The sequence below is a fragment of the Triturus cristatus genome, chromosome 2_2, assembly GCF_964204655.1.
Source record: "Triturus cristatus chromosome 2_2, aTriCri1.1, whole genome shotgun sequence".
Taxonomy (NCBI): domain Eukaryota; kingdom Metazoa; phylum Chordata; class Amphibia; order Caudata; family Salamandridae; genus Triturus; species Triturus cristatus.
In genome coordinates, this window is record NC_140582.1 from 744,650,325 (window position 1) to 744,938,682 (window position 288,358).

A 288,358-nucleotide genomic window follows, 5' to 3' on the forward strand; every position below is an offset into this window, starting at 1 on the left:
ATTCTGGTCAAATCACTTAGTCTCCCCATTTCTACAACCAAAATGAATTTGTTCTTGTGTGATGTAACCAATGCTCGTGTAAAGCACTCCAATACCTGACAAGTCTGCACTATATAACACTGCAAAAACACAAAATAATAAGTGTTTTGCACACTTCTGTCATTGGGCTATATTTGGGCTACATCTGGGTGATTTTCGGCTACATTTGGGCTCTTTTGTCTCCGGTGGCCATCTTGGGAGATTTATTTGTCATGAAGTTTCCTAATTTCCTCATGTACTGCAGTCTCCTCAGTAGGAAATGCTTTCAGTTTTTTACTTTGATTCCATCATGAAGGTATTCAGATATGTCACACATTTGCCATAAATTCTGAATGTTAGCACTCTAGTTGCTCATTAGATCACTGTAGTAAAACTACTGTTCACCATGGAAGTCTGCTCCTGGTATTAAAAGTGCATGTTTCAGTCTGCATGTCAGAATTTTTTAATGAAATAGAAGAGAATTTGAGAAGTCACTCAAAATGTGCCCTCATTTTCTTTCTTCAGCATTAATCATAATTTCTATGGCAAAATGAACCCCCTCATTGTGTTCCTTTTTAAATTAAATGTTTAAGTGTTACCAGTTTATTCCAATCAAGATGGCTTCAGGTGTGCCATACTTTTGTCATAATGAAGACAGTAAGCGCTCTAGTTGTTTTTAAGAACACTCTGGGACATTCTGTCATTGGGCTATACTTGGGCTACATCTGTGTGATATTTGGGCTACATTTGGGCTCTTTTGTCTCTGGTGGCCATCTTGGGAGACTTATTTGTTATGAAGTTTCCTAATTTCCTCATTTACTGCAGTCTCCTCAGTAGGAAATACTTTCAGTTTTTTACTTTGATTCCATCAAGAAGGCATTCAGATGTGTCACACATTTGCCATAAATTCAGAATGTTGGCACTCGTTTTGCTCATTAGATCACTGTAGTAAAGCTACTGCTCACCAGGGAAAACTGCTGCTGGTATTGAAAGTGCATGTTTCAGTCTGCATGTCAGAATTTTTTAATGAAATAGAAGAGGATTTGAGAAGTCACTCAAAATGTGCCCTAATTTTTCTTTCTGCAGCACTAATCATACTTTTTATGGAAAAATGAACCCCCTCATGTTGTTCCTTTTTAAATTAAAAGTTTTAAGAGTTACCACTTTATTCCAATCAAGATGGCTTCAGGTGTGCAATACATTTGTCGGTAGGACTGTTAGCACTCTAGTTGTAATTTGGAACACTCTGGGAAGCTGCAGTAGAACACAAAGGAATCAACTGACAGTCTCTGCCATTGTTGGATGCACATGTTTTACTGAGAATGTCAGACTTCATTCTCACATGACTGAGAAAGATAATGTGAATTTACAGAAAATAAGCTCTCAGTTTAGCTGATACATCACCTTCCAAACCTCTGTGGGAAAAGCATGAGAAAATATTTTTCTCTCTATCATGATATCCCAGCAGAAGGCTTTTTCACATGGTGAAATCACCTTAGAACATATCACAATTCCTAAAATGAGTATGGTACGATCAACAAATGATTTCTAATGTAACTAAAGACTTAAAACCTTCTATTAACTGCAATGCTTTTTAATGAGGTGCGATCATGTATATTGGTCCCAAGATGGCTGCCAACACTTCTTGGATGAACTGCTGACAGCCAATCAGATCTCAGGTTGAGATGTGTGGTTAGGCTCCGCCCACATATGTATATGATTTTACTTTTGATTTTCTCAGGAACTACTGAACAGATTGACACCAGACCTGCAAAAGGCACTTCCCTCCCTGACCTGAGGACTACCTCTGCCAAATTTCAAGTAATTCTATTCAGCTGTTCGGGCTGTACCTTCGACTAAAGGTCCTATGGAAAAATGCATGGGCAAAACGTGTTTTGGGACCCCCCTTTTTTCTCGGCCCCCGCTTGACGAATCACCCCGAGACTTTCAGGGTAGGAGCTGAACGGAGCGCCCCATTAGTTTTGAAGATTTCGCGAGGATTCGTCAACCGGCGCCAAAGTTATTCAAAAAAGAATTTTCAGATTTCCTATGGAAACTGGGTCCTAACTATAACTATCTACTGGCGACCGCCAGTAGATAATATATATATATATATATATATATATATATATATATATATATCCAAAACATACGTAGCTCCTTCCGAAGTGCTGGGACCCGAGAAGGGTGGCGTACACGCCGGCAATAGTGTTCCAAAAGTAACAAAGTTCAATGTAGTATGCTCTCAGGATACGAGGCAGGACACCAGTCTAGTTAATCCAAGTTTAATCCACAATGCGTTTGGATTGTAAACAGTCTTGATCACTTGAAAAGAACACATGGGAAATGGTAGCTAATAAAGTTTTGCACGAGTACAAATCATAAAAATGAAAAGAGGACATACCTCTGTCTGTGGCGGCCATAATGTAAAGGTAAATTTTCATTACTTGAACGTAAATGGGTAGAATCCCCGATTATGTCGACAAATGATACACAATAATAACAGTACACGAAACTGGCAAATATTGCACGTAGAACATAATCATTGTGTGTGCATTGGCACAAGTCCCAATTACGTTGTATCAGTACAGATCTTCCTGTAAAATCAGACGCGCGGGGCTAAATTTTGCCACAAAATGTCATATAGTAAAAATGTCATATAGTAAAAACAGTTCGCTGTCATTATATCGTGCCGCTATCCACTGGGCGGTGCGGACGGTCCTTTCTCTGGATCTTGTAGCTGTCGGGGATGGTGGTGGCGATGTCGGGACTGGAGGTGGCATTGGTCCAGGTTTTCGTGAGGAAGGCGACGTTGGGCAAGAGGGTGTCGAGCAGGTCCCAGATCTCAATGGCGTGTCAGTGCAGGAAGTGCATGTTCAGCAGGATGCAAGTCAAGGTTTCCATGGTGTGTGTATCGAGCGATCCTTCTGCGGTCGCAGGGGCTCTGTCGATGGTGAAGGATTTGCGGCAGGGTCTGCACGAGAACTGCCCGTGGGTGGTGTTTGGTGAGGATCTTGTGCAGTCACATGTCTTCCAGGGTGTAGTGTGTGGAGGGTGTTTGAGTTGTTGCGGTGAGGCCTTCGAGAACCAGGGATCCTGGTGCGGGTCACGGTTGGGTCGCTGACGGGTGCAGAAAGGCTTCGGCACACCAGCGGAGCGACCGTGCAGTCGCTGCCATTAAGAAGGGGAGGGGGCGGGACTGTCGGTAGGGAGGCGGGAACGGGGCTGAGACAGGGGGCGGGGCTGCAGGGACAGTAGCTGTGGAAGAATGCCAAGCCCTAGAAGGGAAGGAAAACAAGTAACCGCAACAACACGAAGCACACAAGTATCAGGGCACACTTAAATAAAAAAGCTAGGAGACCAAGAGGGGCACTAGAAGGCATTGTAAATAGAAGGGACTAGAAGGCAAAATAAATAAACGGCACAATGAACACAGGTGACGAGCACAGTCAATAATATGCTTAGGAACCAACGGGGGCACTCGATGGAAAATAGTACCGCAGCTTGAGGAAGGAGAGCTGCAGGCGCGAACACCGGTCTGAAGGAGGGCTCAGGACGCTGTCCTAACACGCGGAGCTGCTGGGAAGAGTGCCGGCCTGGACCAGAGGTCTAGGAGACTAGGAGTAATGATATAAAAAATAAAACATTAACTTGAAAAGCTTTTGTTTTGTGGATTCGCAACAGGTTCATGAGCCCGGAAAATATTAAAAAAGAATATGTATGTAAAAAAAAAAATAAGATTCACTGTTGAGGTATAGGGTGGATCTAAAAAGAGGCCTTGTTTTCATTATGAGTTTGTATGAGCTACATGTAAGTGCAGATGCACAGCTTAAGGTTGGTGTGAAAGATTCTGTTCCCTTGATCCGTGAAGTAAACTCCATCACTTCTTTAGATGTCATCCATATCAAAACGTAGATTGTTGTTATACAATTGTATGGTCTCTGAGTTAAGCAGAAACAGATTTATTGACATTATTTCTAGCTTTCTTCAATCTGTAGGCTGAATTGATTTGACCACTTCCATTTCTGTCTTTGGCATATATTGGAGAATACAAAAAACAGTTTAAGGCAAAAGCTATATCAATTGTGCAAAGGTATCCTTCATGAGTATTTCCAGTCCTACTCCAGTCTATGTGCCTAGGTCATTGTCACCGCAGAGTGCACAATCATGAGGTCAGGGGTTAGAGATGCAATTTGTTTTTAACCAAAGGCATCAATTGGTGCCACTTTAATCTTCTCTGTGTGATCCAATTTATATCCATATTTTAAAAACCTAGGTCTTTGTCAATACCCTTGTGTTCAGCATACCTTTTGCACCAGAAAACATAGCTGTGCCCTACAAGCCACACTGAAAGCATCTTGAAGGGATGTCTGGAAGTAATGAAAAGATGCCTGTAGCTTAGGTAGTCAGTTGGTAGAATGAGAGGTATATAAAATTGAGGAGAAAATGCTGTTTTTGAAAAAGCCGATAAGTGATTGGCTGTTCATTAACATTGTGCACTCAAAAATAGGACGCATGTTACTTTCCTAAAGAAGCATGTTTCTTGCAAAAGTTAAACACACCTGCTAATAGCATTTGTAAGCTACTGTGCTGAACTTAAACATATGGTGAACATGTGACCTACCAATTCAGTTGAATGTTGCAGATATTGTTACTATGGAAACTGGGATTAAGCAGAATGGGGAAGGGTTGAAACTTAACTGTGAATTAAAAATGTGAAATGATAATTTATATAAAAGTGATATGCTACTAAATTAAGATTCCCCAAAATACTAGTATGTTTAGAAGTAGTGTGTTGTTAAAAAATAATAATAGTATCATTGGAAATAGGTTTATGAACTCCTGTCAGAGTTTGCGGCTCCATTGCGTCGCTACGCTGTGGCACTGCGGTGGAGTCACGACCCCAGAAAATTACAGAACCGGTTTGGGCGCTTTTAGAAGACAGTTGGAAAGGGTTAATATGTCTAACCAATAGAAATGTGTTTCACAATTTGAAATTATGTAGGAAGCAATATGATTTGTTATTTACATTTATTTCTGTGTAGAAAGAGAGGGAATGTTTGCCATTACTTGTTTTACGTTGTTGAGGGTGGTGCATTCCATAAATTGCGTGCCAAAAAAATCTTTTATGAGATTCTGATATTTCATATTCTGCAATACTATGTTAAAGGTGAGTTACACATTTGTGAGGTGGGTTATGTAGTAGTGCTTTACTGTTTGTAGATATTTTTAGATTTAAAATGCCTTATTTTCAAACTTATGAATTGATTTGAGATCTGTGATGTTTGAAATATGTTACGAAATGTACAGATGTGTATTGTACTATGTAATTTTGTAGTGAAATGTTGATTGAAATAGTTTGTGCATACTATGTGTACATTGGTCGATGGATTAGTGAAATGTATTGTTGAAGTACGCTTATAATTTTAGGTATCTCTTTGAAATGGTAAGTGCCGTCTGTCAAGTTTTAAGGTCTGTATTGTCTTGTGACTGAGGTATGTCTCTACTTCAATATGTAATTTCACACATGTTATGCATCTGAAGATGCAAGATGCATAAAACACAGGTATACGTCTATTTGCATGTTTCTTTTACATATGATGTCACTAGGAAAACGTACAGACACATGCATGCATGCTTTCAGGAATATGGTGAAACTTACAACAGAGACATGTGAAGGGTTGCTGCTATATATTAGAATGGTGAAGCTGCAGCACAAAAGGCTTAAGATATGTTGGTAGATGGATTAGTGATTAGGCTACTTTGTATGAGTCTGTGGAAAGGTACACTTAAAATACACTGCATATTTTAGGTGTCTGTTTGAAATGGGGAGTGCAGTCTGTGAAGTTTTGAGGTCTGCATGGTCTTGTGACTGAGGTAATTCTATACTTGCACATGCATTCTCATACGTCTTATGCATTTGAAGATGCTAGAGGTAATAGCTCAAGTATACGTCTATTTGTATGTTTCTTTTATATATGATGGCACTAGCAAAAGGTACAGACACATGCATGCATGCTTCGGGGAATAATGTGAGACTCACAACAAAGACATGGGAAGGGTTGCTGCTTTATATTTGGCTGGGTCCAACACTCTGAGTAGTAGTAGAATGGTGAAACTGTAGCTCAAAAGTGAGGTTTAGACATGTTGGTATAAGGATTAGTGATTAGGCTACTTTGAACGAGTCTGTGGAAAAGTATGCCTCATAATGTTCGGTGTCTGCTTGAAATGAGAAGTGCACTCTGTGACTGAGGTATGTCTCTACTTGCACATGTATTCTCATACGTGTTATGCATTTGAAGATGCTTTACATATAAAACACAGGTACACGTCTATTTGTGTGTTGCTTTTATATATGATGCCACTAATGTGTCTTCTTGTTCATGTATTCTCACACGTGTTATGCATCTGAAGATCCTAGATGTATAAAATACAGGTATACATCTATTTGTATGTATCTTTTACATATGATGCCACTAGCAAAAGGTGCAGACATGCATGCATGGTTTGAGAATCATGGTGATACTTATAACAGTGACATGTGGAGAAAAGTAAATTTTAAGACATGTTGGCAAAAGGATTAGTGATTAGGCTACTTGCTATGAGTTTTTGTGGAGGTACACTTGAAGTGTGTCACCGAAATTTAGGTGTCACCTTGAAATGAGAACGGTAATTTGTCAAGTTTAAGGGACTTTATGGTCTTGGAAGTTATGTATCTGTCTATTGTCTTATGTGTTATGCATCTGAACCTGGTCGGTTTGGCAACTGGTAGAGAAATCTTTTAGTTCTGCTCTGGCGCTCGGTTGCAAAGCTTGAGATGTCTTCTGAATGAAGGAATTGTGCAGTGTCCAACATACCTTGTTCAATGCCCAGATGCCATATTTTATGAGCAGAAGTGAATGCAAACACCTTTTTTACACACATTTAGACAGCAAGCAACACAGATATTCAAGCATATCACTGGTATAAGTCTCACCATATGTATCAAGGCATACATGCATTACTCTGTGCGTTTTGGATACCTGTGTTTCACACTTTATGCTCTCTAATTTTGTGTAAAAAAAAGTCTATGTATTCATCTCTGCTCCTTAAACAAGGCACCTGACTATTGAACAGGTTATTTGATCGGCTCCATCACACCTATATACAGAAGACATCAGAGGCTGTGCGATTGAATGATGGAGCAGAACTGAGAGATTTGTCCACCAGTAGCTTATCCAACTAGGTTTTCAAGCAACAATGTTTAGATGCATAACAGATCAGACAATAGATGTAGAAGTAGATACATACCTCAGTTACAAGAGCACGCAGAGTTTTACATTTGACAGACTACATTTTTTCATTTCAAGTAGACATGTAAACTTATACTGCCAACTTCAAGTGTACATTTCCACAACGTCATAGCAAGTAGCGTAATCACTAATTATTTTGTCAACATGTCTTAAAACTTAATTTTCTGTTAAAGTTTCAGTTTTCAACAACTGCTTAGAATCTTGGGACTATCCAAATTCAAAACAGCAATCTCAACCATGTTACTGTTTAAACATGTGTGTTCTTATCACAGGTTTGTTAATATCTAAAGTATAATATTCCAAATATTTATGTGTTATGGAAAAATTAAAATTATTTGTTTATTTATTGATATGAATATCTATATATAATTATTTTAAATATATAAAAGTATTTAACAAACTATTTAAACTTTTCCTTGTTTTTCAGATATTTACATTTATTGGTAAGAAACAGTGAGAATGGCAGAAAAAGATCAGGAAAAAAACAGTACTATTTAAAGGAAAGAGAAAAGAGGAAGTTAGACTTCCGGTAAGACAACTAGAGAGTTTGTTAAAAGACTTTTACAGAAGTAAAGTATTTTCAAAATATTGAAAAGAGAAAGAAAAGTTCAACAACAAATCATAAGGAAAGCAAAAAAGGACATGATAATAGAAAATCATGTTATGGGAAAACAATCAATGTTGAAAGAAGGTTGAAAGACAAAAGGAAGAGAATGTATAGAAGTAGAGTACTACATAATTTATTGAAAGATTGTGAAAAATATAAAAGAAGATCAGCAGCCTAAAGGGAAAAAGCAACAGATTGCAAGTGTAGTATATAAAGCTTTTGAAATAAAAAGAAAATATTTTTTATTAATATTGAAGAGAATGAAAACATTGGATAAACTAATAGTGTTTATGAAGGAGAAAAGCTTGGTTAATAGAAGTAACGTTTGCAAAATTTGCACTGGTGAATGGAAGCATAGGTCTAGTACTGAGCCTTTCTTTAATGAAGAAAGCTATTTTCAACAGAACACATCACTTCATGCAGTTGATGCTAGTGTTCGATGCTATGAGATGAAAGATGGTTGTCCCATTCCAAAATAAAAGATGGTTCCTAGGAAAGTGGAAAAAGTAAAGCTGAAGAAGTTCAAGGGAGGCGTACACAAGCGCCGGTATATAAGTGGGATTGTTAGTGTTATTTGCAGTATTTGACAGGAATCTATTGATATAATAAGATTTTGTTTAAGAGAATATTCCAAAAAAGTCGTAAACAGAAGATTAAGATGTTACAAGGACTAGATCCATGTAAAGTACGAAAATATCCTAACTTGCTGGGTCATTCTCTGGCTTGTCTTTCAAGAAAAGTGTGTCAAAGTACTTTCCATCCTTTAAGAATGTTAGCAGTACACCACTCAGAAATACGGAAATTAGTAAGGGTACTCTACTATGTAAAAAGTCCTGCATTGTCTTTGAGTGAAAGGAACACAGCTCTTTTGCACAGCTCAGTATCAGATGTAAAAAAATGTTTATGATGATATATAGTTTCCTTTTTTTGGTTCTCAAGAGGAGTGTAGAGAAAGTGAGAGCTTGATGTAGTGTACGTGTTGAAGGCAAGGTGGAAGATATCAGTATTGGCGAGTTTGCAGAAGAAATTACAAAGTTTAAGACAGTATCATCTGAAAAACCAAAGAATGTTTGTATTTGTTGGTGATGTACTCACTATAGAAGTCATACTAGGAATGTTGATTTATATTCAAAAAGTGAAAAGGAAAACAATGATAAGTGGCAGCAATTTGGTGCTTATTTGTTGCTAGAAGGTCGGTTTGAGTTGGCTACTCATCAATGTATTTATTAATATTGTTACAACAAATTAGAAGAAAACAAAATGCCAGCTAGGGCAGTACATAACCACTTATGACCTGATTCTGATGCGGTTAGGAAAGCATTCCCACCTAGGTCCCGATTATGATACGGTTAAGAAGGCCTCCTAACACCATTTGCGCCTTCCGAATCAGATTGGATCGGGAATGTGTCTTTCCGACCGAGGGCCAGATTACAATACGGTTAGGAACATAGGCTCCCATAGAAGTCAATGGGAGCGCAACCAAATCATATCTGGAAGCATCCGGAAGCATCATACTCATTTGGTCGGAAACCATTTCCAAACCGATTCGTTCGGGAAGATTTCCTAACCGCATCAGAATCGGGCCCTTAGAATTGGTAGCTATTCCTCCAGAACTGGCTGATTTGAATGCATGTGAGTCCATTCTTATTCAATCTGTGCACCCATTTCATGCTATAGTTTGTATGGAGCCTAATCAGGTAAGCTGCCTTCAACAGATTTACAAAAAGGTGTGAAAGGAAGAGTTGTGTACTTACCTTTTGATTTTAAGAAAAATATTGAACCAGTTGGTATTGACAGGGAGGAAAATGAGACAGTAGTTATTTTATTTAATGGTGTACCAACAAAGAGTAGAAAAATGTGGCAAGAGTTTGTAGATGTTGATATACTTCAAAAGGCTAAATTATATCTGGTACAGCATAATATTTATTATAAGAATGTAAATGTTGATGAACAGAAAATATGCTTAGCAGATGAAACAGAAATTTCAAGTGGCCAAATACAAAAAGTGGACAAGTCTAGGACTGAAGAGATCTAGGAACATTACACTATACATCCTCTACATTCAAAAGAAGTGATAGGAAACAGTATTGAATTATTTCAAATGAAGGAAGCAAAGGGAACTCCCATGAGTGTATGGGAAAAAAGTTTAAAAGCTTGTTGTTTTCCAAAGCTGTTACCCACTGGAAAAGGTGGGTGATTTGATGAGTGAGCTGTACAGATTCCAGCTTCAGAATGCAGTTAACCACATATTAAAAACAGGAGTTCATCTTCAACATGTTTCTGCAAAATAATTCATGGACAAAGTTCACCAAAGAGATGAAAATTTAGAATCACAATTAATTTAAAGGCATGTCAACGTGGTACCAATAAATATTGGTTTCTTCGTCGCGGTGTGTTAAGAAACGTAGGTACCCTTACATGGTTTGTAACACTTAGCTGTGCTGTCCTGAATATGCATGGGATGATTTACTTGAATTTCTACGAGAAACAAATTCAAATATAAAAAATATTGAATTGAAGACACCTGGAGAAGTCTGTTCCTTGGATCCTGTAAATGTCTGCAGGTATTTTAACGATAGGTTTCAAAGTATGATGTCATTTATCTGCAATAAAAATATAACTCCTCTTGGAGAAGTTACTGATTTATTTTGGTGAAAAGAGTACCAAGCCAGAGGTGCTCATCATTTGCACATGCTATCATGGCTAGAATGCTCCAATATGTGGAACTGATACAGATGAAAGTGTTTTGTGTTTCATTGAACAGTATGTTACCTGTGCCATTCCAAGAGAAGGAGGAGAAAACAGCTTGAGACAACAAGTTTTACGGTTTCAAAGTCATCGATGTGGACAATACGGTCTAAAGAGAAATTTTATACAAAATGTCATTTTGGATTCCCATGTCCAATAATTGCTAAAGGAAGAGTAAATAGTTTTATGTCAGAAGTAAGACATACAATAACTTGGAAATCTCCGAAGAATACATACAACTTATGGATATTCAATATGTTGCAGATAATTCAATTGCTGTTGCTCGCTATGGTACACAATATATGACCAAGTCTGAAAAAACAGAGACAAAAGAAGTGTGGGATGAAATTTCACAAGAAAAGAGTCTTAGCAACAAATTGTACAGCTTTAGCTTCAGGATGCTTTCCCATTGAGAGATTGGATCCTATGAATGTTCAGATCGCTTGAGCTCTGCCAGTTTATATTCAAAGTCAAGAGAAATCCTTTGGGTAAGTTTAGGTGTTGCCTCCACATGAAATAGACTATTGCAAACATTACAAGAAATCGAATACTTAGCACTAAATGAACCAGAAAGTACCGATATTCTTAAAACTAATATTTTGGATACATACTATCTCATAAGGAGTCCACATTCTGGAAAACCTATGTCTGTATGAAATACTTGCACATTACATTACAGCTTTCAAAGGAACATTACAGAAAATATAAAAGAAGAAGGATATGCAGTAATTGGATGCGACGGATGTTTGGTAAAACATGCTAAAGGAAATTTTATTAACCACAGAAAACTCAGTCACGAAAGTCCAGATAAGAGGAGAATATTCAAGCCTTGGAGTAGTGAAACAGAATTCCTTGGAGATTTTGACTGCTATGAAGATTCTTTTAATGCATGTAAATATAGCATTCAATGCACAATTTAATAAATATCTACAAATGGTAAATGATGAGATTGAAAAAGAAAGTACTATTGCAACTGAAATAGATAGAGACAGTTTTCAAGATAGTCAAAGTTCTGCTCCACTAAGTCAAGATCCACTGGGACAACCGAAAATGAAGCAGCAATAGCCATGAATGAGGTAGAAACTGCAATGCAACAAGCACAACAGGATATTATCCAATTGGAAAAGTTAGAAGAACAACTAAATATTGAACAGAAAGAAATATATATACAAGTGAAAGAGGAGATACAACATGGTTTGCTGCATGAAAAAAGAATGGCAATGTTCATCATTTAAACCTATTGTAATGTACATCAGCAGTGAAGCTGGAATAGGAAAACATTTCCTAATTAGAGTGCTCACCAGTTATCTACAAAAAACTACAGAATCACATTTATATTGTGTTGTAACAGCTCCAACTGGATTAGCAGCTCAAAACATTAAAGGGATTACTTTACATGGATTACTTATGCTACCAGTTGAAAATGATAATAAATTGTAACATCAAAAGCTATCTGGAGAAACCTGTTATGAAGTGTCAAGAGTACTGAAGAAAATGAAACTTTTAATCATTGATGAGGTGAGCATGGTCTCAAACGTAATGCTTGTCTCTGGACATTTAGTGATGAAACAGATTTTAAAAATAGAATACGATGCTCTGTTTGGAGGAAAAGTTTTAATTGTATTTGGAGAGCTACAACAACTAACTCCTGTAAAAGGACAACCTGTTTTTAAAACACTTGTCCATGAAGACAGTAGGAAATCTTTGGGAAGTATTGAAAATGTGAACATTTGGTTATATTTTGAATATGAAGAACTTATTAAGAATACGCGACAAGCAAGTGATGAAGATTATGGAAATATTCTTCTAGATTTGAGAATTGTTGTCTTGACAAAACATGGCAAACAAACTTTAGAAAGTCGGCTACTAAGGAACTTGTTTACAACTGGAAACACAGCGGCTGAAATAATGTACAATAAACTTGGAAAAAAGAAGTCTATAGTTTGCCTAATGCCTACGCTGCAAGAGTGTTCTACATCTAATCGAGAACTTTTGAAACTGGAAAAAAAAACAAATAGTGGAAATTTAGCAAATGATAAAATTGAACACCAGGGAATGACTATTCTTCTCACAGAGAAACTACAGCCTAAATTGCAATATTTGGAAACATTTGTATCTAAAACTGCAGGCTCAGAAAAGACTTTACATGTATGTATAAACTGTCGGGTAATTTTACGGCATGATTTGAATGTAGAAGATGGTTTGGTAAATGTAGCAATGGGAAAAGTTCTTGCGTTTGTAATATTTCAGAAGAAAGATGTAGTAGGATTTTTAATTATAAAATTTGATCAGATTAAAGAAGTAAGACATATTGGGCGGTGTGTTGTATGTTTTTTGCTTGTAAAAGATTTGCATGTTCACAGAAAACAGTTTCCTCTGTCTTTAGCATATGCAGTAACTATTCATAAGTCTCAAGGTTTAAGTATAGACAGTGCTTTTGTAAATATCAAACAGGATATGAGATGTTCGCATTGTAGCAGAGATGTTGTCTACATTACATATAGAAAGATTTTGAAAATATCTAGTTTTAATGCTACAATGTTGTAGAGCAAATGGAAGAGAATTGGAAATGAAAATTATACATTTTAATGCAAATCAAATACCTATTTCAGGAAGAACTTTTATTGCAGTGGCTATCATTTTCCATGATGGCCCTACTACAACATCTGGACACTATACTGTGTATTTGAAATGTAATAAAGGATGGACACATTGCAATGATGCCCACTTGGAATTGAAACCTAGATTGCCTTATGAATTACCACATTGATTTTTGTTATTTTTGAAGCAAAGCTTTTGAGTACATCTTTTGGCCAATTGGGAAGATGTGAACAGAAAGTAAATGCAAGCTATTAGTATTTATAATTAGTGTTTGGATTATTATTTGTGGTAATTGATATTGCATTTGGATAATTCTGTTTAAAAGGAAATAGTTTATATATTTGTTATCTATGGTGTACCAGATGTAAATGAGTCTATAATTTGGCAAATGTAGTAATGAGATCAATAATAGAGTTTATGTAGATGAAGAAAGAAATGTACAAAGTGTAGATAGAAAAGCACACAGCTAACATGTTGAAAATGATGCTTTACGCTGATTTGTTTCTTTTTCTACAAACAATTTGATATTTGTTATTTTTGAAGCCAAAGTTTTGAGTACATATTTTGGCCAATTGGGAAGATGTGAACAGAAAGTAAACAGGAATGCAAGCTAATAGTATTTATAATTAGTGCTTGGACTATTATTTGTGGTAATTGATATTGCATTTGGAAAATTCTGTTTAACCTCTTCAGTGCCCATGACGACATGGTCTCGTCATGGAGCACGGTTGCGCTGTGCCCATGACGAGACTATCTCGTCATGAACCCCACCCACTAGTGCAACGCCCGGCACAGGAGGGGGAGAGGGCGTGGCACTGAAGGGGTTAAAAGGAAATAGTTTATATATTTGTTGTCTATTTTGTACCAGATGTGAATGAGAGTCAATATTTTGGCAAATGTATTTGAGATAAATAATAGAGTTAATGTAGATGAAAACAAATTAACAAAGTGTAGATAGAAAAGCACATAGCTGCACATATTGAAAATGATGCTATACGCTGATTTGTTTCTTTTCCTACATCCAATTTGATTGTTTTTTTCCCCGCTGTTCAGTGATGATACCACATTGAAATCACTGTGTCTGGTGATGTTAAGTGGAATCTGAGGACAGCAAAAAAGGAAATCTGAAAATGTTAAGTAATTCTAAATTTATGTTGAGTTGCTAAAAATAAAATATTATAATTTCAGTAATATATCATCATTAAATACCAGTTTTTCTTCATCTTTATAGGGGTATTGTTGAAGTTTGAGAAGAGTTTTAATGCTGTTTATGACAATACTGATCTAAAATATTCTACTGAGTAATGTATCTAGGGGGCATATGTATCAACATCACCATTTGCGATTCTCAAATAGCGATTTTTAAAGAATCGCTATTTGAGAATTGCAAAACGGGATGTATTTAAAAAATTGCAAACTTTTTGCGATTTCTTAAAATTCCTTAATTGCGATTAGCAAATTGCGAAATCGCAATTAAGGAATACCTGCCCATTCATTTCTAGGGGCCAGGAGACCCATAGGAATGAATGGGAAGTAATTCTCAAATAGCGAATCGCAATTTGCTAATCGCAATTTGAGAATAATTTCAAAGGTGCAAGGGTGTCATGATGACACCCTGATGTACCCCTGAAATGAGCGTGTGTGTGCATATGGCGCACATACATGCCCTAAGGGCATGTAGGAGCGCCACATGGCACTTTGTAAAATTCAAAAAAGTGCATTTTGAAAGGATATCGCAAATTACCACCAACTGGAAGTTGGTGGTAATTTGGAATTTCTTAAGGATAATTCGCACAACTTGGGTGCTTTTTACATATCATTTAAGAAATCACAATTTGCGATTTCTTAAATGCTTACGCAAAATTAAGAAATTGCTAAATTAGCAATTTCTTAATTTTGCGATGGGATTTGGCTCATACATCCCGATTACCGATTTTTTTATCGCACACGCTGTTATTTTGCAAATCGCAGCGTTTGCGATTAAAAAATCGTTTGATACATATGCCCCTAAATTATTTAAAAGGTAAGAATACATAATATAATATGCATGATAACGTGACAAAATGTTTAAAGTTTAATGGTATTTGTTTCTAATATAAATAATGTAGATCCTTTAGACTACTTGAAAATGATCATTATGTTGCTCTTGTAATTAGGCAGGCGGTCATCCTTTCACATAGACACTACCCATGCACTTATCAATTCTCTGAAGCACAAGTTTTGCACTAATAGCAAAAGTCAGTCATTACCCTTACATTCTTTCTTTTACACAGGCACTACCCATGCAGTCATCCAATTACCCAGGCAGTACCGCTGCACTTATGCAATCACCCAGGCACTACCGTTGCACACGTGCAATCACCCAAGCACTACTCTTTCACTCAACCATTCACTCAGGTACTACCCATGCACTCATCCATTCACTTATCCAATGAACAAGGCTTTACTCTTCCACTCATACTTTCACTCCTGTACGTTTCATACACTCATCAAATCACCCAGACTATACCCCTGCACTCAAGCCGTCACCCAGGCACTACCGACGCACTCATGCAATCACTCAGGAACTAATCTTGCACTCAACCATTCCCTCTAGCACTAACTATGTACTCATCCATTCACTCAGGCACCACACATGCATTCATCTATTCACTCAGGCACTAACTTTGCAGTCATCCAATTACACAGGGATTACTCTTGCAGTGATTCTTTTAATCAGGCACTACTCACACACTGATCTAAGTACTCATTTATTACCTTTGCACTCAGGCACTACCCATGCACTTTTCTGATCACCCATGCAGTACCCCTGCACGTATGTACACTCAGGCACTGCCCATGCACTCATGACATCACTCAGGCACTACTCTTGCACCACTCAGTCAGTCACTCAGGCACTATCCATTCACTCATCCATTTACTCAGGTACTACCTATACACTCATCCAATGACACAGGCATAAGTGTTGCACCCATCCTTTCACTCAGGCACTACTCATACAATCATTGAATCACCCAGGCACTATTGCTCCAGTTATGCAATCATCCAGACACTTTCCATGTACTTATCCATTCTCGGAAGCACAAGTCTTGCACTAATAGGAAGACATAGTCATTATCCTTGCATTCTTTCTTTCACACAGGCACTACCCATGCTCTCATCTAATCACCCAGGCAGTGCCCCTGCACTTATGCAATCACTCAGGCACTACCCATGCACTTTTCCAATGAACAAGGCAATACCTTTCCACTCATACTTTCACTCAGGTACTTTTCATACACTCAACAAATCACCCATACACTACCCCTGCACTCATGCAATCACCCAGGCATTACCAATGCACTTATGCAATCACTCAGGGTCCGATTCACAAAACTAACTTAAGACAAAATCCTAAACTTACTACTATTTTGGTATTCACAGAAGGCACTTACTAATTTTGGTATTCACAGAAGGCACTTACTCATTTCGGTATTCACAGAAGTTAGGAGTCCTAACTTTAGGACTCCTAAATGCCTTCTGTGAATACCGAAAGTCTTAAAATTAGGATTTTTTTCAGTTTAGTAGTAGTATAGTGAGGACTCCTAACTTTAGGACTCCTAAATGCCTTCTGTGAATACCGAAAGTCTTAAAATTAGGATTTTTCTCAGTATAGTAGTAGTATAGTTAGGACTCCTAACTTTAGGACTCCTAACTTCTGTGAATACTGAAGTGAGTAAGTGTCTTCTGTGAATACGAAAATGAGTAAGTGCCTTCTGTGAATACGAAAATGGTAGTAAGTTTAGGATTTTGTCTTAAGTTCTGTGAATCGGGCCCTCAGGCACTACTCTTACACTCAACCATTCCCTCAAACACTATCTATATAGTCATTCATTCACTCAGGCACTACACATGCATTCATCCATTCATTCAGGCACTAACCTTGCAGTCATCCAATGCCACAGGGATTATTCTTGCAGTCATTCTTTTAATCAGGCACTACTCACACACTGATCTATGTACCCAGTTTTTACCTTTGCACTCAGGCACTACCATGCACTCTTCCAATCACCCAAGCAGTACCCCTGCATGTATGTACACTCAGGCACTGCCCATGCACTCATTAAATCACTCTGGCACTATTCCTGCACCACTCAGCCAATCACTCAGGCACTATCCATGCACTCATCCATTCACTCAGGTACTACCTATACACTCATCCAATGACCCAGGCATAAGTGTTCCACCCATCCTTTCACTCAGGCAGTACCCATGCACTCATCCATTGACTCACACACTACCCCTACACTCATGCAATCACCCAGGCACTATCCATGCCCTCTTGCAATCCCTTAGGCACTACCCATGCAGTTATGCAATCACTCAGCCACTACTCTTGTACTCAACCATTCACCTAGGCACTACCCATGCACCCATTCATTCCTTTAGGCACTACCCATGCACTCTTCAAATGACTGCATTCATCCTTTTACTCATGCAGTACCCCTGCACTGATCTAATCACCCGGATGTTACTATTGCACTCATGAAGTCACTCATGTACCACCCATGCACTCATGCAATCACTCAGGCAGTACCCCTGTACTTTTGCAATCACCCAGGCACTGCCCCTGCACTCATGCAATCACTCAGACAGTACCCCTGCACTTTTGCAAATCACCCAGGTACTGCCCATGCCCTCATGTAGTCACTCAGGCACTACTCTTGCACTCAACCATTGACCCAGGCACTACCCATGCACTCATCCATTCTCCAAGACACTACCCATGCACTCCTCCAATGACCCAGGCACTTGAGTTGGATACATCCATTCACTCACACACTACCAATGGACTCATCCATTCACTAAAGCACTACCCATACACTCATGCAAATGCACTACTCTTGCACTAAACCACTTACTCAGAAGCTGCCCATACACTCATCCATTCTTCTAGGCAGTACTTAAGTACTCATGCAATGACCAACGGATTAACCTTGCACTCCTCCTTTCGCTCAGACACTACCCATGCACTGATCCAATCACCCAGGCAGTACCCCTGCACATATGCAATCACCCAGGAACTACCCATGCACTTGGCAATCATTCAAGCACTATTCTTGAATTCAACCATTGACTCAGGAACTACCCATGCATTCATCCTCTCTCTGGCACTACTCATGCACTCATCAAATGACCCAGGCACTACTTCTCCAGTTATGTAATCAACCAGGTACAACCCATGCACTTATCCATTATCTGAAGCATATGTCTTGCACTAATAGGAAGACACAGTCATTACCCTTGTATTCTTTCTTTCGCACAGGCACTACCCATGCAGTCATCCCATCACCCAGGCACTATTTATGCATTCAACCATTCAATCAGGCAGTACCCATGCACTCATCCATTCACTCACAAACTACCCCTACACTCATGCAATCACCCAGGCACTATCCATGCCCTCTTGCAATCCCTTAGGCACTACCCATGCAGTTATGCAATCACTCAGCCACTAGTCTTGTACTCAACCATTCACCTAGGCACTACCCATGCACCCATTCATTCCTTTAGGCACTACCCATGCACTCTTCAAATGACCCAGGCATTACACTTGCATTCATCCTTTTACTCATGCAGTACCCCTGCACTGATCTAATCACCCGGATGTTACTATTGCACTCATGAAGTCACTCATGTACCACCCATGCAATCACTCAGGCAGTACCCCTGTACTTTTGCAATCACCCAGGCACTGCCCCTGCACTCATGCAATCACTCAGACAGTACCCCTGCACTTTTGCAAATCACCCAGGTACTGCCCATGCCCTCATGTAGTCACTCAGGCACTACTCTTGCACTCAACCATTGACTCAGGCACTACCCATGCACTCATCCATTCTCCAAGACACTACCCATGCACTCCTCCAATGACCCAGGCACTAGAGTTGGATACATCCATTCACTCACACACTACCCATGGACTCATCCATTCACTAAAGCACTACCCATACACTCATGCAAAGGCACTACTCTTGCACTAAACCACTTACTCAGAAGCTGCCCATACACTCATCCATTCTTCTAGGCAGTACTTAAGTACTCATGCAATGACCAACGGATTAACCTTGCACTCATCCTTTCACTCAGACACTACCCATGCACTGATCCAATCACCCAGGCAGTACCCCTGCTCATATGCAATCACCCAGGCACTACCCATGCACTTGGCAATCATTCAAGCACTATTCTTGAATTCAACCATTGACTCAGGAACTACCCATGCATTCATCCTCTCTCTGGCACTACTCATTCACTCATCAAATGACCCATGAACTAACCATGCACTCATCCTTTTACTCAGGCACTACTCATGCTCTCATCAAATGACCTAGGAACTAACCATGCACTCATCCTTTTACTCAGGCACTACTCATGCACTCAGCCATTCACTGAGGCACTACCTATGGACTCATGGAATCAACCAGACAGTATGTTTGCACTCATGCAATTACCCAGGCACTGCCCCTGCACTCATGCAATCACCCAGACAGTACCCCTGCACTTTTGCAAATCACACAGGCACTGCCCATGACCTCATGTAGTCACTCAGGCACTACTCTTGCACTCAACCATTGACTCAGGCACTACCCATGCACTCATCCATTCTCCAAGACACTACCCATGCAGTCATCTAATGACCCAGGTATTGCCCCTGCACTCGTCCTTTTACTTAGGCACTATACATGCACACATCTAATCACCCAGGCACTACCCCTGCACTCATGCAATCACTCAGGCACAACATATGCACTCATCCAATTACCCAGGCATTACCCTTGCATCCATCCTTCCACTCAGGCAGTACCCAAACACTCATCCAATCACCCACGCACTACCCCTGCACTCATGCAATCACCCAGGTACCATCCATGCACTCATGCAATCAGTCAGGCACTACTATTGCACTCATCCATTCTCTCAAACACTACCTATACACTCATCTATTTACTCAGGCACTACACATGCACTCATCTATTCACTCCGACACTAACGATGCAGTCATCCAATCACACAGGCACTACTTCTCCAGTTATGCAATCATCCAGGCACTTCCCATGTACTTATCCATTCTCAGAAGCACAAGTCTTGCACTACCACAGGCACTACCCATGCACTCATCCAATCACCCAGGCAGTGCGCCTGCACTTATGCAATCACTCAGGCATTATCCATGCAGTCATCCAATCACCCAGGCACTATTTCTGCCTTCAACCATTTACTCAGGCAAAACTCATGCACTCATCCATTCACGCAGGTACTACTCCTGCACTCATGCGATCACCCAGGCACTACCCATGCACTCATGCAATCACTTAGGCACTACCCATGCACTCATGCAATCACTCAGGCACTACTGCTGAACTAATCCATTCCCTCAAATATTGCCCATGCACTCATTCACTCACTGAGACATTAATCATACACACATTCATACAAGCAATCACTTTCATTACATACAATCTTTCTATTTTTTACCAGTTTGGGTGGTTCCATTAGAACTTTTTTTTATGGAAACACTTTATATTTTGATGTATTTTCAGATTTTGTTAGGTATTTTTCATTATTTAAAAACAAAAAATAAAAGTAAAAGAGTCCAACTCTGCAGTTTCTGTTTAACGTAGAAACATAAGCAACAAACCAAAAAAACAAAAAAATTAACAGTTGTGAGCTCTGAAGAGCGTCTTGATGGCATCAATAGACAACTCTCCCACACACAGTATTGTAATGCATTTGCAGCAGTAGATAGCAGCGTCCGCCAACTCTGGAACTATCAGGGCTTGTGGGGTGGTCAAAACAACCCCTGCAGATGATGATGGTTGTTGTCTATCATGGTTAGCTGCTTCTTCCTGTCTTTGACGTTCCACCTCTCCTGCCAGGTGAACAGAATATATGGTCTCTAGATGTTTTCTCATTGAAGAAGTACCACAAAAGTACTTCTTCTCTGAGCCTCTTGACAACACTTTGGGACAGATAGTGCATGACACCTTTCGCGCATTGACTTTTTTTTCACCTTCCGGCACAGTGAATAAGCCTCATACAACACTTTCTTTCCTCTTCCTCACTAACTCCTGCACCTCCTCCATCTCCTCCTCCTGGTCCTCAGGGAATACTGATGTAATTTTCAGTGTAGAAAATAAAAAACATCAAAACAAAATGAAAATTACCAGAGCCTACTAAATAGGTAGTCTTCAATCAGACACACCCAAAAAGAAAGGACTATAAAAGGTCATGCTTCCATCCACCAAGAGAAAGAAAAGCTGTTTAACCAATGACCAGCTTTCTTTCTATGTCAGATGGAGTCGGATAGGGGTCGCGCAGCCTACGCATATCCGTAGCGCACCCATGAAATGTACTAAATGTCATTTAAAACTGTAAATTACTATCGGGATATTGTGTATTAAAGTATTTCAATGAAAAGTCTTTATGCAAAACAGATATTTAAACTAGAAAAATTCATATTTCATACTTCTGAAATTACGCCAGCGTCTTGTCCCCTACACGATCCCTGAACTATGTGATGGCAGGATTCGTGACCCGCACGTGTTGGGTGCGCGATGGTACAGCGTACACCAAAATATGCTTTAAACATCTTAAAAATATTGCACAAGAACACTAATAGTAATTTATAGCATTGATTAATAAACCGCTTTGTTTAAAAAATATATTATTTGAGTGTAGGTATGTATTTTAGGGTTACATTTGTGTAGTTCACGCACCCAACGTGTAGATCCGCATCCCGTACAAGATACCATTGCGTCCACAAAAATCTGTTAAAAACATTTGAAAACAAATTTATAACACCTTTGTTACTATTTTATGTATTTACTAATAAACCTCTATGTCAAAAACACAGATCAATTTGTTCTAAATCTGTTTTTTATAGTGATATTTGCATAAAAGATCCGCGCATTCATCGCGTAGCGTTGCGTAGGGTGCATGACCCTTTTCTGTAACCTAAATATGTATATTGATCAAGCTCTCAGTTGGCGAGCTAAATGCGTCATGGCGAGCACTATGCTCGATTAAAAAGGGACAATTTGGCAATAATTTTGACACTGAATTTTCACCGAACAACAGAGTACTTTGTCTTTCTGGAGATCGTTGATGTCTGTGCCTGGGTGTGTCGCCAAAGGATTGGCAGACCAGGAGTTGGAGTGAGTGGCTATATATATATATATATATATATATATATATATATATATATATATATATATATATATATATATATATATATATATATATATATATATATATGTATATATATATATATATATATATACATATATATGTCTGATAGTTATCATAAGGAAACAACAAAACAACTTTCATACCATTAAAAGCCATCATGCACAATTTAATTTAGCAAAAAATACTTTAAAAATTATGCTTCACATTTTTAAAACAATTTTCTTTTTCAATTGAAAATTCTATTATATAATATCACACTGTACAAATTGACAAACAATAAAGCAATGTTAATTCAAGTAGATAATATGGTAAATCTTTCATCAGCTATGTTATATATATTTTTTAAAACAAATCATCATTATTTTAAAACATAATAGAAATACTTAAAATAATAGACACAAAGTAAAATAATTGTTACAAAGATCTGTTCATAAATAAAATGATCAACAAAACCTTAGAAATTCATCAAAAAAACATAGGTTTCAGGGACGTCATACTTAGGAATTATCATTTAAAAATCCTTAGAAGTTCACTGAAAAAGCCACAGGTTTCAGGGATGTTATAGTTAGGTTGACATATCACTTGTGCAAAACCAGAGAAATTCAGCAATTATAATTAGCTGAACTTACTATAACTCACTCCCCTGTAATGCACTGCTGATGATGTCACATATTACATCACTCATGACATGTTAAGTGACATCACTGATGACATCACTGATGACATCATCTAGTGCCTGAGTGTTTTAAAAAAATGTAAGAATGTTATATATATACACCAAACTGTATTGAAGAATCAATGGGTGTATGAGTGTCTAAATGGATCATTTAAGTAGGTGTGTGACTGACTGTATATGTTAGTGATTAAACATGTCTTAGTGAATGCATGGGTGAATGACTAAACTGTGTGCATGTCTGTATCAGTTAGTCAGTTGCTGTGTAAGTGGCTGCATGGGTTGATGAGCAGCTACATGAGTATGTATATGGGTTATTGATTGGTTGTCTGAGTACCTGCATGGGTGCCTGAGTGTCCGTGTGGTTGGGTGGAGGGGTGTGTGACTCCCTGCATGGATGTGTCAGTGGGTGATTCACTGGGTATATGGGATGATGACTGCATCTGCGAGGGGCTGTTTGGGTGACTGAGTGTGCCTATGGCTGTGTTGGTAAGTGAATGGATGTCTCAGTGGTGAATGTGTTAGTGACTACATATGTGAAAGACAGTATATGTGAGTGTTGCAGTATATAAGTGACTATATGTGAGAGTGAGTGATTGTGAGAGTGGCTGTATGGATGAGTGTGTGCTTGTCTTAGTGATCGTATAAGGCAGTAAGTATATGTTAGTATCTGTATGAATAAGTGAGGTGGTGTGTGTATAACTGCATAGGTGAATAAATGGCAGTGTTATTGATTCTTTGGTGACTGACTAGGTGTGTTAGTTACTTTATGGGTGAGTGGTGGTATGTGAGTGTCTGCATGGGTATATGAGTGCATATATCAGTGACTGTATTGATTAGTGACTGTATGAAAGAGTGACTGTATGTGTGAGTGAGTGGATGTTTGTAGACATATGAATCAATGAGTGAGTATGTACTAACTAGTATTGGTTTGTGTATATTTTTGAGAATGGTAATCTGTATTTTAGAGTGGGTGAATAAAAGGTTATCTTAGGGTGTGAGGAGGTGCATCATATATTAAGTGGATGATGTCATCAGTGATGTTATTTGAGATGTCATCAGTGATGTCACTGACCATGTCATGAGTGATGTAATATGTAACATAATCAGCAATGCATCGCGAGTTATAGTTAGTTCAGCTAACTATAATGGCTGAATTTCTTTGGTTTTGTGCAAGTAAAATATCAGCCTAACTATAACATCCCTGAAAACAGTGGTTTTTTTTGTGAATTTCTTTTTTAAATGCTAATTCCTATCTATAATGTTCTTGAAACTTCTCGTTTATTTAGTAAAAAAATAAATATATACATATTTTTTTTTTTTAAGGAAACCTTTGTACTTTGAGTATAATACAAAGAAACACTAGCACTCCAGGATCGTGGTCAGAAGAAAGTGTTATATTTGTTTTAACAGCAACGAGTTCAACCACAAGGCCTTTTTGGGAAAAAGACCTTGTGGTCGAAACGAGTTGCCATATCTGACCGAAACGTGTCAGGGTTTGTTACAGCCAGGAATAAAAGGATTGTTGGTGCTTGTTGGACTTGGCCCTTCTGGCAGGTTCACCCCTGAACTTTTTTGCTTTTTATTGGTGACTTGGTGTGGTGATTTTTGGTTTCTGCGCACTTTCCCTGTGTCCCAGAGGAAAGTGCGTGCGCATTCTGTGTGCATGTGGTGAGATAGGCCTGTCCTCCCATAGGAATGCATGGGGAATGAAGGTGTCCCTAGTAGTTCCTGATGCGTGGGGTGTGCAGGCCCGAGTTTGGTATGTGCGGACTCGTGTGATTGAATGCTGCGCGATGATGTGTGCGGCGTGCATGTACCTAGTGTGGAAGTGCCACTTCTAGAAGTGGGCACTTCGGTGTGCAGTGTGAAATGTGTGCCTTGTCGCATGATTGGCTGGTGGAGGTCATGTGACGGGCTAGGGATTCCCCAGAGTCAGGATGAGTCACCCAGTGGTGAATGGGGAGATCAGCAGCTAGATGGGTGGGAGGAGTACACCTGGGTCCTGAATAGGGCAGGGTTTTCCCCACACAATGCTGGCTCCGCCCCCTGTGGTGCGACTGACGACCCTAGCCCTGCCAGTGAATAGAGTGAGGGGCTGAGCACATCAAGGGGGCTCCCCAACCAGCTGCGACTGGTTTTCCCCCTCACCCTGAACCCAGAACAAAGGGTTTTACTGTATAAAAATGGGGCTGTGTCCCCACAGAAGGTGTTCTCTTCCAGGATCCTGAGGGGGGCTGCTGCTGCTGGAGGCCAGGAGGAACCGCCACTTTGGACTGCCTTCCTGCCTGGAGGGCCCAGTGAGCTGGCCCCTGGCCCAGCCTTGCCCCCTGCCCACCTTACTAAGGACTTTGCTGGACTTGGGGGTCATTCTCACCCCAAAGCGCTGGGAGCGCTTCGTTTGTCTCCCCTAAATGCCTGGAGGTGCTTTTATTTTACCTATAGCGCTAGGAGCGCTTGGTTTAGTGTCCCCAGCGCTTCTAGAGCGCTTTCGCTTTTTGGCAGTAGCGCTAGGAGCGCTTTACTTCTGGAGGCCGGTGCCCACCCGGCCTTTTGGTGCGCTTGCGGGTGCTTACCCCGCTTATTTAATTATCTCCCTACGGCGGGTGCCCACCCCGCCGTATATTGCTTTATAACGGGAGCTCACCCTGTATCGCCGCCGCCACTGGGAACTCGGGGCCGCCGCGCTGCCTGGGGCGACCCGGAAGCAAAGGCAAGTCCCGCCTGGTGGTGGGCGGGGCATTGAAGCCCCGCGCTGTGGGAAGGAAGCGGACGGGAGCCTACCCCACGCTTCCCTGGGAAGAAGAGAGGGCGAGCCTGCAAGCAGCAGCGTCGCTGCTGCCCGTCCGGAGTGCTGCCGGTCCCGCAGAAGAGCCAGCAGAGAGCGGAGACGACGCAGGAACCCCCCCCCAGCAACAGCCCGGTGAGTTGAGCAGGGCTGGGGGGACTCCGTGCGCATACTTTGGTGACCGGTCCGCTCCCCCGCACTATTGTGCCGAGCCTACGTGGCTCCCACTGCTAAGGGCAGATAGTTGTTTGAGGGCCCCACAGGCTCCAACGCGGGCCGCATTGTTGTATGAAGCCCAGTGAGGCTCCAGTCGGTTACGATCTCACGAGCGCGAAGTCGCTCCAACGAAGGGGGCAGTGTTTGTTCAGAGCACGAGGCGCTCCAACGTGGGGACAAGTTCCTCCCTGGATCTTCCCCTCTCGTGGCACATATTAGTTGGGAGCCAGTGCGCTCCAGGGGGTGAAGATTTGTTTAGAGCCCCGAGGCTCCAACAACTGCCACAATTGTTCTAAAGAGGCACAGTGGTGCCCACGCTCAATTCTCCAGCTGCCCAGCACTTAGTGGGCAGCTGCCACATTTAGGTTGTGCATTGTGCGCCTGGCTTGCGCAGCCTGCGCAGTCGCGCCCTGACAGTATTGGATATTGGTCATTTCTACGCCCCTGAGAGGCCAGTTGGCCTGGGGACAGTTATCTTGTGTTGTGCCCTCCCCTAGGGCGCCTGGTGATTTTCCTACATGTACTTTTTGCGCCTGCGCAATGCCTTCATGATCTTTTCTTTCCTAAATTGTGTTTACACCTGAATGTGATGCATCATGTGTAATGTGCGTTTACCCCTACAGGTATTGTGATACTTAGGTGGTTGTTTGTTTTCTCCTAGTACAGGTGGTACTAGTGAGGTCCTAGATCCCTGCGCGATATTTTCCTAAGGTGGTTAGGGTTGCGTAGGTGGTACTTACCTGTTACCAGTAGTTAATGGTTGTGTGCTACATGTTCTATTTTTAGTGCTACAGTGATTGTATGTGCTATGTTCTGAAGTATTATTCTTATGTTCTAAGTGCTAATTTCTACCAAGTGCTAATTCCTGACAGTGGTCCATGTGGCCCTGTCCCCTGTATATATAATCCCTTGTAAATTCTGCCCGTGCCTGTTGGCACATTGTAAAGTGTGTGTTTTTATCTGATGTGTTGTGTATAATACAAAGGCTATTTTTATAGAATACCTTGTGTAGAGTTTCCTTTGTGGTGGGCCTTGGGTGTTGTTTCTGGGTGCGCGCGCAAACGCTTTACACATCGCCTCAGGGATAAGCCTGTCTGCTCGTGCCAAGCTACCAAGGGGGTGAGCAGGGGTTATCTTTGGCGTGTAACTTCCTTGCCCTGACTAGAGTGGTGGTTTCTGCCTGACTTTGGCGCAAGCCTTAGCCAACCAGAAATCCCATTTCTAACAGTGCTAGAACGTGAGTGTGGCTCTCTCTTTCTTTTGTAAGGAATTTTGGTGTGTGTATATACATACATACATACATACAAATATATCCATCCATCCATATATATATTACCAAATGTAGTGAAGACAGGGTTTTGCCTGCACACATTGCTATGTTAGCATAAGTGTTTTTAGAAGTTAAACGCCATCTTGCCACTTTGCTGCTTTTGCACACAACACTTCAGGTAGCTGTTATTATAAGTAAAACTGCTTGCTTGCTTTTTCTTCACATGAGAACGGTCTGCTTTTCACATCCCTAGACGTGCACCGCAACCTTAGTCTGAACACTGTGTGCAGAAACCGTCAAGGTCAAATAACAATGTATGCTGTTGAATTCAGGTTGATCGGCCCACGCTCTAGACACAACAAGCACACAGCTGAAAATATCTGAAACTCGGGTGCCTTTAAAATTGCATTGCATACATGATGCTGGCACACTTGGAGAAAACCTTTCCAGACACAGAGAGCAGTGCTGATCCTGTGATGTGATTCACCTAAGCTGATCTTTGAGTTATGGGCATCCCCATTCAAATCTAGAGACCTTCTATTATTATAAAACTAGCTTATTAGCCAGGGGAGGGTGGGTCACAAGGTATTATAGGACCTGTTTCCACTATCATTGTAATATGATTTCTCCCTTCGTTTTCTATGGAATTGTAAAATGCTGATGGTTTTATTTTTGATCATTTGTTTGCTTATGTTAGCCATAGTACTGCATCTTAGAGCATGTAGTTACAAGTAAACATTTTAAACTTTTCCGTGTCTCTGATTACTCACGTTGTGGACTGATATGAGAATAACATCGAAAAGGTGTTTCTTATTCCCACCATTCCTGAGAGTACTTTAAGTCACTTGTTCTTGGTTGTCTAATCATTGGTAGCTTTGATATGATACGGAGAACGAATGAGACACTGATGCTAGTCGGACAGGGGTTCTAGGTACTGAGGTGAGTTTTTTGGTACACCACAATTCACTGAGGTCCTGTTTTCCTGCGCATAGTTCTGTGCATGAGCAGAATCCCCGCAACACTACTGGCGGTCGCCAGTAAGTAGTTATAGTTACAACCTAGTTTCCAGAGGAAAAGCATTTTTTGATTTGCTAATAACTTGGCATCGTTTGACGAATCTTTGCGAAATTCTCCCAAAAAGTCTATCCAAGTCAGCTCCTATCCTGAAAGTTTGGGCGTGATTTATCAAGTGGGGGCTGAGAAAAAAGGGGGGTCCCAAAACGCTTTTTCCCCATGTTAATTTCCACAGGAAATTTTGTGACGAGCTACAGCCCAAACTGCTGAACGGAATTAGCCCAAATTTGGCAGAAAGGTACAGTTTGGTTCAGAAAGCGACCTTTTTTTTAAATGGTGTAAATCCGTTCAGTTGTCAAAAAAACAATTTCCCATAGGAAACTTTGCGCAAGGCTAGAGCCGAAACTACTGTACGGAATTACCCCAAATTTGGCAAAAAGGTAGTGCTTGGATCAGAAAGTGACCCTTTTTTAAAATGGTGTTAATCCATTCAGTAGTTGCTGAGAAATTACAAAAATAAAAGTTTTTATATCTGGGCGGAGACTATGTCCCGTGCACGAGCGTCACTGTGATTGGCTGTCAACACTCCAAACCAGGAAGTGTTGGCAGCCATCCTGTGACTCGGTAGAAACGAATCAGCAGAAAACAGAGTAACAAAGGTATAAAACAAGGGAAGGGGGCAGGGTAGAAACACCCTGACCCCCTAGGCCTGCTCAGGGGGTCCCAGAAGGACCCTCAGGGCCAAAGAAAGCATTTAAAGAAAAAACAAATATATTGGCGCAATTCGCGCAGGTGTTGCGGGTTCCCACGTTTTATTTTAATGAGACCCCGGGGTGGGCTAGGGGGGCCCGCTGGGGTCCCCGCAGGCTACACTCATGTTGGGAGGGGGGTTGCACGGCCCCCCTCCTGGAGTCCTCCATGTGCTTATAACTTTGCCGTCATTTGACGAATCTTTACTACATTTTTCAAAAAGTTTCCCTTTTTTGATCAGCTCCTATCTTAAAAGTTTAGGGGTGTATTGAGGACGTCCAAGGTTGGTTGTTGATTGAAAGCAAGTTTATTGCAAGATATTTGCACCCACGACCGGAGCCATCCAGCTGCGAAGACATGTTACAGGGTGATTGTTCAAGTGGGGGCTGAGAAAAAAGGGAGGTCCGAAAAAGTGTTTTCTCAATGCATTTTCCATAGGAAATTTTAGACAAGGCTACAGGTCAAACTGCTGTATGGAATTACGCCAAATTTGGCAGGGAGAAAGGTCTTGGTCCAGAAAGCGCGCTTTTGTTGAAATGGTGTAAATCCGTTCAGTAGTTTTTGAGATATTAAAGGAAAAAAAGATATATATATCTGGACGGTGCCTAACTCCCGAGCACGAGCTTACCTCTGATTGGTTGTTAACACTTCAAATCAGGAAGTGTTCTCTGATTGGCTGCTAACACTTCAAACCAGGAAGAGTTAGCAGCCATCTAGTGCCTCGCATTGAGTGAAAATATAAGAGAAGGTCCCGGGGGCAATTTAATATACAGGTGCTCTGTCTGTGCGGTATAACCCTTTCACACTGCGTCTCCCTACATCAGCAGGTAACGCACCCTTTTCTCTCATCAACAGCATACCTCCAACAACTTTCTTGGGCCCGCAAGTCTCCCCCTGCAAACCACTTGTCGGCTCACAGCTCTTCGGGTGCGAGTTCTCAGGCCCACAGTTGTATCTGTGAAGCCAAGACTAGAAATATATTGCAGGTCTCTCTGCAAGATATGCTATTCACGGTCCCTCTCCCCACATCACTGTTCCGCAGCTATCCCTTTGGAATCCAATGGCCTTTTCCTATACCAGTCGGCCCGCAGGTGTTCCTCAGAGAGCTGGCCCGCAGCTCTACCTCTGCAAACTGACGGTTCTCCCTCTATGAGCCTGCAAGTCGGCTCGCAGCTCTTCATCTACAAGACATCCCGCCGGGTCGTAAGTCTCTGAGAACAGACGCGATGGAGGCAACGATCATGCAGGTCGGATACCCAACACTGCTCCAACATCCCCCAGCAGGAGCTCCTTGTCCACCATCCCCCCTCACCCCCACACACAAAGGTGACAGTCACATTAGGGAATCTGGAATGTAAAAAATTTGGTAATGTTGTAAAAATAATAATAAGATGATGCTTGTGAGGTTGGCCAAATAAGAATCTGAGTCATTTATGGATTTACATATAAAACATTTATTGAAACAAAACAACAATAAATAAAACTATGTACAGCCATGTTGTGTCATCACTAGACCATTTGTGAATCACAGCCTGCAAGACAAAAAGAAAGATAAGATGGTACATCATGCGTCCATCAAAGGAGAAAAAGAAAGAGAGAAAGAGTGAGAGGGAGGGAGAGAGAGAAACAAAGAAAGAGTGAGAGAGAGAGGAAGACAAAGAAAGAGAGAAAGAGTGAGAGAGAGAAAGAAAGAAAGAAATAGTGAGATACAAGGAAGAGAGAAAGAGAGAAACAGTGTGAGAGAGAGGCAGAGAGAGAGAGAGAGAGTGAGAGAGAGGAAGACAGAGAAAGAGAGAAAGAGTGAGAGAGAGAAAGAGTAAGATACACGGAAAAGAGAGAGAGCGAAACAGTGTGAGAGAAAGGAAGAGAGAGAGAGAAAGAGTGAGAGAGAAGAGAGAGAAAGAAAGCATGAGAGAGAGGGAGAGACACAGAAAGAGAGAAAGTGCGAGAGAGAGAAAGGAAGAGATGGAGAGGGAGAGGAGTGTTGACACTGGAGAAAAATCTTTGTAGCTCACCTTTGTGTCACCGGTGTGTCTCCAACTACGTGCACCCTCAAGTTTAGTGATCTGAAAGATAGTATAGAATTAGTAATTGCAGAGCACATACACTTGCACACGCCTAATTCTCTTTTTCTCCAATGCGTACTCAGGCTGCTACAGCCCATCCACTCCCACTACTCGGAGGTGTCTGTGCGCTCTTGTGCACCAAGGCACACTATCCACTCCCACCGCCCAGAGGTGACTGTCCGCTGCTGTGGAAAGAAGCCTCTCTGCTCACCTTCCACCACCGGTGTGTGTGTAAGAGGGTCCACCACGTGCCGAAGCAACTTTCTCAGGTGTTGTCAGGATGGCCATGCATCATCACAGGTTCTACACGGTTTTAGCTGTGGTGGTGTTGGGGGGGACGTCGATTCATGAATCACAGCCTGTTAGATAAAAAGCAAGATAAGATTGTGCATCATGCGTCCATCAAAGGAGAGAGAAAGAGAGAGAGAGAGAGAAAGAAAGAGTGAGAGGACGACAGAGAGAAAAATAAAGAAAGAGTGAGAGGATGACAGAGAGAAAGAGAGAAACAGTGGGTGTGAGAGGAAGAGAGAGAGAAAAAGAAAGAAAGAGTGAGAGGAAGACAGAGAGAAAGAGTGAGAGAGATGAAGAGAGAATGAGTGAGAGAGAGTAAAAGAGAGAGAGAAAGAGTGAGAGAGAGGAAGAGAGAGAGAGAAAGAGTGTGAGAAAGGACAAGAGAGAGAGAGAAAGAGTGAGGGAGAGAGAGAGAAAGAGAGAGAGAAAGACAGAGAAAGAGTGAGATAAAAGGAAGAGAGAAAGAGAGAAACAGTATAATAGAGGAAGAGAGAGAGAAACAGTGTGAGAGAGGGGAAGATAGAGAGAGAAAGAGTGAGAGAGAGGAAGAGAGAGAAAGAAAGAATGAGAGAGAGGAAGAGACAGAAAGAGAGAAAGTGTGAGAGAGAGAATGGAAGAGATGGAGAGGGAGAGGGAGTGTTGAAACTGGAGAAAATCTTCGCAGCTCACCTTTCTGCCACTGGCGTGTCTCCAAACACACACCGGGACATAGTGCACCCTCAAATATAGTCATCTAAAAGATAGTATAGAATTAGTAATTGCAGAGTACATACAATAGCACACTCATAATTCTGTTTTGCTGCTGCACACTCAGGCTGCTGCACCCCATCCACTCCCAGTGGTCGGAGGTGTCTGTGCACTCTTATGAGCCCAGGCTGCTGCACGCTATCCACTCCCACCGCCCAGAGGTGAATGCCTGCTGCTATGGAAAGAAGCCTCTCTGCTCACCCTCCGCCACTGGCGTGTGTGTAAGAGGGTCCACCACATGCCAAAGCAACCTTCTCAGGCTTTGCATACTCGTGGTAAAGCAGAGCGCACAATTCAAAGTGGGTGTTGATTGTCAGGATGGCCACGCATCATCGCAGGTTCCACATGAGTTCAGCTCTGGTGGCATTGAGTGGCGGGAGTTCCATGTTGGGGGGGCCTCAATTTGTGAATCACAGCATGTTAGATAAGATTGTGCGTCATGCGTCCATCAAAGGAAATAGAAAGAGAAATAGAGAGAGAAAGAAAGAAAGAGTGAGAGGAAGACAGAGAGAAAGAGAGAAACAGTGAGAGTGACAGGAAGAGAGAGAGAAAAAGAAGAAAGAGAGAGAGAGACGAAGAGAGAGAGAAACAGTGAGAGAGAGGAAGAGAGAGATAGAAAGAGTGTGAGAAAGAGGAAGAGAGAGAGAAAGAGAGAAACAGTGTGAGAGGAAGACAGAGAGAAAGAAAGAGAAAGAGTGAGAGAGACGAAGAGAGAGAGAAACAGTGAGAGAGAGGAAGAAAGAGAGAGAAAGAGTGTGAGAAAGAGGAAGAGAGAGAGAAACAGTGTGAGAGGAAGAGAGAGAGAAAGAGTGTGAAGGAGAGAAAGGAAGAGATGAAGAGGGACAGTGAGTGCCCATTCTGTGGACAAAACCCTCCCAGATCACCTTTAAACCACCGCTGTATCTCCAACCACGTGCCGGGACCTAGTGGAGGCCTCAAGCTCCCACATCTGAAACATAGTACAAAATTAGTAATGGAAGAGTATATACGACTGCGCAAGCCTAAATCGCTGTTCCGCATTTGTGCATCCAGGCTGCTGCACATCATCCACTCTCGCCGCCCAGAGGTGTCTGCCTGCCCCTGCGCACCCAGGTCTCACTGCTCACCATTTCGCAGACAGTGCACCCTGCATATGATACAGCCCCACTCTGCAGGCCACCAGGTCTCCCATTTGGAAAATCTCCAGAATACCATTTCCATCGAAGGTACTGGAGAAATTGCTTAACACCCAGCTTACCTCCTATATCTCCTCGAATAATCTTTTAGATCACTTCCAATTTCAGAGAGGGCCACGGAACTGAGACCGCCCTGATTACAGCAACTGAGGAGCTTAGAAGACTGCTAGATGAAGGAGGGAAGGCCGCCTTGATTTTGTTAGACCTATCGGCGGCCTTCGACACTGTCAATCACACAATACTAATTGACAGATTGGCAGAGCTGGGCATGCAGGAATCCGCTACTGCTCGACTAACCTCATATCTTGTTGATAGATCCTTCTCAGTAGAACTGGGCGGCTCCAGCTCCAAAGTTTTCAATCTACCATGCGGGGTGCCTCAGGGCTCGTCCCTGAGCCCCACGCTGTTTAACATTTATGTGGCTCCTCTGGCCTCAATGATCAGGCAGTATGGCTTTTCTGTGATCTCCTATGCAGACGACACCCAGGTGGTCATGTCCACAACTAACAACGAGGACGAGACTGCTGATCGCTTTAACAATTGTATGTCTCATGTTAACATCTGGATGCAGACCAATTGCCTAAAGCTGAATGGGGAGAAAACTGAAGTCCTGTTGTTAGGCTCTAAACCTCCAGTCTGGTGGCCGGCTAACCTGGGAGATTGTCCAACACCTGTCGTCAAGGTTAAACATTTAGGCGTGATCTTTGATAATAAACTGACTTTTGACAGCCAAATCAATAATCTCTCTGCCACCTTCTGGGGTATTCTGAAAATGATCAGGAAGATTCGCTCCTTTATCTCCGCTGATGCTCTAAAAACTCTAGTAACCACCTTAGCGCTGTCCAGGTTGGACTATTGCAATGCCCTCTATGTGGGGATCCAGACCCAATATCTACAAAAACTACAACGCTTACAGAACGCTGCAGCCAGATTGATATTGGACATTCCAAAATATGAATCAGTGTCACATTGACTAGAAGTGCTGCACTGGTTACCAGTGAGAAAAATAATAATATTTAAATCGCAATGTATTGCATTTAAAGCACTCCAGGGCACAGGTCCCCTATATCTGAACTCACATCTGAAACGTTATGTGCCACCTAGAAATCTCAGATCCTCACATCTAAAACTGCTTCAAATACCCAGGTACAGACAGGCACGATGGGGAGGCAGAAGTTTTCTGATAGGAACTGCGAAAACCTGGAATCTTCTACCACTAGCGATTAAAAACAGCACCTCGCTCATTTCCTTCAGAAAATCTTTAAAAACATGGCTTTTTTCAAACTGACCGAGGAGTCCTGCTAGTTAAAGCATCTCTGTTTTTTATATACGTCCAGCCAAGTCCAGCGCCAAGACGGGCAATTGTTGCGCTTTATAGATTTAAAATCAAATCAAATTTGGTGCTGGGTCTTGATTTTGCCATGGCAGAGGACATACCAGTGCACCAGGCTTTTCATCGCAGACTGCACACCCGCTCAGGCCTTGCGGTGCCACTAACTCTGTGACCAGCGAGGCAATGCCACGTGGCGGTGGGCCTGTGCTGTCTGATGGCTCAGGCCTACACTGCAGTCCAGCAGGGCACACAAAACCTGAGCTGTCCAGACCACCGGGACGGGCCATCACCACAGGCTGCACACCCGCTCAGCAGTTACAGTACCCGTACCTCAGTGGACCAAAAGTCACCGTCCCGTGTGCCTGTGCCAGCCGCAGTGCATCAGGTGCGAGCAACTCTGAAATGGCATCAAGCAAATGCGCCCGGTCTTTTTTCTTGGGAGGGTCATGTGTCATGTGACGCCTGTGCTGGATGGGTGTGATGTGGGTATATACTAGGCGTGAGGGAGTGGCTGTGGCATACTGACAACATAGGTGTGACCAGCAGATCACTGCAATGAAAATCTGGGCCATGTAGCGTTGTTGTCCTTCCCTGTAAGTGTAAGTAGAATGGACTGGCCTGGCGTATGCCAGTCCTGCGTGAGGCTGTGAAGAATGACTCCGGAGCTATGGGCGTGGCTCAATCGTGAGCTGTGAGGAATCAACTGATGTCGCCACTGCGGGAGTTCTTGTTGTAGTGCTGGCGTCACCCGGGTCGTAATCGTCAATGTGTCACTCTGTGAGCCAAGTCCCACAGCATGACCAACATGGAAGGTACGGGGAATCACTGACCCTACATTCATCCATAGTTCCACACAAGAAAGATGGTGGACATGACACATCTTTGTGGGTGTGAATGTTTATTGCACATTCAGTTGAGTATTGCAGCTGTAGAAATACAGGGCCATGCAAAGCCCAAATTTCAGTTTTTGGGACATGGAGGGCAGCCAATTAGAGGCAAGCTCATTGTCGGAGTTATGCTGCACCAACATATGTACTTATACAATCACTCCACCAATCCCCACACACTTATAAATTCACTATACACTCCTCTTGCAGTTCTCTAAACATCCAGTCTCTACCTACGTACTTGTACAATGACCGAGACAAAGCTACATAACCATTGTTTTCTCCCACTGTCAAAGGTAAGTTGGTTGCATACGCTGTCCAAAGCACAATGTAATGTGGTAGGGCCCAGGGGCAGCATGTTGCATACATAATGAACACACGGACACAGATAGAACTGGGTACGGGCATGTGCGCTCGACTCCTTTTTATTACCAGGGTCACATGTCCAGTTACGTATGTGCTGGATGCATGTGGAGTGAGTGTAAGCCAGCCCTCCGGGAATGGTTGGTGTTGGCAACAAGTACAACAGTAATCATTGGATCAGACACAGAGATTCAATCACAAAGGGTCAATGATTTGTGCTGCACTAAGGAAGGGGCACCAGATGTGAAATTATACACAAAATATTGTCATATAAAAGGTCCATGAGTTGTGCTGCATTGAGATAGGGGCATTAGAAGCATTCAGCGTGTGCGCAGCCAGCGATGATGCGTGGTCCGGGCGGGCGGGCTGCACTGGGAGCAATGTCTCTTGCCTACTGGACTGCGTCATCTGCAATTGCGACTCGATCTGAATTGCGACCCCTGCAGTCCGCAATGTAGATGGAAGGCAGTAGTCAGCACAGACGTCGAGGAATGCTTTTTGTCACTTCCTCTTGACAAAATCCAAGGACATAGAGTCCAATTCTGTCTGTAATTAATAAATCATGTCTCAATGTAAATTGTGTGCTCTGCTGACCGCAGTGCAGGTAACAAAAGATGAAATATGTATGGAATACATTGTCGAAATGTGTAGGTTTTGGGGACGTTATAGTTAATTGCCTACTGGACTCTGAAATTAATGAATCAAGACTGAATTCGAACTGTGAGCTCTGCTGGCCGCAGTGTAGACTGCCATTTAATGTTCCTTTGGACTTGCATGATGAATTTGGTCATTGTACTAAAGCTATAATTGATATCAGAAAAGTTCTTGAAGCAAGGATACTAAATGGATATTATGTAGGTTTCAGGGACGTTGTAGTTAGTTGCCTACTGGGCTCTGTAGTTAATGAATCAAGACTCAATTTTAATTGTGAGCCATGCTGACCACAGTGAAGGCCAGAGGCAGCGGTCAGCAAGGGCCCACAGCCACGTGGCGTAGAGTTGAGCTGCACAGTTAGTGGCATCAGAAGCTTTCAGTGTGTGCGGAGCCTGCGATGACGCGTGGTCTGGGCGGGCCGCACTGGTAGCAATGGATTTTGTCTAATGAATTCTGCCTTAATAAGGCTACGTTGCAATGACTTGTGGTGCAGTGAGTTAGTGGCACCTGAAGCACTCAGCGTGTGCACACCCGGCGATGATGCGTGGTCTAGGCAGGCCGCACTGGTAGCAATGTCTTGTGTCTAATGATTTTTGCTTTAACAAGGCCACGTGGCATTGACTTGTGGTGCACTGAGATAGTGGTACCTCTGGAACCCAGCGTGTATGCAGCTTGCGATGATGCGTGGTCCGGGCAGGCCGCACTGGGAGCAATGTGTCTTGCCTACTGGACTGCATCATCTGTAATCGTGACTCCATCTGAATTGTGAGTCCTGTTGTCCGCAGTGTAGATCGAAGGCAGTAGTGTGTACAGACGTAACTCTGTGGTGCTGTGCCGCTGTGTTCGCAGGGGGCCTGTGTCGAGGAGGCCTGCGGTCATGGTGGCAGCCACGTGGCAGGGTGAGGGCTCTATTTATTCACACTTCTACACTGGAGTGGGGTATGTTGGACCAGCCCACTGCACTTCAGCTTACAAGGGACGGCAACATAGGTACATGACCAAGATCTTCCCCACTGCCTGAGGTAACATGGTTGCTTCCACTGTCCACAATACTACAAGCACCAGCAGAATATGTGCACATCGAGAGGTTTGTGCACTGCCTCGTGGTAGTAGGGGGGTTTGGTCCAGGGGGGGGAGGTCCTGAGGGTTGTGGCAGTGGGTTTTTGGGCTTTCTTGGTTGTGGGTGGTGCATGATCAGTAGCTCTATGACATGAGTTGGTCTTCAGATGTGATTTTGGGCTGGGCTCCCTTTCACACTGTAAGTAGTCGTCCTACTTTACACCAGTAAAAGGCAGATGTTACATTCCTACTGCTAATGCAGCTTATCGCCTGTTTTATTATTATTATTAATGTTAATTGTTGCTCTCATTTGTGGCAAAAAAAATGTTGCGTAAGCTATTGCTGGTAAACTGGCGATATCGGCTGTTTTCACCAGGTTGAGAATGGAATGATAATTTTAAATCACTGAAAAAACCATAGCTTTAATGAACATTATAATTAGAAATTAGCATTTAAAAAACCTTTGAAATTCACTAAAAAAAACATAGGTTTCAGGGACGTTATAGTTACAAGTTATCATTTTAAAAACCCTTGAAATTCACTGAAAAAATCATAGGTTTCAGGGACGTTATAGTTACAAATTAGCATTGAAATTCACTGAAAAAACCATAGGCTTCAGGGATGTTATAGTTAGTTGCACATTTCACTCGTACAAAACCATAGTAATTCAGTCGTTATAGTTAGTTGAGCTAACTATAACTCACGCCCTTCAAATGCACTGCTGATGATGTCACATATTACATCGTTCATGACATGGTCAGTGAAATCACTGATGACATCACTGATGACATCTCAAGTGAATGAATGTACATGTGCTGCTGTAGCTCTCTGATTAGGTTGCAGAGAGGGTCTATGCTTTTGTGAACATGTAGAGCAGTTGCTTTAGGGGGGGCATACTCTATGTAATACTTTGCACAGGGGCCTGCAAGTGCTCAAGTAACTTAGTCAACTCAAAAGGATATCTTTCAATCTCGTAAGCACAAAACAGCCTCCTATTACGTACAGCATAACTTAGAAGTGTGTTAGGTGCACTAAAACATGGGTTTGGCATTTCAGAAACACCTATAACATATCAAGAGAAGCTTGCAGTGACAGTACACAGACAAGGTCTGCACTAGTAGCCATCACCCATTTTGAAATATTATTTCTCTGCATGGTTGAGAAGATTGTGTTAGTACTTGCCTATGTATCTGAGAGAGTGTAGAAGTACACCTCTATCAATGACATGGGATGTTTAAGTAAATGTGCTAATATGTAACTGTCTGCTATATTACCTCTACAGCTGTCTATATGTGTTTGTAAGTGGCTGCAAAAATATTTCAGTTACTGTGTTAGGCAATAGAGAGCTACATAGGTGTGACTGCAACTACCTTTGACTATGCTACATGTATTAATAGTTTAAAGTGAGTGACTGAATCAATACATGCTTCTGTAGTTGTCTCAATAGCTGAAACAAAGTCTTCATGTTTCACTGGAGATGTATGTCAGTTGCTTTAGGGATGCATACTCTATGTAGTACTTGGCATAGGAGCATGCAAGTGCACAAGTAACTTAGTCAAATAAAAAGAACGTCTCTCATCTTTTATGCACAAACCAGAAGGCTTTATAGCACTCCTACAGCATCTCTCACATGTGACTTTTTCATACTGAAACTTGGTTTTAAGACTTGACAACCAGCTTTTATAAGGCAAATCAAGTTACTCTCCATGCCCTAGAATCAATCTATCCTGGCTGAAGAGAGGTGAAACCCTGAAACCGGTCCTAGGATGCTTGTTTCCAGTCCAGGAAGGACCTGGCTTGGCGCTTCGGTCTGGACTGTTCCAATGAGGCACAGGGTCAAAACTGATTTGCATATGGCTGGGTTCAAACTGGAATGGCATGGTGATCAAAAAACGATGGATTTAGGCCCAGATCTCTGTACTGGGGTGAATGTATGACATTGTTCTGCATTCTGTCCATCAACTGTTGTTTTTGCATTTGTCACCCCGAGTGGGACGTGTATGCCCAGACGTGGGTCCCGTGCTCTCCATGCCACTGGAATCAAGCTATCCTGGCTGAGGAGGGGTGAAACCCTGAAACCGGTCCTAGGATGCTTGTTTCCAGTCCAGGGAGGACCCGGATTGACACTTCGGGCTGGACTGTTCCCATGAGGCACAGGGTCAAGACTACTTTGCATATGGCTGGGTTCAAACTGGAATGGCATGGTGAGCAAAAAACAATGGATTTAGGCCCAGATCTCTGTACTGGGGTGAATGTATGACATTGTTCTGCATTCTGTCCATCAACTGTTGTTTTTGTAATTATTTATACAGTCCAAGGTAAGTTTTGTTAATTTTATCCAATCAGGATGGCTTCAGGTGTGCCATACTTTTGCCATAAGTAAGACTATTAGCGCTCTAGTTGTTCTTTTGAGCACTCTGGCAGGCTGCAGTAGAACACAAAGGAATCAACTGACAGGCTTAGCCTGTTGAAGTACAACAAGAAGAAATTTGGGCTCTCACTTAAAACATGTCCACATTTTCTTTCTACAGCACTCACCATAATTTCTATGACAAAATGAACCCCCTTATTGAGTTTCTTTCTAAATTAAATGATTTAGGTTTTACTAGTTTGATTCATTCAAGAATTTCTTCAGGCATGCCATACTTTTGTCACTCATAAGACTGTTAGCGCTCTACTTGTTCTTTCAAACACTCTGGGAGTCTCTAGTAGAGCATACAAGAATCAACTGACAGGCTGCTCCTGTTGGAAGCACATGCTTTATTGAGAATGTCAGACTTCATTCTCATATGGCTGCGAAAAATAGTGTGAATTTACAGAAAACATGCTCCCTGTTTAGCTTTCAGAGCACCTTCTATAACCTCTATAGGAAAATCATAAGAATAATGTTTTCCCTCTAATATGATTCATGTACTCCCAGCAGAAGGCTTTTCCACAGGATAAAATAACCTTAGAACACATCACAATTCCTAAAATTATTATAGTACCATCAACAAATGATTTCTCCTTTTTGTGACTATCATAACCTGCTATTCCCTACAATGCATTTCAATGGGGTGCTATCATGTATATTGGTCTCAAGATGGCTACCAGCACTTTCTGGTTGAATTGCTGACAGCCATTCAGATCGCACCATGAGGTCTGTAATTAGGATCTGCCCGATATCCTTATATGCTTTCCCTTACATTTCTTAACAACTACTTAATGGATTTACAATGGATAACTGAAAGGGCGATCTGTGAATCAAAATCTACTTTCCTGACACATTTGGTGTAATTCCATACAGTGGTTCTGGCTGTAGTTGAGTTCAAAGCTCCTATCGGAATTAGCATGGGAAATCGTATTTTTATCAAACCTGCTTTTTCTCAGACCTCGCTTGTCGGATTCCCCTGAAACTTTCCATGCACAACAAGATTCAATATGACAATGTTTTTGGTGAAGATTAGTCAAACAATGTGAAAGAAAAGGCAAAATAAAATTCTTTCCCTAAAGAAACATGTCTCAAGTTGTCACCCACATCACACCATCACTAATATTCAAGCAGGGGTATACAGAAGAGCCCGTAGAAATTGTAGCAGACAAGAGGATTACAATAAAAAATCTTCAGAAATCACTGAATGTCTCAGTCAATCAACCTGTCTAAACGTCTTTATTCAAATACCGACCATAACGCAATACTGCACCTCAGTAAACCCAAGGAATCATTGCCAATTATTCAGTTCACTATGAAATACAATACAAGAATGAACATTATCACATCTAAAAATCTTTAAAACACTGGTCGGGGCGTGGCCGGGCAAGATGGCCAGGTAGACGTATTTTGCCTCGGCTCCCGGTCCGTGCCAAAATCCCGTGCACTTAAGCGCCAACGCTTACCTCCAACCCGGCCCTGCGAGAACCTCACCTGATGCGGAGACCGTAGAGAAGGAATGGAGGCATCGAGGCGGGGACAGGGCACCCTGGTGGCTTGCTGAAGTTCGGGAGCTAGCATTGCAAGATGGGGGCTGCTGCTTGCGAAAAGGAGAAAGCTGCTGACAACGGGTTGCTCCCTCAAGACGGCAAGCTGCGAGCGGGGGAACTCACCCCCTTACCAAGATCCTGACAGGAATCACAGGAGGATCGCGGCTTGCCACGTATGGATGAGCCAAGTTTCGGGGCCACGGCGGAGGAGCATCACATAGTGGCGGCCACCACACGAGAAGAGAGGAGAGGCCACTGAGCAACCATTGCTTCTCTCGTGAGGCCTGAATGAAAATAGGGGATCCAGCCTCGCTTTCATACTCCCGCAGCACTGGTGACCGTGGCACGGCCTGCCGCATTGGTCTGCAATCTGTCGGGTGACCAGAATGAAGTGCCCTGTAGCAGCGGCCTGCAGTGAGGGGAACCACCATCGACATGACCGGTGAGCAGGGGAGGCAGGTTAGCTAACCATGAGGACCTACACAGTGGCTGGGGGATCCCGGATCCTGGTGGAGCGGTCTGCCCAGTACAGCGGCAGCATTCTGGGGACATGCCTGATGTGCCTGACCTTGGCATGGCGGCAGGAGACATAACGCTACACTAAGCTGCACAAGGGAGTTCTCGAGGCACCCCCCTGATGATCCCAATAGCCTAGATGGAGCATTAAGAGGTGAGGGAAGCAAGACCCCGTGCCCCATTCACAGACTCTGTGCCATTGCGCAAGACTCCACATGTGGTGACAGGGTACACCAGAGTAATCCTCTAGGACTGTTGCGTGTTCCGATCTGCTGATCTGGTGTGATGAGAGACTAGTGTGTGCGGGTACCGCGATCCGACCATGGCCTTAGCTTAAAAGGTGGAAGGAGGGGGCGACCGCTCTATGCAACCAGTACGACGCACGTAGACAAAAAGGGGCCACTGCGGACGCACATATGCTAGCAAAGCAGACACCTGCTAAAGTCTCCTATTTCTTTCCTCCAGCTGAGAAAAGACAAACCATGGCCGAGGGGGACTCCATGGATGGCATGTCCCTTACAAGAGAAGAAGATCTGATGGTGTCCCTACGAGAGTTCAAGACGGAGTTACGCACGGAGCTTAACCAAGATATTAAAGCGTCCATCGAGCAGCTCAAAATGGACCTGAATACATGGGTGGCGACGCTCCACCAAGATATGGACTCGGTAGGCACGAGAGTGCTGGATTTAGAGACCCACACCTGAGAACTAGACAAGCGGTCCGCGGACACGCAAGAACAGCTGCAAGACCTCCAGAAGCAACTACAGCTCGCACTGCTGAAGTCGGAAGATTTAGAGAACAGGGCCCGGGGAGACAATATTCGGATCTGAGACCTGGAGGAAGGGGCGGAGTGGCAGAACCTAGAGGCCTTCCTTGTGGGTCTCTTCGCGGAGATTCTCAGCCCACTGCAGCTCAAGATGAAGCTGGAGGGAGCACACCGGGTAGGGGGACAGGCTACCGGAGACTGACGGCGGCCATGTGACATTCTCGTTAAGTTCCACTCCTTCAAGGTAAAGGAGGCTGTACTACAGGAGCCCCAGACAAAGAGCGACATCTCCTTCCAGGGATTTTGATGTAATGTGTACCACGATTTGGCCCCTGAGACACTGGCGAGGAGGCAACAGTTCCGGCCCATCACCTCGAAGCTCCAACACGTGTGCATAAAGTACAGGTGGACATATCCGTTCGGACTGAGCTTTGAATATAAGAATAAGATGAGCCACGTAATGGAATTCGAGGAAGGTATGTGGATGTTGGGTCTCACCTATGTAGATGTCGTGAACACGCAAAATACAGCGGGGGGCGCAGACCGAGAAAGCCAGAGAAACCAACAGTGGAGCACAAGTCTTAAAGGAGGGCATAAATGACCGACGCCACAATCGAGACTACATCCGAATAGTCGGCAAGCAAAGGCTGCAATAGCCTGCATAGATGGAGGAACCTCATTGGGACAATGCACTCTCAAGGGTCATAATCTGATCCCAAGACTTCCAGAAATGGTTGAATACTCTCAGCTACTCTCTGCAGGAAAATATCCATTCAAGAGGGTGTGATGTATCTCCCAGCTGGGGGGCTTTTGCAGGGACAACACACACTTTGGGGACATTAGCTGAAGCCCTGATCATGGGATGCCGCTGCACATCATCCCACGAACAATAAGCGATGGCGTCCTGTTTCATTTTCCTGAGAAAGCCATGATGGGCACGGGTGGGTCCTCCAGTTGAGTCACCCTCCAACATGCCCAGTTGAGTGGCGTTCCACTCCGGCGAAATTCCAGTTTTCGTACAACACAAATGGTTGTTGGTATTGTTGGAATTTTACTTTCTGTTTTGTGTGGGGGGTGGGCATGGTGGTGGATTGCAGGGCATATTGAGATGGCGCACATTCTAACACATGAGGGTCCTGCGAAGGGGAATACGGTTGGAAGGGTCCCTAGCCAGGCAGTCATAGCCTTGATGCAATTTTGGTGTCTTTAGCTGTACGGAGAGGGGGTGGGGAAGGTGATGTAAAGCCATGGTGATCTCCATAGCATCATGGAATGTTAGAGGCTTATACTCGCTACTCAAGCGGCAAACAATCTGGAAATACCTTACCGATCACTGCTTTGAGATAGTAGCGCTCCAAGAGACACACTTAAAAAGAGAGGAGGAGCTGAGAATTCGCCATAAACAATAGCCCCTTATCTATCGTTCCTCCGCAACCACTAAACATCGCGGAGTAGCCCTACTCTTCCATAGCTCCGTTAAATTCCAGCCGGCAGATGTTAAATCTGATAAGGAAGGCTGGACGGTTATGGCAAAAGGTACAATCAGAGGGAGAATGTGCACCTTTATTACAGCTTATGCAACCAATGTGAGCCAACACACCTTCCGAGCCACACTCCTAGACCAGATTTGAGAGTTCGCGGAGGGGCAGACAGTCCTCCTGGGTGACTTTAACCTCACGTGGCAGGTGGAGCTGTATTTTACCCACCCCATAGATTGATGGTCAGTGCCTTCCCCACAGGTGTAAAACAAACATGTGGGGCCCGATTCACAGAACTGACTTAAGACAAAATCCTAAACTTACTACCATTTTGGTATTCACAGAAGGCACTTACTCATTTCGGTATTCACAGAAGTTAAGAGTCCTAACTTTAGGACTCCTAAATGCCTTCTGTGAATACCGAAAGTCTTAAAATTAGGATTTTTCTCAGTTTAGTAGTAGTATAGTTAGGACTCCTAACTTTAGGACTCCTAAATACCTTCTGTGAATACCGAAAGTCTTAAAATCAGGATTTTTCTCAATTTAGTAGTAGTAAAGTTAGTACTCCTAACTTTAGGACTCCTAAATGCCTTCTGTGAATACCGAAAGACTTAAAATTAGGATTTTTCTCAGTTTAGTAGTAGTAAAGTTAGGAGTACTAACTTTAGGACTCCTAAACTGAGAAAAATCCAAATTTTAAGACTTTCGGTATTCACAGAAGGCATTTAGGAGTCCTAAAGTTAGGATTCCTAACTTCTGTGAATACCGAAGTGAGTAAGTGTCTTCTGTGAATACCAAAATGAGCAAATGCCTTCTGTGAATACGAAAATGGTAGTAAGTTTAGGATTTTGTCTTAAGTTAGTTCTGTGAATCGGGCCCTAAATGATCTAGGCCTTCGGGATGCATGGCACATGCTTTATCCTACCACTAGAGACTATACATTTTTTTCCCACGTACATCTCACCTACTCCAGACTGGATTATATTTTTATCAGTCAGGGTCTGCTGGGATCCCTCTAGGAGACAAAAATTCTGCCCCTTTCGATCTCGGATCATTGCCCGGTCTCAGTCTATCTTAGCTGGGGACACGTCACATCCAGTACTCCCAAATTGTATTTTCCAGTGTACCTCACACAAGATAGATTCATCCGGGAAGAACTGATGGGAGCGATCAGGAAATTTTTTGAGTTGAACACGCCCCATGACACTTCAGCCTTCAACAACTGGGACATAGTTAATGCGGTCATTAGGGGTAAGTGCTTAGAATTTAACGCTACCCTGAACAGGCAAAGAGCGTAAAAGAGGGAGAGTTTAGAAACAGAAGTGGAAGAGGCCGAAAAGTAACATAAGAACGCACCTACCAGAAGTTCACAACGTACACTCACTGCATTCAGGGGGAAGCTGAAGGCAATATACAATAATAGAGCAGAATACACCGTACTGCAGCTCCGCCTGACATCCTATGCACAGGGAAATAAAATAAGCAGACACAGGGCTAGGCAACTTCGGGAGACAAGAGAAAGGGAATACATTGGCAACATACAAGATGGGGAAGGGAGGTGGTATCCTCTGATACAGAAAAAGCCAACATATTCAGGCTTTCTACGAACGAATATAAACAGGGGAGTCAAGGGACTTTGAGACTCAAAACTCATACCTACAGTCACTAAACTTCCCTAGGGTATCTCCGGCCAGGAACTCAACGCACCCATCACACAAGAGGAAGTGAGCGCTGTTATTCACTCTCTTAAACTCCACAAGGCTCCAGGGCCAGATAGCCTATCGGCTTACTTCTACAAAACCTACGCACCAGATATCCTCCCACACCTCATGCAACTTTTCAACTCAATGGCGGATGCGGTTAGGGTGACCCCCTCTATAGCCGATGGTCATTTCTGTGATCCCTAAACTGGGGAAGAATGCACACCTTTGTGCTTCTTATCGACCAATTGCCTCATTAAATATGGATGCCAAGCTATATTCCGCGATATTGGTGGGACGGCTGAATGATCTCATGCGAGACCTTGCCCACCCGGATCAGTCTGGCTTCATACAGGGACAACAAACCCACAACAGCATACGCAGAACGATCCACCTGATCGGAAAGGTGACGAAATGCAGGATTCTGAGGCTCTCATGGGTTTGGATGCCGGGAAGGAATTCGACCGAGTGGGCTGGTCGTTTCTTGTTAACACACTCACACACTTCGGTTTTGAGGACAGATATCTCAACATGATCAGGGCCAACTACACACAACCCCGTTCCCGAGTACAGGTCAATGGGAGACTGTCTTCCCCATTTCACCTCACCAGAGGGACACCACAGGAGTGTCCATTGTTTCCCCTGTTGTTTGCCCTCAGCATTGAACCGATGGCAACGACAATCAGGGAAAACCCAGGGACACCCACACAATCTTGCTATTCACGGATGATATCTTCCTATCCTTCACTGATCCAACACTATCACTTCCTACCCTACAGAAGGAATTAGCTAGGTTTGAGACAGTAGCAGGGTTCTTCAAAGTCAACCTAGATAAATCTTCCATTCATAATCTTACACTCCTGGAAACCGAGGCCCAACGGTTATGGGAACATACCCCCTTTAAGTGGTCCAAACATTCCCTTCAATACCTGGGTATCCAGGTGACTCCATCGACTGGAGTGACACTACAAGGCTAACCATTCACCCCTACTCCTCCAGCTTCAAGGTGACCTCAAGTGATGGAAACCACTTTTCATCTCTTGTCTGGGTCGCATTCATGCGATCAAAATGAATGCGTTCCCAAAATTTCTGTATCTCTTTCAGGCACTACCCATCGAACTAGATAGGGGCCTTCTACCTAAAATCCAATCTGGCAGGGCTGACGGGCCCGCTCACCCTTCCATACACTGAGAAGGACAAGAGCGGAGGGAGTGGTGGGACTACCTGACTTTGGACTCTATTATAAAGCTGCCCAGCTAAAAATAGTGGCGGAATGGTCCAAACATGAGTCGGAAAAGCACTGGCTTCATAAGGATCAGGCCATTGCAGGAAGGACAATTTGGGATCTCATCTGGAGACCCAAGAGGGATAGACCCGCCAACACCTACATTAACACTCCCACACATACTACCCTGAAGGTGTGGGACTCCATTTCTGGGGGGGAAGAGTGGACCACATTTCTCTCCTCACATACCCCGATTCACTTTAACCCAGCCTTTCCCCCAGCACTACAGGAGGGCCCCTTCAACCACTGGTGAGAAGGCGGATGCCTCATGCTAGCTTTTTCACAATTCTGATATTTTAACATTCGAGACCTGTCAGAGGGAATTTCATTTGGAGCCAGATGATCACTTCTACTACCTTCAACTCACACATTGTGCTCTCACACCCTAGATCCGTGATGCAGCCACAAGAAAGAGAAAGGCGTTTGAAAAGTTTGTACAGAGGGTGGGCACTATGAGAGGCGTCATCTCCTTTTTGTACCACTCCCTACTAACTGCCACCAGAGCTCCGCGCCCTAGGTACATCATCCTGTGGGAGGGGGTAGTGAAGAGAGACATTTCTGATACAGAATGGGCTGGCCTGTGGTAAGACATTGCCAAATGTAATCACACACTAGAACTGCGGGAAGCCCATCTAAAACCATTGATGGATTGGACTCTCTAGCCCACCAAACTTTAATGGATATTCCTGAACACTTCTGATTTATGTTGGAGAGGCTGTGGCCTCCTTGGGGACTTCCAACACATATGGTGGGACTGCCCTACAATCACGCCCTTTTGGGAAGAAATTCTTGCACATATTAAAAGCATACTGGGCTATCCCATATCAACATCAATGGAGGGGGTGCTGTTGGGAATTCGTGATCCATCCCTAGAACATCAAACTAAGGCTGACAAGGTGATCATGTGGACCTGCATTGGAGCGGTTAAAGTTGCGATTGCGGCGGCCTGAAAGAAGGCAGCCCCTACCCTTTCCATGTGGCACGCACGGCTCTGGAGGATAATCTATTGCGAGCGTGTGACGGATGTCTTCCGAGACGACTACAAAAAGTTTGAGTACAAATGGGGCCACTGGTCGCTTACCTTACTAAAGCCTGCCTCTGGCGGTATGCCCACCCTCCATATGAGATATGCACCTCTTCCAATTCCAGATCCGACTCGAAGGTCATCAATTACCCCTTTGAAATACACCAGTAGGGATGCCACAGACGCAGTTCGGGCCTCACAGGGCAACAGAGGGTAACTTTCACATGCCTCACGGAAAGTGTAGACCACCATTTTAGCCACAACCACCACCTTTTCTTATTTTTTGTAGGGACGGGGGGTTGGTTTAGGAGGGTTCCTCCACTTTGGAAGGGATAGTCCCCTATACTCGTCACAAAAGAAAGACGGGTGGAATTTGTAAATTTCTTTTTTCTCTTTCTGCAATAATCTAGGCCTTTACAATGTTAGAAATGGTGCCTTAATTAGTATAGTCTTGAGAGAGAAAGGCCATGGTCCATGTTATTGTAAGCGGCACGCCCGCAGCACGGTTTTGTTTATTGTACACTGTAAGCATTCTCTAGCTTCATATGCGATAGACTGTTACGACATGTATACCAAATGCCAATAAAAAACAGGTTTGAGGAAAAAAAACACTGGTCATTGCTTGTGAGCAATCATACAATATCTGATGTCATCAAGGCTTCACCACAATTTAGCTTTAAACGAGCTAGGAACCTCAGAGACCAACTATGTTCCTCATTTTTTCAAGACAAATAAGATGTGAAAACACATTTCTTCAAAAACCATTGGTTTTTTACACCTGCTCCAATTGCTCAATATGTACATTGTGAATCTCCAAAACAAAGGAAATATCTATCAATGGACACCTCCATTGGATCAGGGATTTCATCAATTGCGATAGTACCAATGTAATCTATCTCATCTCCTGTCTTTGCAATCAACACTGCATAGGTACTATGATTAGACCCTTGAAGACAAGGATTCAACAACACTATTGCAATAGCCACAAAAGTGATCTGACACAACCAGTGGTAGGACAATTTGAAAATACCATCAATCAATCAATCAATCACATAATTTGTAAAGCACACTACATACCCGTGAGGGTTTCAAGGCACTGGGGGGGTGGGGTGCTGCTGCTATTGGTCGAAGAGCCAGGTCTTGAGTTGCCTCCTGAAGGTCAGCAGGTCTTCGGTCTGTCGCAGGGGGAGGGTGTTCCAGGTCCTGGCCGCGCGATGGGAGAACGATCTGCCTCCGGAAGTAGTTCTATGGATGCGTGGGATCGTGGCGGCGGAGCGGAGTTTCCTGTTGGGTGAGTAGAAGGAGAGTCGACTGTTGAGATAGGCTGGGCCGGTGTTGTGGAGTGTCTTGTGTGCGTGGATCAGGAGCTTGAAGGAGATTCTTTTGTCGACGGAGAGCCAGTGCAGGTTCCTCAGGTGGGGGTGATGTGGTCGGGGCGCGGGATGTCGAGGATCAGGTGTGCAGAGGCATTCTGGATTCTCTGAAGTCTGCTGGTGAGCTTGGACGAGAATCCGGCATAGAGGGTATTTCCGTAGTCGAGTCTGCTGCTGACTAGGGCCTGGGTGACTGTTTTCCTCGTGTTTGTCGGGATCCATCTGTAGCTCTTGCGGAGCATGTGGAGGGTGTTGAAACAGGTGGAGGAGACTGCGTTGACTTGTTTGGTCATGGAGAGTTTTGAGTCGAGGATGACTCCCAGGTTGAGTGCGTGGTCGGTGGGGGTGAGGGGGGACCCCAGTGACGTAGGCCACCAAGAGCCATCTCATGCGGAGGGGTTGGACCTGAGGATGAGGATTTCCGTCTTGTCTGTGTTCAGTTTGAGGCAGCTGTCCTCCATGCAGTCGGTGACAGCCTTCATTCCCTGGTGGAGGTTGGATTTGGCGGTGAGGGGGTCCTTGGTGAGGGAGAGGATCAGCTGAGTGTTGTCGGCGTAGGAGATTATGTTGAGGTCGTGCTGTCGGGCGATGCATGCTAGTGGTGCCATGTAGACGTTGAACAGCGTCGGGCTGAGGGAGGATCCTTGAGGGATGCCGCAGATGATCTCGGAGGCATCGGATCGGAACGGGGGGAGGCGGACTTTCTGAGTTCTGCCAGAGAGCAAGGAGGTGGTCCAGTCCAGGGCCTTGTCTCGGATCCCTGCGTCATGGAGGCGCATGCATAGTGTGTGGTGGCAGACAGTGTCGAAGGTGGCAGAGAGGTCCAGGAGGGCCACCGTCTCGCAGCTGTATAGCAGGATCCTGATGTCGTCTGTGGTGGCGATGAGGTCGGTCTCAGTGCTGTGGTTGCTGCGGAATCCTGATTGGGACGGGTCTAGGATGTTGTTGTCTTCGAGGTGACGGGTGAGCTGGGTGTTTACTATCTTCTCGATGACCTTTGCTGGGAACGGAAGCAGGGAGATGGGTCGGAAGTTCTTGAGGTCGCTTGGATCCGCTTTGGGTTTCTTCAGTAGGGCGTTGATCTCTGCATGCTTCCAGTTCTCAGGGAAGGTGGAGATCTCGACGGAGAGGTTGATGATTTTTTGCAGGTGGGGTGCGATGGAATTGCTGGCTTTGTTGAAGATGTGGTGCGGGAGAGGGTCGGATGGGGAACCGGAGTGGATTGTTCCCATGGTCTTGATTGTGTCCTCGATGCTCACGTTTGCCCAGGTTGTCAGGGTGTCGTGGGCGGTGGGGTGCGGTGGGTTTGGTGCAGTGTGGTTAGCAGGGGTCGTCCGGGGTCTGCAGCTGTCATAGTTGTCGGTGATTTTCCGGTGAAAGAAGGTGGCGAGGGAGTCGCACAGGGCTTGCGATGGTGGGATGTCGTTGGCGTTGGAGCTCCATCACAACCATCGCAACTTTTCCTTCTGTTGCCTGAAGAAATTGAAACAAAAGCAAAAGAGGTGGAAAACTAAAATTGAAATTAAAACAACAAGAGAGTTCCCTTATTATCCGTTTTGAAACACTGGCAAAAGGACTAAATACAGACTCTGAGTGGCAATACTGAAAGCTTAAGAGAGGGATACTCGACATTGAATGATATCTCACACCCAGCCATGAGTATGCCACCTGATTATAAGCGACATTTTGGAGGTCCATGAACAATGACTGACATAAAGGGCTCAAAAAGCGAAACAAGAATGATGTTGTTAAAGACCGTATCTAAACTATGTTTTTCTGACTTTCAACTCAGTCTCTACCTTTGCTTCTCTTTTCTAATATTTGTAAATATGTTTTCCAGTCAGTGTATCTTTATTTCCTTCCTATTTTCTTATATATCCTTTAGCAAGTAGAATGATGTACATTAAAACACCTGTTCAAACAAGATAACTATACAAATTTCCAATAGACAGATACTCAACATCAAATTATATGTTACTCGAAGCCAGGAACATGTCATCTGATCTTATGGAAAGGTGTGGAGGCTCCTGAATATTGCCTGATATAACTGGCTCAAAATGCCCACCAAGAATTGCGCTATTTGAGACACTCTTTGAACTCAACTTTACTAATTTCTAACTTAGTCTCTACCCCAGCTTCTCTTTTTTATTTTTTCAAATGTGTTGCCCTATTAGTGCCCTTTTTTCTCCTTCCTACCTTCTTATTTTTCACCGTCCTACCTTCCTACCTATTACCTCGTAAGAAGAATGATGAACATTAATGTGCTGGTTCAAGCAAGATAATTATCAAAATTTTTAAATATTCTTCCTGTCCACCTGAAAAGATTATTCATTACCTTGCAGTTCTTCCCACATTGCAGGATAAGACAATCAGTTTATATTTTAAAATCAAATAGAAGGCTAGGCATAACATCATCATTTTTAGTAATATTTATAATATATGCAAATGTAGCCATATCTATATACAAATATTCACTGAAAAAACCATAGGTTTCACACACGTTATAGTTAGGAATTAGCATTTAAAAAACCTCGCAAATTCACTGAAAAAAACATAGGTTTCACTCATGTTATAAATAGCTGGACATTTCACTCGTACAAAACCATTGAAATTCCCCCGTTATAGTTAGTTCAGCTAACTATAACTCGCGCAACCGCAATCCACTGCTGATGACGTCACATATTACATCACTCATGACATGGTCAGTGACATCACTCATGACATCACTGATGACATCTCAAATGACATCACTGATTACATCATCCAGTGAATATGTGTCTTTCTGAAAAATAAATATTTTTTATATATGTATATCTAAAGGTTAATGGAAGAATAAATGGGTAAATAAGTGTCTAAATGGATGTTTTTTTGTAAAATTAATTGTAGAACTGACCTATTAACAGTATCTTAGTGAATACAAGTATTAGTGAGTAATGTTTAAATATTTAAATATCTGTATCAGTGTCTCACTTTGTGTATAAGTGGCTGCATGGGTTGGTGAGTAGCTACATGAGTGTGTATATGGGTTATTAGTTTGTTTTTAGAGTATCAGTATGAGTGTCTGTATGGTTCAGTGGGGGATGTTACTTAGCGTATGGATGAATGAATGAGTGACTCACTGTTTGTATGTATTTTGAAGACAGTATGTGAGCATGACAGTATGGGTGGATGAGTGTGTGTATGGGTGAGTAAGAGAGTGAATGACTGTCTCAATAGTGGCGTTCAGAGGATGAATCACTTGGAGATTTTCAGAGCTATGAAGATTCTTTTAATGCATGTAAAGATAGCATAGAATGCAGTACTTTCACAAATTATGTACAAATGTTAAATGAAGAAATTGAACAAGAAGCTACAATTGCAGCTGAAGTAGCTAGAGACAGTTCTCAAGACAGTCAAAGTTCTGGTATGCTCAGTCAAGATCCCCTAGGACAACCAATCGTAGAAAATGAAGCTGCAATAGCCATGACTGAAGTGGAAACAGCTATGAATCAAGCTCAGGAAGATTTAATAGACTTACCAAATTTGGAACAACAACTGAATGATGAACAACAACAAATTTATGAAGAAGTCACAAAACAAATTGATCATGGATTACTACATGAAAATAAAGATTGGTAATGCACATCATTTGAACCAATCAGAATGTATGTGAGTGGACAAGCTGAAACTGGAAAAAGTTTCTTAATTAAAGTAATTAGAAGCTACCTACGGAAAAAAACTGATTCAACTTTGTCTTGTGTTGTTACTGCTCCAACTGGGTTAGCAGCATATAACATAAAAGGAATTACCTTACATCGTTTGCTAAGGTTACCAGTAGAGCATGAGAACAAAATAGAATACCACAAGCTAACAGGAGAAGCATGTTTTGAAGTTTCAAGAGTGTTGAAGAAAATGAAAGTTCTCATTATTGATGAGGTAAGCATGGTATCAAACTTAATGCTTGCCTTTGTGCATTTAAGAATGCAGCAAATTCTAAAGACAGACTATGATGTGTTATTTGGAGGAAAACATGTTAAAGGTTTTGGGGATCTACTGCAGCTCACTCCAGTTAAAGGACAACCAGTATTTAATACTCTTGCACATGAAGACACGAAAAAGTCATTAGGAAGTATAGGTAATGTGAATATTTGGTCATACTTTGATTACAAAGAACTCATTACCAATATGCGGCAAGCAAATGATGATGATTATGCAAGTATTCTCAAAGATATCAGAATTGGACTACTCACAGAACATGGCAGAAAAGCTTCACAGAGTCGATTGCTATGTAATTTGTTTCCAACAGAACAAATAGTTCCAGAGAAAATATACAAGGAAATTGCAGAAAAAAATACTGTAATCTGCTTAATGCCAACACTACATGAATGCTCTATATTCAATGAAGAACTTTTGAAATTGGAAAATGAAGAGATTATGAAAATGAAAGCCTTGGATAAAATACAGCATGAAGGAATAACTTTTATATTGACAGGCAAATTGAAAACTAAATAGGATTCTCTAGAGAAAAACATATCGAAAACATGAATGGAGCTATGGGTAAAGTTGTGGGTTTTGTTAATTACCAGAAAAAAGATGGAATTGAATTTTAAAAAATAAAATTTGATCAGATTGAAGAGGTTAAAGACATTAGTCGTTGTTCAGTTCGTTTTTTGCTTGTGAAAGACTTATATGTACGTAGGAAGCAGTTTCCGTTTTCTCTAGCATATGCCGTAACTATTTACAAATCTCAAGGATTAACTGTAAACATTGGATCTAGTGTGTTTAAAGAAGGTATGGCATATGTTGCTTTGTCACGAGTGAAAAAATTATCTGGTTTATTCATGATAGACTTTGATGACTCAAAAGTTCGTGCTGATGCAAATTGTGTAAAGGAGTATTATAGATTAAGAAGAAGCTATGCTCCTCATTTAGGTCAATATCCTGTGTTTGAAAAACGTGTTGTTTGTCGGAAAAGGAGAATTGAGAATATCTGTAATGAGGATGTACAGAAGAGAAAACAAAAGGAGAGTGATGTGATTGCAAGCAAAAAGAAAAAGGACAATGTTGAAGAGGTTGTTGGTTGTCATTTTGAAAATGTGTCAACTGCTACGCTAATGTAGTGCTGAATGTTGTATTTTATCTTGAAAGTTTGCAAGAGCAGATAATACTAAATCATGAAAAAAGATTTTGTTTTCTGCTGAGTTTCCTTTATGAGAAGTTGAGTAATGATAAAACTAAAATAGAAAGTGCTTCTGATGTTAGAAATCTTTTAGATGTATGTTCTGGATGTACACAGTTTACTCAAAATGTCCAGCAAGATGCACAAGATTTCTTAATGTATATGCTTATGGTATTGGACGATGAAGGGGTAGAAATAGAAAATATGTTTGGTCTCTCTTATAAATGGGAACATTGTTGTGAAAACTGTATGAACAGATGCAGCACTAATGTTGATTCTGAAAGGTTCATACATTTAACATTACCAGTGAGTAAATCAGTGACTTTTAGTAAATTAGTTAAAGATGCAAATCACAACATGGAATGTTCTCAATGTAAATCAGAAATGTTATCAACGTTATTTTTAAAGAAATATGGACAGTATATAATTTTAATGATGCAAAGTTGTAGAGCTGATGGAACAAAATTGGACACTTTAATAAAGAAGTTTGTAGGAAATCAATTATCAATATCAGGAAAGACTTTTGTTGCAGTTGCAATAATTGTCCATGATGGACCTTCTATAACTTCTGGTCATTACACAGTTTATCTAAAATGTGAAAAAGGCTGGACACTGTGTAATGATTCTCAATTGATTTTCAAGCAACGTTTGCCTGCAGAATTACCAAATTCCTACTTAATTTTTCTAAAACCAAAATTTTGCAGCATCTGAGGAAACCATTATTTCGATTTTATAGGATTACCATTGGATATTTCACCTAAAAAGGATTTAAAAATTACCATTTGGCCTCATGGAAAGGTAAATGTTTCTATTGTGGACTTCTTTGACAGATATTATTTTGGTGTATGTGCTTAAGCAACAAGATTTACAGACGTTATTTATTGCAAATAGTTATTGTTCTTAGAAGATATTTTTAATATATATGTTACATTTCTATGAAGGTATGTTTTACCGAGAATAGATTCAGGGCTTTTTTAAACAATCTTTCAGATTGTTTATTTTTTTGCCCTCTGTTAAGTGATGAATGCAATTGATATCACTATTTTCAGTGAAATTCAATATATTCTGAAAACAGCAAACAAGGGCAAAAAATTACTTTGTTAAATATGAAAATATGTGTACTGTATTCTAAAATGTATTGTTAAATATTACTACTTTTTTTCTTTTTTTTCAGATCGAGAAAGAAAATTTAGGAAATTGAATCCATTTTTCTTGTAATTAAAAAAATCCATTTATTTCTAATTAAGTTATTTTGTTGGTCAGGTAAGTTTAAAATATCTGTAATTCTCACCCCTTCACTTTCATGCTCCCTTTTCTTCACTTCTCCTCACTCTGCTTTTCTCATTCCCCTTCTCTCTCTCTTCTTCCTTTACTGCTCTTTCGTAACTCCCTCACTCCTTCTCTACTACTCCCCTAGGTTTACTGCCTCCATCACTATTTTTTCAACCATGTTTCTCTCCCTGTCTCCATATGTCTCAGTCATTCTAACTGCCTTACTCCTTCTCAGTTCCTTGTTCTCTGTCTCTGTTTCTGTCTCTCTCCCTTTGTCTGTCTTACCCTTAATTTCCTTAACATCTCTGTTTCTACCAGTCCTTCTCTCTCCATCACTCATTTTCCATCTATGTTAATTTTTTAACCTTCTCCTTCATTCTCCTTCCCTCACCTTCCCTAACTGTCACTATCCTTTACTCATAGTCACTCCTATTCTCCTACTTCACTTCCTCCTGTCTGTATCTCACACCCCTTCATCTTTTCACATTCTTTCCTTCACTCTCCCTCACTCTCCTTTGCTCATTGAAATCCTGACTCCCTTTCTCTCACTCCAGTTTCCTAAATCCCTCCATCCCCTCACTCTCCATCTCTCACTTTCCCTTACCCCCTTTTCTAATCCTCAAACCCCTTATCTCACCATCACTCCACTTCTCTTACTTTCAATCCCTTTACCCTGCTGTACTTCATCCGCTTAATATGTTACTCCCTTTTTCTATCTCCATCCCTTACTCCCCTTTTCTCACTCCCCCTCCATCACTCTCCATTACTCACTGCCATTCCCTTACTCATTCACTCTTCTTACCTGTATCCTCTACCCTTAGTCCTTTTGTTGCAGTCAGTCTTTCACTTCTCTTTCATGACTGATCATACTTTCCTTTTCTCACTCATTCTGTCTGTCCTTTCCTCCTCTTCACTCAGTCATTTCAATCATTTCAATCATTCATGTATACACTACACATTCATTCAATAAAATTACAACACAGTATATTAGGAATATAGCTCTTGGAGAAGTGAAGTGAGTTCTGAAAAGAACTGTTTTTTTTGTCTTTTTTGTTTTGTATTTTTTTTTGTTTTTTAACAATTTTGTATTTGTTTTTGCTTTTTTTAGAGCACCCACAAAAACTGTTAATGAAAAACTGTTCAACAGGAACAAAAAAAAAAAATGAAAAAAATTATGGGCCGGAGCATGTGTGCTGCTGTATTCTGTTTTAAATCAAGTTTATACTGCTCTCACCGTAGCAAATAACAGCATTGCACACATTGCAATGTATGTGCACCTTCTGGAAAAGGGGGCGGATGTCCAGTGGCCTGGTACACGGTGAATCTGCGGCCGCAGATGATGAGCTCGGCTGAGCAGGTGGAGGGTTGTCCCTTAGGGCTCTAGTTGTTTCACGAGCATAACGTACAGGATGCACTGTTTTGAAGTGTCTCAGCATAGAATAAATACTAAAGGAGTATTTTTTGCTGGGATCTCCTCTAGATAAGACACTTCCACAAATAGTGCATGTCACCTTCGGCGCATTCACCTTCTTTTGGCCCTCTGGAAAGGTGAAATAATTCCATATGAAAGAGTGTTTTTGTTTGCTCTTCCTTGGTGGTTCCACAAAGGTCTCCTCCTCACTCCCTGAAGTTGACTGCTGTTCTGCCATTTTCAAGTAAGATTTCACTCGAGTAGCTGTTCAGCTCCTTCTCCCAGGAAATAAGAAGAAATAGTGAGGGGAGTGGGTGTGGTGTTTGAAGATTCTGGAATCACATGACTTGCCGTGCACGCACCTTGCGCGCACGGTGCTCGCACGGTGCTCACACGCATGCGTGCACGGTGCACGCACGGATCGGAAATAAATTACTTTTAACCCGATTTCTAAAATATGAAAAGGAGGCAGGGAAGATACTCCCTGACCCCCCTAGACCTTCTCAGGGGGTCCCTAAAGGACCTCGTAAATAAAAAAAAAACATTTCGTTTAATAAAAAAAATTGTCGGTGCACGCACGGTGCTCGCACGCATGTGTGCACGGTGCACGCACGCATCAGAAATGAATAACTTTTAACCTGATTTCTAAAACAGGAAAAGGAGGCAAGGAAGACACTCCCTGACCCCGTAGACCTTCTCAGGGGGACCCTAAAGGACCTCGTAAATAAAAAAAAAACATTTCCTTTAATAAAAAAAATTGCCGGTGCGCGCACCGTGAAAAACCCTTAAAAAAAAAAAACATTTTAAACTGTTTATAAGTTTATAGATGATATTAACTATGCTGTTCAACTTTATCCAAATTCAAAAAAAAAGAGCTGAGCCATTCCATATTACAGGATACAGTCAATCTATAACTATATACATAGGTAGTTTATTGTAAAATAAATATATAAAAAATATAATAATACATAGATAAATTAGCATTTAAAAAACCTTAAAAATTCACAAAAAAAAACATAGGTTTCACACATGTTATAGTTAGAAATTAGCATTTAAAAAACCTTGCAAATTCACTTAGTTAGGAATTAGCATTTAAAAAACCTTGCAAATTCACTGAAAAAAACATAGGTTTCACACACGTTATAGTTAGGAATTAGCATTTAAAAAACCTTGCAAATTCACTGAAAAAACCATAGGTTTCACACATGTTATAGTTAGCTGGACATTTCACTCGTACAAAACCATTGAAATTCCCCCATTATAGTTAGTTCAGCTAACTATAACTCGCGCGACCGCAATCCACTGCTGATGACGTCACATATCACATCACTCATAACATGGTCAGTGACATCACTCATTACATCACTGATGACATCTCAAATGACATCACTGATGAAATCACTGATGACATCATCCTTGTGCTAAGAGTGGCAGGCCTCCTCTTATCCGAATATAAACTTTGATACACACATTGAAAAATACAAACTAAAGTTTTGTAAACTATGGAGATACCAATACCAGTTAGAACAACCTATTCAGTAATTCCAAAATCTACATACGCATCCACTCATTCATCAACACTTCTATATAGTAGGGGTGGGCGGAATTCGCGTAATCGCGTTACGCAAATCTCCGCGAAACGGTAAAAAATCTCCGCGAACACGCAGAAATTCCGCGAACACGCGGAATTGCTTGTTCGCGATACTTTTTTCCTGTTCGCGATCGCTATTTGCGTGCTCGGGGTGAAATATCTCGCGAACACGCATATTGAGAACGCGAACAAGCAAAAAATTTCGCGAAGTCGCGGAACGCAGATTTTTGGGCAATTTTGCGTTTTCCGCGGACCGCGAAATTACCCAAATTCCGCAAATTCCGCGAACGGAACGGAATTTACCGCCCAGGCCTACTATATAGTCACCCATACATGTACTCAGTCATCATATGTACTCATACACCTATACATCCTGTTTAGGGCTGGGCGTCAAATTCCGTTCCGCTCGCGGAATTTGCAGAATTTGGGCAATTTTGCGTTCCGCGGAGCACGCGAAATTGCCCAAAAACCTGCATTCCGCGACTTCGCGAAATTTTTGCTTGTTCGCGTTCTCAATATGCGTGTTCGCGAGATATTTCACCCCGAGCACGCAAACAGCGATCGCGAACAGGAATAAAGTATCGCGAACAAGCAATTCCGCGTGTTCGTGGAATTTCTGCGTGTTCGCAGAGATTTTTTACCGTTTCGCGGAGATTTGCGTAACGCGATTACGCAAATTCCGCCCACCCCTAATCCTGTTACACACCTACACTCATACATAGAGTTACTCACACACATACACATGCAAATAAACATCCATTTACTTGCATATACAGCTATACACACACCAGTACACTTACTTCTACAGAAACGTACACATACTTACTCTCTTAAACAATCACTTATAGAAACACATACTTATTATACTGGAACTCTTCCAATCTCTCACTCTCATATATCCTCACTTATATACATCAATATGTATATAAGGGCTGTTGTGGCCGCTGCTGTTCTTGTTGCTGCTGCTGCTGTTCTTGTTGCGGCTGCTGCTGTTCTTGTTGCGGCCGCTGCTGTTCTTGTTGCGGATGCTGCTGTTCTTGTTGCGGCTGCTGCTGTTATTGTTGCGGCTGCTGCTGTTCTTGTTGCGGCTGCACACTGATCTGCTGAGTTTGCACCTGCGTTGAACTTGATTGTGTACTACTTTGCGGTAATGACATTTCTTCAACATCGCTCGTTAAGAGAATGGCTACCTCTGCGACACTAAAGCCCTTGGGCCTAGGTTGGTGGGGTAGGACCACTGTGCTGCTCCCAGCTTAGTTCCCGGACAACGCTGCTGCAGGCGTAACTTTTTTGGTGCCAAAAAAACATTGGCCGGCACACCACCAGTCGTGGTTAATGGCACTTCCTTTTTCTGTTCCTTCTTCTCACCGGCAACTTTCTTGGTACTGGACCTGGTACCTTTCTTTGGGGCCATCTTCTTCAGATGTCAGGCAGGATGCAGATGCACAACAAGTTCTGGTCACACGTGGACGTGATGCGCAGCAGGACTTCTGTCTGGCTGGCAGTACAACGGGTAGCCGGGTGATGCTGATGACACCTCCTCCTCTGTCTTTTGTGCACCTAAGCAAATAAGCCAGGAGAAGAACATCAGTGAAATGTTGCATTTGTTGTTGTGGTTCAGTTACTTAGTACTGTACTAGTGCAAACAAAAGATAGTCTAGCCATTTATGACTTTTTTTTTAACTACGGCTATGTTATACTACTGTGTACAGTCACACACTACACTCTCAGGAAGGATAGGAAAATTAATAATAACCGCCAAAATAAAAATGTAATGGAAGTGGGGTGGAGTCGGTGGACCCTATTTGCCATTAAATTATTTGAGCATCTCAGCATCCATGGAGCTGCTGCTGGCAAAGGGGGTGGATGGATGGAAGCAGTAAGCCAAATAGCCAATAGGAAAACCATGCAGGCCTATGGCAAAAGCAGGACACTAATAACTCCCAGTCCAAACACAAAAAAAGGCCACCACCCACATGGACACTCACAAATCACAAACAAGCCGGGGGCCTGGGAAACACCGGGAGCTGACAAAAGGCCTATAAAAGCCAGGTAAAGGATGCATGCTAAAGCACACTGCTCTGCCTTTTTAATACAACAAAATGGAAATACGAACGTTCACAGGCCCCAAAAAGGTCTGCAGGGTGCATGCATTGTACACCAACACACCAGACACATACAACAAAAGCATGTCTTTAAGACAACCAACATCAGAAAGGCCACCCCAAAAAAACACACTTCCCCAACTCAATCCAATGCCATCCACGGTGCTCACACGCATGCGTGCACGGTGCACGCACGGATCGGAAATGAATTACTTTTAACCCGATTTCTAAAACGAGAAAAGGAGGCAGGGAAGATACTCCCTGACCCCCTAGACCTTCTCAGGGGGTCCCTAAAGGACCTCGTAAATAAAAAAAAACCATTTTGTTTAATAAAAAAAATTGTCGGTGCACGCACGGTGCTCGCACGCATGCGCGCACGGTGCACGCACGCATCAGAAATGAATAACTTTTAACCCGATTTCTAAAACATGAAAAGGAGGCAGGGAAGACACTCCCTGACCCCGTAGACCTTCTCAGGGGGTCCCTAAAGGACCTCGTAAATAAAAAAAAAACATTTCCTTTAATAAAAAGAATTGCCGGTGTGCGCACCGTGAAAAACCCTTAAAAAAAAAAAACATTTTAAACTGTTTATAAGTTTATAGAAGATATTAACTATGCTGTTCAACTTTATCCAAATTCAAAAAAAAGAGCTGAGCCATTCCATATTACAGGATACAGTCAATCTATAACTATATACATAGGTAGTTTATTGTAAAATAAATATATAAAAAATATAATAATACATAGATAAATTAGCATTTAAAAAATCTTACTAATTCACTAAAAAAAAACATAGGTTTCACACACGTTATAGTTAGAAATTAGCATTTAAAAAACCTTGCAAATTCACTTAAAAAACCATAGGTTTCACACACGTTATAGTTAGGAATTAGCATTTAAAAAACCTTGCAAATTCACTGAAAAAACCATAGGTTTCACACACGTTATAGTTAGGAATTAGCATTTAAAAAACCTTGCAAATTCACTGAAAAAACCATAGGTTTCACACATGTTATAGTTAGCTGGACATTTCACTCGTACAAAACCATTGAAATTCCCCCGTTATAGTTAGTTCAGCTAACTATAACTCGCGCGACCGCAATCCACTGCTGATGACGTCACATATCACATCACTCATAACATGGTCAGTGACATCACTCATTACATCACTGATGACATCTCAAATGACATCACTGATGACATCACTGATGACATCATCCTTGTGTAAGAGTGGCAGGCCTCCTCTTATCCGAATATGAACTTTGATACACACATTGAAAAATACAAACTAAAGTTTTGAAAACTATAGAGATACCAATACCAGTTAGAACAACCTATTCAGTAATTCCAAAATCTACATACGCATCCACTCATTCATCAACACTTCTATATAGTCACTCATACATGTACTCAGTCATCATATGTACTCATACACCTATACATCCTGTTACACACCTACACTCATACATAGAGTTACTCACACACATACACATGCAAATAAACATCCATTTACTTGCATATACAGCTATACACACACCAGTACACTTACTTCTACAGAAACGTGCACATACTTACTCTCTTAAACAATGACTTATAGAAACACCTACTTATTTATACTGGAACTCTTCCAATCTCTCACTCTCATATATCCTCACTTATATACATCAATATGTATATAAGGGCTGTTGCGGCCGCTGCTGTTCTTGTTGCGGCCGCTGCTGTGCTTGTTGCTGCTGCTGCTGTTCTTGTTGCGGCTGCTGCTGTTCTTGTTGCGGCCACTGCTGTTCTTGTTGCGGCTGCTGCTGTTCGTGTTGCGGCTCCTGCTGTTATTGTTGCGGCTGCTGCTGTTCTTGTTGCGGCTGCACACTGATCTGCTGAGTTTGCGCCTGCGTTGAACTTGATTGTGTACTACTTTGCGGTAATGACATTTCTTCAACATCGCAGCTCGTTAGGAGAATGGCTACCTCTGCGACACTAAAGCCCTTGGGCCTAGGTTGGTGGGGTTGGACCGCTGTGCTGCTCCCAGCTTAGTTCCCGGACAACGCTGCTGCAGGCGTAACTTTTTTGGTGCCAAAAAAACATTGGCCGGCACACCACCAGTCGTGGTTAATGGCACTTCCTTTTTCTGTTCCTTTTTCTCTCCGGCAACTTTCTTGGTACTGGACCTGGTACCTTTCTTTGGGGCCATCTTCTTCAGATGTCAGGCAGGATGCAGATGCACAACAAGTTCTGGTCACACGTGGACGTGATGCGCAGCAGGACTTCTGTCTGGCTGGCAGTACAACGGGTAGCCGGGTGATGCTGATGACACCTCCTCCTCTGTCTTTTGTGCACTTAAGCAAATAAGCCAGGAGAAGAACATCAGTGAAATGTTGCATTTGTTGTTGTGGTTCAGTTACTTAGTACTGTACTATTGCAAACAAAAGATAGTCTAGCCATTTATGACTTTTTTTTAACTACGGCTATGTTATACTACTGTGTACAGTCACACACTACACTCTCAGGAAGGATAGGAAAATTAATAATAACCGCCAAAATAAAAATGTAATGGAAGTGGGGTGGACCCTATTTGCCATTAAATTATTTGAGCATCTCAGCATCCATGGAGCTGCTGCTGGCAAAGGGTGGGATGGATGGAAGCAGTAAGCCAAATAGCCAATAGGAAAACCATGCAGGCCTTTGGCAGAAGCAGGACACTAATAACTTCCAGTCCAAACACAAAAAAGGCCACCACACACATGGACACTCACAAATCACAAACAAGCCGGGGGCCTGGGAAACACCAGGAGCTGACAAAAGGCCTATAAAAGCCAGGTAAAGGATGCATGCTAAAGCACACTGCTCTGCCTTTTTAATACAACAAAATGGAAATACGAACATTCACAGGCCCCAAAAAGGTCTGCAGGGTGCATGCATTGCACACCAACACACCAGACACATACAACAAAAGCATGTCTTTAAGACAACCAACATCAGAAAGGCCACCCCAAAAAAACACACTTCCCCAACTCAATCCAATGCCATCCATGCCCTAAATGATGTCTAAAAATTAAACAGACCACACAGAAAACACTTGATTATTAAAGCTGTGGCTACCTGCTCTGATCCTAGTGGATGAAAAAGCAGGCCTGTTGGCAGACAAGGCCAGGCAAGCTTGCAGGCCTAGGCTTCAAAATGGCCACCAGCCACATGGCCAAGCCCAACAACATCAGAAAGCGCACCCCAAAAAAACACACTTCCCCAACTCAATCCAATGCCATCCATGACCTAAATGATGTATAAATTCAACAGACCACACAGAAAACACTTGATTAATAAAGCTGTAAAGCTACCTGCTCTGATCCTAGTGGATGAAAAAGCAGGCCTGTTGGCAGACAAGGCCAGGCAAGCTTGCAGGCCTAGGCTTCAAAATGGCCACCAGCCACATGGCCAGGCCCAACAACATCAGAAAGGCCACCCCAAAAAAACACACTTCCCCAACTCAATTCAATGCCATCCATGCCCTAAATGATGTCTAAATTCAACAGACCACACAGAAAACACTTGATTAATAAAGCTGTGGCTACCTGCTCTGATCCTAGTGGGTGAAAGCAGGCCTGTTGGCAGACAAGGCCAGGCAAGCTTGCAGGCCTAGGCTTCAAAATGGCCATCAGCCACATGGCCAGGCCCAACAACATCAGAAAAGCCACCCCAAAAAACACACTTCCCCAACTCAATCCAATGCCATCCATGCCCTAAATGATGTCTAAATTCGACAGACCACACAGAAAACACTTAATTAATAAAGCTGTGGCTACCTGCTCTGATCCTAGTGGATGAAAAAGCAGGCCCGTTGGCAGACAAGGCCAGGCAAGCTTGCAGGCCTAGGCTTCAAAATGGCCACCAGCCACATGGCCAGGCCCAACAACATCAGAAAGGTCACCCCAAAAAAACACACTTCCCCAACTCAATCCAATGCCATCCATGCCCTAAATGATGTCTAAATTCAACAGACCACACAGAAAACACTTGATTAATAAAGCTGTGGCTAACTGCTCTGATCCTAGTGGATGAAAGCAGGCCTGTTGGCAGACAAGCCCAGGCAAGCTTGCAGGCCTAGGCTTCAAAATGGCCACCAGCCACATGGCCAGGCCCAACAACATCAGAAAGGCCACCCCAAAAAAACACACTTCCCCAACTCAATCCACTGCCATCCATGCCCTAAATGATGTCTAAATTCAACAGACCACACAGAAAGCACTTGATTAATAAAGCTGTGGCTACCTGCTCTGATCCTAGTGGATGAAAGCAGGCCTGTTGGCAGACAAGGCCAGGCAAGCTTGCAGGCCTAGGCTTCAAAATGGCCACCAGCCACATGGCCAGGCCCAACAACATCAGAAAGCCCACCCCAAAAAAAACACACTTCCCCAACTCAATCTAATACCAGCCATGCCCTAAATGATGTCTACATTCAACAGACCACACAGAAAACACTTGATTAATAAAGCTGTAAAGCTACCTGCTCTGATCCTAGTGGATGAAAAAGCAGGCCTGTTGGCAGACAAGGCCAGGCAAGCTTGCAGGCCTAGGCTTCAAAATGGCCACCAGCCACATGGCCAGGCCCAACAACATCAGAAAGGCCACCCCAAAAAAACACACTTCCCCAACTCAATCCAATGCCATCCATGCCCTAAATGATGTCTAAATTCAACAGACCACACAGAAAACACTTGATTAATAAAGCTGTGGCTACCTGCTCTGATCCTAGTGGGTGAAAGCAGGCCTGTTGGCAGACAAGGCCAGGCAAGCTTGCAGGCCTAGGCTTCAAAATGGCCACCAGCCACATGGCCAGGCCCAACAACATCAGAAAGGCCACCCCAAAAAAACACACTTCCCCAACTCAATCCAATGCCATCCATGCCCTAAATGATGTCTAAATTCAACAGACCACACAGAAAACACTTAATTAATAAAGCTGTGGCTACCTGCTCTGATCCTAGTGGATGAAAAAGCAGGCATGTTGGCAGACAAGGCCAGGCAAGCTTGCAGGCCTAGGCTTCAAAATGGCCACCAGCCACATGGCCAGGCCCAACAACATCAGAAAGGCCACCCCAAAAAACACACTTCCCCAACTCAATCCAATGCCATCCATGCCCTAAATGATGTCTAAATTCAACAGACCACACAGAAAACACTTAATTAATAAAGCTGTGGCTACCTGCTCTGATCCTAGTGGATGAAAAAGCAGGCCTGTTGGCAGACAAGGCCAGGCAAGCTTGCAGGCCTAGGCTTCAAAATGGCCACCAGCCACATGGCCAGGCCCAACAACATCAGAAAGGCCACCCCAAAAAAACACACTTCCCCAACTCAATCCAATGCCATCCATGCCCTAAATGATGTCTAAATTCAACAGACCACACAGAAAACACTTAATTAATAAAGCTGTGGCTACCTGCTCTGATCCTAGTGGATGAAAAAGCAGGCCTGTTGGCAGACAAGGCCAGGCAAGCTTGCAGGCCTAGGCTTCAAAATGGCCACCAGCCACATGGCCAGGCCCAACAACATCAGAAAGCCCACCCCAAAAAAACACACTTCCCCAACTCAATCTAATACCATCCATGCCCTAAATGATGTCTAAATTCAACAGACCACACAGAAAACACTTGATTAATAAAGCTGTGGCTAACTGGCTACCTGCTCTGATCCTAGTGGATGAAAGCAGGCATGTTGGCAGACAAGGCCAGGCAAGCTTGTAGGCCTGGGCTTCAAAATGGCCACCAGCCACATGGCCAGGCCCAACAACATCAGAAAGCCCACCCCAAAAAAACACACTTGCCCAACTCAATCCAATGCCATACATGCCCTAAATGATGCTTGAAAATGAAATACATTAAAAAAACACCTAAGGAACAGTTGCTTCATCATGCACACACCCACCCATGAGGCCATGCCCATGACTAGCTCGGGCCTACTACTGACTACTACTACCCACAACATTTAAAAAAAAAGGAATGATGATAGTTAGCAAAAATAAATTGTAGTTACAACAACTGCAATGCCCACAATCAAACAGACACAACAACCACTTACTTGTAAAATATCCTATTAAAAAAATCCTCAAATCCAACTGCAATGATGCAGCAGACAAACAGAGTGATCTTTCCAAAGGCAGAATGAGCAGGAGATGGACACAGCACTGGGAGGAGCCTGCTGGACTGGAACAGGAAGTTGGAGATTCTGTGTCACTTCCTCCCTCTCCCCACCTTTTTAAAAAAGGACTCCTTGCACAAAAAAGGACAGCCAAATGTCAATCTGAAGAGTTGTTTTCATCCAAAATCATAATTTGCAGAACGTTTCATGCTGCTAGAGCTGATATTCTTCTCCAAATTGAAAATTTTACAAGTTTGAGTTCTCAAGCTTCACATTACTTCCGCCGGATGTCGATGGCGTGTCGAAAATGACATGATCGCGTTCTCTCGCTCCCTGTCGCGTTGTATATGATGTGTTCGGGGTCTCTATCTCCTTTTCGCGTTCGATTAGACGTGCCCGCGTCCTCACGCTCTCGCTCGCGGTGTAGAATGATGTGTGCGAGATCTCAATCTTCTCATACTCGCGCGGTGCATGATCGCGAGAAGAATGACGTGATAGCGTGACAAATGACGTGATTGCGCGACAATGCGAGCGCGAACTGTTGCGAGACAGCGCAAAATGGCTACCAACAATCCAATATCTCGTGGAGAACGCGACCGGGTCGGGAAAACTTGTCAGCGAACACGGGGATTCAGGTAAGGCGATCGCGCGCACGCGAGAATGCATTTTTTTACAGCACGAGCAAAAAACAAATTATCACTAAGCTGCGGAATGCGGAAATTCTGACATTTTCGCGCTTTCCGCGGAACGCGAAAATGCCAAATTATCGCAATTTCCACGAACGGAACGGAATTTTGGCCCAGGGCTAGTTAAGTGTAAATATTGTTCTGAGTGAGCGTTCAAAATGGTTGGCGCTCTTCATAATTATGTAGGCTAGTCTAATATCTTAATTGTCTAGCGTGTTGGCTTGGGAACTACTTTCTAAACGGAAAACTCGGAGATCAATTAAAAAGAGGAAAGAAAAAAGAAAGAAACTAAAGATTGATTTATTGTGTTTCATGTGTGATCAAATTCGTAAACTTTAAACTGAAATGTTACGTGTGCTTGGGTACATACTTGCTGGTAGTAACTGACTAACTGACCAGGCCCGGAGCCAGTGCTAACCTGAAAGACACTTAGAATACAGTGAAAACACTTACATACACTAGGGTGCACTATGGGTTGGGGTACCCCTGTGATTGGCATGACCTCCCCTGTAAGACCCAAGTACATAATAGGGCAGGGGGATTAAAACTACCTCTAAGTTGGAGGTGCAGAAAGAGGCAAGAGAAGTGCAGAAGGGAGCAACAGAGGTGCCAAAAGAGGCAAGAGAGGTGCAGAAACAGTCAATAAATGTGCAGAAAGAGGGAACAGGGGTGCAGAAAGGGGCAAGGGGGATATAGAAATTTGCTAGAGAGGTACAGAAAGAAGCAAGAATAGTGCAGAAAGAAGCAAGCGAAGTGCAGAAAGAAGCAATAGAGGTGGAGAAATAGGGTAAAGGATGCAGAAAGAGGCAAGAGGGATACAGAAATTTGCAAAAGAGGAGCAGAAACAAGCAAGAGAAGTGCAGAAAGAGGCAAGAGAATTGCTGAAAGAAGCAACAGAGGTGTGGAAAGAAGCAAGAGAAGTGCAGAAAGTGGCAAGTGAGGTGCAGAAACAAGCAAGAGAAGTCCAGAAAGAGGCACGAGAATTGCTGAAAGAAGCAACAGAGGTATGGAAAGAAGCAAGAGAAGTGCAGAAATTTGCAAAAGAGGTGCAGAAAGAAGCAAGAGAATTGCAGAAAGAAGCAACAGAGGTGTATAAAGAAGCAAGAGAAGTACTTAGAGAGACAAGTGAGGTGTATATACAAGCAAGAACAGTGCAAAAAGAACCAACAGAGGTACAAAAAGAAGCAAGAAGGGTGCATCAAAAGGTAGGAATGGTGTCCAAAGAGGGAAGAGAGGTAAAGAAAGAGGCAGGAGGGGTGCAGAAAGAAGGAAGAGAAGTGCCGAAAGAGGCAAGAGAATTGCTGAAAGAAGCAACAGAGGTGTGGAAAGAAGCAAGAGAAGTACAGAAAGTGGCAAGGGAATTGCTGAAAGAAGCAACAGAGGTATAGAAAGAAGCAAGAGAAGTGTAGAAAGAGCCAAGTGAGGTGCTGAAGGAAGCAAGAGCGGTGCAGAATGAACCAATAGAGGTACAGAAAGAGGCAGGAGGGGTGCAAAAAGAAGGGAGAGATGTGCAGAAAGAGGCTTGAGATTTGCTGAAAGAAGCAACAGAGTTGTAGGAACAAGTAAGAGAAGTGCAGAAAGAGGCAAGAGAATTGCTAAAAGAAGCAACAGAGGTGCAGAACGAAGCAAGAGAAGTTCATAACGAGGCAAGTGAGGTGCAGAAAGAAGCAAGAACAGTGCAGAATCAACAAACAGAGGCACAAAAAGAGGCAAGAGAAGTGCAGAAAGAAGCAACAGAGGTGTAGAAAGAAGCAAGAGAAGTACTTAGAGAGACAAGTGAGGTGCATAATCAAGCAAGAAAAGTGCAGAAAGAACCAACAGAGGTATAAAAAGAAGCAAGAAGGGTACAGAAAAAGGTAGGAAGGGTGCCTAAAGAGGGTAGAGAGGTAAAGAAAGAGGCAGGATGGGTGCAGAAAGAAGGAAGAGAAGTGCAGAAAGAGGCAAAAGAATTGCTGAAGGAAGCAACAGAGGGGTAAAAAAAGCAAGAGAGGTGCTGAAAGTGGCAATGGAATTGCTGAAAGAAGCAACAGAGGTATAGAAAGAAGCAAGAGAAGTGTAGAAAGAGGCAAGTGAGGTGCTGAAGGAAGCAAGAGCGGTGCAGAATGAACCAATAGAGGTACAGAAAGAGGCAGGAGGGGTGCAAAAAGAAGGGAGAGATGTGCAGAAAGAGGCTTGAGATTTGCTGAAAGAAGCAACAGCATTGTAGGAACAAGTAAGAGAAGTGCAGAAAGAGGCAAGAGAATTGCTAAAAGAAGCAACAGAGGGGTAAAAAAAGCAAGAGAGGTGCTGAATTAACTGAAAGAGGAACAGAAAGAGGCAGGAGGGGTGCACAAAGAAGGGAGAGATATGCAGAAAGAGGTAAGAGAATTGCTGAAAGAAGCAGCAGAGGTATAGAAAGAAGCAAGAAAAGTGCAGAAAGAGACAAGTGAGGTGCAGAAAGAAGAAAGAGCAGTGCAGAAAGAACCAACAGAGGTACAAAAAGAGGCAAGAGTTATGAAGAAAAAGATAGGAGGGGTGCAGAAAGGAAGAGAAGTGCAGAAAGAAGAAACAGAGGTGCTGAAAGAGGCATGAAAGGTGCAGAAAGAGGCAGGAGGTGTGCAGAAAGGAGGAGAAGTGGAGAAAGAAGAAACAGAGGTTCTAAAAGAGGCATGAAAGGTGCAGAAAGAGGCAAGAGAGTTGCATGAAGAGTAACAGGGGATACAAAAATAGGCAACAGTGATGCATAAAGAGGCAAGAGAGATGCATAAAGAGGCAAAAGAAGTGCAGAAAGAGGCAAGAGAGGTGCAGAAACAGGCAAGAGAAGTACAGAAAGAGTAGAGAATTGCTGAAAGAAGCAACAGAGGTGTAAAAGAGGCAAGTGAGATGCAGAAACAAGCAGGAAAGGTACAGAAAGAGAGAAGACGAATGCAGAAAGAGGCAACAGGAGGGCAGAAAAAAGCAAGACAGGTGTAGAAAGAAGCATGGGAGATACAGAATGAAGCAACAGAGGTGCAGACAGAGGCAAGAGAGGTGCAAAACAGGTAATAGGGGGGCAGAAAGAGGTAAGAGGGATACAGAAAGTTGCAAGAGAAGTACAGAAAGAAGCAAGAGCAGTACAAAAGAACCAACAGAGGTGCAGAAAGTGGCAAGTGAGGTGCAGAAGTAGGCAAGAGAACTGTAGAAAGATGCAAGAGAGTTGCTGAAACAGGCAAAAGTGGTACAGAAAGAGGAAACAGGTGGACAGACTGAGGCAAGAGAGATGTAGAAAGAGGCACTAGGGGTACAGAAATAGACAAGTGAGTTGCAGAAAGAAGCAAGATAAGTGCAGAAAGAAGCAACAGAAGTGCAGAAAGAGGGAAGAGGAGGGAGACAGAGGCAAGAGGGGTACATAAAGAAGCAAGTCAGGTGCATAAGGAAACAAAAAAGTGCAGAAAGAAGGAACAGAGGTGCAGAAAGAGGCAAAAAAGGTACAGAAAGACATAAGAGGGGTACAGAAAAAGGCAAGAGAGGTGCAGAAAGAGGGAAGAAGGGTGCATAAAGAGGCAAGAGGGTACAGAAAGAAGCAAATGAGGTACAGAAAGAGGCAACAGACATGCAGAACGAGGCAAGAGAGGCACAGAGAGAGGCGCAGAAGGAAGCAAGAGTGGCTTGCACACCATTAGTACCAATTTAACACCCACATTTAGCTATAAGTAACAGGTAACCATTCTAGGTTTGCAAAGGGCCTTCCAACATGCTGTAACACTTGTCGCTGCATTTTTGGTAACGTTTGAGTCGTTTGAGCTAGAAACAAGGTTTTTTTTTGGTCAAATCTATAGATTAGAGGACAGATGATGAATTATGTGGCTAAGGCGGAAAATGTACATTTGTGCGAAAATAGGTGCAGCCAAACAGTCGCATAATTCCATTGGCTCTGCTCATATTTCTGACTAGGGCCAGAAGTGCTCCTCAGTGATTCCTTCTTTTGCCTCATTGAGTTCATAGTTGAGCTTCTATGGAAACAAGAAAGAATAAACCTGACATTACCACTCCACAACACAGTGTACCATCCCACATAATTACTCTCCATAGCACATAATCCCACTCTACATAATTCCTATAAAATAAATACCACATACTTTTTATCCACATAATTTCACTGCACACAACATACATCCACTCCACTCCACTCCGATTTTTTTAAAAAAACTTTAACATTGACATTGCCAATAGCTCTAATGCTCGCAAATGTTGGCTATTAATAAAATGTGTTTTTTTGACACAATCAAGACATATTTAAATTCACTTTCACTTCCACTGAACACACAGAAAACCAGCTCCACAGTAATTCTGGCATCAAAGAACACCAGGGTGGCATTCGGCCTCTCCTGGTGGGGCCCGATGATGAAGCATGTCACCAACCAGGTTGGTGAGTGAGGGCTTTATTAAAGACAATTGGAGCATTGCCAGCCAATCAGAAGTCCGCTCGTGCTCAGGAGGAGTCGTGACTTCTCCTCGGTGTTCAGATATCGTTATTTTTCTTTTTTAAATTTCTCAGGAACTACTGAACGGATTTAAACCATTTAAAAAAAGGTTGCTTTCTGAACCAAGACCTACCTTTTTACAAAATTTGGTGCAATTCTGTTCAGTAGTTCAGGCTGCTGCTGTGTCTAAAATTTCCTATGGAATTTAATATGGGGAAAACGTGTTTTAGGACCCCCTTTTTCCCGACCCCCACTTGACGAGTCACCCCAAAACTTTCAAGACAGGAGTTGACCGGAGCGCCCCATTAGTTTTCAAAATTTCACGAAGTTTCGTCAGCTGGAGCCAAAGATACTGGCAAAACAAAAAACGCTTTTTGAATAGAAACGAGGTCCTAACTATAACTACCCACTGGTGAACGCCAGTAGGTGTTATAAAGTTCCAATGAGATCAAAGGAAAACCTTCATCAGGTACAAAGTGGAAAGATTCTCAGAAACTCCATGCAGAATATCTTCTGTACTCCATTGGTAAGTCTCAGGTACTAAGATCCATACCCCATGAGATCGAACAGTGTGACATTGTTGACACGTGGCTGGATGGATTAGTCATATTTAGTCATGTAGTGCTAAAGAAATGATGAATTAGAAGGAGAGGGGAAAGGCTGAAAAGATGTAATAAAGGTGCTGGCAAGTGCAAGGTGACAGTCTGAGAGAATATTTAGAACATGTGACTATTTAAAACATGCTGCATGGTAAAGTTGACATCAAAACAGGTTTGTATGCATGATTTTTTAAGATAGTGTAGTGAAGAAGTCCTTGTCCTATTTGTTCATATCTGGATATGTAGCTATGATTTAATTCACCATGCTTTCTCATGAGTATATACGTTAGTGATAACTGTATAGAGAGTTGTTGATCAAGTATGTCTTAAAAACCAAATTACCTCCTAAAAACATTTACACATCTTATTTCTTGAACAATGCATTCAGTGGCATTAAGCACTTGTTTTGCGGTCGAAACGAAAACTGAAGATGTTTTTCTGAATGAAAAAAAAACATATTGCACAACGTAGTATGGAGATAGTTATAAATACAGATAACATTAGTGCCTAAGGATGATGAAGATTTTGTTGGGGACAAGGTCAGGGCGAGTATCCTCTTAACAAAACAGCATGTATCTGGTTTGCACTCAAGACTTTTAGTAGGAGTGGTTTGCACAAACATTAGAGTTAGTGCTCAGAAAGGTACCGACATAAGTCACGGTGAGCAATACAGGCAAACCGAATCAAAACAATTAGCTAGTAAAGCAGTCTCAGTGTTAAGAGCGTATTTAGTTAAGTAAATAATTCGCGTACTGCGGGCTCCCCGATATCATCATTACGGTTCCCTTGCTGTGCAGCAATTATGAGGAGAGACAAATTCATGAAACCGTGGGTTTCCACTAGGCATGTAAGGATAGTCAGTTTATAGTTCAATGCTTATAAGCTGTATTTTGTATTGATGACAATAGGCAAATAGGCATTAGTATTATAACACTTACAGAGTCGATCACTCAATTTTGGTCTCATTCAGGGACCAGTCCCTAAGCACAAGTCCATGCTGGTACTGATTGGCATCTTGTGTGCGCGCCATATATGTCAAAGAAAGGACAAGCTTGCGCGAGTCCTGTGTACGAAACCGGAATGACACCATTTTTTAATGGTGTCATTTGCAATCAAAAATGCATATTAGCATATGTTTCATAATTATCTACTGGCGGTCACCAGTAGATAGTTATAGTTAGGACCGAGTTCCCATAGAAAATCTGAAAATTCTATTTTGAATAACTTTGGCGCCGGTTGACTTATCTTCGTGAAATTTTCAAAACTAATGGGGCGCTCTGGTCAGCTGCTACCCTGAAAGTCTCGGGGTGATTCGTCAAGCGGGGGCTGAGAAAAAAGGGGGGTCCCAAAACGTGTTTTCCCCATGCATTTTCCCATAGGACCTTTAGTCGAACGTACAGCCCGAACGGCTGAACAGAATTACTTGAAATTTGGCAAAGAGGTAGTCCTCAGATCAGGGATGTGCCTTTTGCATATATGGTGTCAATCTGTTCAGTAGTTCCTGAGAAAATTGCAGTTAAAAGTACATAAATATCTATATGCGCGCACCATGCGCCCATGGTGCCGTGCGCGAGCGTAATTCTGAATGGTGGTTAGATGTCAGTCAACATTCGAATCGGTCGAAATCAGGAAGTGTCGGACGCCATTTTGTGTGTGGCAGTGAAAAAGAGAGGTGGAGAACGTGAAAAGGGGACAGGGTAGAGAGTTCCAGACGCCGTAGGCCTTCTTAGGAGGACCATGAAAGACCTCTAAGGTCCCAAAAAAAAAAAAAATTATAAATATTGCGCTGTGCGCGCACGGTGCGTGCACGGCGGCAAAAACTTCATTAAAAAAATAGAATCGAAAATCAAGTTTAAGTGTTTAGATGTTGGTTGGCTCTAAAAAGAACCGTTGTGTTCATTGAGTGTTTTTTGGTACCTACAAGTAAGTACCGATGCAGAGTCTAAAGTTCAAGAGGAAGACTCTGTTCCCTTCATCTGTGAAATGAACACCGTCTCCTCTATAAATGCCTTGCATGTTGTAACGCAAGTTGTTGTGGTATATAGAACCCATACCATAGTCTCTGAGGAAAGCAGAAACAGACTTATTGACATACTTTTTTGCTTTCTCAAACTAAAGACAATATTGGTTGGACCAGTTCCACTTTTGCCTTTGGCATATATCAGAATATACAAAGGTAGTTTGTGGAAAAAGTGACATCAATTGCACAAAGGTGTCCTTAACAAGCATTTCCAGACCTACACCAGTTAAAGTGCCTAGGTCATTTCCACTACAGTGCACAATTATAAGGTCAGGCTGTGGGAGATGTAGAAGGGATTTCACCAAAGGCATTAATTGGTGCCACTTTAACCCTCTCTGACCAATCCATTTAATGTCTACATTTGGCAAAGCAAGGTCTTTCACAATACCTCTTTTTTCTGCATACTTTTGACTCCAGTAGACATAGCTATGACCTATAATCCACACTGTGAACATCTTTCAAGGAGATCTGCATGCACTCAGAAGGTGTCTTTCAGTAGAATGGCAAAATGAAAAGAAAGACAGTTGTAAAATGGAGGCTTACATACTTTTTTTAATAAAAAGAGCTCATTGGCTGTTTCAGACCATTCAACACTAAAATCTAGGCTGTATGTTTAAATTTTTAAAAGCATGTTTTGTATTGGTTCAGAAAAATGTGTTCCCACAGAAGATTACTTTGGATATGCTGTTAGGTTTGAAAACTCAAGCACTCTTGCTCTTTGGATTAGAAACATTGTGTGCTGAACTTCTGACCTCTCTGCTCACACCAGTGTTCCATGATCTGTTGCTATGGTAGCAGGCAGAAGTCATGTTGGGGGTAGGAATCATTTGGAAAGGGTTGAAATTTGCAACCAATAGAAATGTGTGTTTCCATTTTAAAAAAATTCGGAAGCAATGTGATTTGAAGTTAACATGTATATGTGTGAAAAAAGAGAGGGAAATGTTGCCATTTAGTGGTTTTGGTGGGAGGAGTACAGCTCAGAGATTCTGGCTCTGATAATCTGCTGTGTGAGTGGCACATTTCTTTCTCAACTAACTACTTTTAAAGGTGAGTTATGAATTTGAGAGGGGATGTATGTGGTGTATTGTGATATAAATAATAGAAATGTGTTTCTTCTTTTAAAGTTGTGTTTTACATTTTATGTTTTGGAAGATATTTAACTGCCTTGAACTTGTAAGGTATTATGGAGTATGTCTTCACCATAAGTTAAGGTGTACTGGTATCACCCAGGAATACTATTTTGTGCCTTGAATCACACCATGAGTCTGTGTGCACACAGGAATTGTTGTCAGAGATTTAATTTGTGTTGCTCTTGTTCTGTAAGACTTGCACTCGTAGGAAAGGGGCAGCTTGTTTTCTTGAACTGTGATGGTTAGCATTCAGCACAATTCACTATCTCACAGATGAGAGACAAATGCTAACACATTTGAAGACAACAGGGTAGATTTTCCTTCTACTTCTGCAATGGGTGAGGTAGTTCCTACATGTTCAAAACTCCAATTAACCCTTACCACAGGTAATCTCACATACATCTCTGCAGTCTTCATGCAGTTGTGGAAGCGTCTATGCAGATCTCTCTTGCACCTGACAATACACAGTCTCCAGAAACATACTCTTAGCACACAGGCAGCTGTTTCTCCTGCACTCCCATGCTTACTATTCAGCACTGTGTGGTATTTCAGATAGCAGGGTGTAATGCTAACACATTCAACATCACCAAGGCTCATTTCCTTTGCTCTAGTCTAATCACTCACCCAAGTTCCACATGCTCATGGTCTCAAGTAGCTGTTGGGACATGTGCTCTTTTCTGCCTCTCTAAAGTATAAGGAAAATGTGTCAGGCTGTTACTGTAATTATCATTTGTTCTACCACAGTAGTAAATGTGCTTTGAAATTGCCAATCAAATATTGTTTTCTGCCTAGAATCACACCATGAGTCTGTGTGCACACAGGAATTGTTGTCAGAGATTTAATTTGTGTTGCTCTTGTTCTGTAGGACTTGCACTCGTAGGAAAGGGGCAGTTTCTTTTCTTTAACTGTGATGGTTAGCATACAGCACACATCACCATCTCACAGATGAGAGGCAAATGCTAACACATTTGAAAACAACAGGGTAGATTTTCCTTCCACTCCTGCAATGGGTGAGGTAGTTCCTACATATTCATAAGCACAATTAACCCTTACCACAGGTGATCTTACATACATCTCCGCAGTCTTCATGCAATTGTGCAAGCGTCCATGCAGATCTCTCTTGCATCTGACAATACACAGTCTCCAGAAACACACTCTTAGCACACAGCCAGCTGTTTTTCCTGCACTCCCATGCTTACTATTCAGCACTGTGTGGTATTTCAGATAGCAGTGTGTAACGCTAACACATTCAACATCACCAAGGCTCATTTCCTTTTCTCTAATCTAATCACTCACCCAGGTTCCACATGCTCATGGTCTCAAGTAGCTGTTAGGACATGTGCTCTTTTCTGCCTCTCTAAACTATAAGGAAAATGTGTCAGGCTGTTACAGTAATTATCACTTGTTCTACCACAGTAGTAAATGTGCTTTGAAATTGCCAATCAAATATTGTTTTCTGTCTAGAATCACACCATGAGTCTGTGTGCACACAGGAATTGTTGTCAGAGATTTAATTCGTGCTGCTCTTGTTCTGTAAGACTTGCACTCGTAGGAAAGGGGCAGCTTCTTTTCTTTAACTGTGATGGTTAGCATACAGCACACATCACCATCTCACAGATGGGAGGCAAATGCTAACACATTTGAAAACAACAGGGTAGATTTTCCTTCCACTCCTGCAATGGGTGAGGTAGTTCCTACATATTCATAAGCACAATTAACCCTTACCACAGGTGATCTTACATACATCTCTGCAGTCTTCATGCAGTTGTGCAAGCGTCCATGCAGATCTCTCTTGCACCTGACAATACACAGTCTCCAGAAACACACTCTTAGCACACAGCCAGCTGCTTCTCCTTCACTCCCATGCTTACTATTCAGCACTGTGTGGTATTTCAGATAGCAGTGTGTAACGCTAACACATTCAACATCACCAAGGCTCATTTCCTTTTCTATAGTCTAATCACTCACCCAGGTTCCACATGCTCATGGTCTCAAGTAGCTGTTAGGACATGTGCTCTTTTCTGCCTCTCTAAACTATAAGGAAAATGTGTCAGGCTGTTACAGTAATTATCACTTGCTTTACCACAGTAGTAAATGTGCTTTGAAATTGCCAATCCAATATCGTTTTCTGCCTAGAATCACACCATGAGTCTGTGTGCACACAGGAATTGTTGTCAGAGATTTAATTCGTGTTGCTCTTTTTCTGTAAAACTTGCACTCGTAGGAAAGGGGCAGCTTGTTTTCTTGAACTGTGATGGTTAGCATACAGCACACATCACCATCTCACAGATGAGAGGCAAATGCTAACACATTTGAAAACAACAGGGTAGATTTTCCTTCCACTCCTGCAGTGGGTGAGGTTGTTCCTACATGTTCAAAACTCGAATTAACCTTAACCACAGGTGATCTTACATACATCTGTGCAGTCTTTATGCAGTTGTGCAAGCGTCCATGCAGATCTCTCTTGCACCTGACAATACACAGTCTCCAGAAACACACTCTTAGCACACAGGCAGCTGCTTCACCTGCACTCCCATGCTTACTATTCAGCACTGTGTGGTATTTCAGATAGTAGTGTGTAACGCTAACACATTCAACATCACCAAGGCTCATTACCTATGCTCTAATCTAATCACTCACCCAGGTTCCACATGCTCATGGTCTCAAGTAGCTGTTAGGACATGTGCTCTTTTCTGCCTCTCTAAACTATAAGGAAAATGTGTCAGGCTGTTACAGTAATTATCACTTGCTCTACCACAGTAGTAAATGTGCTTTGAAATTGCCAATCAAATATCGTTTTCTGCCTAGAATCACATCATGTGTCTGTGTGCACACAGGAATTGTTGTCAGAGATTTAATTTGTGTTGCTCTTGTTCTGTAAGACTTGCACTCGTAGGAAAGGGGCAGCTTGTTTTCTTGAACTGTGATGGTTAGCATACAGCACACATCACCATCTCACAGATGAGCGGCAAATGCTAACACATTTGAAAACAACAGGGTAGATTTTCCTTCCACTCCTGCAATGGGTGAGATAGTTCTTACATGTTCAAAACTCCAATTAACCCTTACCACAGGTGATCTTACATACATCTGTGCAGTCTTCATGAAGTTGTGCAAGCGTCCATGCAGATCTCTCTTGCACCTGACAATACACAGACTCCAGAAACACACTCTTAGCACACAGGTAGCTGCTTCTCCTGCACTCCCAAGCTTACCATTCAGCACTGTGTGGTATTTCAGATAGCAGTGTGTAACGCTAACACATTCAACAATACCAAGGCTCATGTCCTTTGCTCTAGTCTAATCACTCACCCAGGTTCCACATGCTCATGGTCTCAAGTAGCTGTTAGGACATGTGCTCTTTTCTGCCTCTCTAAACTATAAGGAAAATGTGTCAGGCTGTTACAGTAATTATCACTTGCTCTACCACAGTAGTAAATGTACTTTGAAATTGCCAATCAAATATCCTTTTCTGCCTAGAATCACACCATGAGTCTGTGTGCACACAGGAATTGTTGTCAGAGATTTAATTTGTGTTGCTCTTGTTCTGTAGGACTTGCACTCGTAGGAAAGGGGCAGCTTCTTTTCTTTAACTGTGATGGTTAGCATACAGCACACATCACCATCTCACAGATGAGAGGCAAATGCTAACACATTTGAAAACAACAGGGTAGATTTTCCTTCCACTCCTGCAATGGGTGAGGTAGTTCCTACATATTCATAAGCACAATTAACCCTTACCACAGGTGATCTTACATACATCTCCGCAGTCTTCATGCAATTGTGCAAGCGTCCATGCAGATCTCTCTTGCATCTGACAATACACAGTCTCCAGAAACACACTCTTAGCACACAGCCAGCTGCTTCTCCTGCACTCCCATGCTTACTATTCAGCACTGTGTGGTATTTCAGATAGCAGTGTGTAACGCTAACACATTCAACATCACCAAGGCTCATTTCCTTTTCTCTAGTCTAATCACTCACCCAGGTTCCACATGCTCATGGTCTCAAGTAGCTGTTAGGACATGTGCTCTTTTCTGCCTCTCTAAACTATGAGGAAAATGTGTCAGGCTGTTACAGTAATTATCACTTGCTCTACCACAGTAGTAAATGTACTTTGAAATTGCCAATCAAATATCCTTTTCTGCCTAGAATCACACCATGAGTCTGTGTGCACACAGGAATTGTTGTCAGAGATTTAATTTGTGTTGCTCTTGTTCTGTAGGACTTGCACTCGTAGGAAAGGGGCAGCTTCTTTTCTTTAACTGTGATGGTTAGCATACAGCACACATCACCATCTCACAGATGAGAGGCAAATGCTAACACATTTGAAAACAACAGGGTAGATTTTCCTTCCACTCCTGCAATGGGTGAGGTAGTTCCTACATATTCATAAGCACAATTAACCCTTACCACAGGTGATCTTACATACATCTCCGCAGTCTTCATGCAATTGTGCAAGCGTCCATGCAGATCTCTCTTGCATCTGACAATACACAGTCTCCAGAAACACACTCTTAGCACACAGCCAGCTGCTTCTCCTGCACTCCCATGCTTACTATTCAGCACTGTGTGGTATTTCAGATAGCAGTGTGTAACGCTAACACATTCAACATCACCAAGGCTCATTTCCTTTTCTCTAGTCTAATCACTCACCCAGGTTCCACATGCTCATGGTCTCAAGTAGCTGTTAGGACATGTGCTCTTTTCTGCCTCTCTAAACTATAAGGAAAATGTGTCAGGCTGTTACAGTAATTATCACTTGTTCTACCACAGTAGTAAATGTGCTTTGAAATTGCCAATCAAATATTGTTTTCTGCCTAGAATCACACCATGAGTCTGTGTGCACACAGGAATTGTTGTCAGAGATTTAATTTGTGTTGCTCTTGTTCTGTAAGACTTGCACTCGTAGGAAAGGGGCAGCTTCTTTTCTTTAACTGTGATGGTTAGCATACAGCACACATCACCATCTCACAGATGGGAGGCAAATGCTAACACATTTGAAAACAACAGGGTAGATTTTCCTTCCACTCCTGCAATGGGTGAGGTAGTTCCTACATATTCATAAGCACAATTAACCCTTACCACAGGTGATCTTACATACATCTCCGCAGTCTTCATGCAGTTGTGCAAGCGTCCATGCAGATCTCTCTTGCACCTGACAATACACAGTCTCCAGAAACACACTCTTAGCACACAGCCAGCTGCTTCTCCTGCACTCCCATGCTTACTATTCAGCACTGTGTGGTATTTCAGATAGCAGTGTGTAACGCTAACACATTCAACATCACCAAGGCTCATTTCCTTTTCTCTAGTCTAATCACTCACCCAGGTTCCACATGCTCATGGTCTCAAGTAGCTGTTAGGACATGTGCTCTTTTCTGCCTCTCTAAACTATAAGGAAAATGTGTCAGGCTGTTACAGTAATTATCACTTGCTCTACCACAGTAGTAAATGTGCTTTGAAATTGCCAATCCAATATCGTTTTCTGCCTAGAATCACACCATGAGTCTGTGTGCACACAGGAATTGTTGTCAGAGATTTAATTCGTGTTGCTCTTTTTCTGTAAAACTTGCACTCGTAGGAAAGGGGCAGCTTGTTTTCTTGAACTGTGATGGTTAGCATACAGCACACATCACCATCTCACAGATGAGAGGCAAATGCTAACACATTTGAAAACAACAGGGTAGATTTTCCTTCCACTCCTGCAGTGGGTGAGGTTGTTCCTACATGTTCAAAACTCGAATTAACCTTAACCACAGGTGATCTTACATACATCTGTGCAGTCTTTATGCAGTTGTGCAAGCGTCCATGCAGATCTCTCTTGCACCTGACAATACACAGTCTCCAGAAACACACTCTTAGCACACAGCCAGCTGCTTCTCCTTCACTCCCATGCTTACTATTCAGCACTGTGTGGTATTTCAGATAGCAGTGTGTAACGCTAACACATTCAACATCACCAAGGCTCATTTCCTTTTCTATAGTCTAATCACTCACCCAGGTTCCACATGCTCATGGTCTCAAGTAGCTGTTAGGACATGTGCTCTTTTCTGCCTCTCTAAACTATAAGGAAAATGTGTCAGGCTGTTACAGTAATTATCACTTGCTTTACCACAGTAGTAAATGTGCTTTGAAATTGCCAATCCAATATCGTTTTCTGCCTAGAATCACACCATGAGTCTGTGTGCACACAGGAATTGTTGTCAGAGATTTAATTCGTGTTGCTCTTTTTCTGTAAAACTTGCACTCGTAGGAAAGGGGCAGCTTGTTTTCTTGAACTGTGATGGTTAGCATACAGCACACATCACCATCTCACAGATGAGAGGCAAATGCTAACACATTTGAAAACAACAGGGTAGATTTTCCTTCCACTCCTGCAGTGGGTGAGGTTGTTCCTACATGTTCAAAACTCGAATTAACCTTAACCACAGGTGATCTTACATACATCTGTGCAGTCTTTATGCAGTTGTGCAAGCGTCCATGCAGATCTCTCTTGCACCTGACAATACACAGTCTCCAGAAACACACTCTTAGCACACAGGCAGCTGCTTCACCTGCACTCCCATGCTTACTATTCAGCACTGTGTGGTATTTCAGATAGTAGTGTGTAACGCTAACACATTCAACATCACCAAGGCTCATTACCTATGCTCTAATCTAATCACTCACCCAGGTTCCACATGCTCATGGTCTCAAGTAGCTGTTAGGACATGTGCTCTTTTCTGCCTCTCTAAACTATAAGGAAAATGTGTCAGGCTGTTACAGTAATTATCACTTGCTCTACCACAGTAGTAAATGTGCTTTGAAATTGCCAATCAAATATCGTTTTCTGCCTAGAATCACATCATGTGTCTGTGTGCACACAGGAATTGTTGTCAGAGATTTAATTTGTGTTGCTCTTGTTCTGTAAGACTTGCACTCGTAGGAAAGGGGCAGCTTGTTTTCTTGAACTGTGATGGTTAGCATACAGCACACATCACCATCTCACAGATGAGCGGCAAATGCTAACACATTTGAAAACAACAGGGTAGATTTTCCTTCCACTCCTGCAATGGGTGAGATAGTTCTTACATGTTCAAAACTCCAATTAACCCTTACCACAGGTGATCTTACATACATCTGTGCAGTCTTCATGAAGTTGTGCAAGCGTCCATGCAGATCTCTCTTGCACCTGACAATACACAGACTCCAGAAACACACTCTTAGCACACAGCCAGCTGCTTCTCCTGCACTCCCATGCTTACTATTCAGCACTGTGTGGTATTTCAGATAGCAGTGTGTAACGCTAACACATTCAACATCACCAAGGCTCATTTCCTTTTCTCTAGTCTAATCACTCACCCAGGTTCCACATGCTCATGGTCTCAAGTAGCTGTTAGGACATGTGCTCTTTTCTGCCTCTCTAAACTATAAGGAAAATGTGTCAGGCTGTTACAGTAATTATCACTTGTTCTACCACAGTAGTAAATGTGCTTTGAAATTGCCAATCAAATATTGTTTTCTGCCTAGAATCACACCATGAGTCTGTGTGCACACAGGAATTGTTGTCAGAGATTTAATTTGTGTTGCTCTTGTTCTGTAAGACTTGCACTCGTAGGAAAGGGGCAGCTTCTTTTCTTTAACTGTGATGGTTAGCATACAGCACACATCACCATCTCACAGATGGGAGGCAAATGCTAACACATTTGAAAACAACAGGGTAGATTTTCCTTCCACTCCTGCAATGGGTGAGGTAGTTCCTACATATTCATAAGCACAATTAACCCTTACCACAGGTGATCTTACATACATCTCCGCAGTCTTCATGCAGTTGTGCAAGCGTCCATGCAGATCTCTCTTGCACCTGACAATACACAGTCTCCAGAAACACACTCTTAGCACACAGCCAGCTGCTTCTCCTGCACTCCCATGCTTACTATTCAGCACTGTGTGGTATTTCAGATAGCAGTGTGTAACGCTAACACATTCAACATCACCAAGGCTCATTTCCTTTTCTCTAGTCTAATCACTCACCCAGGTTCCACATGCTCATGGTCTCAAGTAGCTGTTAGGACATGTGCTCTTTTCTGCCTCTCTAAACTATAAGGAAAATGTGTCAGGCTGTTACAGTAATTATCACTTGCTCTACCACAGTAGTAAATGTGCTTTGAAATTGCCAATCCAATATCGTTTTCTGCCTAGAATCACACCATGAGTCTGTGTGCACACAGGAATTGTTGTCAGAGATTTAATTCGTGTTGCTCTTTTTCTGTAAAACTTGCACTCGTAGGAAAGGGGCAGCTTGTTTTCTTGAACTGTGATGGTTAGCATACAGCACACATCACCATCTCACAGATGAGAGGCAAATGCTAACACATTTGAAAACAACAGGGTAGATTTTCCTTCCACTCCTGCAGTGGGTGAGGTTGTTCCTACATGTTCAAAACTCGAATTAACCTTAACCACAGGTGATCTTACATACATCTGTGCAGTCTTTATGCAGTTGTGCAAGCGTCCATGCAGATCTCTCTTGCACCTGACAATACACAGTCTCCAGAAACACACTCTTAGCACACAGGCAGCTGCTTCACCTGCACTCCCATGCTTACTATTCAGCACTGTGTGGTATTTCAGATAGTAGTGTGTAACGCTAACACATTCAACATCACCAAGGCTCATTACCTTTGCTCTCATCTAATCACTCACCCAGGTTCCACATGCTCATGGTCTCAAGTAGCTGTTAGGACATGTGCTCTTTTCTGCCTCTCTAAACTATAAGGAAAATGTGTCAGGCTGTTACAGTAATTATCACTTGCTCTACCACAGTAGTAAATGTGCTTTGAAATTGCCAATCAAATATCGTTTTCTGCCTAGAATCACATCATGAGTCTGTGTGCACACAGGAATTGTTGTCAGAGATTTAATTTGTGTTGCTCTTGTTCTGTTAGACTTGCACTCGTAGGAAAGGGGCAGCTTGTTTTCTTGAACTGTGATGGTTAGCATACAGCACACATCACCATCTCACAGATGAGCGGCAAATGCTAACACATTTGAAAACAACAGGGTAGATTTTCCTTCCACTCCTGCAATGGGTGAGGTAGTTCTTACATGTTCAAAACTCCAATTAACCCTTACCACAGGTGATCTTACATACATCTGTGCAGTCTTCATGAAGTTGTGCAAGCGTCCATGCAGATCTCTCTTGCACCTGACAATACACAGTCTCCAGAAACACACTCTTAGCACACAGGTAGCTGCTTCTCCTGCACTCCCAAGCTTACTATTCAGCACTGTGTGGTATTTCAGATAGCAGTGTGTAACGCTAACACATTCAACAATACCAAGGCTCATTTCCTTTGCTCTAGTCTAATCACTCACCCTGGTTAAACATGCTCATGGTCTCAAGTAGCTGTTAGGACATGTGCTCTTTTCTGCCTCTCTAAACTATAAGGAAAATGTGTCAGGCTGTTACAGTAATTATCACTTGCTCTACCACAGTAGTAAATGTACTTTGAAATTGCCAATCAAATATCGTTTTCTGCCTAGAATCACACCATGAGTCTGTGTGCACACAGGAATTGTTGTCAGAGATTTAATTTGTGTTGCTCTTGTTCTGTAAGACTTGCACTCGTAGGAAAGGGGCAGCTTGGTTTCTTGAACTGTGAGGGTTAGCATTCAGCACAAATCACTATCTCACAGATGAGAGACAAATGCTAACACATTTGAAAACAACAGGGTAGATTTTCCTTTTACTCCTGCAATGGGTGAGGTAGTTCCTACATGTTCAAAACTCCAATCAACCCTTACCACAGGTGATCTTACATACATCTCTGCAGTCTTCATGCAGTTGTGCAAGCGTCCATGCAGATCTCTCTTGCACCTGAAAATTAACAGTCTCCAGAAACACACTCTTAGCACACAGGTAGCTGCTTCTCCTGCACTCCCAAGCTTACTATTCAGCACTGTGTGGTATTTCAGATAGCTGTGTGTAACGCTAACACATTCAACATCACCAAGGCTCATTTCCTTTGCTCTAGTCTAATCACTCACCCACGTTCCACATGCTCATGGTCTCAAGTAGCTGTTAGGACATGTGCTCTTTTCTGCCTCTCTAAACTATGAGGAAAATGTGTCAGGCTGTTACAGTAATTATCACTTGCTCTTCCACAGTAGTAAATGTGCTTTGAAATTGCCAATCAAATATCGTTTTCTGCCTAGAATCACACCATGAGTCTGTGTGCACACAGGAATTGTTTCAGAGATTTAATTTGTGTTGCTCTTGTTCTGTAAGACTTGAACTCATAGGAAAGGGGCAGCTTGTTTTCTTGAACTGTGATGGTTAGCATTCAGCACAAATCACTATCTCACTGATGAGAGGCAAATGGTAACACATTTGAAAACAAAAGGGTAGATTTTCATTCCACTCCTGCAATGGGTGAGGTGGTTCCTACATGTTCAAAACTCCAATTAACCCTTACCACAGGTGATCTTACATACATCTCTGTAGTCTTCATGCAGTTGTGGAAGCGTCCATGCAGATCTCTCTTGCACCTTACAATACACAGTCTACAGAAACATACTCTTAGCACACAGGCAGCTGTTACTCCTGCACTCCCATGCTTACTATTCAGCACTGTGTGGTATTTCAGATAGCAGGGTGTAACGCTAACACATTCAACATCACCAAGGCTCATTTCCTTTGCTCTAGTCTAATCACTCACCCAAGTTCCACATGCTCATGGTCTCAAGTAGCTGTTGGGACATGTGCTCTTTTCTGCCTCTCTAAAGTATAAGGAAAATGTGTCAGGCTGTTACTGTAATTATCACTTGCTCTACCACAGTAGTAAATGTGCTTTGAAATTGCCAATCAAATATCGTTTTCTGCCTAGAATCACACCATGAGTCTGTGTGCACACAGGAATTGTTGTCAGAGATTTAATTCGTGTTGCTCTTGTTCTGTAAGACTTGCACTCGTAGGAAAGGGGCAGCTTCTTTTCTTTAACTGTGATGGTTAGCATACAGCACACATCACCATCTCACAGATGAGAGGCAAATGCTAACACATTTGAAAACAACAGGGTAGATTTTCCTTCCACTCCTGCAATGGGTGAGGTAGTTCCTACATGTTCAAAACTCGAATTAACCCTTACCACAGGTGATCTTACATACATTTCCGCAGTCTTCATGCAGTTGTGCAAGCGTCCATGCAGATCTCTCTTGCACCTGACAATACACAGTCTCCAGAAACACACTCTTAGCACACAGCCAGCTGCTTCTCCTGCACTCCCATGCTTACTATTCAGCACTGTGTGGTATTTCAGATAACAGTGTGTAACGCTAACACATTCAACATCACCAAGGCTCATTTCCTTTGCTCTAGTCTAATCCCTCACCCAGGTTCCACATGCTCATGGTCTCAAGTAGCTGTTAGGACATGTGCTCTTTTCTGCCTCTCTAAACTATAAGGAAAATGTGTCAGGCTGTTACAGTAATTATCACTTGCTCTACCACAGTAGTAAATGTGCTTTGAAATTGCCAATCAAATATCGTTTTCTGCCTAGAATCACACCATGAGTCTGTGTGCACACAGGAATTGTTGTCAGAGATTTAATTTGTGTTGCTCTTGTTCTGTAAGACTTGCACTCGTAGGAAAGGGGCAGCTTGTTTTCTTGAACTGTGATGGTTAGCATACAGCACACATCACCCTCTCACAGATGAGAGGCAAATGCTAACACATTTGAAAACAACCGGGTAGATTTTCCTTCCACTCCTGCAATGGGTGAGGTAGTTCCTACATGTTAAAAACTCCAATTAACCCTTACCACAGGTGATCTTACATACGTCTGTGCAGTTTTTATGCTTTTGTGCAAGCGTCCATGCAGATCTCTCTTGCACCTGACAATCCACAGTCTCCAGAAACACAATCTTAGCACACAGGCAGCTGCTTCTCCTGCACTCCCATGCTTACTGTTCAGCACTGTGTGGTATTTCAGATAGCAGTGTGTAACGCTAACACATTCAACATCACCAAGGCTCATTACCTTTGCTCTAGTCTAATCACTCACCCAGGTTCCACATGCTCATGGTCTCAAGAAGCTGTTAGGACATGTGCTCTTTTCTGCCTCTCTAAACTATAAGGAAAATGTGTCAGGCTGGTACTGTAATTATCACTTGCTCTACCACAGTAGTAAATGTGCTTTGAAATTGCCAATCAAATATCGTTTTCTGTCTAGAATCACATCATGAGTCTGTGTGCACACAGGAATTGTTGTCAGAGATTTAATTTGTGTTGCTCTTGTTCTGTAAGACTTGCACTCGTAGGAAAGGGGCAGCTTGTTTTCTTGAACTGTGATGGTTAGCATACAGCACACATCACCATCTCACAGATGAGAGGCAAATGCTAACACATTTGAAAACAACAGGGTAGATTTTCCTTCCACTCCTGCAATGAGTGAGGTAGTTCCTACATGTTCAAAACTCCAATTAACCCTTACCACAGGTGATCTTACATACATTAGTGCAGTCTTCATGCAGTTGTGCAAGCGTCCATGCAGATCTCTCTTGCACCTGACAATACACAGTCTCCAGAAACACACTCTTAGCACACAGGCAGCTGCTTCTCCTGCACTCCCATGCTTACTATTCAGCACTGTGTGGTATTTCAGATAGCAGTGTGCAATGCTAACACATTCAACATCGCCAAGGCTCATTTCCTTTGCTCTAGTCTAATCACTCACCCAGGTTCCACATGCTCATGGTCTCAAGTAGCTGTTAGGACATGTGCTCTTTTCTGCCTCTCTAAACTATAAGGAAAATGTGTCAGGCTGTTACAGTAATTATCACTTGCTCTACCACAGTAGTAAATGTGCTTTGAAATTGCCTGCCAATCAAATAACGTTTTCTGCCTAGAATCACACCATGAGTCTGTGTGCACACAGGAATTGTTGTCAGAGATTTAATTTGTGTTTCTCTTGTTCTGTAAGACTTGCACTCGTAGGAAAGGGGCAGCTTATTTTATTGAACTGTGATGGTTAGCATACAGCACACATCACCATCTCACAGATGAGAGGCAAATGCTAACACATTTGAAAACAACAGGGTAGATTTTCCTTCCACTCCTGCAATGGGTGAGGTAGTTCCTACATGTTCAGAAGCCCAATTAACCCTTACAACAGGTGATCTTACATACATCTCTGCAGTCTTCATGCAGTTGTGCAAGCGTCCATGCAGTTCTCTCTTGCACCTGACAATACAAAGGTGCCGATCACGATCCGGTAAAAAATTCCCCCGTGCGACTCGTATCGGGTCTTTTTACCGTACGAATCGTACAAGTGCCGTACGAACTGGCAATCACGATTCGCATGGTAAAAAGTCCATACGACCCGCACCGGGAATCATTCCCCACACGTCCTCGGGTCGGAAAATGTGTCCGACACGTCCTCGGACGATTTACCTTACAAACGTAAAAATCCAAGTCCGACCGAGGAATCACGATCCATCCCGTGCGTCCGAGCCTACAACCGTATGGAAAAAACACCGTCCGCACCGAACACCAATAGCAACCATGGAGACATGTGCCCGCATACGCGCCCAACACTCCCCCCAGCCCCCGTACGTCCGACACGTACCCCCCGGATATGTATACCCCCACCCGTCTATGTACACCCCAGTACGTTCCAGTCGTACCCCCACCCCAGTACGTGTCGTACCACCGTCAATGTAAACCCCCCCACCCCTGTACGTGTCGTACCACCGTCTATGTACACCCCAGTACGTTCCAGTCGCACCCCCACCCCAGTACGTGTCGTACCACCGTCAATGTACACCCCCCCACCCCTGTACGTGTCGTACCACCGTCTATGTACACCCCCCCACCCCTGTACGTGTCGTACCACCGTCTATGTACACCCCAGTACGTTCCAGTCGTACCCCCACCCCAGTACGTGTCGTACCACCGTCAATGTACACCCCCCCACCCCTGTACGTGTCGTACCACCATCTATGTACACCCCCCCACCCCTGTACGTGTCGTACCACCGTCTATGTACACCCCAGTACGTTCCAGTCGTACCCCCACCCCAGTACGTGTCGTACCACCGTCAATGTACACCCCCCCACCCCTGTACGTGTCGTATCACCGTCTATGTACACCCCAGTACGTTCCAGTCGTACCCCCACCCCAGTACGTGTCGTACCACCGTCAATGTACACCCCCCCACCCCTGTACGTGTCGTACCACCGTCAATGTACACCCCCCCACCCCTGTACGTGTCGTACCACCGTCTATGTACACCCCAGTACGTTCCAGTCGTACCCCCACCCCAGTACGTGTCGTACCACCGTCTATGTACACCCCCCCACCCCTGTACGTGTCGTACCACCGTCTATGTACACCCCAGTACGTTCCAGTCGTACCCCCACCCCAGTACGTGTCGTACCACCGTCAATGTACACCCCCCCACCCCTGTACGTGTCGTATCACCGTCTATGTACACCCCAGTACGTTCCAGTCGTACCCCCACCCCAGTACGTGTCGTACCACCGTCAATGTACACCCCCCCACCCCTGTACGTGTCGTATCACCGTCTATGTACACCCCAGTACGTTCCAGTCGTACCCCCACCCCAGTACGTGTCGTACCACCGTCAATGTACACCCCCCCACCCCTGTACGTGTCGTACCACCGTCAATGTACACCCCCACACCCCTGTACGTGTCGTACCACCGTCTATGTACACCCCCCCACCCCTGTACGTGTCGTACCACCGTCAATGTACACCCCCCCACCCCTGTACGTGTCGTACCACCGTCTATGTACACCCCCCCACCCCTGTACGTGTCGTACCACCGTCAATGTACACCCCCCCACCCCAGTACGTGTCGTACCACCGTCAATGTACACCCCCCACCCCTGTACGTGTCGTACCACCGTCTATGTACACCCCCCCACCCCTGTACGTGTCGTACCACCGTCCATGTACACCCCAGTACGTTCGAGCCACACCCCCACCCCAGTACGTGTCACAGCCCCGTCTACCTACACCCCAGTACGTTCCAGTCGTACCCCCACCCCAGTACGTGTCGTACCACCGTCAATGTACACCCCCCCACCCCTGTACGTGTCGTACCACCGTCTATGTACACCCCAGTACGTTCCAGTCGTACCCCCACCCCAGTACGTTCCTGGCGCACCCCCAACACAACCTCCTAAGTACGGAGCGCACCCCATGCCCCAACATCACAACCGCATGTACGAGTCGTACAAAGCCACACACAAGGACCAAATCGTACAACCAAATGGCCCATGTACACACCGTACACACGCTCAAAACGCACGTACACAACAAGGACAAAACAAAACAACTCAACAATACACCATTTGAAAGGCACACAGCCACTAAACATGGCCAACAACCACTACAATAACACAATCACTGACCTGCAACTGTCAAAAACAAACAGAGGCCCAATACACCACCACTCCTTATAACACACCCACCCAAAATTCAAACACTGCCACACCCACCCATGGACCAATAAAAAGGGCCCACACACACAAACCATGAGCCTTTGCAACAGACCCACTGCTGCCAGACACCACAGAACCAGACTACAAGCGACACCACATCTTACACTTGCACACCTTCACACGACCACCCTCACAAACACCCTCTCATCACATTCACACACACACACAACCATCCACACCCCCCCCCAACATCCACACACCCCCCACACCCACACCATCCCCACCCACACCCCTCACCATGCCCACTACCAAGAATCCAAAGTTCAGTCACCGAGAGTTGGAGGTCCTTGTTGATCAAATCCTCAGAGTCGAGCCACAGATCTTTGGAACATTGGTCAGAAGCACCAGCCAGGCAGCCAAAACAGCCATGTGGCAGACCATCGTCGATGCTGTGAATGCTGTTGCGGACACCAGGAGGACCAAGCAGGATTGCCAGAACAGGTGGTACGATCTGCGGAGGAGGGTCAGAGCCAAGAGACAGGAGGAACACGACCAGGCCAACGCCACCGGAGGAGGGCCCTCCCGCAGACCCGTACAGTACCATCCCTGGGAGGAGAGGGTGATGGCCATACTGCCGGTGGAGGCAGTTGAAGGAGTAGAAGGACTCCGAGACCCGGGTGAGTACACAAACAACGCACCTCACATGGGGGGAACTGCAACCACAACCAAAATTAATAACAGGCACGCAAACACCACAAGCCATCGCATTACTCAACCACACTCCATGAGCAGGCACATGCCACTGCTGCCACCATGCCCCATGCACCCAGCTGGACAATGTCAAGTCACAGGCCACAGAAGACAACAACACATGACACGGTAACCCGGATGGCGGGAGGGTGGGCACCAAGAATCACATAGTGCGACTCCAAAGCAGACAACAATGCCCTCTGCCCATATGGCCTAGGTCACAGCCAGACAAACACTGTGTCCCAACACAGGAATGACTTGCCAGCAAATGGCGGATGCCTTGCATCAACACATGGGGGTGAAGGCACTGTTTTGCACATGCCAGCAGCTAATGAACAGCCAACAGTGTGAAAGAGTGGCAGCACACACCACCACAGCAGCAGCGCACAGACACACAGCAGACAAAATGGGTGCCTGGAGATCAGAAACAAACTCACATCAACAGGCCAAGGGCCACTCAAAGATCTGCTAACAGTGTGTGCCCAGGAAGCTGGGCCAAGGTGACAGAGGGTGACACACGGAGGGAGGGAGAGGGGGACACGGAGGGAGGGAGAGGGGGACTGAGAGGGAGGGAGACACAGGAAGATGGACAGAGGGAGGAGGCTGACACACAGAGGGAGGGAGAGGGGGACAGAGAGGGAGGGAGAGGGGGACAGAGAAGGAGGGAGACACAGGGAGAGCAAATCAGTCCTTTGGTGTGTGGGAATGTCTGCTCGTCAGCAGGTGGACTGCGTGCATGTAGACAAGGGTGCCCAGTGCCAGAACCCCCCTCTTCATCATGGCAAAACGCAGGGCCATGTTACAACCTGTACACGAGCACAAGGACAGCCACCTGCATCATATGAGTGTGTGGATCCACTCCATGTGCACATGTACAGTGCTACAAGGAAGGCGCAAACGCATAGCTCGGCACACATGCACACTCCACTGCTGACTGCAGTCACACTTGACGCAGCAAGTAAGACTGTGCCACACATAGTTAAAGGGGCCAAATTGGTGCCCAAGGGACACACACATGCACAAGTGCACTGTGAGTGGAATGCAAGACAGATCCTTATTCCAAGAGGAAATGTGCCAACTTTGTAACGGATGAAACATGGATGTTGCATGGATCAAAAGTAACATTGTCTCTCTCACACACAGGTCAACGTCGTGCTGCACCCCCCAACACTGGGGGGGAACACTCACAGGACCCGGATCTGCAGGAGACCGATCCCACCGGCAGCGACCACTCTCACCACTCTGCGGACGACCCCGACCGACCTGGCCCCTCTGGTGTCCAACCACCTGCAGCACCTGCGTCAGGTACAACCGTGCCAACCACCACCCCCACTCCTGCCACATCCCAGGAGACACCCAGGATCCCTGCCCCAACACCACAATGCAGCCAGGCTCGCCAGGAGGGACACGGTGTCCCGGGCACCCAGGAGGAGGCAGGCGACAACGCCAATGCCACCCCTCAGGGGTCCCGGAGACCCCATGTGCCCACAAGTGCAGGCCAGACGCAAGTGGGCAGGGGTGGTGGGAGTGGAGAGCGGCGGAGGCGCGAGCCTGACCAGTTGGCTGGGGATCCGGTATTTTCCCATGTCCGTAACATCCTGGACTCATACCGGCAGGACACCACGGGCATGGCCCAGGTTGTGTCCGTCCTCGAGGGGATCAAGGTCCAGCAGGCCCAGCAACATGCGGAGCTAATAGCCTGTCTACAGCTACACCAACGGAGGATGGAGGACAGACAGGCTGAGCAAGTGACGGCGTCCCAGGGGATTCACGCTGAACTCCGTCGGATGGCCGACACCATGGCCGACCCTCCCTGTGCCAGAAGGCGGAGAACATCACCACCCACAGGGAGGGATCATGAGGAGGAGGAGGAAACATCCGACGGAGCCTCCCAGACGTCGTCACGGCCTGCTGCTGAGGTTCCCCGCAGGAAGCCGGGTCGTCCACGGAAAGGACCGTGAGGGTGGCTGCTACATCACCATCTCCCAGGACACCTGGCCTGGCACCTGGCCCACTGGAGCAACAGCATCACAGCATCAAGAGACATTCTCTGCCACATGGCCCTGCTGGTCACTGGCTGACCAATGTTGACAAAGACTGTGGCATGGACTCTGAGGATTTCCAATGGCAAGGACACCAACTCCCCTACTGAACTTTGGATTCCCTAATCCCGGAAAGGCCCTCACTTGGCCCCCCCCCCCAATAATAAATCACACTATTAAGAGTAGATGCCTGCTGGTAGCATTATTACCTAACATGTGTCTTGTACAGTCTAAACATGCCTGAGTCATCTGTTCACTTCAACCATCCACACCCTGGGGCCTGAGTCTGGCACAGGACACATGGATCACAGTTTTCTAGGCAAGACAGACATGGAGCACCATACACACCCGTGATGGTCAGAACCAGCTGAGGGGGTGGCCGAACAACCGTGCTGACAGACACATTGAGTACAGCAACAGTCATGCGCAGAGGTCAGGGATCCTGGCCCGTGTCCTGGGGGGCACCCAGGTACGTGTAGACAGGTGGCAGAACCATGTCCTGCAAGCTTGAGTCCGGTGGATGCAGAGAATGGGGTCATGGACAACGTTGGATGCATGGGGATGGCACATGTCACAATACCCACACAGTCATGGACATCATGCCCATTACACAGTCTCAGCACACACACACAGCTTGCATCTTGCCACTCGACACATTGACACATAGCCACAATCAGGGAATACCATGCCAGACATGCAGGATGCACCGTGCCAACACACCAGCATTGACTGAGAAGAGGCACCTTGGAGGCATAGGGACACCTTTAATAGTCATGTGTTTGGGATTGCAGAGGCAACTTGAAGTACACATGAACACATCATGTGGAGTAACATGTGGCTCCAACACTGGCACCCCCCTTCTGCAGCACAAATGCGTGATAGCCATGGAACTGGCACACAAGTGTCGGATAATAGCTAAATACCCACAGCTGCTCACGGAGAGCCTGCCATACACCATACATCCGCTGATGTGGAAGTCCCACGCCATGTCAAGACAATGTTAACCGTATGTGTCCGAGGGCAGTGTCACACACATTGATGCCTTCATCACAATCCACCATCCCATCACTGATGACTGACAACCAGGCAGCCCATCTATTCAGGTGTACCCAGCTGCATGTCGTGTCCCATGGGGATGCCACATGTCTGCAGAGGACCCAAACCCCGACCGGGGCAGTGTGCACACATCGTGAACAACTGCCACACCCAATACACCCCAGATGCATCCCTTACCCCATGGAGACTTCCAAACGTGTCCGTGCCTGTAACGCTGAGTCAGCCCACGCTGCCATGTCCATGAGGAATAGCAGTGCCACAACAATGCAACCAGCAAACGGCATGCGCAGGTACCTGGGGAAGAGAGACACACAAGAAGTCAGCCACAAGAAGCACAGCCACTTGCATGTGCATTTACTCGACACATGTATGTATGACAACATGCTAGGTCACAATTATGCCTGGGGAAATACTACCATCACTGCCACCATCACTCCAGTGACACACCCACACACACCTCTGACCCACGTGCCATACATGCAGGTGGAGACACACATCACAACGCATGCCACACGGGGACCAATGCGTGCACACTCAGACCCTGGTACTCACCACTAAGCAAAGAAGTCGCGTATGAGCCGAGTCCGGATGTCCTCTTGCGGCTCCACATCCTCCACATCACTAGCCCCATTGCCAAGCCCTTCGTCCTCCACGGGTGGATGGTCCTCGTCATCTTGATCCAGGATGAGGGGCACAGCTCTTTCAACTGCCATGTTGTGCAGCATGCAGCAGACCATGAAGATCTTGCAGACCTTCGCCGGGGCATATGGGAGTTCGCCGCCGGTCTTGTGGAGGCACCGGAATCGGCTCTTCAGCATGCCAAACGTCCTCTCTATCACTCGCCTTGTCCGGCCATGGGCGGTGTTGTAGCGGAGCTGGGCCGGCGTGATGGGGTTGCGGAGAGGTGTCAGCAGCCAAGGCATGTTGGGATAGCCAGCGTCCCCTAAATGGAAAGCACATGGATATCGTTAGAACTGGCGAAGCGGTAGTGCTGCTCGGCCAAACAGAATACAGGACAGACAGACTGTACCCACCAACAACACATGCACGTTCGTTGCGCAGCTGCATCATCATATCAGGCATCCCGCTACGCCTCATGATGTAGGCATCGTGTGCTGATCCTGGAAAACGAGCACAGACATGTGAAATCACCATGTTGGACAGACACACCACAAGGGCATTGATGGAGTGGTAGTGCTTCCGATTGCGGTACGCCACCTCCCGTGCGTGTGGTGGTACCAAACCTACATGTGTCCCATCTATGGACCCAATGACATGGGGCATCCCTCCCAGGGCATAGAAACCACGTTTGACCTCAGTCATCTGTTCAGGGGTTGGGAACTTGATGAAGTCATCCAGGTGAATCAACATGGCCTCCAAGAAATCATGCAGCACACCGCTGAACATGCTCTGGGACATGCCACCAACATGAGCTATGGTATATTGGAAGGTACCCGTGGCAAGGAAATGTAGGGCAGCCATTACCTTCAGCTGGGGTGTCAGTGCCGTAGGATACCTGTGCTGCGGTTGCAGGTGTGGTGCCAGTCTCGCCGTCAGCTCCAGAATCAACGGTTGGGTGAAGCGGTAGAGCCGGATCCTGTCATTCTCCTGCATGGTGGCCAAGTCTGGAATTCTTCGGGCAACAGGAGGCGCTCTGCAGTAATTTGGAAGTGACAAGGAAGAGTGAGTGCACTACGAGAACAACTCATGTCTACTGAGCACATGTAAATCTGCCAATACACACATGCCACATAGGGAGTCAGGCATGTGCTACATGCCCAGGACACGTATGGATGCAAGGTGACACACCTTCCAAGACCCAGCTACACACGGTGATTGAGAACCTCCCCATGCCACGCCATGGGAATAGCTGTGTCCCAGTGCAAGTGCACTGCCCGACGCAAGACAGGAGTGACATACACCCACACATCAGCAGAAGTGTGATGCTGATTGCAGAGACTGGCAGCGGAACACTTGAGCCACAGGTCACATGACATTACACTAGTCCAGCCCACACACCTTGCCATGAAGGTGCACATGTCATGACTCCCCACACATTCCTTGTGAGTTTGCTGACATGGCCTTGTCACGCTACTCCGTGTCCCTTGCATTCATGTGCACCTCACATCCGGTAACACATGTGGCATGGTGTTGGGAACAGTGTGCAATGACAATCTACACACAGCCACATGTCGGTTGCTGCAACGGCTGCAGCTTTTGAGGGTGCAACAACATCAACCCGATGTAAATCCCGGACACATATATGGCATAGTCACATTGTGCACTGTGGGTAGTGATGAGTCATGTGTCATGACCCCTGTACCGGGCATCATGGGACACTTCCGTGTGTTGGTGTCCGTGCCATGCCAGTGACGCTCACCCCAAGTGCGCAGTCCCACATGCACACATGTCAAAGGAGTCAAGGGCATGCCTGGCACACATTGCACCCTCACACAGTACACATGTACACATCTCATCATACATCTGGTGCCTTCTCCACTCAGGATGCATGTTCCACATCACAGCCTGTGACACCTGTGCCCAACACATGTGGTAATGCACAGACGATGCCTTGGTGTCCATTCCTGGACAAGTATGTCCATCCATGGACAAGTATGTCCGCCCTATTCCGACATGTGTGTCGCCTATCACCACAGTGATGTGTAAAATCCGCCGTACTGCTGCTGAGAGGGCCTGTGCATGTTCCCAAATCACTGTGGGAGTGCTGCCGTATGTGTACCCATCGTGATGGCGAGCGTAGATGCGAGTGTACGGTTCGTACCACTACGGGTACGCATACGCGTGCAGACCCATAGTGATAGTGAGCGTAGATGCGAGTGTACGGTCCGTACCACTACGGGTACGCATACGCGTGCAGACCCATAGTGATAGTGAGCGTAGATGCGAGTGTACGGTCCGTACCACTACGGGTACGCATACGCGTGCAGACCCATAGTGATAGTGAGCGTAGATGCGAGTGTACGGTTCGTACCACTACGGGTACGCATACGCGTGCAGACCCATAGTGATAGTGAGCGTAGATGCGAGTGTACGGTCCGTACCACTACGGGTACGCATACGCGTGCAGACCCATAGTGATAGTGAACGTAGATGCGAGTGTACGGTCCGTACCACTATGGGTCTGCACGCGTATGCGTACCCGTAGTGGTACGGACCGTACACTCGCATCTACGCTCACTATCACTATGGGTCTGCACGCGTATGCGTACCCGTAGTGGTACGGACCGTACACTCGCATCTACGCTCACTATCACTATGGGTCTGCACGCGTATGCGTACCCGTAGTGGTACGGACCGTACACTCGCATCTACGCTCACTATCACTATGGGTCTGCACGCGTATGCGTACCCGTAGTGGTACGGACCGTACACTCGCATCTACGCTCACTATCACTATGGGTCTGCACGCGTATGCGTACCCGTAGTGATAGTGAGCGTAGATGCGAGTGTTCGGTCCGTACCACTACGAGTACGCATACGCGTGCAGACCAAAAGTGATGGAGAGCGTAGGCATGCATGTACGGGCCGTTGCCATGCATTTGGGGTGCCCTAGGGCCCCCACACGCACCGTACCTGTGTGTTATGCTCCAAATTACATGGGGGACAAGTATTAAGGCCTACATGCATGCTGGTTGTCATGGAGACCAAGTTCAAAATTGGAAATTGTTCTGGAAGGTGCACAGCAGAAGTCAGTTGGGATTTGTCTACTTTGTTGCAATGTGTTTGTGGGGCTGACATCATGCAGGAGAATGAAACCGATAGAGAACCCACAGACTGCTAGGTTTGAAGGGATTGGTGGAAACATAGGATGCAAATGTGAGTGACCAATCTCTCTGTACTCCTGTGCATGAGACTGGGCAGAAGGGCACATATAAGGCAGCCAGGTCCCATGAGGGAGCACTTGCCTGCACATCTTTGCATTCGTCGACCCAGCTGCTGCTACTGATTCCCTGGAACCATGTCAAGGGCTGTGGAGAGGACACAGCCATTCACCCTGGAGGAGAACATGGCTCTGCTGGATGTGATCCTCCCACAGTACTCCATGCTGTATGGGCGACCAGGTTATCAGGTGAGTGCATAGGCCACTGCCACAGACTGTCCCTATGTGGTGACTGTGACTTCTGCCATTGCGTCCAGGTGTAACACACATGCCATGTACTGTCGGGGGGGTCCCAGGGGGGGGGTGCCTGATGTCTCCCAGCAGTGCCCTGAGACAGGAGGGGTGGGGGCCTATCACTCACAGCAGTGCCCTGAGACAGGAGGGGTGTGTGCAGAGTCCTCCCAGCAGTGCCCTGAGACAGGAGGGGTGGGTGCAGAGTCCTCCCAGCAGTGCCCTGAGCCAGGAGGGGTGGGTGCAGAGTCCTCCCAGCAGTGCCCTGAGCCAGGAGGGGTGGGTGTGATGCACAGTGTGAGCCTAGATCATTGATTGTGACATTGCCATCATTCCACCTGTGTACCCACTGTGGCACGTACTGCTTTTTCCCTCACCAGGGGATGATGTCCCTATGACAAAGCTGCAATGCGTTGGCTGCATGACATGCCTTGTTGTAACCAGCTAATTTGTACCCATATGTCTCTCTGTGACATGTGGCTGGTGTATTGATGTGGTGTCACTTGTTCCTCCTCACAGGTAGGCGCCACTGCCAAGGAGCAGATCTGGCTGACCGCCGTCAGTGCCGTGAGGGGTGTGGATGGTCGGAGGCGCCTGGCCCAGGTGAGGAAACGCTGGCAGGATATCCGGTGCTGGACGCGGAGGATTGCACGGCTCCTGCTGGGGGACTCACCTGAGAGCCACAAGAACCGCGGCCGCCGCCGTCTGAGCCACCTCCACAGGCGTGTGCTGCCGGTGGTCTTTCCAGACCTGGAGAGGCGCTTACAGGCGATGCAGCAGCCGGAAGGGGGTAGGTACATGTGTGTTTGTTGTGTGTCACCGGCATTTGTAAGGGCACAGTAGCATGAATCCACTGGCAGGGTTTAAAGGTGCTGTGCAGATCCTGTTTGGCCCAGTATAGCGCTGTGCCCCTGCCACCCTTCCCCTCCTTGCAATGTGCTCCCTGGTCTGTGTGTAGTCACTCCTTCCCAGGGTAATGTCGGCTGGCGCTTTGTCCACGGGAACAATGTCTGTAGCATCATGTGTGGGGGTGGTGTGTAACAGGTTGTGGGACCTTGCCTGTGCACTGTCAAGTTCACTGCATGTGGGTTCCATGTCAGTTGGCACTGATGCTGACTCCAGACATGGGAGTTGGTCTCTCATGTGTCATGCCTTACAGCGCGCATGTCCTATGTAGTGGCCTGTGACATGATGTGCATGACTGTGCGATACACATAGTGCAGGGATGGTGACGTGTGTTGCTGTCATTACCATTCAGTAGCATGTAGTTGCGTGCCCACTACTGTCCCCTGGGGCACCTTTTCCTCAGTGGTGTATGTGTCATCATGAACGTGGCCACTGTCAGTGTCTACAGCGTAAGTTGTGCTCTGTGCCATTGTCCCCTGTCACCATGTATATAGACGTGCTAATTTGTACAGGTGTCCACTGTGCAGCCTGACCTGATTGTCCTTCTTCATACTCACAGTTGCCAGTGCCTGTGTGTCTTTTTATACTCATCTGAGGATGGGCACTGGTACCTCATTATTTGTACAGGCGCACCTTGGCTGTTTGGCGTCAAATCTTGCTTTTTGCCTGCCCCTGTGTGTATCACCCAGACCATGAGATGTTGGTGCCACCTGTGTCTCCACAATTTGCCTCGTGTAGGGTCTTGTTGGGGCGGGCAATGCCTATGTGTTAAATCCTGATTACCACTTGCTGGGTCTGGGCAGTGTGTGATGTGCCTGGACACACACGCAATGTGCAGTGACCGAGTCATGTTGTGCATGTTTTCAGCATTACCTATGCAGCATGTGTCTCAAGTTCATGGATATGGTCCCTGGTCATCGGTATTTTCGCCAACGCTGTGTGGTGCAGATGCAGTGCTGGATTGTCCCCAGGACCTGGGTGCTATGTCAGACTCCTTTTCCTGTGTTTAGCTATTGTCTCATGCTCTCCATGGTATTTCAGTGGCATGGTGGCTCAACCAACTGTGTGTTGCATGCCCTACATCGGTACCCTGTTCAGTAGATGTTAGGGATCTTCCTTTTCAGGCCATGCAATGTTACCTATGTAGATTGGACTCATGTGACAGATGTGTACAGGTGTCTGACTAATTTCTGTCTCTCCACCCTGCCCACAGCATCGTCGGGGGACACAGAGGGAGACATGGACACAGACCAGGCGGAGGGACCGAGCACCAGTGCCAGCCGTGACATCGGGGCTGGCACATCGAGTGGGACAGAGGCGGAGGAGAGTGTGGCCGAGGACCTGTCGACTGGCACATCAGACTACGAAGCTGACAGGTCCGGGGACGATGTCTCCGAGTGGGCGGAGGCTGCACCAGCAGCTGACAGCGGAACAACACCTCGCACCGCCCCCTCAGTTTCCACCAGCCGCCTCCCACTTGCTCGTGTCCCTTCCCAGCGTGCCCGGTCACAGCATGTCTCCTTCCTGCCAGGCACCGCGCCCCCTGCCCCTGTCTCCACTGCTGCCGCCAATGCAGAGTCTGTGGACATCCAGCGGCAACTGCAGGTTGGTCAGGCTGCGATCCTTAATGTCCTCCATGCCCACGGCAAAACCCTCACCAACATCGAGGCTTTCTTGGAGGGCATTCATTCATCGCAGGCTGACCAACGCAACTTGCTGAGGTCCATCGACTCCACACTGACTGCAGCAGTGGGTCTCCTGCAGCGCGACCTCCCCCCACCTACCCCTGCCCCATCCACACTTCCCACTCCCATGCCTGTCACACGTACACCCAGACGTCGGCATGCACCCACATCAACGGACACGGGCACCACACCAGCAGGGAAGGTCCACCGCACTCCTCCTGACACGCACACACAGGGTGAGGTAGGCACACCCACTGGGTCGGGGGGCAAACGTGTGACACGCAGCCATAGTGGGAGTCCGCATTCCACCCAGTCCACTCCCTCCAAATCCCCTCCCCTCAGCTCTCCTGGCCACATCTCCCCCAAGGACTCCTTCATGGCCGCTCTGTCCCTGAGCCCCACAGTTACACCACCACGCAAGCGGTCACGGAGGTCCCCGGTCAGGGTGGTTGAGTCTCCCCCCCTGTCTCCACCCTCCCCCGGTGGCGCTGCGACCCATCCCTCTGACCCCCCCCCCTCCTTGGGGCCTGAGGTCCCTTCGGGTGCAGGGGACTCCCTGGATGACCTTGCAAAGGTGTGTAGTGCCATCCTGGCCTCCGCCTTTGGCACTGACCCACCCCCTGTGGTGGACTCCTCCATCCCTGCACCCACAACGCCGCCCCTTTGCCCTGATGTCCCTGCGGTGCCTGTTGCTCCCCCCCCCCTGATGCCCTCACCAGTGTGGAAGACGATGCCATTTGACTGTGCAGGCAAGGTAGGGGACACGCATCCCACTGTGTCCCCCATCCAGCTGAGAATCATTGACTGCCCTATGGGCTTTGTGAAGATTGAACTGCCTGCGATCCACGGACATTGTGCTCCTGCAGAATAAAGCTTAATTTTGTTTTCATTATCACACTACTGCTATGCTGGTATTGGTGTTGGTGGGGCTGCTACATGGTTTTGGGTGGTGTGTAAGGGTTTGGGTGTGTGGGATATGTAGTAGTGTACTGCTCATTGGTGGGACCCTGTGATCTGTGTGCCATCACAAGGTGTTGGCTAACTTTCTTTGTTCATGTAGGCAGTTACTGCATGGTGCACTTGTCCAAGGGTGTATTCCTTCCTCTGTGTACCCAGCTTTCTTCCCTGCAGGGTGTTCCCAATGTTTAGCGCAGAGCTGTGTCTACATGAGCTGTGTGTGTGACGGAGCCCTTCTACTTTGGCCATGCATGCAGGGCCATGTCTCCACCTGCGACAATCGTGGCATCCTTGGTGATCACTGTACTTGTGTGTGGAGTCTGTTGACATGAGTTCATGGGGACATGTTCCCTTGTAGCCAGTATGCATGTGGATAATTCTGGCCTCACACACATGTGTTACACCCCTCCAGTCTCAGGGCACTGCTGGGAGGACTCCACACCCACCCCTCCTGTCTCAGGGCACTGCTGGGAGGACTCCACACCCACCCCTCCTGTGTCTGGGCACTGCTGGGAGGACTCTGCACCCACCCCTCCTGTGTCAGGGCACTGCTGGGAGGACTCTGCACCCACCCCTCCTGTGTCAGGGCACTGCTGGGAGGACTCTGCACCCACCCCTCCTGTCTCAGGGCACTGCTGGGAGGACTCTGCACCCACCCCTCCTGTCTCAGGGCACTGCTGGGAGGACTCTGCACACACCCCTCCTGTCTCTGGGCACTGCTGGGAGTGATGGGCACCCACCCCTCCTGTCTCAGGGCACTGCTGGGAGGACTCCACACCCACCCCTCCTGTGTCTGGGCACTGCTGGGAGGACTCTGCACCCACCCCTCCTGTGTCAGGGCACTGCTGGGAGGACTCTGCACCCACCCCTCCTGTGTCAGGGCACTGCTGGGAGGACTCCACACCCACCCCTCCTGTGTCTGGGCACTGCTGGGAGGACTCTGCACCCACCCCTCCTGTGTCAGGGCACTGCTGGGAGGACTCTGCACCCACCCCTCCTGTGTCAGGGCACTGCTGGGAGGACTCTGCACCCACCCCTCCTGTGTCAGGGCACTGCTGGGAGGACTCCACACCCACCCCTCCTGTGTCAGGGCACTGCTGGGAGGACTCCGCACCCACCCCTCCTGTGTCTGGGCACTGCTGGGAGGACTCTGCACCCACCCCTCCTGTGTCAGGGCACTGCTGGGAGGACTCTGCACCCACCCCTCCTGTGTCAGGGCACTGCTGGGAGGACTCTGCACCCACCCCTCCTGTGTCAGGGCACTGCTGGGAGGACTCTGCACCCACCCCTCCTGTGTCAGGGCACTGCTGGGAGGACTCCACACCCACCCCTCCTGTCTCAGGGCACTGCTGGGAGGACTCTGCACCCACCCCTCCTGTCTCAGGGCACTGCTGGGAGGACTCTGCACACACCCCTCCTGTCTCTGGGCACTGCTGGGAGTGATGGGCACCCACCCCTCCTGTCTCAGGGCACTGCTGGGAGGACTCCACACCCACCACTCCTGTCTCAGGGCACTGCTGGGTGGACTCTGCACACACACCTCCGATTTCTGGATATGTGCGCTTGGCACATACACGGTGGGGTTACGCACACTGCATTAGAGGTGAGGGTACGAGTCTACTGACACTGGTGTGGTGGGGGTACGCTCCGTACGTCCGCGGGTGTGGGTACGGGTCGTACTTACACTGTTGGGCAGGGGGGTACGCTCCTTGCATTCGTGGGTGGGGGTTCGAGTCGTACTTACACTGTTGGCATGGGGGGTACGCTCCATGCATACGCGGGTGGGGGTACGGGTCGTACTTACACTGTTGGGCAGGGGGGTACGCTCCTTGCATTCGCGGGTGGGGGTACGGGTCGTACTTACACTGTTGGGCTGGGGGTACGCTCCGTACGTCCGCGGGTGGGGGTACGGGTCGTACTTACACTGTTGGGCTGGGGGTACGCTCCGTGCGTCCGCGGGTGGGGGTACGGGTCGTACTTACACTGTTGGGCTGGGGGTACGCTCCGTACGTCCGCGGGTGGGGGTACGGGTCGTACTTACACTGTTGGGCTGGGGGTACGCTCTGTGCGTCCGCGGGTGGGGGTACGGGTCGTACTTACACTGTTGGGCTGGGGGTACGCTCCGTACGTCCGCGGGTGGGGGTACGGGTCGTACTTACACTGTTGGGCTGGGGGTACGCTCCGTACGTCCGCGGGTGGGGGTACGGGTCGTACTTACACTGTTGGGCTGGGGGTACGCTCCGTACGTCCGCGGGTGGGGGTACGGGTCGTACTTACACTGTTGGGCTGGGGGTACGCTCCGTACGTCCGCGGGTGGGGGTACGGGTCGTACTTACACTGTTGGGCTGGGGGTACGCTCCGTACGTCCGCGGGTGGGGGTACGGGTCGTACTTGCACTGTTGGGCTGGGGGGTACGCTCCTTGCATACGGGGTGGGGGTAGGGTCCGTACATATCCGTCCCCACGCTATGTGATGTTTGTGCGGCCCGTACCCAGGCCTTTGCCACGTGGGTGCGATCCGTCCCGCCATTGTTGGGGTGACGTGTGTGGGCGTGGTCCGACTCGTACCCACGCTCTTCAGGCGTGGGTACGGGACGTACCTGTCTGGTTGTGTTGCCGGTTCGCGTGGTGACGGACTTCCGTTGTGGCGATCGCTGGATTATCAGGACACGCCCCCACCCCCTCGTGGTGACCAGGGCATGGGAGTCAGGTATGTCCAGGCCATGTGTAGTGTGTCACTCATGTGGTTGTTTTGTGGCCTGCCCTGGTCGTGCCACCCCCACCCCACCCCACTTTCCCCCCTCCCTTAGTTATTCTGACCTTCTGCGGCGTCTGCGTCGTAACCTGTAGAGGAGGTGTACTGCTATGAGGGCAGGGATGACTCGTAGGTTCGGGTCCATGTCTGTCCGTCGCGTACTGGTACTCCTTGCTCGCGTCGTCCTGTCGCGTACGGGTCCTCCTTGATCGCGTCGTCCTGTCGCGTACGGGTCCTCCTTGGTGGCGTCGTCCTGTGTGTCCGTCACGTACTGGTCCTCCTTGTTCGCGTCGCCGTCTGTCCGTCGCGTACTGGTGGTCCTTGTTCGCGTCGTCCTGATTTCCCGGCAGTTTTTGGCTGCCGCAAAATATTCACCGTGCGGGGTGACGTCGGTGCGAATCGTGATTCCTGGTTCGTGAATGGCTGGCTGCGTGCGTCCCGACGTCAGGTCGGCGCTTTCCCGGATCGCATTGGTAGGTTTATTTTGTTCGGTCGGGCTTTTTTACGAATCGTACGGAAATGGTGTTCCCGTGCGATTCGTAATTCCTTGTTTGTAAATTTTGACGACCGGGTACGCGTCGGACGGAGAATATGCTCCGTCCGACGGTTCGTACCCGGTTTTTACCGGATCGTGATCGGCACCAAAGTCTCCAGAAACACACTCTTAGCACACAGCCAGCTGCTTCTCCTGCACTCCCATGCTTACTATTCAGCACTGTGTGGTATTTCAGATAGCAGTGTGTAACGCTAACACATTCAACATCACCAAGGCTCATTTCCTTTGCTCTAGTCTAATCCCTCACCCAGGTTCCACATGCTCATGGTCTCAAGTAGCTGTTAGGACATGTGCTCTTTTCTGCCTCTCTAAACTATAAGGAAAATGTGTCAGGCTGTTACAGTAATTATCACTTGCTCTACCACAGTAGTAAATGTGCTTTGAAATTGCCAATCAAATATCGTTTTCTGCCTAGAATCACACCATGAGTCTGTGTGCACACAGGAATTGTTGTCAGAGATTTAATTTGTGTTGCTCTTGTTCTGTAAGACTTGCACTCGTAGGAAAGGGGCAGCTTGTTTTCTTGAACTGTGATGGTTAGCATACAGCACACATCACCATCTCACAGATGAGATGCAAATGCTAACACATTTGAAAACAACAGGGTAGATTTTCCTACCACTCCTGCAATGGGTGAGGTAGTTCCTACATGTTCAAAACTCCAATTAACCCTTACCGCAGGTGATCTTACATACATCTGTGCAGTCTTCATGCAGTTGTGCAAGCGTCCATGCAGATCTCTCTTGCACCTGACAATACACAGTCTCCAGAAACACACTCTTAGCACACAGGCAGCTGCTTCTCCTGCACTCCCATGCTTACTATTCAGCACTGTGTGGTATTTCAGATAGCAGTGTGCAATGCTAACACATTCAACATTGCCAAGGCTCATTTCCTTTGCTCTAGTCTAATCACTCACCCAGGTTCCACATGCTCATGGTCTCAAGTAGCTGTTAGGACATGTGCTCTTTTCTGCCTCTCTAAACTATAAGGAAAATGTGTCAGGCTGTTACAGTAATTATCACTTGCTCTACCACAGTAGTAAATGTGCTTTGAAATTGCCAATCAAATATCGTTTTCTGCCTAGAATCACACCATGAGTCTGTGTGCACACAGGAATTGTTGTCAGAGATTTAATTTGTGTTTCTCTTGTTCTGTAAGACTTGCACTCGTAGGAAAGGGGCAGCTTATTTTATTGAACTGTGATGGTTAGCATACAGCACACATCACCATCTCACAGATGAGAGGCAAATGCTAACACATTTGAAAACAACAGGGTAGATTTTCCTTCCACTCCTGCAATGGGTGAGGTAGTTCCTACATGTTCATAAGCCCAATTAACCCTTACAACAGGTGATCTTACATACATCTCTGCAGTCTTCATGCAGTTGTGCAAGCGTCCATGCAGTTCTCTCTAGCACCTGACAATACAAAGTCTCCAGAAACACACTCTTAGCACACAGCCAGCTGCTTCTCCTGCACTCCCATGCTTACTATTCAGCACTGTGTGGTATTTCAGATAGCAGTGTGTAACGCTAACACATTCAACATCACCAAGGCTCATTTCCTTTGCTCTAGTCTAATCCCTCACCCAGGTTCCACATGCTCACGGTCTCAAGTAGCTGTTAGGACATGTGCTCTTTTCTGCCTCTCTAAACTATAAGGAAAATGTGTCAGGCTGTTACAGTAATTATCACTTGCTCTACCACAGTAGTAAATGTGCTTTGAAATTGCCAATCAAATATCGTTTTCTGCCTAGAATCACACCATGAGTCTGTGTGCACACAGGAATTGTTGTCAGAGATTTAATTTGTGTTGCTCTTGTTCTGTAAGACTTGCACTCGTAGGAAAGGGGCAGCTTGTTTTCTTGAACTGTGATGGTTAGCATACAGCACACATCACCATCTCACAGATGAGATGCAAATGCTAACACATTTGAAAACAACAGGGTAGATTTTCCTACCACTCCTGCAATGGGTGAGGTAGTACCTACATGTTCAAAACTCCAATTAACCCTTACCGCAGGCGATCTTACATACATCTGTGCAGTCTTCATGCAGTTGTGCAAGCGTCCATGCAGATCTCTCTTGCACCTGACAATACACAGTCTCCAGAAACACACTCTTAGCACACAGGTAGCTGCTTCTCCTGCACTCCCAAGCTTACTATTCAGCACTGTGTGATATTTCAGATAGCAGTGTGTAACGCTAACACATTCAACAATACCAAGGCTCATTTCCTTTGCTCTAGTCTAATCACTCACCCTGGTTCCACATGCTCATGGTCTCAAGTAGCTGTTAGGACATGTGCTCTTTTCTGCCTCTCTCAACTATAAGGAAAATGTGTCAGGCTGTTACAGTAATTATCACTTGCTCTACCACAGTAGTAAATGTACTTTGAAATTGCCAATCAAATATCCTTTTCTGCCTAGAATCACACCATGAGTCTGTGTGCACACAGGAATAGTTGTCAGAGATTTTATTTGTGTTGCTCTTGTTCTGTAAGACTTGCACTCGTAGGAAAGGGGCAGCTTGTTTTCTTGAACTGTGATGGTTAGCATTCAGCACAATTCACTATCTCACAGATGAGAGACAAATGCTAACACATTTGAAGACAACAGGGTAGATTTTCCTTCTACTTCTGCAATGGGTGAGGTAGTTCCTACATGTTCAAAACTCCAATTAACCCTTACCACAGGTAATTTCACATACATCTCTGCAGTCTTCATGCAGTTGTGGAAGCGTCTATGCAGATCTCTCTTGCACCTGACAATACACAGTCTCCAGAAACATACTCTTAGCACACAGGCAGCTGTTTCTCCTGCACTCCCATGCTTACTATTCAGCACTGTGTGGTATTTCAGATAGCAGGGTGTAATGCTAACACATTCAACATCACCAAGGCTCATTTCCTTTGCTCTAGTCTAATCACTCACCCAAGTTCCACATGCTCATGGTCTCAAGTAGCTGTTGGGACATGTGCTCTTTTCTGCCTCTCTAAAGTATAAGGAAAATGTGTCAGGCTGTTACTGTAATTATCACTTGTTCTACCACAGTAGTAAATGTGCTTTGAAATTGCCAATCAAATATTGTTTTCTGCCTAGAATCACACCATGAGTCTGTGTGCACACAGGAATTGTTGTCAGAGATTTAATTTGTGTTGCTCTTGTTCTGTAGGACTTGCACTCGTAGGAAAGGGGCAGTTTCTTTTCTTTAACTGTGATAGTTAGCATACAGCACACATCACCATCTCACAGATGAGAGGCAAATGCTAACACATTTGAAAACAACAGGGTAGATTTTCCTTCCACTCCTGCAATGGGTGAGGTAGTTCCTACATATTCATAAGCACAATTAACCCTTACCACAGGTGATCTTACATACATCTCCGCAGTCTTCATGCAATTGTGCAAGCGTCCATGCAGATCTCTCTTGCATCTGACAATACACAGTCTCCAGAAACACACTCTTAGCACACAGCCAGCTGTTTCTCCTGCACTCCCATGCTTACTATTCAGCACTCTGTGGTATTTCAGATAGCAGTGTGTAACGCTAACACATTCAACATCACCAAGGCTCATTTCCTTTTTCTCTAATCTAATCACTCACCCAGGTTCCACATGCTCATGGTCTCAAGTAGCTGTTAGGACATGTGCTCTTTTCTGCCTCTCTAAACTATAAGGAAAATGTGTCAGGCTGTTACAGTAATTATCACTTGTTCTACCACAGTAGTAAATGTGCTTTGAAATTGCCAATCAAATATTGTTTTCTGCCTAGAATCACACCATGAGTCTGTGTGCACACAGGAATTGTTGTCAGAGATTTAATTCGTGCTGCTCTTGTTCTGTAAGACTTGCACTCGTAGGAAAGGGGCAGCTTCTTTTCTTTAACTGTGATGGTTAGCATACAGCACACATCACCATCTCACAGATGGGAGGCAAATGCTAACACATTTGAAAACAACAGGGTAGATTTTCCTTCCACTCCTGCAATGGGTGAGGTAGTTCCTACATATTCATAAGCACAATTAACCCTTACCACAGGTGATCTTACATACATCTCTGCAGTCTTCATGCAGTTGTGCAAGCGTCCATGCAGATCTCTCTTGCACCTGACAATACACAGTCTCCAGAAACACACTCTTAGCACACAGCCAGCTGCTTCTCCTGCACTCCCATGCTTACTATTCAGCACTGTGTGGTATTTCAGATAGCAGTGTGTAACGCTAACACATTCAACATCACCAAGGCTCATTTCCTTTTCTCTAGTCTAATCACTCACCCAGGTTCCACATGCTCATGGTCTCAAGTAGCTGTTAGGACATGTGCTCTTTTCTGCCTCTCTAAACTATAAGGAAAATGTGTCAGGCTGTTACAGTAATTATCACTTGCTTTACCACAGTAGTAAATGTGCTTTGAAATTGCCAATCCAATATCGTTTTCTGCCTAGAATCACACCATGAGTCTGTGTGCACACAGGAATTGTTGTCAGAGATTTAATTCGTGTTGCTCTTTTTTCTGTAAAACTTGCACTCGTAGGAAAGGGGCAGCTTGTTTTCTTGAACTGTGATGGTTAGCATACAGCACACATCACCATCTCACAGATGAGAGGCAAATGCTAACACATTTGAAAACAACAGGGTAGATTTTCCTTCCACTCCTGCAGTGGGTGAGGTTGTTCCTACATGTTCAAAACTCGAATTAACCTTAACCACAGGTGATCTTACATACATCTGTGCAGTCTTTATGCAGTTGTGCAAGCGTCCATGCAGATCTCTCTTGCACCTGACAATACACAGTCTCCAGAAACACACTCTTAGCACACAGGCAGCTGCTTCACCTGCACTCCCATGCTTACTATTCAGCACTGTGTGGTATTTCAGATAGTAGTGTGTAACGCTAACACATTCAACATCACCAAGGCTCATTACCTTTGCTCCAATCTAATCACTCACCCAGGTTCCACATGCTCATGGTCTCAAGTAGCTGTTAGGACATGTGCTCTTTTCTGCCTCTCTAAACTTTAAGGAAAATGTGTCAGGCTGTTACAGTAATTATCACTTGCTCTACCACAGTAGTAAATGTGCTTTGAAATTGCCAATCAAATATCGTTTTCTGCCTAGAATCACATCATGAGTCTGTGTGCACACAGGAATTGTTGTCAGAGATTTAATTTGTGTTGCTCTTGTTCTATAAGACTTGCACTCGTAGGAAAGGGTCAGCTTGTTTTCTTGAACTGTGATGGTTAGCATACAGCACACATCACCATCTCACAGATGAGCGGCAAATGCTAACACATTTGAAAACAACAGGGTAGATTTTCCTTCCACTCCTGCAATGGGTGAGGTAGTTCTTACATGTTCAAAACTCCAATTAACCCTTACCACAGGTGATCTTACATACATCTGTGCAGTCTTCATGAAGTTGTGCAAGCGTCCATGCAGATCTCTCTTGCACCTGACAATACACAGTCTCCAGAAACACACTCTTAGCACACAGGTAGCTGCTTCTCTTGCACTCCCAAGCTTACCATTCAGCACTATGTGGTATTTCAGATAGCAGTGTGTAACGCTAACACATTCAACAATACCAAGGCTCATGTCCTTTGCTCTAGTCTAATCACTCACCCAGGTTCCACATGCTCATGGTCTCAAGTAGCTGTTAGGACATGTGTTCTTTTCTGCCTCTCTAAACTATAAGGAAAATGTGTCAGGCTGTTACAGTAATTATCACTTGCTCTACCACAGTAGTAAATGTACTTTGAAATTGCCAATCAAATATCCTTTTCTGCCTAGAATCACACCATGAGTCTGTGTGCACACAGGAATTGTTGTCAGAGATTTAATTTGTGTTGCTCTTGTTCTGTAGGACTTGCACTCGTAGGAAAGGGGCAGCTTTTTTTCTTTAACTGTGATGGTTAGCATACAGCACACATCACCATCTCACAGATGAGAGGCAAATGCTAACACATTTGAAAACAACAGGGTAGATTTTCCTTCCACTCCTGCAATGGGTGAGGTAGTTCCTACATATTCATAAGCACAATTAACCCTTACCACAGGTGATCTTACATACATCTCCGCAGTCTTCATGCAATTGTGCAAGCGTCCATGCAGATCTCTCTTGCATCTGACAATACACAGTCTCCAGAAACACACTCTTAGCACACAGCCAGCTGCTTCTCCTGCACTCCCATGCTTACTATTCAGCACTGTGTGGTATTTCAGATAGCAGTGTGTAACGCTAACACATTCAACATCACCAAGGCTCATTTCCTTTTCTCTAGTCTAATCACTCACCCAGGTTCCACATGCTCATGGTCTCAAGTAGCTGTTAGGACATGTGCTCTTTTCTGCCTCTCTAAACTATAAGGAAAATGTGTCAGGCTGTTACAGTAATTATCACTTGTTCTACCACAGTAGTAAATGTGCTTTGAAATTGCCAATCAAATATTGTTTTCTGCCTAGAATCACACCATGAGTCTGTGTGCACACAGGAATTGTTGTCAGAGATTTAATTCGTGTTGCTCTTGTTCTGTAAGACTTGCACTCGTAGGAAAGGGGCAGCTTCTTTTCTTTAACTGTGATGGTTAGCATACAGCACACATCACCATCTCACAGATGGGAGGCAAATGCTAACACATTTGAAAACAACAGGGTAGATTTTCCTTCCACTCCTGCAATGGGTGAGGTAGTTCCTACATATTCATAAGCACAATTAACCCTTACCACAGGTGATCTTACATACATCTCCGCAGTCTTCATGCAGTTGTGCAAGCGTCCATGCAGATCTCTCTTGCACCTGACAATACACAGTCTCCAGAAACACACTCTTAGCACACAGCCAGCTGCTTCTCCTGCACTCCCATGCTTACTATTCAGCACTGTGTGGTATTTCAGATAGCAGTGTGTAACGCTAACACATTCAACATCACCAAGGCTCATTTCCTTTTCTCTAGTCTAATCACTCACCCAGGTTCCACATGCTCATGGTCTCAAGTAGCTGTTAGGACATGTGCTCTTTTCTGCCTCTCTAAACTATAAGGAAAATGTGTCAGGCTGTTACAGTAATTATCACTTGTTCTACCACAGTAGTAAATGTGCTTTGAAATTGCCAATCAAATATTGTTTTCTGCCTAGAATCACACCATGAGTCTGTGTGCACACAGGAATTGTTGTCAGAGATTTAATTCGTGTTGCTCTTGTTCTGTAAGACTTGCACTCGTAGGAAAGGGGCAGCTTCTTTTCTTTAACTGTGATGGTTAGCATACAGCACACATCACCATCTCACAGATGGGAGGCAAATGCTAACACATTTGAAAACAACAGGGTAGATTTTCCTTCCACTCCTGCAATGGGTGAGGTAGTTCCTACATATTCATAAGCACAATTAACCCTTACCACAGGTGATCTTACATACATCTCCGCAGTCTTCATGCAGTTGTGCAAGCGTCCATGCAGATCTCTCTTGCACCTGACAATACACAGTCTCCAGAAACACACTCTTAGCACACAGCCAGCTGCTTCTCCTGCACTCCCATGCTTACTATTCAGCACTGTGTGGTATTTCAGATAGCAGTGTGTAACGCTAACACATTCAACATCACCAAGGCTCATTTCCTTTTCTCTAGTCTAATCACTCACCCAGGTTCCACATGCTCATGGTCTCAAGTAGCTGTTAGGACATGTGCTCTTTTCTGCCTCTCTAAACTATAAGGAAAATGTGTCAGGCTGTTACAGTAATTATCACTTGCTCTACCACAGTAGTAAATGTGCTTTGAAATTGCCAATCCAATATCGTTTTCTGCCTAGAATCACACCATGAGTCTGTGTGCACACAGGAATTGTTGTCAGAGATTTAATTCGTGTTGCTCTTTTTCTGTAAAACTTGCACTCGTAGGAAAGGGGCAGCTTGTTTTCTTGAACTGTGATGGTTAGCATACAGCACACATCACCATCTCACAGATGAGAGGCAAATGCTAACACATTTGAAAACAACAGAGTAGATTTTCCTTCCACTCCTGCAGTGGGTGAGGTTGTTCCTACATGTTCAAAACTCGAATTAACCTTAACCACAGGTGATCTTACATACATCTGTGCAGTCTTTATGCAGTTGTGCAAGCGTCCATGCAGATCTCTCTTGCACCTGACAATACACAGTCTCCAGAAACACACTCTTAGCACACATGCAGATGCTTCACCTGCACTCCCATGCTTACTATTCAGCACTGTGTGGTATTTCAGATAGTAGTGTTTAACGCTAACACATTCAACATCACCAAGGCTCATTACCTTTGCTCTAATCTAATCACTCACCCAGGTTCCACATGCTCATGGTCTCAAGTAGCTGTTAGGACATGTGCTCTTTTCTGCCTCTCTAAACTATAAGGAAAATGTGTCAGGCTGTTACAGTAATTATCACTTGCTCTACCACAGTAGTAAATGTGCTTTGAAATTGCCAATCAAATATCGTTTTCTGCCTAGAATCACATCATGAGTCTGTGTGCACACAGGAATTGTTGTCAGAGATTTAATTTGTGTTGCTCTTGTTCTGTTAGACTTGCACTCGTAGGAAAGGGGCAGCTTGTTTTCTTGAACTGTGATGGTTAGCATACAGCACACATCACCATCTCACAGATGAGCGGCAAATGCTAACACATTTGAAAACAACAGGGTAGATTTTCCTTCCACTCCTGCAATGGGTGAGGTAGTTCTTACATGTTCAAAACTCCAATTAACCCTTACCACAGGTGATCTTACATACATCTGTGCAGTCTTCATGAAGTTGTGCAAGCGTCCATGCAGATCTCTCTTTCACCTGACAATACACAGTCTCCAGAAACACACTCTTAGCACACAGGTAGCTGCTTCTCCTGCACTCCCAAGCTTACTATTCAGCACTGTGTGGTATTTCAGATAGCAGTGTGTAACGCTAACACATTCAACAATACCAAGGCTCATTTCCTTTGCTCTAGTCTAATCACTCACCCTGGTTAAACATGCTCATGGTCTCAAGTAGCTGTTAGGACATGTGCTCTTTTCTGCCTCTCTAAACTATAAGGAAAATGTGTCAGGCTGTTACAGTAATTATCACTTGCTCTACCACAGTAGTAAATGTACTTTGAAATTGCCAATCAAATATCGTTTTCTGCCTAGAATCACACCATGAGTCTGTGTGCACACAGGAATTGTTGTCAGAGATTTAATTTGTGTTGCTCTTGTTCTGTAAGACTTGCACTCGTAGGAAAGGGGCAGCTTGGTTTCTTGAACTGTGAGGGTTAGCATTCAGCACAAATCACTATCTCACAGATGAGAGACAAATGCTAACACATTTGAAAACAACAGGGTAGATTTTCCTTTTACTCCTGCAATGGGTGAGGTAGTTCCTACATGTTCAAAACTCCAATTAACCCTTACCACAGGTGATCTTACATACATCTCTGCAGTCTTCATGCAGTTGTGCAAGCGTCCATGCAGATCTCTCTTGCACCTGAAAATTAACAGTCTCCAGAAACACACTCTTAGCACACAGGTAGCTGCTTCTCCTGCACTCCCAAGCTTACTATTCATCACTGTGTGGTATTTCAGATAGCTGTGTGTAACGCTAACACATTCAACATCACCAAGGCTCATTTCCTTTGCTCTAGTCTAATCACTCACCCAGGTTCCACATGCTCATGGTCTCAAGTAGCTGTTAGGACATGTGCTCTTTTCTGCCTCTCTAAACTATGAGGAAAATGTGTCAGGCTGTTACAGTAATTATCACTTGCTCTTCCACAGTAGTAAATGTGCTTTGAAATTGCCAATCAAATATCGTTTTCTGCCTAGAATCACACCATGAGTCTGTGTGCACACAGGAATTGTTTCAGAGATTTAATTTGTGTTGCTCTTGTTCTGTAAGACTTGAACTCATAGGAAAGGGGCAGCTTGTTTTCTTGAACTGTGATGGTTAGCATTCAGCACAAATCACTATCTCACTGATGAGAGGCAAATGGTAACACATTTGAAAACAAAAGGGTAGATTTTCATTCCACTCCTGCAATGGGTGAGGTGGTTCCTACATGTTCAAAACTCCAATTAACCCTTACCACAGGTGATCTTACATACATCTCTGCAGTCTTCATGCAGTTGTGGAAGCGTCCATGCAGATCTCTCTTGCACCTGACAATACACAGTCTACAGAAACATACTCTTAGCACACAGGCAGCTGTTCCTCCTGCACTCCCATGCTTACTATTCAGCACTGTGTGGTATTTCAGATAGCAGGGTGTAACGCTAACACATTCAACATCACCAAGGCTCATTTCCTTTGCTCTAGTCTAATCACTCACCCAAGTTCCACATGCTCATGGTCTCAAGTAGCTGTTGGGACATGTGCTCTTTTCTGCCTCTCTAAAGTATAAGGAAAATGTGTCAGGCTGTTACTGTAATTATCACTTGCTCTACCACAGTAGTAAATGTGCTTTGAAATTGCCAATCAAATATCGTTTTCTGCCTAGAATCACACCATGAGTCTGTGTGCACACAGGAATTGTTGTCAGAGATTTAATTCGTGCTGCTCTTGTTCTGTAAGACTTGCACTCGTAGGAAAGGGGCAGCTTCTTTTCTTTAACTGTGATGGTTAGCATACAGCACACATCACCATCTCACAGATGGGAGGCAAATGCTAACACATTTGAAAACAACAGGGTAGATTTTCCTTCCACTCCTGCAATGGGTGAGGTAGTTCCTACATGTTCAAAACTCGAATTAACCCTTACCACAGGTGATCTTACATACATTTCCGCAGTCTTCATGCAGTTGTGCAAGCGTCCATGCAGATCTCTCTTGCACCTGACAATACACAGTCTCCAGAAACACACTCTTAGCACACAGCCAGCTGCTTCTCCTGCACTCCCATGCTTACTATTCAGCACTGTGTGGTATTTCAGATAGCAGTGTGTAACGCTAACACATTCAACATCACCAAGGCTCATTTCCTTTGCTCTAGTCTAATCCCTCACCCAGGTTCCACATGCTCATGGTCTCAAGTAGCTGTTAGGACATGTGCTCTTTTCTGCCTCTCTAAACTATAAGGAAAATGTGTCAGGCTGTTACAGTAATTATCACTTGCTCTACCACAGTAGTAAATGTGCTTTGAAATTGCCAATCAAATATCGTTTTCTGCCTAGAATCACACCATGAGTCTGTGTGCACACAGGAATTGTTGTCAGAGATTTAATTTGTGTTGCTCTTGTTCTGTAAGACTTGCACTCGTAGGAAAGGGGCAGCTTGTTTTCTTGAACTGTGATGGTTAGCATACAGCACACATCACCATCTCACAGATGAGCGGCAAATGCTAACACATTTGAAAACAACAGGGTAGATTTTCCTTCCACTCCTGCAATGGGTGAGATAGTTCTTACATGTTCAAAACTCCAATTAACCCTTACCACAGGTGATCTTACATACATCTGTGCAGTCTTCATGAAGTTGTGCAAGCGTCCATGCAGATCTCTCTTGCACCTGACAATACACAGACTCCAGAAACACACTCTTAGCACACAGGTAGCTGCTTCTCCTGCACTCCCAAGCTTACCATTCAGCACTGTGTGGTATTTCAGATAGCAGTGTGTAACGCTAACACATTCAACAATACCAAGGCTCATGTCCTTTGCTCTAGTCTAATCACTCACCCAGGTTCCACATGCTCATGGTCTCAAGTAGCTGTTAGGACATGTGCTCTTTTCTGCCTCTCTAAACTATAAGGAAAATGTGTCAGGCTGTTACAGTAATTATCACTTGCTCTACCACAGTAGTAAATGTACTTTGAAATTGCCAATCAAATATCCTTTTCTGCCTAGAATCACACCATGAGTCTGTGTGCACACAGGAATTGTTGTCAGAGATTTAATTTGTGTTGCTCTTGTTCTGTAGGACTTGCACTCGTAGGAAAGGGGCAGCTTCTTTTCTTTAACTGTGATGGTTAGCATACAGCACACATCACCATCTCACAGATGAGAGGCAAATGCTAACACATTTGAAAACAACAGGGTAGATTTTCCTTCCACTCCTGCAATGGGTGAGGTAGTTCCTACATATTCATAAGCACAATTAACCCTTACCACAGGTGATCTTACATACATCTCCGCAGTCTTCATGCAATTGTGCAAGCGTCCATGCAGATCTCTCTTGCATCTGACAATACACAGTCTCCAGAAACACACTCTTAGCACACAGCCAGCTGCTTCTCCTGCACTCCCATGCTTACTATTCAGCACTGTGTGGTATTTCAGATAGCAGTGTGTAACGCTAACACATTCAACATCACCAAGGCTCATTTCCTTTTCTCTAGTCTAATCACTCACCCAGGTTCCACATGCTCATGGTCTCAAGTAGCTGTTAGGACATGTGCTCTTTTCTGCCTCTCTAAACTATAAGGAAAATGTGTCAGGCTGTTACAGTAATTATCACTTGTTCTACCACAGTAGTAAATGTGCTTTGAAATTGCCAATCAAATATTGTTTTCTGCCTAGAATCACACCATGAGTCTGTGTGCACACAGGAATTGTTGTCAGAGATTTAATTTGTGTTGCTCTTGTTCTGTAAGACTTGCACTCGTAGGAAAGGGGCAGCTTCTTTTCTTTAACTGTGATGGTTAGCATACAGCACACATCACCATCTCACAGATGGGAGGCAAATGCTAACACATTTGAAAACAACAGGGTAGATTTTCCTTCCACTCCTGCAATGGGTGAGGTAGTTCCTACATATTCATAAGCACAATTAACCCTTACCACAGGTGATCTTACATACATCTCCGCAGTCTTCATGCAGTTGTGCAAGCGTCCATGCAGATCTCTCTTGCACCTGACAATACACAGTCTCCAGAAACACACTCTTAGCACACAGCCAGCTGCTTCTCCTGCACTCCCATGCTTACTATTCAGCACTGTGTGGTATTTCAGATAGCTGTGTGTAACGCTAACACATTCAACATCACCAAGGCTCATTTCCTTTTCTCTAGTCTAATCACTCACCCAGGTTCCACATGCTCATGGTCTCAAGTAGCTGTTAGGACATGTGCTCTTTTCTGCCTCTCTAAACTATAAGGAAAATGTGTCAGGCTGTTACAGTAATTATCACTTGCTCTACCACAGTAGTAAATGTGCTTTGAAATTGCCAATCCAATATCGTTTTCTGCCTAGAATCACACCATGAGTCTGTGTGCACACAGGAATTGTTGTCAGAGATTTAATTCGTGTTGCTCTTTTTCTGTAAAACTTGCACTCGTAGGAAAGGGGCAGCTTGTTTTCTTGAACTGTGATGGTTAGCATACAGCACACATCACCATCTCACAGATGAGAGGCAAATGCTAACACATTTGAAAACAACAGGGTAGATTTTCCTTCCACTCCTGCAGTGGGTGAGGTTGTTCCTACATGTTCAAAACTCGAATTAACCTTAACCACAGGTGATCTTACATACATCTGTGCAGTCTTTATGCAGTTGTGCAAGCGTCCATGCAGATCTCTCTTGCACCTGACAATACACAGTCTCCAGAAACACACTCTTAGCACACAGGCAGCTGCTTCACCTGCACTCCCATGCTTACTATTCAGCACTGTGTGGTATTTCAGATAGTAGTGTGTAACGCTAACACATTCAACATCACCAAGGCTCATTACCTTTGCTCTCATCTAATCACTCACCCAGGTTCCACATGCTCATGGTCTCAAGTAGCTGTTAGGACATGTGCTCTTTTCTGCCTCTCTAAACTATAAGGAAAATGTGTCAGGCTGTTACAGTAATTATCACTTGCTCTACCACAGTAGTAAATGTGCTTTGAAATTGCCAATCAAATATCGTTTTCTGCCTAGAATCACATCATGAGTCTGTGTGCACACAGGAATTGTTGTCAGAGATTTAATTTGTGTTGCTCTTGTTCTGTTAGACTTGCACTCGTAGGAAAGGGGCAGCTTGTTTTCTTGAACTGTGATGGTTAGCATACAGCACACATCACCATCTCACAGATGAGCGGCAAATGCTAACACATTTGAAAACAACAGGGTAGATTTTCCTTCCACTCCTGCAATGGGTGAGGTAGTTCTTACATGTTCAAAACTCCAATTAACCCTTACCACAGGTGATCTTACATACATCTGTGCAGTCTTCATGAAGTTGTGCAAGCGTCCATGCAGATCTCTCTTGCACCTGACAATACACAGTCTCCAGAAACACACTCTTAGCACACAGGTAGCTGCTTCTCCTGCACTCCCAAGCTTACTATTCAGCACTGTGTGGTATTTCAGATAGCAGTGTGTAACGCTAACACATTCAACAATACCAAGGCTCATTTCCTTTGCTCTAGTCTAATCACTCACCCTGGTTAAACATGCTCATGGTCTCAAGTAGCTGTTAGGACATGTGCTCTTTTCTGCCTCTCTAAACTATAAGGAAAATGTGTCAGGCTGTTACAGTAATTATCACTTGCTCTACCACAGTAGTAAATGTACTTTGAAATTGCGAATCAAATATCGTTTTCTGCCTAGAATCACACCATGAGTCTGTGTGCACACAGGAATTGTTGTCAGAGATTTAATTTGTGTTGCTCTTGTTCTGTAAGACTTGCACTCGTAGGAAAGGGGCAGCTTGGTTTCTTGAACTGTGAGGGTTAGCATTCAGCACAAATCACTATCTCACAGATGAGAGACAAATGCTAACACATTTGAAAACAACAGGGTAGATTTTCCTTTTACTCCTGCAATGGGTGAGGTAGTTCCTACATGTTCAAAACTCCAATTAACCCTTACCACAGGTGATCTTACATACATCTCTGCAGTCTTCATGCAGTTGTGCAAGCGTCCATGCAGATCTCTCTTGCACCTGAAAATTAACAGTCTCCAGAAACACACTCTTAGCACACAGGTAGCTGCTTCTCCTGCACTCCCAAGCTTACTATTCAGCACTGTGTGGTATTTCAGATAGCTGTGTGTAACGCTCACACATTCAACATCACCAAGGCTCATTTCCTTTGCTCTAGTCTAATCACTCACCCTGGTTAAACATGCTCATGGTCTCAAGTAGCTGTTAGGACATGTGCTCTTTTCTGCCTCTCTAAACTATAAGGAAAATGTGTCAGGCTGTTACAGTAATTATCACTTGCTCTACCACAGTAGTAAATGTACTTTGAAATTGCGAATCAAATATCGTTTTCTGCCTAGAATCACACCATGAGTCTGTGTGCACACAGGAATTGTTGTCAGAGATTTAATTTGTGTTGCTCTTGTTCTGTAAGACTTGCACTCGTAGGAAAGGGGCAGCTTGGTTTCTTGAACTGTGAGGGTTAGCATTCAGCACAAATCACTATCTCACAGATGAGAGACAAATGCTAACACATTTGAAAACAACAGGGTAGATTTTCCTTTTACTCCTGCAATGGGTGAGGTAGTTCCTACATGTTCAAAACTCCAATTAACCCTTACCACAGGTGATCTTACATACATCTCTGCAGTCTTCATGCAGTTGTGCAAGCGTCCATGCAGATCTCTCTTGCACCTGAAAATTAACAGTCTCCAGAAACACACTCTTAGCACACAGGTAGCTGCTTCTCCTGCACTCCCAAGCTTACTATTCAGCACTGTGTGGTATTTCAGATAGCTGTGTGTAACGCTCACACATTCAACATCACCAAGGCTCATTTCCTTTGCTCTAGTCTAATCACTCACCCAGGTTCCACATGCTCATGGTCTCAAGTAGCTGTTAGGACATGTGCTCTTTTCTGCCTCTCTAAACTATGAGGAAAATGTGTCAGGCTGTTACAGTAATTATCACTTGCTCTTCCACAGTAGTAAATGTGCTTTGAAATTGCCAATCAAATATCGTTTTCTGCCTAGAATCACACCATGAGTCTTTGTGCACACAGGAATTGTTTCAGAGATTTAATTTGTGTTGCTCTTGTTCTGTAAGACTTGAACTCATAGGAAAGGGGCAGCTTGTTTTCTTGAACTGTGATGGTTAGCATTCAGCACAAATCACTATCTCACTGATGAGAGGCAAATGGTAACACATTTGAAAACAAAAGGGTAGATTTTCATTCCACTCCTGCAATGGGTGAGGTGGTTCCTACATGTTCAAAACTCCAATTAACCCTTACCACAGGTGATCTTACATACATCTCTGTAGTCTTCATGCAGTTGTGGAAGCGTCCATGCAGATCTCTCTTGCACCTTACAATACACAGTCTACAGAAACATACTCTTAGCACACAGGCAGCTGTTACTCCTGCACTCCCATGCTTACTATTCAGCACTGTGTGGTATTTCAGATAGCAGGGTGTAACGCTAACACATTCAACATCACCAAGGCTCATTTCCTTTGCTCTAGTCTAATCACTCACCCAAGTTCCACATGCTCATGGTCTCAAGTAGCTGTTGGGACATGTGCTCTTTTCTGCCTCTCTAAAGTATAAGGAAAATGTGTCAGGCTGTTACTGTAATTATCACTTGCTCTACCACAGTAGTAAATGTGCTTTGAAATTGCCAATCAAATATCGTTTTCTGCCTAGAATCACACCATGAGTCTGTGTGCACACAGGAATTGTTGTCAGAGATTTAATTCGTGTTGCTCTTGTTCTGTAAGACTTGCACTCGTAGGAAAGGGGCAGCTTCTTTTCTTTAACTGTGATGGTTAGCATACAGCACACATCACCATCTCACAGATGAGAGGCAAATGCTAACACATTTGAAAACAACAGGGTAGATTTTCCTTCCACTCCTGCAATGGGTGAGGTAGTTCCTACATGTTCAAAACTCGAATTAACCCTTACCACAGGTGATCTTACATACATTTCCGCAGTCTTCATGCAGTTGTGCAAGCGTCCATGCAGATCTCTCTTGCACCTGACAATACACAGTCTCCAGAAACACACTCTTAGCACACAGCCAGCTGCTTCTCCTGCACTCCCATGCTTACTATTCAGCACTGTGTGGTATTTCAGATAGCAGTGTGTAACGCTAACACATTCAACATCACCAAGGCTCATTTCCTTTGCTCTAGTCTAATCCCTCACCCAGGTTCCACATGCTCATGGTCTCAAGTAGCTGTTAGGACATGTGCTCTTTTCTGCCTCTCTAAACTATAAGGAAAATGTGTCAGGCTGTTACAGTAATTATCACTTGCTCTACCACAGTAGTAAATGTGCTTTGAAATTGCCAATCAAATATCGTTTTCTGCCTAGAATCACACCATGAGTCTGTGTGCACACAGGAATTGTTGTCAGAGATTTAATTTGTGTTGCTCTTGTTCTGTAAGACTTGCACTCGTAGGAAAGGGGCAGCTTGTTTTCTTGAACTGTGATGGTTAGCATACAGCACACATCACCCTCTCACAGATGAGAGGCAAATGCTAACACATTTGAAAACAACCGGGTAGATTTTCCTTCCACTCCTGCAATGGGTGAGGTAGTTCCTACATGTTAAAAACTCCAATTAACCCTTACCACAGGTGATCTTACATACGTCTGTGCAGTTTTTATGCTTTTGTGCAAGCGTCCATGCAGATCTCTCTTGCACCTGACAATCCACAGTCTCCAGAAACACAATCTTAGCACACAGGCAGCTGCTTCTCCTGCACTCCCATGCTTACTGTTCAGCACTGTGTGGTATTTCAGATAGCAGTGTGTAACGCTAACACATTCAACATCACCAAGGCTCATTACCTTTGCTCTAGTCTAATCACTCACCCAGGTTCCACATGCTCATGGTCTCAAGAAGCTGTTAGGACATGTGCTCTTTTCTGCCTCTCTAAACTATAAGGAAAATGTGTCAGGCTAGTACTGTAATTATCACTTGCTCTACCACAGTAGTAAATGTGCTTTGAAATTGCCAATCAAATATCGTTTTCTGTCTAGAATCACATCATGAGTCTGTTTGCACACAGGAATTGTTGTCAGAGATTTAATTTGTGTTGCTCTTGTTCTGTAAGACTTGCACTCGTAGGAAAGGGGCAGCTTGTTTTCTTGAACTGTGATGGTTAGCATACAGCACACATCACCATCTCACAGATGAGAGGCAAATGCTAACACATTTGAAAACAACAGGGTAGATTTTCCTTCCACTCCTGCAATGAGTGAGGTAGTTCCTACATGTTCAAAACTCCAATTAACCCTTACCACAGGTGATCTTACATACATTAGTGCAGTCTTCATGCAGTTGTGCAAGCGTCCATGCAGATCTCTCTTGCACCTGACAATACACAGTCTCCAGAAACACACTCTTAGCACACAGCCAGCTGCTTCTCCTGCACTCCCATGCTTACTATTCAGCACTGTGTGGTATTTCAGATAGCAGTGTGCAATGCTAACACATTCAACATCGCCAAGGCTCATTTCCTTTGCTCTAGTCTAATCACTCACCCAGGTTCCACATGCTCATGGTCTCAAGTAGCTGTTAGGACATGTGCTCTTTTCTGCCTCTCTAAATTATAAGGAAAATGTGTCAGGCTGTTACAGTAATTATCACTTGCTCTACCACAGTAGTAAATGTGCTTTGAAATTGCCTGCCAATCAAATAACGTTTTCTGCCTAGAATCACACCATGAGTCTGTGTGCACACAGGAATTGTTGTCAGAGATTTAATTTGCGTTTCTCTTGTTCTGTAAGACTTGCACTCGTAGGAAAGGGGCAGCTTATTTTATTGAACTGTGATGGTTAGCATACAGCACACATCACCATCTCACAGATGAGAGGCAAATGCTAACACATTTGAAAACAACAGGGTAGATTTTCCTTCCACTCCTGCAATGGGTGAGGTAGTTCCTACATGTTCAGAAGCCCAATTAACCCTTACAACAGGTGATCTTACATACATCTCTGCAGTCTTCATGCAGTTGTGCAAGCGTCCATGCAGTTCTCTCTTGCACCTGACAATACAAAGTCTCCAGAAACACACTCTTAGCACACAGCCAGCTGCTTCTCCTGCACTCCCATGCTTACTATTCAGCACTGTGTGGTATTTCAGATAGCAGTGTGTAACGCTAACACATTCAACATCACCAAGGCTCATTTCCTTTGCTCTAGTCTAATCCCTCACCCAGGTTCCACATGCTCATGGTCTCAAGTAGCTGTTAGGACATGTGCTCTTTTCTGCCTCTCTAAACTATAAGGAAAATGTGTCAGGCTGTTACAGTAATTATCACTTGCTCTACCACAGTAGTAAATGTGCTTTGAAATTGCCAATCAAATATCGTTTTCTGCCTAGAATCACACCATGAGTCTGTGTGCACACAGGAATTGTTGTCAGAGATTTAATTTGTGTTGCTCTTGTTCTGTAAGACTTGCACTCGTAGGAAAGGGGCAGCTTGTTTTCTTGAACTGTGATGGTTAGCATACAGCACACATCACCATCTCACAGATGAGATGCAAATGCTAACACATTTGAAAACAACAGGGTAGATTTTCCTACCACTCCTGCAATGGGTGAGGTAGTTCCTACATGTTCAAAACTCCAATTAACCCTTACCGCAGGTGATCTTACATACATCTGTGCAGTCTTCATGCAGTTGTGCAAGCGTCCATGCAGATCTCTCTTGCACCTGACAATACACAGTCTCCAGAAACACACTCTTAGCACACAGGCAGCTGCTTCTCCTGCACTCCCATGCTTACTATTCAGCACTGTGTGGTATTTCAGATAGCAGTGTGCAATGCTAACACATTCAACATCGCCAAGGCTCATTTCCTTTGCTCTAGTCTAATCACTCACCCAGGTTCCACATGCTCATGGTCTCAAGTAGCTGTTAGGACATGTGCTCTTTTCTGCCTCTCTAAACTATAAGGAAAATGTGTCAGGCTGTTACAGTAATTATCACTTGCTCTACCACAGTAGTAAATGTGCTTTGAAATTGCCTGCCAATCAAATAACGTTTTCTGCCTAGAATCACACCATGAGTCTGTGTGCACACAGGAATTGTTGTCAGAGATTTAATTTGTGTTTCTCTTGTTCTGTAAGACTTGCACTCGTAGGAAAGGGGCAGCTTATTTTATTGAACTGTGATGGTTAGCATACAGCACACATCACCATCTCACAGATGAGAGGCAAATGCTAACACATTTGAAAACAACGGGGTAGATTTTCCTTCCACTCCTGCAATGGGTGAGGTAGTTCCTACATGTTCATAAGCCCAATTAACCCTTACAACAGGTGATCTTACATACATCTCTGCAGTCTTCATGCAGTTGTGCAAGCGTCCATGCAGTTCTCTCTTGCACCTGACAATACACAGTCTCCAGAAACACACTCTTAGCACACAGGTAGCTGCTTCTCCTGCACTCCCAAGCTTACTATTCAGCACTGTGTGATATTTCAGATAGCAGTGTGTAACGCTAACACATTCAACAATACCAAGGCTCATTTCCTTTGCTCTAGTCTAATCACTCACCCTGGTTCCACATGCTCATGGTCTCAAGTAGCTGTTAGGACATGTGCTCTTTTCTGCCTCTCTCAACTATAAGGAAAATGTGTCAGGCTGTTACAGTAATTATCACTTGCTCTACCACAGTAGTAAATGTACTTTGAAATTGCCAATCAAATATCCTTTTCTGCCTAGAATCACACCATGAGTCTGTGTGCACACAGGAATAGTTGTCAGAGATTTTATTTGTGTTGCTCTTGTTCTGTAAGACTTGCACTCGTAGGAAAGGGGCAGCTTGTTTTCTTGAACTGTGATGGTTAGCATTCAGCACAATTCACTATCTCACAGATGAGAGACAAATGCTAACACATTTGAAGACAACAGGGTAGATTTTCCTTCTACTTCTGCAATGGGTGAGGTAGTTCCTACATGTTCAAAACTCCAATTAACCCTTACCACAGGTAATTTCACATACATCTCTGCAGTCTTCATGCAGTTGTGGAAGCGTCTATGCAGATCTCTCTTGCACCTGACAATACACAGTCTCCAGAAACATACTCTTAGCACACAGGCAGCTGTTTCTCCTGCACTCCCATGCTTACTATTCAGCACTGTGTGGTATTTCAGATAGCAGGGTGTAATGCTAACACATTCAACATCACCAAGGCTCATTTCCTTTGCTCTAGTCTAATCACTCACCCAAGTTCCACATGCTCATGGTCTCAAGTAGCTGTTGGGACATGTGCTCTTTTCTGCCTCTCTAAAGTATAAGGAAAATGTGTCAGGCTGTTACTGTAATTATCACTTGTTCTACCACAGTAGTAAATGTGCTTTGAAATTGCCAATCAAATATTGTTTTCTGCCTAGAATCACACCATGAGTCTGTGTGCACACAGGAATTGTTGTCAGAGATTTAATTTGTGTTGCTCTTGTTCTGTAGGACTTGCACTCGTAGGAAAGGGGCAGTTTCTTTTCTTTAACTGTGATGGTTAGCATACAGCACACATCACCATCTCACAGATGAGAGGCAAATGCTAACACATTTGAAAACAACAGGGTAGATTTTCCTTCCACTCCTGCAATGGGTGAGGTAGTTCCTACATATTCATAAGCACAATTAACCCTTACCACAGGTGATCTTACATACATCTCCGCAGTCTTCATGCAATTGTGCAAGCGTCCATGCAGATCTCTCTTGCATCTGACAATACACAGTCTCCAGAAACACACTCTTAGCACACAGCCAGCTGTTTCTCCTGCACTCCCATGCTTACTATTCAGCACTCTGTGGTATTTCAGATAGCAGTGTGTAACGCTAACACATTCAACATCACCAAGGCTCATTTCCTTTTTCTCTAATCTAATCACTCACCCAGGTTCCACATGCTCATGGTCTCAAGTAGCTGTTAGGACATGTGCTCTTTTCTGCCTCTCTAAACTATAAGGAAAATGTGTCAGGCTGTTACAGTAATTATCACTTGTTCTACCACAGTAGTAAATGTGCTTTGAAATTGCCAATCAAATATTGTTTTCTGCCTAGAATCACACCATGAGTCTGTGTGCACACAGGAATTGTTGTCAGAGATTTAATTCGTGCTGCTCTTGTTCTGTAAGACTTGCACTCGTAGGAAAGGGGCAGCTTCTTTTCTTTAACTGTGATGGTTAGCATACAGCACACATCACCATCTCACAGATGGGAGGCAAATGCTAACACATTTGAAAACAACAGGGTAGATTTTCCTTCCACTCCTGCAATGGGTGAGGTAGTTCCTACATATTCATAAGCACAATTAACCCTTACCACAGGTGATCTTACATACATCTCTGCAGTCTTCATGCAGTTGTGCAAGCGTCCATGCAGATCTCTCTTGCACCTGACAATACACAGTCTCCAGAAACACACTCTTAGCACACAGCCAGCTGCTTCTCCTGCACTCCCATGCTTACTATTCAGCACTGTGTGGTATTTCAGATAGCAGTGTGTAACGCTAACACATTCAACATCACCAAGGCTCATTTCCTTTTCTCTAGTCTAATCACTCACCCAGGTTCCACATGCTCATGGTCTCAAGTAGCTGTTAGGACATGTGCTCTTTTCTGCCTCTCTAAACTATAAGGAAAATGTGTCAGGCTGTTACAGTAATTATCACTTGCTTTACCACAGTAGTAAATGTGCTTTGAAATTGCCAATCCAATATCGTTTTCTGCCTAGAATCACACCATGAGTCTGTGTGCACACAGGAATTGTTGTCAGAGATTTAATTCGTGTTGCTCTTTTTCTGTAAAACTTGCACTCGTAGGAAAGGGGCAGCTTGTTTTCTTGAACTGTGATGGTTAGCATACAGCACACATCACCATCTCACAGATGAGAGGCAAATGCTAACACATTTGAAAACAACAGGGTAGATTTTCCTTCCACTCCTGCAGTGGGTGAGGTTGTTCCTACATGTTCAAAACTCGAATTAACCTTAACCACAGGTGATCTTACATACATCTGTGCAGTCTTTATGCAGTTGTGCAAGCGTCCATGCAGATCTCTCTTGCACCTGACAATACACAGTCTCCAGAAACACACTCTTAGCACACAGGCAGCTGCTTCACCTGCACTCCCATGCTTACTATTCAGCACTGTGTGGTATTTCAGATAGTAGTGTGTAACGCTAACACATTCAACATCACCAAGGCTCATTACCTTTGCTCCAATCTAATCACTCACCCAGGTTCCACATGCTCATGGTCTCAAGTAGCTGTTAGGACATGTGCTCTTTTCTGCCTCTCTAAACTTTAAGGAAAATGTGTCAGGCTGTTACAGTAATTATCACTTGCTCTACCACAGTAGTAAATGTGCTTTGAAATTGCCAATCAAATATCGTTTTCTGCCTAGAATCACATCATGAGTCTGTGTGCACACAGGAATTGTTGTCAGAGATTTAATTTGTGTTGCTCTTGTTCTATAAGACTTGCACTCGTAGGAAAGGGTCAGCTTGTTTTCTTGAACTGTGATGGTTAGCATACAGCACACATCACCATCTCACAGATGAGCGGCAAATGCTAACACATTTGAAAACAACAGGGTAGATTTTCCTTCCACTCCTGCAATGGGTGAGGTAGTTCTTACATGTTCAAAACTCCAATTAACCCTTACCACAGGTGATCTTACATACATCTGTGCAGTCTTCATGAAGTTGTGCAAGCGTCCATGCAGATCTCTCTTGCACCTGACAATACACAGTCTCCAGAAACACACTCTTAGCACACAGGTAGCTGCTTCTCCTGCACTCCCAAGCTTACCATTCAGCACTATGTGGTATTTCAGATAGCAGTGTGTAACGCTAACACATTCAACAATACCAAGGCTCATGTCCTTTGCTCTAGTCTAATCACTCACCCAGGTTCCACATGCTCATGGTCTCAAGTAGCTGTTAGGACATGTGTTCTTTTCTGCCTCTCTAAACTATAAGGAAAATGTGTCAGGCTGTTACAGTAATTATCACTTGCTCTACCACAGTAGTAAATGTACTTTGAAATTGCCAATCAAATATCCTTTTCTGCCTAGAATCACACCATGAGTCTGTGTGCACACAGGAATTGTTGTCAGAGATTTAATTTGTGTTGCTCTTGTTCTGTAGGACTTGCACTCGTAGGAAAGGGGCAGCTTCTTTTCTTTAACTGTGATGGTTAGCATACAGCACACATCACCATCTCACAGATGAGAGGCAAATGCTAACACATTTGAAAACAACAGGGTAGATTTTCCTTCCACTCCTGCAATGGGTGAGGTAGTTCCTACATATTCATAAGCACAATTAACCCTTACCACAGGTGATCTTACATACATCTCCGCAGTCTTCATGCAATTGTGCAAGCGTCCATGCAGATCTCTCTTGCATCTGACAATACACAGTCTCCAGAAACACACTCTTAGCACACAGCCAGCTGCTTCTCCTGCACTCCCATGCTTACTATTCAGCACTGTGTGGTATTTCAGATAGCAGTGTGTAACGCTAACACATTCAACATCACCAAGGCTCATTTCCTTTTCTCTAGTCTAATCACTCACCCAGGTTCCACATGCTCATGGTCTCAAGTAGCTGTTAGGACATGTGCTCTTTTCTGCCTCTCTAAACTATAAGGAAAATGTGTCAGGCTGTTACAGTAATTATCACTTGTTCTACCACAGTAGTAAATGTGCTTTGAAATTGCCAATCAAATATTGTTTTCTGCCTAGAATCACACCATGAGTCTGTGTGCACACAGGAATTGTTGTCAGAGATTTAATTCGTGTTGCTCTTGTTCTGTAAGACTTGCACTCGTAGGAAAGGGGCAGCTTCTTTTCTTTAACTGTGATGGTTAGCATACAGCACACATCACCATCTCACAGATGGGAGGCAAATGCTAACACATTTGAAAACAACAGGGTAGATTTTCCTTCCACTCCTGCAATGGGTGAGGTAGTTCCTACATATTCATAAGCACAATTAACCCTTACCACAGGTGATCTTACATACATCTCCGCAGTCTTCATGCAGTTGTGCAAGCGTCCATGCAGATCTCTCTTGCACCTGACAATACACAGTCTCCAGAAACACACTCTTAGCACACAGCCAGCTGCTTCTCCTGCACTCCCATGCTTACTATTCAGCACTGTGTGGTATTTCAGATAGCAGTGTGTAACGCTAACACATTCAACATCACCAAGGCTCATTTCCTTTTCTCTAGTCTAATCACTCACCCAGGTTCCACATGCTCATGGTCTCAAGTAGCTGTTAGGACATGTGCTCTTTTCTGCCTCTCTAAACTATAAGGAAAATGTGTCAGGCTGTTACAGTAATTATCACTTGTTCTACCACAGTAGTAAATGTGCTTTGAAATTGCCAATCAAATATTGTTTTCTGCCTAGAATCACACCATGAGTCTGTGTGCACACAGGAATTGTTGTCAGAGATTTAATTCGTGTTGCTCTTGTTCTGTAAGACTTGCACTCGTAGGAAAGGGGCAGCTTCTTTTCTTTAACTGTGATGGTTAGCATACAGCACACATCACCATCTCACAGATGGGAGGCAAATGCTAACACATTTGAAAACAACAGGGTAGATTTTCCTTCCATGCCTGCAAAGGGTGAGGTAGTTCCTACATATTCATAAGCACAATTAACCCTTACCACAGGTGATCTTACATACATCTCCGCAGTCTTCATGCAGTTGTGCAAGCGTCCATGCAGATCTCTCTTGCACCTGACAATACACAGTCTCCAGAAACACACTCTTAGCACACAGCCAGCTGCTTCTCCTGCACTCCCATGCTTACTATTCAGCACTGTGTGGTATTTCAGATAGCAGTGTGTAACGCTAACACATTCAACATCACCAAGGCTCATTTCCTTTTCTCTAGTCTAATCACTCACCCAGGTTCCACATGCTCATGGTCTCAAGTAGCTGTTAGGACATGTGCTCTTTTCTGCCTCTCTAAACTATAAGGAAAATGTGTCAGGCTGTTACAGTAATTATCACTTGCTCTACCACAGTAGTAAATGTGCTTTGAAATTGCCAATCCAATATCGTTTTCTGCCTAGAATCACACCATGAGTCTGTGTGCACACAGGAATTGTTGTCAGAGATTTAATTCGTGTTGCTCTTTTTCTGTAAAACTTGCACTCGTAGGAAAGGGGCAGCTTGTTTTCTTGAACTGTGATGGTTAGCATACAGCACACATCACCATCTCACAGATGAGAGGCAAATGCTAACACATTTGAAAACAACAGAGTAGATTTTCCTTCCACTCCTGCAGTGGGTGAGGTTGTTACTACATGTTCAAAACTCGAATTAACCTTAACCACAGGTGATCTTACATACATCTGTGCAGTCTTTATGCAGTTGTGCAAGCGTCCATGCAGATCTCTCTTGCACCTGACAATACACAGTCTCCAGAAACACACTCTTAGCACACATGCAGATGCTTCACCTGCACTCCCATGCTTACTATTCAGCACTGTGTGGTATTTCAGATAGTAGTGTTTAACGCTAACACATTCAACATCACCAAGGCTCATTACCTTTGCTCTAATCTAATCACTCACCCAGGTTCCACATGCTCATGGTCTCAAGTAGCTGTTAGGACATGTGCTCTTTTCTGCCTCTCTAAACTATGAGGAAAATGTGTCAGGCTGTTACAGTAATTATCACTTGCTCTTCCACAGTAGTAAATGTGCTTTGAAATTGCCAATCAAATATCGTTTTCTGCCTAGAATCACACCATGAGTCTGTGTGCACACAGGAATTGTTTCAGAGATTTAATTTGTGTTGCTCTTGTTCTGTAAGACTTGAACTCATAGGAAAGGGGCAGCTTGTTTTCTTGAACTGTGATGGTTAGCATTCAGCACAAATCACTATCTCACTGATGAGAGGCAAATGGTAACACATTTGAAAACAAAAGGGTAGATTTTCATTCCACTCCTGCAATGGGTGAGGTGGTTCCTACATGTTCAAAACTCCAATTAACCCTTACCACAGGTGATCTTACATACATCTCTGCAGTCTTCATGCAGTTGTGGAAGCGTCCATGCAGATCTCTCTTGCACCTGACAATACACAGTCTACAGAAACATACTCTTAGCACACAGGCAGCTGTTCCTCCTGCACTCCCATGCTTACTATTCAGCACTGTGTGGTATTTCAGATAGCAGGGTGTAACGCTAACACATTCAACATCACCAAGGCTCATTTCCTTTGCTCTAGTCTAATCACTCACCCAAGTTCCACATGCTCATGGTCTCAAGTAGCTGTTGGGACATGTGCTCTTTTCTGCCTCTCTAAAGTATAAGGAAAATGTGTCAGGCTGTTACTGTAATTATCACTTGCTCTACCACAGTAGTAAATGTGCTTTGAAATTGCCAATCAAATATCGTTTTCTGCCTAGAATCACACCATGAGTCTGTGTGCACACAGGAATTGTTGTCAGAGATTTAATTTGTGTTGCTCTTGTTCTGTAAGACTTGCACTCGTAGGAAAGGGGCAGCTTCTTTTCTTTAACTGTGATGGTTAGCATACAGCACACATCACCATCTCACAGATGAGAGGCAAATGCTAACACATTTGAAAACAACAGGGTAGATTTTCCTTCCACTCCTGCAATGGGTGAGGTAGTTCCTACATGTTCAAAACTCGAATTAACCCTTACCACAGGTGATCTTACATACATTTCCGCAGTCTTCATGCAGTTGTGCAAGCGTCCATGCAGATCTCTCTTGCACCTGACAATACACAGTCTCCAGAAACACACTCTTAGCACACAGCCAGCTGCTTCTCCTGCACTCCCATGCTTACTATTCAGCACTGTGTGGTATTTCAGATAGCAGTGTGTAACGCTAACACATTCAACATCACCAAGGCTCATTTCCTTTGCTCTAGTCTAATCCCTCACCCAGGTTCCACATGCTCATGGTCTCAAGTAGCTGTTAGGACATGTGCTCTTTTCTGCCTCTCTAAACTATAAGGAAAATGTGTCAGGCTGTTACAGTAATTATCACTTGCTCTACCACAGTAGTAAATGTGCTTTGAAATTGCCAATCAAATATCGTTTTCTGCCTAGAATCACACCATGAGTCTGTGTGCACACAGGAATTGTTGTCAGAGATTTAATTTGTGTTGCTCTTGTTCTGTAAGACTTGCACTCGTAGGAAAGGGGCAGCTTGTTTTCTTGAACTGTGATGGTTAGCATACAGCACACATCACCCTCTCACAGATGAGAGGCAAATGCTAACGCATTTGAAAACAACCGGGTAGATTTTCCTTCCACTCCTGCAATGGGTGAGGTAGTTCCTACATGTTAAAAACTCCAATTAACCCTTACCACAGGTGATCTTACATACGTCTGTGCAGTTTTTATGCTTTTGTGCAAGCGTCCATGCAGATCTCTCTTGCACCTGACAATCCACAGTCTCCAGAAACACAATCTTCGCACACAGGCAGCTGCTTCTCCTGCACTCCCATGCTTACTGTTCAGCACTGTGTGGTATTTCAGATAGCAGTGTGTAACGCTAACACATTCAACATCACCAAGGCTCATTACCTTTGCTCTAGTCTAATCACTCACCCAGGTTCCACATGCTCATGGTCTCAAGAAGCTGTTAGGACATGTGCTCTTTTCTGCCTCTCTAAACTATAAGGAAAATGTGTCAGGCTGGTACTGTAATTATCACTTGCTCTACCACAGTAGTAAATGTGCTTTGAAATTGCCAATCAAATATCGTTTTCTGCCTAGAATCATATCATGAGTCTGTGTGCACACAGGAATTGTTGTCAGAGATTTAATTTGTGTTGCTCTTGTTCTGTAAGTCTTGCACTCGTAGGAAAGGGGCAGCTTGTTTTCTTGAACTGTGATGGTTAGCATACAGCACACATCACCATCTCACAGATGAGAGGCAAATGCTAACACATTTGAAAACAACAGGGTAGATTTTCCTTCCACTCCTGCAATGAGTGAGGTAGTTCCTACATGTTCAAAACTCCAATTAACCCTTACAACAGGTGATCTTACATACATCTCTGCAGTCTTCATGCAGTTGTGCAAGCGTCCATGCAGTTCTCTCTTGCACCTGACAATACAAAGTCTCCAGAAACACACTCTTAGCACACAGCCAGCTGCTTCTCCTGCACTCCCATGCTTACTATTCAGCACTGTGTGGTATTTCAGATAGCAGTGTGTAACCCTAACACATTCAACATCACCAAGGCTCATTTCCTTTGCTCTAGTCTAATCCCTCACCCAGGTTCCACATGCTCATGGTCTCAAGTAGCTGTTAGGACATGTGCTCTTTTCTGCCTCTCTAAACTATAAGGAAAATGTGTCAGGCTGTTACAGTAATTATTACTTGCTCTACCACAGTAGTAAATGTGCTTTGAAATTGCCAATCAAATATCGTTTTCTGCCTAGAATCACACCATGAGTCTGTGTGCACACAGGAATTGTTGTCAGAGATTTAATTTGTGTTGCTCTTGTTCTGTAAGACTTGCACTCGTAGGAAAGGGGCAGCTTGTTTTCTTGAACTGTGATGGTTAGCATACAGCACACATCACCATCTCACAGATGAGATGCAAATGCTAACACATTTGAAAACAACAGGGTAGATTTTCCTACCACTCCTGCAATGGGTGAGGTAGTTCCTACATGTTCAAAACTCCAATTAACCCTTACCGCAGGTGATCTTACATACATCTGTGCAGTCTTCATGCAGTTGTGCAAGCGTCCATGCAGATCTCTCTTGCACCTGACAATACACAGTCTCCAGAAACACACTCTTAGCACACAGGTAGCTGCTTCTCCTGCACTCCCAAGCTTACTATTCAGCACTGTGTGATATTTCAGATAGCAGTGTGTAACGCTAACACATTCAACAATACCAAGGCTCATTTCCTTTGCTCTAGTCTAATCACTCACCCTGGTTCCACATGCTCATGGTCTCAAGTAGCTGTTAGGACATGTGCTCTTTTCTGCCTCTCTAAACTATAAGGAAAATGTGTCAGGCTGTTACAGTAATTATCACTTGCTCTACCACAGTAGTAAATGTACTTTGAAATTGCCAATCAAATATCCTTTTCTGCCTAGAATCACACCATGATTCTGTGTGCACACAGGAATTGTTGTCAGAGATTTAATTTGTGTTGCTCTTGTTCTGTAAGACTTGCACTCGTAGGAAAGGGGCAGCTTGTTTTCTTGAACTGTGATGGTTAGCATACAGCACACATCACCATCTCACAGATGAGAGGCAAATGCTAACACATTTGAAAACAACAGGGTAGATTTTCCTTCCACTCCTGCAATGAGTGAGGTAGTTCCTACATGTTCAAAACTCCAATTAACCCTTACCACAGGTGATCTTACATACATCAGTGCAGTCTTCATGCAGTTGTGCAAGCGTCCATGCAGATCTCTCTTGCACCTGACAATACACAGTCTCCAGAAACACACTCTTAGCACACAGGCAGCTGCTTCTCCTGCACTCCCATGCTTACTATTCAGCACTGTGTGGTATTTCAGATAGCAGTGTGCAATGCTAACACATTCAACATCGCCAAGGCTCATTTCCTTTGCTCTAGTCTAATCACTCACCCAGGTTCCACATGCTCATGGTCTCAAGTAGCTGTTAGGACATGTGCTCTTTTCTGCCTCTCTAAACTATAAGGAAAATGTGTCAGGCTGTTACAGTAATTATCACTTGCTCTACCACAGTAGTAAATGTGCTTTGAAATTGCCTGCCAATCAAATATCGTTTTCTGCCTAGAATCACACCATGAGTCTGTGTGCACACAGGAATTGTTGTCAGAGATTTAATTTGTGTTTCTCTTGTTCTGTAAGACTTGCACTCGCAGGAAAGGGGCAGCTTATTTTATTGAACTGTGATGGTTAGCATACAGCACACATCACCATCTCACAGATGAGAGGCAAATGCTAACACATTTGAAAACAACAGGGTAGATTTTCCTTCCACTCCTGCAATGGGTGAGGTAGTTCCTACATGTTCATAAGCCCAATTAACCCTTACAACAGGTGATCTTACATACATCTCTGCAGTCTTCATGCAGTTGTGCAAGCGTCCATGCAGTTCTCTCTTGCACCTGACAATACACAGTCTCCAGAAACACACTCTTAGCACACAGCCAGCTGCTTCTCCTGCACTCCCATGCTTACTATTCAGCACTGTGTGGTATTTCAGATAGCAGTGTGTAACGCTAACACATTCAACATCACCAAGGCTCATTTCCTTTGCTCTAGTCTAATCCCTCACCCAGGTTCCACATGCTCATGTTCTCAAGTAGCTGTTAGGACATGTGCTCTTTTCTGCCTCTCTAAACTATAAGGAAAATGTGTCAGGCTGTTACAGTAATTATCACTTGCTCTACCACAGTAGTAAATGTGCTTTGAAATTGCCAATCAAAGATCGTTTTCTGCCTAGAATCACACCATGAGTCTGTGTGCACACAGGAATTGTTGTCAGAGATTTAATTTGTGTTGCTCTTGTTCTGTAAGACTTGCACTCGTAGGAAAGGGGCAGCTTGTTTTCTTGAACTGTGATGGTTAGCATACAGCACACATCACCATTTCACAGATGAGATGCAAATGCTAACACATTTGAAAACAACAGGGTAGATTTTCCTACCACTCCTGCAATGGGTGAGGTAGTTCCTACATGTTCAAAACTCCAATTAACCCTTACCGCAGGTGATCTTACATACATCTGTGCAGTCTTCATGCAGTTGTGCAAGCGTCCATGCAGATCTCTCTTGCACCTGACAATACACAGTCTCCAGAAACACACTCTTAGCACACAGGTAGCTGCTTCTCCTGCACTCCCAAGCTTACTATTCAGCACTGTGTGATATTTCAGATAGCAGTGTGTAACGCTAACACATTCAACAATACCAAGGCTCATTTCCTTTGCTCTAGTCTAATCACTCACCCTGGTTCCACATGCTCATGGTCTCAAGTAGCTGTTAGGACATGTGCTCTTTTCTGCCTCTCTAAACTATAAGGAAAATGTGTCAGGCTGTTACAGTAATTATCACTTGCTCTACCACAGTAGTAAATGTACTTTGAAATTGCCAATCAAATATCCTTTTCTGCCTAGAATCACACCATGAGTCTGTGTGCACACAGGAATTGTTGTCAGAGATTTAATTTGTGTTGCTCTTGTTCTGTAAGACTTGCACTCGTAGGAAAGGGGCAGCTTGTTTTCTTGAACTGTGAGGGTTAGCATTCAGCACAAATCACTATCTCACAGATGAGAGACAAATGCTAACACATTTGAAAACAACAGGGTAGATTTTCATTTTACTCCTGCAATGGGTGAGGTAGTTCCTACATGTTCAAAACTCCAATTAACCCTTACCACAGGTGATCTTACATACATCTCTGCAGTCTTCATGCAGTTGTGCAAGCGTCCATGCAGTTCTCTCTTGCACCTGACAATACACAGTCTCCAGAAACACACTCTTAGCACACAGCCAGCTGCTTCTCCTGCACTCCCATGCTTACTATTCAGCACTGTGTGGTATTTCAGATAGCAGTGTGTAACGCTAACACATTCAACATCACCAAGGCTCATTTCCTTTGCTCTAGTCTAATCCCTCACCCAGGTTCCACATGCTCATGGTCTCAAGTAGCTGTTAGGACATGTGCTCTTTTCTGCCTCTCTAAACTATGAGGAAAATGTGTCAGGCTGTTACAGTAATTATCACTTGCTCTTCCACAGTAGTAAATGTGCTTTGAAATTGCCAATCAAATATCTTTTTCTGCCTAGAATCACACCATGAGTCTGTGTGCACACAGGAATTGTTTCAGAGATTTAATTTGTGTTGCTCTTGTTCTGTAAGACTTGAACTCATAGGAAAGGGGCAGCTTGTTTTCTTGAACTGTGATGGTTAGCATTCAGCACAAATCACTATCTCACTGATGAGAGGCAAATGGTAACACATTTGAAAACAAAAGGGTAGATTTTCATTCCACTCCTGCAATGGGTGAGGTGGTTCCTACATGTTCAAAACTCCAATTAACCCTTACCACAGGTGATCTTACATACATCTCTGCAGTCTTCATGCAGTTGTGGAAGCGTCCATGCAGATCTCTCTTGCACCTGACAATACACAGTCTACAGAAACATACTCTTAGCACACAGGCAGCTGTTCCTCCTGCACTCCCATGCTTACTATTCAGCACTGTGTGGTATTTCAGATAGCAGGGTGTAACGCTAACACATTCAACATCACCAAGGCTCATTTCCTTTGCTCTAGTCTAATCACTCACCCAAGTTCCACATGCTCATGGTCTCAAGTAGCTGTTGGGACATGTGCTCTTTTCTGCCTCTCTAAAGTATAAGGAAAATGTGTCAGGCTGTTACTGTAATTATCACTTGCTCTACCACAGTAGTAAATGTGCTTTGAAATTGCCAATCAAATATCGTTTTCTGCCTAGAATCACACCATGAGTCTGTGTGCACACAGGAATTGTTGTCAGAGATTTAATTTGTGTTGCTCTTGTTCTGTAAGACTTGCACTCGTAGGAAAGGGGCAGCTTCTTTTCTTTAACTGTGATGGTTAGCATACAGCACACATCACCATCTCACAGATGAGAGGCAAATGCTAACACATTTGAAAACAACAGGGTAGATTTTCCTTCCACTCCTGCAATGGGTGAGGTAGTTCCTACATGTTCAAAACTCGAATTAACCCTTACCACAGGTGATCTTACATACATTTCCGCAGTCTTCATGCAGTTGTGCAAGCGTCCATGCAGATCTCTCTTGCACCTGACAATACACAGTCTCCAGAAACACACTCTTAGCACACAGCCAGCTGCTTCTCCTGCACTCCCATGCTTACTATTCAGCACTGTGTGGTATTTCAGATAGCAGTGTGTAACGCTAACACATTCAACATCACCAAGGCTCATTTCCTTTGCTCTAGTCTAATCCCTCACCCAGGTTCCACATGCTCATGGTCTCAAGTAGCTGTTAGGACATGTGCTCTTTTCTGCCTCTCTAAACTATAAGGAAAATGTGTCAGGCTGTTACAGTAATTATCACTTGCTCTACCACAGTAGTAAATGTGCTTTGAAATTGCCAATCAAATATCGTTTTCTGCCTAGAATCACACCATGAGTCTGTGTGCACACAGGAATTGTTGTCAGAGATTTAATTTGTGTTGCTCTTGTTCTGTAAGACTTGCACTCGTAGGAAAGGGGCAGCTTGTTTTCTTGAACTGTGATGGTTAGCATACAGCACACATCACCCTCTCACAGATGAGAGGCAAATGCTAACGCATTTGAAAACAACCGGGTAGATTTTCCTTCCACTCCTGCAATGGGTGAGGTAGTTCCTACATGTTAAAAACTCCAATTAACCCTTACCACAGGTGATCTTACATACGTCTGTGCAGTTTTTATGCTTTTGTGCAAGCGTCCATGCAGATCTCTCTTGCACCTGACAATCCACAGTCTCCAGAAACACAATCTTAGCACACAGGCAGCTGCTTCTCCTGCACTCCCATGCTTACTGTTCAGCACTGTGTGGTATTTCAGATAGCAGTGTTTAACGCTAACACATTCAACATCACCAAGGCTCATTACCTTTGCTCTAGTCTAATCACTCACCCAGGTTCCACATGCTCATGGTCTCAAGAAGCTGTTAGGACATGTGCTCTTTTCTGCCTCTCTAAACTATAAGGAAAATGTGTCAGGCTGGTACTGTAATTATCACTTGCTCTACCACAGTAGTAAATGTGCTTTGAAATTGCCAATCAAATATCGTTTTCTGCCTAGAATCACATCATGAGTCTGTGTGCACACAGGAATTGTTGTCAGAGATTTAATTTGTGTTGCTCTTGTTCTGTAAGTCTTGCACTCGTAGGAAAGGGGCAGCTTGTTTTCTTGAACTGTGATGGTTAGCATACAGCACACATCACCATCTCACAGATGAGAGGCAAATGCTAACACATTTGAAAACAACAGGGTAGATTTTCCTTCGACTCCTGCAATGAGTGAGGTAGTTCCTACATGTTCAAAACTCCAATTAACCCTTACAACAGGTGATCTTACATACATCTCTGCAGTCTTCATGCAGTTGTGCAAGCGTCCATGCAGTTCTCTCTTGCACCTGACAATACACAGTCTCCAGAAACACACTCTTAGCACACAGCCAGCTGCTTCTCCTGCACTCCCATGCTTACTATTCAGCACTGTGTGGTATTTCAGATAGCAGTGTGTAACCCTAACACATTCAACATCACCAAGGCTCATTTCCTTTGCTCTAGTCTAATCCCTCACCCAGGTTCCACATGCTCATGGTCTCAAGTAGCTGTTAGGACATGTGCTCTTTTCTGCCTCTCTAAACTATAAGGAAAATGTGTCAGGCTGTTACAGTAATTATTACTTGCTCTACCACAGTAGTAAATGTGCTTTGAAATTGCCAATCAAATATCGTTTTCTGCCTAGAATCACACCATGAGTCTGTGTGCACACAGGAATTGTTGTCAGAGATTTAATTTGTGTTGCTCTTGTTCTGTAAGACTTGCACTCGTAGGAAAGGGGCAGCTTGTTTTCTTGAACTGTGATGGTTAGCATACAGCACACATCACCATCTCACAGATGAGATGCAAATGCTAACACATTTGAAAACAACAGGGTAGATTTTCCTACCACTCCTGCAATGGGTGAGGTAGTTCCTACATGTTCAAAACTCCAATTAACCCTTACCGCAGGTGATCTTACATACATCTGTGCAGTCTTCATGCAGTTGTGCAAGCGTCCATGCAGATCTCTCTTGCACCTGACAATCCACAGTCTCCAGAAACACAATCTTAGCACACAGGCAGCTGCTTATCCTGCACTCCCATGCTTACTGTTCAGCACTGTGTGGTATTTCAGATAGCAGTGTGTAACGCTAACACATTCAACATCACCAAGGCTCATTACCTTTGCTCTAGTCTAATCACTCACCCAGGTTCCACATGCTCATGGTCTCAAGAAGCTGTTAGGACATGTGCTCTTTTCTGCCTCTCTAAACTATAAGGAAAATGTGTCAGGCTGGTACTGTAATTATCACTTGCTCTACCACAGTAGTAAATGTGCTTTGAAATTGCCAATCAAATATCGTTTTCTGCCTAGAATCACATCATGAGTCTGTGTGCACACAGGAATTGTTGTCAGAGATTTAATTTGTGTTGCTCTTGTTCTGTAAGACTTGCACTCGTAGGAAAGGGGCAGCTTGTTTTCTTGAACTGTGATGGTTAGCATACAGCACACATCACCATCTCACAGATGAGAGGCAAATGCTAACACATTTGAAAACAACAGGGTAGATTTTCCTTCCACTCCTGCAATGAGTGAGGTAGTTCCTACATGTTCAAAACTCCAATTAACCCTTACAACAGGTGATCTTACATACATCTCTGCAGTCTTCATGCAGTTGTGCAAGCGTCCATGCAGTTCTCTCTTGCACCTGACAATACAAAGTCTCCAGAAACACACTCTTAGCACACAGCCAGCTGCTTCTCCTGCACTCCCATGCTTACTATTCAGCACTGTGTGGTATTTCAGATAGCAGTGTGTAACCCTAACACATTCAACATCACCAAGGCTCATTTCCTTTGCTCTAGTCTAATCCCTCACCCAGGTTCCACATGCTCATGGTCTCAAGTAGCTGTTAGGACATGTGCTCTTTTCTGCCTCTCTAAACTATAAGGAAAATGTGTCAGGCTGTTACAGTAATTATTACTTGCTCTACCACAGTAGTAAATGTGCTTTGAAATTGCCAATCAAATATCGTTTTCTGCCTAGAATCACACCATGAGTCTGTGTGCACACAGGAATTGTTGTCAGAGATTTAATTTGTGTTGCTCTTGTTCTGTAAGACTTGCACTCGTAGGAAAGGGGCAGCTTGTTTTCTTGAACTGTGATGGTTAGCATACAGCACACATCACCATCTCACAGATGAGATGCAAATGCTAACACATTTGAAAACAACAGGGTAGATTTTCCTACCACTCCTGCAATGGGTGAGGTAGTTCCTACATTTTCAAAACTCCAATTAACCCTTACCGCAGGTGATCTTACATACATCTGTGCAGTCTTCATGCAGTTGTGCAAGCGTCCATGCAGATCTCTCTTGCACCTGACAATACACAGTCTCCAGAAACACACTCTTAGCACACAGGTAGCTGCTTCTCCTGCACTCCCAAGCTTACTATTCAGCACTGTGTGATATTTCAGATAGCAGTGTGTAACGCTAACACATTCAACAATACCAAGGCTCATTTCCTTTGCTCTAGTCTAATCACTCACCCTGGTTCCACATGCTCATGGTCTCAAGTAGCTGTTAGGACATGTGCTCTTTTCTGCCTCTCTAAAGGAAAATGTGTCAGGCTGTTACAGTAATTATCACTTGCTCTACCACAGTAGTAAATGTACTTTGGAATTGCCAATCAAATATCCTTTTCTGCCTAGAATCACACCATGATTCTGTGTGCACACAGGAATTGTTGTCAGAGATTTAATTTGTGTTGCTCTTGTTCTGTAAGACTTGCACTCGTAGGAAAGGGGCAGCTTGTTTTCTTGAACTGTGATGGTTAGCATACAGCACACATCACAATCTCACAGATGAGAGGCAAATGCTAACACATTTGAAAACAACAGGGTAGATTTTCCTTCCACTCCTGCAATGAGTGAGGTAGTTCCTACATGTTCAAAACTCCAATTAACCCTTACCACAGGTGATCTTACATACATCAGTGCAGTCTTCATGCAGTTGTGCAAGCGTCCATGCAGATCTCTCTTGCACCTGACAATACACAGTCTCCAGAAACACACTCTTAGCACACAGGCAGCTGCTTCTCCTGCACTCCCATGCTTACTATTCAGCACTGTGTGGTATTTCAGATAGCAGTGTGCAATGCTAACACATTCAACATCGCCAAGGCTCATTTCCTTTGCTCTAGTCTAATCACTCACCCAGGTTCCACATGCTCATGGTCTCAAGTAGCTGTTAGGACATGTGCTCTTTTCTGCCTCTCTAAACTATAAGGAAAATGTGTCAGGCTGTTACAGTAATTATCACTTGCTCTACCACAGTAGTAAATGTGCTTTGAAATTGCCTGCCAATCAAATATCGTTTTCTGCCTAGAATCACACCATGAATCTGTGTGCACACAGGAATTGTTGTCAGAGATTTAATTTGTGTTTCTCTTGTTCTGTAAGACTTGCACTCGCAGGAAAGGGGCAGCTTATTTTATTGAACTGTGATGGTTAGCATACAGCACACATCACCATCTCACAGATGAGAGGCAAATGCTAACACATTTGAAAACAACAGGGTAGATTTTCCTTCCACTCCTGCAATGGGTGAGGTAGTTCCTACATGTTCATAAGCCCAATTAACCCTTACAACAGGTGATCTTACATACATCTCTGCAGTCTTCATGCAGTTGTGCAAGCGTCCATGCAGTTCTCTCTTGCACCTGACAATACACAGTCTCCAGAAACACACTCTTAGCACACAGCCAGCTGCTTCTCCTGCACTCCCATGCTTACTATTCAGCACTGTGTGGTATTTCAGATAGCAGTGTGTAACGCTAACACATTCAACATCACCAAGGCTCATTTCCTTTGCTCTAGTCTAATCCCTCACCCAGGTTCCACATGCTCATGTTCTCAAGTAGCTGTTAGGACATGTGCTCTTTTCTGCCTCTCTAAACTATAAGGAAAATGTGTCAGGCTGTTACAGTAATTATCACTTGCTCTACCACAGTAGTAAATGCGCTTTGAAATTGCCAATCAAAGATCGTTTTCTGCCTAGAATCACACCATGAGTCTGTGTGCACACAGGAATTGTTGTCGGAGATTTAATTTGTGTTGCTCTTGTTCTGTAAGACTTGCACTCGTAGGAAAGGGGCAGCTTGTTTTCTTGAACTGTGATGGTTAGCATACAGCACACATCACCATTTCACAGATGAGATGCAAATGCTAACACATTTGAAAACAACAGGGTAGATTTTCCTACCACTCCTGCAATGGGTGAGGTAGTTCCTACATGTTCAAAACTCCAATTAACCCTTACCGCAGGTGATCTTACATACATCTGTGCAGTCTTCATGCAGTTGTGCAAGCGTCCATGCAGATCTCTCTTGCACCTGACAATACACAGTCTCCAGAAACACACTCTTAGCACACAGGTAGCTGCTTCTCCTGCACTCCCAAGCTTACTATTCAGCACTGTGTGATATTTCAGATAGCAGTGTGTAACGCTAACACATTCAACAATACCAAGGCTCATTTCCTTTGCTCTAGTCTAATCACTCACCCTGGTTCCACATGCTCATGGTCTCAAGTAGCTGTTAGGACATGTGCTCTTTTCTGCCTCTCTAAACTATAAGGAAAATGTGTCAGGCTGTTACAGTAATTATCACTTGCTCTACCACAGTAGTAAATGTACTTTGAAATTGCCAATCAAATATCCTTTTCTGCCTAGAATCACACCATGAGTCTGTGTGCACACAGGAATTGTTGTCAGAGATTTAATTTGTGTTGCTCTTGTTCTGTAAGACTTGCACTCGTAGGAAAGGGGCAGCTTGTTTTCTTGAACTGTGAGGGTTAGCATTCAGCACAAATCACTATCTCACAGATGAGAGACAAATGCTAACACATTTGAAAACAACAGGGTAGATTTTCATTTTACTCCTGCAATGGGTGAGGTAGTTCCTACATGTTCAAAACTCCAATTAACCCTTACCACAGGTGATCTTACATACATCTCTGCAGTCTTCATGCAGTTGTGCAAGCGTCCATGCAGTTCTCTCTTGCACCTGACAATACACAGTCTCCAGAAACACACTCTTAGCACACAGCCAGCTGCTTCTCCTGCACTCCCATGCTTACTATTCAGCACTGTGTGGTATTTCAGATAGCAGTGTGTAACGCTAACACATTCAACATCACCAAGGCTCATTTCCTTTGCTCTAGTCTAATCCCTCACCCAGGTTCCACATGCTCATGGTCTCAAGTAGCTGTTAGGACATGTGCTCTTTTCTGCCTCTCTAAACTATAAGGAAAATGTGTCAGGCTGTTACAGTAATTATCACTTGCTCTACCACAGTAGTAAATGTGCTTTGAAATTGCCAATCAAATATCGTCTTCTGCCTAGAATCACACCATGAGTCTGTGTGCACACAGGAATTGTTGTCAGAGATTTAATTTGTGTTGCTCTTGTTCTGTAAGACTTGCACTCGTAGGAAAGGGGCAGCTTGTTTTCTTGAACTGTGATGGTTAGCATACAGCACACATCACCATCTCACAGATGAGATGCAAATGCTAACACATTTGAAAACAACAGGGTAGATTTTCCTACCACTCCTGCAATGGGTGAGGTAGTTCCTACATGTTCAAAACTCCAATTAACCCTTACCGCAGGTGATCTTACATACATCTGTGCAGTCTTCATGCAGTTGTGCAAGCGTCCATGCAGATCTCTCTTGCACCTGACAATACACAGTCTCCAGAAACACACTCTTAGCACACAGGTAGCTGCTTCTCCTGTACTCCCAAGCTTACTATTCAGCACTGTGTGATATTTCAGATAGCAGTGTGTAACGCTAACACATTCAACAATACCAAGGCTCATTTCCTTTGCTCTAGTCTAATCACTCACCCTGGTTCAACATGCTCATGGTCTCAAGTAGCTGTTAGGACATGTGCTCTTTTCTGCCTCTCTAAACTATAAGGAAAATGTGTCAGGCTGTTACAGTAATTATCACTTGCTCTACCACAGTAGTAAATGTACTTTGAAATTGCCAATCAAATATCCTTTTCTGCCTAGAATCACACCATGAGTCTGTGTGCACACAGGAATTGTTGTCAGAGATTTAATTTGTGTTGCTCTTGTTCTGTAAGACTTGCACTCGTAGGAAAGGGGCAGCTTGTTTTCTTGAACTGTGATGGTTAGCATACAGCACACATCACCATCTCACAGATGAGAGGCAAATGCTAACACATTTGAAAACAACAGGGTAGATTTTCCTTCCACTCCTGCAATGAGTGAGGTAGTTCCTACATGTTCAAAACTCCAATTAACCCTTACCACAGGTGATCTTACATACATCAGTGCAGTCTTCATGCAGTTGTGCAAGCGTCCATGCAGATCTCTCTTGCACCTGACAATACACAGTCTCCAGAAACACACTCTTAGCACACAGGCAGCTGCTTCTCCTGCACTCCCATGCTTACTATTCAGCACTGTGTGGTATTTCAGATAGCAGTGTGCAATGCTAACACATTCAACATCGCCAAGGCTCATTTCCTTTGCTCTAGTCTAATCACTCACCCAGGTTCCACATGCTCATGGTCTCAAGTAGCTGTTAGGACATGTGCTCTTTTCTGCCTCTCTAAACTATAAGGAAAATGTGTCAGGCTGTTACAGTAATTATCACTTGCTCTACCACAGTGGTAAATGTGCTTTGAAATTGCCTGCCAATCAAATATCGTTTTCTGCCTAGAATCACACCATGAGTCTGTGTGCACACAGGAATTGTTGTCAGAGATTTAATTTGTGTTTCTCTTGTTCTGTAAGACTTGCACTCGTAGGAAAGGGGCAGCTTATTTTATTGAACTGTGATGGTTAGCATACAGCACACATCACCATCTCACAGATAAGAGGCAAATGCTAACACATTTGAAAACAACAGGGTAGATTTTCCTTCCACTCCTGCAATGGGTGAGGTAGTTCCTACATGTTCATAAGCCCAATTAACCCTTACAACAGGTGATCTTACATACATCTCTGCAGTCTTCATGCAGTTGTGCAAGCGTCCATGCAGTTCTCTCTTGCACCTGACAATACACAGTCTCCAGAAACACACTCTTAGCACACAGCCAGCTGCTTCTCCTGCACTCCCATGCTTACTATTCAGCACTGTGTGGTATTTCAGATAGCAGTGTGTAACGCTAACACATTCAACATCACCAAGGCTCATTTCCTTTTCTCTAGTCTAATCCCTCACCCAGGTTCCACATGCTCATGGTCTCAAGTAGCTGTTAGGACATGTGCTATTTTCTGCCTCTCTAAACTATAAGGAAAATGTGTCAGGCTGTTACAGTAATTATCACTTGCTCTACCACAGTAGTAAATGTGCTTTGAAATTGCCAATCAAAGATCGTTTTCTGCCTAGAATCACACCATGAGTCTGTGTGCACACAGGAATTGTTGTCAGAGATTTAATTTGTGTTGCTCTTGTTCTGTAAGACTTGCACTCGTAGGAAAGGGGCAGCTTGTTTTCTTGAACTGTGATGGTTAGCATACAGCACACATCACCATTTCACAGATGAGATGCAAATGCTAACACATTTGAAAACAACAGGGTAGATTTTCCTACCACTCCTGCAATGGGTGAGGTAGTTCCTACATGTTCAAAACTCCAATTAACCCTTACCGCAGGTGATCTTACATACATCTGTGCAGTCTTCATGCAGTTGTGCAAGCGTCCATGCAGATCTCTCTTGCACCTGACAATACACAGTCTCCAGAAACACACTCTTAGCACACAGGTAGCTGCTTCTCCTGCACTCCCAAGCTTACTATTCAGCACTGTGTGATATTTCAGATAGCAGTGTGTAACGCTAACACATTCAACAATACCAAGGCTCATTTCCTTTGCTCTAGTCTAATCACTCACCCTGGTTCAACATGCTCATGGTCTCAAGTAGCTGTTAGGACATGTGCTCTTTTCTGCCTCTCTAAACTATAAGGAAAATGTGTCAGGCTGTTACAGTAATTATCACTTGCTCTACCACAGTAGTAAATGTACTTTGAAATTGCCAATCAAATATCCTTTTCTGCCTAGAATCACACCATGAGTCTGTGTGCACACAGGAATTGTTGTCAGAGATTTAATTTGTGTTGCTCTTGTTCTGTAAGACTTGCACTCGTAGGAAAGGGGCAGCTTGTTTTCTTGAACTGTGATGGTTAGCATACAGCACACATCACCATCTCACAGATGAGAGGCAAATGCTAACACATTTGAAAACAACAGGGTAGATTTTCCTTCCACTCCTGCAATGAGTGAGGTAGTTCCTACATGTTCAAAACTCCAATTAACCCTTACCGCAGGTGATCTTACATACATCAGTGCAGTCTTCATGCAGTTGTGCAAGCGTCCATGCAGATATCTCTTGCACCTGACAATACACAGTCTCCAGAAACACACTCTTAGCACACAGGCAGCTGCTTCTCCTGCACTCCCATGCTTACTATTCAGCACTGTGTGGTATTTCAGATAGCAGTGTGCAATGCTAACACATTCAACATCGCCAAGGCTCATTTCCTTTGCTCTAGTCTAATCACTCACCCAGGTTCCACATGCTCATGGTCTCAAGTAGCTGTTAGGACATGTGCTCTTTTCTGCCTCTCTAAACTATAAGGAAAATGTGTCAGGCTGTTACAGTAATTATCACTTGCTCTACCACAGTGGTAAATGTGCTTTGAAATTGCCTGCCAATCAAATATCGTTTTCTGCCTAGAATCACACCATGAGTCTGTGTGCACACAGGAATTGTTGTCAGAGATTTAATTTGTGTTTCTCTTGTTCTGTAAGACTTGCACTCGTAGGAAAGGGGCAGCTTATTTTATTGAACTGTGATGGTTAGCATACAGCACACATCACCATCTCACAGATAAGAGGCAAATGCTAACACATTTGAAAACAACAGGGTAGATTTTCCTTCCACTCCTGCAATGGGTGAGGTAGTTCCTACATGTTCATAAGCCCAATTAACCCTTACAACAGGTGATCTTACATACATCTCTGCAGTCTTCATGCAGTTGTGCAAGCGTCCATGCAGTTCTCTCTTGCACCTGACAATACACAGTCTCCAGAAACACACTCTTAGCACACAGCCAGCTGCTTCTCCTGCACTCCCATGCTTACTATTCAGCACTGTGTGGTATTTCAGATAGCAGTGTGTAACGCTAACACATTCAACATCACCAAGGCTCATTTCCTTTGCTCTAGTCTAATCCCTCACCCAGGTTCCACATGCTCATGGTCTCAAGTAGCTGTTAGGACATGTGCTATTTTCTGCCTCTCTAAACTATAAGGAAAATGTGTCAGGCTGTTACAGTAATTATCACTTGCTCTACCACAGTAGTAAATGTGCTTTGAAATTGCCAATCAAAGATCGTTTTCTGCCTAGAATCACACCATGAGTCTGTGTGCACACAGGAATTGTTGTCAGAGATTTAATTTGTGTTGCTCTTGTTCTGTAAGACTTGCACTCGTAGGAAAGGGGCAGCTTGTTTTCTTGAACTGTGATGGTTAGCATACAGCACACATCACCATTTCACAGATGAGATGCAAATGCTAACACATTTGAAAACAACAGGGTAGATTTTCCTACCACTCCTGCAATGGGTGAGGTAGTTCCTACATGTTCAAAACTCCAATTGACCCTTACCGCAGGTGATCTTACATACATCTGTGCAGTCTTCATGCAGTTGTGCAAGCGTCCATGCAGATCTCTCTTGCACCTGACAATACACAGTCTCCAGAAACACACTCTTAGCACACAGGTAGCTGCTTCTCCTGCACTCCCAAGCTTACTATTCAGCACTGTGTGATATTTCAGATAGCAGTGTGTAACGCTAACACATTCAACAATACCAAGGCTCATTTCCTTTGCTCTAGTCTAATCACTCACCCTGGTTCCACATGCTCATGGTCTCAAGTAGCTGTTAGGACATGTGCTCTTTTCTGCCTCTCTAAACTATAAGGAAAATGTGTCAGGCTGTTACAGTAATTATCACTTGCTCTACCACAGTAGTAAATGTACTTTGAAATTGCCAATCAAATATCCTTTTCTGCCTAGAATCACACCATGAGTCTGTGTGCACACAGGAATTGTTGTCAGAGATTTAATTTGTGTTGCTCTTGTTCTGTAAGACTTGCACTCGTAGGAAAGGGGCAGCTTGTTTTCTTGAACTGTGAGGGTTAGCATTCAGCACAAATCACTATCTCACAGATGAGAGACAAATGCTAACACATTTGAAAACAACAGGGTAGATTTTCATTTTACTCCTGCAATGGGTGAGGTAGTTCCTACATGTTCAAAACTCCAATTAACCCTTACCACAGGTGATCTTACATACATCTCTGCAGTCTTCATGCAGTTGTGCAAGCGTCCATGCAGTTCTCTCTTGCACCTGACAATACACAGTCTCCAGAAACACACTCTTAGCACACAGCCAGCTGCTTCTCCTGCACTCCCATGCTTACTATTCAGCACTGTGTGGTATTTCAGATAGCAGTGTGTAACGCTAACACATTCAACATCACCAAGGCTCATTTCCTTTGCTCTAGTCTAATCCCTCACCCAGGTTCCACATGCTCATGGTCTCAAGTAGCTGTTAGGACATGTGCTCTTTTCTGCCTCTCTAAACTATAAGGAAAATGTGTCAGGCTGTTACAGTAATTATCACTTGCTCTACCACAGTAGTAAATGTGCTTTGAAATTGCCAATCAAATATCGTTTTCTGCCTAGAATCACACCATGAGTCTGTGTGCACACAGGAATTGTTGTCAGAGATTTAATTTGTGTTGCTCTTGTTCTGTAAGACTTGCACTCGTAGGAAAGGGGCAGCTTGTTTTCTTGAACTGTGATGGTTAGCATACAGCACACATCACCATCTCACAGATGAGATGCAAATGCTAACACATTTGAAAACAACAGGGTAGATTTTCCTACCACTCCTGCAATGGGTGAGGTAGTTCCTACATGTTCAAAACTCCAATTAACCCTTACCGCAGGTGATCTTACATACATCTGTGCAGTCTTCATGCAGTTGTGCAAGCGTCCATGCAGATCTCTCTTGCACCTGACAATACACAGTCTCCAGAAACACACTCTTGGCACACAGGTAGCTGCTTCTCCTGTACTCCCAAGCTTACTATTCAGCACTTTGTGATATTTCAGATAGCAGTGTGTAACGCTAACACATTCAACAATACCAAGGCTCATTTCCTTTGCTCTAGTCTAATCACTCACCCTGGTTCAACATGCTCATGGTCTCAAGTAGCTGTTAGGACATGTGCTCTTTTCTGCCTCTCTAAACTATAAGGAAAATGTGTCAGGCTGTTACAGTAATTATCACTTGCTCTACCACAGTAGTAAATGTACTTTGAAATTGCCAATCAAATATCCTTTTCTGCCTAGAATCACACCATGAGTCTGTGTGCACACAGGAATTGTTGTCAGAGATGTAATTTGTGTTGCTCTTGTTCTGTAAGACTTGCACTCGTAGGAAAGGGGCAGCTTGTTTTCTTGAACAGTGATGGTTAGCATACAGCACACATCACCATCTCACAGATGAGAGGCAAATGCTAACACATTTGAAAACAACAGGGTAGATTTTCCTACCACTCCTGCAATGGGTGAGGTAGTTCCTACATGTTCAAAACTCCAATTAACCCTTACCGCAGGTGATCTTACATACATCTGTGCAGTCTTCATGCAGTTGTGCAAGCGTCCATGCAGATCTCTCTTGCACCTGACAATACACAGTCTCCAGAAACACACTCTTAGCACACAGGTAGCTGCTTCTCCTGTACTCCCAAGCTTACTATTCAGCACTGTGTGATATTTCAGATAGCAGTGTGTAACGCTAACACATTCAACAATACCAAGGCTCATTTCCTTTGCTCTAGTCTAATCACTCACCCAGGTTCCACATGCTCATGGTCTCAAGTAGCTGTTAGGACATGTGCTCTTTTCTGCCTCTCTAAACTATAAGGAAAATGTGTCAGGCTGTTACAGTAATTATCACTTGCTCTACCACAGTGGTAAATGTGCTTTGAAATTGCCTGCCAATCAAATATCGTTTTCTGCCTAGAATCACACCATGAGTCTGTGTGCACACAGGAATTGTTGTCAGAGATTTAATTTGTGTTTCTCTTGTTCTGTAAGACTTGCACTCGTAGGAAAGGGGCAGCTTATTTTATTGAACTGTGATGGTTAGCATACAGCACACATCACCATCTCAAAGATGAGAGGCAAATGCTAACACATTTGAAAACAACAGGGTAGATTTTCCTTCCACTCCTGCAATGGGTGAGGTAGTTCCTACATGTTCATAAGCCCAATTAACCCTTACAACAGGTGATCTTACATACATCTCTGCAGTCTTCATGCAGTTGTGCAAGCGTCCATGCAGTTCTCTCTTGCACCTGACAATACACAGTCTCCAGAAACACACTCTTAGCACAAAGCCAGCTGCTTCTCCTGCACTCCCATGCTTACTATTCAGCACTGTGTGGTATTTCAGATAGCGGTGTGTAACGCTAACACATTCAACATCACCAAGGCTCATTTCCTTTGCTCTAGTCTAATCCCTCACCCAGGTTCCACATGCTCATGGTCTCAAGTAGCTGTTAGGACATGTGCTATTTTCTGCCTCTCTAAACTATAAGGAAAATGTGTCAGGCTGTTACAGTAATTATCACTTGCTCTACCACAGTAGTAAATGTGCTTTGAAATTGCCAATCAAATATCGTTTTCTGCCTAGAATCACACCATGAGTCTGTGTGCACACAGGAATTGTTGTCAGAGATTTAATTTGTGTTGCTCTTGTTCTGTAAGACTTGCACTCGTAGGAAAGGGGCAGCTTGTTTTCTTGAACTGTGATGGTTAGCATACAGCACACATCACCATCTCACAGATGAGATGCAAATGCTTACACATTTGAAAACAACAGGGTAGATTTTCCTACCACTCCTGCAATGGGTGAGGTAGTTCCTACATGTTCAAAACTCCAATTAACCCTTACCGCAGATGATCTTACATACATCTGTGCAGTCTTCATGCAGTTGTGCAAGCGTCCATGCAGATCTCTCTTGCACCTGACAATACACAGTCTCCAGAAACACACTCTTAGCACACAGGTAGCTGCTTCTCCTGCATTCCCAAGCTTACTATTCAGCACTGTGTGATATTTCAGATAGCAGTGTGTAACGCTAACACATTCAACAATACCAAGGCTCATTTCCTTTGCTCTAGTCTAATCACTCACCCTGGTTCCACATGCTCATGGTCTCAAGTAGCTGTTAGGACATGTGCTCTTTTCTGCCTCTCTAAACTATAAGGAAAATGTGTCAGGCTGTTACAGTAATTATCACTTGCTCTACCACAGTAGTAAATGTACTTTGAAATTGCCAATCTAATATCCTTTTCTGCCTAGAATCACACCAGGAGTCTGTGTGCACACAGGAATTGTTGTCAGAGATTTAATTTGTGTTGCTCTTGTTCTGTAAGACTTGCACTCGTAGGAAAGGGGCAGCTTGTTTTCTTGAACTGTGAGGGTTAGCATTCAGCACAAATCACTATCTCACAGATGAGAGACAAATGCTAACACATTTGAAAACAACAGGGTAGATTTTCATTTTACTCCTGCAATGGGTGAGGTAGTTCCTACATGTTCAAAACTCCAATTAACCCTTACCACAGGTGATCTTACACACATCTCTGCAGTCTTCATGCAGTTGTGCAAGCGTCCATGCAGATCTCTCTTGCACCTGAAAATTAACAGTCTCCAGAAACACACTCTTAGCACACAGGTAGCTGCTTCTCCTGCACTCCCAAGCTTACTATTCAGCACTGTGTGGTATTTCAGATAGCAGTGTGTAACGCTAACACATTCAACATCACCAAGGCTCATTTCCTTTGCTCTAGTCTAATCACTCACCCAGGTTCCACATGCTCATGGTCTCAAGTAGCTGTTAGGACATGTGCTCTTTTCTGCCTCTCTAAACTATAAGGGAAATGTTTCAGGCTGTTACAGTAATTATCACTTGCTCTACCACAGTAGTAAATGCGCTTTGAAATTGCCAATCAAATATCGTTTTCTGCCTAGAATGACACCATGAGTCTGTGTGCACACAGGAATTGTTGTCAGAGATTTAATTCGTGTTGCTCTTGTTCTGTAAGACTTGCACTCGTAGGAAAGGGGCAGCTTGTTTTCTTGAACTGTGATGGTTAACATTCAACACAAATCACTATCTCAGAGATGAGAGGCAAATGGTAACACATTTTAAAACAACAGGGTAGATTTTCCTTCCACTCCTGCAATGGGTGGGGTAGTTCTTACATGTTCAAAACTCCAATTAACCCTTACCACAGGTGATCTTACATACATCTCTGCAGTCTCCATGCAGCTGTGCAAGCGTCCATGCAGATCTCTCTTGCACCTGACAATACACAGTCTCCAGAAACACACTCTTAGCACACAGTCAGCTGTTTCTCCTGCATTCCCATGCTTACTATTCAGCACTGTGTGGTATTTCAGATAGCAGTGTGTAACGCTAACACATTCAACATCACCAAGGCTCATTACCTTTGCTCTAGTCTAATCACTCACCCAGGTTCCACATGCTCATGGTCTCAAGAAGCTGTTAGGACATGTGCTCTTTTCTGCCTCTCTAAACTATAAGGAAAATGTGTCAGGCTGGTACTGTAATTATCACTTGCTCTACCACAGTAGTAAATGTGCTTTGAAATTGCCAATCAAATATCGTTTTCTGCCTAGAATCACATCATGAGTCTGTGTGCACACATTAATTGTTGTCAGAGATTTAATTTGTGTTGCTCTTGTTCTGTAAGACTTGCACTCGTAGGAAAGGGGCAGCTTGTTTTCTTGAACTGTGATGGTTAGCATACAGCACACATCACCATCTCACAGATGAGAGGCAAATGCTAACACATTTGAAAACAACAGGGTAGATTTTCCTTCCACTCCTGCAATAAGTGAGGTAGTTCCTACATGTTCAAAACTCCAATTAACCATTACCACAGGTGATCTTACATACATCAGTGCAGTCTTCATGCAGTTGTGCAAGCGTCCATGCAGATCTCTCTTGCACCTGACAATACACAGTCTCCAGAAACACACTCTTAGCACACAGGCAGCTGCTTCTCCTGCACTCCCATGCTTACTATTCAGCACTGTGTGGTATTTCAGATAGCAGTGTGCAATGCTAACACATTCAACATCGCCAAGGCTCATTTCCTTTGCTCTAGTCTAATCACTCACCCAGGTTCCACATGCTCATGGTCTCAAGTAGCTGTTAGGACATGTGCTCTTTTCTGCCTCTCTAAACTATAAGGAAAATGTGTCAGGCTGTTACAGTAATTATCACTTGCTCTACCACAGTAGTAAATGTGCTTTGAAATTGCCTACCAATCAAATATCGTTTTCTGCCTAGAATCACACCATGAGTCTGTGTGCACACAGGAATTGTTGTCAGAGATTTAATTTGTGTTTCTCTTGTTCTGTAAGACTTGCACTCGTAGGAAAGGGGCAGCTTATTTTATTGAACTGTGATGGTTAGCATACAGCACACATCACCATCTCACAGATGAGAGGCAAATGCTAACACATTTGAAAACAACAGGGTAGATTTTCCTTCCACTCCTGCAATGGGTGAGGTAGTTCCTACATGTTCATTAGCCCAATTAACCCTTACAACAGGTGATCTTACATACATCTCTGCAGTCTTCATGCAGTTGTGCAAGCGTCCATGCAGTTCTCTCTTGCACCTGACAATACACAGTCTCCAGAAACACACTCTTAGCACACAGCCAGCTGCTTCTCCTGCACTCCCATGCTTACTATTCAGCACTGTGTGGTATTTCAGATAGCAGTGTGTAACGCTAACACATTCAACATCACCAAGGCTCATTTCCTTTGCTCTAGTCTAATCCCTCACCCAGGTTCCACATGCTCATGGTCTCAAGTAGCTGTTAGGACATGTGCTCTTTTCTGCCTCTCTAAACTATAAGGAAAATGTGTCAGGCTGTTACAGTAATTATCACTTGCTCTACCACAGTAGTAAATGTGCTTTGAAATTGCCAATCAAATATCGTTTTCTGCCTAGAATCACACCATGAGTCTGTGTGCACACAGGAATTGTTGTCAGAGATTTAATTTGTGTTGCTCTTGTTCTGTAAGACTTGCACTCGTAGGAAAGGGGCAGCTTGTTTTCTTGAACTGTGATGGTTAGCATACAGCACACATCACCATCTCACAGATGAGAGGCAAATGCTAACACATTTGAAAACAACAGGGTAGATTTTCCTTCCACTCCTGCAATGAGTGAGGTAGTTCCTACATGTTCAAAACTCCAATTAACCCTTACCACAGGTGATCTTACATACATCAGTGCAGTCTTCATGCAGTTGTGCAAGCGTCCATGCAGATCTCTCTTGCACCTGACAATACACAGTCTCCAGAAACACACTCTTAGCACACAGGTAGCTGCTTCTCCTGCACTCCCATGCTTACTATTCAGCACTGTGTGGTATTTCAGATAGCAGTGTGCAATGCTAACACATTCAACATCGCCAAGGCTCATTTCCTTTGCTCTAGTCTAATCACTCACCCAGGATCCACATGCTCATGGTCTCAAGTAGCTGTTAGGACATGTGCTCTTTTCTGCCTCTCTAAACTATAAGGAAAATGTGTCAGGCTGTTACAGTAATTATCACTTGCTCTACCACAGTAGTAAATGTGCTTTGAAATTGCCTGCCAATCAAATATCGTTTTCTGCCTAGAATCACACCATGAGTCTGTGTGCACACAGGAATTGTTGTCAGAGATTTAATTTGTGTTTCTCTTGTTCTGTAAGACTTGCACTCGTAGGAAAGGGGCAGCTTATTTTATTGAACTGTGATGGTTAGCATACAGCACACATCACCATCTCACAGATGAGAGGCAAATGCTAACACATTTGAAAACAACAGGGTAGATTTTCCTTCCACTCCTGCAATGGGTGAGGTAGTTCCTACATGTTCATAAGCCCAATTAACCCTTACAACAGGTGATCTTACATACATCTCTGCAGTCTTCATGCAGTTGTGCAAGCGTCCATGCAGTTCTCTCTTGCACCTGACAATACACAGTCTCCAGAAACACACTCTTAGCACACAGCCAGCTGCTTCTCCTGCACTCCCATGCTTACTATTCAGCACTGTGTGGTATTTCAGATAGCAGTGTGTAACGCTAACACATTCAACATCACCAAGGCTCATTTCCTTTGCTCTAGTCTAATCACTCACCCAGGTTCCACATGCTCATGGTCTCAAGTAGCTGTTAGGACATGTGCTCTTTTCTGCCTCTCTAAACTATAAGGAAAATGTGTCAGGCTGTTACAGTAATTATCACTTGCTCTACCACAGTAGTAAATGTGCTTTGAAATTGCCAATCAAATATCGTTTTCTGCCTAGAATCACACCATGAGTCTGTGTGCACACAGGAATAGTTGTCAGAGATTTAATTTGTGTTGCTCTTGTTCTGTAAGACTTGCACTCGTAGGAAAGGGGCAGCTTGTTTTCTTGAACTGTGATGGTTAGCATACAGCACACATCACCATCTCACAGATGAGATGCAAATGCTAACACATTTGAAAACAACAGGGTAGATTTTCCTACCACTCCTGCAATGGGTGAGGTAGTTCCTACATGTTCAAAACTCCAATTAACCCTTACCGCAGGTGATCTTACATACATCTGTGCAGTCTTCATGCAGTTGTGCAAGCGTCCATGCAGATCTCTCTTGCACCTGAAAATTAACAGTTTCAGAAACACACTCTTAGCACACAGGTAGCTGCTTCTCCTGCACTCCCAAGCTTACTATTCAGCACTGTGTGGTATTTCAGATAGCAGTGTGTAACGCTAACACATTCAACATCACCAAGGCTCATTTCCTTTGCTCTAGTCTAATCACTCACCCAGGTTCCACATGCTCATGGTCTCAAGTAGCTGTTAGGACATGTGCTCTTTTCTGCCTCTCTAAACTATAAGGGAAATGTTTCAGGCTGTTACAGTAATTATCACTTGCTCTACCACAGTAGTAAATGCGCTTTGAAATTGCCAATCAAATATCGTTTTCTGCCTAGAATCACACCATGAGTCTGTGTGCACACAGGAATTGTTGTCAGAGATTTAATTCGTTTTGCTCTTGTTCTGTAAGACTTGCACTCGTAGGAAAGGGGCAGCTTGTTTTCTTGAACTGTGATGGTTAGCATTCAACACAAATCACTATCTCACAGATGAGAGGCAAATGGTAACACATTTTAAAACAACAGGGTAGATTTTCCTTCCACTCCTGCAATGGGTGGGGTAGTTCTTACATGTTCAAAACTCCAATTAACCCTTACCACAGGTGATCTTACATACATCTCTGCAGTCTCCATGCAGCTGTGCAAGCGTCCATGCAGATCTCTCTTGCACCTGACAATACACAGTCTCCAGAAACACACTCTTAGCACACAGCCAACTGTTTCTCCTGCATTCCCATGCTTACTATTCAGCACTGTGTGGTATTTCAGATAGCAGTGTGTAACGCTAACACATTCAACATCACCAAGGCTCATTTCCTTTGCTCTAGTCTAATCACTCACCCAGGTTCCACATGCTCATGGTCTCAAGTAGCTGTTAGGACATGTGCTCTTTTCTGCCTCTCTAAACTATAAGGAAAATGTGTCAGGCTGTTACAGTAATTATGACTTGCTCTACCACAGTAGTAAATGTGCTTTGGAATTGCCAATTAAATATCGTTTTCTGCCTAGAATCACACCATGAGTCTGTCTGCACACAGGAATTGTTGTCAGAGATTTAATTTGTATTGCTCTTGTTTGTAAGACTTGCACTCGTAGGAAAGGGGCAGCTCATATGATAGGATTTGAAAAGCTCAAAAAAAATATAGTAATATATTTAAATTACATAAAGGTATTTTTTTTCAGTTTCCTTTAGGTATTGTTGAACAACTGAAATAAATTAAACATGCCTATAAAATCAAGAAAGAGAAAAGAACAGCAAAAACATCTATATTTGAAGACAACTGGACAACAGAAATTAGTTGAAGAACCTCATGTTGGAAAAAAGAAAATGTCTTCTGGTAAGCCGACTAAGGATTTTTTTTAAAATATCCTGAAACATAGAAAAAATGTACAAACTATATCCACTGCAAATAGTGTTTCAAGAAGAAAACAAGACAATAGAAAGAAATTACTAAATGCTAATGTACAATCAGAAGCAAGAAAGAATGACTTAAAAAGAAAAACAGAATTTCTAAACATTCGTAAAAAAATGTTTCAGAGAAGAGTGGTGTTCAATTTCCTAAAGGATGTGAAAAAATATAGGAAGAAAGCAATATTTTATAAGAAAAAGAAACATATTGAATCAATTGTTGCAAAGGCTTTGGAATTAAAAAGAAAACTATTCATTTTAATTTTGAACAGGATCCGTACATTAGATAAAATAGTCAATGTAATGAAGTCAAAAAGCAAAAGGAAAAGAGTAGTGAAAAAAAATAACTTTTGTAATGTGTTCTTAGGAGAATGGAAGCATAGTTCAAGTACTGAACCATTTTTTAATGAAGAGAGTTATCTTCAAAGTAATAGTTTGCTGCATGGAGTTGACACCAGTGGTCGAAGTTATGAAGTTAAAGATGGTTGTGTGATGGAAAAGGAGAAAATGGTTCCAAGAAATGAGGAAGGAGTGTTAGCTGATGAGGTTATGGGGAAACATCCTAAAGCCCCAGTGTACACTTGGAATTGTAGTAGTATTTGTACTGTACGACAAGAATCTATTGATAAATTACGTGACTTTCTAAGAGAATATAGTAAAAAAGTGTTAAACAGAAGATTAAGGTGCTTCAAAGACTAGATCCATGCAGAGTGAGAAAGAATACTGGTTTGCAAGGACATTCTCTGGCTTGTCTTTCTAGGAAAGTTTGTCAAAGTGTTTTTCACCATTTTAGGATGCTGGCAGTACATCATACTGAAATGAGAAAGTTTGTGAGAAGATTGTATTTTGCTAAAAGTCCAGCACTAAAGTTAAATGAGTTGAATAGTGCTCTGTTGTGTGGATCTGTATCTGATGTAGAGAAGGTTACTGATGATATTCAGTTTTGTTATTTTGGTCCAGAACAAGAAAGTACAGGAAATGACACAGTTATTGAAGAAAATGTGGAAGAGAATGTAGAACCCACTGTTAGTAAAAATGTTGAAGATCTAATGACAAAATTTACTATCATCTCTAATGAAAGACCAAATATTACTTGTATTTGTTGCCAGAGAAGCCATTATAAAACTCAAACAAGGAATGTTGATCTCTATAAAAAAAGTGAAAAAGAAAATAATTATGAGTGGAAGGATTTTGCTACATATTTGTTTCTGGAAAATTGTTTTGATTTGGGTGAAGATCAGCGTATTTGTAAATACTGTTATAACAAGTTAGAAGAAAATAAAATGCCAGGTAGAGCTGTACATAATAATTTAGAATTGGTTGATATTCCTGCAGAACTTAGTGATTTAAATACGTATGAGTCTATACTCATTCAATGTGTCCATCCGTTTCAGACTATAGTTCGTATGGAGCCCAAAACAGGTAAATTACCTCCTTCAGATTTACAAAGAGGTTTAAAAGGAACAGTTGTCTATTTGCCATTAGATTTGAAAAAAAATATTGAAACAATTGATGCAGATAGTTTGGAAACTGAACCATTAGTTATTCTGGTTAATGGTGTACCTACAAAGAATAGGAAAATTTGGCAGGAGCTAGTAGATGTACGAAAAGTACAAAGAGCAAATTTATATTTGAAAAGAAATAATAAGTACTATGAATCAATTTATATGGATGAAGATGAAGAAGTTTTACTAGCAGACACAAGAATATCAACTGGGCAAATTGAAAAAGTGGATAAGTCAAAAGAGGAAGAAATGTATTAACATTTCAGCATACATCCTCTTCATTCTAAAGAAGTTATGGGAAACACTATTGATCTGTTTCAGATGAAAAAAGCAAAAGGAACTCCCGTGAGTGTATGGGAGGAGAGCTTGGAAGCTCGTTGTTTTCCCCAGATGTTTCCTACAGGAAAAGGTGGACGATATGATGAACGTCCAGTACAGATTCCTGCTTCTGAGTATCGGACTACAAGATTATATGCAGAAGATCCAAGATTTCGTCAAAGTATTCCTTATTTGTTCCATCTTTTATTTGAAAGTGACTTGTCTGCACTATCTTATGCAGTAAATCACATTTTAAAAACTGGAGTACATCTACATAATGTGTCTGCAAAGGATTTTATGAACAAAGTGCAACAGCGAGATGATCATTTGGAATCTCAATTGATTAATCTGATGGCTTGTCAGCGTGGAACTAATGAATATTGGTGCCGATGCCATGGAGAATTGAAATGTATGTTACGGAATTTAGGAACTCCTACATGGTTCCTTACCCTAAGCTGTGCTGAGTACGCTTGGGATGATTTACTGGATTTTCTTCGAGAGGCAAATTCAAATATTGAAAACATCCAATACAAAACAGCAGGAGAATTGCGCTTATTGGATCCGGTTAATGTTTGCAGATATTTCAATCATAGATTTGAGGCTATGATGTCCCTCATCTGCAATAAAAAAAATCCACCTCTTGGAGAAGTTGTGGATTTCTTTTGGAGAAAAGAGTACCAAGCAAGAGGTACTCCTCATATTCATATGCTGTTGTGGATCAAGGATGCCCGAAAATTTCGAACAGATTCTGATGATGCAGTTTTATCTTTCATTGAAGAATATGCAACATGTGCTATACCTTAAAGCACAGACGAAAAAAACTTAAAAGAGCAAGTTTTACGTTTCCAAAGTCATCGGTGTGGAAAATACTGTCGACGAAAGTACAAGAGTAAAGATAGATTCTACACAAAATGTCGATTTGGATTTCCACGACCTGTTCTTTCAAAAGGAAGAGTAAACAGTTTTATGTCAGCTGTGCGACATACCATTACAAGAAAATATCCGAAAAATACCTATAACCTAAGAAGAAAAGAAGAGTCAAAATATATAAATGACTACAACCCAGTCATTTTTTCCATGTGGAATGCTAACATGGATATTCAGTATGTAGCTGACAATTTTATTGCTGTTGCTCGGTATGTCACATCTTACATCACTAAATCTGAGAAAACGGAATTGAAAGAAATGTGGGAAGAGATTTCTCACGAGAAGACTGTCAGTAAAAAGCTATACAGTTTCAGTTTAAAGATGTTATCGCATCGAGAAATTGGGTCATACGAATGCTCAGATAGGTTATCATCTGCAAGTCTGTACTCCAAATCCAGAAGAATAATTTGGGTAAGTTTAGGCCTTGCAGGAATGTGAAATCGGGTACTGAAATCTATTCGAGAAATTGAATATTTAGCAGAGAACGAACCAGAAAGTACAGACATTTTAAAAACAAATATGTACCGTACCGCTGGAGGGCAGTGGCTGGAGACCAGGGCACTGGAGGAGGCTTGAATTGCTGCCGCAGTCTCCTCCTCCTCCTCAGCTAAGACCACCAGCCGCCGGTATTCTTGCTGGATTGCCTCCAGCTTCCAGTGCCATGCCTTGGCAGCCAATTCCTTGTGGTATAGTTTAGGAGTAGCTGTGTATCAAAAAGAAAAAAAACAAGACAATTGTAAAATATACTCTTAGAAAAACAGTAAGACAAGTTAATTATTTATACACATAGTGGCATGGTAGAGTAGCACTATAAAGCACAGTAGTACATAACATTTTAAATCTCGTCCGTCCTTCTTACTTCCACCCGTCTTTCACTTTTTAGTTGAACAGTGCACCAGGTGCTCTTCTCCATAAAACTTTCAAAGCGGAGTTGAAATCAGATAGATGAGGCTATTGGTTACTCAATACTCCCGCTCCTATGCAAATTAAAGGGATTCTAGTCTTCTAGTTCACTCTTCAAACGTCCCCAACAACTCATACTTACTTACGACATCGGATGGCGGGCGGATGCTAAAAAGGGTGGGGATCCTGTGGGGACAATTAATTAGGATGATGCGCCCGGCACAGTGGCGGGCGCATCCTGTTTTTTTTACATTCTGGTTGGCGGTGCCGAAAGCAATGCTAAAAATACATGTTGTGCTGCTTTTCCAAGCATAACATGATGGGCCCCGCATGGAGCCTGTCACGTTTTGCTTTGAAAGGCAGGGGGGGTACCATAGCATAGGTAGGTACCCTCCATGGGGGCCCCCAAGCATACTCTGCAATGTCTGCATGCCTTTCCGTGGCGGACGGCAATGCCGCCACGCAAAGGCATTCCAAAATGCAGATTATATGGCTGGCGGTGTGTTCAGAGAGACACCACCACCATATTTAACCCTTTTCCGCCTGGTCGACATGTGGGGGGTCTGACTCTTTTCTACAGGGATGGTGGGAGGTTTGCCCCTGCGGTGTCGGCGGTCAATACCGCTGGCCCGGCGGGGGCAATACGCTCGCCATCCTAATGGGGCCCTAAGTCTCAACAGTATACATACAGTACACCCTTGCAGTGAGTGTACTGTCAAGTTCAACAATAGTTAAGGATTATGAATCTAACTTACCACCGCCCGCCACTGGTGCTGCCACTCCCCCTACCGCTCCGTTGCTATCTGCAGCAACTGCTGCATCCTCGCCCTCCGCGTCGCCTTCGCTGGCCCCGGCAATGGTGGTCGGTAGTGCGCCTAGAAAACATTACACATTTATTAGGCGTCATATACACCTCCCCCTATTGGTCAGTAGCAAGGTTGAAAAATGAGTTAATACTAACATACATCACTAGTACAAATCAAGTAGTAGTAGAGTAGACACTAATAGTTATATATGGTCATTGTAGCCTTTGCTTAATTAGCCTGAGCCATGCTACCATTTTACCTTTGTGTCTTTTATTTTTGCACATGTGACGTTACCTTGCAGCTTCTTGTGTAAGACACCTTTGAGCCCACATGACCTGCCTCACACTGCTACTGTCTAGTCTACGCGCTGCGTACAAGCGGTCAACAAAAACGTTAACAAGCCACTTTTTTAGGAAGTACTGGTGTACTGTTAGTCCATATTGCTTATCCATAAATGCTACACTTTTTGGCACGGCTGAGAAATGCTTGCAAGTTGCAATATACTAACGCACACCATTTCATTTTTCGCATTACAGACGGAAGATTCCCTTCTAGGAACCAGAGCTTTGCAGAGCTTCTGAATGATGCAACAACTACCAGTACTAGGTTCTCCTAAGGTGAGGGTCCCTTCACTCACATCTTCATTTACAAATTTATATAAACTAAATTCCTAGGGGATGGTGGTGCTGCCTTCCACCACTGTTCAGTTATCATGATTTAATTCCCAACTGTATAAGTGTAACAATGTTTATTGTTTTTATTAGGGGTGGGCGGAATTTGCGTAATCGCGTTACGCAAATCTCCGCGAAACGGTAAAAAATCTCCGCGAACATGCAGAAATTCTGCGAACACGCAGAATTGCTTGTTCGCGATGCTTTTTTCCTGTTTACAGTTGCTGTTTGCGTGCTCGGGGAGAAATATCTCACAAACATGCATTTTGAGAACGTGAACAAGAAAAAATTTCGCGAAGTTGCGGAAAGCAGAATTTTGGGCAATTTCGCGTTCTCCGCGGATGCAAAATTACCGAAATTCCGCAAATTCCGCGAGCGGAACGGAATTTACCGCCCAGGCCTAGTTTTAATGTTATTGATTTTCCGGTTGGTGCTGCATTTCATAATAAAACAATGTACAGAGCTTCTCAATTCAAATTAAACATTTTGAACTTACATAGACTTGGTGGTATTTGGTGTGGACTAACTTACACGAGTGAGCAAATTAAAGTAAGGGTGTGCATGTGCATTGCTTCCACGACTGAGAGGTTGGGTGTGTTATGTTCTGGGTTGTCTACTTGTTGGATATCTTGGGGGGAGGGTTCGGAGACCTAATAGTTATAACAAGACAGTACTATAGTCGAGCAGTGGAATTGTGGTGGGTGCTGAATTTCTGATCGGGGTGTGTGAGGAAGGTCCAACCTACCATCACCAACATCCTATTTTCTTGTGCAAAGGTCTGTGTATGTGCAAGATCCCTACAACAGTAGTAGTATGTCCTATAGGCTATCATATCAAAATAGTAATAAATCTGGTTGGGCTTTTGTTGCTGTGAATTTTCAAAGCCTCAAGATTAACAAAGACTCAAGATCAATAAGAGTAGAAGTAGTACAAGACGACGACCCAAAGGATTGGACTCAATGGCTAGAGCTACTGGTGAATATGAGTTTTATATTACAACCTTTCACATAAAGAGTGGCACTGGCCAACTGGGCAAGACTAGCTACTACAGTACAGACAGACTGATAGTATTAGTAGTAGTAGTACTGAGAGTCATCATAGCAGAGGCAGGGATAAGATTTTTGAAACCGTACAGATAGAAGGATAATTGTTGGTAAAAAAAATAGCATTTGAAACTGAAACAATAGTTAGTGAAAAATATGGTGCAGTAAAAGTTATGGAATAAGAAATATTATTAAAAACAAGAAGACTTACTGGGGCCAGCAGAGGAGCCCTCATTGGTGTCCTCCTGGTGCTGTTCGGACTGTTGTCCCGCCGAACCCCCACTCCCTGTCTGTCTGCCCCTGGGTGCTGATGAACAGGAAAGATATAAGAAAGAGACAAACATTGATGGATGGTGTCAAACAAATACAATATTTTTCAACAACGGTCAAAAAACACTTATGTAAACAACAATTGCAATAACTAAATTGACCGATCTCATCTGGTCAACAAGTAGTATTGGGGGATTTGCGGATCGACTACTTAAGTTACTATTTATCAACAGTAATCCAGTCTTCCATTCTGATTCCAGAATACTAAGTTACAACTAAGCCTAAGTACGACGTACCACCCAACCTAGTCCACCTATTCCAGGCATGCCACCTATTCCAGGCATGCACATTAAGTGAAGAGCACCTGTGTCATAAAAAATCACAGAAGACTTTTAAACGTAATTAACCTGGAATGTGAGCAGCAACATTCTAGCTGGTTGGAAGAAAAAAAAGATATTCGCAATATATAACACAGAGCAGAAGAACAGACACAAAGTAGTAATAATCAAATAGGTACTCACCAAGCCCTGGGACCTCCACTCCTAGCAGGTCCAGCAGGTCCTGCTCACGGTCCAGGATGTCGGACCACCGGTGTGTCAGCTGCACCTGGGTGCGCCAGACACCAGAGAAGCGCGACACTGCCCGGCGCACCTTCCCCCACCGCTGCCGACGCTCCCGGAGGCCGTACCCGGACCCAGGCCTGCCACCTGCTGCCAGGGTTGAGGGGAGGTGGCGCTGCACAAAGAAAATTAGTGCAGCCAACTCCACCTCCCAAAATAAGGCCTGTGCCTGCATCCCTTGTGGGCGCCGCCTTCCGCAAGGATGGCGGTCGCGGCTCTGGCTGCGACGGCGACCAGCCCTGCCCTTAGACATGGTTCTGGGGTAAGAAAAGGTAATAAAATTAAAGAAGTAGAGGAAATAAATAATAGCAGGCAATAGAAAGAGAGACAGTAGCTAAAAAAAAAAAAAAGGAGACAAAAAACGAAAATATAGAAGCTGGAAAATAGTAAGAGAAATAATAAATAAGAAAGATCAAAAAAAAGTGGGTTGAAACAAAGGATTGAAAAGATTTGGAGAGGATTGAAAATCAGGCCCCAGAACCATGCAATAGAGTGAAAAACTAGATGGCCGCGCCCATTGCGACCACGTGCGCAAGTTTGCGCGATATTTTCTCCCCGAGCAAGCAAAAAGCAACGCAATCCAGTAAAAGCGGTCGCGAACAGGAAATATCTACCGCGAATGGGCGCGAACATGCATTGCGCGACCCGGGACAGGAAGTAAGCATCGCGAGAGGGCGGGACAATTAAAAACAAGATGGCCGCGCCCGTGAGCAAACGCATGGGTAAGTTGGCGGCCCGATATCACGCAAAAAATACCGCGAACAGGCGGGAAAAAAACTTCCACGTCTTTGCGATATTTCCGGCGTGTTTGCGGAGATTTTTAGCATTTTCGCGATAATTTGCGAAAGTTAATTTTGCTAATTCCGCCCACCCCTACACTTAACCAATCCTAAGCATGACGCTATCCTGATTCAAAATGGCTGCCACTAAATATTAGTTCACTTACATACGGAATACTGCAACACTTTTTACAGATTTATAAGCTGATGAACTTCATATCTTCTTACACTCAACGCTTGGCCACTATACACAGGCTCGTTTCTGATAATAGTATCATGTTTTTAAAAAACGTGCGACTCATGAAATTCCCCTTCTTTTCCGCCCGTAACAATTATGAATTTTAAATATAGACCTTTTAGATATTTCAAATTTATTGCCGAATTACATTTAGACATTGTAATACACGTACTATGGCAATTTTCTTACCAATCCAATATGGAGTTTGCCGTTCTCAATAATACCCATGATCGAGCACCGGCGAAGATTCCTCCGGACTAGAAAGTCGTTCGTGTAGTGGTATGCCGGCACTCGCATTTGGAGTCCACGTGAGGAGGAGGCTGCGTTATTCGGCAGCGCGTTTTTTGCAGTCTACAGGTAAGAAGACATAGCGCATGCTTATCATGAACACGTTAGGACGTGAAATATAGAATTTTATAGATAACAATAGTTTGGACATTTGCTCAACTACAGTGCCACACGCTACTGAAGCAAAGCCAAACTGTATTTGTCTTTCTCTGAAATAGATTGGAGACTACGATTGCAAAACTTGAATTTATCGTGATATCGACTTTACAGCCCTTATTAGGAATTCCCCTCACGCCACAGGATTAGTGTGGCTTGGAATTACCGCCGCGCTATAAGTATGTATAAATTCATGGAATCTTAGTAGGGTGCTTTCACTCGACAGCCTTTAGTTTGAGCTTTAAATCACAGAGAATAGCACAGAGTGTAATTGACACCTTTGTGTTTTTCTCTCTTTTTCTCCTTTGTTTGCTACTTTTACAGACCTTAATACAACAAAAGTGTTCAGGTCAGTGGGTCTCGGTCTTATAGTTTTGGTAGGGTTAAGAAGAACGCTGATTTCTCAAACTTTTGAAATACAATGTTACTTTCAAGGTTGTGTCACTGGGTGACTCTTTTTAGGACTTGAATTAGAAATACCTACGAGACGATCTATATAGAAATTAATTCTTATCACATAATCAATCATTATCACACGCACTTCTCACCTTTGAGCACAAATGAATACTTCTGTATAACTGTTTTCTCAAGGTGTGACTCGACACTATTTTAAATGTCACAGATGGCACTATATGCATGAACAAACACTGGACTATGAGGTGTTAACACATCAACTAGCACAATGTTATTTTAATTACCCTAGGAGCACATTTGTTTTTAATAATAACAAATGTTTGCAAAAATTATAAAAAATAAGAAAATAATGTAAAATATCATATCACTCTCTACCTAGCCATGAACAAGTCACATGTACAAACATACTGAGGCGAATCAACACGTGTTGGCTTGGGAACTACTTTCTAAACGGAAAAACGAAAGAAACTAAAGATTGATTTATTGTGTTTCATGTGTGATCAAATTTGTAAACTTTAAACTGAAATTTTACGTGTGCTTGGGTACATACTTGATGATTCTTTGTTGCTTTGCCACAATAACTCAGGGAGGCAGGTGGTTCTCTCTAACCCTTGAGCACCGTAACTAATATAATCTGTTTTGAATACCTGGTGGAATTACCTATAGGCGCTTTTTACCTGTTACCCATACCATCGTATCTAGTGAAATTACGTATATTATAATAGAGGGCAGCCTAGGTACACTATGACTACTTTTGAGGATATGAGGAACAACAGGGACAAAGAAGCAAACAATCTTTTCAACAACAGGGATGGCAATATGCCATCTACATCGACAACCCCACGGGTAACCGCTAGACAGAATGAGAGCCTCAAAGATAAATTCCGACAACTAGAAAGACTGCGTAAAAATGAAGCATCTAAATGGTGGAACTGAGCCACTCTACGGCAATATATAAAGGTGAAACGAATACCTAGGGGGCTCCGTTCCCAAATCCTACCCACATATGATGACTTAGACCCAGATTTGTTAACAGCCTGGGAAAAGGAACTAACGGACAATTCTAACAGACTAATGGGGATACTGATAGAGAATTGTGATAGAAAAACAGCTAAACTACAGACAGAGATAGAGATCTTAGAAACAGAAATCAAATCACTTAATCTCCCAGAAGCAACCGAAAAAAACTACATCTTGAATGATGTCTTGAAACACCACATCTCGGAAATTAAAACACGTAACACCAAAAAACTGAAGAGAGATGAGGTAGACTACCTGAATGGTAGAATCTTCACCTTTGCAACTAAATATGACTATTTAATGACCAAAGATGACCTCACTGCACCAAAAATGACAGCTTCTATTAGTTCCAGTAATACGTCACTCGATACACCAGTTACTAGTGGATCAGAACAGGGGGATGCCTTGATAGATACAACAGGCAATGAAAACCATTTTTTAAAAGAGGTTTTAAGAATAAAGAGTGGCAACAAGGAACAAAACAAGCGCCCTATGACAAGCCCAAGACAAGGAGAGGGAAAAGAGGGGGCAGAAAAAGAAGAGAAACAAGGCATGAGAACGAGGTCTTGGAACAGGAAGAAATAGACATTGTCAGTATAGTTAATTTGTCCACAAAAACCCTTACAAATGATGATATTGGTCTCCTAAGAAAAGGCTTGGGTTTCCGTCCAAAAAGTAATAGCAATGTGGTAGATCTGAAAATAGATTTGTACAAATTTATAGGGAGAATGAAGATCAAAAAGCATTTCATGATGTGCAATGAAGTGAATAAAGAAACGGTTGTTGAAAGGCAAATGTATCCTTTGAGTGAAATCACTATACAAGAGATTATAGATACCAGATTACTTTTGTCACTCACTGATTGTGAAGATGAAATAACTACTGCTGATATTGTTATGAGGGATCTTAATGTAATAAGTGATGTTCGGATTGAAAGTGGTTTGAAAGAAAAGTCCAAATGGACACCTACCCTTCATACAGGCAACAGTATTGACATTTTCCATAAACTAGTATTGAATGATTTGGACAAATTTGACTCAAAGAAACACACGCCACACATAGTAAGGGACAATTTAATATACGGGGAAAGGCAAGCATTAAAAGAGATAAGGAATGATGACAGTATAATCATCAAGGAGGCAGACAAAGGGGGGAATATTGTCATTATGTCCAATGTAGATTATGAAAATCAAATCCTTTACCAACTGGGAGACCTGGACTGCTATGAACCCCTCACTACTAATCCAATTTGGAAACTGACGGACCATATTAACCGACATTTGAAACAGTGGCATGGAATGGGCATTTTTAGATCGAGATGAATATAGTTACCTACGGGTTAACAAACCCAGATATCCATGTATTTACACGCTCCCTAAAGTACCCAAAAATTTACCCTTCCCACCAGGTAGGCCCATAATTTCAGGGATTGATGGCCCCACTGAAAAAATATCAGAATATGTAGACATCTTCCTTAAACCGATGGTGTATAACTTACCGTCATTCATACGTGATACCAAACACGTTTTGGGGCTCTTATCAGACATAACATGGGAACATGACATGACACTAGTAACACTAGATGTTACCGCTCTCTATACAAGCATCAAGAGAGAGTGTGGACTTAAAGCGATTAGGAAAATCCTAAGTACAAGGTCAGCTAGCACATGGGAACACACAGAGATGCTAATCACTATGATTGAGCTGATCCTAGACAATAATGTTCTTCTATTCAAAGAAAAATTGTACGGCCAAAAACAGGGAGTTGCCATGGGTTCCAGGTTCTCTCCCTCGTATGCCAACCTTTTCATGGGTTGGCTGGAGGAAAGTTGGATCTGGGGCCCAGCAGGTTCAAACTGGACTTACTTTATTTTATTCTGGTGCAGATGTAGCGATGACTGTCTCATGATTTGGACAGGGGACACTGACAAATTGATTGACTTTGTAGAACATCTTAACAACAACACCTGGAACATCAGATTCACATATGAGTACAGTAGAGACAAAATAACATTTCTTGACACAGAACTATATGTCAAAGATAATCAGATTCACACTAGGCTATACCGGAAGGATACAGCCAGTAATGCAATTCTACATGCATCGAGCGCACACCCCTCGCACCAGATTAACGCCATCCCTTATGGGGAATTTGTTAGAGCCAGACGCAACTGCAGTTTGGAATCTGATTTCAAAACCTGTACAGAAGCAATGACTAAACGTTTCAAATTAAGGGGTTATAACACACGCACCCTAGAGAAAGCTAAAACAAGGATAAGTAAGATAAAGATAGAAACAACTCTAGAGGATACCACGAGTAAAAAGAAGAATGACAACAAAATCAGGTTTTTTTACAAATTATAACAATCTTTCTACCGTTTTGACCAAAAGTCTTAATAGACATTGGCACATTCTGAGAAAGGATGAAACAATGATGGGATTCATTAATGACAGACCAGAGATAACTTACAGAAGAGGAATATGTCTCAGAAACCTTTTGAGCCCCAGTTATCCCACACCAACAACCAATAAAAATTGGTTAACAACACATACGGTGGGTTTTTATGGATGTTGACACTGCTCAGCTTGTAAATGGGCTAACAGTAAAAAAGTGGATTTCACAGGTCCTGGCAATAAACGATATAAAATCACTACAAACATAAACTGCAGTACTAACTTTGTAGTGTACATAATTGAATGCCGGTGCACCCAAAAATATGTGGGGAGTACCATCCGTCCATTACGTGAGAGGAGAGGGGAAGCCATGAGGGCAGTCAAACAGGGTGCCCTCAGATACCCTATTGCGACACATTTCTCAGAATGCCATACACAAGGTCAACATAAAGACTTCTCCTTTTACGGAATAGAGCAGACCATGAAGAACCCAAGGGGTGGTAACAGGGAACTGACGTTACGCAGGAATGAGGCTTCCTGGATTCTTAAATTGCAGACAAGAGATATTGGGATGAATGTTGATAATGAGATGCACTATTTCTTAGGAAAATGAGAACTACAGACTGAATGCTCATATACAATAGCACACTGAAATTATCTGTCAATTATTGATGTGATCTGATGCATAATAATAGAAATGGTATAATAGGGATCATAACAAAAATTGTGGTTTTCAATATATGTTATTATGATCTATGAATAACTCTGTCACTTATACACAATAGTCACTGATGACAATCTCTGAACTATATAATATTCGTAGACACATATACTGGACGCAAGGAATTTTTATTGGTCCATAGATATCATTATGAGAAAGGTTTTTGGCAGTGTTTGGAATAGAAGTGAGAATTTTTCCCTCTCAGAACGATCGCTGAGACCCATTGGGAAAACACAAGCCAAGATAGTTATCTTTTGAACAGAAGATACACAGACTTGTCACAATACTTAGATAGTAACCACAGTAATCAGACTGTGTGATCATCGAGCTATGATAGACTATCAAGGTATTAGACTAGCCTATATAATTATGAAGAGCGCCAACCATTTTGAACGCTCACTCAGAACAATATTTACACTTATCCAATCCTAAGCATGATGCTATCCTGATTCAAAATGGCTTCCACTAAATATTAGTTCACTTACATAGGGAATGCTGCCACACTTTTTACAGATTTATTAGCTGATGAACTTCATATCTTCTTACACTCAACCCTTGGCCACTATACACAGGCTTGTTTCTGGTAATAGTATCATGTTTTTTAAAAACGCGCAACTCATGAAATTCCCCTTCTTTTCCGCCCGTGACAATTATGAATTTTAAATATAGACCTTTTAGATATTTCAAATTCATTGCTGAATTACATTTAGACATTGTAATACACGTACTACGGCAATTTTCTTACCAATCCAATATGGAGTTTGCCGCTCTGAATAATACACATGATCGCGCACCGGCGTAGCGATCACGTGATTCCTCAGGACTAGAAAGTCATTTGTGTGGTGGCATGCCGGCACTCGCATTTGGAGTCCGGCGTGAGGAGGAGGCTGCGTTATTCGGCAGAGTGTTTTTTACAGTCTACAGGTAAGAAGACATAGCGCATGCTTAACATGAACACATTAGGACATGAAATATAGAATTTTATAGATAACAATAGTTTGGACATTTGCTCAACTACAGTGCCACACGTTACTGAAGCAAAGCCAAACTGTATTTGTCTTTCTCTGAAATAGATTGGAGACTACGATTGCAAAACTTGAATTTATCGTGATATCGAGTTTACAGCCCTTATTAGGAATTCCCCTCACGCCACAGGATTAGTGTGGCTTGGAATTACCGCCACGCTATAAGTATGTATAAATTCATGGAATCTTAGTAGGGTGCTTTCACTCGACAGACTTTAGTTTGAGCTTTAAATCACAGAAAATAGCACAGAGTGTAATTGACACCTTTGTGTTTTTCTCTCTTTTTCTCCTTTGTATGCTACTTTTACAGTCCTTAATACAGCGAAAGTGTTCAGGTCAGTGGGTCTCGGTCTTATAATTTTGGTAGGGTTAAGAATAATGCTGATTTCTCAAACTTTTTAACTACAATGTTACTTTCAAGGTTGTGTCACTGGGTGACTCTTTTTAGGACTTGAATTAGAAATACCTATGAGATGATCCATATAGAAATTAATTCTTATCACATAATCTATCATTATCACGCGCACTTCTCACCTTTGAGCACAAATGAATACTTCTGTATAACTGTTTTCTCAAGGTGTGACTCGACACTAGTTTAAATGTCACAGATGGCACTATATGCATGAACAAACACCGGACTATGAGGTGTTAACACATCAACTAGCACAATGTTATTTTAATTACCCTGGGAGCACATTTGTTTTTAATAATAACAAATGTTTGCAAAAATTATAAAAAATAAGAAAATAATGTAAAATATCATATCACTCTCTACCTAGCCGTGAACAAGTCGCATGTACAATCATACTGAGGCGAATAAACACGTGTTGGCTTGGGAACTACTTTCTAAACGGAAAACTTGGAGATCAATTAAAAAGAAGAAAGAAAAAAGAAAGAAACTAAAGATTGATTTATTGTGTTTCATGTGTGATCAAATTCGTAAACTTTAAACTGAAATTTTACGTGTGCTTGGGTACATACTTGATGATTCTTTGTTGCTTTACCACAATAACTCAGGGAGGCAGGTGGTTCTCTCTAACCCTTGAGCACCGTCACTAATATAATCTGTTTTGAATACCTGGTGGAATTACCTATAGGCGCCTTTTACCTATTACCCATAACACCGTATCTAGTGAAATCAGTTACTACCAGTACCAGCCAGCAAAAAGTTGGGGGCACAGGATAACTTTGCAACCAGGCCTCTTTCTGCACCTCTGTTGGTTCTTTGTGCATATCTCTTGCTTCTTTCTGCACCTTTCTTTTTCTTTCTGGACTTCTGTTGCCTCTTTCTGCATTTCTCTTTGTTCTTTCTGTGCTTTTCTTCCTCTTTCGACATTTGAGATGTCATCAGTGATGTCATCAGCGATGTCTCTGACCGTGTCATGAATGATGTAATATGTGACGTTATCAGCAGTGCATTGCGGGGGCGCGAGTTATAGGTAGCTCAACTAACTATAACGGGCACATTTCTCTGGTTTTGTATGAGTGAAATGTCCAACTAACTATAACGTCCCTGAAACCTGTGTTTTTTTCAGTGAATCTCTAAGGTTTTTTAAATGCTAATTTCTAACTACAGCATCCCTGAAACCTATGGTTTATTCAGAGAAAATACATACATATAATATATATATGTCCTACTGCCAGTTGTCTGTAGGTAGTTATAGTTAGAATCCTGTTTCCATAGGAAAAGCATGTTTTACTTGCCTATATATTTGGTGCCACTTGACCAATATTCATTAACTTTTCCAAAAAAAGTGTCCCAGTGAGTCTTGTTGTGTATGAAGCCAGATTGCTGAGACGTTGTCGGAGGCCCCACCCCCTTTCTCAACCACTCTGCACAGGGGCATCCTGGCCCACTACTGGTTGGGGATGAAGTCCCCTTAGCTGCTGAGGGATGTTGGGGGCCAAGAACCCTCATTGCTTGGATGTCATCAGAGGCCCTGCCCCCTTTCTCAACCACTGCCTCTTCGCTCTCCCGTGAAATGATAAGTGGCCCAAAAATTCCACTCTGTTGTGGAGTGCAAAGATTATGTGTAACTCAGCATTCACCATGAATGGCTGAGTTGCTGAATTCTGCAAACTCCACAAGGTGAGCAGACTTTTATGCCCAGGCCTACTCACAGACTGACTCACATAGACATGAGGCACATGCAAACCCACTCAGACACTTTCACACCCACTGACAAACCTACTCAGACACTCATGCACTCACTCACAGACCCAGTGAGACACTTATACAGCCACTCCCAGGCCCACTCACACACTCACACACCCACTCACACACATTGATACACTCACGCACTCACTCACACACACTGAGAAATGCATTCACCCAGTCACACACTCACGATAAAAGGTTACAGGTTACAGTTAGGAAACAAAATTAAAAAAAACCTTAGAAATTCACTTAAAAAAACGAATGGCTTCATGGCCGTTATAGTTAGGAAATAGAATTTAAAAAAACCTTAAAAGTTCACTGAAAAAACACAGGTTACAGGGAAGTTATAATTAGGAAATGGAGTTAAAAAAAAAACTTAAAAATTCACCGATAAACCCAAAGGTTACAGGTAAGTTATAATTAGAAAATAGAATTAAAAAACCTTAGAAATGCAGTAAAAAAACAAAGGTTTAGGGACATTATAGTTGGGCTCAGATTTCACTTGCACAAAACCAGTGAAATTCAGCAGTTATCGTCACCTGAGCTGACTATAACTTACGCACCTACAATGCAAAGCCTATGACTACAGTACTCATGACATGGTGAGTGACATCACTGATGACATAATCCACTGAACCACTCAGGCACCCACTCTCACTCCCATTCAACTTCTCATATACCGACTCTCACTGCCACACGACACCTAATATGCCCATTCACAAACCCATACCAGTACTCACACAACCAATCACTCACCCATAGAGCCACTCACACATCTACTCACTCACAGAGCCACTCACACACCTACTAACTCACCCATACACCCACTCATGCACCCACTCACTCTCCAATAATCACTCACACAGCCACTTACTCACCCATAAGCTACTCACATACCTACTAATGCATCGATACAGCCATTCACACACCCACTCACACACCAATACAGCTGTTCAGACATCCACTCACACACTGATACAGTCACACACCCACTCAGATAAGATATGTTAGAAATAGTATGACTCATTACAAGCACAGAAAGAATAGTAATTTAACTTATGCTGTAGCTTAGTATATATCTTTAAGTCTTTACGAATGTTTACAAAACACACTCACGGGAGGCTGTCATCAGTGATGTCATTTGAGATGTCCTAAAGTTAGGAGTCCTAACTTTACTACTACTAAACTGAGAAAAATCCTAACTTTAAGACTTTCGTTATTCACAGAAGGCATTTAGGAGTCCTAACGTTAGGAGTCCTAACTTTGCTACTCCGAATCAGAGAAAAATCCTAACTTTAAGACTTTCGGTATTCACAGAAGGCATTTAGGAGTCCTAAAGTTAGGACACCTAACTTCTGTGAATACCGAAATGAGTAAGTGCCCTCTGTGAATACCAAAATGAGAAAGTGCCTTCTGTGAATACCAAAATGGTAGTAAGTTTAGGATTTTGTCTTAAGTTAGTTCTGTGAATCGGGCCCATAGTTAGTTGGACATTGCACTCATACAAAACCCATGAAATTCCCCTGTTATAGTTAGTTCAGCTAACTATAACTCGTGCCCCCGCAATGCACTGCTGATGACGTCACATATTATATCACTCATGACATGGTCAGTGACATCGCTGATGACATCACTGATGACATCTCAAATGAAATCAATGATGACATCACTGATGACATCATCCATGTGATAATTTCATGCATCTTCTCACACCCTAACATAACTTTAGATACACCCACTCTAAATTACAGACTGCAATTCTCAAAACCATAGACACTCTAACACCAAAAACTACATACCCACTCACTGATTCTTAGGTCTATACACACATCCACTCACTCACCCTGTGCAAAAAAAACCACAAAAACACTACTTCCCCACATTTTCAACGACCAGCCAAACCTGTAATGCGATCCAAAAAGCAGGCGATAAGCCGAATGAGCAGTAACAAATTACCATCAACCTTTAACTGGTGTAAGAAGGTCGACTATTTACTCCGTTATTTCGACCCAACTCACAGCCACATCTAAAGGCCAACACGTGATACAGCTACTGATCAGGCAGCTCCGACACCCAACAACGCCACAACACCCAGGCCCAACACCACCAGAACCTCCCCCCCGGACTACCCCCCCTACTACCACCGAGGCAGCACAAAACAGAACAACGGACCTTCCCAAAACGCCATGCCCCTCAGCTACACAATAGCTGAATGTTGGGAGATGAGCAACCAACTACATATGAAGGAGGCAAGTCACCCATCACTGATAAAGCACACAATGCCAAGTGTAACACTCATGTGCTGCACAGACCTCACTATACAAAGCACAAACCTCTACCTGTGGAGATATACTATTGATACTTGTAGTGTAGTGCACAGTGGACGCAACCATGTTACCTCAGGCAGTGGGGAAGATCTCGGTCATGTAGCTGTGTTGTCCCCCCCTGGAAGCGGAAGCGGAAGCGGATTGGGCTGCTCCAACGTACGCCACTCCAGCATAGGAGTATGAATAAATAGACCAGGCCCTAGTCATTGTTCACTTGTGGGAAGACCAACGAGTCTGTCAGAACGGCAGCCCTCACCCTGGCACGTGGCAGCTGCCATAACCGCGGGCCTCCTCGACACAGGGCCCCTGCGAACCCAGCGGCACAGCACCGCAGACTTATGTCTGTACCAACTACTGCCTTTGATCTACACTACGGACAGCACGGCTCACAATTCAGATGTAGGGGCGATTGCAGACATCGCAGTCCAGTTCGCAAGACACGTTGCTCCCAGTGCGGCACACCCAGACCACGCATCATCGCAGGGTGAGCACACACTGTGTGCTTCAGGTACTACTAGCTCACTGCACCATAAGTCATTACCACGTGGCCTTATCAACGCAGAATTCATTAGACAAAACACATTGCTCCCAGTGCGGCCCGCCGGGACCACGTCTCATCGCAGGGTGTGCACACGCTGAGTATTCCAGGTGCCACTAACGGTGCAGCTCAACTCAACACCACGTGGCTGTGCGCCCATCCTGACCGCTGCCTCCGCCCTACACTGGAGTTACATGGTTCACAATTCAACATTAGTAGTGATGCAAATTGTGTAAGAGACTATAATGGGTTAAGAAGACCCAATGTTCCCAATCTGTGCAGCTCAAGTCAACGTCACCTGCCTGTGGGCCTTTGCTGACCGCTGCCTCTGGACTACACTGTGGAAGACCGGTGACACATGGTGCCAAATAACCCTGTTCAACACAAGCCAATCTCACATGTGTAACTGTGTCCTGAGTCCTCAATGGCAGCGACCACAGCACCAGACTCCCTTCAATCACCGATGGGTATTTCCACATGGAAGACCGGCGACACGTGGTGCCACTGAACCTGTACTACACAAGGTTTGTTTGGGTCACCAACGTATGCACGTGGCTGTGGACCCTAGCTCACCGCTACCTCTGCCCTACACTGTGGGCGACCGGCGACAAATGGTACCATTAACCATCTTCAACACAAGCCGATCCCACATGTGGAACTGTGTTCTGAATGGCAGTGACCCCAACTTGCCAGCGACCACAGCACCAGACTCCCTTTGATTAGTGTGGCGTATTTACATATCGAAGTCATCAATGTGGAAAGTATTGCTGACGAAAAGATAACGCAAAAGATACATTTTACACAAACTGTCGATTTCCCTTTCCACGTCCAGTAATTTCCAAAGGAAGAGTGAACAGTTTTATGTCAGCAATGAGACATACCATCACTCGAAAATCACCCAAAAATACTTATAATTTAAAAAGAACAGAAGCATCGAAGTACAATAATGATTACAATACAGAGATTTTGAAGATGTGAAATGCAAATATGAAAATACAATATGATGCACGTAACTCAATTGCTGTTTCTCACTATGTCACATCATATATTACCAACTCTGAGAAGACAGAATTGAAAGAAATGTGGGAAGAAATTTCACAGGAGGAGACACTTAGGAAAAAAATGTACAGCTTCAGCTTGAAGATACTTTCACATTGAGAAATTGGATCCTACCAATGTTCGGATCGATAGACATCTGCAAGTTTATATTCAAAGTTAACAGGAACCATCTGGATAAGTCTAGGTTTTCCTGTGGCACGAGATCGAGTTTTAATATATATGTTATAAAAACAAATTTGTGATGATATAGACTTCCGTTTCTTTGCTAGTCAAGAGAACTGTACAGAAGATAACAGCTGGATATGTCTTGGTGTTGATCAACAAATGGAAGATAATACTGTTGTGAAGTTTGAAAAAGAAATAACAAAGTTTAAAGTAGTTTCTGGTGAAAATCCCAACTTTGTTTATATTTATTGCTGACGAACTCATTATAAAATTCCAACTAGGAATATAGATGTACTACCACTAACCCTGTTCGACACAAGTAGATCCCACATGTGTAACTGTGTCCTGAGTCCTGAAAAGCAGTCACCCCAAGTCCGTGGCAGCGACCACAGCACCACACTCCCTTCGATCACTGAGGCATATTTCGATATGCAAGGCCAGCCTCACGTAGTCCCACTAACCCTCTTTAACACAAGCCGATTCCACATGTGTAACTGTATCCTGAATGGCAGTGACCCCAAGTCCGTGGCAGCAACCACAGCAGCATACTCTCTTTGATCAGTTAGACATATTTCCATTTGCAACGGCGGCGACACGTGGTGCCAATAACTCTGTTCAACACAAGCCTATCCCACATGTGTAACTCTGTCCTGAGTCCTGAATGGCAGTGACCCCAACTTCGTACCACCACACTCCCTTTAATCAGTGAGGGGTATTCCCATATGCGTCTACAGACTCCAGTAGGCAAGTAAGTATCACAGTCCTGCACCCTACATATTATCCTTTTAGTATCATTGCTTCAAAAACTTTTTTTAATATCAGTTATAGCTTTACTACAATGACCAAATTAATCTTCAAATGAAAACTAAAATGGAATAGCAGTCTACACTGCAGGCAGTACAGCTCACAATTCCATTTTTAAATGTTAATTTCTAACAACAAGATTGTACTCAGAAAATACAACACTTTGTCAGTGTATTCTATACTTATTTAATCTTTTTATCATACGCCTACACTGCACTCACTAGGGCTCCCAGTGGAAATTATTTCTTCATTCATTAACTACAGAGTCAACTAGGCAAGTAACTATTACAGGCCTCAAATCTACATAATATCCATTTCTTCTTGAACATTTTTTATATCAGTTATACCTTTAGTACAATCACCAAATTCATTTTCAAGTACAAACAAACTCTCAGCAGTCTACGCTGCGGACAGCAGACCTCGCAGTTGAATTTTGGACACGTAGTGCCAATTAACACTGTCCAACACAAGCCAATCCCACATGTGTAACTGTGTCCTGAGTCCTGAATGGCAGTGACCCCAAGTCCATGGCAGCCACCACAGCAGCAAACTCTCTTTGATCAGTTAGACATATTTCCATGTGCAGTGACCCAACACTTCATGACAGTGACAACACCACCACACTCTCTTTGATTAGTGAGTAGTATTTTCATATTGAAGGCTGGCGACAAGTGGTGCCACTGAACCTGCACTACGCAGGCCGATTTAGGCCACCAACGTATGCATGTGGCTGTGGGCTCTTGCTCACCACTACCTCTGGCCTACACTATGATCAGCAGGCCTTACAATTCAGATAGAGTTATGATTCCACATGACGCAGTCCTATAGCCAAGGCACATTGCTCCCAGTGCGGCCCGTCCACACCAAGCATCATCACAGGCTCATACACTCTCAATACTTCTGGTGCCACTAACCATCTTTAACAGAAGCCGATCCCACATGTGTAACTGTGTCCTGAGTCCTGAATGGCAGTGACCCCAAGTCCGAGGCAGAAACCACACAACATACTCCCTTCGATTTGTGAGGCATATTTCGATATGCAAGGCCGGCGACACGTAGTCCCACTAACCCCCTTTAACACAAACCGATCCCACATCTGTAACTGTGTCCTGAATCCTGAATGGCAAGCACCCCAACTTCGTGGCAGAGACCACAGCACCAGACTCCCTTCAGTCTTATTTGTTGTTCTTTTCTTTAAATACATTTTTTCATATGTAAATCTATACATGTCTAAGGCTCTTCTTTGTCAAACCGCACAGGGACACTTCCGGGCCCAGAAGGTTGTTGGGGGTATGATGGTAATGTGGGAAGAGGGTGCGTTACCTGCTGATGTGGGGAGAGGCAGCGTCAAAGGGGTATCTATCACAGTAAGAACTTCAATATGTTTTCACAAATACCTCGGACAAATGCCAGCTGACAGACTGAATCACAAAATGATTTTTCAATACTTATGTAGTGTGAGTTATGAACAGCAGCCAGGCTAGCAGAGGGACAACTGCGGCCTGTCCACTCCACTCACAGACGCAGTACCATTGTAGCTATCCCTGTCCTGTTCCGTCGTATGACACACCACACAGATTATGTTCCAACGATGGCCCCACATACCTATCTGTCGCAGGTGTACTCACTGTTCCTGTGCAGGTCAGTGGTCTAGTTCTCCATATCTCCCGCCCACTCCCTGAAGGCAGCTTTAGCCACACACCACACCCGTCTGGCACATGCGTCACAGGCCATGTGACCACAGAAATATAATAGATCAACAACGTCACATCCTTTATTGCCGGACGCTCCACGTGTCTCAACCATAAAGAGTCTTTCAAAACTTGTGCAGAAGGTTACTCGCACCCTAATCAGTATAGCCTTCAGGGGCCTACCACCCCCTTGGCGCGGACTTCAGCTGCACAGGGTTGGTGCTACCGAAAGCTCATATGGCCGGCAGGGGCCTACCACACGTGGCACGAACTTAACTTCAACAGGCTTAGCGGCCCCAAAAGCTGATGTGATCTCTGCCATTGATGACTCGGGACTCAGCAACATGTGTGAGTTCTGCCAGGCCATGGAGAAGATGATGTGGTCTCTGCCATTCAGGACTCAGGACTCAGCGACATCTGTGCGATCCACCAAGCACCTGATGTGGTCTCCGCCATTCATTACTCAGGACTCAGAGACATATCTGGGATGAGTTTTGACAGGCATGTGGAGTGCCCACTTCTGCACACTCCGGTGGCACCAGGTAATAATTTGCTCATGGATGCGTAGGGGCGGCAGTGTCTCTCTCTCTCTCTCTCTCTCTCTCTCTCTCTCTCTCTCTCTCTATCTCTCTCTCTCTCGCCCCCTCTCTCTCTCTCCCCCTCTATCTCCCCCTCTCTCTCTCTCCCTCTCTCTCTCTCTCTCTCTCTCTCTCTCTCTCTCTTCCTTCTTTTCCTTCTATCTCTCTAACTCTCTCTCGCCCTTCTCCCTTTCTCACTCCCTTTCTTTCCTTCCCTCTCTTTTTCTCTCTTGCCTTTTTTTCTTCTCTTTTTCTCTTGACTCTATCCTTTGATATGCGCATTACACACGTCCTTATTTCGTGCTTTATTTTCCAGGCTCTGTCGCTCACATCCATGGTTCCCACAGCAGTGTTCCACCTTGTTATTTTGTATTTCTTTTGATAAATCTTGTTTATTACTTTATCGTTGATATATGTTATGAAAAAAATAAAGTTTGAAAATAAATTACTTTTCTGTTTGTTTTCTTAACTGCTGTGTAACTCTTTCTTGTTCTTATTACTGTTATTTGATGAAGTCCACCATGATCTTAAATTTTGGAGGACTTATCGTGGGAATACTAGTGATGTCTGCAGTTTCCACCAACTTCTGAATAGCGTGTTAGATTTATCTCAACTTTACTCGCATTAAAGTGCTGATAATGAAATGCAGACTAGCCGTTCCCGTGCAAAAAGAAATGAGGTGCACCTTTGCGATTTATTCTAAATACTAAAATCCTGTATTGAATTGCATTGACGTAGTGGATGCACTCACAGTGTACATACAAAATCAATTACGAAAACTCATTGTATTTAAATTGATTGGGAATCTGGCGTCAGGTGCTGGATCTTGATGAGATACACTGCCCAGATCATATATTGACCTGCACACACAAAAACTCACATCACAACTTTCACACCAACTGCAATGCGAAACAAATTCCGGCGATAAGCCACGTTAGCACCAGGGATTTTACACCTGCTTTCTGATGGTGTTAAGCAGGACGACTACCTGCACCATGAAAAAGAACACAGCCAAGAGCCACACCAGAAAACCCACAGGTGCCATAGAATAAATGAGCATGATACAGGGATACTCATGAGGGCCACAAGACTCTTCGGAACAACTCCAGACCGCCAATGCCCCCCAAACCCGCATCTGAGCAAGTGTGTCCCTCTGGTGATTGTGTTAGCATGATAGGCACCAGCCCTGCAACATCACAGTGTGCCGTCACCTCAGCGTTGGCAGTGAGCCTGGACATGTAGCTATGCACACATCCTCCTGCATGCACAACCGGCGTGTGCTGGTCTGCTGGTCAGCGTAGGGGTGCGCCTATCGGACAACGGGAACCTCCATGTACAGGAAGTGCGGTAAGTGTGTCTCTGTGTTCTGGTGTGGCCTGCCACAAGGGCCGCAGCAGTCGATGTTGTAAAGTGGCATGCACCACCTCCAAATGGCACTGTGATGGTGTAGTTGGAATGCAGCAGCACATGCACAAATAGGCATTACAATGGTGTGCTGTACGAGTGCACGAGATACAACATCGCACCGTACAAAAGTGTGGGAGCTCGTGGGAGGGAGGAGCGGCTGTTTGCAACGTAACAGACAGTGAACTCACCCATGTGTCACCTGCTGGGCCTCTCATCCATGATGACCACGGTCGCAGACATCCCACAACACCAACGACCTGCCTTTGTACACATCCTCTATGAATGCAGCGTGGTTTTGACTTCTATGCTCGTTCACTGGTGTGTGATGTTGGCGAGTTGTGTGACTTGTGCTCCTTGTTGGTGTGTTTCATTTTGGCCATTGTTTGTCTATACTTGTGCTATATTTAATTGTGCATGTCTGCCATTCAGCCCATCTCCCCCGTCCCCCCACTCCCTGCTTCTTCCTCTTCCTGGTGCTGTTCTGTCTATAATATTGTTGCTCCACACATAAATACATGTAAAGAATAAATTAGAATAGTTCCTTGATTCTTTTAGGTTTCAAAACTTCTCTCTCTTGGTTTCTTTTTAATTTTCCATATAAACAGGTTTTTTTAATATTCAACAACACATAGAAGTCAGAAGTGCAACGTATTCTATCAACACACTTTCTAGAACATTCTACAATACGTGCAGGTTAAAAGTTCATCAATCTTTTTAAACTTAACCATATTTTTTTGCAACATTTTCTCGAACATTTAACAGCACGTGCAGGTTAAAAGTTCACAATTGTTTTAAGTTCGAACAGTGCCTTCCAAATGCAAGTAGCAGGTGTGGTTGAGTTGACAACTTTTATCCTATGATAAGTACTCCACGTTGAAACTGCTTTTTCTTAACCAATCACAAAGATGCTTTTCCACAAAATGAATGTGCACCCTACTTTTAAAAAAGAATGCTTTTCGTCTCCCAATCACGTATTGTTTTGTATGGCAATAAAAAGTAGTTCCCCATCTTTAAACATATCTCTTATTCTACCAAGGAACTGCATGAGCTACAGACATCTTTACATACCTTCCTGCCATACCTTCAAAATGCTAGTGTGGATCGTAGGACATAGCTATTTTTTCTGGTGCAAGAGGTATGCAGAACAGAGACGTATTGACTTAGACTTAGGTTTACAAAATGTGGACATTAAATGGTTTGCACAGAGAGGATTGAAGTGGAACCAATTGTTGCCTTTGGTTAAAACCTGTTTGCATCTCCAACACCCTGACCTCATGATTGTGCACTGTGTTGGAAACGACCTAGGCACATTGACTGGGGTAGGTTTGGAAATGCTTATGAAGGACACGTTTGGACAACTGATTTTACTTTTCCCTCAAACTGTCTTTGTATATTCCAATATATGCCAAAGACAGAAGTGGAAATGGTCAAAACAATTTTGTCCTCTGATTGAAAAATCTAGGATGAAACTCAGCAAAGCTGTGTCTGCATACCTTAGAGACCACAAAATGGGGTCCATCTACAACAACAACATACATTTTGATATGGCTGATATCTAAGAAGCGATGGAGTACACTTCACAGATCACGGAAATCGAGTTTTCCTGAATGACTTAAAGCTGTGCATCCGCACTTATATGTAGCTCCAACTAATCAACACAAGGGCTCTTTTTAGAGCCACCCTCTAACTGACAACTTAGGCCTGCTATTTTAGGGCCAGGTAACGGCAACTCCCGGACTCTCACCAAAATGTATTCTCCACACAGCTGTGACGCAGCGGCCAGACCATCTGACTTTGCAGCACAGAGCTCTCGCTTTGATCACCACCTCTACTCCCCCTTAGGGGTGAGTAGTTTGCGCTTTAAAAATACCGTATTGAATTACCTTTCCATACACTCCCTGCACAACACCACCTAAGCACCGTAGACAAGTTGGACAAGTGTGGCACAGTGCCCAGAGCACATGACTTCACAGCATAGCAAACACAGGCTCACGGTTTAATACCCGAGTCCAGCACCAACTCAATTTAGCAGCATGAAACTGTAGGCAATACCTCACTTAATTTCCATACCCAGCACTTTCATACCAGTAGGGGTCAGTAGTTCAGCGGCTTTACCCCGAGTCCGTCAGCAGCTCAGCTTACGCACCCAGCCCCATCAGACCCATAGGAGTGAGTAGTTAGCACTTTACAAATACCGAATTGATTTGATACGTGCAAATTTAACTTTGCACTCCCTGTATAACACCCCCTAGGCACCAAACTACTTGGACAGATGTGGCACAGCGGCCAGAGCACATGACTTCACAGCATGTGACACACTGTTTGAACTCATGCTTTCATCCCCAAGTCTGGCAGCAGCTCAGCCTAGCACCATGAGACTTTACACAATACCTCACATATTTTCCGTACCCCAGGACTTTCAGACCAGTATGTGTCAGTAGTTCGTCCAAGTAGGTATAAACACATGCTAACACTACTTCCACAGGTGTAGTGCAGCGGCCACGGCACATGACTTCACAGCATAAGACACACAATTTGGGTTCACGCTTTAATCCCCGACTTCCGCACCAGCTCACCTTAGCATCATCAGACTCTAGGCAATACCTCCCTTAATTTCTGTAGCCCAGTATTTTCACACCGCTAGGGGTAAATACTTCACTTCACGCCCCGTCTATAGCACATCCTATACATCCCACAGAGGTTACAGTGCTCCTACCCTCCTCTTTCACACTTTTATCACTCTTTTTTCAAAATGGCGGCCAACACTTCCTAGTTGCAACCGCTCGCAGCGCTCACAACCAATAAGCAGCAAGCTCATGCTCGTAACGCCTCAGCCAATCAGATAGCAGAATTCCTAAATATCGATATCTGTCAATTTTGATATTTCTCAAAAACTACTGAACGGATTTACACCAAATAAACAAAAGCATGCTTTCTAGACCAAGAAGGTTGCACGCAGATTGTATATGCGTAAATAAATGTCATGTTGTAGCTGGCTCCGATAATAGATAGAGGCAGGCAGCCGAAAAGTTGTTCCATTTTTTCACAGTATTGATGAAGCTTCGAGTAGAGGCGAATTCTGTCGGACATGCTTGTTACCACAGGGAGCGCAGCCATTTTTAACAAGCTAAAATAGTAGTAGGATGGCCGCAAACAGAGCGAGAATTATGGGCACTGTTGCTGTTATTTCAGAGATGATCGAATGAATGAAGTCTGGTATTAGACTAAAAACAGTTTATAAGCCTGTGAGAAGGCCGGAGGAGACAGTGTTAAATAAGTGTGCCAGACCTGAAATTTCAGATGTGTTGAAAATTGTGTAATATTTCACAAAGTGTAATGGGAGGTTCGCATTTAAAAAGGAGTGTATTTTATTTGAAATTTGTGCTATCTGCAGACGATAAATTACTTTTGGAGAAGTGAGGGACACTTCTGTTTGAAACATAAGCGCTTTCAGTTTGCTCCGTTTATTAAAATCTGTTTTCAAAGAAGGCATTGAAGGCCAAGTTGAACTTTGGGAGTTACTTTGTGTGGGTAGAAATAGAGATTGCCAGAGGAAGTTATCCGGTTGGAAACAGTAAGGACATATGGTATGCCAGCTCACATTGCGTAGCAGTCCATGTTATTAAGAAGCAGATAACTGCCGTTAGAAAGCTGTGTGAATGTTGGTCTGATTGTGGGAGTTGGCGTGCTTTAAGAAAGCATGCAAGATTGTGGGCTGTATGCTTAGAAGCGTCGTGCAGTTGGACATTCTTGCATAGTAATGAATGACTGCCATTGTGGTCCCACTTTTCACCTGTGAGAAAAACGTTGGTATCCTCTTTAAGACAGTGATATGTAAATGGGAGAAACCACTGCTCGTAAATAAACGCGCTACCTTATATAATCACATACAACATAACAAACAACATGTACACCTAGCAGACACAATGACACTATGTACTGTGGGAACCGTGGCTAGCCATGTACACAAACCAAACATAGCACCTCTGCTACACAATGCAGAATGTGGGGATAGATGGGAGCAAAGTATGTGCGAAGGTGGCAAGTGATTCTTGATTATAAAAGTATAGTATGCAAAGTGTTAAGGGGATGTGCTGGACAGACTTGAGTATGCAGAGCACAGACATGTACATGTCAACATACGCTGATGGTCTATTGAGTGAAGTGGACAGTGGATGCAACCATGATAGTACAGTCAGTAGGGAAGATTACGAAAACATAGCGCCCAAATCTTTAGCGTAGTGGGCTGGCTCGGCGTACGCAAGGCTATCGTAGGGGTTTAAATAAAGGGCACGTTTCTCTGGGCGTGGTTCTCTTCCGGAATGGCGAACATGTCTGTCAGATCTGCGCAGCTTACACCGCCACAAGGCTGATGCCATGAGCGAAGGTGGCTGCGGGTATAATGCTCTCAGCCTGCTGGTACCCAGAAACTGTCATGGCCGCTGCGATGCACATGTGCCCCTCAGTCACCTTTCGACACTGCCGTATGTGAAAGAGTGCACACCATGTGCCGGCAGAAGCTCCTTGGCCGAGGTCTGCGAGCTGGGAAGGCTGCTGAGATAAACGCTGCCTAACGCGACACAGGCAGACAGCGCCTAGCCTGTGGCTCAGCACCGTGGAGGGCTCTATATACTACTAACACAGTAGTCCAACAGGTACCAACAGTGGAACTGTGTCTTGATCCCACAATGGACGATGTTAGAACTGCATCTGAGAGTGCAGATGAAGGTACTCCTTTCTACCAGCTGTAACCAACTCTAGGTCCCAACAGTGGAACGGTGTCTTGATCCCACAATGGACGATGTTAGAACTACATCTGAGAGTGGAGTTGAAGGTACTCCCTTCGACCAGGTGCAAGCAACTCTAGGTCCCAACAGTGGAATGGTGTCTTGATCCCAGAATGGACGATGCCCGATATTACCTGCTGCTTGGTTTTCACAGAACTCCCTCTGTTGAAGTGTATCAGACTCTGTGCTTCCGTAGCTAATTGCTGAACATGATCATTGGGTTGGCTGACTGCAGTCGCTGGAGTACACCGCAGTACAGCAGGTCCAAACAGTGGAACGGGGTCTTGATCCCAGAATGGACAATGTTAGAACTGCATCTGAGAGTGCAGATGAAGGTACTCCCTTTGACCAGGTGTAACCAATTCTAGGTGCCAACAGTGGAACGGTGTCTTGATCCCAGAATGGACGATGTCCGCTATTACCTGCTGCTTGTTGGATTTCACAGAAGTCCCTCCGTTGACGTGCATCAGACTCTGTGCTTCCATAGCTAATTGCTGCACATGATCATTGGGCTTGGCTGACTGCAGTCGCTGGAGTACACCGCGGTACAGAAGGTCCGCACAATGAAACGGGGTCTTGATCCCACAATGTATGATGTTAGAACTGCATCTGAGAGTGGAGATGAAGGTACTCCCTTCGAACAGGTGCAACCAACTCTATGTCCCAACAGTGGAACGGTATCTTGATCCCAAAATGGATGATGAACGATATTACGTGCTGCTTGGTTTTCACAGAACTCCCTCGGTTGAGGTGCATCAAAATCTGTGCTTCCGTAGCTAAGTGTTGCACATGATTATTGTGGATGGCTGACTGCAGTCGGTGGAATACACCGTGGTACAGCAGGTCCGAACAGTGAAACAGGGACTTGATCCCACAATGGACGATGTTAGAACTGTAACTGAGAGTGGAGATGAAGGTAGTCCCTTCGAACAGGTGCAACCAACTCTAGGTCCCAACAGTGGAACAGTGTCTTGATCCCAAAATGGACGATGTCCGATATTACCTGCTTCGTGTTTTTCACAGAACTCCCTCCGTTGACGTGCATCAGACTCTGTGCTTCCATAACTAACTGCTGCACATGATTATTGTGCTTGGCTGACTGCAGTCGGTGGAGTACACCGTGGTACAACAGGTCGGAACAGTGAAACAGGGTCTTGATTCTGTGATTGAGGATGTCAGAAGTTAAAGTTTGTGATGATTTGTGTGTACCCCCTCCGATCAGGTACAACAAACTCCATGCTTCCGAATACGACGGCACGTGGCTGTGAGGCGTTAATGATCACTGCCTCTGGCCTACACAGCGGTCAGCAGGGCTCACAATTCAGATCGAATGGTGATTGTTTAATTACAGAATCCAGTAGGCAACTAACTACATCGTCTATTGAAATATACACAATAGCCTTTTAGTATACTTGCTTGAAGAAGTTTTTTAAGATGACTTATAGGTCTAGTACAATGACCAAATTCTTCTTGGTAGTGGTAAAGAACACTGAATAACAGTGTACACAGTTGACAGCAGAGATCGCCATTCGAATTGTTTTGATTTATTTATGAAAGAGTTTTGTGTAATTTATGTTATTGTATTTTGTGAAGAGGAAGTGAGAAAAAGTAGTCATGGAAGACTGTGCTCACTACTGCCTTCAACTTACACTGCAGACAGCAGTTTTCACAATTCAGATCGAGTCGCTATTGTAGATGACGCAGTCCTGTAGGCAAAAGACATTGCTCCAGTGCACTCTGTCCACACCATGCATACGCATCATCACAGGGTCCGCAAATGCTTTTTGTTGCTTCGCATACGGCAAACAGGACAGCTCAAGTCAACGCCACGTGGCTGTGGCCCGTTGCTGAATGCTCTCTGGCCTACACTGCAGACAGCAGTGTTTACAATTCAGATCGAGTTGCTATTGTAGATAATGTAGTGTTGTAGGCAACAAACATTGCTCCTAGTACGACCCGCCCGCAGCACGCATCATCGCTGGCTGTGCACATGCTGAATGCTTTTCATGTGGCTATCTAAGTGCACTAGACCGGATGGACCCTTTGTTATACAATCTTTTTGTGTATTATTTCTGATCTACTGCCTGTATCTCAGTATACCACAAGTTATGGTTCTTTTACGAAATAATCTTTTGTGTATTATTTCACATCTAGTGTCCCTACCTTACTGCAGCACAAACTATTGACCCTTTTATTATTGAATCTCTGTGTGTGATCCAATGATTACTGCTGTAGTTGATGCTAGCAGCAACCATTCCCTGAGGGCTGGTTTACACTCACTCCACACGCATTCAGCACAGTCGTCACTGGATATGTGACCCTGGTAATAGCATGTGCATGTGCCCGTACCCACTTCCACTATCTATCTGTGTCCGTGTGTTCATTATCTAGGCATGATACTGCCCCTGGGCCGTACCACATTACATTGTGCTGTGGACAGCGTATGCAACTATGTTACCTCTGGCAGTGGGGAAAAGTTCTGTTATATAGCTTTTAGATGCATGGCTATCACAGGTGGAAGGCTACCTTGATGAAGATGATGGTTGCATGTTGTGTGTAGTGTCAGATATGTGTACATAGCAAAAAGTTTTCAAAAAAGGTCTGTAAGCAGAAGAGGAGTCTCTCATCAAACGCTGTAGAGAGAATGACTAAAATGGGTGGGGTCCTCCAACTGTTACAATAGGAAATGTTATGAACCAATCAAATGCTTTTCTTTAAGGTCACATGGCAATCGCGCACCGAGCACGCAAGGAGGCCACACCTGATGCGATTTTGAGACAATATATTTACCATAATATAAGTTTACTACAGTTAGAAATATATAAATGTTTAAAATATTTTAGATTATCGGTTGTTCTCATATACACTTTAAACTTATTTAGATATAGTTTTGAGACAAGAAAAAATGAGGGAATGGCATTCCCAGCATGACACCATACGTCTATGACGTAACACAGGGCCTGGCAGCGTGCACTCATCGCATACGCAACAGGCAGCCGGCGTGACCCCATACGTACATGACGTAAGGCACGGCTTGGTACTGCGTACCCGTTGCATACCAAAGTAGCAGCTGGCACGACCATATACGTATATGATGTTATGCGGGACGCGGTGCCACAAACCCGTCAGATATGAAATGCGCATCCTTTACGAGTTTAGCAATATGGCGGATCGGATTCGCGTGCTGATGGAGCTTGGTAAACTACCGGTATGGGACTTCAGTTTTCTCAACAGCAGAAAAAACGATATACATACTTTTTTTTGAAGATATAAAACATTACATATTTTTCAAATTAAAAAAAGGATAATAGAGTTCCAAAATATTACAAAATAATAGAAAAAATATAGGTTTTATAAATATTAAAATATGAAATTAACATTTAAAAAAACCTTTGAAATTCACTGTAAAAACCATAGGTTTTACAGACGTTATAGTTAGGAATTAGCATTTAAAAAAACTTAGAAATTCACTGAAAAAACCATAGGTTTCAGAGACGTTATAGTTAGTTGGACATTTGACTCATACAAAACCAGAGAAATTCGCCCGTTATAGTTAGTTGAGCTAACTATAACTCACGCGCCCGCAATGCACTGGTGATGACGTCACATATTACATCACTCATGACATGGTCAGTGACATCACTGATGACATCACTGATGACATCTCAAATGACATCACTGATAACATCACTGATTACAGCATCCACCTGATAATCAGAAGCACATACTGATGATCTAGTATAAACTTTAATACACGCTCTCTAAAATACAGACTATTATTTTTGAAACCATACACACAACAACACCAGAGAGTACATACCACCCACTATTTCCTAGGTCTACACTCACATCCACTCACACATACATGCAGTTACTCATCAATACAGTACTATCATATGCACTCATACACCTATGCATACAGTCACAGTCTGCCACTCATCCATAGAGTTACTCACACACCTAGTCAGTCATGCAAAGAATCAATCACATACCCATTTACTCATGTATACAGTTATACACACCAACTGCGTTATTTATACACATACCACATCACTTATTTATACAGATACTAACAAATACTTACTGTCTTATACAATCACTGATACAAGCAGACACTCTTTTATACACCCACTCTTCAAATAACTTACTCTCACGTATAGTCATTTATATACTCCAACACTAAAGTTCAAGTTTCAAAACTTTATTCGGATAATAATAATCCATAAAAGCACAAGATACAGTAAACATTGCAAATATACAATATGCAGATATTTACAGAATAAAAACAACAATTCATGCATACTTTAAGACATAGTTAAACGAGCACGAACCGCAGTTTTTAAAAAGGAGCCCACACGGATAACAAGTTCATGATCCTCCAGGGTCAATATCATCGAAAGTGCGAGGTCCAGGCTAATTGGTTTAAATTTTTTAAAATACGGAGTTAAAAACCATTTAATATATTTAATATAAAATTTACAAAAGGATAAAAAATGTAAAATTGTTTGATCACTCCGGCAATCACATAGGCACGGCTCGGCAATTTGATCATTATAATTCCATAGCGGGAAACTGAGAGCATATTTAATAGTACCAGCCCTAAGACGAAATATGAGGCCTCGCTCCCAGTGACTCATTGGGAGAGTTAAATAGCTGGGTGTGGGATAGGTTAGAAGATTGCAAGCTAGGTATCTAGTAACACTAGGTTTCATGGACTCTCTCACAACCCTTTCATCGTTGAACAACGTATAGAGAGCTTGTTTGAGTACAGACTTAGATGGGAGCTGGGTAGTGGTAGGATCAGAAAAAACATTTTGAAAGTTCACACTACAAAGAACGCTCAGCACCCCAGAAAGCCAAGGGATGGCCATGCCTCTATCACAACATAAGCAATCCTCTATGATGTCCCTAGTCAATTTAGCGGCAGGGTTTTTCCAAATAGCCAGCCAAAAAAGAGCAGGGCAAGCACAAATAAAATCCCCTATGAAGTGCAACCCCAATTCTTTATGACATATGTAGTGGGGAGAGGAGATGGGGGCACAGAGGAGTTTCCTGCAAAATCTATTTTCCTCAGCAAGAATGTGTGGGCATCTGGCAGTTCCCCAAACCTCATCTCCATACGTTGCAACCGGGACTCATTGGGCCTTATATATCTTTAGGGTGGCAGCCAACGCGCCAGTCTTTTTAGGGCGGGGGAGGCTCGGGATAGAGTTAATGGCCTTTGAGAACCTACCCCTGGAGTGGGCTATATGCCCACTCCAGGAGTTGTTCGCAGCAAAGACCACTCCCAAATACGGGAAACTGCTAGTAGACCCCAATCTCTCTGTCCCCACAACAATGCTTCCAATGTGTCGTTTCTTCGGGCCACAGGACATGACAAAGGATTTCTTGAAATTGGTCTTTAAGTCCAAAGAGTCCATATGGTCGACGGAACCATTCCCTAGGGTGCGTAATGCATTAGGGGTGCGGCCCATAAGGACCGCATCATCTGCATATAGCAGGGCGGGGAGGTAATTGCCCTTTATTTTGGGGACGTCACAAGTTAGAGAAACTAAAAACTTGTGTAGACCATTGATATAAATGATAAATAAAAGAGGGACTCCAACACTCACATATACTGCCTTAAAACATATGTAGTTACTCACACATATACCAGTGAGACATTCATTCACTCACCAACACACCCATACACACACTAACTCACCCATACAGCCCTTCCCAGATGTTCTTTTGAATCCATACAACCATTGAATCACCCACTCAGACATGTATGCACAAAGTCACTCAGCCCCCCATCCACCCACACAGACACTCAGGCACTCATACAGATACTCAGACAACAAATCTATAACCCATATAGACACTTATGTAGCTACTCACCAACCCATGCAGCCACTTATACACCAACTGAGACACTAATACAGACTTTCCCACAGTTTAGTCACTAACCCATACATTCAGTAACACATGTTCAATAACTCTTATACAGTCAGTCACATACCTACTAAATAATCCATTCAGGGACCTGTAAATTCACTCTTTCTTCAATACACCTTGGCATATATGAAAAATATTTAAACTTTACAGAAACACACATTCACTGGATGATGTCATCAGTGATGCCATTTGAGCTGTCATCAGTGATGTCATCAGTGATGTCACTGAACATGTCATGAGTGATGTAATATGTGACATCATCACCAGTGCATTGCGGGCACGCAAGTTATAGTTAGCTCAACTATCTATAACGGGTGAATTTCTCTGGTTGTATGAATGAAATTGAATGAAATTACATTTGTATAGCGCTTAGCTACTCTGAGGCCTCCTAGCACTTGCGGTGCGGAGAGCCCTGAGGAGGGCACATCGCACTATGGTGCTGAGAGAAAGAGGTGTGTTTTAAGCATTTTCCTTAAGATCACTAGGTCAGGTTCACCTCGGAGCGTGTGCGGGAGGGTATTCCATAGGTTTGAGGCATTCAAAGAAAAGGAGCGTCCGCCCCACCTAGATCTTCAGACTTTCAGAGGCTTGGCAAGGAAAGCAGAATTGGAGCGAAGAGTCCTGGAGGGTTGGTAGGGAGTGATCAAGGATTGTATAATGTGAGAGCCGTTTTTCCAGATAGCTTTGTGTGCAAGGCACATGGCTTTGAACTGGATCCTGGCTCAGATGGGCAGCCAGTGGAGATTCTTTAGGGCAGGCTTTGCAGATTGTCTACGGGGAATCTGTAGTAGGTGGCGTGCTGCACAGTTCTGGATCACTTGAAGTCTGTGGAGAGTAGATTGAGGGGCACCCAGGTAAAGTGCGTTCCCATAATCCAAGCGGGACAGTATCAGTGCCTGAACCATGATTCTCCTAGCCTGAAAAGGGAGCAGGGGAGAATTTTCCTGAGCATTCGCAGCAGGCCAAAGCAAGTGGCCGAGAGCTTAAAGGCCTGGTGGTTAAAGCAGAGGGAGCTGTCGAGCCATACGCCAAGGCTCTTAATCTGTTTTTTGGGAGTGGGCATAGGTCCAAGACAGGACGGCCAGCTGAGTGGCGGGGTGGGGGAAGAAATTTTGCCCAAAAACATGAGTTTAGTCTTCTCCCCATTTAATTTGAGGTGAGAGCGGTCCATCCATTTGGCTACTGCCTCTAAGCAGGAACCTAGAGCGCAGGATGATCCCTCAGGGTGGTTTAGTGCCACCACCAATTGGGTGTCATCTGCGTTGGGTGATGATTTTCATACAAATGGAAGGACTATCTCAGCTAGTGGGGCCATGTAGGAATTAAAAAGAGTGGGGCTCAGGGATGAGCCCTGCGGGACTCCACAGCTGAGAGGCCATTGATTGGAAGAGGAGTTCCCCTCAAAAACTTGAAAGAATCGCTCCTTTAAGACGGACTGAATCCAGGTGAGTGCCGTTTTTCCCACTCTCAGATTAACCAGCCGCTCAAGCAGGATGTTATGGTTGACAGTGTCGAAAGCGGCACTGAGGTCTAAAAGGATAATGGCTGCTGAGCCGCACTGATCCAAAAGTCTTCTGGCTTCTTCAGTGACTGCGAGCAGGGCAGTCTCAGTGCCCAGCTGAGGACGGAACCCTGTTTGGGATACATGCAGTAGGTTTTGATTCAAGGTAGTTGACTAATGTGGAGTTAATATGTCTTTCAAGAAGTTTACTTAACCACGGGAGAAGAGAGATAGGGCGGTAGTTAGCCATATTCGAGCGGTCAAGGTTGTTTTCTTTTAGGATGTCTCTGACCTGTGCACATTTCCAAGCCCGAGGCACTAAGCCGGAGGTGATGGAGGAATTTAATACGTCTACAATGACTGGGCCAATAGTATTATAGACAAGTGAAAGGTATTGTGGAGGGGCAGGATCTATTGGAGAGCCAGACATTACCCTGGCAAGGAGACTGTCCAGGGATTTAGCGTCAATTAAAGGGAATTCTTCTAGAGAATTCTTTGTTTTGGCTCTAGTACTAGGACAAATATGATCCGCCGAAAAGGGAGAAAAAGGCTGACATATCAACTGAATTTTCTGATGGAAATATTCAGCTAGATCATTGCAGTGCTGAGGGGCATCGTCGTCATTGGGGGATTCCTGCGGTAGGGAAGACAGAGATTTGGCAATTTGAAATATTTCTTTGGGAGCAAAGGCGGCTGCATTGATTTTATCCTCATAGAAGTAGATTTGTGCCATTTTGATCTCTGCTTTATAGGATCTTATTGCTTTTCTATACTCAATTTTCCTTACTTCCTCATAATTCAGTCTCCATCTCCTTTCTAGTTGTCTACAGGACTGTTTAAGTTTCCTTAACTTAAGAGTGAACCATGGAGCAGATTTCTCCCTGGTTCTTTTGTGGGCTGGTAATTTTGGCAAGAGCGTGTCCAGGGAGTTAAGGATCCATGAGTTAAAGTTACTGTTTGCCAATTCAGGGTTAGGGTCATTGGGAGGTCTAGTGGCATTGAGCGTATTGGACCATTGACTAGCAGAGAGATTCGACCATTTCCTCTCCAGAGTCAGAGAGCTCTTCTGAGGGGGGTTAAGGGTATAGGTCTCCCAAATTAGGGGGACTAGAAAATGATCGGTCCAAGGGAGGGGAATAGGTGCACCCACCAATAGCTTCTGATCATTGCTAAACACTGGGTCAAGTAGATGGCCTTTGTCATGAGTCGGAGCGAAGCCCTTTTGAATGATATAAAGAGCAGAAAGGCAAGTTGATAACTCAGTGGCTAAATGGTTGGAGGGATCATCCAAATGGATGTTGAGGTCACCGAGAATAGTGAAGTTGGCAGAGTTCATGGCTCGATCGGCCACAAATAAGGGGAGAGAATTAAGAAATTGGCCAGTGGGTCCTGGAGGACGGTATAGTAGAAGACCAGAGAAAGTACAGGTAGATGAGATTTCTAGGGAGAAATGCATGCTTTCACAATCAGGAGGGCCATCCAATGAGGACCGACAGCTTAGATTATCTTTATATATTATGGCTAGTCCTCCACCTCTGGCTGTTTTATGGTCCACCCTATGTATAAGGTAACCAGGATATAAAGTTTGAACGATGGCTGGAGGTCTTCTAATAGAAGGTGGGGTTCTGTAGAATGTCTGGGGAGAGAGCGACAATTCAGAAGGAACAGTTTCAAGGGAGGGTCAAGGGTGGGAGTATTCTTCCGGCGAGGCTGCAGTTTATAGTTACAGTTATTAGCGACCTCTAAAGGGTGTGCGCAGTGTGTCTCGATAGATCCCCTCAGAGCCCTGAGTGACTGTGCGCTATAGCAGAGAGTGTTGCGAAGGCTGCCAGGGGACGTGGCCCTAGGTCCCGGCCGGTCGCGGATGGGCGCAGACAGGCGCGCCTTTGGCGCGCCTTCGCCGCGTCCGCTGCGCGAAGGAAACTGCATCCGGTTATGTAGTCAGGCAGCGCGAAGACTAGAGCGCTACCTGACCCGGAAATGACCCGCCCTAGGAGTGTCTCCGAGCAGCCCTCCGCTCAACGGCACTTGCCGAGTCGGACCAGGGCTATGGAGCACTCAGCGAGGATAGATACAGCAGGTGAGTGTGCAAATAGCAAGTAACAATGTTAAAAAGGCAGCGTAAAAGGTAGTAGCAATACGGAGCGAGCACAACACAGGTTAAAATAATAAAAGATAAATGAGTTATTAGTCAGCTGGCGGCATATCCTCTCTAATCAGGCACTGCACGCGTCCGCCCGAGCGTTTATATGAGTCAAATGTCCAACTAACTATAACGTCCGTTTAACGTATTGTTTTTTCAGTGAATTTCTAAGGTTTTTTAAATGCTAATTCCTAACTATAACGTCTGTAAAACCTATGTTTTTTTCAGTGAATATATATATATATATATATATGCTTTAATTGTATATAGGTCATTGCCTAGTTTTTAAATAAGTTGTTTGATGCTTCTGGGTTTGTTTTATTTATGTATCACAGTATATAAAATATGAAATATTATCATATTTATTTTATCCGCAAGTGCTTCACTATTGAACTATTGAGGAAAAGATCAAATAAAATAAAAGAACATTAAGTTATAAAAATACACACAAAAATTTGCTTCAAGTACAGCAACACTTGAAAGTCTGAGTTTATACAATACAACTTTAAATCTCGATATATTATCTTCCTTATGCATGTATACCGTTTCTATGTAGTCCTGTATCTATATATTTATTAAATTTCTTCTACTGTAGAAGAAAGACAAAAAAACTTTCCTTCTCTCCAATGCACTACTCTCGCCCACCCTATACCTCTCTCAATATAGCCTCTACATCCACTCTGACTCACCCCAAACCTCGTTCTACTATGATCTCCAAAATAACCCTTTCTAGACTCTTCTCTGCTCTATTTTTCCTGGCTCACCCCAAACCTAATTTTACTACTTAGGGGCATATTATCAAGAAACTGAGTTAAAATTATCGCCGCTTTAGCGGCAGAACACTGTCTTTAAAGCGGCGATAATGGGCTTGATAATATGCCCTTGTGAATTCCCATAGAAGCCCATGTTGTGGTGTCAACATGGGCTTCTATTGGAATTCTCCAGGGCATATTATCAAACCCATTATTGCCGATTTAGCTGCAGTTTTCTGCCGCTAAAGCGGCGATAATTTTAACTCCGTGCTTGATAATATGCCCCTATGATCTCCTAAATACCCCTTTCTAAATTCTTCTCTCATGTATCCCTTTTTTAACTCATCCCAAACCTCATCATACTACTATGATCTCCCAAATAGCACTTCCGAGATTATTCCCTCTTCTATCTCTCCATTATCCTAATCAATTCAACTAAGAAACTCATATGTCCAGCACTCAAGTTAACTCATATTTACCTCTACTAATGCATAACTAATACTTTTGGGTTCCGAAGTAACGTGCTACGTGCTAAGTAAATCGGAAAAGTACTAACTTTACACAATCTATTCTGTCATTGCTGCATTATTCAAGTGAACTAGATTAGCCTACTTTCATTTGTTCTTTCCTGGGATTTAGAATGATATTTTTCAATATATATCAGCTGTTTTATAAGTTAATGTTTATACTTCCTCGAGCTGGATTTCTTTATGCCTGTCCTCCATTTCCTTTCCATTTGTATGCTTTAAGGATTTCTGTTCAACATTTGTGAAGACAACCTTACTTATCTAGTTATGTTTTGTTTGTTTTTAAATGGGTTTCTGTAGAATGAACTAAGCCCCATGGATGTTGGAGCTTTGATCCAAAATGAAAAAAATGTCAATGTGTGTTTTCACTTTGGTGTAAGGAATGCTGCTGTATGTTGTGCAAACATTTCGATTTGGTGCTATTATTGTATATTCGGATGCAGGCGCCAGGGAGACAGTATTAAAAAGCGCAAATGTAGAATTCGATTTCAAGAAAGTGGCATGGGAACAAGGTCACAGAGCTGCCATTAATAACTTCACTATATAAAAATTAATAAAGCTCACGGTTTATTTTGAGGAAAATAACCCAGTTTACAGACCGCACTGCCCAAAAAATTAAACGGTTTAGACTTAGCTTAAATGACATTAACAAATGCAGGAGGTAGTATCTGATTCAGTTTTTCCAGATTTAAGTGTGAAAAAATAAATAATGCAGACATGCTTGCATTGCACAAAACTTACAAAGCCTATTGTGCATAAAACACAGGAAAGCAAAATCTATGGAACTCATGCTCACTAGACACAAGCATACTTCTAATCTTCAATTGGGTACTTGGCATTCAGAGGTGTGGTCATGAATACTCAATGCAAATGAAGTAGACACCCACAATTACAATTTTTGGGTATACACAAACATTTTGTAGTGTACTTCCTACACTTATTTGTACATCTTTTTCAACTTTAATATTTGCATAACGCGTTCCCGAAAATGTGATGGGTAAACGTTGAAAGTTTATAATATTCACAGCGTAGGGTGTAAGAACCAATAATGTCAACAAAAGTCCACAATTTCTTGACACAATCCAAGCACATTAGTTGCAGTTCACAGGGTATGCGCAGTTCAGTTTGCAAATAAACTAGAAGTTAGCAAGGTGCATTAATATCATGTATGTGCTTACTTATATCATGATATACATAGTAGCCCCCCTTACATTTTTATGTGACTACTTGTAAACTACACGGGACACATTTTTATACAGCAAGCACTCTAATTTTGGTGACAAGCAAACATCTAGGTTTGTAAAATAGCGCTGCTCCAACTCTTCGACTATCTAACACTCCAGTCAGCCCTGGTAGCGACTGTATCTTAAATTAGCAGTCCGCGTTTTATTTAATACAGCTTTATTTCTCTGCCACAGTTTTTGGCTGACTTGCATCTTAAGCAATTGAGTGGCTGAATTAGCCATTTTTTTAACCAACCTGGGGGCGTATTATCAAAACAGGTGATAAAATTATCGCCGCTTTAGTTAAAGCGGCGATAATGGGCTTGATAATATGCTCTATGGAATTCCAATTGAAGCCCATGTCAGATGTCCTTCACATCTGACATGGGCTTCAATTGGAATTCCATAGAGCATATTATCAAGCCCATTATCGCCGCTTTAGCGGCAGACAACTGCCGCTAAAGCTGCGATAATTTTATCGCCTGTCTTGATAATATGCCCCTTAGACATTGAGTGGTAAATGGCTGGTTGTCACCGGAAATGTATAGAAATGTGCTACTTTTGACTGGAAATATAGCAGCATTTGCTAACAGACCTAAAGTAAACCGAACCGAGATCAAGATAATGACACAATTAAATCATGAAAGGGTACTACATCCAAAACGGAACACAACACAACTCCCATAGTAAAACACAACATCACATTGCAATAATGCAGCACACAAACACAGCAGCAAACAAAACATCAGAACACATCACCACCAAAACAAAATACCACACAAGATATATGCACAGATATTCTTGTCACAACCCCCAGAAACCCGGGTTTACGAGGGTAAAATGTGTATTCTCCAAGCACTACCTTAACTTACCACCCATGAGATGAAAGAGCGCCAGTAAAAAATGTTCAGTGATCTGACACGCTTTCAGGTGTGTTTTTTCAAAACTTTGAAACCGGCCCTTTGTGTTCAATTAAAGTACACTGCATTTAAAATTCACAACAGCTTTCATGATTTAATGCTATTTCCTCAACTAGCAAAATCAATTTAACTATTTTACAAACCAGAAATGCCCATTTCCAAAAGGAAAACATCAAACAGGGAGTTCTATCGTAATTAAATGGAAAAAATGAAAAAGCATGAGGGAAATATTGCTGCATTAATAACTGAATGCATTATCACAATTTAGCAAAGTCGCTTGATAAATGACTGCTTTTGAAACACATCAGACTGGAAGAAACAGTTTCCAAATGAAAGTTGACCCCTGGGTGCACTTGTGGAATGGAGCTAAAGGGCAGAAAAGGGCACAAAATGCAAGTGGGAGCACTCTGTAAACTTAAGAACCAGCCATATAGACTTCTTCCACGCATTCAGCTGCATGTGATTTTAAGACATTAATGTCTGCCAGACACGAAGAAGGTCAAGCAAAGTTAGGTATCAAAGTCAGGAAGAGCCTTGTCATATACAGAAATATTTTAGCTGACATCTGACATCATGGTGATGAAAAATTGTCCCAAGAGGCAAAAAATGTGAACTGTAAAATATTAGTCAAATAAAATAGAAGAGCTCATTTAAAACAGGATCGATGGATGTAAGGTGAAGGAGGTCACAGCGACTGACTTAAATAAGACTTTCCATACAACGCCACACATAAATCGTCCTCTATGAAGTTAACGTGTTTAGTTAATTTACGCAGGGCTAAAGCTAAATAAATAAACTCTTTTGAAGATATTTAAAGCTAATAGTCGCAACACACTGTGCCTAGCATCTTGGAGGATCTATAGCCGAATCAAGCTATTCTGAATAAATAGGGTCAGACTACGAATATTTACTTACAAGGGAGGAATTAAAAAGAACTTACCCCAGACAGCGAGAATCACTCATTAAAATCAAAACTAAGGGGCTGAGCCAGGATGGCGGCAGATTGAGACATACTGCCAAGCATCACCGGATGCCAGACTAGACTTTTGCTTCCTCTAGCCGGGAGCTGGTCCCCAGTAGTGTTGTAGTCAGAGTGGGGGCCCTGCGCCATCCCCTGGAGTGGCATGGTGTAAGCTCTTGGGATGGAGGGCACAGTGCAGTGGTGGCCCAAGAATTCTGTTGAGCAAGAGCCACTCAAAATGGCGGGTGCTATGTGGTAACGGTTAGCAGCCCGGGAGGGGGTAACGTGTAGTGCTGGGTGCCTTGGGGGCTGACATTGAGTCCCAAATCCTGGGCCCTGCAGGAAGTGGGGATAATGAAGGAGCAGTGAGGATGGAGTCGGTACCTGCCGTCGCCTTAAACATGGTCCCCTTCACAGAGTCACATAGGGGGCAGCTGCGCCGGGAAAGACAGACGCCTTCAGCATTGTCGTGAGCACCAGGCAGACCCACTATTGAGTGAAATATGAGCTTGGCCCAGAGGGCAACACCTGTGGCACTGCATCAGAGGAGAAGCAGTCTTGGGGTCCAGATAGAAGGGAGTGAGAGAGAAGCTGCAAGACCTGAGGCTGATGACTTCATGGGGGTGAACGCTTCACACCAGAGAGGCAGGCTGGAGTGGTGAGTGCTGGCACCCCTGAGACAGAAGGGAGACCAGAGGAGAAGGAGGGGAGTAACTTGCTTGAGCCAATTCTAGTGTCTGTGAGGCACAGTATCCAAGGCTATTCCTGCCCCCTGGTGCAGAACCCGTCCAAAGCGTGGGACAGAGGCCAGGGACACACTGGACTGAGAGACAGGAGCTGGGGCAGGGTTGATTTGACCCAGGTGTACTCCTTTGCACAGCCTAAATGCAGGGGAGGAAGGATCATACCTTGAAAGACATGTTTACCTGCCCAACAAATACCACTGATGACTGCCAGCAGCCCCAAAAGGCCGTGACTCCAGCGGAGGGAGGGGAAGTTGAGCCCCCTCTAACAATATCATTTATGGAGTTGCTCTTCACCGCCCTGCATGAAGATATTGAACATGTCAAATATGAGCTTGCACAGGACGAGGGGTAAGGAGCTGGAACCATGGTGCCAGGAGGTACTCTGTCTGCAGGAACAGCAACTAATCCTCCAGGACCATACATTTGAATTTGGAGAACTGCTACTGCTGGAAGAATGTTTCAATCAGGAAGTGGAGAGAGCAGATATTGCAGACCTTGTGACAAGGGATGGCTGTGAATGCCTAATCTTACACAGTACTATCAACTGGCACAGCTTCGCTGTCTGCTGTAATGGAGCCGATTTGATACCAATTAAAACTGGTGCTTTATGGATAGAGCGATAGCTGGAGACCATCTATGGAATATACCCTGGCTCCACAGGAAGTCCAGGTGTGGGCCCTATACTCCTCCCTAGTTACCAGGGACACCTTTGCTGTTTGGGATAGAGTGGCCCTCAGGAAGGGGATGAAGTCCTTCCTCTCACCCCTGATCCTGTTTCTGGATAACCCTGATTTCATCTCGGGACTCTGTCCCAATAATTTCGCTGCCTGGCAGCGGGCAGTTTGTGGCTCTATAGATCACCTCTTTGACACTGCAGAGCCCGTAACCTTTGAACAACTTAAAATGGATTTCAATCTCCACGAAAGAGAGTGCCACCGCTACTCTCAGGTATGACACTGTATGCTGCACCCTACTATAAGAAACAGAGCCCAGTGGCCACTTACAGCATTTGAACAGTGACCTTTGGCCAAAGAGGGTAATAAGCACCTCATTACAGAGCTCAGTGTGTTTTTGGCTCAAGCAGACAGAAACGAGAAAATTCACAACCAGAAGTTCTTCTTCTGCCTTCTTCTTTAGTGGCCATGTGATGGATGAGGTAGCTTCCACCATTTTGTTCAGCCAGTGTATGGTTCTATCGCTTGATTCCACCTTTAAAAGCCATTTCCTAGGACCATTGATAAAAGAGAACTATGGCATTTATGTTCATATTTTTCTTTTTTCCTGATAGATTTATTTGTGCCTGTGGCTGATTGTAGTACAGTAAGTTGCTGGGTTTTTTTAAAATCAAGTTTTGTTTAGGTCCACCTGCCTCCCATAGAGGCACCATGTTTGCCTGTCTCCCTTTGCCTCTCATAGATAACCTTGGGCCCTGCAATTATTTAATGTGTTTTTTTCCCTGCATATTAGGGACACAAACTTTTTGGGTTCACTATTGTTAAGTATTTGGGATGATGATGATGCCTTTACTTGTGTTACATTGGCTGGATTATTCTGATTACCCATGTTTCACTGATTCTGTTTTTATTGCTTTGCTTGCCAGTGCTGCAGAGGACATCATGCATGGTACTGAAGTTCCTGAAGGACTTAGCTGATAGTGATACCGGAGTCCTACACTGCTAAGTGCATCTACTCCTAGTGCTAAGTGCTAGTGCTAAGAATATGGCCCCAAAGAAGGGGGATCCTGCCAAGAAGTGTCCGGTAGAGATGCAAACAAGCATGCTGCTAATGCCACAACTAGGATCAAGATCTCATTCTTTTTCAGTAAATGTGACATTCTTGCTGCAGCCTCCTCTGGGCAGAAAGAGGCAGAGACTCCTGCATCAACGGCCCCACCAAAACCTAAGCCCATGTCTCTTACTGCTACAGTGACTGCAGTCATGGAGAGCAGTAAACCTGAACTGGAATTATCTCAGCCACAAACTGCTACTTCACATGAAAGTGGAGCACAGGAGCTGCAGCTAGCAGTGGATCTCTGGGCAGAAGGAGAAGAACAAGAGGTTCAAGTTCTTGCTAAGCAAGATATTGTTGAGAACAAAGATCTTCGCCCATCATATTTGAAATCTCCAGCAAAGAGGAAAAAGAGCATTCCTTCATCATCTCCAAATCCCCTTCTGATGATCTTGACATGGATTTGGCCCCTGCTGAGTTCGAGAGACAAGGAAAAAGGAAGCTTCCTCAAAGCATTACAAGTGAAGATAGTGGTGATCATGATGAGGAGCCAGTGACCATCAGTGTGGAGAGTGGCATATAGGAGGTACAGATCACCTCTATTTAACCTGCTCAGGGGCATGTGGTTCCAGCAACACTGCCAGCTCCCATATTTGCAAGACACCTGAAACCTGCACCCACCAGCACCACCAGCCTACCGCAGCTACCTGCTTCCCAGTTTGGGATTTCTTTATGCTTAGCATGCATTAGGATAACATTTCAATATGCTCTGTTTGCCACAAGAAGGTTCATTGTCGTAAGCCAGGTGGATACTATGGTACCGCCAGCCAACCTTCCAATTTGAAAAACACAGCACACAATCATGTGGGAACAGCACCTTTAAAGCACAGCTGCTGGTGGTGAGCAAGAAACAGCAGCTGAAGGGATGAAGAAGGTTGTCAGGAGGAGGAAGAAGAGGATGTCAGCAATAGCAGAATCATGGAAAGTAACCCTGTAAGTCCCCCCCATAGTATACAATCCTCATCAGCAGCAATCTCTGCTTGGTACAGCGGGATACAGCAACTCCCACCCCAATGTGCCCAGGCAGCCTACCTGCTGCTGGTGCACATAGGTCATTTGCGACAGTAGTACCACAAGAAAAACAGCCTAAGGCTATGTTTACCAAGCAGTCGCTATACCACTGGAACCACAAACAGGCCTGTTTGTACAATGGGAAGCTGGCTAAAATGGTAGCACTTGACCTCCTCCCTGTGCTTCTTTGAATTTGTGGAGGCTCTCTGCTAAAATGAAAGGTTCACAGCTGGAGCCTTTTTTCCAGAGTGGGCGTGCCAGCCCTGAATCATGAAATGCTGAAATTGGTTGGCAACGCTATGAAGCAGACCCACCTCACAACCAAGATGTGGACCAGTTGTCAAGCAACGGAGTGCATGTGTATCACTGCACACTAGATCACTTTTCAGGGAGTTAGGCAAAAGCTAGCTGCGGATCTCACTGCGGATTATGTTTTTCATGGTATTTGGCTGTACGCAACTGCTGCAATGTTCGATATAGAGAAAGTGTATACAGCTAAGATTACCTTGAAAGAGTTTAAGACCAAAATCTATAACTTATAAATGGAAGAGAGGAACCCTTGGTAACCCAAAGGACTGGGGTTCAAATTTTTAAAAAAAGAGAATGTCCTCTGGGGAAATTAATCAACCACACTTTCGTCCTCACTCACATTCTGCATCTCATTCATCCAGGTCCAAGAGGTCACACAAATCTCCCTCTGAGTTTGTTCCGTATTGGCATAAATATTCAAAATTAGTACAATAATATTAAAAAATTCACCAAAGCAATTTATTTCTGAAAATTACCACAATGAAATACAATTTTGTAAAAACAATAAAACAATTACAATACACTCAATGTTTAAAACCACATCCTCAGGTTACTATCAGATTACTATCAACAGCATATTGTACATGAGAGTATACTACCTAGACATTCCTCTTTGTCATCCTTTGCCACAATTGGTGAATCTATTTAATCACATAAACCCTGATCTCATCTAATTCTTATATATCTAGGGAAATGTTCATACACCAAAATTTGTGGCTATGCAAAAGCGTTGACGGGTTTCGAAGGAAAATTAATTTGGAACCTTCGTTTTCAAGACAATTGGTTTTGTTACTCTCGTGTTTCGAATCTTGGACACTTTGTTAAAAATAGAGCCCTTGGTATATGTTGATATCCTCCTTTCAACAACAGTCTTTGTCTCGTTTCTCGCTCCCAGTCGATTATTGGTGTCCTATTTGGTGTATTTTCATTTGTTGCCATATATACACACACTCCCTGCGAGCGTTTCCCCGTTGATGTGAGCACTTGTGTGAAGCCTAATATTTCTCAAGTCAATCAGTGGATTCCCAATTCTAGTTTTTTCCCACAGTGCTTGCTTTACTGCTCAAATGTGATTATCTTTAAAGACATCATCCGCCTTTTTAACAATCATAAGAAACCATCGGCGATATATTCATCTGTCCGTCCTGGTAGTGATGCGACATCAACATTGCCTATCAAAAAAATGTTTTGGACCCTTGCCTGTCGCGGGTACTTGGGCCTCCCACACAAGTGAGGCACCATTTTTACCGGGAGACCCGGGGGAACACTGGGTGGTGGGAAATTAGAGTGAGCCCGGTGATGCCACAACTTTCCCACACAAAAATGTGTGAAAAATTTGATTTTTTCAGCTAAAATTGACGTTTGCAGGGGATTCTGGGTAAGGAAACGTTGGGGGATCCATGCAAGCCATACCTCCCTGGAAGCCCCCGGGTGTCTAGTTTTCAGAAATGTATGGGTTTGGTAGGTTTCCCTAGATGGCCGCCGAGCAATGGGCCAAAAACCCAAGTGACCCCCCTTGTAAAACCAGGTGGTTTTGAGATAGGCAATTTTGATGTCGCCTCACTACGTTTTAGGCCCTTGCCTGTCGCGGGTACTTGGGCCTCCCACACAAGTGAGGCACCATTTTTACCGGGAGACCCGGGGGAACGCTGTGTGGTGGGAAATTTGAGTGAGCCCGGTGATGCCACAACTTTCCCACACAAAAATGTGTGAAAAACGTGTTTTTTTCTGCTAAAATTGAGGTTTGCATGGGATTCTGGGTAAGGAAACGTTGGGGGATCCACGCAAACCTCACCTCCCTGGAAGCCCCCGGGTGTCTAGTTTTCAGAAATGTGTGGGTTTGGTAGGTTTCCCTAGATGGCCACCGGGCACCGGGCCAAAAACCCAAGTGACCCCCCTTGCAAAACCAGGTGGTTTTGAGATAGGCAATTTTGATGTTGCCTCACTACGTTTTGGGCCCTTGTCTGTTGCGGGTACTTAGGCCTCCCACACAAGTGAGGCAGCAATTTTACCGGGAGACCCGGTGGAACGCTGGGTGGTGGGAAATTTGAGTGAGCCCGGTGATGCCACAACTTTTCCAAACAAAAATATGTGAAAAAAGTGATTTTTTCAGCTAACATTGAGGTTTGCAGGAGATTCTGGGTACGAAAACGTTGGGGGGGTCCACGCAAACCTTAACTCCCTGGAAGCCCCCGGGTGTCCAGTTTTTCGAAATGTGTGGGTTTGGTAGGATTCCCTAGATGGCCGCCAAGCACGGGCCAAAAAGACAGTTGACCCCCTTGCAAAACCAGATCGTTTTGACATAATTAGTTGTTTGTTTCTACAGCATGAGAATTTCGGCACAATATTGCAAGGAAAATGTGACAGACATTTTGAGGTTTGCAGGACATTGTGGATAAAATAACTTTTTGGAATTCACAAGAGAGACATCACCATGAACTCCCATGGGTTTACGACAATATCTACAGTTGGTGGGTTATTCTTACATGGAACATACACCTTGGCAGAGAAACTAAAAAGACAAGGATTCCTGCACAGCCATCTATTCCTCAAACACACACACATACTGGTTGGATTTGGCACGAGGGCGAGTAATGGTTCAGTATATACAATTGTATTAGCAAGTGATTTCACAAAAATGAAATGCACGATTAATAATTGAAAGGACGAGAAACGGAACCATTGACTCACAGCTAGCACCGACCTCTTTACAGGCCATTCATACACCTTTCATACGTGTGACACATACAAAACATTCACGCCGCCAGCCACGGGCCCATCACATTACAACACTCACACAAGCAGACAGCGCCATTCAAGGGCCCATCACTTCCACACGCCCACATTCCTGACACAGCAACAATACAAACTGATGGATTGCATGGAGTGGCGCTCAGCTAGCATTGTGTGTAGTGACCAGCAGCAAGTCACTACTCACACACCGCAAAGCCGAGCGCCAGTCAACACACACCACCAGCCAAGCGCCAGTGCACGCACACCGCCAGCCAAGCGCCAGTCCGCGCACACCCCCAGCCAAGTGCCAGTCCACGCACACCTCCAGCCAAGCATCACTCCACGCACACCGCCAGCCAAGCGCCACTCCATGCACACCGCCAGCCAAGCACCAGTCCACACACACCTCCAGCCAAGCGCCAGTCCACACACACTGCCAGCCAAGCGCCAGTCCACACACACCTCCAGCCAAGCACCAGTCCACGCACACCTCCAGCCAAGCGCCAGTCCACGCACACCGCCAGCCAAGCGCCATTCCGCGCACACCACCAGCCAAGCGCCAGTCCACGCACACTGCCAGCCAAGCGCCAGAACACACACACCGCCAACCAAGCGGCAGTCCACGCACACCTCCAGCCAAGCGCCAACCTACACACACCACCATCACATTTAGGATTTTATATACAAAAAAACACAAACAAATTGCAAATAGATACAAATCTTCTAACACAAAATCTGAAACTAAATACATTGCACTAATGCCAACCTTGAAACAGAATAATTTTTTTAAACAATACAGACCAGGCAATTCACTTTACCACTCATGGAAGCTCCCAAAATTTCTTTTGCCTGTGGTACGCTCTAAAACAAGCAGGCATACACAGCCCAGGGTCAGTCGGACACCTGGGACAGAAATAACGAGACTCCTTCCGCGTATCTCTTCGCCAACAGACTCTACATCTCCTAGTGGGAAAATCTTTTGAAGGTGTGGGAGGGATGTAATCAGGAAAGTGGCGATCTTTCAGTCGAGCCACATCCGCCACCACTCCAAATCTAGGAACACTTGCCTGTTCCACAACAATAAGGCTAGCTATCACAGAGTGCTGAAACTGAAGAAATGTCAACTTTGATGCAGGAGAACACTCCCTGAACACAATAAATGCATTGAAACTTGCTAATTCGAAGAAATGGATGGCCAACTTCTTATACCAAACATAAGCCTTCCGAATAGCAGAGTAAGTTTCCAACCTCTGATCTACTCTGTCAACACCACCCATGTGCTTATTGTACTCTAGAATGCACACATGTTTGCGCACTTCAGCAACCTGACCCCAAACAGCCACAGGTGAAGTACTCTCATCATGGATGGTAGTCAGCATGTACACATCCCTCCTGTCCACAAATTTTACAGCTAGTAGTTCATCACTACGCAAGGAACTGCACTGCCCCCTCTGAAGTTTTTTGCAAACAAGCTCTTTCGGATAACCTTTACGGTTAGAGCGGATTGTGCCACATGCAAAAGTGTCCACTTTATACAATTCCTTAAATAATTGCACAGCAGTATAGAAGTTGTCAAGGTACAAATGGTGGCCTCTGTTAAACAGTCTTCTAGCAAGATCCCACACAATTTTCTCTGAAACTCCAAAAGTGGACGGACAACCTGGGGGGTCAATAGTAGAATCTCTACCAGTGTACACACGAAAATTAAAAACATATCCTGTCCTACTCTCAGACAACATATACAGCTTAATTCCATAGCGTGCCCTCTTGCTAGGGATGTACTGCCTAAAAAACAAACGGCCCTTGAACAAGACCAAAGACTCATCAATAGATATTTCTTTCCCTGCAGTATACATCTCAGAAAATCGATCTACAAAGTGATCAAGAACGGGCCAAATCTTAAAAAGACGGTCACAGTCAGGGTGATCTCGTGGCAACGCCATAGAATTATCAACAAAATGCAGCATACGTAGCAAAAGTAAATACCGATTACGAGTCATAACTGCAGGAAATATGGCAGTTGCCAACAAGGGGCTAGTAGACCAATATGAAGCCAAGTTTGGCTTCCTTACCACACCCATCAATAAAGTCAAACCCAAACACTTCTTAATCTCTTCCAGATTTGTGGGAGTCCACCGGGTAGCTCTAGACTGGGGCCTAAGTTTGTCACTGTTGTCCCTCAAAAACTGTTCAGCATACAAATTTGTCTGCTCAACAATCTCACCCAAAAATACATCATCCATAAACAACTGAAAAAACTGCATAGGCAAAAAATGTTCACAATTCACTCTACACCCTGCATCACCGCTAAAGGCAGGCAACACCGGCTGCACCATGTTTGGATCAACCCAAAGTCCAGCACTTCCAGTAGGAAGCCTAGCAGCCTCAGACTGCAATCCAGATGCCTCTTGCACCATCGGCACAGCAGTTTCCTCCTCTAAAACAGGCACTTCATCCGCACTGAGAGTTGCTTCATCCACACCAAGAGTACCTTCATCTGCACTGAGAGTACCTTCATCATCCGATGATTCCATGTGGAGAGAAAACTCACTGCCAGAATCTTCACCTCCCTCCTCTCCCTCAGACGCACTGTCAGTCTCATAATCATGCTCAGAGGAAGATTCAAGAAGCATACCAACCACCTGTTGAGCAGTCATTCTACGGCTAGCCATAATGCTTACTAATAAAGGTAATTTGTCAAACAAGTCAACAACAAACACTTTGTAAAATAAGTAATAAACAAAAAGCACCTTTATCAAAAACACATATATACTCCAAAACAATACCACTCACTTGCCAGAGGCAGCTAAACTACTCACCACCACCTACTCTGCACAGACACAGTATGGATCAACAATATCCCACTATAAAAGAAAGAGAAAAGAAATTACACATAAGACTATGCAAAACACATCGCAAAGAATTTCATGCTCAAACCACTAACTAAATATGCTGCCATTATGACTTCACTTACAAAAAAATTCATTCAAACATTACAATATTACTCATTGCACAAACAAAAGAAATTCTTACCAAAAAATGCAACTACACAAAACTGCAGAACAACCATTGTCGAAACCGGAAACAGGAATCAAAAGCTTTAGACTAGAATAAAAAGGAGAAAAAAACATTAATGTCACATATGCATATAATGCTCTAGACCATCACGTACTGCGCAAAATGTATTGCTTGAAACTCCCACTTTCAAGAAGGAAAGATCGATGGCCCATTCCTTTACAGGCAACGCAATGGGAATCTGGAACTCAGCCTCAGCTCCGGACCACCCCCTCTTCCCAGTCCTTCAAAACTGACCTCAAAGTTCTCCTCCTGCAAAGACACTTCCAAACTTAATTCACGCCCCTATAGGAAATTCTGCCTATAGAAGTGCCTTCCCAGTGTGTTCCTGTGTTTTGAGTGTCTGCCATTTATTGCACTTTTATACCTCTACTTGTACTTTGTACTCTTTTGTAACTTGGACACATGTCACTTTTCCTCTTGTAACGTATTGTTTGCTACCTCTTGTATTTTGTTTGCTTTTGATACATGCACAATTACCACCATTGCCTCATGTAACGTAACGTTTGCTCTTGTTTTCTGAGTGTCTGCCATTTATTGCAGTATTTTACCTCTACTTGTATTTTGTACTCTTTTGTAACATGCACACATCACTTTTTCCTCCTGTAATGTATTGTCTGCTACCTCTTTGATTTTGTTTGCACTTTAAAATATTTAAAAAATAATGTGGCCATAAGGGTAGCGACCCTTGCCTAAGGGGCCGCTCCCACAAACAACCCCAAACCTAAAAAAGAAAAAAACCCCTGGCACTAGTGGCCATTCCTGCTGCACGATCGCACGATCGTGCAGCAGGAATGCATAAAAGAGACATCGGGGGCAAAGGCATAGCTAGAGCTTGTGGCGCCCGGGGCTATCTCTCAGATTGCCGCCCCTGGGGGGAAAAAGGACGGCGACCACTTGAAAGAGGTCCGAGAGACACGTAGTATCACCGCTAATAGTTCCCTCGATCATGCAAGTTACATGCACATACATGACATGGTCCAAGGCTACACAGTTGAATACACCGGTGACTGGCAGTACAAAAGAGAACAAACAGACTGCATGATCTATCTGGGGACTCAGAAAAACCACATGTGACATCCATCAGAGAGCTGTGTGAATAATTACCTGGTAATCCCCTCCGCACAATGCAAACATGCACATACATGACACTGTTCATGGATCCATCATCTACAGCTGACATTAAATGACCATTCATCATGGTCCCCCCATTAAAGCAGTGCACTTTGTGATCTGCATGGTACATGTTCTTTGCAGCAGGCACATTAACCCTCTGTGCTACCTTTCCAGGAGTCAACCCTTCCACTAGACAAAACTCCATCTCTCTCTAGGAAGAACATTAATCACCAAAGTTATCATGACATTTTTATTGTTTCTGAAAATTGCTGTAGGCCAGGAAGGAGGCAGCAAGTTTTTTTCAAACCATAGTATACTTGCAAACACTACGCACCCACCCAAATTAGGTACCCAGTGAGGTCACACCGTTCGCATTGCCCTAACCTGTTGCTCTAGGCCTGCCCGCAAGACTGGAGATGAACTTCAGTATGGATTGTGGTGGACAGGCCTTTAAGGTTAACCCACAATTGACACCACTAGGGTACACCTGCTTGTGCTAAGACATCAAGCCTTCTAAGGTCTAGTGGGGCCTTCTACGGTCTAGCATGGGAATGGCACCCTCAGTAGAGTGGTCTGGTGGACTGGTCATGAAGGCTGAACCCAGTTCCCCAGTTCCAAATTCGACAGCTCTGGCCATAGTGCCACATCCTCTCCCCCACTGAACACCATACTTCCCCACTGAGAGAAACTCGCACTGCCTTCAGCTATAACCTAATTGTGCCCGCTATAAACACTTGGATGTGGCTCAATACAAATTATGCACTTGATAAGAGTAATATGCTTCCTAAAAAAAGCAACCACTCATAGGGAATGCAAGATTAGGTAAAGCATGTGAAATGTAAGCAGAAACAACATGGTTACCTTAACGATCTCTCACTCACTATTCAGAAATCAGCAAGTGGTTTTACCTGAAAAGTTATGGACATGATTAGAGGGCCCTGAAGGGAACCGTTTCAATGTCCATTGCTTATATCCTTACAAAACGTAAGCAATATGGTATAAATAGACCACATCCATAAACACAGAGCCATGGTACACATTGTGTTTTCCAATCCATCCATCAACCAGGTATTGCAGTACCTCCAGGAATGGTACACTTTCCCACCTGGGAACAACAATGCTGTTCAAAGAAAGACGAGAAAACGAAAGTAGCGCTTCACTGGCAATCTCTGTAAAATTATGCTGATGTATTTGGATGTAAATAAAACCAATCTGGCACTTTGCAACCCCTCTGTCTTGCTTTATTTAGTTATGTATTTATTTTTCATGTTTAAAATCTTCTATTTCTCTCCATCCTGCTGCACTTTGGAAGAGAAAAATGTCAGAAAAAGGGCATTTCTTGGAAGAGTGTTTTTCTTTTTTGGATCCATTTCCCAGGGAAGCAACTAAATGAAAGAAGGAAAGAGAGGCTGTGACCCATTTCTTCAAGTCACGGTTTTCAGTAAGTGATGAGCAAGACAGAAAGAGAGGGAATAATAGGAAGAGAGGTGGGGACAGCTGCCAGCACAAAAAAAGAAGAGGACATTGCCCGAGTCCTATTCCCTCTCTGTCTGTCCCCGAACATCCGCTAAAGCAAGCCGAGCCCTGAATGCCTTTGTCCTCCCCCAAAATAGTGCCCCTACCCTAACTACGCCACTGATCGACGAAAAATCCCCCCTCCCCAGCCCCAAAACTCACCTTTCCTCTCCGATGGCCAGGAAGCAAATGGCTTCCTGCGCGACGGAGAACAAAGGGGAAACCTCCAATGACGTTAGCGAGGCTCGCGTGCTGACGTCATTGATGACGCGGGGGTGGCAGGGGAAGGTCTTCCCCTGCCTTCCCAGTAAAAAAAAACGGGAAGCCAGCGCTTCCCCCGTGGGTGGGTGTCATGACGAGCTGGACTCGTCATGGGCACATCGCGACTGTGCTCCATGACGAGTCCAGCTCGTCATGGGCACAGAACGGGTTAAGGTGTATAATAGTACTGTTACAAATGCTTATAATACTTACAATGGCTGCCGCAAGAATGACCCAGCCTCCGCCCTTTCTTAAGGAAGAAGGTGAAATAATTCTGCCCTGTAAACAATGGACAAAAACTGTTTGAGTCATATTTAATTGCAATAGGAGGGGAAACATGTATGCAGTTATGTAAACAGCACATTCTGCTATTCAATTTGGGCACAGAAGGAAGGAAAATATATGAAGAAATATCTCAAAATGAAGAAGAGAGCGATGATGATGAGCCAGGTGATGTATATCAAGTTACCTTGAACAATTTACTAAAGCATTTTGGTAAGAGGATAAATGTTGGCCTGGAAAGACACAAGTTTTTCACCAGAATTCAGAGGAAATCCGAAAAGGTCACCGCATACATAGCTGCTGTAAGGTTTGTCCAACACTTGCGACTTTGAGTCCCTAACATACTACTCCTTAATTTGTGACCAATTAGTCAGATGTACCAATAACCCCAACTTATAGTTGAAGCTGCTTACACAGAACCTTGATCTAAGCAATCGGCTGATGTAGCCATAGGGTATAGAGCACATGACTGAGTGTATGAAGAAAATGAGAGTGAAAAACAGACAGCTATTTCCATCAAAGTAAATGTTATTAAAGAACCTGGAAGTCCCTCTGCGCATAAGAATGATGACTCACATAAGCAAGTTGCAGCAAATGCGAAAACCTAAACCCTCATTAAGATGACAGTCGAATGTGGGCAGGGGTCCCATTGACTATATATTGGCAGTCCCACCTGCCCGATTACAATGTGACCGCACTGCAGGCAGTTGGAAAATGGGTCTTTGCCATTGTGGTTTGTGCTGCAGCCCTAGCAGAAAAGGACAGTTCTCAAACATCAATGCACCATGTGCCAGGCACCACATGATGCCTGACACACAGTCCATGGATGCTTGGGTGGCACCACATGTGCCCCCCGGCCACATTCCAATGGTCAACATGGGATGGAGGCCCTACTTGGGGCCCTAATGTCCCTTTCCATCTACCTTTACACAGTACTGGGACTGTGCTATATAAAAGCTGAGGGAAAGGGACATCCTAATCCCTAAGGCGGAGCCTCCACAGGCACGCCTTTATTGTAGGTATTAGGCTCAGACTGCTGCCACAACGGGCTCCTTGAGCTGATGCCGGAGACAGCAGTCTTTCACAAACCCAAATTGATCCAACCACCAGAATTGTAATCCGGCAGTAAGACTGATACATGTCGGGCGGCCGTTGATGGTGGGCAACCTGACATCGGAATAAGGCACTAAATGCTATCACTGTTGCAACATGGGACAACTCACGGACTATGCACACTGCCAAGTTAGAACCTCTAACTGTAGGAAATGTGGAAAAAATGACATTTAGACAGAATGTGTAGGAGTCTTCAAAACAAACAGGTGCACATGATAGAGCCTGACACTCAAGAGGAAAATAAATATCTGTTTCGGGTGACTAATGAGGACAGAAATTTCAAAGTCCCATCTTGTGAAAACTCATTGGATAATGTGCACATCATTAAAAGAGTGTTGATTCATCTTGGATGGAAGCACCAGAAGGATTTGGGAATACAATTAGACACCAACAGTTCTGATACCGTTCTTTTCGTGAATCCTTCTATGTGTGGGGAAAAAGTATGTAAGGATTCCCCCAAGGTGTTTTTATAAGAGTTAGGGTTATTACGAGATTATCAACTCCACATTAAACTCAGGTCAAATGATACACCCATTGTACATAAAATCAGACCTATTCCCTGCCTTCTACATGCACCACTCCGGGAAGAGTTAGACAAGCTGCTTAAGCTTGATGCAATTGAACCGATTGAATGCTTGGAGTGGTTGGCCCCAATTGTGATTTCCCACAAATCCACTAAAGGACAGATTAGACCATGTGCATAATAATATATAGGTCGATCGACATCCCTTGCCCCGGATACATGACATTCAAACACTATTTGATGATGCTTCCTACTTTGGTGTCTTGGACCTATTGTCGACGTACCATCAAGTGGAACTAGACCCCCATTCAACACACTTGACATCCTGAAAACCCATTCGGAGATTTCCAATCTAACAAAATGCCTTTTGATTTGGCCTCGGCTGAAGCAGCATTTGAAAGAATAATGCTGCACCTATTACAGGACATACCCAAAACCATCTGTTTTCAAGATGACATTTTGACAATTGGCACAAATGAAGATGAGCATGACAACACCCTCAGGACAGTGTTAGGAAAAATTTAAAAATGGAAAAATGTTGCATAGATGTAACATCCATGGACTATTTAGGCCACACAATATTTTGAAAAGGATTTAAACCCAAGATTAATTTGGTGGAGTCAGTAAAGAAAGCTCCAGTGCCCATCCATAAGGATGAGTTAAAATCATTCCTATGACTTGCATAATTCAACTCTAAATATGTATCTGGGTTTGCAACAATAGTAGATCCATTACATAACCAGCTAAAAATGTATTACATGTGTTTGGGATGACTGTTGCCAAATTGCTTTTCAGAAAATAAAAATAGCTATAGCTAATTCTCCACTTTTGGGAAGGTTTGATGATGATCCCAATAAACCTTCTTAAATAACTAAAGATGCCAGCAACGGAGGTTTAGGATCCATGATTACAGAAAAAGAAAATGATGCGGAACACATAGCTGCTTTTGCATCAAGAGTTTTTAAGGGGCTAAATGCAAATACTCGATAGTGGCAAAGGAAGTGTTTGGATGCTCAAGCATTCCAAATTCTTTTTGTGGGGTATTCCCTTCACCATCAGAACAGACCACAAGCTCTTAGTTTATGCTTTCACCACGAAAGGGTCAGGGGGGTTGCAGCGATGGCAGGAGACTCGATCTAAGCAATCAGTAAGTAGAGTATTAGTACAGAGCCTAGGGCACTGTTTGAGGTGATGCCGCGCTGTCGGAGTGTAGGTGAATCGAAGTCTTACCTCTGAGCTGACACAGGCAAAGGGACTGGCAGGGGTCGCGGTTGGGATGTGGACAGGGGCAGAAAGGCGTGCCCGCTGCATGCGTCTGCTGCAGGTCTGCTCCTCAGCCATGCTTTTATGCACTAAATGCAGAGGACGACGGAACCGCCAGCGCGCTGCGTCTGTGTCCAGTGCCCTGCCCTCGGGAGTGCCTTTACAGCGCCGTACAGAGCAGGCAAGAACACTATTCCAGAGGGCTAATTATGCTTTAGGCACTACGGTAATCTTTGATTAAAAATGTAATCTGCAGTTTAAAAGTTCTTTTCCACAGCGTATGTGCTCAGAAATAAGTTATTTCAAAATACAGCGGGGTGGAAGTGACACAGAAGTCAAAAATGCAGCAGTAGGGTTAAAATATGTTAATTATTAATCAGATTTGTCATGGGTCTGCGGAATGGGAACAACAGCATGGAAGAGGATGAAGAAATTAATACTCTCCTTCCTTACATCCATGAGGGTTGGCTTGTGAATACAAATACATTGCCCTATCACATAACCAAATACTAGGAAGTAAGATTGGAGTTGAGTAATGCATGGAAATGTATTTGCAGAGTGAGCCAAAATTGTTCTTCCTCAGGCAATGAGAGAAAGAAATCTAGCCCATGAATGACATCTGGGACTAGTCTTATAAAAACATAAGATACAGAATGACTACTGGTGGTTTCACATGGACGTCATGGTCGAAGAGTTGGTAAAGAATTTGATTGACTTTGCTAAAAGTGACAAGATATTATGCACACATAAACCCCCACTCTTTATGGTCAAAATTCCAGATAAACCTTGGACCGAATTAGCTCTTGATATCATAGGGCCACTTAAATACAAATCACTGAATGAGTGTTTTGATATGGTGTTAGCTGACTATCACATCCGTGGATAGTAACCAAGTGTGTTCACAACATTACCACTAACATGCTTATAAACATTTTGGGAAATAATGTTTTTGAAGAAGGGGTTCCTGAAACCCTGATAACAGATAATGAGGTACATTTTACTTTGCATCAGATGCAGGATTTTCTACAAGAACCCTCTAGGAAACACCTGAAAATTGCTTGGACGTTATGATAAAAGAATGCTTGCAGAGGGCGAAAATAAATCAGGTTCACATTGCTAAGGCTCTCCAAGAAACCATATGGGCTTTTTGCACTAGTACAAACACTATCACAGGGATATCACCATTCATTTCCCTGAAAGGAAGACATTCCAGAACCAAGTTGTCTACAAATTGGCTAAAAAAGAAAACGCGGTGTTGGTTTGTAGGGAGCAGGTGATGGATAAGATCCAAATGCAAACACAAGGGGATGATGGACGGAGCCCTGAACCATTTCAGACACTCACCTCCAGTCACAGATATGGGTTGAATCCATCATCATTCTTTAGCTCACTTCTCCACCTCGGTTCAGACTCAGCTATATGCATATCAGTCTTGACCCTGTGCCTCATGGGTACACAGCCCAGCCCGAACTGCCAAGCCAGGTCTTCCCTGAACTGGAAACAAGCATCCTTGGACCCGTTTCTGGGTAACACCCTTCATCAGCCAGGCTAGCTTGAATCCAGTGGCAAAGTGAGCAAGGGGCCCACATCAGGGCATACCCTGCCAACTTAGGGCGAACAAAGCAAACACAAGGAGATGATGGACTGAGCGCTGAAACCTTTCAAACACTCACCCCCAGTCACAGATCTGGATTGAATCCATCATCATTCTTTAGCTCACTTCGCCACCTCAGTTCAGAACCAGCCATATGCAAATCAGTCTTGAGCCTGTGCCTCATGAGAACAGTCCAACCCGAACTGCCAAGCCAGGTCCTCCCTGGACCGGAAACAAGCATCCTGGTGCCAGTTTCTGGGTAACAACCTTCATCATCCAGGCTAGCTTGAATCCAGTGGCAAAGTGAGCAAGGGAACCACATCTGGGCATACCCTGCCAACTTAGGGCAAACAAAGCAAACACAAGGAGATGATGGACGGAGCTAAGCTCCAAATGCACCAAAACAAATACAAAGAGAGATAGGACAGGAAGAACAGCACTGCAGAACCCAAGTTTAACAAGGGAGATTGTCAAATTAGTGGAAAAAAGAACAATAGGATGCAGTCATTTGTCTAAACCGGTGAGGATTACAGGGGTGGGAATTAATGTAGTCACACTGGATAATGGAATATTCCTTGACAGCTGGACGTGCCTTGGTATTCTGTCAACATTCCAACTGGCACTTAAGCCCTGATCTTGTGGGCTTCTTATAACACTTCCCACTCTGTTCACTCCATTACATTCTCATTCCCTGCTCCACTGAGGGGATGTTGCTTTGTGTTAAATTAAACCATAAACCATTTATGAGTACAAGTTCAAGTTTTGAGAATTTCAAAACTAAGTTTGCACTCGCAAGACGAAGCATTTGAACGAACAAGTTGAATTTACCTGCAAATGTTGTTGCCAGATGCTAAAACATCTTGACAAATGTGGTTCAAGACTTAAACGACAATCACTCATATTTGCATTACAATTAGGCCACTTTCTGCTCAACTTCAGACTTCAGGGATATTTTTTTACGTGACAGCGAAGTGCGGAGAGGCATTCTTGTAATGTCATTTAATGTTGTGGAAAAGAAGCACTAATTTCTCCCATTAGAGGAAATATGATGGAAAGCAGGTTGCCTGATAACTGAAAGTCTTCAGTTAAAGGTGCATAACTTACAAGGATGTCAACTCCGAGGATTAATAAAAATGTCCATGTGCGTGCCACCAACCTGCCAAGAAGATTTACTTTAGCAAATTGTTTTAGAACTAACATTGCACTGTGATGCAGGTCATGTCATTATGGCATTTTTCACTCCTTAGCTGAACACAAAGGGGCATATTATCAAACCAGGCGATAAAATTATCGCTGCTTTAGCGGCAGAAAACTGCCGCTAAAACGGCGATAATGGGCTTGAGAATATGCTCTATGGAATTCCAATTGAAGCTCAGGTTAGATGTCGTTCACATTTAACATGGGCTTCAATTGGAATTCCATAGAGCGTATTATCAAGCCCATTATCGCCGTTTTAGCGGCAGTTTTCTGCCGCTAAAGCGGCGATAATTTTATCGCCTGGCTTGTTAATATGCCCCTTAATGCGCCCTTCTTATGCCTCATACATCTAGTTCTATAATGGACCGGTGCATTCCCAGAACTTTCATATCTCTTGAAGGCCCAGTCCTGACCATAGCTCTAGAAGACAGCAATGCCCTTAACGTGACATTTACAACGAAGCGCGGGTCATACACAACAAAAGTAAAATGAATATTATATTAATATTATATATTGCAACATACCGCCACAAATACTGCACATGGAAGGGGAAAATGTGCACAGAGTGTAAGATGTTTTCATTACCTTATTAGCATTGTTGAAAGTGGGAAGGCGCCATGACTTACAAGAGAAATGCTGTAAATACAATAGTTCCCTCGTGGAATCTGCATAGCTCCCATTTTCATGTACAGGTGATGTAGACAAAGAAACTGAGCCCGATCCTGGACGAAATAGATGAAATCAATCCTTATGGTGAGATAAAATCACACTTAATACGGTTTGTGAGTATTAGCCCAGCTGCGATTCTCACCTCAGTTAAGTGTACTTTGGTAAAAAGATAGAATGAGGATTCTGTTATCCAAAGTTTCTGTTGAAAAGCTGATAATTCATTTGATAATAATTTTGCCACATTAGATTAATCTGCATGAAGATAAATGTTCATCCAGTTTAACTTCGCCATGGAAGAGCATCGTGCACCTCCACCCAGAAGGGGAGAAATATAAGGATCTGGGTTAAAAAAGACATCTGGCCACGTGAGACCTCTGGGCCACGTGAGTGAGTCGCACACGGACCCTAATAAGTATTTAAAAAACAAAAACAGAAATGTTGCCATTTGGGTCACAGACAATTGGCATTTCCTGTTATCCAAGAACAAGGCTCTCAGGTTCACGATCACAAATTCTCTTAAAAATAGTCACAATGAGGTTATAATTATAATTGCTTATAAAACCCAAACATTCTCTCGAAAAAGCATAGTTAGCGCGCTGTTATGGTTATGATTTACACTGAAAAGGTACAGAAATATAGCGTTTAAGGCTAGCGCCACAATCATAACTCGCACAACTGCATATAAACAATAACGTGCACAACAAATGTACTCCCAGGCATTGTGAACTTCCAAACCTGGTTGCGCATGATCTTTGGGTGTGTGCAGGAGTGTTGTCTGCAGAGTCTGTCCTTTGGCAAGGCCCTACTCTCAACCCTCTGAGTGCAGCCAACACCCTGTGCCCCCCTGTGCCAACCCATGGAGGTTACTAACCCCCCAGTGCATACAGCAGACATCTGCTGTGTGAAGAGGGGGTCAGTCAAAGGCTTGCCTCCTTCCAGACCCTGCACCCAAATCCTGCCTATGGCTGTTGTTCAAAGTGCTGCTGTAGTGTGCCTTATTCTAATTTTGTTTAGAATTTTGTTAATCCTGAAACCTCAGAAGAAGCTCCCACTGAGGGAATCAAATATCACAAAACAGTGCAATCGTCAATCGTCATTCAAGGGATGCCCAAATCAGGTCAAACCTTAGTTTATATGCAATAACTAAGAATTCCTTTATGCATACTGGTACAAATGCCCAGGTTCTGAGGGATACTGGGTCACCCCATTATTTGTACAACTATTACTGGTACAAATGGGCATGCCTTATTAGACGAGGAAGCCAGACACACATTTTGTGTCATTCTTCATCCTTGGCAACTTCATCCCACCATGGTACGATGGTTCTACCAGGGCAGACACAACTTTAATGCGAGGAAGTCCTTGATAGCAGATATAGTGGATACCAAGTGAGCAACTCAAATTAAAAATACATTGAGGTGAACATATGGACAGTTATGTTTAAAAACCAGACAGTAGGATGGGAAGTTTAATGACCTACGCATCTGGGTTGAGTCAACATGTTTTTACACTCTCTAGTGCCGATATCAGCACAACATCAGGGCAATAAGGAGCACTATCTCTTATTCTAATTGCTTAAAAGATCAAGTGCACAGTTGCCATAAAGGGAATTCCTGTCTTGATGAGAGGCATAACTAAGGGTTCCTAAAATAAAGAAACAAATGGAAAAACAGTGTCTGAATATTTTCAAGCAACAGGGTATCAATCGCCTCAAGTCAAGTCAAAAGATGGTTATGTGACACTGCACTGCACACAAAGAAAATGATGCAACATATGTTTAGTGAGACAAGTGATGTTGCACAGTTTGTAGCTAGTGCTTACCGTAATGTTGGGAAAACCATACTTCAGGTTCTGGGTGGAGGTGGTATCCTCTATAGTCAGACACTGCATTTACCAAGGATTCACAAATCCTGCAATAAAACTTTTTTTCAGTTTTCTAGTGGTTTTTTACATATCTGGTAGTTAAGATCTAATGAGAATTAAAATGGGATATGTTACTTTATGTTTTTTTTACATATATTATAGTAAGGATCTGATGAGAAGGAGAAAAGGGAAATTACACTTTGTTGATACTCTCTTGGTTTCCCACTGCCAGGATAAATCTGCATAAAACAGGCTGAACTCAAATTGACCAAACTTTTTGTGGAAAGTTTCCTCCTCAATATAAACTTTAACCTAATCATAACTATGAAGGGACTATTATTTACTCTCTATCGCTCTGTCTATCTACACACACACACACATGCACAGACACATGTATTCACTGAAAAAACTAAAGGTTACAGGGACGTTCTAGAAAGGAAATACAATTTAATAAACCTTAGAAGTCCACTAAAAAAAACAAGGTTGTAGGAAATTTATAGTTTGGTTCACATTTTACACCCACAAAACCATAGAAATTTAGAAGTTATAGTTAGAGTTATCTCAAGCAATTATAACTCAGACCGTAAGGTAATTATAACTCGCGCTCCCACAATGCACAGTTTTCTCATCAATAATTTCACAGCAAATGTTGTACTGATATTATCAATGATGTCATAAAAGCTTCCTGCTAAATTTGGTGTAATTCTGTCTAGTAGTTCAGGCTGTAGTCATGTTCAAAATCCCTATGGGAAATTACATGGGGAAAATGCATTTTGGGACCCTCTTTTTCCTTGTCCACCGCTTGATAAATCACTACAAAACTTTCCACGCAGGAGCTTAACTCAGGTGCATACTAGTTTTGAAAAGTTCCGGACGATTCGTCAAACAGTGTCAAAATTATTAGCTAAACAAAACCCATTTTTCCTATATGGAAATAGAGCCTAACTATAACTACCTATTGGCGACCACCAGTAAGAGATATATATATTACCTACTGGCAGTCGCCAGTAGGGAGTTATAGTTAGGACCCATTGTCCATAGGAAATCCGCAACATTCTATTTGGAATAACGTTGGCGCCGATTGACGAATCTTCGCGAAATTTTCCAAACTTTTGGCAAGCTCTGGTCCGCTCCTATCTTGAAAATTTCACGGTGATTCGTCAAGCGGGGGCCTGAGAAAACAGGGGGGTCCCAAAACACGTTTTCCCCATGCATTTTCCCATAGGACCTGTTGACGCAGCTACAGCCCGAACTGCTGAACGGAATTACACCAAATTTGGCAAAGAGGTAGTCCTCAGTTCAGATTCATGCCTTTTGCTGAAATGGTGCAAATCCGTTCAGTAGTTCCTGAGAAAATTAGAGTTAAAAAGATAGATATATCTGGGCGGAGCCTAACCACACATCTCATCGTGAGATCTGAATGGCTGTCAGTACTTCATCGAAGAAGTGTTGGAAGCCATCTTGGGACCAATATACATGATAGCACCTCATTAAAAAGCATTGCAGTTAATAGAAGGTTTTAAGACTTTAGTTACATAATACATTATAAATCATTTGTTGATGGTACCATACTCATTTTAGGAATTGTGGTGTGTTCTAAGGTGATTTTACCGTGTGAAAAAGCCTTCTGCTGTGACATCACGAATCATGTTTGAGAGAAAACTATTTTCTCATGCTTTTCCCACAGAGGTTTGGAAGGTGATCTATAAGCTAAACTGAGAGCATAATTTCTGTAAATTCACATTATCTTTCTCAGTCATGTGAGAATGAAGTCTTACATTCTCAGTAAAACATGTACATCCAACAAGGGCAGAGACTGTCAGTTGATTCCTTTGTGTTCTACTGCAGCTTCCCAGAGTGTTCTAAAGAACAACTAGAGCGCTAACAGTCCTACTTATGACAAACGTATTGCACACCTGAAGCCATCTTGATTGGAATAAAGTGGTAACTCTTAAAACATTTAATTTAAAAAGGAACACAATGGGGGGCTCATTTTGCCATAGAAAGTATGATTAGTGCTTCAAAAAGAAAAATTAGGGCACATTTTGAGTGACTTCTCAAATCCTCTTCTATTTCATTAAAACATTTTGACATGCACACTGAAACATGCACTTTCAACACCAGCAGCAGACTTCCCTGGTGAGCAGTAGCTTTACTACAATGATCTAATAAGCAACTAGAGTGCTAACATTCTGAATTTATGGCAAATGTGTTACATATCTGAATGCCTTCTTGATGGAATCAAAGTAAAAAACTGAAAATATTTCCTACTGAGGAGACTGTAGAAAATGAGGAAATTAGGAAACTTCATAACAAATAAGTCTCCCAAAATGGCCACCAGAGACAAAAGTGCCCAAATGTAGCCCAAATATCACCCAGATGTCGCCCAAGTATAGCCCAATGACAGAATGCCCCAGAGTGTTCTAACAAACAACTAGAGCGCTAACAGTCTTACTTATGACAAAAGTATGGCACACCTGAAGCCATCTTGATTGGAATAAAGTGGTAACACTTAAAACATTTAATTTACAAAGGAACAAAATGAGGGGGTTCATTTTGCCATAGAAATTATGATTACTGCTGCAGAAAGAAAAATTAGGGCATATTTTGAGTTCTCAAACCCTCTTCTATTTCATAAAAAAATTCTGACATGCAGACTGAAACATGCACTTTGAATACCAGCAGCAGACTTCCCTGGTGAGCAGTAGCTTTACTACAGTGATCTAATGAGCAACTAGAGTGCTAATATTCAGAATTTATGGCAAATGTGTGACACATCTGAATGCCTCCTTGATGGAACCAAAGTAAAAAACTGAAAGTATTTCCTACTGATGAAACTGCAGTAAATGAGGAAATTAGGAAACTTCATAACAAATAAATCTCCCAAGATGGCCACCAGAAACAAAAGAGCCCAAATGTAGCCCAAATATCACCCAGATGTAGCCCAAGTATGCCCAATGACAGAATGTCCCAGAGTGTTCTAACGAACAACTAGAGCGCTAACTGTCTTACTTATGACAAAAGTATGACACACCTGAAGCCATCCTGATTGGAATAAAGTGGTAACACTTAAAACATTTAATTTACAAAGGAACAAAAGGAGGGGCTTCATTTTGCCATAGAAATTATGATTAGTGCTGAAGAAAGAAAAAATAGGGCACATTTTGACTTCCCATTCCTCTTCTATTTCATAAAAAAATTCTGACATGCAGACTGAAACATGCACTTTGAATACCAGCAGCAGACTTCCCTAGTGAGCAGCAGCTTTACTACAGTGATCTAATGAGCAACTAGAGTGCTAACATGAAGAATGTATGGCAAATGTGTGACACATCTGAATGCCTTGTTGATGGAACCAAAATAAAAAACTGAAAGTATTTCCTACTGCAGAGACTGCAGTAAATGAGGAAATTAGGAAACTTCATAACAAATAAATCTTCAAAGATGGCCACCAGAGACAAAAGAGCCCAAATGTAGCCCAAATATCAGCCAGATGTAGCCCAAGTATAGCCCAATGACAGAATGTCCCAGAGTGTTCTTAAGAACAACTCGAGAGCTTACTGTCTTACTTATGACAAAAGTATGGCACACCTGAAGCCATCTTGATTGGAATAAACTGGTAACACTTAAAACATTTAATTTAAAAAGGAACACAATGAGGGGGTTCAAATCAATTCAAATCAAAACAAACTTTATTCGGTTGAAGACAAACAACCATAAAAGTACAAAGCAGTTCAATCTATAAATACAAATGAAGAAAATAAAACAATATAGCAGAGCATATTGAATACAGCCATAAAATGAACAATAGAGAAAGCTAGCCACAATTCAAAAGCAAATCTAATAAGCAATTCCTTTATCCAAAGAATTTTTTAAAATTATTAATCATTAACAGGAGTTCCAGTTGATGAGAAATAAAGGATAAGTGGAATCTACAAATTCTGTCTATGCCTCAAGACTAATTTAAAAAAAGTGACTACCAAATTGTCAGATAGCTCAGTGTCCAAGAATTGGAGAGCCAAAAAGGCAGGACGACATCTGCGGAGGCCCCAGATCTTTAAAAGCGGGCCAAGCCAACGTTTCCGCAGGTCGTGATAAAATTTACAGAACAATACTGTATGAATCGTGGATTGAGAGGAAATCTCATCACAAGGGCAAGGTTGAAGTGAATTTTCCCAGATATTAGACTCTGGGAAAGTGACCAAGTGATGGAAAATGTTAAGTCTAAATTTTGTTAGAAGGAGTCTCTCAAGATCCGTGCAGTTGTAAGTTAAATAGGGCTGAATGGACAGGGTTGTTTGGACCAACAACAAGTGTTGTACAGTTGGTTTGACGAACTCATTAGTCATTCTCAGGGATTCTAAGTGAGCCATACACATATTTTTAAGTTGTTTCCTCGGTAATTCGGCCAGTGACAGGGGAGAGTGGAAAAAGCGTGCCATGGCCAAATCATCGAGGAATCTCTTTATGTAAGAGATCCAACCAATCTTATGTGCATGGTCTAGAGCTATACAGTCCTTAATGAACCCCTGGGAAAAAGTAGTGGCGTTCGACGTCCAAATACGATGCCATAGGAGTACGGGTTGAGTCCTAATCAGATCTGTGAGATAGGGCAGACCCAGCTCTAAGTGGCAGACGTAAGTCGATGTAGCCCGCGGGGCAGCCAGGAGAAATCTCAAGAAGCTATTCTCCACCCTTTGAACTTCCTCGACTTTTGCATAACCCCAAATGCCAGCCCCATAAATAACACTAGATATACATTTTGCCCTGTAAATCTCCAGGAGTTCAACCGTTGGCCTTCTGCCGAGTTTATTCGCAAAATTAATAAGTGCAGCTGTGGATCTTATGAAGGTGAGTTTCCTAGACTCAATGGCACGTTTCCATGAGCATTTATGATCGAATACTATGCCCAGATATGGATATTGAAGAGTGCTCTCTACTTTTTGGTTATCGATAATGAAGGTCTTATTATTCTTTTTCCTTGATCCTATGGACATTACAAAGGTTTTTTTAGTATTGATCCTTAGGTCAAGGTCAGCCATAAAAGTATGGTATTTCGTGAGAGCATGCTGTAATTCATTAGGAGTGCGTGCTAGGATAACAGCGTCGTCAGCGTAGAGTAGTGCCGGTATAGGACGGTTGTTTATGCAGGGAATGTCCTGAGCCCCCTTTAACATGGCTTTTTCCAGGCCATTGGTATATAGGTTGAATAAAAAAGGGGCCAGGACACAGCCCTGCCTTACTCCGCGCTCGACTCTAAAAGGCTTTGTCACCTCGCCCCCCAGTCCGTATCTCACACGGGCTGTGGCGTCTGAGTATAGTTCGCGCAAAAAACTTATAAGAGGCGCTTCTATACCCACACTTTCTAAGATGTCCCACAGCTTAGAGTGATTAACGCAGTCAAATGCTGCAGAAAGATCTACGTATGCTAGGTAGAGTGCACCCCCTTTTGCGCTAACATATTTGCCAATTATTAGGGATAAGTTGAGGGCTTGCTCGGTGGTACCCAAACCCTCACGAAACCCGAACTGGAGATCAAAGAGGGCTTTGTTATCAAGAGCCCAGAGCTGGAGGCGCTCCAGGATTACACGCCCGCGACTTTCCCTAAGGAGTCTAATAGGGAGATCGGTCGATAGCAAGATGGCAAATGACGGTCCCCCTTTTTAAAAATAGGGACAAGAGTTGATTGGGACCAAGAGTCTATAGGCCCCAGTGCACAGGATGCTTGACGGACCCTGGTTAGTATTGGAGACCACAGGTCCATAGTGAATTTGAAAAAATCAACTGGGACCCCATCGGGGCCCGGGGCTTTACCATTTTTACTAGTCGTTAGGGCGTGCTCCACCTCCTCATGGGAAATACTTCTTGGCAAAGGAAAGGCAGCTATGTTTAACCTAGTAGAAGTTGAGAGTGTGGTGGTTGAAGGAAGGCTGAATATTCGCTCAAAATAGTCCAGCCATGTTTGTTTATCAATCGCCACCTCAACAGTAGGGTTTGCAGATGATTCTGTAAAAAAGGGGGACTTCACGACCTTCCAGAAGGCAGCACTATCTCTGAAAGCACATGATTTGTGTAGTTGGGCCCAGAGATCATTTTTCAAATTGTCCTTCCGACACTTTAGAGCCTGCTTGTAATCATTTCTAATGGCTGCAATCTCCTTTCTATCTCTTGGCTTCTTGCAGAGGGCTACTTTCAAACTCTGATAGGCTTTTGTACAGGAAGAGTCAAACCAGCCCTTAGAGTTGGCCTTACTATTCTTAAGCTCTACGAACAGTGTTTCCTTTATCGCAGCCAGCAACAGAGCGAAGTTTTCCATAATTCCCTCGTGGGAAATAGTGGGATCAAGGCAGTTATTAATCGCTGTGGCCATTCTTGTAACAATGGATACAGTTGTGCCCTTCGGGTCCACTTTTTCCCACCTTAAGGAATATCCATTAAGTCTATCTATTGTTAATTTGTTTTGAGTTAAAGCTAACTCAATATCAGGGCTCTCGTGTTTCTTAAACAATTTTAATGTAAGACTAATTGGATAATGGTCACTGATGGCGATATCGTGGGTCTTACAAGTGAGTAGATTTTTAACCCATAGAGTGGAAGAAAAAATAAAATCAATTGCAGTTGACCTACCTCTGCCAAAAAAAGTTGGGGCTAGAGGAATGGGAGGGTTGACCATATCATTTACAAGTGCGAGATCTAGACCAAACAAAATCTCATTCAGACAATGGCCCGATGGGGTGTGGGAAAAGTGGGTTATTGAATCCCCGTTTTCATCCTCAATTCCACAAACTAATTTCCCACTCTGAGTACATACGTTTTGATTAAAATCTCCACCCCAGATTAAGGTTCATTCCTTGTGGATCTTCATGGATAATTCTTGAAGGCAATTGTATATTTCATTCGTTACCTTCATAAGTTCGTCCACAGAGAGGTTATTGTAAAAATTCACAAGTGCTATCGCCCTATTTCGATTCAGGTACAGAATAAGAATTTGAAAGTTTGTGGCCAGTTTTAATGGTACTATTGATGAAAATCGCACAGTATTTGATATGAAGATAGAGATACCTCCCTTTGCCCTGCCGAAAGAGGAAGGTAATGCTGGAGAAAAATAAGTCTTGAAGCCTTCGAGATGAAATTCAGATGGAGCCCATGTTTCCTGGAAACACAGGATGTCGAAGTTGCATATAAAGGCAAGCCAGATATCGTTAGTGACCTTTGATCGAAGACAGGCCACGTTCCAGAAAATAATGTTAATTAAAAAGTCATCCTTATTTAACGAAGGTTTCAAAGCTATACCCAAAGAATCCTCACAGCTAGGAAATTGTATGGGTTGTGGAGATGTAACTTCGATCACTGCGCCACCACGGGGGAGATCGTCTAAATGCGCACCAAGGATTGGTAAAATACTGCCAATATTTTCTTTCAGATCCTCCGGCTGGAGTCAATCCACTCTCTCCAATTCAGAGAGGTGCTCAAAGTGATTAAAAGTTGGGATGTTATATCGTGAATCCATCCTTTTTTCCCAGTTTCCAATTGGTAGACCCCTAGGGATGGTGGATGGCTGGCAAGTAAAAAATTGGCGATAAAAAAAAGTCAAGTCCCTGACTTGAATGTCAGTATTGGTGCTATAGGGGGAGCGATTACATATATGGCGAACAACTCGCCTGTCCCTGAAATTTACTACAATACAATCCCCCAAGATAACCTTTCTTGTACTACCCAGCCAACTTGTCCTTCTAGAAAACAATATCTCACCAGAAATGTTTAACGGGAGTGGCCTGTTGCTATTAAGCCAAAATGCAACTTTATTTCTTAGCTCGGGAGAGGTCTCGATTTTCCCTGTTGGTAACTCTGGGACCCCAACAAGCACTCTTGTGTATGGTAATGATTGTGGGGGTAAATCGATAGATGGAAATGGCATTTTAGACGCAGCTGGCAAAAAGGGATCCTTAAGGGGGGTTGGAGTATCTATTATTTGATGTGTAGGTTCACGAGGCCCGTGTAAATCATCCCCTGCTATGTCCGAGGGTTTAGAGACCTCTGGTGCCTTCAAAGAAGGCTTAGCGCTAGGATCAATATTCTCAGATGTAGTAGATAATACAGGGGTAGGGGCAGTTGGTAGCTTTGTGATGTTATCAGAACGGATGGTTTTATGCCTAATAATTGGAGATATGAGAAGGTATTTTGAATGTACTCTATTTAACACAGCCCCTTGAGTTGCAAAAGAATCCTTAATAGCTGTTTCGATTTTGTCAACTTTTTCTCCTATGGATCTAACCCTTTCTTGTAATGGGGCCAGTAGGGACTTCATTAGATGTTCAATTTTCTGGAAGAGCCCGTCAGTAGATAAAACAGCGGGCAAGACGCTAGCTGATTGCTCTAGGGGTAAAACAAGGGAACCGTTTTCACAAGTTAGAGTAGAAACTGGCTTGTGTAGGTTATTGTCAACGTTTTCCCTTATTGGAAGAGGGGGTTTAGGAGCAGATTTCTTATAAATACGGCCACCAGGGGCCCGTTTTAATTTATTTACATTTTTAGCGTTTTCTCCGTCTTTATTAGATTGTTTTAAACTGCTCCTAGCCTTCTGCCCTCTTGTTGTTACCCTCTGGGTATGCGTATCCGAGTTTAGCAACAAAGGAGAGACCAAAATTGGAGATGTAGATGTCTGACAAGAGAAATGGTCAGAAAGATCCCCTAACTGAGCTAAGGAGTCAGGGGAAGGTACTGTCATAAAGGTGGTAGGAGTTAACGACAACCTAGAAGGAACTAATAAAGGTTGGGGGGATACGTTATCTAAAATGGGGACTGTACCCGTTGAAGGAATAGGATGAGATCCTGGGAGTGCAACAAAAGATGGAAGCAGAATCGAGTCTTGTGAGTTAATAGTGACAAATGAAGTATTGACCGGAGGTAGAGGGGGCAACATGCCAACAGGAAGAGAGAGGTGGCGTTCAGTGTTTTCTATGGCAGTCGCCACCACTCCTATGGTTTTCTGAAGCATACGGTCAATTGCAGTCAAACTGGGTAATGATTGGTTTGGCATGACTCTGTGTTCTACAGCATGAGGAGATCTTACAGGGATCACTTTGCCCGTCTTGCCCATTGTGAGTTCAGGCAATAGGGGCCCAATGTCTCGAACAAATGAAATGCACAAAAGGAGAAGTAATCAATCAATAGAGGTGGCCCGTCCCGTCCTCTCCCGGCCACTAACGGCCACAAACGGTCCCGCCCTTGTCCCGGGCTTCTCCCAGGGCGCGACCGCGCGCGACCGCTTAGCGGGACGCTTGTTTTGTTTTATACAAAGAACGGCAGGGGCGGGAAGAGGTCACAGCTGAGCAGGGTTACGGGGCTGCTGGTCCTCGCAGTCCCGTCCGAGTGATTCTTCCACAAACTTTATTCAGGGCCAAAGTTCCGCTCTCTTGACAACAGCGTGTGGGACAAATGGGTGTAGACACAATCCAGTAAAGCACCAGACTCCTCTGACTACGAACGGCTCCCGCGAAGCGGGGGCCGTGAGTCGTTAAGAGTGCTCTGGCAGCGGCAGGGGCGGGAAGAGGTCACAGCTGAGCAGGGTTACGGGGCTGCTGGTCCTCGCAGTCCCGTCAAAGTGATTCTTCCACAAACTTTATTCAGTGCCAAAGTTCCGCTCTCTTGACAACAGCGTGTGGGACAAATGGGTGTAGACACAATCCAGTAAAGCACCAGACTCCTCTGACTATGAACGGCACCCCATGAGGGGGTTCATTTTGCCATAGAAATTATGATTAGTGCTGAAGAAAGAAAAATTAGGGCACATTTTGATTGACTTCTCAAATCCTCTTCTATTTCATTAAAAAATTCTGTTATGCAGACTGAAACATGCACTTTTAATACCAGCAGCAGACTTCCGTGGTGAGCAGTAGCTTTACTACAGTAATATAATGAGCAACTAGACTGCTAAAGTTCAGAATTTATGGCAAATGTGTGACACATCTGAATGCCTTCTTTATGGAACCAAAGTAAAAAACTAAAAGCATTTCCTACTGAGGAGAGTGCAGTAAATGAGGAAATTAGGAAACTTCATAACAAATAAATCTCCCAAGATGGCCACCAGAGACAAAAGAGCCCAAATGCAGCACAAATATCACCCAGATGTAGCCCCCATGTAGCCCAATGACAGAAGTGTGCAAAATACTTATTTTGTGTGTATTTGCAGTTTTATATAGTGCAGACTTGTCAGGCATTGGAGTGCTTTACATGAGCATTGGTTACATCACACAAGATCAAATTCATTTTGGTTGTAGACATGGGGAGATTAAGTGATTTGACCAGAATCACAGAATGTCGAGCTGAAGCAGAAACTCCAACCTGGTTCCCCAGATGCAAAGTCTGCAGCTCTGGAAGTAACAACACATCCTCTCCCCTAGGTGCAACATTTAATCAAGTGGTCAACTGGATCAAAAAAACATAAAGATTACAAATTTGTCGCTATTTGAAAACTCAGAAAATATGTCCTCATTTTAGTTTTTTAGAGCACTAGCCATAATTTTGATGCAAATAAGATCCTCTCATATATGTAATTTCTAAAGGAAATGCTCTAGGTATTACAGTTTTGATTACATCAAGATGACGTCAGGCGTTCCACACTTTTGTAATAAATATAGAATGTTAGCAATAGGGGTGGGCGGAATTTGCGAAAGTGACTTTCGCAAATTATCGCGAAAATGTTAAAAATCTCCGCAAACACGCGGAAATATCGCGAAGATGCAGAGGTTTTTTCCCGCCTGTTCGCGGTATTTTCTGCGTGGTCGCGGCTCGCCAACTTACCCATGCGGTTGCTCGCGGGTGCCGCCATCTTGTTTTCACTCTTCTCGCGGTGCATGATCGCGAGAAGAAAGACGTGATCGCGCGACCAATTACATACTGCGGGCGCAAACTGTCGCGAGACAGCGCAAATGGCTACCAACAATCCAACTTCTCGTGGAGAACGCGACCGGATCGGGAAAACTTGTCGGCGAACGCTAGGATTCAGGTAAGGCGAGAATGTAATATTTTACAGCGCGAGCAAGAAACAAATTATCGCTTAGCTGCGGAATGCGGAAATTTTGACATTTTCGCACTCTCCGCGGAACGCGAAAATGTCAAATTATCGCAATTTCCACGAGCGGAATGGAAATTTAGCCCAGGCCTAGTTAGCAATCTAGTTGTTCATAGGGATACTGTTGAGAGGCAGGGGCCAGGTGCACGGACTAGGAAAATTGAAGGCAGGTAGGAGAGTGCAGAGGCAACAATTTGACCACACTGGGCAAGCAGGAAGGGCAGTGGCAGCACAACAGACTATGGAGGGCAGTGGAAAGGGGGCAGGGGCAACAAACCAACAATACAGGACTGGCAAGAGAGGCTGTGGCAATATAATAGACCATTGTGGGCAGAAGGAAGAGGCAGTGGTAGTACAACTATGAATGCCAACAGACCCGTTTCAGCCAGGAAACGTCCAATGTTTTTAAGCTCAAATGGGCTTTATTTGATCTGTCTCCTGTCTACAATCTCCTCTTTTTCAATGTAACTCAAAGGGGAAAATCAACACCCCAGTTTTTTTTCAAAATCTCCCTGTTACCAAGTTCAAAATGTTCGCAAGTATGGTACATTGGATCATGGTAGGCAGGAGGAATTGGGGTAGGGACATGGACTTGGATAACAGAGGACAGGAGGGACATGGAGAGGTGCACCAAACTGACCCTACAGGGCAGGCATCAGGGTTTGCAGCAGCACAATACACCACACAGGGCATGCGGGACAGGAGTGCAGCACAACAATCCATAGAAAGCAATAGGGAGGGGACAGGACCATGCACATGGACAACAGAGAACAGAGGGGAAAGAGGCATGGGTAGCTAGCTGACCATAATGGACAGACAGGAGAGAAAGCTGCAGCATAACAGACCATAAAGGGCAGGAGGGACAGATCAGGGGCATTAAAATGGAACAGACAAGCCAGGAGGGATGGAATAGCGGTCTGCACATGGAAACAGAGGGCTGGGGGCAAGGGGGCAGGACAGGAGCAGCAAGATGACCATGGAGGTCTGGCAGGATGGGCACTAGAAACAAGACAAACCATGGACAGCAACAATGAGACTATGATGGCATACACACAGACCATGGAGGGAAGGTGGGAGGGGGTCAGGGGCAGCTAGCTGACCACACAGGGAAGGTGGGAGGGGCTCTGACAGCACAGAAGACCATGCATGGCAAGCGGGAGGGTTAGTGGCAGCACAATGCCAATGATGGGCAAGAAGGAGGGTGCAGGGGCATGCACAAAGGACCATGGAGGATAGAAGGGAGGGTCAGGACCTGGGCACAGACAAGAGAGTTCAGGGGAAGGGGCCTCACAACAGACCACACGTGGCAGGCAGGTGGAGCAGTTGCAGCACAACAGACCTCGGAGGGCAGAAGGGTGTGGCAGTAAAATTGACCATTGAGGACAGAAGGAAGGGGATAGGGGCATGGCATGTGGACAGGCAGGGTGGAGGTGGCAGGGACAGGTTACAGTCATCTGACAATGCTAGGCAGGTGGGAGGGGAGTGGCAGCTCAACAGAACACTCAGAGTAGATAGGAGTGGCAGGTCCATGGAACATGGTGGGCAAAAAGGATGGAGCAGGGGCATGCACAAAGACATCAGAGGGCAGGGGGAAGGAGAATAGGGGCAGCAAGCTAAGCACAGAGGCTAAGCAGGAGGTCAATGATGGGCCATAGAATTGGGCAATGGAGGGCAGGAGGAGTGGACTGGTATATCATGCTAAATGGAGGGCAGTGGCAGCACATCAGACCATGCATGGCAGGAGGGAGGAGGCTAGTCCATGGATTCAGACAACAGAGGTTAGGGAGGAGGTGGATGGGGCAGCAAGCTAACTGTTCAGAGAAGGTGGGTATTAGGAACTTTATTGTTTTTAAAATGTGTGTCTGTGCGAACTACTTAAAATATGAACAAGTATGCAGCATAATTTCACTTTTATTCAGGAAGAAGAGGACGTTTGTGACTGTGACTCTGGGCTCACTTGGCAGAAACACCCCCTGACCCTCCACCCCCATCGCAAAATGTAATGCCCATGAAAAGGGTAGGTGGACGCAGTGTTATATAGAATATAGTCCTGAGAGCACAATTGAAAATGAAAACTAGACATAGTATATGGTATAAACTAAGCACCAAAAAGTGTGATATAAGATGAACCGGGGCGTGAAATATAATATGCAATACATTGTGTGCAATGACAGATTCATTGGAGAGCACGAGATAGCACAGGCACTAGCGCGTGCTATGCGATATGCACCTTGGAGTGTAATATGCACAGGGCAGTGTTGTGTAACCTAACTAGTCTCTAAAATTGTAATGTAAAATATGTGCTGGGGAGTGTAACGTTGGATATGCACTGTGACAAAGATATGGATCCCAGATTGTAATATGTATGGCATAGCGATGTGCGTTATCACATAGACATTGAGGAAGGCACGTTAGATGGGTTAATATAATCCGTGCGAAGGCAAGTGTGGCATGACATATTCACGGGGTGGTGTTACAGTGCACATGGGCTAGAGAGTGTCATAGCATACGCACTAGCTGGTGGAATACAACACAGAGGTGTGTGGCACTCGGCGGGCACTGGTGGGTGTAACACAGCATTGGGCTCAGCCAGGAGCATGCTGCGACTCTCAAGTGAGGTTTGTCTCCTTTCCAGAGAGTAAAATAAAAAGTATTACACATCCGGCGGTGGATGTGTGTTTTATTAACCGTGAGGGGGGTTGCTTGCATAGATTGGTCGAATCCCCTTTGAATGGCTTGGTGTGCGTGGGTATTAAATGTGCCCATCGATAGCTACCCATGTTTGTATAAATAAACGACAAGGGTGTCTACTTGGAGAGTACCCACCGGCGGGGTGCCGGGATTAGGCACGGTAGGGCATCAGACACGTCAGAGCTTCACTAGCGGTGTAAATACATTCCACGTGGATTCATTGAATGCATAGTCACCTTTTAATGAATATCAAGCAAATCGTCATGGTGATAGGTACATACGGTTTGTCCAGCATGTCCTAGGTGTTTCTATAATTATATATTTTTTTAAAATAATAAAAAACAAAGGCCGGCCCTGGGGGATGGGGTCCCCGGTGCCATAAGTGGCCTGAGTAGGGGGGCAACGCAGCCCCCCTCCTAAAGAATTTAAAAAAAAGAAAAGGCCGTGACCCGGGGGTTGGGGTTCCCGGGGCCGATTAAGGCCTTGGGAGGGCCAAATTTATTTTTTTCAACAAAAAAATTAGGGTGCAGGCCCTGGGGGATGGGGTCCCCAGGGCCAATAAATTAGAAAAAGAAGGGGGGCCACACAGCCCTCCTTCTTAAAAAAATAAAATAAATAAAAGACCGGCATCGCGCTGGAGGCCACGCCCCCTCCTTGCAACACTCTGCAAACGCGCCCCTGGCCAGTTGTAAGTTGGTGAATTAATTCCCCTTCAATACTGAGGGTCCCTGAGGGCCAACTAGCCCAACAGGTATCTCCAGTATGCACCAGGGAGCTGCGTTGCAGACAGTTGTTCTGATGCCACTCCCCTTTTTACACCTCTATGCAACAAAGCTCTATGGCGTTTACTGGAGGTACCTAGTGGGCTAGTTTGACCCTAGGGACCCTTAGGATTCAAGGGGACTTAATCTCTCAACTTAGAACGGCCACAGGGCGTGTTTACACAGTGGTGAAGGGAGGGGACGGGGCCTGAGGTGACGTGTGCAAACACGCCCTGTGGCGCATTTTAAGTTGGGGAAATATTTCCCTTTCAATCCTGAGGGACCCTGGGGGCCAACTAGCCCACCAGGTGCTTCCAGTAAGCACCACTGCTCTGCGTTGCGGAGAAGTGGTGCAGGCCGTGCCCCTTTTTACACCTCTCTGCAATGGCGCTTACTGGACGTACCTAGTGGGCCATTTTGCCCCTAGGGACCCTCAGGATTCAAGTGGACTTAATCTCCCAACTTAAAAAACGGCCACAGGGCATGTTTACACAGTGGGGAAGGGAGGGGATGGGGCCTGAGGTGACGTGTGCAAACACGCCCTATGGCGCATTATAAGTTGGGGAAATAATTCCCCTTCAATCCTGAGGGTCCCTGGGGGCTAACTAGCCCACCAAGTGCTTCCAGTAAGCGCCACTGAGCTGCGTTGCAGAGAGGTGGTCCAGGCCGTGCCACTTTTTACACCTCTCTGCAACGCAGCTCTGTGGCGCTTACTGGAGGTACCTAGTGGGCTAGTTGGACCATAGGGACCCTCAGGATTCAAATAAACTTAATCTCCCAACAAATAACAGCCTGCAGGCCCATAGGAATGCATTGGAGATTGCGGGATCAATTTGCGAGTACCAGTAGGTACTCGCAAATTGCTCCCGCAATCTCTAGGGTGCAAGGGTGTCAAAATGACACCCTATTGCACCCATGTATTTGAACTCTGCACACATGTTGCATACACACATGCTCTAAGGGCATGTGTGTGCGCAACATGAAACTTACAAAAATGCAAATAAGTGCATGTTTCTAAGTTTTAGCAAATTACCATGAAGTCCAGCTTCATGGTAATTTGCTCCCGCTAGTAGCGAAATCGCTATTTTTTAAACTTTAATGCATTGCATTTAAGGAATCTCAATTAGGGATTCCTTAAATGCAATTGCATTTTAAGGAATCGCTATTTTGAGATTCCTTAAATTGCGATTTTTGAATTTGGGATGATGCATCCCAAATGCAAAAATACCGGTCGCAAAGGGGCTGATTCTGAGAATCTGCCCGTTTGCGACCGGTTTTGTGGTTGATGCATGTGCCTGAGTGTTCTCTAGTGTATGTAGGTGTTTTCACTGTATTCTAAGTTTCTTTTAACATAGCACTGGCTCTAGGACTGGTTAGTCAGACTCAGTTACCAGCAGTATCCGTCTGAAAAAGTTGAGGGTAGAGGATGATGTTGCAGCAAGGCTTCTTTCTGCTCTTCTGTTTGTTTCTGCACGTTATCCTTCTTCCTGCACTTTTCTTCATCTTCTGTTGCTTCTTTCTGCATTTCTTTTTTTTCTTTCTGTGCCTTTTGTCTTCTTTCTTCACATGTCCTATCTCTGTAGGCATAGTTATAAATTAGCATTTAAAAAACCTTTGAAATTCACTGAAAAAACCATAGGTTTCAGGCACGTTATAGTTAGGAATTAGCATTTAAAACACATTAGAAATTCACTGAAAAAACCATAGGTTTCAGGGGCATTTGATAGGAAACTGCTGCTTGATTTTCCTTTCGTGAATTATATGAAAAAGTGGATCCCAGACTTTTTCCATCTTAACCGTGGCACAGCAGAACCCGCGGTAGTCTGGGATTCCTTTAAGGCATGTTTTAGAGGTGAGGTCCTCAGTTTTGGCTTACATGCTCAAAGATTGCGCAAACAAAATATGATGCAGTTATTTACTCAATTGCGGAATGCTGAATTAGATCTTATAGCTCAACTACAGGCAGCTGATGATCCTAAGGATAGCCTTGATAGACTAGCTTGTTGTAAGGCTAAGATTAATCTTGTATGGGCCCAAGAGATTTCGCTTAAATATCATCTTTACAGGAAACAACTGTATGAGTTTGGGGAATCTTCAGGGAGATACTTAGCACAAAGAATTCGGGCGAAAAATCAAATATCTAAAATTAACTCTATCTATAATGACCAAAAGGTATTAGTTCATGAACCCCTGGCTATTATGAAAGTTTTTCATCAATTTTACTCTGATTTGTATAGCCAGCCGGATGTTGGTGACCTCCCGCCTGACTTTGGGCTACCAGTGCTAGAATGGGATAGGCTTGATCCTGCTGAGGCAGAAAGATTGGATTTGCCATTTTCTGCCGAAGAAATCGAGCGTGCACTGTTTAAATTGCCCTCGGGTAAGGCGGCCGGACCTGACTCTCTTCCATCAAAGATTTATAAGACCTTTTTTCCAGAACTCCGTGAGGATCTGCTGAATACTTTCCAGGCAGCTAGATTGGGATTCCCACCCCAGTCATGGGATGCCGCCCATGTAGTTATATTCCCGAAGAAGGGGAAACCTCCTGATCAACCAGGATCATACCGCCCGATATCGCTGGTTAATTGCGATGTTAAACTATACGCTAAATTGTTAGCAAATCGTATGGCTCCGCTTGTTGCTGGCTTGGTATCCCCGCAGCAGCATGGTTTTGTGCCAGGGCGGGGGACGGTTGATCACATTAATAGGGTCATTGCACTGCTCGACGTCGCGCAGGTTGATTCCAGATTTCTGGGTCTTGTCCTGCTCGACGCCTAGAAGGCCTTTTACCGTGTGTGATGGAGTTTCTTATGGGAGGTCATGGTACGTTTAGGGTTTAACCCAGGTTTTCTTCGGGTCCTTCAGATTTTTTATCGTTCCCCTACCGCAAGGATATGTGCTATGGGCCTTAAATCGGAGGAGGTTCAGGTTAGTAGAGGGACCCGTCAAGGCTGCCCCTGTTCCCCAATGCTTGATCTTAACTTACAAATCCCCCCCTTTATAGCTCAAGGTACGAAGTATAGCGTTCTCGCTTACGCGGATGATATAGCTGTCATTACGTCTGATTTAAATACTGCTTTACCCACTATAGAACAACTAGCGGAATGTTTTGGCAGATACTCCGGGTATAAACTCAATAAAGCTAAGACACAATGTCTGTGTACGGACCAAACGATAGTTTCTGACAGTAGGATTGTGGAAGAAGTGGTTTACTTGGGTATTAAGATCAGACCTAATTTGGAGGATTTGGTTAGTGTTAATTGGATGGATATTTTGGATAAAACCAAACATGCACTGGATTCATGGCAGAGTCTTCACCTAACTCTGGTTGGTAGAGATAATTTACTAAAAATGATTATACTACCTAGAGTACTTTACTTTTTTCGTGCTGTCCCCCTTCTGATTCCTAGATGCCAGATTCGCCAGTTACAATCGGTCTGTGAAAAAATATCTTTGGGCTCCAGGAAAAATCCGTAGAGCTTCACGTTTTATGACGCTGCCACCTGTCCGCGGTGGATGGGGAGTTCCAGATTTTGCTCTTTATCAGATTTCATGTTTACTTTTAAGGATTCGTATTCTCTTAACTGGTGAAGAAATGTCTAACGTGGCAGAAACACCCTCGATTTATCAAATTACGCTTGGCTTGATTGCAAAAAAATGTTTGATCTCTAATATTGATGGTAGTTATTACAAGCGCACCCGGTTTAAAACTATCATGTCTGCTTTCAATGTCTGGAAATCTGTTAGGAAAATATGTAATATACCCAAACTTATGATATACACTCCGCTTAGGGCACCATATCTTTTACCTTCTATTTTTGGTGATTCAGTTGTACGATGCAGGCATTCCAAAGGTATCACATGTCTGGGTGATTTTGTTTCTGCTGAGGGTGTTTTTCTTCCTTTTGATGCACTTAGACAGCAATTTGATTTATCTAATAATCAATTTTTTAAATATTTACAGATCCGTGATTTTCTGCACAAACGTACCACGTCACTGTCTTCAATTAGCATTATTGATGCTATTAGATCTCAATCACGTATTGGAACTATTTACAAGGAGCTTATAGCACATCGTATAGATGATATTGATAAAACTAATGAGAAATGGTCATGCCGGCTTCTATCTACATCTATTAGCATTCAAGAATCTATTAAAATGGCCCATATGGTTCTTTATTCTGCGTCACTAAAAGCCCAACTTTACAAAACTATTTTTAATTTATACCGTACTCCGGCGGTGATGATGAAATGGGGTAGCTCTTCTCTATATTCTAATTCGGGTGAATGCTTTCGTTGCAAAGCTTGTAAAGCCGATATAGTACATGTGTTTTAAGCCTGTCCTTCTTTAACATTTTTTCTAATCAAATTTCAAACTTTCTGTGTCATGTTCTCGGTAAATCTGTTTTATTGTCATCAAACTTAATCTTATTGGGTATTGGGGAGGAAACTACCCAAGGGCATCCTCTTTTTGAGTTTCGTTTTTTTTTTTTAATTATAGCAGCTGTGATACGTTTGTCAATAGCAATAGCGTGGTTGCAGCCACAGGCGCCGAGCTTTGATATATGGCGCACTAAGCTATTTAATCTGTATAACCTTGAAACTAGTATGTATATGTTGAAAAAAACACACAAGAGACGATTTGGCCTCACTATTTGGCGCCCGTTAAAAGATTATTTTGATGAGTAAATAACTATGTTCAGCCCTGTTATATATGACAAGCTATGGGTAATTATTATGGTTTTATTTTCTTTTTTTTCCTCTTGTTTTTTGTAGTATATTTATTTTGTTGGTCAATTGTAATTGTATGGTTGTTGTGGAACATTAATAATAAAAAAATTATTTAAAAAAAAAAAGAAATTCCCCCGTTATAGTTAGTTCAGCTAACTGTAACTCGCGCGCCCGCAATGCACTGCTGATGACATCACATATTACATCATTTATGACATGGTCAGTGACATCACTCACGACATCAATGATGACATCTCAAATGACATCACTGATGACATCACTGATAACATCATCCTTGTGATTGAGTGGCAGACCTCCTCTCTCCCTAATATAACCTTTGATACACACATTCAAAAATAGAAACTAAAATTTTCAAAACAATGGACATACCAATACCAGTTATAACAACCTATTCAGTAATTCAAAGATCCACATACACATCCACTCATTCACCAACAGTCCTATACAGTTGAGGTTCTGTGTGAGACGGAACGACACTTTTTGAGTGGTGATGAATATGGATGAGTTTGGTGTCTACGAACCGCCAATGACGAGTATAGTGGGTGTACGCAGTTTCGCTACGCAACCACGTATGGTTCGTCTCATTTTCGGGTTTGTTCATCCGAACCCTCGGGTTCCATTTTAGATACGACATCCATTTTGTTTCTTGCCCTCAAGTAGCCAGCGAACGGACGTTGCCCGCTTCGTGACCCTGGGACTCCCAAGCTTACATGAGGGACACGTGTTTCTTTGAGGGTGACTTTTACGATAAGGGAAATGACACAGCGAAGGCAGATGGCCCCTCTCGGGACTCATCTTGCCGTGCTAGCCTATTGTTTCAGTCATGCATGCATTGGACACGAGGTCTTTGATCCTGTCATCAAGTTTCCTTTATTACCCCGACACTCTTCTTTAACCTGTTGTGCATCCTTGTCCTTTCCTTGCATCTGTTCTTGTCCTCTCTTCTAATGTGTTTACGGTCAGAATGGAATGTGTTTTATTGCGGGGTAGATATGTTTTTACAGTTGGGAACCGGCAATGCTGCTGTAATTATGTTCCGGCCTCCTGAAACATGAACACGACTCTTTTGAAGTTTATTGTGGGAACTGAGTTGTAACTTTTGTTCGCCATACTGTGCAATGGCAAAAACGTGTATAAAAGGAGCTTCCCACTTTTGCAATTTGAAGCAGTCTCCGAGAACCTACACGTTGTGTACTTCTTGTGATCTCTGTATCCCTGCAGTAAATAAACGCTGATCTCTGACGTCGCTGGAAGTGTCCCGAGTCTCTGTGTTTTGTACGCCAGAACAGGTAACCCACGAAGGTTTCAGGTGTTGTCCCCTGGCACCGCTGGGTCTTAGAATAACCCAGTCCTTCAGTTGGCGCCCAAAGTGGGGCGACATCAGCGGTACCGGTCCAAAGCCCGACGATCGTGAGGAACTTCGTGTGAAATCTCCGAGGGAAGGTGCACCCCGCTTCATCGATCCAGTTGTTGAAATAAGTGGCCCGACGTCTTTTCCCGCGAAGATCCCCGCCTCCTGACGGCTGCGACGGACTGATACCCTGCCTGTCGACCTGTTTTGGCGCCTGGCGTAGTCCTTTGTACGGCAAAACGATAGACGGGCCTTCCTGGTGACGCCATTGCTCTTTCAGTTAAGTATTTGTGGGTCGCTCCCAGTGTTCCTTTGTTGTTTGCATGGTTCCATAGCATTTGTGGTTCTTAGTTGTTGGGTTTTATTTGACGATTGCAATTGCCAAAACCAAGGGTCTCGCCTTTTTGTGCGAGGACATCATAATTCGATAGCCCTTGAAGTTTGTAAACTCGGTTAGTGTGCATGATGCCTGGCCGTAGTACTTTGTTTGGGTTTCTTAAATGTTGCAGAATGGATTCCCGGCTGGAGGATTCATGTCCGATACCTCCGGTTGGAACTCCAATTTATGAGCTCTATAGTCGCCATGGCGTGGGTCCCATCGTATATAACGAATATTGGGTCCGTTATACTAAAAATGATGGTGTTCTTAGTTGGCCATCACATGGTAGTTTCGAAACTGCCGTTTTAGATAATTTGGAAGCTAAACTGTTTAAAAAGAAGGCTAGGCCAGCCATGTTTGATTCCTTCCGGTTATGGCGTAAAGAGGCCAAGCAGAAAGAAATCAATCAGAGTAAGAAAAATAAGAGAGAAGGTGTCATTACGGTGATGCGAAATGCTGAACAGTATCAGCGAGACAAAGATGAGAAAGAGCAGGAAGTTAGTGCTCGACTTCATCATATGGCGGTGGATAAGTGTTACCCGGTGTTACCGTCTAATGCTGATAAGACGGGAGAAGAAGTGATAGAAGATTCGCTCCTATCTTATTTGTTGAAATCACTACCCCCCTATGCTCCAGATACTGTGGGTCCTATGATTCTTCCTATTCCTCAACCTGCTGTTTTGGTGGCTGCTGGTCAGCCCGTCGTTCCTCCCGCTCTCCCGAATCCTCTTGTGCCGCAAATTGTCCATCCTCCTTTACCGGCTTCTCTTCCTACGGCGCTTTTCCCAGCCCCTCCTCAGCTTGTCGTTCCCGCTGCTCCTGGTGCCGCGTCCACCTCTACTGTTTCCACTCCTACTGTTGTTGCTCCTGTGCCTTCTTCTTCTTCTTCTTCTGTTCGTAGCCGTCTCCTGAATGCTGTTGCTACTCTTTATTCTCCGCTTTTTGGGCCAATACTTGGTTTGACTCTTTCTGATGTTGCTCAGAGGCGTAGCCAGCTTCCTGATGGTAGGGAACATGAATCCTTGGTAAAAATGGCACGTAAATGGATTCGTAATCCTGTTAAGTACACTTCGCGTATAGTGTTTGAAACATTTTCCCAGTTTAATGCGCCCACGCAACGATTCGTGTTTGAGGAAATGTGTAAAACGTTGAGGGAAGAATGGGATCATGATGTGAGCGACAATGTGGTTGACAATGTACCGTCTGAGGTTTCTGAGCTTCAGCATCAATTTACAACTGGTGTGATTGTAAGTGATAAGGTTCGAGCTGCTCTAGAACGTCTGTTATCCTTTCGATGTACAGTGCAACCTAGAGCATTGTTTAAAGACGAGACCGAAGAGTGGATGGCAAAACCTGGTCAATATCCTATGCGAGAAGTTCCCCCAGTGTGGATGCCAGGTGATCCTAATGCTAATCCTGCTGTCCCAGGACGTTTTCAGAGAGTGTGGATACACCTCCCTTGGAAGCGATCGGAAGTTTTACAGGTGAAGCAAACTTTGCCCGATCCTCGTAAAAATCCTGCAGGTTATTATAAGGAGTTGTCCCAACTAGTGGATGCTACTGTTATGAATCTTGCTGATATCGACATGTTGTTTGGCAATGTAGTGCCTCAGCCGATTTGGGCGAAAATTCGTCACAAGAATCACGCGGCTGAGTTAGGCGGTGACTGGGCTGCTCTTACGGCGGCAGACGCCCAGCAAGTTGGTGGGGCTAAACCTGAACAGCTTATTGTGGATTTGCCCCAGAGGATAATTACGCTTATGAAAACGCTTATGCCAGCGATGCGCGTTAATTGGGACAAATTGTCCGCGTGTAAGCAAAAGAGGGATGAGAGTGTCTCCGATTTCTTTACGAGATTTGAGGAAGCATTTGTTGATCATAGTGGTCAGGACATGAGTTCGGAGGGTGGTCAGCGGTTGTTCGTTGATAAATTTGTATCGAACTTGTTGCCCGAACTCAGCAACAAGTTGAAGAATTCTGAGAGTTCGTGGGCTGTTTCTACCACTGCTCAAATATTGGCTACGGCCCAATATTATGAAAACAGAGAAAAGGAAGAAAGTGAACGTGCAGATAAGAAAACGAAGGATCTCAAAACTAAGGTCTTATTGCAGCAAGCGTATCCTCCGCGCTCAAATTTTAATGACTCGCAACAGCCAAATCGCTCACAATCGCAGTTTCCCAGATCACAGGTGCGCAATGACTCTCCCGCACCTCGCTTTGTGTTGGGGTATAATCAATGTGCATATTGTCGAGGGGAGGGCCATTTGAAGTTTAATTGTCCAGTTCTACGTGATAGGAACAATGGTGTGTCGGCTCGAGGAGGTCGTAGTGGTCCTCAACAAGCTTCACGTGGTAGAGGTCGCGGTGTTACTCAGACTCAGGCTGAGCGTCTTGCAACTTCGTCAGACTCGCAGAATTGTTTCGATCGGCGCGATCTCTCGTCTGGTAGATCTGCACAGTATCATGTGGACGACTATTATGTCGAGCGTGATGTTGATACGGACGGTATCTACTAGGACAGCCATAGACAAAGGAAGGGAGAAGTATCAGTTCCGGTAGATCAGAGAGGGCCTTATGTCGCAGTTGCCACATTGGGCGTCGTTGAGCCTTTTCTGTTGGACACTGGTGCAGCAAAAAGTTCCATCATGCATTCGAAACTCCCTGGCGCGCCTTTGTCTGGCTTAACGAATGTTTCCGTTGGATTCTCTGGCGCCCCCGTTAGCAATCCGGTTTCTAGCCCCTTGCCCCTTACGATTGGGTCTCATGAGTTAGAAGCTCCTTTGATTTTGACTACTGGTTGTGGTGAGAATCTTTTGGGCTTGGATTTGCTGAAAAGGTTACATGCGACTTTGTTCTGCTCTCCTACGGGAGAAGAGCTTACCTTGGGTCAGAGAGTGATTTCCCCTATGTATCTATCGATCGACAAGCTCCCACCGGAATTGAGTTCTCTTCTGACTTCTTTGGGGGCGACAGGTCCCAATGATGGGGGCCTGCTGGAAATACCACCTTATGTTGTTCAATTGAAAGTTGATGCGCGATTACCGCGCATACCCCAGTATCGTATCTCCCTTGATGGTGAACGGGCACTATTAGCGATCATCTATGATTTAATCGATAAAGATGTTATTGAGGAGACACGAGGTAACGTGTGTAATAGTCCTGTGTTGCCTATTCTGAAGCGAACTGATCCCTCCAAGCCCCCTGTGTACCGTCTAGTTATTGACTTACGGGAGGTAAACAAAATTGTTGTCCCGCAGTTTCCTGTGGTGCCCGACATTACAGCTTTACTGACTCTGATTCCAGCCTCTGCATCGTGGTTCTCGGTAATTGATTTGAAGAATGCGTTATTTAGCATTCCAATTGCTGAGGAAAGTCGAGATTTGTTTGGTTTTTCATTAGGTGGTCGTAGTTTCCGGTTCAAACGCGCACCTCAAGGCTACTGTGAGAGCCCATCGATCTACAGCCAAGCTCTCAAAAGCCAACTTGATGCATTTGTGCTGCCAGCTGGTGCGGCCTTGATTCAGTACGTTGACGATCTGTTGGTAGCTGCAGACACTGAACAAATTTGCAAGACTGCTACTGTGGCACTGTTGCAGCACCTATGTGACTTACACCACAAGGTGTCACCTTCTAAATTGCAATATTGTTGTCAAGAAGTTACCTATCTAGGTCACTTATTGTCAAAAGCGGGAAGGAAGTTGACCCCTGAAAGAATCGCAGCAATTGGCCGAATGACTGTGCCGACGACTCAGAGAGATGTGCCTGCCTTTTTAGGTATCACGTCATACTGGAGACAGTGGATTCCAAATTTTTCACTGTTAGCGAAGCCATTGATAGCTCTCACGTGCAAGGATGTCTCGACTCCTTTGCCATGGACGGAAGAATGTCAGAACAGTTTTTCTGAACTTTGTGATGCGTTGTGTTCGGCTCCTGTGTTAGGTACTCCTGATTACAGCAAGCCATTTACACTATACGTCCACGAGAGGGAAGGTTGTGCGTTGAGTGTTTTAACTCAACAATTTGGTGACAAGCAGCGCCCATGTGCATATTTTTCCTTGACTTTAGACCCGGTAGCTAGAGCGTTGCCGAGTTGCTTGAGGGCGACGGCGGCAGCTGCGGCGTCTATTCGACAATCCGCAGGCCTTGTCATGGATAATATGCTCATAGTGATGGTTCCGCATGCAGTTGATACTCTTCTGAATCGTACAAAAACTCAACATCTGACGAGTGCAAGGTTGTCTGGGTACGAGCTGACCCTTTTGGCAAGTCATATAGAGATCAAGCGTTGTACTGTACTGAATCCGGCGACATTATTGCCGAGTAATACGGAATCAGATGATGTACCACCACATGATTGTTATTTACGAACTGAGGAAGAAACAAAGGGTCGTGTGGACCTGAAAAACACTCCTTTGGTAGATCCTGATGGTACTTTGTATGTTGATGGTTCTTGCTTCAAATTGCCGAATGGCGATGTGACGACTGCGTATGCTGTAGTGACGTTGAGCACGGTTGTGGAAAGTGCGAGATTGAATCAGAATTCAGCACAAGCGGCAGAGTTGATTGCATTGACAAGGGCATGGGTCTTGTCTAAAGGAAAGCGAGTGAATGTGTTTACCGACAGTCAGTACGCATTCGGCGTTGCGCACAGTTTTGGAAGACTTTGGAGAGAAAGAGGATTTATGACATCGCATGGGACGAAGATCCAACACGGGCAACTCGTGAATGATCTTTTGGATTCACTTACCTTGCCTAAACAAGTGGCGATTGTTAAATGTAGTGCACATCAGAAAGTGACGGATGATGTTGGTCGTGGTAATGCATTTGCGGATGAGATTGCTAAGGAAACGGCTAAGAATCTTACAACTCGAATGTATGTGACAAGTTCAGTAAGATGGCCGACGGAAACTGGTATGTGTGAAAACACTGTTGAGAGTGTGAAGGCAATTCAGAACGAGGCAACTGAAGTTGAAAAGATCAAGTGGAAAGAAAGTACGGGAAGGTTGGATATGCATGGATGTTGGGTTGACTTGACGGAATGTCAGAGGTGGATGTTACCAGATGCGTACGTATTAGCTGTCGTGACAATGGCTCATGGGTTGTCACATATTAGTGCAAAAGGGATATGTAAGTTCTTGTCCCCTGTATGGAAGAATGAAGGTATTACTAAGTGTGCTGAGAGAGTGGTTAAGAATTGCATGGTGTGTTTGATGCACAATCCTGGCAAGGGCACCCCCACTCCACCTGGTCATTTTGCTCCCCCTGTGTGTCCCTTTGAGGTGATCCAACTGGACTTTATCCATATGGAGAGATGCAATAACCTGAAGTATGTTTTGGTTGTGGTTTGCGCGTTCTCTAGATGGATTGAGGCCTATCCTCTTAAAGATAATACTGCCCTGTCCACAGCGAAAATCCTGCTGAAGGAGTACTTTCCTAGGTATGGAATGCCACGGATCGTGTGGTCGGATAATGGAAGTGAGTTTGTAGGAAGTGTGATGCAGAGTGTGTGTAAGGGCCTTGGAATCCGTCAAAAATTCCATAGCGCTAATCATCCTCAGGCAGCGGGTTTGGTTGAAGGGTACAACGGTACCCTGAAACTGAAACTTGCAAAAATACAAGCTTCCACTGGTCTATCATGGCCTGATGCCTTGCCTCTGGCTCTCCTATCAACCAGGGCGACTGTACACTCTCGAGTAGGGCTTAGCCCATATGAGATTGTGTTCGGCCACCCTGCGAACATTTGGGGAGTCCCGAGGCCTAAGGCCTTTGATAGTCTTGAGTATCCAATGCTAATTGATTACCTTCATGATTTGACCACTAAACTACGGTTGATTCATCAACAGGTCTTTGAAGCTCTACCGGCGCAGTCAGGAGGTCCTGGACATCAGCTCCGGCCAGGCGATTGGGTCGTTACCCGAAATTTTGGTCGGAGACGTAACTTGGAGCCAAGATTCGTAGGACCTTTTCAAGTCTTGTTGACAACGAGGACTGCGGTTCGATTGGAGGGCCGGAAGAACTGGGTCCACGCCGGCCATACGAAAAAGGTACCGATCCCCTCACTAACAGACGGTTGGGTGAGAACTGGGATTGCGGAAACGGAAACTGAGACTCCTTTAAACTTTGTGCCGTTTAGTGACGCTCAACCTGTAGGAGATGATCTGTCGCGGCCAAACCCACTTGTGGAGTCATCAGTAGCAGAGAACCCAAGGTCCGATTCGTTGTCCACTTTATCGAACACTGTTGTGCCAGCTGAACAATTGTTTACAGAGCAAACTCGACCTGGAAGAAGTCGATACTTTCTTCGTTCAAGGACTAATAAAAATTAAGTCGTATATTTTTTTTCCTTTTTCGGTGTGATGAGCATTATGGACAATTACATCCTTTCTTTTTGAGTTTTTATGTGTTTTCACTGCTAAAGAGATTTGTATTAAAACTGAACGTTTTGAGAAAAACCTACCATCCGGGTTACCGTAGGGCCGTGCGGGTTCTCCTTTCTGTTTAGCAGGTTTCTGATGCTAGGTCGGTTACTTTTGTCGATTCCTGGGAACTCCTGGGGATTGATAATCGCTACTCAGAACGAAGTGCGTCAAGTACGTCGCGGACGGTTTGTAGAGGATGGCATTCTCTAAGCTGTTGGAAGTAGAAAGGATGTCGGCGCAGAGATCAGAGTTATATAGGGTTGTACGAACGAAATGTTTTCGGTTTCAGGTATTCCTACTGTTTCTGACTGTATCTATGCTATTGGTGGGCGGAGTGTATTTCGGAATACAGTTGTTATTGCCTTCTGTTTCACCTACCTTTTCTCCTAAACTAAGCTCCATCACCACTGTTTCCCCACATTCTTTTCATCCTTTGCCTCAACACGAACAGGTTAGACGTGCGGAATTTATGAATAACTCCTTCGTTCAACTCCTACATCAGCATCAGTTGGTGATAAATACTACCAACTGTTGGGTGTGTGGGTTAATGCCACATACCATGGATAGGGGTATTCCGTATTTGGTTCTTCCTTACAGCTCCCAGGGTTCCGCTCGAGCATTCCAAACTATGTTTCGTAGTGCACTAGATTCCTACCCCAGTAGAGAGCCACGCTCTGTTAATTTCGGTCCTGGTCCGTACCACAAGCCTTTGGCGATAGCGATAGCGGATTTAGATAGAGATGTTTTTGATGCATCGCTTATCCCAGATGAAGAGGTGCAAGCCTATAAGGATCTGAGTGAGGCCGAGTACAGTGTTTCAGTGGGTGATAGACAGCTTAAGAGCTCGTCCCCAATATGGATTGTACCACACCTCGGTAATTTCTGCTTGAAAGGTTTGGGTCGAAATCCGAGAGCACAACTTGGGAACAGTGCTTGTACTGACACGTACGTCCTACCGATGCTCTCTTCCCCTGTTTTCCTGACTGCTAAGGGCACTTATTTCATATGTTATGAACGTGCATATACATGGCTACCCCGTGATTTTTCGGGTACCTGTTATATTGCGAATCTTTTACCACCGACTTTTACAGTGGCCTCAGACTATCACAAGACTAGAGTTGTGAGAGGCGTTATTAGCAAAGAGGATACTGCCGGTCAAGAAGCAGGAGATTTCTTTAAGGGTTTCCCGCCGTTTTGAGGACCTATGGTTAATAGTAGGAACCTAAGACAGTTGACCCGTGTAGTCGAGTCGACTGCTAATATTACCGCGAGTGCCCTTGGTAACTTAACAGCTGAACTTCAGACGGATAGACTCATGACGTTGCAGAACCGGATGGTTCTAGACGTCGTTCTCGCAGATAGAGGTGGTGTGTGTAAAGTTATCCATTCGAGCTGTTGCATTTTTATTCCTGACAATGCTCCAACTGTCTACAAAGCCATCTCAAAGTTGCACAAAATTTCCGAGTCCATACACGTGGACGAAGGTAATTGGACACTTCTAGGATGGTTTTGGGGTTTGATATCCACTTGGGGTTGGAAAATTCTGATGATCGTAGGGCTTGTTGTAACGTTTCTATTCACGTGTTGTCTTTGTGTACAGTGTGGTCCTGCCTTATGTGGCCTTTGTGCTACAACGTGTATAAGACGGCCATCTGTTACCAAGGAGACATTGATGAGTAGAATGATGTTTCAGCAGCAGGTGAACGATCTGACGAGTATTGAGATCGATTCCGATCTTGACTAGTGCTTGCCTACCTGAGGGCAAAAGGAGCGTCTGAGGTTCCGTGTGAGACGGAACGACACTTTTTGAGTGGTGATGAATATGGATGAGTTTGGTGTCTACGAACCGCCAATGACGAGTATAGTGGGTGTACGCAGTTTCGCTACGCAACCACGTATGGTTCGTCTCATTTTCGGGTTTGTTCATCTGAACCCTCGGGTTCCATTTTAGATACGACATCCATTTTGTTTTTTGCCCTCAAGTAGCCAGCGAACGGACGTTGCCCGCTTCGTGACCCTGGGACTCCCAAGCTTACATGAGGGACACGTGTTTCTTTGAGGGTGACTTTTACGATAAGGGAAATGACACAGCGAAGGCAGATGGCCCCTCTCGGGACTCATCTTGCCGTGCTAGCCTATTGTTTCAGTCATGCATGCATTGGACACGAGGTCTTTGATCCTGTCATCAAGTTTCCTTTATTACCCCCGACACTCTTCTTTAACCTGTTGTGCATCCTTGTCCTTTCCTTGCATCTGTTCTTGTCCTCTCTTCTAATGTGTTTACGGTCAGAATGGAATGTGTTTTATTGCGGGGTAGATATGTTTTTACAGTTGGGAACCGGCAATGCTGCTGTAATTATGTTCCGGCCTCCTGAAACATGAACACGACTCTTTTGAAGTTTATTGTGGGAACTGAGTTGTAACTTTTGTTCGCCATACTGTGCAATGGCAAAAACGTGTATAAAAGGAGCGACCCACTTTTGCAATTTGAAGCAGTCTCCGAGAACCTACACGTTGTGTACTTCTTGTGATCTCTGTATCCCTGCAGTAAATAAACGCTGATCTCTGACGTCGCTGGAAGTGTCCCGTGTCTCTGTGTTTTGTACGCCAGAACAGGTAACCCACGAAGGTTTCAGGTGTTGTCCCCTGGCACCGCTGGGTCTTAGAATAACCCAGTCCTTCACAGTCACTCATACATGTACTCACTCATCATATGTACTCATACACCTATACATCCTGTTACACAACGCCACTCATCCATAGAGTTACTCACACACATAGTCACTCATGCTAATGAAGAATCAAACATCCATTTACCTGCATATACAGTTATAAACACACCACCACACTTACTTCTACAGAAACGTACACATACTTAGTCTTTTAAACAATCACTTATAGAAACACATACTTATTCATACAGGAACTCTTTCAATCTCTCACTCTCACATATACTCACTTATATACACCAATAGTCACATATACTAGTTTAAAACATATGTAGTTACTCATAAAGACACTATTGAGACAGTCATTCACTGACTAACACACCCATGCACACACTCATCCACCCATACAATCCTGCACACATGCTGTCTTCAACACATACAAACAGTGAGTCACTCATTCATGCACCTATGCACTACATAATGCCCCCCACCGAACCATACAGACACTCAGACACTCATACTGATACTCAAAAAACCAACTAATAACCTATATAGACACTCATGTAGCTAATCACCAACCCATGCAGCCAGTTATACACAAAGGGCCCGATTCACAAAATTAACTTAAGACAAAATCCTAAACTTACTAATTTTGGTATTCACAGAATACACTTACTACTTTTGGTATTCGCAGAATGCACTTACTACTTTTGGTATTCACAGAATGGATTTACGACTACTAACTTTACGTCCGCAGTCGGGCTGGAAATTCCGGCCCGGAGGCAGAGCTTCTGGCCCAGAGGCGGAGCTTCTGGCCCGGAGGCGGAGCTTCCGGCCCAGAGGTGGAGATTTTGGCCATGGCTAAATCTCTGCCACTGGCCGGAATCCCCACCTCCGGGCCAGAAGCTCCGCCTCCGGCCTGGAAGCCCCGCCTCCGAGCCGGAAGCTCCGCCTCCGAGCCGGAAGCTCCGCCTCCGGCCCGGAATTTCCGGCCCGAGTGCGGACGTAAAGTGAGTAGTCATAAATCCATTCTGTGAATACTAACAGTAGTAAGTGCATTCTGTGAATACCAAAAGTAGTAAGTGCATTCTGTGAATACCAAAAGTAGTAAGTTTAGGATTTTGTCTTAAGTTAATTCTGTGAATCGGGCCGCAAGTGAGAGACTGATACAGATATTTACATATTTAAACATTACTCACTAAGCCATGTATTCACTAAGATACACTTAATCAGTCAGTTATACAATCAATTTTTCAAAAACAAATCATCCATTTAGACACTTATATACTCATTTATTCTTCCATCGACCTTGAGATATACATCTATAAAATATCTATAATTTTCACGAAAACACACATTCACTTGATGATGTCATCAGTGATGTCATTTGAGATGTCATCAGTGATGTCATGAGTGATGTCACTGACCATGTCATGAGTGATGTAATATGTGACGTCATCAGCAGTGCATTGCGGGCGCGCGAGTTATAGTTAGCTGAACTAACTATAACAGGGGAATTTTAATGGTTTTGTACGAGTGAAAAGTCCAGCTAACTATAACGCCCCTGAAACCTATGGTTTTTTCAGTGAATATATATATATTCACTGAAAAAACCATAGGTTTCACACATGTTATAGTTAGCGGAAATTTTACTGATAAAAAACCAGTGAAATTCCCCCGTTATAGTTAGCGCAGGCAACTATAACTCACGCGACCGCAATCCTCTGCTGATGCTAATACTGTATTTAGACACTTATTTGCCCATGTCTTCTTCCATACATTTTTAGCTATACATATATTACAAATATTTTTTTTTCATAAAGACACATATGTCATCAGCAGAAGATTGCAGTCGCGTGAGTTATAGTTGCCTGCGCTAACTATAACGGGGGAATTTCACTGGTTTTTTATCAGTAAAATTTCCGCTAACTATAACATGTGTGAAACCTATGGTTTTTTCAGTGAATTTGCAAGGTTTTTTAAATGCTAATTCCTAACTATAACGTGTGTGAAACCTATGGTTTTTTCAGTGAATTAGTACGGTTTTTTAAATGCTAAGTTTTTTTCCCTTATAATAAGCCCTGTACATTTGGTGGCCTTCGGCCACCAAAAGCACAGGGGGTGGGGTAAGTGTGGATAGTGTTTTTTGCCCTTAACATAAGCCCTGTACATTTGGTGGCCTTCGGCCACCAAAAGCACAGGGGGTGGGGTAAGTGTGGATAGTGTTTTTTTTATTTTTATTTTTTTACCGTACGCTTACGGTAAGCGTACGGTAAGCGTACCCCGCGAAATTGCCGAAAAAAAAATAAAAACGTTTTTGCACTTGGGGGATGTTTGGGGACTCCCTCAACATGACTATGTGGGAGGGAGTTGTCAAAACAGCCCCTTTACATGTTTTTGGGCTTGATATTTTAAAAATCACTCTCAGTGCGAGAGACAAAATGGCGGCCGCCGCTTCCTGGTTTCGGCCGATTCGAATGTTTACTAAGATCTAAGAGCCAATCAGAATCGCGCTCGCGCACGCCACCGTACGCTTACCGTAAGCGTACGGTAAGCGTACCGTAAGCTGGCTCAGATATATATATTGATTTAAAGGCTATTTTCTCAGAATCTACTGAACAGATTTACACCAAACCTACAAAAGGCACTTCCTTGACCTAGGGACTACCTCTCTGCCAAATTTTGAGTAATTCTGTTCAGCCGTTCGGGCTGTAGCTCGTTCTAAAGGTCCTATGGAAAAATGCATGGGAAAAACGCGTTTTGGGACCCCCCTTTTATCTCAGCCCCCGCTTGACGGATCCCCCCGAGACTTTCAGGGTAGGAGCGGAGCGTAGCGCCCCACCTATTTTGAAAAATTTGCGAGGATTCGTCGACCGGCGCCAAAGTTATTCAAAATAGAATGTTGAGGTTTTCCTATGGAAACGTGGTCCTAACTATAACTACCTACTGGCTATCGCCAGTAGGTAATATATATATATATATATTCTCCTCACACCTTTCTTCACTCGGTTCCCCGTTTTTCCTCGAAAAAGGCACAAACTCCACTTTATCAGTGCAAATTCCTTTATTCTTTTGTTAGTGAATTGCCGCCATGATGCGTTTCAGATCTCTCGGGTCCTTGATCACATGACATACCATAGTTTTCTCCCATTATTTAAAGTGCTATGTGCTCATTTTTTACATAATAAAGCTGGAAAACAGACTACCCGACTGTTTTCTCTATTTGCTCATGCAAGGGATCTTTATATTCGCAACAGTCTTATTCAATATAAATATATAAAAGCATCAACACTTAATGTGTGAGTTTACATTGCATACAATCTATGTTTGTTTTTGTAGCTGTATAAATACATTGCAGCAATACATTTATCTATTGCTTTACACATGCTGGTATTTCAGTCACAGTTCATACTGTATTGAATGTAATTTACAATCATGATTAATAAACTCTAAGCTAAACATCTCTAACCCTGTGCAAAATACGCATTTAGGTTCTAAAAACTGTATGAATGCATTGTTTTAATTAAAACAAGATGTGCCCAAAATATGATAAAATCATGATCTCATATGAATTTCTGTGCAAATTACGCGTTCATGTGTAAACATTATAGAATTTATTTACAATTGGCTTGGTCCTAATAACACGTATGTGCAAATACTGCTTTTAAAGTGCTTTTTTAGAAAAGTGCTAGTGCCTGTTAACATTCACCTATATCAAGTGCTATTTGTGAAAACAATTTTGTGTTGTTACATGAGCCCATGTATTACAACTACAATGAAGAAAAATATCTTATTTACTGGGGGGAGGGGGAGTTTTTTGGGGGGGAATGTTTTAATAACTTTCCTTACCCTAAAATCTTAATAGATACCTTCTGTTCTCATCATTTCTTGTTGTGTATCAACTGACATCAGATACTGCTACTCTCAACTTGCATAACTACGGTTATAACCAGGTCTGTGGATCTTCTGTTGTATTTAATCCATGCGGGGTTTTGCTGTGTAATTCAAGGATATATTTGGTTTCGAGCCGCCTTAGCATAGCCTCCCTATTTCCTCCTCTCCTTGGTAGTGGATGCTATCAATTGCATAATACTTTAAATGGTCCAAACTGCTGGCATGGACCTCGTCAAAGTGGCGGGCCACCGGATAATTCATATCTTTGTTGGTGATGGCCCGTATGTGCTGGAGTATCCTCTTGTGGACCTGCAGTTTTGTGCTTCTCACATACCACAGTCCACAAGAGCACTCCAGCACATACACGGCAAATTCTGATCTACATGTCAGCGATTTGTTTATGACTGTAGGTCTATCCTTGAATGTTGTTGAAAATGAGGTCTTGCTTTCACCCCATTTGCATGCCCTGCATAGTGAACAACGAACAAATCCTTTACAATTAGACAGCCAATTAGTGCTCTTTGATATTTCGGGACTACTGCTGACTATGTAGTCTCCTGTGCTCGTCGCGTTCCTATATGTTATTAAAGGAATAGCCGGCATTTTCTTCCCAATTATTGGATCATTCTGCACTAAATGCCAGTTGTTTTTAACAATTCTCCTCAAGCTATCCTTTTGTTTATTATATGTAATGATTAGTCATGGGTTGCTTTCTGTGGTCAAATTGTTTGCTTTTTTGTTTTCGCTGGCAGATGGCTTAAAAAGTAAGTCTTCCTGTTTTTTGGAGCGGGTTCGTCTTATTGCGTCCCCTATTGTTTTGTCTTTGTATCCTCTTGCTAAAAAGCGAGACTTGCACTCACTCTGTGCTCTTATTAAGTCTCACTCATTGCTGCATATTCTTCGAATTCTTAGCATCTCCCCATAGGGTATGCTAAGAATTGTATGCTTTGGGTGAAAACTACTAGAGTGCAGGATTGTATTCCCAGTTGTGAGTTTGCGGTGTAAACGTGTTTCCAACATATTATTTGAAACATAAACTTCTACATCTAGGAAACTTATTGTGCTTTCACTGATTGTATGTGTGAGTTGAATGTTATCATCATTTACATTCAGCTCATTGATGAATTCTTCTGCACTCATTTAATCCCTCTGCCAGATCATAAAAAGGTCATCAATAAACCGAACCCACTTGATTATTTTGTTGTTCCATATTTCCGCATATTTGTTTTTACAACAACCTCCTCCCACCATCCCATATGGAGGCAGGCGTAGCTGGGCGAAAAACTCGCGCCCATTGCTACGCCCCTCACTTGATGGTACACTTGCTGTTGAAATAAAAAGTAATTGTTATGCAAACAAAACTAAGTTAAATCAATTAGCATTTTGTTGTGGGTGTGGAACTCTATAGGTCTCTTTCCTGGAAAATGTTCCAGTGCTTTTATCCCATCTAGATGGTGTATTGATGTGTATAAATTACACACATTCATGGAAATCAATAGATAATCTTCTTGCCATTGGAATCTGTGTAATTGCCTCAGGAAGTCTGTGGTATCCTGTATGTATGATGGTAATACTTTCACTTGTTCTTGTAAAAATGAATCTATGTACACCGAAACATTTTCTGTGAGGCTTTGTATAGCGGAAATTATTAGTCAGCCAGGAGGGTTGGTACTGTATTTGTAAATTTTAGGTATAAAGTATAATACCTTCAATACTGGGTGGTAATTTTTCAGGAATTTTAATTCATCATAATTGATTAAACCACTGCTTTTCCAGGCCAATAACTTCCCATATAGTTCATTTTGCACTGTCTTGATAGTCATTCTGTTGCTTATTTTATAACAAGCTCGATCACCTGGTTGTTTTGAGGCTTCTTCTAGATATTGGGTTTTTGGCCAGATGACCACATTTCCGCCTTTGTCCAACTATGCACTACCACTGTTTCATTGTCACATAGTTTTTTTAATTAGTTGCTGATATTTCAGTTGATACACATTCTGCTTTCAATCTCAAAATTCTATTTTGAATAACTTTGGTGCCGGTTGACGAATCCTCTAAAACTAATGGGGCGCTCCGCTCAGCTCCTACCCTGAAAGTCTCGGGGGGATTCGTCAAGCGGGGGCCGAGAAAAAAGGGGGGTCCCAAAATGCGTTTTCCCCATGCATTTTCCCATAGGACCTTTAGTCGAAGGTACAGCCCGAAAGGCTGAACAGAATTACTTGAAATTTGGCAAAGAGGTAGTCCTCAGTTCAGGATGTGCCTTTTGCATATATGGAGTCAATCTGTTCAGTAGTTCCTGAGAAAATTGCAGTTAAAGTACATAAATATCTATAGCCGCGCACCGTGCGCGCAAGGTGCGCGCACCCTAACGTGCGCAACCGTAATTCTGATTGGTGGTTACATGTCAGTCAACGTTCTAATCGGTCGAAATCAGGAAGTGTTGGCCGCCATTTTGTTTGTTTTGAGTGCGAGAGTGAAAAAGGAAGGTGGCGAACGTGAAAAGGGGGCAGGGTAGAGAGTTCCTGACCCCCTAGCCTTTATCAGGGGGTCCCTGAAAGTCCCCGAAGGCAGAATAAAACATTTTAATTTTTTTTAAAAAAAATCGCGGGGTGCGCGCACGGTGAAAAACCATAAAAAAACAAAAAAAAAATTTATACGTAGTTTTTTAGTAAAATAAAAATATCAAAAATATAATAAATAATACATAACTTAGCATTTAAAAAACCTTACAAATTCACTTAAAAAACCATAGGTTTCACACACGTTATAGTTAGGAATTAGCATTTTAAAAATCTTGCAAATTCACTTAAAAAACCATAGGTTTCACACATGTTATAGTTAGGTGGACATTTCACTCGTAAAAAACCAATGAAATTCCCCAGTTATAGTTAGTTCAGATAACTATAACTCGCGCGACCGCCACTCTATCACAAGAATGATGTCATCAGTGATGTCATGAGTGATGCCACTGACCATGTCATGAGTGATGTAATATGTGACGTCATGAGAATTGGATTGCGGGCGCGCGAGTTATAGTTATCTGAACTAACTATAACGGGGGAATTTCATTGTTTTTTTACGAGTGAAATGTCCACCTAACTAAAACATGTGTGAAACCTATGGTTTTTTAAGTGAATATATATATATACATATATATATATATATATATATATTATCTACTGGCGGTCGCCAGTAGATAGTTATAGTTAGGACCGAGTTCCCATAGGAAATCTGAAAATTGTATTTTGAATAACTTTGGCGCCGGTTGACTTATCTTCGTGAAAGTTTCAAAACTAATGGGGCGCTCCGCTCAGCTCCTACCCTGAAAGTCTTGGGGTGATTCGTCAAGCGGGGGCTGAGAAAAAGGGGGGTCCCAAAACGCGTTTTCCCCATGCATTTTCCCATAGGACCTTTAGTCGAAGGTACAGCCCGAACGGCTGAACAGAATTACTTGAAATTTGACAAAGAGGTAGTCCTCAGGTCAGGCATGTGCCTTTTGCTTAAATGGTGGAAATCCGTTCAGTAGTTCCTGAGAAAATCAAAAGTAAAATCACATATATATCTGGGCGGAGTTTAACCACACATCTCATCGTGAGATCTGATTGGCTGTCAGCACTTCATCCAAGAAGTGTTGGCAGCCATCTTGGGACCAATATACATGATAGAACCTCATTAAAAAGCATTGCAGTTAATAGAAGGATTTAAGACTTTAGTTACATTATAAATCATTTGTTGATGGTACCATACTCCTTTTAGGAATTGTAGTGTGTTCTAAGGTGATTTTACCATGTGAAAAAGCCTCCTGCTGTGATATCATGAATCATGTTTGAGAGGAAAACTATTTTCTCATGCTTTTCCCACAGGGGTTTGGAAGGTGATCTATAAGCTAACTGAGAGCATATTTTCTGTAAATTCACATTATCTTTCTCAGTCATGTGAGGATGAAGTCTGACATTCTCAGTAAAACATGTACATCCAACAAGGGCAGAGACTGTCAGTTGAATCCTTTGTGTTCTACTGCAGCTTCCCAGAGTGTTCTAAAGAACAACTAGAGCGCTAACAGTCCTACTTATGACAAACGTATGGCACACCTGAAGCCATCTTGGTTGGAATAAAGTGGTAATTCTTAAAACATTTAATTTAAAAAGGAACACAATGAGGGGGTTCATTTTGCCATAGAAAGTATGATTAGTGCTGCAGAAAGAAAAATTAGGGCACATTTTGAGTGACTTCTCAAATCCTCTTCTATGTCATAAAAAAATTCTGACATGCAGACTGAAACATGCACTTTCAATACCAGCACCAGACTTCCCTGGTGAGCAGTAGCTTTACTACAGTGATCTAATGAGCAACTAGAGTGCTAACATTCAGAATTTATGGCAAATGTGTGACACATGTGAATGCCTTCTTGATGGAACCAAGTAAAAAACTGAAAGTATTTCCTACTGAGGAGACTGCAGTAAATGAGGAAATTAGGAAACTTCATAACAAATAAATCTCCCAAGATGGCCACCAGAGACAAAAGAGCCCAAATGTAGCCCAAATAACACCCAGATGTAGCCCAAGTATAGCCCAATGACAGAATGTCCCAGAGTGTTCTTACGAACAACTAGAGCGCTAACAGTCTTACCTATGACAAAAGTATGGCACACCTGGAGCCATCTTGAATGGAATAAAGTGGTAACACTTAAAACATTTTTTTTACAAAGGAACACAATGAGGGGATTCATTTTGCCATAGAAATTATGATTAGTGCTGCAGAAAGAAAAATTAGGGCACATTTTGACTTCTCAAATCCTCTTCTATTTCATAAACAAATTCTGACATGCAGACTGAAACATGTACTTTGAATACCAGCAGCAGACTTCCCTGGTGAGCAGTAGTTTTACTACTGTGATCTAATGAGCAACTAGAGTGCTAACATTCTGAATTTATGGCAAATGTGTGACACATCTGAATGCCTTCTTGATGGAACCAAAATAAAAAACTGAAAGTATTCCCACTGTGGAGACTGCAGTAAATGAGGAAATTAGGAAACTTCATAATAAATAAATCTCCCAAGATGGCCACCAGAGACAAAAGAGTCCAAATGTAGCCCAAATATCACCCAGATGTAGCCCAAGTATAGCCTAATGACAGAATGTCCCAGAGTGTTCTTAAGAACAACTAGAGCGCTTACTGTCTTACTTATGACAAAAGTATGGCACACCTGAAGCCATCTTGATTGGAATAAACTGGTAACACTTAAAACATTTAATTTAAAAAGGAACACAATGAGGGGGTTTATTTTGCCATAGAAATTATGATTAGTGCTGAAGAAATTAAAATTAGGGCACATTTTGAGTGACTTCTCAAATCCTCTTCTATTTCATTAAAAATTTCTGATATGCAGACTGAAACATGCACTTTTAATACCAGCAGCAAACGTCTCTGGTGAGCAGTAGCTTTACTACAGTGATCTAATGAGCAACTAGAGTGCTAACATTCAGAATTTTTGGCAAATGTGTGACATATCTGAATACCTTCTTGATGGAATCAAAGTAAAAAACTGAAAGCATTTCCTACTGAGGAGACTGCAGTAAATGATGAAATTAGGAAACTTAATAACAAATAAATCTCCCAAGATGGCCACCAGACACAAAAGAGCCTAAATGCAGCACACATATCACCCAGATGTAGCCCACATGTAGCCCAATGACAGAAGTGTGCGAAACACTTATTTTGTGTGTATTTGCAGTTTTATATAGTGCAGACTTGTCAGGTATTGGAATGCTTTACATGAGCAATGGTTACATCACACAAGATCATATTCATTTTGGTTGTAGACATGGGGGAGATTAAGTGATTTGACCACAATAACAGAATGTTGAGCTGAAGCAGAAACTCCAACCTGGTTCCCCAGTTGCAAAGTCTGCAGCACTGGAAGTAACACCACATCCTCTCGCCAAGGTACAACATTTATTCGAGTGGTCAACTGGATAAAAAAACATAAAGATTACAAATAATTTAAAAGTTCTTTGTCGCTATTTGAAAACTCAGGAAATATGTCCTCATTTTAGTTTTTTAGAGCACTAACCATAATTTTGATGCAAATAAGACCCTCTCATATATGTCATTTCTAAAGGAAATACTGTAGGTATTTTAGTTTTGATTACATCAAGATGACGTCAGGCGTTCCACACTTTTGTAATAAATATAGAATGTTAGCAATCTAGTTGTTCATTGGGATACTGTTGAGAGGCAGAGGCCAGGGGCACGGACTCTGAAAATTGAAGGCAGGTAGGAGAGTGCAGAGGCAACAATTTGACCACACTGGGCAGGCAGGAAGGGCAGTGGCAGCGCAACAGACTATGGAGGGCAGTGGAAAGGGGGGCAGGGGCAACAAACCAACAATACAGGACTGGCAAGAGAGGCTGTGGCAATATAATAGACCATTGTGGGCAGAAGGAAGAGGCAGTGGTAGTACAACCATACATGTCAACAGACCCGTTTCAGCCAGGAAACGTCCAATATTTTTAAGCTCAAATGGGCTTTATTTGATCTGTCTCCTGTCTACAATCTCCACTTTTTCAATGTAATTCAAAGGGGAAAATCAATACCCCAGGTTTTTTTTTCAAAATCTCCCTCTTACCAAGTTCAAAATGTTCGGAAGTATGGTACATTGAATCATGGTAGGCAGGAGGAATTGGGGTAGGGACATGGACTCGGATAACAGAGGACAGGAGGGACATGGAGAGGTGCACCAAACTGACCCTACAGGGCAGGCATCGGGGTTTGCAGCAGCACAATACACCACACAGTGCATGCGGGAAGGGAGTGCAGCACAACAATCCATAGAAAGCAATAGGGAGGGGACAGGACCATGCACATGGACAACAGAGAACAGATGGGAAAGAGGCAATGGTAGCTAGCTGACCATAATGGACAGACAGGAGAGAAAGGTGCAGCATAACAGACCATAAAGGGCAGGAGGGACGGATCAGGGGCATTACAATGGAACAGACAAGCCAGGAGGGATGGAATAGGGGGTCTGCACATGGAAACAGAGGGCTGGGGGCAAGGTGGTAGGGCAGGAGCAGCAAGATGACCATGGAGGTCAGGCAGGATGGGCACTAGAAACAAGACACACCATGGAGAGCAACAATGAGACTATGGTGGCATACACACAGACCATGGAGGGAGGGTGGGAGGGGGTCAGGGGCACCTAGCTGACCACACAGGGAAGGTGGGAGGGGCCATGGCAGCACAGAAGACCATGCATGGCAAGCAGGAGGGTTAGTGGCAGTACAATGGCTCTGATGGGCAAGAAGAAGGGTGCAGGGGCATGCTCAAAGGACCATGGAGGATAGAAGGGAGGGTCAGGACCTGTGCACAGACAAGAGAGTTCAGGGGAAGGGGCCTCACAACAGACCGCGCGGGGCAGGCAGGAGGAGCAGTTGCGGCACAACAGATCAGGGAGGGCAGAAGGGTGTGGCAATAAAATGGACCATGGAGGACAGGAGGAAGGGGATAGGGGCATGGCATGTGGACAGGCAGGGTGGAGGTGGCAGGGACAGGTTACAGTCATCTGACAATGCTAGGCAGGTGGGAGGGGAGTGGCAGCTCAACAGAACACTCAGAGTAGATAGGAGTGGCAGGTCCATGGAACATAGTGGGCAAAAAGGATGGAGCAGGGGCATGCACAAAGACATTGGAGGGCAGGGGGAAGGAGAATAGGGGCAGCAAGCTATGCACAGAGGCTAAGCAGGAGGTCAATGATGGGCCATAGAATTGGGCAATGGAGGGCAGGAGGAGTGGACTGGTACATCATGCTAAATGGAGGGCAGTGGCAGCATATCAGACCATGCATGGCAGGAGGCAGGAGGCTAGTCCATGGATTCAGACAACAGAGGATAGGGAGGAGGTGGATGGGGCAGCAAGCTAACTGTTCAGAGAAGGTGGGTATTAGGAACTTTATTTTTTTTAAAATGTGTGTCTGTGCGAACTACTTAAAATATGAACAAGTATGCAGCATAATCTCACTTTTATTCAGGAAGAAGAGGACGTTTGTGACTGTGACCCCGGGCTCACTTGGCAGAAACACCCCCTGACCCTCCACCCCCATCGCAAAATGTAATGCCCGTGAAAAGGGTAGGTGGACGCAGTGTTATATAGAACATAGTCCTGAGAGCACGATTGAAAATGAAAACTAGATGTAGTATATGGTATAAACTATGCACCAAAGAGTGTGATATAAGATGAACCTGGGCTTGAAATATAATATACAATACATTGTGCGCAATGACAGATTCATTGGAGAGCGTGAGATAGCACAGGCACTAGAGCGTGCTATGCGATATGCGCCTTAGAGTGTAATATGCACAGGGCAGTGTTGTGTAACATAACTAGTCTCTAAAGTTGTAATATAAAATATGTGCTGGGGAGTATAACGTTGCATATGCACTGTGACAAAGATATGGATCCCAGATTGTAATATGTATGGCATAGCGCTGTGCGTTATAACATACACATCGAGGAAGGCACGTTAGATGGGGCAATATAACCCGTGCGAAGGCAAGTGTGGCATGACAGGGAAACATCCTTTACCACGCATCCATTACAACGCGGTATGGTTACATTGTGGTTTTTACAACGAAAGTCGTTACACCGACTTGCACTGGAGGGCGCTCTAGACTAAGGAATAGTGTGAATTACTATTCCAACACCTTCCCTACTGTACGTAGACTGGAGTTGGAATAGAAATTCACACTATTCCTAAATCCAGCACCCTCCAACGCAAGTCGATGTAACGACTTGCATTGTCAAAACCGCGATTTAACATACCGCGTTGTGATGGTACGCATTGTACCATCATACATCCGGCATGACATATTCACAGGGTGGTGTTACAGTGCACATGGGCTAGAGAGTGTCATAGCATACGCACTAGCTGGTGGAATGCAACACAGAGGTGTGAGGCAATCGGCGGGCACTGGTGGGTGTAACACAGCATTGGGCTCAGCCAGGAGCACGCTGTGACTCTCAAGTGAGGTTCGTCTCCTTTCCAGAGAGTAAAATAAAAAGTATTACACATCCGGCGGTGGATGTGTTTCTTATTAACCGTGAGGGGGGTTTCTTGCATAGTTTGGTCGAATTTTTGTCGAATCCCCTTTGAATGGCTTGGTGTGCGTGTATATTAAATGTGCCCGTCAATAGCTTCCCATGTTTGTATAAATAAATGACAGGGGTGTCCACTTGGCGAGTACCCACCGGCGGGGGCGCCGGGATTAGGCACAGTAGGGTGTCAGACACGTCAGAGCTTCACTAGCGGTGTAAATACATTCCATGTGGATTCATTCTATGCATAGTCGCCTTTTAATGAATTTCACGCAAATCGTCATGGTGATAGGTACATATGGTTTGTCCAGCATGTCCTAGGTGTTCATATAAATATATATATTTTCAAAATACCAAAAAACAAAGGCCGGCCCCGGGGGATGGGGTCCCCGGAGCCATAAGTGGCCTGAGGAGCGGAGCAATGCAGCCCCCTCCTTAAGAATTTAAATTAAAAAAAGGCCATGACCCGGGGGTTGGGGTCCCCGGGGCCGATTAAGACCTTGGGAGAGCCAAATTTATTTTTTTCAACAAAAAAACTTAGGGTGCAGGCCCTGGGGGATGGGGTCCCCAGGGCCAGTAAATTAGAAAAAGAAGGGGGGCAAAACAGCCCTCCTTCTTAAAAAAATAAAATAAATAAAAGACCGGCATCGCGCTGGAGGCCACGCCCCCTCCTTGCAGCACTCTGCAAATGCGCCCCCTGGCCAGTTGTAAGTTGGGGAATTAAGTCCCCTTCAATACTGAGGGTCCCTGAGGGCCAACTAGCCCAACAGGTATCTCCAGCGTTGCAGACAGGTGTTCTGAGGCCACGCCCCTTTTTACACCCCTATGCAACGCAGCTCTGTGGTGCTTACTGGAGGTACCTAGTGGGCTAGTTTGACCCTAGGGACCCTTAGGATTCAAGGGGACTTAATCTCTCAACTTAGAACGGCCACATGGCGCGTTTACACAGTGGTGAATGGAGGGGACGGGGCCTGAGGTGAGGTGTGCAAAAAAGCCCTGTGGCGCGTTTTAAGTTGGGGAAATATTCCCTTTCAATCCTGAGGGACCCTGGGGGCCAACTAGCCCACCAGGTGCTTCCAGTAAGTGCCACTGCTCTGCGTTGCAGAGAGGTGGTGCAGGCCGTGCTCCTTTTTACACCTCTCTGCAATGGCGCTTACTGGACGTACCTAGTGGGCTATTTTGCCCCTAGAGATCCTCAGGATTCAAGGGGACTTAATCTCCCAACTTAAAAAACGGCCACAGGGCATGTTTACACAGTGGGGAAGGAAGGGGACGGGGCCTGAGGTGACGTGTGCAAACACGCCCTATAGCGCGTTTTAAGTTGGGGAAATAATTCCCCTTCAATCCTGAGGGCCCCTGGGGGCTAACTAGCCCACCAGGTGCTTCCAGTAAGCGCCACTGAGCTGCGTTGCAGAGAGGTGGTCCAGGCCGTGCCACTTTTTACACCTCTCTGCAACGCAACTCTGTGGCGCATACTGGAGGTACCTAGTGGGCTAGTTGGACCCTAGGGACCCTCAGGATTCAAATTAACTTAATCTCCCAACTAAAAACTGCTACAGGGTGTGTTTACACAGTGGTGAAGGGAGGGGACGGGGCCTGAGTTAACGTGTGCAAACAAGCCCTGTTGCGCGTTTTAAGTTGGGGAAATAATTCCCCTTCAATCCTGAGGGCCCCTGGGGGCTAACTAGCCCACCAGGTGCTTCCAGTGAGTGCCACTGAGCTGCGTTGCAGAGAGGTGGTCTAGGCCGTGCCACTTTTTACACCTCTCTGCAACGCAGCTCTGTGGCGCTTACTGGAGGTACCTAGCGGTCTAGTTGGACCCCAGGGACCCTCAGGATTCAAGGGGACTTAATCTCCCAACTTAAAACGGCCACAGGGCGTGTTTACACAGTGGGGAAGTGAGGGGACGGGGCCTGAGGTGACGTGTGCAAGAAATGCGCATGCGCCGGCGTCCGCGCATGCACATTTGTCAGAAGAAGTTGGAAATGAGGAAGAGGGAGCGCCGGAGACGCCGCGCTTCAGGGAAGTCTCTTTAATTTTTATTTATTTTACATGCGGGTATGATTTAAAAGGACGGCGGGCGGGAGGCGGGTGGCACGTAGTGGGGCTACACGGAGCGCGTAGTGTGCATAGATTTGGGCACACTACGCGCTGCTTCACGTAGCCCCAGCATGCCCACTACGCCCACCCTTAGTGTTAGTATGGGTGCAGAGTAGAGCACTGTGAGCTCTGTGGGGTGGTTAGGGTATGCTATACAGGGAGTGTGAAGTGAAGTATTCACCCTTAGCGGTGTGAAAGTGCTGTTTTGCCCAAAGTGAGATGTTGCTGAGGTAAGGTACCAGTACACTCGGGGATGAAACCGTGAGCTGATTGCTGTAAACTGATGTGCTCTGGGTGCTGTAGCATACTGGCCACTTTAGCATAGCTTTGCAAGTGGTGTTAGTATGGGTTTAGACTATTGCGCTGTGAGCTCTGTGGGGTGGTTAGCGTGTGCAATACAGGGAGTGTGAAGCGAAGTATTCACCCCAAGTGGTGTGAAAGTGCTGTTTTGCCCAGAGTGAGATGGTGCTGAGGTGAGGTGCTGGTACACTCGGGGATGAAACCGTGAGCTGATTGCTGTAAACTGATGTGCTCTGGGCTCTGTAGCATACTGGCCCCTGTAGCATAGCTGTGCAAGTGGTGTTAGTATGGGTTTAGTCTATAGCGGGACTGGGAAGCAAACTACTCACCCCTACCGGTCTGAAGACTCGAATGGAGTGTTTTAGCAAGCAGTTATAAAGAAATATTCGTGAAACATATAATGCAGAATGTTGCAATGCCACAGAAGACAAATGGTGCAATCAGGTGTGTGGGATAAAGCATTGGAGTCTGCAAGTTATATAAAAAGTGTCTTTATGTAAGTGCCATAAATAGAACCACTGGTGCAATAGCTAAGGCATCCAGCTGAGACAAACTCCAACCGCTTCTGCTGTATTCAAACCTAAGCGCCTGCATCAGTAAATTTCACATTACATGTTACAGTTCCATGTGACATAAACGATACCTATTAGACATGAATGACTGTAAATTGCAGAATGAAAATAAAGGTAGGATACGATTACCACACTGTGCCAACCAGTTCCTAAACAATGCCGTATTTTTTGATCTTGATCGCCAGCTCGTGAGCAGAGGCTGAGGATGAGCTAATTTGTGTGAAAGGGCTTCGTGGATAACAGGCAGGCAGAGAGACGTGTGTACAAATAATAGATATGGTTTCAAAATGGATGTCGGGTTTAGGCTAATTTAGAAAGTGAATAGCGTATTTGCATAGGCCATACATCATCCATCCCTGGTTAGTGTGGAGACGTAAGGGCCAATCATGAAAATAGAGTTCAAATGCCTAAGAATACTTAGAAAGTTATTATATGAAAATAGTTCAATTGAAGTGTATTAAAAAATGTTATTGGAAAAAGTAAAAAAAGTTGGAAAAAATCAATCCAAGAATAAAGCGAATTTCTTACAATTCTTGGAGATTGAAGTCCAGAAGTTCTTCAGTGGCTTGAGATGAATAATGTTCCAAGAGGCGATTGTTGCTATCGTGTGAGAAAAGCGAAGCGATCCAATTCATATCCTCGAAGGGACAGTAATTTTCCTCGAATGTTGGAGCGGCAATTTGAATTGGCAGGCAATCTGCGATGTTGTCAAAGGTCGCACATTGCAGGAGATCCTTCGTGGCTGCACAGAAATCCCATTCGCCAGGATACCTTTTTGCATTGCATCCGCCATTGCTCCATTGCCCGAACAATCATGTTCATTGTTTTCAAGATACTCCATTACCTGCTGGATATCGGGAGCGTTTTGGGCAAGTTTTGCAATAAAAAGATGGTTGCACGCAGATTGTATATATGTAAATAAATGTCATGTTGTAGCTGGCTCCGATAATAGATAGAGGTAGGCAGCCGAAAAGTTGTTCCATTTTTTCACTGTATTGATGTAGCTTCGCATAGAGGCGTATTCTGTCGGACATGCTTGTTACCACAGGGAGAGCAGCCATTTTTAAAAAGCTAAAATAGTAGTAGGATGGCCGCAAACAGAGCGAGAATTATGGGCATTGTTGCTGTTATTCCAGAGATGATCGAATGAATGAAGTCTGATATTAGACTAAAAACCATTTGAAAGTCTGTGAGAAGTCCGGAGGAGACAGTGTTAAAAAAGCATGCCAGGGGGGCGTGGCTTGCACCCGTAGAAGATGTCGGACACTCCTTAGACCTCCCTGGTTGCGGGGGAGAACGACGACCCTAGCGCGGCGCTGACCGCATATACGAGCGTCGGAAGCAGAGCTGCTTGCAATGAAATACTTCTGAACAGCAGGAACACCATGTTAGAGCCGCTATCCTTATTTGTTTAGTTGAGCGGTTCCGTAACGTCAACGGCCGCCATTTCAGCTCGCGCGCTGACAGGAATTTTAACGCGCATTGCCCTCACAGAGCTCTCCATGCATTGCGGTCCTTTAATTACCTGGAGCTTTCGTCTGCCAACATAATGGACTGCTTCTTCTTTGCCGTTTTCTCGCATAATAAGCACCTATTTCCCCGTGAAGATAGTTTTGTTTGAACAAGTCCTCCGAAATATGACTTTGTGACTGTTTTTTCTTTGCTCAATAATTCTTTGCTGCCATCTAGTGTCCAGTTGCCTCAAACATCTCAAGAACAATAATTTCATAACCAGGAATGGAATGGTTTCTGTGGAGTTTTTCATTTTGTTCTTTCTGAGGGGGAAAAACGTCTTTTATTTCCAATTGCACCTAATTCTTTAAATATAACACTATTCTGATGCACCCAACCTTTAATCTTCTGCAGTTTATTTCGTGGAATATTGCAAATAGGGAAAAAATTTAATATCAAGATTTCAGATAACCTCAACAGAAAATGTGAATAAACTGAAGGAACTTTTTCTTGATGTAGGGTGCACTTTTCTTGTCTTTCACTACACCCGAAGACATGTTATAGTGAACGGAGTTGGATCCTTTAAAAGAGGACATATGTGCCTGATACCTGGGTCATTGTACCATTTCGAGTTTTGAAGGGACACGGTCAATAACCGATGAGAGAGGATATGTCAGAGCAAGCTCCCGGAATAGACACAACATCTTACGTTTATAGACCTTCTGATCTGTGTCTGATTATAAGCTCCTTTCACGGACATATCGTGCATCCTCAGAATCTTTGTTTGCCATCCCTCGGGGCGGTAATCGTTGATTTCTGCACGGATCTTCATGGGGAAACTCCGGAATTTAAAGCTGACTGCTCCCTCTCCACTACCTGGGGACTCAGATTCAGATTCTTCTTCTCGAGACATGGCGGACGCCACGACACCAAAAATAGATCCTATATGGGGAGCCATTCCAAAATCGCGTAATAAAGAAAAGTTGTCTTCTTCTCTAGCTTCCTCTAAACGATTGAAGAAGGACCCACCATCCCCAGGGAGTATCTCCTCATCTGCTTCCATGGATCTAATTTTGGAAGAGCTCCGTGCGTTTAAACCTTTCATGGAGGCTACCTCTGAGGTTCTGTAGCGATCCGAACCCGTGAATTCGGTATCGTAGTACTGACACGATTTCGGTACCAATAAACCGCAAATGATCCATTGTATGCATGACAGTGTTTTCGCTACGCAACTAACATGAATTCACTGAGAAATAGGGCATTCTGTGGTAAAGTCGTGGCATCCATTTTAGTTACGGCATCCATTTTGTTTCTTGCCCTCACCTAGTCAATGAACGGACGATGACCCCGGCAGAGTCACCTTGTTAAGGACACGTAAGCTCGAGCCCCGAGAAAGGCTGACGCTGCATGACTAGGCAGAATCAAGCTACCTCCCTTGCCTGAGGCCAGTCCTGCTGTACTGGTTCTCGTGTCCGTTGTCCTGACTGAAAGGCCGAAGACGGTAGCCATGCCTGTTTATGATCCATAAATACCTCTTATCCTACATTTCAATCCTTTGCACCTGGCTCTGCTCCTTTCCTTCTGGGCTTTTACAATGGGGAGGTTACGATTTTTATGATGGGGAGGATCGGGCAAAGAATGGAAAACTGTCGAGAGGACCTGATCGAATACCGAAAACCTACGACTAATTATTGTTTGATGTCAAATTTACTGTTTGTTTGGGATACCGGGTTGGGCATGAGAAATATTCGTGTAATGTAGCCTAAAGACATTTTGCGAGTATTTAAAGAGTAACCCACTTAATGCAATTTGAACAGTCTCGTAGATTCTGCCTCTGTGTGGTTCCTATGATTTCTGTGTCCCTGCAGTAAATAAACCTTGGTCTTTGATGCCACCATCGAGAAGCCCGTGTCTCTGTTTATTTGTGCACCGGGACAGGAGGAACTCAGGGGTCTTCGGGTGTTGTTTCCCTGACACCTCTGGACTCTTAAAAGTCCAGAACCTCAAATTGGCGCCCAATGTGGGGCGACGTCATCCGGTACCGGTCCAAAGCCTGAAAAGTTCGAGAAGTTTCGAGTGAAGATTCCGGAGGGAGGTACCCCGCTTCATCGATCCCTGCATGTCGTAAAAGTGGCCCGACGATCTCTTCCACGAGGGTTCCCGTTCCCAGACGGCTACAGAGGACCGCTGCCCTGACTGTCGCCCTGTCTTGGACCCGAGGTGCAGACCTTAGTACGGCGAGACGTAGATGGGTTCTCCTTGGTGACGTCTTCCACATTTCAGTTAAGTATTTAGTGGGTTACGCTCGATTTGGTTGTTCCTTGTTACTCTGGTTTAATTCGTAGATTATCATTGGTTGCTCTTGTTTAGATAATCTCTGTTTTGGTATTAGTTCATTTTGGTAGGCCTAAGTTCTCTGCGCATGTTTTGTTGGAATTTGTCTTTGTTGTCATGACTACCAGTAGTAATTGTTTCTTGTCCTGGTTACGTTGCAACGGGGATTCCCGGTTGGAGGATTCGTGTTCGGTTCCTCCGATTGGAACTCCTACATATGAGCTCTATTGTAAACATGGTGTGGGTCCTATTACGTATAATGAAGTATGGGCCCGTTATACAAAAAAAGATGGTGTCCTTAGTTGGCCACCGCATGGTAGCTTCGAAACGGAAATACTAGACAATCTAGAAATGAAGTTGTTCAAGAGAAAAGCCCGGCCGGCAATGTTTGATTCTTTTCGCGTATGGCGCAAAGAAGCCAAACAGAGAGAAATTAGGAAAACGAATAAAGAACAGAAAGAGAAAGGGTTGACTTTAATGGAGTCTGCTAGGCAGCTGCATGTCAATGAGACTGAGAAAGCAATGGAGATGGCGAATAGAAAATATAATTTGGCAATTGATAAATGTTACCCTGTATTGCCGTCATGTCCTGCTAAGCCGATGGAGGATCATGAAAAGGATCCTCTGTTGTCTTACCTGTTAAATTCACCCCCACCGTATGCACAGGGTATTACAGTACCACAGTTGCTACCTGTTGTACAGCCAGCTGCTGGTCAGCCTGGAATAGTTGCTCCACTTCCTTTGATTCCAGCTCCTGTCCTTCCCGTGGTTAATGTTCCTTCGGCACCCCCTCTTCCTGGGGTGCCCGTTCCGCCTTTGCCTGTCGTTTCGCAAACTGCTTTACCTGCTACTCCCACCTTTACTATTTCATCTGCTTCAGCTGTCCTGTCCCCGAACCCTGTGAACATTCTGACTCCGCTTTCCGTTCGTCGGAAAATAACCGACTCTGTAACTAATATCTTAACTCCTCTCTACAGGTCTTTAATTGGGACCCCCGTTTCTGACTCTATACAGAGACGTAGCCAGCTTCCTGGTCCCCAGGAACGAGACACGTTAGATTTGACAGCTCTTAGGTGGATGTCAAAAGCTGCGAAGTATGATGCACGAAGAGTGTTAGATACCTTTATGCAATGGAATGAACCAACTCAACGTTATGTTTTTGACGTGATGTGTTCTCTTGTGCGTGAAGAATGGGAAGATGATGATTTAGACTCCGTCCCCTCTGACCTGATAAATATTCAACAGAAATTTGCCGCAGGAATGGTGATAGGTCCAGAAGTAAGGGGAGCGATAGAACTGATTTTAGCTTATAGGGATGAGTCCCCTCTTCGAGCGACAAGAGACCCTGATGGTTCACCGATTACTACTAGGAAACGACGAGGACAATATCCGATGAGGGAAGTTCCACCGATATGGCGTGATGCAGTTCCAGCTGATGGGGCTAATAATATTGTCGCTGCCCCGGCACATTTCCAGAGAGTGTGGATACACATCCCTTGGAAACGGGCCGAAGTGTTAGCCGTAAAACAAGCGTTACCAGACCCACGTAAAAATCCTGCTGGTTATTACAAAGAGTTAACGCAGACAGTTCAAGCGTGTATCATGAATTTGGCAGACATTGAAATGTTGTTTGGTAACGTGGTGCCACAGCCTATATGGGCCAAAATTCGGCAAGAAAACCACCCAGTCGCCTTAGGAGGTGATTGGGCAGCTATTATAGCGGCAGATGCACAACAAGTTGGCGGTGCTAAACCTGAACCTCTGATTGCTGCTTTACCTGGCAGAATAATTACTCTGATGAAAACGCTGATGCCAGCGTTACGAGTCAATTGGGATAAATTATCGGCATGCAAGCAAAAGAAGGACGAAAGCGTCTCTGACTTCTTCACTAGATTTGAAGAGACCTTCGTAGACCACAGTGGACAAGATGTGAGTACTGAGGGAGGCCAGAGATTGTTTGTCGACAAGTTCGTGTTTAATTTACTACCTGAGCTTAGTAACAAGTTAAAGGATTCTGAAAGTGCATGGGCAGTGTCGACGACAGCACAGATACTTGCAACTGCTCAGTATTACGAGAATAGAGAGAAAGATGAGAAGGAAAAGTCAGAAAAGAAAACGAAAGATTTAAAGACCAAAGTTCTTCTGCAACAGGCGTATCCGCCTCGTTCGAATCAGTCAGATTCACAGCAGCGACCCCAGTTTCAGCCACAGCCACAATTCCAGCAAGGGACGGCCCAAAGATTTAATTATGATTTTCCCCGACAACAGTTAGCATGGAATCAGTGTGCTTATTGTAAAAAGGAGGGTCATTATAAGAATGAGTGCCCAGTACTGCACCCACAAACTAGTGGTGTCCCAGCTCAGAGAGGTAATGTTGGGTTTATGCAAGCTCCTAGAGGTAGAGGGCGTGGTACGATGACACCACAGACTGATCGCCAATCGAAATATTTCGATCAGCGAAATATACAACCTACGCAACCAGGTAGATCTCCACAGTATCATGTTGGAGATTACTATGATCATAATGAAGACATTCAAAGAAGCGAGCACTAGGACAGCCGCAGGAAAAGAGAGGGAGTAGTATCAGTTCCAGTTGATCAGAGTGGACCTTATGTCGCAGTAGTTAACTCAGGCGTGGTCAAACCGTTTCTGTTGGATACTGGTGCGGCAAAAAGTTTAATTATGCATGCGAAACTCCCTGGCGCACCTTTGTCTGGCTTAACGAACACTTCGGTAGGATTCTCAGGCGCCCCTGTTCACAATCCTGTTTCTAGTCCTTTGTCAATATCTGTTGGGCCATGCGAACTAGAAGCACCCCTTATCCTAACAACCGGTTGTAATGAGAATCTGCTTGGTTTAGATCTGTTGAAACGCCTGCACGCGACACTGTACTGTTCTCCTTCGGGAGTACAGCTCACATTAGGCAAACGAGTCATCTCTCCAATGTATATGTCGATGGACAAGCTCCCACCGGAGCTGCGTTCTCTCCCTGATACTCTTTGGGCGACTGGTCCTAATGATGTAGGCCTCTTGGAAATTCCCCCTTATGTGGTAAGTCTGAAAGCTAATGTTAAATTCCCACGAATCCCACAGTAGCGGATTTCGAATGAAGGTGAACGAGCACTCTTGCTGATTGTGAAAGACTTAATACAGAAAGATGTGATTGAGAAAACTAGAGGAAACGTCTGCAATAGTCCTGTTCTGCCGATTTTGAAACGTACTGACCCTTCCAAACCTCCAATTTACAGATTTGTGATTGATCTCAGAGAAGTTAACAAAATAGTGATTCCACAGTTTCCTGTAGTCCCAGATATCACTGCATTACTGACGTTGATTCCTGCCTCAGCTTCATGGTTTACAGTGATCGACTTAAAAAATGCCTTTTTCAGCATTCCCATAGCCGAGGAAAGTAGAGACATTTTTGGTTTCTCCTTAGGAGGTCGCAGTTTCAGATTTAAACGCGCTCCACAAGGTTATTGTGAAAGCCCTTCAATTTACAGCCAAGCATTGAAGAGTCAATTAGATGCCCTTGTACTCCCTCATGGTGTTGCTCTGATCCAATACGTAGACGATCTTTTACTAGCCGCTGATGACAAGGAAACTTGCAAAGCAGCTACAATTTCTTTATTACGTCATTTGTCAGACTTACATCACAAGGTGTCACCTTCTAAACTGCAATATTGTTGCCAAGAAGTGACCTACTTAGGTCATCTTTTGTCAAAGGAGGGAAGAAGGTTGACCCCAGAGAGAATCAAAGCAATTTCACAGATGACTGTACCAAGCACACAGAGAGAAGTGCGTGCGTTTTTGGGTATTACGTCATACTGCAGGCAATGGATCCCAAATTTTTCTCTCATGGCGAAACCATTAGTAGCCCTGACTGGAAAAGGTGTTCCGAGCCCTTTGCCATGGTCTGATGAATGTCAACAGAGCTTCTCTGACTTACGTGATGCGCTGTGTTCAGCTCCTGTGTTGGGTACTCCTGATTACAGTAAGCCGTTTACTCTATATGTCCATGAAAGAGAAGGTTGTGCATTGAGTGTATTAACGCAACAATTTGGTGACAAACAGCGGCCTTGTGGATATTTCTCATCCACATTAGATCCGGTAGCCAGAGCGTTGCCAAGTTGTTTGAGAGCTACAGCGGCAGCTGCAGTGTCTATTCGACAGTCTGCTGGACTAGTCATGAACAATATGTTAGTAGTCATGGTTCCACATGCTGTGGATACACTCATGAATCGAACGAAAACTCAGCACCTCACCAGTGCTAGACTATCAGGCTATGAGCTGACGCTTTTGGCAAGTCACATTCAGATCAAGCGATGCAACATATTGAATCCAGCAACACTGTTGCCGACTACTCAGGAGTCGAGTGATTCAGAGCCCCATGATTGTTGTTTCAGAACTGAGGAAGAAACAAAAGGTATGATTAATTTAAAAGACACTCCGTTACTAGACCCAGACGGCACTTTATATGTCGATGGGTCATGTTTCAAACTACAGAATGGCGATGTGACGGCCGCATATGCAGTTACGACTTTGAGTACGATTGTTGAGACTGCAAGAGTAAGTCAGAATTCCGCCCAAGCTGCAGAATTAATTGCATTAACAAGAGCATGTGTTTTAGCTGAGGGAAAGAGAGTGAATGTGTTTACTGATAGCCAATACGCCTTCGGCGTTGCACACAATTTTGGGCGTCTCTGGAGAGAAAGAGGTTTTCTCACGTCCCATGGGACTAAGATCCAACATGGACAGTTAGTCAGCGATCTATTGGAATCCCTGACTCTACCGAATGAAGTTGCAATTGTGAAGTGCAGTGCACATCGGAAGATTACGGATGATGTTGGCCGTGGGAATGCGTTTGCTGATGAGGTCGCTAAAGAAACGGCCAAGAACATGACGAGCCGAATGTACGTTGCAACGTCTGCAAGATGGATTGCGGAATCAGGAATGTGTGAGAATACGATTGAAAGTGTGAAAACAATCCAGAATGAAGCAACTGAAAATGAGAAGAATGAATGGAAGGAGAAAACGGGTAAAATGGATTCAAGTGGATGTTGGGTCGATTTGTCTGAGCAGCAGCGTTGGATGTTACCTGATGCGTATGTACTTGCAGTAGTCACGATGGCGCATGGAGCGGCGCACATAAGTTCGAAAGGGATCTGTAAAATGTTAGCTCCAGTATGGAAGAACGATGGAATTACTAAGTGTGCAGAAAGAGTGGTGAAAAATTGCATGATATGCCTGATGCATAATCCTGGCAAGGGAACCCCAACCCCAACTGGCCATTTTGCTCCCCCTTCTTGTCCCTTTGAAGTGATTCAGTTGGATTTTATCCACATGGACAGGTGTAACAATCTCAAATACGTCCTAGTGGTAGTCTGTGCCTTCTCAAGATGGATTGAGGCATATCCGTTAAAGGACAACACTGCTATGTCCACTGCCAAAATCCTCCTAAAAGAATACTTCCCCAGGTATGGTATGCCGCGGATTGTTTGGTCGGACAATGGAAGTGAGTTTGTAGGGAAAGGTATGAAGAGTGTGTGTGCGGGTCTGGGTATTTCCCAAAAATTCCACAGTGCGAATCACCCACAATCAGCGGGTTTGGTTGAAGGGTACAATGGCACCCTGAAGCTGAAACTTGTGAAAATACAAGCTTCCACTGGTCTCTCTTGGCCAGACGCACTGCCTTTAGCTTTACTGTCCACCAGAGCGACTGTACACTCTCGAGTAGGGCTTAGCCCATATGAGATTGTGTTCGGCCGCCCTGCTAATGTTTGGGGAGTCCCTAGGCCAAAGGAATTCAAACAGATTGAATACCCAATGTTGATTGATTACCTTCATGATCTGACTGCTAAATTGAGCCTTATTCATCAACAGGTATTCGAATCCTTGCCTAAACTGCCGGAGAGTCCAGGCCACACGTTGAAACCAGGCGACCAAGTGGTAGTTCGGAACTTTGAACGTACTCGGAACCTCCAGCCAAGATTCGTGGGTCCGTTTCAGGTCCTCCTCACAACAAGAACTGCAGTACGCCTAGCTGGAAGGAAAAATTGGGTGCACGCCAGCCATACGAAGCGTGTCCCTCTTCCACTCCCCTATGATAACTGGGTTAGACAGGGAATTGGTGTATCCGAGACAGAACCTGTTCCTAGGCACATCCCTTTCAGTGAAGCAGAGTACATAACGGACCACCCACGAACGGAAACACAGAACTTTGACACCCCAGCAGGAACCGCTCCTTTGAATCCTGAACCGGGTATTGTACAAAGTGAACATTTGTCACCTGTGGAGTCGAACATTTTCGCACCTGTAGACCAGCTATTTCAAGACCAGACAAGACCCGGAAAGTACAGATATAATCTACGTTCTCATGTTATGAACTAATGACATTGCATAATTACCTTTCTGTTTGAAAACTGTTTTGATTGTATTGCATTCCATTCAGTCGGGAAGTTTGCTCAAATTTTTATTTTTTTGTTTCTCTCGCCTTACCATCTGGGTTACCGTAGGGTCGTAACGTGTGCCTTGTTTTAATTTGCAGGGAATCAGACACTAGGTCGTTTTTTTTTCTGTTTGTCTTGGGAACTCCCAGGATAAACAGAGGCAAGTTTTTAACAGGTACAAACCATCCGTTGCGAACGGTTGTAGAAGATGGAGCTTCCTGAATTACGACGGGTTAATGTCATAAATGTGCGCAAGACAAAATTATATGACATATTGTACAGTAAATGTTTCCTAATGCAATGTACTCTGACACTTCTGATTGTCTTAATAACTTTGGTAGGCGGAATTATTTTTGGTATTCAGTTGATCTTTACACCTGTTGCATCTACAGTATCTCCCCATGCTCCTGTTTCTCCGACTGTTGTTTCTCTTCATTCTTTCCATCCTTTTCCTGCCCACGAGCAAGCTTGACGCTCTGAGTTTATAAATAACACTTTCATTCAACTCTTGCACCAACATAAACTAGTGGTTAATACAACAAACTGCTGGGTGTGTGGTTTGATACCACATACCATGGACAAGGGCATCCCCTATCTGGTCCTGCCTTTTAGTTATAATGGATCATTCTGGGCATTTCAGACCATGTTCGCTTATGCCCTAGAGACCTATCCTCCACGACCTCCGCGTTCCACCCGGTATAACTCTGCTAATAGAGCCTTGGTAAAAGGAATCACTGACATGGTGAGAGATGTCAATAATACTCAGTTCATTCCCAAGGATGAATTGCGAGTTTACATGGGTTGGAATGTTACGGAATATGGCATTACTCTTGGTGAGAACAAACGTAGGAGCTCAACTCCGATCTGGGTCGTACCCCACCAAGGTCAAGTCTGTTTGCAAGGAAATGGGAGGAATCCGAAAGCTCGACTAGGGAAAAGTGACTGTATCGAAACATATGTTTTCCCCTCACAGTCTTCCCCCGCATTCTTAGCTGCTAAGGGTACCTATTTTGTTTGCCAAGACAGAGCATACACATGGCTGCCTGCTGACTTCTCAGGCTCATGTTACATCGCTCAACTGTTACCTCCGACATATACTGCTGCACCGGACTATCACAAAACTAGAGTTGTGAGAGGTGTTTTCAGTAAGGAAGATACTACTGGCCAAGAGGCAGGAGACTTTTTCAAGGGTTTCCTCCCATTCTGGGGGCCTATGGCCAACAGTAGAAACTTACGTCAACTAACACGGGTAGTTGAATCCACTATCACTGAAACGGCAGGTGCTCTTAGTAACCTGACAGCTGAGCTTCAAGCGGATCGCCTCATGACGTTACAGAACCGTATGGTTCTTGATGTTTTACTTGCAGATCGAGGTGGAGTGTGTAAGATGATCCAATCGAGTTGCTGTGTTTTTATCCCAGATAATGCGCCAACGGTGTACAAGGCCATCTCTAAGTTACATAAGATCTCTGACTCTATTCATGTAGAGGAAGGTGACTGGTCATTAATGGGATGGTTCTGGAGCCTGTTGTCTGCGTGGGGATGGAAGGTTCTGATAGTCACTGGTGTTGCATTAGTATTTTTATTTTCGTGCTGTCTCATTGTTCAGTGTGGTCCTGCCTTATGTAATCTCTGCATTTCTACATGCGTAAGAAGGCCACCTGTTTTTAGAGATACGCCACGAGATAGAGTAATGCTGCAACAACACATCAATGACCTGATGAACATAGAAATGGACTCTGACATAGAGTGAGTTATTGCCTATGTAAGGGCAAAAGGACGGTCTGAGGTTCTGTAGCGATCCGAACCCGTGAATTCGGTATCGTAGTACTGACACGATTTCGGTACCAATGAACCGCAAATGATCCATTGTATGCATGACAGTGTTTTCGCTACGCAACTAACATGAATTCACTGAGAAATAGGGCATTCTGTGGTAAAGTCGTGGCATCCATTTTCGTTACGGCATCCATTTTGTTTCTTGCCCTCACCTAGTCAATGAACGGACGATGACCCCGGCAGAGTCACCTTGTTAAGGACACGTAAGCTCGAGCCCCGAGAAAGGCTGACGCTGCATGACTAGGCAGAATCAAGCTACCTCCCTTGCCTGAGGCCAGTCCTGCTGTACTGGTTCTCGTGTCCATTGTCCTGACTGAAAGGCCGAAGACGGTAGCCATGCCCGTTTATGATCCATAAACACCTCTTATCCTACATTTCAATCCTTTGCACCTGGCTCTGCTCCTTTCCTTCTGGGCTTTTACAATGGGGAGGTTACGATTTTTATGATGGGGAGGATCGGGCAAAGAATGGAAAACTGTCGAGAGGACCTGATCGAATACCGAAAACCTACGACTAATTATTGTTTGATGTCAAATTTACTGTTTGTTTGGGATACCGGGTTGGGCATGAGAAATATTCGTGTAATGTAGCCTAAAGACATTTTGCGTGTATTTAAAGAGTAACCCACTTAATGCAATTTGAACAGTCTCGTAGATTCTGCCTCTGTGTGGTTCCTATGATTTCTGTGTCCCTGCAGTAAATAAACCTTGGTCTTTGACGCCACCATCGAGAAGCCCGTGTCTCTGTTTATTTGTGCACCGGGACAGGAGGAACTCAGGGGTCTTCAGGTGTTGTTTCCCTGACACCTCTGGACTCTTAAAAGTCCAGAACCTCACCACCAAGAACATGCAGGCCATGCAGGAGAAATGGTCATCTTTGGAGTCACGTGTTCAGTCCTCGGAATCCTACACAGACTCCTTACAATCTTCTTGTTCCCACATTCCGTCAATAGAGAAGGAGATTCTTCTACTTAAGCGCCAGATGGAGGATTTGGAAAACAGGAATCGCAGGAATAACCTACGCCTCTATGGTCTTCCAGAACTTACAGAAGGGTCAAACCCCACCGTCTTCTTCCAATCCTTTCTGGCCAAGATCTTAGATGCTCCAACTTTAACCTCCATCAATATTCAAAGAGCTCATCGCCTTGGCCCGAGGACCACTAGTAAACCCAGAGGCGTCATCATGCTGTTTCTACAATTCACTGACCTTTTACAGGTCCTTTCAGCCGCCAAGCTCAAGAAACAAATTATATGGGAAGGTCATCGCCTCTATCTATCACAAGATGTCTCCAAGGCTACTGCAGACCGTAGGAAGACATTTTTGGACATGCGGCCTCAGCTGCGGGCCCTAAACGCCAGATATGGTCTGCTACATCCTTGTCTCTTCAAGGTCACCTATAAGGACAGAACAACCACATATGAAGATCCTGCGGCCTTACAGGCATTTCTCCAACGACATGGCCCAGACGTTATGGATGTATCCAGACCTGGTTGACATATTCTGCTCCTCCTTGTTTGAATTCGATGGTTTATGACTCTGTTGTCTCTTTGTTAACGTCCATGTTTTGTTAAATCATGACTGTCTCTTCGTCCGACAGTTGTTCTTGCTTTCACGTGCCCCTTGTTGTGGTGTTGTGAAGTGTAGTAGAGCTCAATTGTAGTTAATACTTCTTATTTTCCTGTGACTCGTCTTTTCCTCTCATCGCATATCCTTTTTGTTTCTACAGACATTGCCTTCCTTCTTCCTGATGTGTCATGTTATTCTTTTTGCAGTGCGTTATTGGACCCATGGTAGTGGAGGTGTGTCTGTGTGCTCTGGATATTGTCGTCGCTGTCTCCCGGCGCCATCGCCCCATCCTCGTTTTTGAGTTTTTCGTTCCGTAAGTATGTTCCTCAGTCGTTCGTCTCGAACGTGTACTGTCTTTTTGTTGGTTGTTGTCTCTGTACTTCTTTCTATAAATGACTTCTTACCTTTTTCTCTTTCCTCTTTTTTTTTGCTTCCCCTTTCCTCTCTCTTTCCCCCCTTGTCTCTTCCTCTTCTTGTATTCAGTATTATTCTCATAATGTTTCTTTCTTTTCTTTTCTTTCCTTTTTTCCCTCTTCGCTTCTTCTCCTTTTGCCCTCTCCCCTTCATCACTTTGTTTAAATTTTCTCAATCTTTTCAAATTATTTTTTCTGCAATAACAAGCATGATGCTGTCAGTTGTCTCTCTTTGCTGTTCCATTCCGTGATACATCATGGAACGTTAAGGGTTTAAACAATCCCATTAAAAGGCAAAGGGTTTTATCACATTTAGCGAGACTTAAATCTGATATTGCCCTCCTTCAGGAGTCACATCTCTCTGAATCCGAGGCTTTGAAGCTTAAACGTTGTTGGGTGGGTCATGTTTTTTGCTCCCCCACAGTTTCCAAGAAGAATGGTGTTGTGATTTTATTACATAAAAAGTTAAATGTTTCTTCAATTTCTCATGAATGCGATATTGATGGTAGGTGGGTTATTGTTACATTACTTATAGATAATATTCCTATCACTCTTTTTAATGTGTATGCCCCAACTGGAATTGATAAATATTTTTGGCCCTCTATTTCAACAAAGCTGTCCTCCCTCTCTGGAGATTATATACTCCTTGGGTGAGACTGTAATCAAATTATCGATCCCTTCCTTGACCGCCACTCCAACGTTAAATTTGTCCCCTCTAGGATGCACTCTCAATTTGTTAACACCTTTCATAATATTGCCCTGGTGGACATTTGGAGACTGTGTAATCCTGATCTCAGAGAATATAGTTTTTACTCCCCTCCACATCAATCGCTGTCCCGTATTGACCATATTTTCCTTAGCAAGTCCTTATCCCAACACGCTATTCGTTCAGATATTGGTTCTATCCTAATCTCGGACCATGCCCCAATTCATGTGGACCTAGACCTACTTCCTTTTTCCCCCCACTCTGGCAGGTGGCGTTTCAATAATGCCTTGCTTACAGAACCGACTTTTTGTTCTGAATTCACTGCCTTCGCCACGGAATTTTTTCTTCTCAACCATACCCCTGATTCCTCTTTTGTTACTGTTTGGGATTCTTTTAAAGCAGCCTCTAGGGGTTTTATTATTAATTTTGTAGCCAGATGCAAGAAACTTCGGGAAGCCAATTCGAAACACATTTTAGCCAATATTAAGACTTTGGAGCTTGAATATCATGCTTCTAATTCTGAGGCTTCTCTTAAAAAACTTATTGATGCGAAAATCTCCTTCAATAGGTTTACAACTGATGCTGCCTCTAATATTTTGTTAAAATGTAACTCCAGATATTATGGAGGCAAAAACAAAATGGGGAAACTTTTGGCTAATTATAAGATAAGGAAGGAGCGTTCAAAGATTGAGTCCATTAAGACTTCCACTGGGATCTCTTGCTTTAAGGATAAAGACATTCTTTCTGAGTTTGTTAATTTCTATGACAATCTTTATACCCCCGAACACATTCAGGAAACTACGGATCTTCTTTCATATTTTCATTCAATTCCGCCCCCCTTGACCTCTCATGTAGATTTCACTGATCTAGAACGGGACATTACGCTCTCTGAAATCTCCCATGCAGTTTCTAAATTACAACATGGTAAATCTCCAGGCCCTGATGGGTTCACTATTGAATTTTACAGCCACTTCGCCTCTCTACTTCTCCCTAAATTATTACTCTTATTCCAATCCTTCCTTGCGGCAGGTTCTTCCAGTGGCACCTTTCAACAGGCTTTAATCTGTCTAATTCCCAAGGAAGATAAGGACCACTCATTATGTAAAAACTACAGACCAATCTCCCTGGTCAATACAGGCTACACAATTTTGGCAAAACTGTTGGCACTACGCATAGATCCCCTTTTACCTGACCTTATTGGTCCTGAACAATCAGGTTTTGTCAAGGGCCGACTCGCATCTGACAACTCCCGTGTTTTTCTTAATATTCTTAGCAAGGCTCCTTCTTTGTCGCTTCCCTTCGCGGCTATTTCTTTAGACGCAGAGAAAGCCTTTGACAGGATTGGTTGGGACTTTATGTTTCAGGCCTTACGCTGGGTCGGCTTTTCCTCCAAATTCATCTGTATTATTTCTTTACTCTATTCTAATCCCAGGCCTCCATTTTTGTCAACGGAATGACCTCGGATTACTTCTAATTACACAGGGGAGTACGATAAGGCTGTCCTTTATCCCCCTTACTTTTTGTTCTAGCCCTGGAACCCTTTCTTACCAGAATTCGTATGGATAACAGTATCTCTGGTTTTAATTTTGGTTCACGTCAGGTTAAAATGTCGGTCTATGCTGATGATATTCTTCTCTACTGCCTTGATCCTATTTCCTCTATTCCCTCCTTCCTCCAACAAGTGTCCTTCTTCTCCGTGGTTTCTGGCTACCGTCTTAATGCTGATAAATGCGAGATTCTACCCCTAAACCCTCTCTGTCAAAAACATCTCTTTTCCCAAACAGGTTTCTCTTGGCAACCATCTAAGATCAAATACTTAGGTGTTTGGTTCGCCCCTCTCTTGTCTGATACATTCAAATTTAACTTCGATTATATCTTCAAGAAAATGGACACGGCTATCCAACGTTGGAACCCGCTCTTTCTGTCCTGGTGGGGTCGGCTCAATTCCATAAAAATGATGTTATCACCTCTTCTTCTATATACCATTTCCATGCTTCCAGTACATATTCCAGTTTCCTTCTTTAGACGGTTTGACTCCTTGTTGTTGAAATTCCTATGGAATGGTAAACGCTCTCGGATTGCTTTGGCTTCACTACGCAAAGATAAGACCCAATCTGGCGTACGTTTTCCGGATTTCAGAGAATATCACCGAGCTTTTTCTTTGAAGCAATCGATACGATGGTTCTCTTCTAACCTTCCGTATTATCCACCCGTCTGGTTAAGTATGGAATCCTCTTTTCTTTCCCCTTTTACTTTTCGTGA